We start from the raw sequence: 220,503 nt of genomic DNA on the forward strand, positions 1-220,503 counted from the left end.
GAGAAAGAGAAATGGATGCCTGGCATTCAGTTTTGTGTCAGGAATGGTTCTAAGAGCAACGGAGTTTGGCTTCTCATCAGTAAATTTTAGCGAGCTGGCAGGGTCCAGAATTGCTCGCATGTCAGAGTAAAACAGTTTGCAGGATCCATCAGGCTGAGCATTCTCCGACTGGCTGGCAGAGCCCATAAGTGAATGTCACGCCACGGAATATTGTTCAGGATTAAATCCATTTGATTAATGGGTACGAGACTGCGACAGCATCCTGAATTCCTCTTTCCACCCCCTCTTGGGGAGGCTGTTGCCCTCGCTGCACTTATCTCCTGACTGTGCCAGTGCGGAGGGTACAGAGAAGGCGTTTGAACTGATCCAGCTGGTCACATTACGCTGACGGTGACTCACACTGTGCCACTAATAAGGGGAAGTTTCTTAAAGGCCTTATTCAGGTCACGTGTATGCTACGGAGACTATGGCAACGTAGCCATGGCACCGTACCTAGGCTGGCATCACCCCATAGTGTGGACACAGAAGGACACCAGCTCCCCAAGCAATGCCAGCTAGGAGGACAAAAGCATTCTCCCCTCGTCCTGCTTGGGGTTAGGGCAGCGTAGTTACGGGGCTCAGGGGTGTAGATTTTTCACACTCCTGAGCCTGGAGCTACGTCAGCCTACGGTTTAAGTGTAGCCCAGGCTTCAGGCAGAACATTCCCACTGAGGAAGGACCGAGGGGCAAATCCTCAAGTGTTTACTTATTTCTTACTCAAGCAAAATGGCCACTGACTCCAGGGAGAGCTTGACCACAGTCAAAACTAAACTCAAAAAGAGCAAGGGCCCAGTATTATTAAGGGGTGCACTGCTGCTCCCAGTACCACCGAGTGATAGGGAAGTGTGTCCTGATTCATTGTTGGCATGGAGTTGCCATCCCAGCACACGGCCTCAGGGCTGAACACAGTGATGCTGCAGCTCTGCCCCAGTTTCCCTGCAATGATCTTCAGCCTGCTTCAGTCACTGAGGTGACTGGGCTGCTCGGCCAAACAACTTGAATAAGTTCAACCCCTTCCAGGGGAGCAGAGTGACTTAGTCCAAATCTAATAAACGTACCAACCAAACAAGAGAATCCGCAGTCCATCTGGCTTGAGCCTTCAGCCCTCTTCTTGCAGGTGAGTCCAGCTACAACAGCCAGTCTTTCCACTTAGCAACCCGTCTAATTAACTATCCAGGCCAGGCCTACATTGCAGCCAAGGCCTCCAACAGGCCACAGTCCTACTATAATGCCTAGTCCAAACCAGGATCAGCCTGTCTGCTCTCCTTCACAACTAGCCCTCCACTGCTGGGCATTCCTCCTCTTAAGCCCAAGGCTCAGCACAGGTGCAGCAGAGTGAGGCTAACTGAACCCAGGGCTGCTCTTTAACGCTGTCCTATTTGGTGGGTGTGTATGGGGGGGTTGTCTACCCCAGTATAACCCAAATGATCTCTACTTCCTTAGGTGCTGTCCAGAAAAAAATGGATATGTACGCAAGAGGAACATGTGTCACAATCTTTCTTTGATTGCATTGCTTTTGGGTGGAGGGGGGGCGGAAGGTCTATCTGGCATGCCAAAATCCAAAGCACACCAGAAAGGAAGACTAAAAGCTTGACACACATCTGCTGATCAGCAGCTTGGCTCTACTGATAAACGGTAAGGACTGCACTAGGTGTGTTTTATTTCTAAACCTCATCTTCTTTCGGTCATTTTGAACACAGGCTCTTCTAAGTGAATCCACAGAAGAGCAGACATGGCTTGAAAACTGCCCTGTGGAGGTAAATTAGGTAGCCATAGAACTTTAAGACCAGCTGGGTTAGAGAAAACCTCTAGTGAGCCCTGAAGAGTGTCAACCTGCATCCCATCCCTGTAAAGAATTGAATTTATATGCCCATCTAGACAGGGTCTATGTAAATTAGCTCCTGGCAGGATTCATATGTTTGTCCTGCCATTAGGAAACATGGAGATTTATCCTGCAAGGAATCAAATTAGTTTATTTTTCCTGCCAGAGATTTAACCTCTCTCATCTGACCATTGTCCATTTTTCTGTCTTCTTTCTACTGTGCCCATCCCCATAATACCTGACCCCTCTACAGAACTCTCCATGCCATAATCTCAGATGTTTTTAAATATGACAAATTAAGCATCACACAATCCCCTACTGTTGTTGTTATCGTCATTTTAGATGGGGAAACTGAGGCACGGAGCAGTGACGTCATTTGATTAAGGTCACACAGGGAGTCAGTGGCAGAGCTGTAAATAGAACACAGATCTCCCCTACCTGCCAGTCTCAGGACATAACCACAAGACCATCCTTTCTCCAGGCACACTGGTTTGTCTTTCTGTTGGTCTTCTTGCTTAGGAAAACATTGACACACCTCCCAGGTAAATGGGGCAAGCCCGGCCTCACAGCATCCTTCCCTTTTGCTGGCAATAGCATTTTGTAAGTGATTGCACTGGTTCAACACAACCAAGGAGCAGAGACATTCATGCTGCATGTAAAATGTAGAAAACTGACCTCTTAGATTTTGGAAGCATTTTTGCATTTGGCTACTCTCCACCATGAACTCCAGTGCTCCGATTAATTTATGAGCTGAATTTTCTGCAAAGAAAGAATAAGTTTATTTAACAGTTAAAAAGGACCAGATCTCACCAGTATTTTTTGCCATCCCTTACATTGATGCTACTGAGGATATTGTTTATTATCAGGGCTAATACAGAACTTCAAATGAACACGATAGCCTGAGTCCTTAAAAAGCTTTCTGTTCCTAAGCCCCACTGCCTTATCTGTTATCTGTGTAGGCAACTTAGCAGCAGCTCAAGGCCAGTGATAGTGGGGTCCAAAGTACCTTCCCTGAGTGTTAAATAACTCGGACCATAGATACAGGTCAGTGTCACCAGGGAAGGCTGTTGGAACAGGTAAAATTCATAGATTTTACGTTCAGAAGATGATCGTTATGATTATCTAGCCTGGACTCCTGCAGAATACAGGGAACTATAGCGGATGGGAAACTGAGATGCAGAGAGAGGAAGAGCCAGATTTTTAAAGGTATTTAGGCATGTAAAAATGCACATAGGCATTTAGCTGGATTTTTAAAAGTGCTTAATTCCTATTGAAATCAAGGTTAATGCACTAACCACTAATGCTCCCCACAGACTTCTGAAGCTGTCAGATCCGGCTGAGGACTGATAGGGCAGGACCAAAAATCCCAGCATAACTTATTTACTGTAAATGTTGCTTCCTGCCCAGCCCATCAATGTCTCTAATTAAGTGAGCATAGTACCAGTGAACGGTGTCACCCTGGCATCTGAAGTCCTCTTCTGAGCCACAGCACAAGTACAAATGCAGTGCAAGTGTCCCCACCACCGGGACTCAACCTGAACTGGAGTGACTTTCCCTAATGGTAGCAGGGGTGGAGGTCGTTCTCTAGGAATAATCCTTGGCTTCTCTGCTGAGGCTGCCAACACCAGTGGAAAAGTTAGTTCCACCTCCTCTGTTGGATTCTTGCAATAGGGGCACCCGCTCACCAAACTCTAGGTTGAGGCTCCCTCCCCCGCCCCCAGCTCATTTTCTGTTGCCAATGAACAGTCTTCATGTGATAATGGTTCCTACCCGCCTGAGCTGCCCTGGAACTGGAGAACTAGGAGGGTGAAAGACTATGTCCTATCCCTAATCGCCTGAGTCATCCCATTTCCCGATCTACTGCAAATATGCTGCTCTTCTCCTTCGCACTCGTGCAAGACATGTTGTGACCGGAGAACCCCACCCTCCATGCTTTCAGGGAGATTCTCCATGGCATTGCGCCTGATAGACTCATTTGCACCTGTGCAAAGTGAGTTGAAAATGCTCCCAAACCAGTTTAGCTTCAGCTCTGTGCAAGCTTGAAAGCTCGTCTCTCTCACCAAGAGAAGTTGGTCCAATAAAAGATATTACCTCACCCACCTTGTCTGTCTAATATCCTGGGACTGGCAGGGCTACAACAACACTGCACCAAACCAGTTTGACAGTGTTCTTATGCCCATTTGGCACAGGAGTAAATGACTGTACCAGGTGCAACTTAAGGTAGTGGGGAATCAGGCCCACCACACCCACTAAATCTGACTGCGCTTGTGGAAAAGGTTGTAATAAAGAGGTGGGAAGCTTTATAGTGCAGAGCATCTACTGTCTAGGCTGCACACACAGGAGAATGCCTTTGGGCAGCCGGCCATCTGTAAATATGCCGAGGGAGCAGAGCTAAGGGTTCTTCACATGCTCATCATCTCTCTGCAAATCCTTCTTTGTCAGCAAGCCAAGAAAGAACGTCGGACGTCGGAGGGGGAAAAAAGGCACCGAGGATTTTCTCTTGTCGGTTTCCATACTTTCAATGCAACAGACTAAACTGAGCCGTCAAATGAGCAGTCAATGAAGCAACCTATTGACTAAGCCAAATGATGACAGCAGTGCATTCCGTTTGTGATCAGATTGCTGGTATTAACAGGGATCTCTTCATGTGCTGCCGCTCAGCTTCGCGTCAGCAGTTCCATTATAACCACACACACACACCCCATTCAGGGATTTATAGAGCTCAGCCATAAAAAAGTTTGTTTGGGCCTAAGTTTGGGGCATGAGGTTTTTACATCTAGAGCAATGTGTTTTACCGAATCCTCAAAGAACAGTAAGTTAAAAGGTTCTTTAAGGGGAATTTTCTAACAGAGATGTGCCCCAAACCACAGGTCTAGTACGCGCGCGTGTGTGTGTGTGTCAGGGGAGGGGTTACACTCATATGCTGAGACACAAACAGTCTGGCACTAAAATGAGGGGTTGTCTGAAAGGATTGTACTCAGAGGTTCTTGTGAAGCGTCCTGCAGTCCTTTCTCCTTGGTGGCTGTACGATCACCACCATCTGCTTTCTCCTTGTGCTATGTTTACTGACCATGGCATGCCGACTCTAATTAGTGTTCCAGCTAATTCTTCAGGGCTGGCCTTACCATGAGGCGAACTGAGGCAGCCGCCTCAGGTGCCTTGGGGGGAAGGGTGGGGTGCCACTAGGACCCAGAGTTTCAAAGTTTTGGCCCAAGCAAGGGGGCATGGGGGCGTCATTTGAGCTCCCCGCCTCAGGTGCCAAAATGTTGTGGGCCGGCCCTGTAATCCTTAAAGCATGTTTTAGGCACAAAGTCAGGCCCATGAGTTGGGAATTTATGCTCAGGAAGAGGGCACATGGCTGATGATGGGGAGGCTCTTGGGGGAATTTAAGCTGAACCCCCTCAAACAGCACAGAAATGAAATAGCTCAACCAGAAGTGAAACGTCTGAGGTGAGGAGGAGTTGGCATGACAATCCCCTAGCCCAGTCTCAGCTCCAACCTCCCTCTGCCTCTGTGCCCATCAGTCAGAGGGTGCAGGACCATGTCTTAATCAAGCTGGGTTTTTATACTGTGTTGTTCACCAGGGTATCTGGAAAAACAGGGTGTGTGAAGGGGAAAAAACAGAGAGTGATGAGCGTGCTGGGCAGGAGAAAGGATGTGGGAAGGGGAGGCCGGAATTTGAAGCAAGAAGAGGAAAAAAGGACTGTGGCCAGCAAGACAACCTGAAGCAAAGAGCTGCTGCTATATGGGTGCTTGAGGCCTAGAATCCTGAAGACTGCAGGGGACTCTGGTTCTTAGCACCCTGAAGCTAAGAGAATCTATGTAGTGGATTGGGACCTGCAACCTAAAGCAAAGAGACACAGAGGTGGTGATGGAGGAGGGTGGAACAGGCTTAAGGCCTCTATCCTAACACAAAAGGAGGCCTGGGGAACTGATTGGGAATGATTGGAAACGGCCTGGGAGACTCAGAGGAGAGCCGGCTTTAAGGTAACTTGCAAAGGATTTTTTAAAATACCGAGTTTGTGCTCTTTTTTGCTTTGTTCTGATGGCTAAAGAATGCCTGAACGTCTGGGAGAGAGGGTTTTTTTTGCTTGTTTCTTACCTTAGAAATATCAGGTGCGATGAGTCTGAGTTTTAAATGATGCCAAGCATCATTTCGCTTGTTGGCACTTATGGCTCAGCTGCACCCGTGCTCAGCAGCAGGTTCATTTTTCAGAAAGCTGGAACCTGTCCATCGGGTAACAGCCAAAGATCTCCCGAGCTGATGCCAGTGCATTTCTGGGCTTGCCAAGTGCCTGTTTTAATGGTGCTAAGAGATCCAGAAATTAAAGGAGGAATCTGCACCCAAGAGCACAGCTGTGGGGGGAAATGAACGGCCTTTGCTCTGGGCTGGCAGCTGAGACTTTTTCAGTAAATATCAGAGAAATATAGTTTTTGCTTTCAAACATTTCACCTGCACCTCCTGGCAGCAGCCTGAATTCATCCCTGATGTGATTCTCGCCGAGCAGAGTTTGACCCAGGGTGAATTTGGCCAGGTAATTGTGACTATTATAGTCCTGGGGGACTGGATGTCTGAGGGGATTGGTAGTGGGACATAGAACCTTTCAGCTCAAGGCTGACTGCTTCTATCCATTTCAGCTCAAGTATAACCAAAATCTGCGACCACCTGCTGTTTGGCATTCCCTATGCGAAATGAGTTGGTGGGTCGCAATTCTGCCTCCAGCAGACAATTGTCCAAGGGAGAAAAACCTCCAGATGAACAGGTGCTTTGAAAGAAAGTCCACGCTCTGTGTTGAGTCCAAACCCACCCCCTCCTCTGGCATCTGGCTTTATTAACAAAGAACTAACATCAGAAAAGTTCAGCCCAACCCTTCTGTTCGGGTTTGGTTCCTTCTTCAAGACTGGTCAGCCCACACCCTAGTTCCCAGAGAGCCACTCCCACCCCCTTTATGTCCAGGTGCATAACTAGCCACTTGCCTCAGTTAGTCAGCAGAACCGACTTAACCCTTTTTCAGCAGGATTAACTTCTGCTAACAGGATAGGGTTTCCAGGCAAACAGTGCCAGCCTGTTACAGTCCATCACAACTGGCACTATAATTGGCATCCTTGGGCTCTTTGAGCAAAGAGGACAATTGTTGACTAGACCATGAACTGCCCCTCATCCCCTCAAGTTAATTCCTTCAGGTCAGGGTGGGGCAGGTCAGCACAGTTGAAACTTGCAGCACCGCTCTCCATAGCTCCCCTATCATCTTGGAGATCTCTTCCTCAGCTCGCAGGATGATATATCACCCTTTCCCAGAGCTAAATCCATAGGGTATCACTCCCATCCCCTACATGTGCCCCTTTCCCATTGCACGAAGGTGGAGGAGCATGTATGATGTCATCTGCATATAATCCCAAATCCCTGCCCCTCTGCCAGCAGTGAGGAGACATTTGTGTGACAAGATTACAGAGATTAGCTCCATTAGCATAAACAACTCCTGGGGCTGGCCCTAATCCAGTGAGACATATGCAGTTGCAGCTCACACAGCGGCATTTATTGCCTTTATTGACATGCCCTCCAGGACACCGGCTGGAGGAGGTTTTTTCCATTGTTTGTAGGTCAGGCCAGGGGACCGAACAACCTTGTGAATTCTGCAATCATCCTCTGATTAGCCCAGCCACCCATTAATGGGACACTCTCCCAAGGGCTTTTCTTCTGCCCGTATTGTTACTTATTGTTCCTCAAATGCTTCAGTCCCTCAGTTGTTGTCATCAGAATAGGAGCTCCTTGGGGCAGGGACCTGTCTTTTTACATCTTTTGGCAAGGCCAATTGGGAGCTGCATAAATAAGAGAATGTTTTCAATTGTTTGTAATTAAGACCTTGGTCCCAAGTCTTCCTTACTCTGGTCTTGTGCTTGGTGCAGGAATACAGATGGCTAGAGGGGGTACCTTTAAATCACCTTTGCATTCCACATATTCTTAAGCTTTGCAGTCCCCAGCATCAGTTAGAGCAGACTCAAGGCTGCTTCAGCTTACGCTCTGCTTTCCATGGCTGCCTGATGTACATTAAGGGAGCACAGCAGGAAATTCCTTCCTGACTCCTATGCCCTGAAGCATGAAACTCACCTACTTATATCTTAATATGTATCAGAGATGGGCCTGAGCTGTGAAGTTCACGACCAGATTAGAATTCTGGGGTGTTCAGTTCAGCCAGTCACAGATGCATGAGCCAGTCCCAAAGTTTGAATCCAGATCCGAATGTCCCCAAAGTGAAGAGTCAAAGTATTGGTTCGGTCCCGTTTCCAATGCCTCAGAAGCCTGAAAATAAAAAGCCCATCTCTATTGATTTGATTTGGTTCCATTTGTCAGACATCGATTTCCTCCTCCCCAGCCCATTTCTAATGGAGTTTGGTTTGGTTTGTTCACTCCTTTATCTGTAGCACATTATATGGGGATTCCATCAGCATAGCTGTCAAAGTTCCTTCCCCACTCTGAACTCTAGGGTACAGATGTGGGGACCTGCATGAAAACCTCCTAAGCTTACTTTTACCAGCTTAGGTTAAAACTTCCCCAAGGTACAAAATCATTTTACCCTTGGATTTCCACTGCCACCACCAAACTTTATCTGGGTTTTCTGGGAAACGTGGTTTGGACACATCTTTCCCCCCAAATCCTCCCAACCCTTGCACCCCACTTCCTGGGGAAGGTTTGGTAAAAATCCTCACCAATTTGCATAGGTGACCACAGACCCAAACTCTTGGATCCTAGAACAATGAAAAAGCATTCAGTTTTCTTACAAGAAGACTTTTAATAGAAGTAAAGGAATCACCTCTGTAAAATCAGGATGGTAGATACCTTACAGGGTAATTAGATTCAAAACATAGAGAATCCCTCTAGGCAAAACCTTAAGTTACAAAAAAGACACACAGACAGGAATAGTCATTCTATTCAGCACAGTTCTTTTCTCAGCCATTTAAAGAAATCATAATCTAACACATACCTAGCTAGATTACTTACTAAAAGTTCTAAGACTCCATTCCTGTTCTGTCCCCAGCAAAAGCAGCATAAAGATAGACACAGACCCTTTGTTTTTCTCCCTCCTCCCAGCTTTTGAAAGTATCTTGTCTCCTCATTGGTCATTTTGGTCAGGTGCCAGCGAGGTTACCTTTAGCTTCTTAACCCTTTACAGGTAAGAGGATTTTTCCTCTGGCCAGGAGGGATTTTAAAGGGGTTTACCCTTCCCTTTATATTTATGACAATAGCCCTAGGCTCTTGCCCATGTAAAAAGCTTTTCAGAATACAAGAGAGATGTCCATTCACATACAGCAGAGCACTGCATCCCCTAACACCGTGCTGTGACACTGGTTCAGTATGGATTCAGAGGAAAGGGATGGCCTGGTTCTTGGCCTTTTAGAGCCACTGCTCATTCATCAATAGAGACACTAAGGTTCAAACAGGCCATGAGTGGAAATGAATTTGCAGGTTATAGTGAAACTACAGATGACATCATAAAACCACACAGGACGCTATCCAACAGTTCCCCTCCTTACTGGAATTTGGGAAAGGCAGCATCAGGGACAGGAGGCTTTACTTGTATTCCTCAGTCAGGATTGCTACTTTGCATAGATAGCTCTAGGTCATAAACTAACCTGCTGTTTGGGATGATGTATTATCTGGGTCTGAGAATACATCCTTCCAGCTGTTTCCTAATTCAAGTGACAGGTGTTGCCATCTCTCCACTGCAGCTAGCGTTTTTATTTGCGGAAGAGTTAGCAATAGGTGACAAGAAGTCGCACCCTGGATGAAATTCACCACTTAAGTCCAACTTAACCCCGCAAGATAGTGAGACTTAAGTTGGGCTGTAGGCCTTACACTTGCCCTCCGCAAGGGTCCAGAGCTGGTCAGACACAGCCATATCTGGTGGACCCTAACATCAAACTGCGAGCAGAAATAGCTGCCCTGTCTCTTTGCTCGTGGAAGCTCATTCCCTTGACATGTCACATGCTTAGCCACCAATGACACATTCAAGGCCACATCCTCAAACACAGTCATGCCACCATGACAATGTGTGTGCAAATCCTGCATGTGTGCATACAAATGGGGTAATTGCACATCACGAATAGAGCAGTTTTGCATGGACACTGCCTGGTTCGCCTGTGCAACAGGATCACTGGCACTGTTAGTAGCCTCCATTATTTGTGGTTGAAGCCTTATTGTGCAGCGCATTGTGCAACACACACGCTAAGAAACAATCTCTGCCCCTAAGAGCTTGCAATCTACACAGACAATACAAAGGGTGGGAGAGAAAACAGACATCCAGATCATTTAGACTGTAAATTCCTTCGTCAGGGATCATCTTTTTGTTCTGTGTTTGTACGGTGACAGTGGGGTCCTGGTCCCTGACATGGTCTCTGAGGCACAATACAAATAATCTAACAGTGAGAGGTATGTGGTCACATTTAATGAGTGACTACAGAACACCACCAGGGGAAATGATTTGCCTACGGTCATACAGCAGGCAGAGCTGGGAAGGGAACCCAGGTCTCTTGACACTACAGTGACACGACCCTAACTTTGTCACCTTGTTGCTGCTGGCAGCTGATACCAGCTTGCTTTCAAAGTCCTGGGGTGTCACTGATTCTTTGGACCAACCTAGGTTCCTTTCCTGATTCCAGCTTAATGGACCCAAACGGGAAAGTGAAGGCAGCAGCTGTCGTTCATTTCCCACCCGAAAGGTCGGGCACCTCCCCTGCGTAGCTTTACTGACTCACACCCAGTCTTTTCCCTGGCCACTCTTATCTGCGTCCCGCAGCAGGTGTCTGCTCTCCAAGAGGTGGGTGGCGCAGCGGATGGAACGTTCTCTTGTGGAAAAACACTCTGGCTGGTGAGGCGACGAAAATGACAGACTGCAACTGCCATGGGCCACGCAGAGCAGCTGTTCCCAGGAAATGCTGGAGGAGCTTTGCTCTGAAACCCACGCGTCTGCCCCGGTATGCTTAACCAATAATGCAGGATTACATCGCACCCGGCTTGAGCCTGGTATGCAGTGCGAGCCAGAAATAAACCTGTTTACATAGCAACCCGGAGAAATAGCAACAGCAAGCTAAGTGAGGTGTGTCTTCTTTTTTTTTTTTCTTAAATAATCTTTTTTGGTTTTGAAGGACTTTGTTTACATTTCCAGAGAGTTTTGGTTGCCGCGTCAATTTCACAGGCTGCGTCCTGGAGCCTAAACATGCTTTACTCTCATCCCAGTGGTTTTGCAAACAGCGTTAGCCGCACAGCCTAGCCCTCCACAAGTTCAGCACCATATATGACAGGGGTAGTAGTATATTAAACATTTAAATACATTCAAGGATGTGGGGTGCTCAAACTATGATAATAAAGGCCATAAAAGTACCTAAAACAGATACAGCTGGTGTGGTAGTACCTAAAGGCCTCAGCCAACTTGGGCTCTATTGTGCTAGGTGCTGTACAAACATGTTATAACTGACAGTACCTGCCCCTAATAGCTTGCAGGTTTTATTCCCACTTTACAGATGGGGAAATAGAGTCAGCAAGGTTAAGTGACTTGCCCGGATCACACAGTGGCCAAGCCAGGATTAGAACACTAGTGAGCCTGGTGGCTAGTCTTGTGTTCTAATCACTAGAGAGTTCAAATCCTTGCTCTGAGACTAACTCACATGCTCATACAACACACAGGGCCAGTTCAAGGACTGGGCAAGCAGGGTCCCTGCCATACGCATTGTGCCCCTGGGCTCTTATTTTGGATCTGCTCCACTGATTCCCCAGCGGTGTGTGTGTGTGGGGGGGGGAACTGGTTGGTTTGTTTTTTGGGGGGCAAAACCGCTAGATATGCCCCTGATAATATGTTCCTGATACTGAAAAGATTGTTTGAACAATAAACATGCCATGGGCATTCATCATAGTCAAAATAAGACAAAGTGGGGCTATTTTTTAAGGTCATAGAGAAAAGTGAGTCCAGAGTGAAAGAGCCTGCCTTGTGCTAGCAGGATGAGAGGTGAGCAAATGGGTCGGCAAAGGGATCAGAACTGCTTCCATATGAAGAGATGCAATAGGGATACTACTTACAAGCAGCTTTTCGCCGGGAGATCTCAAAGCACTTTACAAAGGAAGGTAAGGATCTCTGTCCCCGTTTCGCAGATTGGGAACTGAAGCAGGTCACTTGCCCAGGTCACACTACAGGTCAGTGGCAGAGCTAGAAACAGAACTCAGGTCACCTGACTCCCATTCCAGCTCTTTTCATTGGCCCACACCGCTTGCTTTCTTATCCATCCCAAAAGATTACTATTTTCCAGCTGGGAAGGAGCCTGCCTAAAGCACCAGGAGAAGACTCTAAATGGGATTTCAGTTCCTGCCTGCAACCACTCACTCTTTAACATAGATCCCCATCTCCTGAATTTGTCATGGCCCTTTGGGAATTGAGTGACCCATCTTTCAGAAAATGCTGGATTCTTTATCAACCCACTGCGGGGGAAAAATGAGGTCAGGACTCACAGAAAATATTTGCACAGGAGCTGACTTATCGACTGTGTATAATTAGATACGGTTTAACTAACAAACAGTCCAAATGATGCATGATCCTGTGGTTTTAATTTAATAGGAAATATGAATCACCCAAAGATATTTATAAAGGTCGATGTCGTTCTTGCAAATCCCATCACACTGGGCTGTGTCAGAGGCTCATGCTTGACTCCTACAATCCACTACAGTGGCTAAAGAGAGGGACGGAAATTGTTGCAATGGACCATATGATCACATTGCCATAGGGAAAACAGGGGAATCCAGAGGGAGGAATTTGGGGGTTTGGTTTTGCCCACTCTTTTCTTGCTATCTTGTCACTTCTCCAAACAACCCGTCTGTGTCTCTCACAGTGCAAAATAGAAAGACAAGGGAGCTGGAACTCGGCTGCATACACTGTGACTATAGCAGTCACATGTAACTGATCCCTCAGTGGCTTTTCTCCATGCAATTGTCATGGCCGAAAATGTCCCGAATCAGCACCAGCTGGCTGGAAAATGAATGCTGTGCTGTGCACTCCTACCTCTGCCCCCCTCCCCACAAATAGCTGGAGGTTTCCCCATCCCCCTACTCACCACCAACAGGGATTTAACAATCATCAGAAACATACCAGCGCTGCAGCCATGCCCAGAGCAGGCCAAATGGTGCCAGAAGAAAGGAACGACAGAAAAAAGAATGACGGGTGAGATTTTCAAAAGAGACAGAGAGGTGGGAGCCCTAATCCCATTGAAATATAAGGTGAGTTGGGCACCTAACTCATTTGAAAGTCACACTCAGACTGCAGCTCAGGTTAAAAGACATCAGAAATTAAAATGCCCTTTGCTCTCTGTAGCAATCATTCCACAAGCACTAGAATAGGCTTCCAAGGAAGCTTGTAGAATCCCCATCATTGGAGGTTTTAAGGAGCGTTTAAGGTTTTAAGGTTGGACAAACACCTGTCAGGGATGGTCTAGGTGGTTTACTTGGTCCTGCCTCAGCAGAGGGGGCTGGATTTGACGACCTCTCAGCCAGACATGTCTATGATTCTGCCACTTTATAACCTTTCTGACTTCAGATCTCTCCTCACCAATGGCAGTTTTTTTCCCCATACTGACAATACTGTTACTTTTAGATAACCCAAAGGGTGTGCTGGGTGTTTCATAAGGCAAACAGAAAAACTTGGTTCCTGACTCCAAAAAACTGGCAAGCTAAGTCACCGATCCCAAAATCTGGCCATGCAGATGATCTCTCATGCAGAGCCATAGCTGATGGCCTGTCCCTATATCTACAAGGCGTCCTTGCTTAAAACAACAAACGAAATCCTAAGTAAGGGCTAGATTGAGATACCCTTATTCACTTTGAGTAGAACCTTACTTTTCAAGTCATCATACTGAAATGAAAGGGTCTGTGTGAGGAGCAAGGTACTAATACTCAGCCTCAGTAAAAGTATCAGAGTCTAGTCTACACTGGAAAGTTACACCAGTATAAGGCAGAGTGTGAATTTAAATCACTAGAGTTACCTGGATATAAATCCCCCTGCAGACTCTCTTCTCACAGTGCCTTCCTCTGGTTTAGTTTGTAGGCGTTTGGAATCAGTTCAAGTTAAGCTGCAGAAAGCCCATCATTCTGGAATGAGGGCTGGTTGGCACTTCAGATTTAGGTCAGCTTAATAACATCGCTCAGGACTGGGAAAAATTTCATGCCCCGTGTTGTGTAGTTAGGCTGACCTAAGCCCCAGTGTGGACACCATTAGGTTAGGGGAAGAATCCTTCCATTGATCTAGCCTCTCAAAGAAGGATTTGCTACAGAGACAGAAGAACCCCTTCCATTGCTATAGGAAGTGTCTACACAACAGCATTATAGCAATTTAACTACACTGCTATTTTTATACCAGTATGACTGGAAAACTCTCCCATGTAGGCAAGCTCTAAGAGAACAGACAACCACCCTCCTGAAGAACAAAGGAGCAAGAACTGGGCACTTTCCCAGCCTTTGGGGAAATTAGGACAGGAATAGCTACAAGTTTGATGTCCCGCCCTCTCCCCCACACCCCCAGCCCCAGTTGCTCAGCAACACTGCCTTGCAAACACAACTCTTAAACAGTCAGGGTGTAGTGCCCATCCTGAGATGATTTAAAGTCTCTTATAAGCAGAAATCAACAAGGCCTGGAACAGGCCCAGTTCTTGTTGGTGTATGGAGTTGGGGCAGGCCATGCAGCAGGAGTCAGTTAGCCAGCATGCTAATGGACTGGCCCCCCTGCTGTCTCTGCTGCCCCAGTGGGGCTGCTGTTGCCAGCATCACTCAAACTGATGTGGTGTTCCATGTGTGTCTATTTATAGCAGACACTCCTGAGCAACAGGAGAGAGTTTTCAGGATGGCAAACTCCATCCCCCACTCCACAGCTGAACAGCTGAGCTTAGTACCCCAAACCACTCGGCAGCCACTATCACAGCTTTGGGGCTGCAGCATAGATGATCAGCACTTCAGACTTCCCTGGCCCACCCACGCCAGGCAAGAGCTGGTGGATTCAGATAGCTATGTCCTGGCCCCTGGCCAGTCCTAACTCACACTACGCCCCTGCTACCTACACACTGCCCAGGACTCAGTACAATGCACTCCTATAGAGTTGTGCTCTGGGGTGCACAGGGAGTGAAAGCCCCCTGTGCTGGATCCTAAGGCCATGCACTTCTTGAACAGGGAAGGGGGTGGTATTGCATGCAGAAACCTTGGCAGCAGGAACAGAAAGGCAGGTTTTGTTCCATGCTTTGTTGGGAGCTGGTCAGGTTTAGATTGGGTTTAAGAGGGGGATTAGGTTGAATCGGGGCTAAAGTTCCACTGTAGATTCTAAAGCACCAAAATCTTCCACCATCCCCTCCCATCTCATGAGATCAGCTGCCCTGGTGAGATTTCTGCTACCTTTGGTCCATGCTTGATGCCTAAGGCAGGCTGCAGTTGAAGCTCAGCTAATTCGCTAGCAGGCAGTAAGCCGCGTTAACAATGTATCAGCCTGCACAGCAGCCACAGATTCAGTCAGGACCAAGCCTGGACACCACTGCTTCTAGGCCATGGAAGAGGTCAGTGGCAGCATGGGAAACTTCAGCTGCCATTGCCAGCATCTATGCAGCAGAAACCTGCATGCTTAAAAAAAATCCCATTGGCAGCCATACATTTCAAATCTGACGGCGGCTTAAACTTAGCACTGGGTGAGCATACACAGCACAGGTCAGCAAGGACCTGTGAAAAAGATCAATGATTTTCTATAGCGCAGTCAGATTAGCTTATTTAGAGCTCTTTCCCTATCTCCTTCCCGAGACCCATCTCCTGGTTTGCACCCCTAGCTCCCAACGACGTCAGCTGAAGTTGTGGGGACGCTGGGTTTCTGAAAAATCAGGTCCTTGCTGAATATAGACCCTCCTGCTGCTCCATTGAGTCTACCATCAATCAGGCTATTCTCGACAGAAACCTAGAATTCAAGGGATCAAGGATCCAGTTTTGCCAATTCCTGAGCACCTTCAACTTTCATTAAAGCCAAGGAGCTGAATGCTCTCAGTGCAGGAATGAGTCCGAACTGTGATTTTTGTGCACACTGTCCAACCAAACTCCTTTTGCTCCTTTCCCAATTATAGGACATCTTTGTCAAGCCAATGTGACATGGTATGTTTCCACTAGAAATAACAACACAAAACTAGAAGCGTTTATCCAAGCCCATCTATGATCTTCTTCTTTCGCCCTCATTTGAATGTTGATGGGTCTAGTGCTTTGGAACCTGCATCTGAACCACCCCTATTCTGGTTTTGAAAAGCTAAAGATGCAGATGCAGGTGCTTAGCAGGAGAAAGTGCCTCGTCCTCAAACTCCCACTGCAATGAAGGTGCTTTGGAAAATCCCACTGTCTATCTGCATCTCTAGGCACCTAAATAGCTTTAAAAATTGGGCCCTAAATGCCTTGCCCAAGGTCATACGTAAATCGGGGGTGGAGCAGGAATTAACCCAGGTCTCCAGAGTCCCAGGCTAGCGCCCTAACGACTACATTATGCTTCCTCTCATCGGCTGCCTTTCAGACCAGGGCATCACAGATCACATCACACATTTGAGAATAAAGTGTGGAATCTACCAAACAGAAAATTAGGAATATTCTTACAAGAATTATGTAACACAAGTTAGGCTTCATAAGTCGAACAGCTGCCCGCGCTAGTATTCTAATAAAACATATATAATGTACTGCATTAGTTCACAATGCAATTCCAGAAGAAGATACAGAAAGAAATCAAGCTGTATAGGCAAGGTTTTCAAGTGAGGTTTGAAGAAGGCTCAAGAGATGCAGGGAGGCTGTTGGAAATGACATGAGCTGCAGGGGCGAAGGTGCTCTCACCACCATTAATAGGATTGCGAAGGAAGGAACCCAGAGAAGCGCAGGCTCGACACAAGTGCTGAGAGAGAGAAGGCATCTTTACTGTTCATGAGCACATCTGCAGAACGTGTGCTCGAATGCAGCCCCTGATTCCCAAGGCAGACACTGTCTCCATTCCATTTCTATCCCATTTCGAATAAGAGCAGGCAAGCTGTACAACATTCAAATGAATGAACCCTGCATGACACAATAGTAACGAAGGTGATTTCATGAGGAATATACAACCTGCCTGGGGCGGGGGGGAAGAGGGAAGAGCCATCTCTGCTTGCACATATTTATTTTGTGCTTTTTGATTGTCCATGTACTGACATGTCAAGTGCAGCTAACCACTGGTGTAAATTACTTACATGACCTTTCCTGCTTGATGACATTACGGCCAGTATGTCAGTTACCCAGAGCTCAAATATAATTTCATTTATGTCATCCATCATCAACATCCTGCAAAGATGCTGACAGCTTTTAGCATTAATGCTACTGTAATCAAACATTGTAGCAGAGTTGCTGTGTGGAAGATGGATACTTATTTAAAGGTTTAGAGCATATTACCATTTTAAATTAGTCCACAATGTGCCCAGGGCCATACTAGACAAATGAGAACAGTCACCCACAATGAATCACATCAGTAACTTTTGTCTTATTTTTATATTTCTTCAAGATGCCCATTTCCCCCTCCCCCCCCCCCACCCCGTATCTAACTAGTAACATAGGGCTCATCAGATCTGGCACTGGGTACATCCTGTTTGTTACCTCATCCTTCCAACCTAGCCCAACTGTTTGTGTCATCCTCCTATTGCAACTACCTGCCTTGCAGACTGTGAACTCTCTAAGGCAAGGACTGTCCTCTTTGCTACTTGTCCACAGAGTGCCTAACTCAACCAGGCCCTGATCCCTGACTTGGTCTCCTAGATGATAGATACTATAACGCAAATAATAAATAAGTTAAACAGCTCCAGAATCCTGTCACTAACCGCTGGATACATCAGAAGAAAATTCAACACCCCTAACCCCTGGTACCAAATCTAGCTGTGTGATAACATACCATGGGGAAGAGGAGTTCCTCCTGACCTCTGACAGTGGTCAGCTTATCACTGAAGAATGAGGACGGGTAACGGGGGTGGTGTAATTGCAGATGTCATTCTTCAGATCAGGATTTAACCCATTTTTTAAAAGATCTCACGTTAAATCATCTGCCTTAACAAGAGCCTGCAGCAAAAAGTTCCACAGGTTAATTATGCATTATTTCTTTAATTCCATCTCACTCTTAGATATGCTTTTATTCCCCTTATCCTCTGTGGTAGAGGCATGTCTTTGCTTCCCATCCCCCTTCCCCAAAAACCAAAAACAAAGCAAATACAAAACAAAAATGTGCTTTTCTGCGATCTCCACTTTCAAAGCGAAAGAACATATGGTTTTCAGAGCTAGCAGGAGGAATGCAACTCCTTACATGGTTTCACTCCCCGGCTAGAGGAAGGGGCTGATGCTTTGTCATCTTTAAGAGCTGTTCTCAGCAGCCAGGAATTGGCAGGGTTATGTCTGCAAGCATCTCGTGCAGACGCTGCTGATTAAGAAAAGCATTGTCCTTGCAGCCTAAGCAAGCTAAGGTGCACATGAGGGAAAATTCATCTGAAGCTTCGTTTGTGGGGAAAAGAGGAAAACTCGTTTTGTCAAAGTACCAGTGACTCCTTCCTGCAGTTTTGCATTATCAGTGAAAGACTCCCACTTCAGTTTCACAATCCTCCCTTTGCTTGCATCTCATTCCTTATAAGCTCAGACTGCATGGATTCCTTGCACCACAGATGTCTGCCACTTGCGGAAATTAGGCACATTTATTACCTTGCTATAAACACTGGCGAGAGACAGCGATGGTATGGGTGGAAAATGTTTGGTGTGTCTCAAGTTCAGCCAAGCCAAAGAACATGCATTCTTGCTACTACAACAGCATGATCACCCGAGAAAAAAAAAGCATCTTTGATCTTGGGCATCTTTGCTCCTGGATTCATCAGAAGTGTTTATAAAACTTTATTTATTAATATGACAGAAGGTAAAAATAGCGCTTAACACCCATTCATTTTCTGTAACCAAAAAGTTTGCACGATTCACCTAAAGCTTTTATAAAACTGTGGCTACAACAAATTTATTTGCTGATGCCTAAAGCCAAACAAGTTATGGGCAAAATTCTCCTTTTCGATCCACAGAGAATCTTGACTCAGGTATTCTGCTCTCCCTCCCAGTAGGAACTGTCTATAAGCAGGAATCAAGAGCACCCACATTGTTACGGGAGGCTGCTGACCTGTACCTAGACAGTAGGAACTAAGCAGCAACATCAGAACCATTTTCACTTCTACTGAACGTTCCAACTCAAAGTTCTGGGTGGTGCTTTGTAGAAGGTATTGCCTGGCAGCCCATTGGTGGCAGTGGGATCATGGGGCATTGTCCACCTTTGTTTGGGCACCTCTGAAACACCACAGACTTCCTGTAACTAGAGACACACAAGGGGCTTGTCTCCACGAGGAAAAGTCTGCGACCATTTCCTACACTTGCTAACACCGATTCAGCTCGACCAGCGTTAGCAATGTTGGGAGCTCGGGGCCCTTGGCCTTTTAAGCACTGTGTCATCGAACCCTATTTAGAGCAGCTCTAATTGGCAAAGTCCTTAAAATGCCAGCGGCACCAGTACACTAGCACTCCCAATATCACTAGCACCAGTGCAGCTTAATCCTTCGGCTGAGGCTTAGACATATCTGCCAGAAATATCAACACAAGAAGTGGCTAGGGATTTTGGGTGCCTATTTTGAGACACCCTAAAGGGGCCTGATCTTTAGAGAATGCTGATCACCCACTCTCTGAAAATTCAGCTCCTTTTAAGATGTCTCAAGTTGGGCATCACAAAAAATTGAGGCCTCAAAATTACTAGTTACATTGAAAATCTTGGTCCATCTAGATAAATCGACTAGGCTGCTTTAAAAATTTCAACGTACATGCTTAAAAAAAAGACACTAAACACTAGGGACTCGAGACAGAGCTGTGCTAAGCAATAACTCACTTGCCAAATTGACTGCAGTTGCATTTTTAAATCACTTTGTGCTAAATGGTCCCACTATGTCTAACGGCAATGCCTTCTTATTATGCAAAGTGAAAAGCTGAGCCCATTGAACCGAAAGAAATATTGCTAAATGGAAAAGTAAATCTTTCCATCTTCTGCCTGCCCAAGTGATCTATGACTGTCATCTTAAATGTGTAATTTTTCTCTTTAATAATCCAAGATTAATTAGTAAACACTAGCTTTTCTACAGTGGAAGCACATATCTCACATTACAAATTACAGGCCAGATTGTGAATTTCTTCCTTCTATTGGCAAGCAACTACTCGAATAATTAATTTCACAAAGACCGATCCAGATCTTATGTTGGCATTCCTTAATAGGTCAAAGTGAAGCCCCTACTGCTGTTTAAATGTAGCTTTAGTATTTAATTCCTTGCTTCCTTAAACTGCAGCATTAAACAAAATTGTTTGGGAGTGCATAGTACTGCACATTGTAATTGCTCTCAATTTCAGAATTTGTCTAATACTGTAGTAACACACAGTACGACAGAGTGATGTGAAATATTTCAAGGGACACTATGTCTGAGAATACTACAAACTCACATAATAGCCTCATTGAAAAACATTGCTAACAGTTTTCAGAGGAACAGCCGTGTTAGTCTGTATTCGCAAAAAGAAAAGGAGTACTTGTGGCACCTTAGAGACTAACCAATTTATTTGAGCATGAGCTTTCGTGAGCTACAGCTCACTTCATCAGAACTGATGAAGTGAGCTGTAGCTCACGAAAGCTCATGCTCAAATAAATTGGTTAGTCTCTAAGGTGCCACAAGTACTCCTTTTCTTATTGCTAACAGTGAAAGTCCTACCAAAATAAATGCTCTTGGCAGACAAGCAGAGCAGGAACTAGTTACGAAAAAAATCTAAAATATACTCAAGTTTCAATGGGTATTTTACAACAAACCGAGGACTGTAAACAGGTTTGTTTTCATTTTAAAAAATTGCCATTCAATGGAGTTATATAGGAAAATCCACTCGGTCTCCCATTGTAAAAGTCTCCTAATTGAAGGCTATCCTTAAATCAATCATTTGAAGAACTAATATACTTTTCTGTTTTAGTTCAGTTGGTTACATTGGTCAATAATGGGCAGGGACTGAGTTCACAAAAATTAAGTGCTTCTTTATGAAACATGCAGGATTTAATCGTGTATGCTGTAGCTACGCAGGTCTTTTTATGGCAGTGTGACTTCAGCTTCAAACTATTCGAATATCTCACTGGGTAGCCCACTGTACACAAATGTAGGTTTCTATTAAAAGCAAATCTTTCCTAAGTAGCTATTGCTGGGTTTTTCCTTCCAGCCTAGGGATTAAAGGGATTCTGGCTCCACAACAAAAACCTCCAATGGATTAAATAAGTGATGACTCAAGAATGCTGTGGCAAAACTTTGAGACGTTCAAATGTAGCGCTGCTAATGAGAACATTTGTCAGGTCATTCACATTTAGCATGAACATATTGAAATTGTAGATGTCCACAGTACGTTTTCCTCTGATTCAAGGAGAGTAGATTTAAGTATACAGCGAAGGTGAAAACTTCCAGTCTGAAAAAAGATTTTTAGGTTCAGATTCAAGTAGTTGATATTTTAGTTCCTTTCCCTCACAATTACAGTACAGCTTGCTATTTTTATTTGTTGCTGTTGTTGGTTGGTTTTTAGTAGAATTATAGCTTGCTTTCCTTCTCACTTAATCTTGTGGTTCCCTCCCTCTGCATGCAAAACATGCCGCATTTTACCACATGGTAAATATCTCTTGTAAATGCTGACATTTTTCAATTGCGCTCTAGTGAAGTGCCACAGAGGGTAGTAGTGGCCAATGCAAATTAGGTTAATACCATCCAGAAACAATTAATGCACTTTAAAAAAAAAAAAAAAAAGTCAAGTATTTCTTTTAGGAATTTGCACAGACTGTTGCTAAAGAAAATTATGTATTTATTTAAAAAAATGAATTGAAGTACAATTTTAGGAAATATTTGTTCATTACATTTACGTACATAGTTTAAAACTGGCTTATTTCAAAAGTGTTCCTTCACAAAGAGAAAATGTTAAGTTCACATGCACCTTACTGTTTTCTACATTCTCCACCATATTACACCTCAGAACAATTTACAATAATAAAAAAGCTAACCTGTAAATTCTTTAGACGTATTGACATTTAGTATGAACAGCTGCTATGTATAAGAAACCCTGATTAGTCATTTGATTTCACTGAGACAAATGCAGGCTCATAAAATAAGGCACAGTTCTATGAACAGGGAACATGGTTTGTTCTTTCAGCAACAGACTTCAATTAGTTAGCTAATTTGTGAGGGTGTTATATGGTGTAAAGTAAATGCACCCTGTTTAAATGCAGATAGAACAAGGTTCTCCTATACAAGACTGTTCTGAGGAGCCAAGTGTTTTGCATGTTATGGTGGGAGTTGTAATTAGAAGCCATATTTATTTAATAGGACATCAGGGGAGTTTTATACCAGACTAGATGTGGGTTCTTCTAAGGGAAATATTATACACACACACACACATACGTATACATAAATTTAATCTCTCTGACTCCTTACTAAAAAGAGCAGCATGATAAATTCATTGAAAAGAGCTGGGATGTACCTTGTGTATCAGAACTCAAGAGCTCAATTTTCACAATTGCAGAGCACCCAAAATTCCTAGTGAAGGTGCACAGCAGCTCAGATAGGGCAGGTGAGGGAAATCAGACCCACAGGGTTGTCTATTAAAAAAAAGTTTTGGGTACACAGCATCTGTCTTTAATCTTGTTACATAGTGCATTAAAGTACTGAAAATATTTCCGTATTATTTTGGCTCTTCACTTCCACTACGGCATTAAAGACTTTGTCAGGCAGGGGATTGGCATCTCTCGTTTTCAACACAGAGCTTTGGGTGCAGAATCAGCCTTTTGCTTGTATGGCTGGGATTAGTAAGACACTGCTGAGATCATCATGTATGTGCTTCACAACCAAAACAGCCATTACTAATGATGGGGGGATGGTTGTGGTTTGTAGTGGGTGCCTTTTTAAAGGACCCAGCATTTATTCAGAGGTAGTTTTCAGAGGATCACTGTAATGAAGCACCAGTAGTGTCAGTTTACCATTAAAAAGATACTAGATTTTTTTTTACCGCCTCCAAGTCCAAAGGGATCACAGTCAAAGTGAACTATACCAGATTTTGACTAACAGACCCACAGTTCCACAAAAATTCTCTCTCAGAATTCAAACCCCTTTTAAAAATGCCGTCCAATTAGTTTAGATTCTTAAATTGTCACTAGACTAGAAGTCTTACTCAAACTAGGTAGGAAGAAAAAAACAAAAATTCTAATAGTAACTGCAGTATGTGGAAGATGCCAACTGTATGGAATGATCAGTATAAAAGTGAAAAAAACACTTTCTCAATAATCAGTATTAGTAAGAGCAAACCTATTAAGGAACGTAACATAACCTTGAGTACTAAATGCAGGTTGTGTTTAAATGTTTGTGTTTTATCCTAATCTGTAATGGAAGAATTATACTCCACTGCCCACCTGACTTTTAAAATAGAACCATGTTTATCCTTGCATCTTGGATAGTCATATGAAGTTTGCCCCAGTGTAAAAGTGTGTATGTTGTATGTCACGTGTGATGCTTATGTCTTCTTATTCAGTAATTTAAATTAAAAATATCACTAAACTAAATTGCTACAATCCACACTTCTTAAAAGAGGATTAAAAACCACACAATAAACAGCGCATGTTCTTTACAATACTGAGTCTATATTATGTGTTGTAAAACATAATGAACATTATAAGGAAGTTTTAAAAATGAAGTTTGGACTAATCCATTAAAAATTCTTAGAAATTTGATGTTATGGTTTTACTATAAACTTCAATAAATTACATTTGTTTTGTGCTAGAGTCATAGGTGAACATGATTTAAATTACAGTAGAACCTCACTAATGCCTGGGAGACCCACTGGGGTCTTGCTGATTTGCAAAATAGAGAAAATAACAGAGGACAATGCACCAGTACCAACAAAAAGCTACTTTTTCCATATTAAACACACTTTTAACATACCAGGTGATCTGTTTTTCCTTATCTGCTACATCTATACAGACAAAGGCCTTGATCCAACAAGGTACCTAAGCATGTTCCTGATTTTAAACATGTGAGTAGTCCTAGTTAGATGGGATTACTCATGTGCTGAAAGTTCAGCATGTGATTAGGTACCTGGCTTACCTGGGGCCAAGGTGAACAAATGTTTCTGGTAAAAGCAGTGGTGTTTTTTCTGCCATTGTTATATTTCCTGCTTTATAAACACACATTTCAAATGACAGCACTGTACCTAGACAAGAAGTGTAACATTAGAAGCCATCTAAACTGGTAGCTACGGTATTCTTGGTTCCTAGGAGAAGTGAGACTAAAATAATCTTGTTTCGTGCAGTATTTTAACAGATCAAAAACCTCCAGCATCCAGGACCCATGTTCATTGCTCTCCAGAGCAGACACTTGTTTTCCCTTGTGTGTATGGGGCCCTAATCCTTAAAGGGAGTTTATAGGTGCTATCAGAATATAAATAGCAATAATGATAATTTGTCTCATATACATAATATTCTCTTTTTCATTTGTCTTGAATATTCTTCCATGGCTCCTGTGGTGTTTCTCCAAAGATTTCATTCGCATTGTGCAAATACTCTTGCTTCTGAAGATGCTCCATATGTATTCAATTCCGCTAAAACCATAGGCATCTTATAGCATTTATAAAAGTGTGCTTGCTTGACTTTCTATTCAAATAAAAAATTATTTTAGCCAGCCATTTGAGGAAGATTGCTATAAAGTGCAACATGACCATAGAAGGACCACATGTAGTGGCATTTGAGACATATTAACCAATGTATGGATAAATGCAAAGCTGCATTACTTTCAGTTAATGTGATTATTAAGCTTATTGAAGACAAAATAACTCAACAAAATTGAAAAGGCCATGGACTGTAGAACCCTTAATATGAGTCAACTTCCTGGGGGAAAGTTTGGAATTTAGAGATCAGAATAAATATATATGCAATTTGTGCTCTGCCTTCTTGAATTTTTACAATGGTATTTACCAAACAGTTTGAAGTCATTTGCCACCATCAGTGAGCCTGATCCAAAGCCCTTTTAGCCTAATTTTGGTCCTGACCCTGCGATATGCTGACCAACTTGTAGGACTGGGCCTTTTATCATCAAACATTTCATGGATGAATACAACTAAATGCAACAGAGCAAAAAATGCATTTCCAACCTCTCAGAGAGAAAGTCTGGGATTTAGCTGTTTGGTCAATATATCTTGCAAATCACACCAATAATTATGTAACCAAGGGTTTCCCTGTTTTAACACAAAACCTGCTCTAGAGAAACTTGTTAAATTTAAAATGCTCTGTTTGTAAAAGCTCTAAAATTGTATTTAAAACTCTGTTCAGACACTTTGCAAGGGATCAGATGTTTTTGTAACTGAATCTTCCCATACCATGGAGCTCTGAGGAGTAACAATCTTGACAAGTTGTGCTGCTGTCTCTATTGGTCATAACAACGTTTCACATTCTTGCCGGTGGGGGGGGGGGGGTGGAAGAGGAGGGATAGAGAATATATCTGAAGCATTCAAAACAGCATATGAGGCATCTCATTCTTTCAGCCACCTGCTAGGACACTGCTAGAAACAAAGCAACTTTCCCCCCATACAAACTGTCATTTCAATACTTTAAATTTATTACTCTTTACCAAATCTGACAATTTGTGTTTAAAAAGATTTTAGGCCACTCTTTTAGTGACTAGTCTCTTGTCTCACACAACCTCTGGTTACAGTCCTGACCCTTAAAAATTCTACTTATCTAGCAAAAAGGAGTGACTATTTTTGAAAGGATTTCAACGTTATTCAATGGAATTCACTCTGCAGGACAGAAAAAAGACTTTAAGACCCCAGTATTGTAAACATCTCTAATGGCAAGGGTGCTTTATTTTGGCTGGGCATCTTCATTTTGGGAGGGACGGGGAAAGAACCAGTTAGCAAAAGTGTACATTAAATTTAAGTCAAAACAATGTTTTCAACAGCCCTGAGCAAATTATACTTCATGTTATGGTCCAGTTCTGCTCCTGTGCATGCCTGCAACTCCCATTGACTTCAGTGGGGATAGCGAGTGCATATCCCAGTACAGAAGTTGATCCTAGGTCCACACACAACTTATGTGTCCCATCAATTGTACTTGTATGCTCCTTTGAAAATCCCAGCCTAAGAAATTTAGGAATGCAGCAACTTGGATCCCTCTATGCCAGCAATGTGTAGGGAAGCCAAATCATTCAAATATAAATTTGTAATTGGGAAGCAACATCCTCACTTTTTAGACTAAAACACTTGTGCTCTTTACAGTAAATCTGTAAAATTTCATCCAAATTTAAGAAGTTCACTTGGGAATTAACTGAAAGCAGAGCTCATTCTGTCCAACAGAATACAATTTTAAATGCTTTTTTCTTGCTGTCTTGTGACAAAACATTTGTTCACTGAAACTGTCCTGATAAGAAATGGTTTGATTCTTTTTTAAAAACAGTGCTATTAAACACAACTGTTAACTCGTGTAATCTCACTCACCAGAACAGATGTGTTGACCTATCAAGTGTTGTAATATGCACCACACTGCAACTGAAACAACTTGATAAAACAATTAGCCCTTGAAATGTTTACATTTTGATTCAAGATTGTGTTTAATGAAAAGTAAATCCATTAAAAACCTCTGCATTTCACCACCTTGCATGTTTCTAGCAGATAATTAAAATACAAGGTATGTACTCTGGGAATACATAATTTTCTATTAACTGACCAGTTTTGGTAGCACAGTGCATAGAGGTATACTGCCATTTGATTCAGATGTTAAATTAGCCCTTAGTTTGTTTGCCACTCCAACTACTGGAGGCAACTTAGAGCCTATTCCCGGGAAGGAGCTTGTGTAGTTAGATATCCGTTTACCCATGCTTTTATCAGTACTGGGTGGTTTGGGCATTCGCTTACAAATCCAAGGGTGTCTTAAAGCTTGAATTGGAGTCATGCGCGCAGAAGGATCCCAGTTAAGACATTCTTTTAAGAATTCTATAAACAAGGGGTCATCACAGCCTTTCAACGCTGTCACCCAGTCTTTGCTGCCTGGAGCACCACGCATTTTACCCCTGCGTGATCTACTGCCATTGAGGATCACTTTCCCATCTGGATGTGTAGTTGCAGTGCAGTAGCGAGGATGACCCTTGGAGTTGATGAAGTTCTTGGCTCGCTTGGATTGATCCAAAAGCTTCTGAGGTGGCATTCCAAGAAGCTCCATCATACAAGCCAGTTGGTCTCCCTCATCTTCTCCGGGAAAAAGAGGATATCCAGTCAACAGTTCCACCAGAATACAACCAAAACTCCACATGTCTATGGGCATCCCATAGCGACTTCCCAGAATGACCTCTGGGGCTCTATAGAATCGAGACTGAATATACGTGTAGACTCTTTGGTGCTCAAAGCAGCTGGACCCAAAATCAATAACCTTGATGCCACTCCGCCCTTGCTGTTTTAGAAGTATATTTTCTGGCTTCAGGTCACAATGTATGATTTTGTTTTTATAAAGAGCCTCCAAACATTGTAATATAGAGTGGGAAAACTTACGTACCAGCTGCACACTGAACCCTTGAAATTTATTTCTTTTGATCAGCTCATACAGGTTCATGCTCAGGAGTTCAAAGGTCATACAGATGTGGTTCCGAAAGGTGAAACTTTCTAGCATGTGAATAACATTCATGCTACCAGTTTTATCCTGTTTTTTGAGATGCTCCAAAATCCGAATTTCTTCTGCTGCTTGACGGTGGAACCTCTTCTCATTGCGAACCATCTTTAAGGCCAAATGCTGGTGGAGTTTATGATCATAAACTTTAGCTACTTGTCCAAAACTGCCCTTTCCAATTATTTTAAGTACTTCATATCGGTAAGCCAGATGGTCATGAGGCACATGAATGTATCCACCCTGGTCATCATCATATCCTCCATTGTTGGGGCCACCGACTACTCCTTGCCTCTTTTTTGCATTTGGACCCACAAAGTAAATTTCAGAAAAGTTACATATTTCTTGCTGCTCGAAAGCAGATAACTGATGTTTATACTGCTTCACTGCTTGCTCTGGAGCCTGAGAGATAGCTTTGCGCACTTTTGATGAACTTCCACAAGATTTGGCTGTGCTTAAGCTGTCTATACTTTTATCCTTTGACAGGGAAGGAAGAGATCTTTCGGAACTACTGATTCCCGCAGACTGAAGAGTACTGCTCCTCTTATTCCCAGAGTCTTCAAATAATTGCTCAACTTTGACCTGACTTCCAGTCAGAGGATGATCTTTCATAGTGAGTTTGTTGCTAGTAACCTATAGGGATAAAAAAAGCCAATCTTAAATACTTTTTTTTTTTTAAATTGATAGAAGATTAAAATACCACATAAAACAAAATGCTTTGACATCAGCATTAGGTTTACATTTATTTTCACAATGCAGATGTATTTTAAATATACTGCATAATTTATATCGTTATCTATTATGATCTGAGTTATATGCACTGCCATACACGTGATTGTACACCAGATGCAATGAACTTTTAAAAATGGAGTATGTATAAATATACTATCGTCGAGTTCAGAAAAGGCAAAGTTTAAGCAGACTTGCACAAAAGGGCACAAATGTCTATCCCCACTATCATGCATCTAGTCGGCAGAAGGGCAGGTGGTGCAGCCCAGTATTGCTATGTTTAGTCTTGGAGGTGGGTGTGGCAAACATGACGCAGTGACAGATGCAGCTTGCACCTGTTTGAGATATGCAACCTAGCATGAGTGTGTGCAGAGGGGGGAAGTATATTACATGGACAAGTGTGCAGAGGGGATACAAGGGATATCAAGTAAGAGGGATAGGGTTGAGGAATCCATGATGGACAGGATAAAAGAATGGGGGAAGAGAGACAACAGCAAGCAAGAGGAAGAAGATACAATAGGCTGCGTTTATGTTCAAATATGCATCCACAATTCCCACGGACTTTAAAGAGGGTCACATTACTATGTCGGACTGCAAAACTGGATACAGTGTATATCCCCAAGAATACCAGCTTCAAGTTTCTGTTTCTCCCCTTCCAGTGTTCTAAAACACAACAGTTCTCCACTCACTGCTCTAAGATAATTTGGGCATAAATATTTTCATCTACCAAGAGATGTTAATTTGTTGCAGACAGAACAATACAACTAGTAGGAAAATATTGTGGAATATGTTTAAGACTTGTCAATTTTACAGGGTTAAAATTAGCCAATGCTGCGCTCTCTGAAATTCCATCCCTTCCTTATAAAGGCAATGCACTCATTCACGATTATTCCTCCTTTCATTTGCCCAGCATTCTACACTGCAAGAACGCATGAGATACTACCCTATGCAATGCTGAAAAAGTCAGGACTAGTGCAGCAACATCTGTTTTCCATTCTGGCCTTTAATCTCAATAAAGATGTGAGACATGCGCCAAGCCCAGTCCCTGAAACTGAAATAGCTGCTTAGCAATCTAGCAAAAATATAAATAAACCTGTAGCTCCAGAGCAATAACATCCAATTACTTTTTAGTTATGTACAATCCACCATCTCAAAACAGTCAATAAATAAGAGCAATGATTATGTTTGCCAAAAACAACTTCACAAATATCCCTCGTCCTCCATCCTGGGTAAGAGTTAATTTGCTGGCTCTGCACTGAAATGTTAGTGTGCACTTCATGACATGAGCCTGGAAAATGCAGACTTCCTCTAGGAGCCTGTCTCAGATCAGTGATGACTAGGCCTTTGGAATCTCCCTTTTATTCAGTGCTACGTCTGCCCAGAAATGTGGACAATACTTTGTAAGAGACGCACCTTTCCAGGAACTCACTGAAAAACATACAATAAACACTTTCTTCTTTCAGCCTGTGGCTGAATTGCTGAGATAAGAGTGAGAGATACTAAAAGATTCTGAATGAAAGGCAAATAGATCAAAATGGTAAATTTACAAATGAACAGAGAACCCAGACTCGGAACAAGGTTCAGTTTTTGTTTTGGGATTTTGTTTAGATGTCTGAAAAACTGCTCTCCTACCTCCATACCAGAAATCTTGTGTGTGACCATGTCTTTTTACTAATGACTGCAATCAGAATTTGATTAAGCACATAGCCCTAGTCCTTGAAAAGTCTACCTGTACTACAAGAAAGGATATTCTTTGTACAAGTTTCAGAACTCTGTTATTTAAATTAACCCACCATGCAGGCAGGAAGGATTTTAAAGGGCCAGGACTGTATGTGCTATAGTGAACTTCACTAAAATCCATCTTCCATCAGGCAATGCCTATTTATCAAGCTTTATGAGGTTCCTGCAAAGTTCCTCAGTCTTCTTTAGGCTTTACAAATAATTGTATGTCACTTGAAAGTTTTGCTGCCTCTCCCTTTTCTACATCATTAACCCTAAATAAATGGTCCCAGAGAAATGATTACGCAAGAGAATTAGAACTTCAGGTGAGGAATAAGCAGCAGGAACAGATGAATTATCCATAACAGTAAGGGAAGAAAAGCCATTGAAGGAGCACTTCTGACCATATCCTTTTAACAAAAGGCTTTTAGAGCTTTCACTAAAGATAGCAGCAGCTATTTAATGTTCCATTGCAGAATACTTATTTCAGGTGTTTGAAAGACTTTATTGGAAAGGTCTTTAAGCCCACGCAACTTCACTTGATTTTTAAAGAAGTATTATATATTTTACATACAAATAAAACTGCTTAGAAAAAGTTCAGTATTTTGTACCCAGCATGACCTCCATTTGACACGCCTCCCACCAGTATGTAAAAGGAAGTTGGGCTGAAAAGCAAAACACTGAACTGTCTCAAAATTCAAAAAACATTTTTAAAAAGCAGCAAGATTGGTGGTTAACTCTTTAGTGGCACGTTGGGAACAGCTCAAAAAAATCAAAGCATTTCATAGAGCCTGACCCACTGCTGCTCACATCCCTGCATTACTCAGGATTCCTTCCTGTGCCTGCCTGCATGCAGTTCCTTTCACTCACAAACCACTTTCCCAGTTGCTATGCATTTTCTGTTCTCTTCCTTCCCCTGCCCTCTTCCCAAAATTCATACCTGAAAAACAGTTCAGGAATGAAGGTGTCAAGGCAGAGTTTCACCATTTAAAAAAGGCTAATGCACCCTTTAACTTACATTTAAATCTCACATTGATACACCGTCCTGCAGATATCTTATGTTCCTATCCTAGACAAACTCATCAAGATGCCCTAGAATATAAATAATCAGGACAACAAACTGATTTGTTGTCCTGCAACCCAGATCTGTTCATGAGACATCCTAGAATACAAACAGGGCCTTAGTGTAACACACACACTTCTGTTACAGTGCTGTAGAATTAGGAATTAGTGCAACACTTTAAGGGCTAGAATTATCATACTAAGTATGGTATAACCATTCTCCAAATGATGATGTTCCTCAAAGGGCACTAGCAAGTAGTTTTGCAATAACATTTAGGATCCGCAAAGAAAAAAAAGGGGATAAAAGGGAATACAAAGTCTAAAGAGAAATGCTTTTATAAATTCTTTGACTATGGTGATCCTTTGCAGAGCTAGAAACCCAAACTGCTGCATTGTGCCAGTGCTTGAGAACCAGCAGGTGAAACTGACTAATTCAGTTTCATTGAAGCCAGCACCTGAAACATGTGCTAAAAAAAAACAACAAAAAAACAAAAGGATACTAATAAGGGGAAAGGATTTTTTTAAAATGGTGATTATTATCCCCTTAATATAGACAAAGGTAGTTAAGAATATATATTGTTTTAACCACCCACAAAGTTGTTCGTCCTCATTTCCTGGCTGTCTGAGTTATCCTGAAGTCTTCTGACACTTCAGACTACCAGTACTGCTGAACAAATCACACCTGCCACATTTATAAGCCCTGAACAACTCACAAAACACATCTGAGCTTAAAGCTGTGCTGCTATTTTACTACATGCTACTAACTTCAACTTAGTGTATTAAAAACAGTAGCATTTGATCAAAAGTTATAACTGGAGAATAATGACTGTTAAAGGCCTGTCAGGTATCTGTGCTGATTCAGTGCATCTCCATGGCAGCTTCAATTTGCAGGGCTCCTCTGGAAGGAGGTACAGAGGGAGAAAATTGTACCCCTCTGTACCCAGGTGGGTGAATAAAGCTCTAAGGCTTCAAAAAGACAAAAGAGATGTGTTTAAGTCAATAAAGCCCGATAAAATTCACCACAGAGTACTTAAGGAACTAGCTGAAGCAATCTCTAAACCATTAAACGATTATATTCAAAAACTCTTGGAGGACAGGTGAGGTCCTAGTGGACCGGAGACGGGCAAACATAGCACCTGTCTTCACAAAGGGGAATTATACACCCGTCAGCCTAACTTGGATACTCAAAGATATTGGAAAAAATGATTAAACAAGCAATTTGTTCAAACCTGGAGGATGAGATGATAAGTAACAGCCAATATGGATTTGTCAGAAACAAAACATGCCAAGCCAAACTAATTTCCTTCTTTGACAGGATAATGGGCATAGTGAACGCATTGGAAACAGTAGATATGTCTTGTCTTTAATAAGGCTTTTGACACAGTCCCCCACAACATTCTCATAAGCATATGTGGAAAATATGGTAGATGAAATTACTATGAGGTGGATGAACACCACCAAGCTGGGAGGGTTGCAAGCAGTTTGGAGGATGGGACTAGAATTCAAAATGACCTTGGCAAATTGGAGAATTGGTCTGAAATCAACACATCAACCTTCTTCCAATGGCTTCATTTTATAAGTTAGTGACTGCACCGTTTACTTTTGCCATAAATTAGCTGTCAGCAGCCAAGAAACTTGATAGACAACACAAATGATACTCCATTGACGATTTCTTAGAGGTTTTCACATATTCAGAAAAACTTCATTATGAATAAGAAGGAAATGGCTAGCTGGTTTGCTAAATGTTTTGCCCTTTCAAGTGTCTCAACTGTTATTTTTACAAACTAAATTAAAACTGTGTCTCTCTTAAAGCAGAAACTTTTAGTTTACTGTATATAACTAAGATTGAGAGGAGACACATTTGAAGGTACCTGGAGTTTTCAATACGAATGCAATTTTGTATGTCAAAACAGAAAATGTTGAAGAAAGGAAACCAAGTATTTCTTCAGTCTAAACGTTTTCCCATAAAAAATGCTTAAAATGTTCATTTCCACATGCATTCCTAATTTCTGCTGAGCAGGACACTACTAAGTATTTGTTTTGTTTATATGGCACAAAGACAATGCTTGGCATTTTACAAACAAGTAAGAAAACAAAGTCCTTGTCCCAAAGAACTGACAGTCTAAACCAGGGGTCTGCAACCTTTCAGAAGGGGTGTGCCGAGTCTTCATTTATTCCCTCTAATTTAAGGTTTTGCGTGCCAGTGATACATTTTAATGTTTTTAGAAGGTCTTTCTATAAGCCTAGAATATATAACTAAACTATTGTTGTAAGTAAAGTAAATAATGTTTTTATAATGTTTAAGAAGCTTCATTTAAAATTAAATGAAAATGCAAAGCCTCCTAGACCGGTGGCCAGGACCCGGAAAGTGTGAGTGCCACTGAAAATCAGCTCGCGTCCCACCTTTGGCACACATGCCATAGGTTGCCTACCCCGGGTCTAAACAGACAAAATACAGATGAAGCAGAAAAGAAGAGATGTGACACAGAAGCAAAGTGATCAAGGGGCTATTTTTGGCATGTCTTGTTAGTTCCAGAGTTGATTTTAATACAGTTGTGAAAATGTCTGGATTTGTTGTAAGTTAGATATAGCACTTTATATCTCAAGAAAATTGCACAATCGTTAATCATGTAAAGGATTATTTAAAGAAAGCACGACAGCTCTTTTGTATCAGTGTGCTCACACATGTATCTCTCTCACACATAGGCATCTCAGTGTTTGAGGAAGAAGGCCGGCCAAATGAATTGCTGGCATAAATGATCACAACTCTATTAACTTCTCAATATGTTCATCTTTAAATTTGTCCCTTCATCCATCCCATTTCTTCAATCAGGCTTTTAGCCACAAATTTTCAAGGAGCACAAGATTTAAGACAGAATTCAACTGGAGCCTAAATATATTTCCAGACCATTGTACAGTACGACTGTTACACAGCTGAATATGACTGCTACAGTCCAGCTGAGACAATTAAAGAAAGGATCACATGATTCAAAACTTCTGTTTAAGAAATGTACAGCTTCTACAAAAATACAAATTGAACATCGGAAGTCTATGAAGTGTTATTTTGCTATCAATTAAAGTGCCAGATAAGGCTAGTGCTTCCACAAAAAAATAATATTTTTGTATTACTTTGGGTGCATCTACAAACCACACATTTGTAAAAACAGAACCTCTGGTTGTTGTTCTACTATTATGCCCCTGTTATTCCTAGTACTTCCATGTGAGACAATAAATATAAGTGTGCACTAGTTAAAGAAGAAAGAAGCTGTGGATTAACAAACCCCCATATAATCAGTATGTGATGTGTTATGGCATGAGGTCCCAAACAAGTTGTAAATTAACTTTCTTGATCAAAGCATGGACAATGGAATATAAAGTAGCTTATTCAGAGTTACTTAGCCGGTTCGATTCTGAACACACAGTATCATATTACTTTTTTTATTGCTAGTTAGTAAAAGCAAGCGTGTTAACAAGCTGTGACAAGGTTATAATATCTATCTTTATTAATTTTCTGTGTGACTACTTAGTTTATATCATTATTTCATTACCAACCAGATAACACAATGCAAGAAGCCACAAAATTACTCACATTTGATCTCCCAAGTGAAGGAAGTCCAGAAGGGCTGTGTTCTTCATTTGTAGGATCTGGGTACTTAATTTGATCTATTCTCATGTAGGAATCATACAATCCATCTCCAAACCTAGCTGAATATGTCAAATATAGAAGCCAGTTAGTCACTACTGTGTGCACCGATACACGAAAAGATACTGGTCTCAGCTCCTAAAAATTATCTCATGTGTTAATTATTCTTCAAAGTTTTTGCTAAGACATTCACCTTTTGCTAATTTATTGGATAAAATACAGCCAGAGCATCATAGCTAAATATTAATGACCTACTCAACAGTTTTATTTCTTTTAATGATACTGAGCATTTACAAAGCACTGTGCAAACCTTAAATTCTTGTTGTTTTTTTTTCTAAATAGGAGCGTCTCTTAAATTAGACTCATCTGTCATTTTTTTGCAGTGCAAAAACATCCTTAAGAACCTTTAACCAATATCCTATTTTAAGGAAAAAGAAGGATAATCCTGAACTATCTGTCTTTAGAGTGGCAATGGAAAATGAGCAGGCATTTAAAAACTGGATAAGACTATCCTTTAAAGTAGATTCTCTGTAAATATGACATGGAGGAACCAAAGTCAGTAAATTCATTGCTACTAACAATGGTTGGCAAAAGAATTGTTTTTTTATCGATTTCTACAGTAATAGACAAAGTTCTGTGACTGTACTTAAAATAAAATTGGCAAAAGCAATTAACATTAAAACTCCAGAGTTTTGATCACGATCTGCACTTAAAATGTCAGTGTGAGTTAGACAAAAAGTACTAACTATAGTTATATCAAAATAATATGACATCCTCTCCCATTGCTATAAATACTATCCTTCTTACATCAAAACATTGCTCTAAAAAGTTTAACTAATTGGTTTTTCATTTTAGTTCTACTGACAAAATGCAAAACTCAGTCACTTCTTCCAAATAAGCAATCACAACCGGGAAGTTGGAAATTATATTTAAAAAATCCCAGTTACAAATTCAAGGCAAAATGTGATCGGCCAATTTCATCTGCCACCAGAAAACACGCTTATTCACTGCTGTGTATGAAGAATGAACGGTATTTTTTTCACAACAATGTATCACCAGCCTCTTTGTAAACTTGTGTGTTATTAGGAATCTTTTGTACAGTATACTGATATATGAGAAGGATGCTCAATAGTAAATTAATAATACATTGTATAAGTCACAGAACTGAATGCTAGAATACATGTATTTACAGAATTATATAATGCAGATACAAAGTAGAAGAGTGGGAAAATCCTGTTCCTTTTCTTAATCTCTGGAAACTCTCTAGCTTCCTTTAAACTTGGATTCTGAAAAACTACTCGACTCTGTGAGTTACTTTAAAGGATAACAAATGAATACTGCACTTCAAGCATTAATTGAAAACACAGTCCAAAATATAAAATAAGTTGCCAAAGGAAAAATGCCAGGAATGTTCCTTTCCTTGTGCAGAGTCTGCCCAAGTCTTGATGAAATCTGGCCTGTTTTGAGTCATTTAATCCACATTTGTTTTCCCGTAAAAACACCTACGATACTTTAGATGAGTGCTACACAGATAAAATGTGATGTTTTAACAACCAATTGCTGTTTTTGCTGTATTCATCCTCCCCTTTTGGTCGAGGAGAGTGACATGTACAACGACAGGAGAAGGCTACAAAAGTTACCAAAAAAAAAAAAAAAAGAAAAAAGAAAAAAGAAAAAAAGATGAAGAACAAGGCACTGAAAAGAAACTCGGCCTCATTTGAAATCTCCACCGAAGGAAGTTTTCTATTGTTGGCATGTTTCACGCCTTGTCCAGAACGGGCTCCTTCGTGACCATCTGTTCCCCAGCGCTTTGTCCAGGCTAGTTTCAGGAGTCCCCTGGGAGGACTGGGCTGCCAACTGGCTTCCCGGGACGAGCAGTCGCTCGCACCCTCAGGAGACGTCCCCCCGGGTCATTCGGCTTCACGCCCCACCACGCTTTCGGTCCCCCCCGCCCCCGCCCCGGTACTCCGCCAGAGGCGCCTGGGGGATCTCACCCCCCTGCTCCCCTGCCCTGGGTGAGACTCCCAGCTGCCCCCCCCGCCCCGCATGGGGCCAACCACTTTTCCTCCTTATTTTTATCCCTCTAATCCCTCATCCCCCCCCCCGGGGGGGGGTTTCCATCTGTCTGAGCCGATGAGAAGCCCCCCCCCCCGCATTCCGGACCCTCCCAGTTGCCCACCCCAGGGATCACCCCCCCCCCACCCCGTGGTGCTGTGATCCCTCTACTCACGCCCCCCCCCAGCTCCAGGGGTCCCGCTGCCAACGCCCCTGGGGGGCCCCCGCCCATGTGCATCGCTCCCCCGAGGGGGGCACCCCTGGGGTGGGGGGACCCAGGCCGATCCCGGCTCCCCCGGGCACATGGAGACAGAGACTGGGGGGGGGCTGCGCCGGGGCGGCCCCGAAACCCCCCCCCCGGCCTCGAGACCCCCCTCCCGGCCGGGACGCGGGGCCCCACGTTACCTGCGACGAGGGGCCCCTCCGGGTTCCTGCTCAGCAGCATCACGGCGGGGGGGGAGCGGGCCCCATCCCCCTCCCGGCCCCGCACACCGCGCCCCCAGGCTGGGGCGGCTCCAGGTCGGGCGGCGGCGGCTCCTTCGCTCGGGCCCAGGCCGCTGCAGCGGCGGGACCCCGGGCGGTTGCTAGGGGAACGGCCTCCCCGCCCGGCCCGGCCGCGACTGCGCCTGCGCGGTGAGGGACGGGAGGGGGAGGGGCAGGGGAAAGGGATGGGGAGGGAGGAGGAGAAATAACCCCCTGAACGGGGAGGCGGAGGGAGAGGAATGGGGCGGGGGACCCCGAAAAGCTCCTTGCCTGGCCCTGCCCTCTGCGGTCCCTCCTCTGAGACCCCCCCTGGGGAGCAGTGTCGCTGCCGCCCCCTGCAGAGCCCCCCAGCCTAGCGCACGGCGGGATCTAGGTGTGCCCCAAACTGGGGGGGGGCACGTGTCCCGTCCCCCCCCGCGCCCCGCTCTGGGCCGGGAGCTGCTGCTGGTGCCTGGGACTCACTCAGTGCAAACAAACCTTTTGTTAGTAAACTCCCCTTCCCCCCCGCCCCCGACACACACACCCAATTAAAAGCTACTGGGGATTGGAAATGGAAAGTTTTCCATTCCATGGACATAACTGCAGCTAAGCAAACACGTTTGTTGCTGGGAGAGGCCCTCCCCTGAGCCCCGGCAGTGTAATGGGGTTTGGTCCTTCCCCTTATAGAATCATAGAAGGTTAGGGTTGGAAGGGACCCTTACATACAGCCCTTTTTAACTGCAAAGCCCTGTTCATTTCCCCCTGTGTCTTTAAGGGTTTCCTCTATTGTAGGTTGACATCCTGAGATAACAGGAAGAGTGGAGGAGCAGTTAGGGTGCGAGATAGATCTGGTTCCATTCCTAGCTCCACCATAGACTCTCGGTGTGACCTTGGATAAGTCTACACTAGAAGTGCTTTTCGGGAATAGCTATACCAGTATATTATACTGGCAAAGTGCTTCTCGTGTGGACACAGATCATACAGGCAAAACTACACTCTTGTCAGTGGAGTTTATTCTAGCACCCACTCCTCACCAATGAAATAAACTATACCAGCAAAAGCACAGGTTTGCCAGGGGTTTTTGCTAACACAGCTATTGCGGTCAAGGATCACACTTCCACACGCCCTGACCCACAGAAGTTTGTAGCGTGGACTTGGCTGCAACTGTCTTCACTAGCCTAAAAGGCATGTTGTTACCGTGGGATAACTAACGCAGATTAGCTACTCCAAGGGAAAAACAGAGCAGAGACAAGGCACTGTGGTTTTACCGTGAGGTGAACTAGGAGAAGTCAGCACTATACTGCTGGCTAGGGCTACATTGTGACAAAAAATAATTGTACCTTGTCTCCATTTAGGATTTTAGTGACATAACTAGTATGTATTAGGGATCTTGTACACCCCCCCTCCAAAAAAACAACAAAAAAAAAAAAATAAAACTCGTGTCAGTGAAGACATCTGACTCCCATCAGTAAAATTAGTCTAATAGCTAGCACTTCCCTACCTCACAGGAGTGTTGTAAGGATCAATGCATTCGAGATTGTAAAGCACTCAGCTACTACAATAATAGTGGCCAGATAAGTACCTTAGAGCAAGAGAGAAAAACTTTTTAGGGTAGGGAATAGACTCCTCTATGTAAAGTGTTACAGTCCTCTAATGTGTGTTTGAACACAGGAGACGTTAATGAGCGTCCTGTGTCCCTAACTCTTGGTGTGCTGATGAGGGGAGATATGAGTAGTGTTGCAAATGAAAACCTAGTACTCCTTTTCTTTTTGCAAATACAGACTAACACGGCTGCTACTCTGAAAAATGAAAACCTGAGAGCCATCTGGTGTTGGCAGCAGGCATCACAACCCTGCCCATATACCCAGAGGCACATTTCATACACCATACCTTCTCTTCTCTGAGAGAAATTGGAGACTCTATTCACACTAAACTGTGATTTATTTTAATAAATCATTATTCAAAACCTTTCAAAGTGTATGAGGGCTTCAGTTCCTTTTTCTACTGACTGTTCCTGTGTGTGAGGCCATGTGGAATCCTCAATTCACTAACAAAACACAGTTAAAGGGAGGGTAGGTTGCCTGGCAATACCTCATCATACTCTCCCAGAATGCAGAATTGGCCACCTGAAACGCACATGCCTGAGCTTCAGCAAATCACAAAACAAAACACAAACATTAGAACACAAGGAAATGCACTGTAAAGATAATGCTTCCCATAGCACTCTCACCGCTGTCTTTAAGTTCTTCCCCTTTGATCACCACAATAAAGAGTACCTCAGGGAGAGCTCAGTGGCTTCCCTTCCCTAAAGTGGGTGGAGTTCAGCAGTTAGGATGAAAAAGGGCAGTGTTGGGCAGTCAGAGGAAATTTTACATCTTTAAAACCCTCTGATTCCTGCTCTCAAAAATGCCTCAGGAAAATGGCCTTGCTATACTACTGTGAGGTCTGCCAGTGGCCCCCCTCCCCCAGCATCTTGTATCAATGGTGCCACAGAGAACACAATGAAGGTCCATAGAGGTGTATAATAGGAATGATATGGAGCATTGTGGGCACTATGAAACTAAAAGTTTTTGTTAGGATGGGTAAGGTATTGTTATATTCCCTGTGACTATGGCCATCTCCCCAGTAGCGGAGTTAAGGTTGTGTGGTGTGTATGGTCTAGGAGAGGTTACCTTAACCGTGCCTTTCCTTGATCTCTAGGGGTGAGTCTGTGAGGAGTTTCAGAGTAACAGCCGTGTTAGTCTGTATTCGCAAAAAGAAAAGGAGTACTTGTGGCACCTTAGAGACTAACCAATTTATTTGAGCATGAGCTTTCGTGAGCTACAGCTCACTTCATCGGATGCATGCATCCGATGAAGTGAGCTGTAGCTCACGAAAGCTCATGCTCAAATAAATTGGTTAGTCTCTAAGGTGCCACAAGTACTCCTTTTTTTTCTGTGAGGAGTGCATCTACTAGAAGGAGGCAGAAAGGGGGAAGGGACCCCAGAGTCCCTACCCCACATCCGTGTCGAGTGAAGGGGCTCTGCGTGCTCCTCTGTAGCATAGGAGACTTGCAGAGGTGTGGAATCAGAAAATCCCGTGAAGATTAAAATAGCTTGAAAGAATAGCTCCGAGAGGTGTGAACCACCCCATTCATCCCAATGGGTGTACTTGTCCCTCATCTCAACAGTGGGTGCCTATGGCTTGCACTGAACCTGCTTCTTCTCAGTTCCCCTAGTCTCAGCGTGGTGTGACTGTGGCATGTTCAGTGCATGCTCCAAGAGAGGTCCCAGTTTCAGCGCTGTGTTCCTGTGCTAGGCATCAAGAATGCCTGTTCGTAGTTCCCCCTAACCCCCAGTCATATCTGTGAGCCCGTGTTGTGCAACAACTTTGCTCCTTTCAGTCCACTCAACACATAAGCCCGCTAGTCTCTGTGATGTTCCTTCAATGGGACATCTCACAATAAGTAAAGTGAAGCAGCTAGACAAGTGTTTGCAGGATCAGGTCCGTATACTGTCACAGTTTTGGAATCCTCTGCAAGTTTATTATGTCTGAAGTTTATTATGTACAGAATTCTGAATTGAATTTTTTTCAGATTTTTTTAAAAGTTGTAAATGTTTCTCCTAAAATACAGTTAAGGATCTGAAAAAGTCAGCCTGCACAAAATATAGTATCTCCCAAACCCAAAAGCATCCATTTCAAAGTGGGAATTATTTGAAGACAACCAAAAAATTGCTCACACATTTCTTTTCTACATGCATCAGACATTCCCCATTATTCCTTGCATAGAGCAAAATGTGAGACTAATTTTCTGGTTTCCTTCAAATAGTTTCTGTTTTGAAAGTGCTGCATCTTTTTGCTTGCTTGGTATGCCTGGGGCTCTGCTTTTCTTTTTTTCTAGCCAGATATCAGAAGACAGATGTATGTTGAAAACAACTTTAAAAAGGGATATTAAACATTTATTTAGGCCCTGGTCCTGCAATTGGATCCATTCAGACAGGACAGCCCAGAGTCTGTTTGATGTAAATCCTCATTGACACAAGTCTGATTGCATCCATCCTTTTGCAGGATTGAGGCTTTTCGTGCTCTTTTCAGCTCTTACAGGAGCTGAATTAACTGCTCTGAAGTCCTCTGTTTATCTGAGTCAGGGGACAGCCATGATAGCAGCAGGCCAGGCTTCCCACACCCTCATGCTGTGCTTGCTCTGCCTGTTCCGTTTTATTAGAAATGTTTATATAGATTTAAATGAAAATATTTTTGGTTTGATTTAAACATCCCCCTGCAGTGTTTGCAAGACAATCTCTGCAGCTCCCGACATGAGAACCTGTGAGTAACATTCACTATAAAGAAGTGGGGGGAAATCACACCCTTTAACAAAGACATGCATACACACATATATGAAATATTATTGTATACAGGATGGGACATGTAGCATTGCACGGGGAAGGTGTTTGGAGACCTCTGGCTGGAGGTCAGGCAATTAATCAACAGTGAGAGACAGAAAGATATGTGACCGCACCCTTTGCAAGGAACACCTACAAAAATCTCTATCCACTACCCGCGCTCAGTAATCTAGGTGAGAGTCATTAAGTGGTTTTATAAGGTTTATTTTTAACAAAGGCTAGGAAGATTTGTAAAGTGCGAATCCAAAATGAGGGACTGTCCCTCCAAAGGAGTGAGATTTTGGCAGGGCTGCCTAGCTTGAAGGTCTGACTTAAGGCAATCAGCACAAACCACCGGGGGCTCCTAAGAGTGTGTTCCAGGATGGGGCAGTTGATACCTCGTCAAGCTTGTATTCTTATCAGCTGTCTCCAGACAGACACTATTTCACATTTCGCACCTCCTCCCCCTAGCCCCTTCCACGAAGGCTGGAAACTATTTGTTTAATTAGTACCTGTGGCACCTTAGAGAGGAACCAATTTATTTGAGCATGAGCTTTCATGAGCTACAGCTCACTTCATCGGATGCATGCCGTGGAAACTGCAGCAGACTTTATATATACACAGAGAATATGAGGAGAGTGAATTTGTGTGGGGGGGTGGAGGGTGAGAAAACCTGGATTTGTGCTGGAAATGGCCCACCTGATGATCACTTTAGATAAGCTATTACCAGCAGGACAGTGGGGTGGGAGGAGGTATTGTTTCATATTCTCTGTGTATATATAAAGCCTGCTGCAGTTTCCACGTATGCATCCGATGAAGTGAGCTGTAGCTCACGAAAGCTCATGCTCAAATAAATTGGTTAGTCTCTAAGGTGCCACAAGTCCTCCTTTTCTTTTTGCGAATACAGACTAACACGGCTGTTACTCTGAAACCTCTTTGTTTAATGAATGCAGGGAAGCTGATTTCAACCATGCTACTACCCCCGCAGCAGCAGCCCGGCTCTCTGATGCGTCTTTCAAATGTTTGGGTGTCTGCAAACTCTCAGCGTGCTGCAATGATCTTTGCTCTCAGGAGTGATGCCACTTAAGGCAGCGGGCCCCCGTCGCTCCACTTCTGTAGGCAAAAGTTCCCCGTGCGCGTTTGCAGGATCAGCCGCCCCCCGCGCAGCGGGCACCAGACAGCTTGGCCCTTGCAGAGGGAGCAGTGAGAGCAGAAGGAAGCAGCGATGTGTGTTGCCACACGGGCTCTTTTTGCTGCGGGACTGCAACATGGCTGCTCCCATGCCGTGAAGCAGGAGCTCTGCAACCCTGGGGCTGAACTCCTGCTTTCGCCTTCCTAGCAGCCTGCCTGCACGGCTGGCCCCGCGCCTCTGGGCCGGCCAGGGTTTGGGGGCAGAGCCGAAGGGCGTGAAGCCTCCCCTTTGGAGTGGATCATGTTTTCCAAGGCCTTCAGGGTGAAATCCAACACTGCCATCAAAGGGTCTGATCGGTGAGTGGATTATGTTAATTTCACTCCAGGCCCAGGGTGAGATTTGTAGGGTAGCTAGCACGAGTTACCTTCTGCTGCGTTGCCTGGTTAGGTCAGGTGCAGACACAAGCTTGAACAGGAGCGATTTCGAAGAGGCACGAGTCGGATTTTACATCTTGCTGAAGAGCAGACCGCAATATCCTGCATTACAAGAGGGGGAGGCTTATTATTATTATTTTTTAAATGCCATTCCTGAGAGTCTGCAAGGTATCGCCTTCCTCATAACTGAAGCTAGGCTGTGGATTCTTTTTCCGTCGTGTTGGCATACACGCGTTGCCAGATGGACTGCACCCAAGGACGGGTTACACAGTCCAACTGAAACAGATGGGCTTTAAATAATGTGGCAGTTTCTGAGTCATGTTGTGAGGCAAATTTTGAAGGCTTTTTTTTTAAGCAGGAAAACCTCCCCTACCGTATTTCTGCTAGCCTGTGGAAGTCTATTTGTAATATTTTGTGTGATGGCGCAGTGAACGTATTAATACGTAAAATATTTGAAACACAGGGTGGGTGAGGGAATATCTTTTATTGGACCAACTTCTGTTGGTGAGAGAGACGAGCTTCCGAGCTTACACAGAGCTCTACAGAAGTTGGTCTAATAAAAGATATAACCTCATCTCCATACTATCTGGGGACCGCATATTTTAAATATTTGTAATAATAGAAACCAAGTCCACTAAGAGCCTTACAGCACAAAGGTAGCGTTCACTAAATTAAGTCAATACTGGTGTTTAACTGAAGATGCCTTCATAGCAAAACAAAATTTAAATGTTGTTTTTACATGAATAACTTATCAGCCTGGGGATGACATCGAGTAGCTACACTGTAGTTTAAAACCCCGCGGGCCCTGTCTCTGCTAGGATTTTACATTGAGATAACTGTCTTAAGTTAAAACAACAAGGAGTCCTTGTGGCATCTTAGAGACTAACATTTATTTGGACATAAGGTTTTGTGGGCTAGAACCGGCGTCATCAGATGCATGGAGTAGAAAATACAGTAGGCAGGTATAAATACACAGCACGTGAAAAGATGGCAGTTGCCTTAGACACCAGCATAGGACCTAACCACATCAGCCACACCATCAGGGACTCGTTCACCTGCACATCTACCAATGTGATATATGCCATCATGTGCCAGCAATGCCCCTCTGCCATGTACATTGGCCAGTCTCTATGCAAAAGAATAAATGGACACAATCAGACATCAAGAATTGTAACGTTCAAAAACCAGTAGGAGAGCACTTCAATCTCCCTGGACACTCAATAACAGACTTAAGTGGCCATTCTTCAACAAAAAAACCTTCAAAAACAGACTTCAATGAGAAATGGCAGAACTAGAATTAATTTGCAAACTTGACACCATCAAATTAGGCCTGAATAAAGACTGGGAGTGGCTGGCTCGCTACAAAAAAGATTTTTCCCTTTGTTGATACTCACACCTTCTTGTCAACTGTTGGGAATGGGACATATCCACCCTAACTGAATTGGCCTCGTTAGCACTGACCCCCCCGACCCCCCTCCCCCGCTTGGTAAGGCAACTCCCATCTTTTCATGTTCTGTATATTTATACCTACCTACTGTATTTTCCACTCCATGCATCTGATGAAGTGGGTTTTAGCCCATCAAAGCTTATGCCCAAATAAATTTTAGTTTTTAAGGTGCCACTGGAGGAACCCCTCCTTGTATCATAGAATCATAGAATATCAGGGTTGGAAGGGACCCCAGAAGGTCATCTAGTCCAACCCCCTGCTCGAAGCAGGACCAATTCCCAGTTAAATCATCCCAGCCAGGGCTTTGTCAAGCCTGACCTTAAAAACCTCTAAGGAAGGAGATTCTACCACCTCCCTAGGTAACGCATTCCAGTGTTTCACCACCTTCTTAGTGAAAAAGTTTTTCCTAAATCCAATCTAAACCTCCCCCACTGCAACTTGAGACCATTACTCCTCGTTCTGCCATCTGCTACCATTGAGAACAGTCTAGAGCCATCCTCTTTGGACCCCCTTTCAGGTAGTTGAAAGCAGCTATCAAATCCCCCCTCATTCTTCTCTTCTGCAGGCTAAACAATCCCAGCTCCCTCAGCCTCTCCTCATAACTCAAGTGTATTTACCGATATAGACTAATACAGCTACCCCTCTGAAACCTGTCTTGAGTTAACTATCTCATAGTAAACACGTACTTTTTTAGCAGTGAAGACATAGCCTAAGTTAACCAATGGCCTTTACCTGAAAGAAGGCTTGGGGTCCCAGTTCACTATGGCCGTGTACATTTGTGTTGTCACTTACACCCATGCAAAGTGAGTGTAGAATTCTACCAGTCTGATTTGCTCATGTTTTACTCCCAGTTTGTGCTGGTGTGAATGACCCCAAAAAGGTTCAGGACAACCACAAATCGGGCCCTCCATCTTCAGATAGATGCGTTTTTACTAACAGCTTTGCTGATGTAGAATTGTATGTTTGTCTGTGACCGTTGAAGAAGGGCTTCAGCCTGCAAAGCAGGTGGAATGTGGCCTGAATGAACAGGAGGCAAAATGTGAACTGACTATTACCCCCCAGCTCCTGTCCCATTTTTTCACAGTTGCTATCTGGTCAACCTACCCCTGGAAGACCTCTGCGTACCCCTGGTTGAGAACCACTGCATAGCTAGGATCCCACCTGAGCCCATATCTCCTTAGACATGACTAGTCTCTGCCTGTACCCTGTCCTTTAAAAATTAAATTAAATTAAAAAAAAAAAACACCCTTCCTTTTGCTCAGCACCGATTTATCTTTACAGGAGGAAATTGCGAACTGATGTTGCCGCAGCTTTTCCCTCCCTCAGCAGTGAACAGCTGTCAGAAGTTGTTCCAAACAGAGAGGAACTCAACGTAGTCAAACTGTATGCTCACAAAGGGGATGCGGTCACGGTATATGCCAACAACAGGAACCCAGTCCTTTTTGAAATGGAGAAAATTCTGTATCCAACAGGTATGAGATATGAAATAGAATATCTTTCCCAACCCTTCCTCCCTCTCAGACATAAAACTCTCCTACAAGTTCTGTACATGCCCATGTATTCAAGGTACTTGTATATGCCATTACTATAGTATCTGAGTGCCTCACATTCTGTAATGTATTTATCCTTACAATATCCTTGTGATGTAGGGCAGTATTATCCCCTATTGACAGGAAACTGAGTCACAGAGAGATGACTTGCCCAGGATCACACAGGAAGTGTGGGGTGGAACAAGAACTTAAACCCAGATCTCCCAAATCCTAGGCTACTGTCCTAACTGCTGGACCATCCTTCCTTTCTGGCCCCCTTACTGTAAGGCACAACTGCCATGAGTATGAAGTTCAACCTTCTTTATGTGGAATTCGGTGCGTGAAAGACTGAATTGCCCTGATAAAATATGCCGGTCCATTGTTTTTCTCTGCCCACTCAGTGACTCTCCCATGTTATCATAACAACAATTCAGGTCAAAGCATCCTTGATTTAAAGAAGACAATGTCAAGATGTCCATAGATCATCTATCCATCCTTTATTAACATCTACTGGAAGCTTGAAATTGAAATGTTAGTATTTTAGTTTGTCCGTTGTGAGTATCTACTGGCTTGTTGTTTTGATGCTGCTGGGCTGTGCAGCCTGATTTGTTGACCATCCATGTGAGAGAAGAATCTGGCTAGTTACAATTACAGCAGCACACCCTTGACTGTATTACTGGGGCTTGAAGATGGAGAGAAGCAACAGCTAGAGAAATCTGTAATGTCATGTTTTTAAAATCCGTTTTCTTTTGGACAGTTTATACTTTGTGGTCCTATCCAGATCTTCTTCCAGCATTCTCAACATGGCCCCCAGTGCTACAGAGACTAGCAGGAGGAGCAGGTAAGAGAATCAAAACACAATTACTTTGTGATACGTGTGTCAGTTGACTTGGGAAATTCATTCTTCTAATCTGTACTTTTTTTTTAAAGCTAATTTTTCTAGTGCAGGACAAGATTTTTAAGATCTTTAAAAAAAAAAAAGCAGAAACTCACTGTTCAGAAGGGTGCACTGAAAGTGTGGGGGGGGGGGGGATTGTTTTTTTGGTCTCCTTAAAATGGAAAACCAATTAGCCACAAATAGAGTTTGCGAACTAAATATAATATATATATATATATAGGTCAATCTGTTCAAATGCGTTGATCCTTCCCATCTGATGGCTCTAGAGTTGGAATTTTGTCTGTTGTTGCTCTTCATGCATTGGTTAGAAAGATATTGATTTAACAGCCATTAACTGGGACACTGAAGTACGTGTTTCCTCATTCTGTAGCGTTTGTTGTAATTAACTTTCACAGGGTAACTAAATTTAAATGCTTTCATTTTGCTTTGCTTTAAGGGATATCTCTCTCTGTCCGAATTCAGTTTAAGCAGATGCCACTACATGTGCATATATTAAAGCTGGGCCCTGGCTGCAATCTCAGAGCTGATTCCCCGCTCCCTACATTTCGGATTGTGCACATCCTGTGGGAGTTACATTTAAATCCTTGGCTCTGAACTCAGCCCTATGGGTCAGCTCCAAAACCAGAAGAGTGTCTGGTTTTCCAGAATCCACTGTAGATACCATTCAGAATCCACTTTGGATGCTGGGTCATGCCATTCTGAGCTGAAATCTCATACAGCTCTCATGAGAGCTGTGTGTCCCCAAACCTTACTCCTGGCTTGACCTCAAACCTAAACCTGATCAGAATCTGAATGCTGTCTTCTCAGCATGTGTGGGGATGTGTGTCAAGAAGGGGGCTGCCTTTCACCCACCACATAGCCTGCCTCAGGTGGAAGCAGCACTGCAGTGGTAGTTGAGGCCCTCTGCTTTGGGTGTCTGCTGCTTTATAGCCGAGGGGCCTGTGTGGACAACAGTCCCTGGTCCTGTGGCCTGCCACTGACATAGACAGCTGAGGAGTGTGTCTAGCCATTGACCGCTGTGACCGAGTTTGCACGGAGAAGGTCCTGTTGGTAGGAGAAGGAGGCTGATTAAAGTGGGGTTCAGGTCACTGGTCTCCCTTGGCAACCAGGCTGCCTCAACTGACTTCTGAGCCAGAGCCAAAGATGAGAGGGTGGCCCTGGAGACAGTAGCCATCATAGCAGGGGGGAGGGGCAGAGACACACTGATGCAGAAGCCTCTGGAAAGGGGGTGAGACTGCAGCAGCCTGGAGCTTGGGAGCAGGGAGCCAACTGTTGTGGTAAAGCCAAGGCAGTGCCACTCTGTACTATCTCTTCATTTGGCTCTAAGCATCCAGCCAGGTATTTTTGCCTTTATCGTTTGCTAGATATGTTCTGACATGTTACTTACTTCATCCTGCAGCACTGAGACCTTTGTGCGGCTCCTTCCCTTGCTCAGGAATTTCACAAATCAGTCACCATTTGGGAGCTAGGCTTGGATGCATGTTGCAGTGTTAGATTTGATGAAAGCTGCTGTAGCCGCAAAAAAAGGTGTTTGCTTCTGTGTGGGTATAAAAATCCATGATGCTGCGGAGCAAGGGGCCTGACATGTCTACTCAGATCAGACCACTCAGCCGTCCAGCCCTGCTCCTTGCCTCTGTCGGTGGCCAATATCCCAGGCTTCCGAGGTAGGCAACCCTTGTAACCTAGGATGGGAATGGTACAATGCTGTATTTGGCAAGGAGAGGGTTAACCCTGTGTCCCTGTGCAGTGGAAAGGTCACAGCTGCCTTCAGTGCAGGGCTGGCCCAGCTGAGGCTAATTAGGCAATCATCTCTGCACCCTCAGAGAGCAGGACACAAAGGGGCCTGCACTGGCTTGTAGAAGAAGCTAGAACCTACTATCAGGATGAAAGAGAAAAAGGTTAGCTGGAAACACCCTCCTTTATTCCTCCCTCTCCTTTGCCCATGCCCTTATTTTAAAAATATGGGCTCAGTTGAGCTGCCCAAAGCCTTCCTGCTTTGGCTAATTTAATTTAACAAGCGAACTGAATGAAGCCTTTTGACAGTAATGTACTGGGTGGGCTCCTGGCAGAGTGTCTGAGCCCTGTTTTCTTGGTGCAGCATTTGCAGTGTCGGTGTGCAGAATTAGAAGCTTTTGGTGGAGGGCTTTACCTTTGAATCCATGGTGAGGGGCCAGCTCAGAGGTATAATGGGAAGGGAATCTTCTTCCATATGGAAAATACTCTGTGTGTGATGCACACGGTTCCAAGTAGCTTTGCCTTTGTCAGCAGGATTGTTTTAGATAAGAGGCTGTGGTCCTGATCCACAAAGGTATTTAGGCTTTTGACTTCCATTGATTTCAACAGAAGTTAGGAACTTAAATACCTTTTCTGGATCTGGGCATATGTGTCAATGGTGCTTCTATTTTAATAGGGTGATAAGATGGGTTTGTAGGTCCTCCCTCCCCATCCCTACTCTTTAGATTGTGTATAGAAGGGTGAAGTATTTTCAAGTGTAGTAACCTAAGTGGTGGCTGCATCTCATTGATTGGCAGCTCTTGTTTTATGCTTCTGGCTTGTTTAATTTATGTTTTAGTTGATCCTGCCAATCAATTTTTAAAGCACCTCAGTGAAAATTGCCTTGGTTTAAGCTTTAAAGCTAAGTGGCATGTGGCAGATTTTCTAACAGCCTCTGCCATTGCTTCGCTGAATTGTTTGGTGCATTGTAAGGGTTAGGGCAGGAGCCTGGGAGGCCGGCAGGTCTCCTGGGGTCTAGAGGAGTGTGGTGTAATGAGATAGAAAAGGGAAGTCTGAGAGTCAGGACGCTTGGGTTCTAATTCCATGCTCTTCCGCTGATGTGCTTTGTGAACTTGGGCAAATCATTTCACCTTGTAGTTCTTGGAAAATCCTATTTTCCTGTGCGTCACAAAAGGGAAGTGATGTTATTTGTAGAGACATGGAAAAAATCAATCTGCTTAGTGCCAATACCACAGATATGTCAGGACTGTATTTTAAGGAAAACGTGTGATTTCCACACTGCCCTGAAATGTAACGAATCAGACTAGAAAATGTCATCCTGAGACCAGAAAAATGGCTGGAAGGAAGTCATGGTCTTCTGCTAGAAACCAGGCTCCTCTTGGGGGAGGAGGTGGGACAGGACTAGCTTCCCTCTTGGTAGCAAACAAACTTACTGCCAAGTTACTCAGTTGGTCCTTTACATAGAGTTCACCTCTTCCTCCTAATGGTCCCTTTGACCCTGACATTACCAGTTGCTGCGCAGACACTCAGCTGTGTCTTGTGTGCTTTGGGACGTGAGGGTGACTCAGTACCCCCCCTGAATGGGGCCGGTTATCCCACCCACTTCTGGAAGGAAACTGGAAAGTATTCTTAACTAGATAGCAGGCATGCAGGAGATTGTGTTTTACCTGGCATGTGCTTGGCTGTTGCCAGGGTTGTATTTTTGCTGAACAACAGAATGGCTGGAGGCAGAAGGGGTGGCTGGTTAGTCACTGCTTGCAACTGTTCTTTAAAGCAGAGTGCATGCTAACAGCTCTTTACTGTTTTATCTCAGATCTAATGCTGCCAGGAGTTATGGTGCCATCTTGTGGTCTTCCTCAGGTACAACAGGGCACTCTCTGTGCCATCACCCTGGTGGGAAACAGGTACAATTTATCTATAGCTTCTTACAATGAAGGAAGAAAAGTTGTATTTTTATGTGAGGATTTTGAGAGGGATTAGGAGAAACAAAATATGACGGTAGGCTCGGATTTTGGGAAATTCTGCAAAAAAATGTTTGCAATTTTGCTGTGGCATAATCATGAGTATCCTACAGATTTCTCTTTTGGTGGAAAATTTTGCAAATTGGATGGTTTTGAATCATACAATGCATAACGTTCAAATAAATACAAGATTTTTCTTTAATGTTGAGGGTTGTGTTTTGAAAGAGGATCATTTTTAACAAAACAATGAAATTCTGCTCAGTTTTTTCTCTTGGACATGGGCTAATTTGTCCTCTGAAGTATGGGGGGGCAGGGACCACAGAATTTACCGGTGTTGTTGGGGTGGGTTGGTTTGTTTGTTTTTTGTGAACGCAGATAACTTTAACAAATTTAAAAGAACGCCTAAACCCTGTAAATTCAAAGCTTTTTTTCCAAATGTTGTTTTGACTGCTCTTTGCAACCCTGTAAATTGTCTCCTCCTAAGGAGAAAGGTAGGTAAGTAGCTGGCACACCCAGTACATAAGAATGGCCATTCTGGGTCAGACCAATGGTCTATTTAACCTGGTATCCTGTCTTCTGACCAGGGTGGATTTGATTTAAATCAAATTAGAAGCTTTTGGAAGGTTCAATTTAATCATGGATTTCTACATAAAAGTGAATTCTTGTTAGTTCTAACCTTAATACATATTCTTCACAACTCAGAGATAGATGTAGGTTTGATTTTTAGAAGGTACACACTATAAATTTTTAAAGTGATTTATTTTGAAAACTTTTCAGATGAGTTTTACAGCTATATCAGAAAATGAATGATTGATTGGTTATTTCATTTAGCAAAGGTAATTGTAGCAGATATTTATGAAGTCATTGGGAGGTGAACTATCTCCAGTTCAACAGGTTAATCATTAATATTTGGAAGATTTTCTTGCCATGCTGTGTTAGGAGGAGAACATCACCAGACAGACATTTAAATTGTTTTATTTAACTAAAACAACATTATGTAGTCTGGATTCTTGTCTTCAACAGCAAACGTGATATTTTAACAAAACAAGCATATGAATGTTTGAATTTAGTTAAACATTCAAGTTTTTTAAAATCAGGTTTGTTTTTGTTAAAATTGTTTTTAATCTAAAATAGTTAAATGAAATATATTTTTAAAAAAAAACAACCATCACCACCACTTTTGCTGTTAACAAACATGTTATCTCTGGAGACACAAATCCACAGTTTGAGAACTGCAAAACTAAGCATCTCTGATGGTATCTTCTAGACTGAGCACTGAGTCCCATTGGATAGATAGAAAGATTAATCTATACAGAAGTCCCTGGAACCCCATAAGATTGGTTCCCTAATCTATGAACTATTGGAACTCATTTACAAAACTTTTCTTAAACATTACATGAATATATTGTCTCATACTATAGAATTAGAATTTATAATCCCTATTACATTATAGCTCAAAGATATCTCATCATGGATCTTAACTAAAACCATCTTTAGATAGTTTTTCCTCAAAAAGCATTTGACCAAACAATCCAATTTTTTTTTGTATATTTAAAATATTGTTGATTTTTATCCACTCTGCTTCTGACAGTGGCTGGTACCAGATGCTTCAAAGGGAATGAATAGATCAGGGCAACGTTTGGGTGATACCTCCCCTGTTGTCCAATCCCAGCTTCTGGCACAGAGAAAAGTATGTTAAGAAAGGGTGACTGTTCAGTGACAATTCATGTGGGGTAGTATTGGGAGAAGACCTTGCATACTAGAGGGGAGTGGGTGAAACTAGAAGATGTCCCGAAGCCTTGAAATTGCAGAGCATAAAGAACAGATTCAGGGTAAAACTATGATACAATAGTAATTAGCCTCCATTATCAAGGACATTGTGAAAGAAAGTGAATGTGCTATGGTGGCTTAAGAGTCATGTGTTCCAGGTAGCGTGAAAACTTTGCTATTTCCCATTCTGATACTGTTTTCTCAGAGCCCCAGTAGCAGTAGGAGTCGCTACCATGCCCACTGCAGAGATGCTGGCTGCTGGAATGAAAGGGAAGGGCTTCATCGTGCTGCATGCTTACACAGACCACTTATGGTGAGTATGCAGACAAGGGTACAGTGTATGTTAGAAAATGAGATGAGTGAGTACCGGGTCTGAAATACTGCCTGGAACCTGTTGTAGTAATTGGCCCTACAAATTTACCCTAACTTTGAGCTCGGCCGTAAGAGCTGAGAGAGAGTTCATGGAATGCCACAATAACCTATAACCACACATGTTGACAGGAAAAGTTGCAAAAGCAAGGCAGGCTGAATTAGTCCAGACAAAAGGGCTACGGATATAAACCAGGACAGCGTTAAGGTCATGCCTGATAAACAAGAAAAGCTAAAACCAAAAAAATCAATGAGCCAGAACTGGGGTGTCAGAAACTATGCGTAATTGGTGGACAACGTTATGAGGGGATGGACTATTCCACCCGCCACTGCCTTTTTGGGGCCTTTAAAGGGATAAACAGGGGGTAGAATAAATTGGCTACTGGAGCAAGCTTCACCCTCTTGGCTGCCACCCCCACTATTTCCTGGGACTTCAGACCACCTCATTTCTAACCCTGAGAGATGTTTTGACTAGACTGGCCCAGAGAGGGAGCCAGGTGACCACTGCCACCTCCACTGGCTCCAGTTCATTTCTAATCAATCTGAGATTTCCATATACCAAATCCTGAACCTCATTTAACAGTGTTTATTGTTTGTGACTGGGTCATGTTAACATCTTAGACTCTTTGGGCCCATTTGTTCCATCTAAGTTAGTACAGGAGGTTTAGATCGCAGCAGAGTCAGTGCAGATACACAGTTCGATACTCTTAGGGGGCATATTTTGGATGACCCCATAGCAATAGATGTCTGGTCTGCTCCATGTGCTGTGGGAATTTTAACATCTACTTCTAGTCAGAGAAGGGGTTTGCCCTTATGTTCTTTTATGTGCATGTGCACGTAAACACAGGATATTGGAACTAAATCTCTAGTGAAACTTCTTTAAGCTTAATGGCGTTGCATCATGAACAATTTGGCCCATTGTTGTTACTCTGCCTTAATTTAGTACCTTTTTGCTCTGCATTAAGTGTGCGCTGATTTTCATTTAAAGAAAAGGTATATCCAAATCTTGACTCCCATTTTCCCTAGAGAACGCCCTCTGCTGGGACTTTCAGTAACCACCACCCCAGCCTGTTATCTTATAAAACGTGTGTTCTGCGGAAGGAGGTTGCGACAGCTTTCACTCTTACTGGTGTCCACAGGGAGGCACTTTGGGTGTGTTCCCTTATTAGAACCCTGCAAGAGCCTGTCTGTTTTCAGAGGTTCATGGCCTGAGGTCAGCTGGGGTCAAAATGTAGTGCCATTTGAATGGCTGTTTGGCCTACGTGAAATGAATTAGATGCGAGTGTGTCTCAATCCAGTTCCTGATGTTCAAGTACTCGTGTCACAAAACCACCATCCCGCCCGGCACTAGCCGCCCTCCTTGTTTGGAGGTACAGGTCGGAGGCCCACACCTGAATGAGCCATGGAGACTCCATAGCCCTCTTGGCTCTGGTAGGACAAAGCCACCGATTAGAGTTAAGGCATGGTGTGGGAGAAGTTTGCACTGCTGCCGATTGTGTTATTCCTGTTGTGTAGATAAAGAGAGGACTCGGGCCTCCTGGACTAACCAAGCTGGTGCTTATCATGGGCACCAGTTTCACCACAAGGGGTTTTAAAAATCAAAATGGAGTCATTTGGGGACAGCAATAGCATGATGTGCTGTAGGCTTGGCAGTGGCAAGTTACCTCTTAGTGAACCTGGGATCCTGACTGGCCTGCTTTGGGGCTGGCCAGTAGCTCTAAAACACCAAAAACCCACCTTATAGTGAGAGGCTTAAGGAGTTCAGCCTACTTAGCTTATGGAAAAGAAGGATAAGAAGTGGTTTGATGAATCTAGAAGCACAGTACCTATGTGGGGAGGAGATTTCTGAAAATAGAGGTCTCTAATTTAGCAGACAAAGGTATAATGAGCCCCAATGGCTAGAAGCCAAATTCAGATGAGAAATAAGGTGCACACTTCTCATAGCAAGGATAGTTAACCATGGGAACAACTTACTTACCTGGGAGTGTGGTGGATTCTTCATCACTAGATGGATCTGTATTTTCTCACTCCAGGAGTTTGTAACAGTTAGCTGGGACTGGCCAGGCTTTTCGGCACAGGATGCGTCACAGCTATATGGGGAACCATCCTGTATGAAGAGAGTAAAGAACCATCAATAAAGCGGCTTTATGCTTTTTATTGTTTTTAAAGGGGATTTGGAGACAAGTCTTACCCACCCACAATAGCTCCCTTGGTAGCAGAGCCTGCGGAGCTGGAAAGCACGGATGAGGATGACAAAGACGAGGAGGGACGGGAGCCTGGCAACAACCTCTCCATTGCCCCATTGCTACAAATGGACATTGGCAATTTGAACCTGCAGGAGGGAGATGGGTGTGCAAGGCTGATGGAGGAGGAGGAACCGGGTGAGACTGGAGCTGCAGAAATGGCTGAAGATATCACCAAGGTTCAGCCAGAAACAGAAGATGGCAGAACTCCACAAGGTACTACAGCATGAAAATGAAACCAAGTTGTATGTCTATGCAGTTGTCACTTCTGTATTAGATTCCCGTGTGTTCCTGTTACTTGGCTAGACATAGCAAGCCTTACATATGCTTCAGCTCGCACTGAGCGCAGCTGCCCAGTTCTTGAACAACGGAGGGACATGGAGCCTGCAATCCTTTGAAAAGCGCTGTAGTAACTGCTGTGAGCCAGGGCATTCATGCAGAAATCATTGCATGCATAGCGTGGCTCCTTGGGTACCATGCTGACCTATAAACACCTCCCTTTCCTCAGAGTATTCCATGAATACTGCATGCAGATGTGGTCGCCCCATCCCCAGAAAGATATATTAGAACTGGAAAAGGTTCAGGAAAGGGTAACAAAAATCATTAGGGGTATGGAATGGCTTCCGTATGAAGAGAGATTAATAAAACTGGGACTCTTCAGATTGGAAAAGGGGGGAGATGATCGAGGTCTGTAAAATCATGACTGCTGTGGAGAAAGTAAATAAGGCAGTATTTACTCTCATAACACAAGAACGAGGAGTCACCAAATGAAATGAATAGGCAGCAGGTTTAAAACAAACAAAAGGAAGTATTTTTTCACACAACACACAGTCAACTGTGGAACTGTTTGCTAGAGGATGTTGTGAAGGCCAAGACTATAACAGGGTTCAAAAAAAGAATTAGATAAATTCATGGAGAATAGGTCCATCAGTGGCTGTTAGCCAGGATGGTGTCCCTAGTCTGTTTGCCAGAAGCTGGGAATGGGCAATAGGGGATGGATTGCTTGATTACCACCTGTTCTACTCATTCCCTCTGAAGCACCGGGCATTGGCCACTGTCGGAAGATGGACACTGGGCTCGATGGACCTTTGGTCTGACGCGGTATGGCTGTTCTTATGTTCAGTCTCTTGACTGTCCCAGGGATTTGCCTGGTAGTTGATGGGCAGGCAGCAATTCAGTAGCAACCTCATGCCTTAGCTGCTGAGCACATGTCTGGGTGGGCTGAATTCTCCTCAACTTCAGTGGGGTGAAGGTTCTCGGCATGCTGTGTGGTCTGGGCTCTATGGAACTGTTTTGCCTGAAGCTGCTGGAGCTGACAATGTGATGGTCTTTCAAACCAGTACCAAAACTTCCCTCTTTTGGTTCCGCTTGTGTTACGAGATGCATTGAAGTGATTAGGGCATTGAATTGAGAGGATATGTGGATTCTATTCCTGGCTGTGCCACTCACCTTCTGTATGACTGTGGGCAATGCACTTCTCCTTGCACCTCCATTTCCCCATCTGTATAATGGGGATGATGATACTCATCTTAGTAAAGCACTTTGAGAGATGTATGAATTAGGCTCAGTGAAACTGTTGTGGGAGCAGCGCCAAAGATTCCATGCTCAAAGAATACTCTGGGTGATGGTGTGCTTTAGAAAGCACCCTCTGGCGTACTGCAGAAAATCTAGTGTTCAAGTACTGTAGTTCATGACATGGTATAGATAATATATAGCTTCACAAACGTTGCTGAAGTGTGTGCGATAAAGAGAGACACACCTACCTCTTGGGTAGATAAGGTGAGCCCAAGATGGGACTACAGTGGGAGCTATTAATTTTTCAGCCAAGCTGGTCTCAAATGTAAGCAATTCCGGTGTCCCGTTCGGAAGGAAAAACTTCTCTGTGACTGGTATACTTTTTTTTTTTTTAAACTGAGAATTTCAGCCCAAAGCGGTTTCCCCTGAGCAAAAGTTGCCCTGGTGTGGGGCTTTTCTGGAGCACTTCTTACAATAAGTGTCCCCCTTTCTGGGCTCAAAACATAAATTCTCTGTTAGGCGGGAGTGCCATTTTTGGAATCTTAAACTAGCAGCAGCATTCTGTAGAAACTATATATGTATATAAACTCCTCACAGACAGCGCACTGCAAACAAACCACTTTGGGAAAGTGCTTTTCAAAGGATTGCAGGCTCCATGTGCCCAAGTTCACAGAGGGAAAACAACCCACCTGAGTGAAGTCTGAGAAGTAGCTCCCTGTTTCATTGCCTGTAGTAGGGCTAAGCAATAAGCATGGCAAAAAAGTCAGAGTTTGGCCTATGGTATTTAAAGGGAATTGTATTTAAAACAGATTTATGTAATTGGACTCAGTTCCACTTCATAACAACTCAGACTGTTGATCTTCCTACTTTAATCTAGATAAAACCCTGAAGAGGGAAAGAGTAGGAGGTGAACACTATTATCCTTTTTTTATAGATGGGGAAATGTTGGGCACAAGGGAGGTTAAGTGACTATCCCAAGGCCACAGCGGAGAGATGGTATCAGCACTAGGATTAGAATGTACAAAATCCTGGCTCCTGGTCTTGCTGTTTAGATGTGTTGAACGTAGGGTGACCAGATAGAAAGTGTGAAAAATCAGGACGGGGGTAGGGGATAATAGGTGCCTATGTAAGAAAAATTCCCAAATATCAGGACTGTCCCTATAAAATCGGGACATCTGGCCACCCTAGTTGAATGTAATGTGTACATCAAAATGATTTAACATTGTAAGGTGCAAACTCAGAGGAATCAATACAAAAATAAATGAGACCTCATTCTCGTGAGAGCGCTCTCCCTTTCTGCACAGAGGCCCATGAGAAATATTTGTGTTTCTACAGAGCAAATGGATGAGTTACTGCATCAATGTTTTTTTCATGCCTTAAAATGTAAAGTGAAGAAGTCAGACCTCCCGCTACTGACCAGCACCTTCCTGCGCAACCATATGGTCTCATGCTGGTATGTGGTAAGAAGACTATCCTTGGGTTTGCATGGTGGGTTTTCTGGGTTTAAATGAAATTGTTGTGGGACAGTGAGATTTAGGATGAAGCTGCTGCCTTTCGTGTAATTCAGGTGTTTCTGGTGTATGTTTACACGAGAGTTCAATTTATTTGATTGCCAATCAACTCAAGTTGGCTAACAAGTTTATACATCCTACCCTGGACTCTGCAAGTGTTTGTTCCAGGATTGTCTCCCTCAATTTCCCTCTTCAAAAGTTCAACACACTATCAGTGGTTCCTAAAGTGGGGGTTCTGCCGTGGGTTATTTGGGGCGGGTATGTCCCTTGAGGAGTACTGCAGTGGGGTCAGAACAGTGTTCCAGCACTTCTGCTCCATGGAGGATGCCATTTTGTTCTCAAAATGGCATAGTCTGTGCGCCATGACCTTGCACGCACCATGGATGAGAGGTCACGCCAGTGGGGGCATTCTGGTAGTGCCCATTGAGGACTACACCACAAATTGTAGTTTAGGTGAAAATAGGGGGGATGTAATAACTGCAGACTGTTTACTTCTGGTTCCTGTGTGAGTCTATTATTTTAAAACTATTTATATATTTAAAATAAACTAACCTAATAGAAAAAATAAGAACATGAAACTTATGTCTAAAACCTGAAAGGGGTTTGGGAAGGTTAGTCAGATGGCAATGGGTCCTTGGCAGAAAAAAGTTAGGAAACCACTGTACATTACAGACGTGCCCTCTGCCTTGTTATGCCTAACACACTTGAATGTCGATTACAAAACTGACTCCATTATCTCTCACAATATGTTTAAATCCACTTTCCCATGTGTAATTCATATTCACACCACTAAGAAGCTTTTAGCACAGATATTCTTGAAAAGTGCATTTATCGTTAATCTTGCTAAACATAAAATATTTTTCCTTGGTGCCGGCTATTTGTTGTAACTTAAAGGGTTAATTGTTTACTCTGTTTGTAGCCCAGAAGGACAACAATTAGACCTAAAGAAATCAAGCTACAAGAAGGTGAGATTTCTTGATATTTACATTTATTTTATTTATTAAAATCTGGTAAAGTTCTTAGGCCCCCTTGTAAAGAAGCCCTTCCCAAAGACCATGGATTGTATTCTTTTCGCTCATCACTTGTTCAGTCTCACCTTGGTAGACTAACTTTTCCTGAAATCATTTGTCTGGGTCCATCAAATATTGCTAGCTCTGTCTATACTATTTTGTGTCCGGGGAACACCAATCAAAACTGGGAATCCATTTTGCAAGGCACTGTCCATACACAAACTAGGAGATAGTCCCCCAAAGAATTTAGGCTTGATCTAGACTAGAAAATTCAATATGACTGTTTCTCAGAAGTGTGAAAAATCCACACCTGAGTGGCATAGCTAAACTGACCTAATCCCCAGCGTAGATAGCTCTCGGTTGATGGAAGAATTATTCTGTTGACCTAGCCACTGCCTCTCGGGGAGTGGGATTACCGACGCCAGTCGGCACATAGGCAGTGTTTACACTGACACGCTGCAGCTGTCCTGCTGAAGCATTTCAAGTGTAGACAAGCCCTTAGAAAGTATGATTATTCCTGTTGTCAAAGTCGATTCAGGACTCACATAATTTGTCAGACCACTCTGTTTATTAGCAAAGCGCCTTGCTAATGCACCCAGATGTGAGCCCCTCTCTGAGGCCCAAGATAACTTATTTATACAGCTAAGCCAAAGCCAATTTAACATAAGAGACAAAAGAAAGCAGAAACTGACAAATATACATACGTATCTTATTTGCATACTAACATTTACCAATCTCCTAGCTCAGTAGGAGCTCTGAGTTAATTAGTTTGAGGACCTATTGTCTCACACTCCTTAATGTTTCTCTTCCTGACAACTATATTTCAACAAACCCTTCAAGTAGCATTTCTTTAATGAATTATAATTTCAATATAATTCATTCTACTTTCACAATCCCTCCTTTTGGTCAAGCTACGCAATGACCAACAATGACTGGGTTCCACATATCAAACGTTCTTTATCTCTTTGTTCATCAGTGATATTTAAAATCATCAAATTAGCACTCTGGTTTGGGGCAGCTATCTGTGTAGCATGCCTGACACAATTTTGGATACAACAAGAAACTAACTGAAAACATACAAAAATTATTAGGATTCCAAACAGGAGAGTTAGGGCTCCCTGAAACAACCAGTTTCCTATGCCAGAAAAATTGAAAAGGTTACTTAGCTACTTCCATAAAGAACTTGGCTCTTCGTGGGGAAGATACGTGATTTGTTTTAAGTGGCTAGCACGATCTATTACCTCATTGGTGTTGTCTGGTATATACACACAGCAGTCTTTTCCAATGAGAGCACAAGTCCCTCCTTTTGCCACCAGCACTATATCTAATGCCTGATGGTTTTGGAGGACCATCTGTTGGATTGCCCCTGTTTCTTTGGCCAGGGCTCTTAAACTTTCTACGGTTTCATTTGCCATTTATTTCAACTACTGCTTGTAACCTTAGGAGCCTTTTTGCATGGTGTATTACTCCCCCTAATGGTATGAAGGAACCGCCAATGGCCTCTTCCCAGGGTAAGGGGCTTATGTTGTTTACATACCATTGGGCATCTGTTAAGTCCCTTCTTTTTCGCCTGAAATTGCGGAGGCATTCGAGGGAAGGTTCCTAGCACTCGGAATTGTGGGAAGAGTTGGGCAGGATAACAGATTCCTGACCAATTAGCTGGTAGTGTGGTATAAGCTCTGGTCCCACACACCCAGTAATGGCCTATTAAGGCCAGGAAGGGTCGGTTGCACCCATTTGTCATATAGGTGTTTGCAAAGGAGGAGTAGTATCCCCCAAAGGGTATAGGGTAATTCTCCTTACAAGGAGTAGTGTTATTTGCATGACATTGAAAGATTGTATTGTTTTCACTAATGTTACTATAGGGGGAACATGAGATTGATTTCTCTGTTTGATCCCAGGTTGAGAAAAAATTCATATCTCCATACCCGGCCCGCCACTTTTTAGTTTTGTTTGAATAATCCCATACACCATGGGCCACAATATGCTGAAGGCAACGGCTTTTCCCCATATCCAGCCCTGTCCCATTACACACCCAACACCAATGACCTTTTCCCTCCCCCACACTTCTCCATTTAGATGCATTTATTCCCACCGCTTCCCAAATGTCATTGCTGTTCCGTATTTTGTTAAACGGACAAGACCCACCAGTGAGGTCTGGGGACTTGAGTGGGAGAGCCAGGACAGGAACACCAGTTTGAGAGTGGGCTGGGATGTGGCTGCAGACCCAGCAATTAGAAATATTAAGGGTCCGAGCTATCTACACCTGCTGCTGCTGGATAAAAGAATTGTCATCGTGGTCTCCCCAGACTGTAAGATACCAGCAGCCGAGGAACAGGCAGAGGCGCATGTTGGAGGCAAGGCTCTTCTAGTTCTGACAACCTCAACTGAGGGAACCGCAGTCAAGGTTTTACGCTCACCAGGCAGTAGGCGCTAGGCTCGCTACTGCATTTTTTTGTTTTGTTTTTTGTTTTTTGTTCGTCTGCTTCTGGCAACCCTTACGAGAGCATAGATTGTAAGGTATTGCAGACTGTTCCTCTACCCCTTCTTCTGGAGTCAAAATTGACTCTGCGTTGTCCTGAGGTGCCAATTGGTTCTCTGGGGATGGTGCCTTCTTACACTGTGAAGCATGTATCCACGCTGCGATGCCAGATAACTTAACAGCCGTCTGTGTAGTAAGCAGTACCTGACGAGGACCCTTCCACCGGGGCTCCAAGGTGTGCTTTCAATGATGGCGCCGTACGTAGACCCAATCACCTGGCTCGTGGTTGAGGCAAGCGTCGGAGGTGGGTTCCGTGGGCCAGGCGACTCGAACCTGTGAATGGAAGTGACATACAGCTTGCATTAGTCCCTTGCAATGCTGAAGGAGCACACTGTGAGTCAAGTTCAAATCTGGAACGGGAGTAATGGTAGTCATAGCTCGCATAGGGTGTCCCATAACAATTTCAAAGGGACTTAATTTATGCCTTTGGGATGGAGTGGATCTCATGTCCATAAGGGCTAATGGTAAGGCTACTGGCCAGCTTAATCCTGTAGAGTCACAAATTTTAGCAAGCTTATTCTAAAGTGCACCATTTCATCTTTCAACTGCACCTGCACTCTGTGGGTGGGAGGGACAGTGCAACAGGTGTTATGCAATATACGGTCCAGCTGTTGAACAAGTTGTCCAGTAAAATGTGTACCCCGATCCCTGGACAGAGTAGCAGGAATTCCCTTGGCAGGCATAATATGATTTAACAAACATTTGGCAACAGACAGTGAGTCAGCCTTGTGACAAAGAAAGGCTTCCATCCAACCAGAGAATAAACATACCATAACCAATATAAATTCATATTGTTGACACTTAGGCGTTTGTACAAAATCAAGTTGCCAATGCAAGAACAGTGCTTGAGGCAGACCCCGGAACCCCTGGGCCACTTTTACAGGTTACCAATATTATGGCTTTGGCAAATGGTACAGGCTGCACAGTGGCGGGCTGCAAAAGAGCTAAAATGGGGGGCCCACCATCCTGTCTTAGTTACAGCAGAGACCATCCCCTCCTTTCCGACATGCGAAACACAGTGTAGCAGGGCGGCCAGAGACGGGTAGAGTGAAAAGGGGGCTACAAAGGCGCCAGTAGGCGAGCGCCAAAGAGAATCGGGATGTAGAGAGCAACCTTGGGCAACCCAGGATTCTTTCTCGGTTTCTGGGGCAGTGTGTTGGAGCAGGGCGAGATCAGTGAGGGACCAGGAGAGTAAGAGGAGAGCAGAGAAAAAGGGAATCAGACATTTCGACTAGGCACGCTGCAGCAGCCACAGCACGCAGACAGGGGGGTAAGCCTTGGGCAACAGGTCTAAAGTGACAGAGAAATAAGCCACTGGGCGGTTCTTTTCTCCATACATCTGAGAGAGAACTCCAAGCGCACACCCAGATTGTTCGTGGCAGAAAAGGGTAAAAGGCTTAGAATAGTCAGGCAGCCCTAGGGCAGGGGCAGAAGCCAAACCCTGTTTGAGGGAAACAAAGGCAGAATTAGCCTCAGGGGGCCACGGCATGGGGTCAGGCACAGAGAATCGAGAGTTCCTGGAGAGGTTTTGTGAGGGAGGCATATTGGGGAATCTATTGTCTGCAAAATCCAGCCGTGCCTAAAAACTTCTGGACCTGGCGTGGGGAGCGGGGTTGGGGAAAGCTAAGGATAGCTTGGACGCGGGTGAGAGAAAGTGCACGGGAACCCTGGGAGAGGAGAAAGCCGAGGTATGTGACAGAAGCTTGACAGAGTTGTAGTGTAGAGCGAGAAGCTTTGTGACCCTTATTTGCTAGGGCAGTAAGGAGCACTAAAGAGTCAGTTTCAGAAGCAGACAATGAAGGGGAACAGAGGAGTAGATCATCTACATATTGGACTAGTGTGGACCTGGACAGGAAAACAAGGTCTCGGGCGAATGCTTGGGAAAAATATGACGGGCTTTCAGTATACCCCTGGGGCAGTGTGGTCCATGTGTACTGTTGCCCCTCGTAAGAAAAGGCAAACAGGAACTGGGAGTCAGAGTGAACCGGGAGAGAAAAGAAAGCGGAGCACAAATCAACAACAGTCAAATGAGTTGCATCTGGTGGGATAGAAGCCAGAATCTTTGAGAGAGGCAAGTTTTGATTCTGTCCACCTATGATTTGCCTCTTCCCACCACTGCATGAAACAATCAACCTCTCCTTTTGCCAATTTAGTTGTAGGTTGGCCGAGTTTGTCTTTTAAGACATCTACTCGGTCTTTGTCCCAAGATCCTAACAGTGGCCACTGAATTTTGGGATTCTCCTGAGTTAACCTTTTGCATTCCCATACACATCTTCCCCCTTCCTCCCCCCAAGGTCAGCCTTTCGAAGCTATCCCCCACCCATGTCATGAGGTTTTCTGTTCACTAAAACACAACAATGCTAGTAGCAAGACGAACACCACAGACAAACAACACAAAACACAGGTCCATGGTATTCTGAGTTATTCTTCCGCAGGCACCAGCTTGCTTGTAGAGTCTAAAAACAAAAGAAACAATTTCCACCCCCCTGGTGGGGACAGATTATTGCTTAATAATAATACCACTTTCTTTTACAAATTTCCTTGTTAATTGCAGGAAAAACAGAGCAATTGCCCCCACATTTTCCTGTTTTTGTTCTATAGGCAGGCCAGGTTTCAAGGGCTTTTATATTTTAAGGGTTATGGGAAATTATCCCACTGTTTAGTCATTAAATCCCTGAGTTTTCCTTCTTATACAGCAGACCAAGTTTATAATGTTTTTCCTGCTGTGTTAAGCTTTAAGTTTTATTTACAGGTAGTAACTGAGAAGCATCATTACCATACGACCTTAAAGGGTTTTTCCAAAAATCATACACACTATACGTTGTTACAGGGATACTTATTAAATTTATTAAAATTCTCTTGTGATCCCGTGCCTTTTTATTTAGACAATTTGTTTGCTGACCAGGTGTGTCCTTTATCTGCAGCTCCTTTGTGCTGCTAGTTCTTACCTTCCTTTATCATTTAGGTCATTTACATTTTGACAGACGCTTCCTGCTTTTGGATTTAAAGCCATCAGCAGCTCAGAGACTCTATCTTAAAAGGGACACAATCAACTTTCACCAGAGTTTTGATTACTTTTAACTTCTGCTTCCAAAACACACAGCAATCTGAAAAAGAAAACCCAACCTACTGTGGCTCCCTTTGGAGCCCTAATAGCATTTTAATTAAGTAGCATGGTATGTTTGCATTTCTTTTGCGCCTTCTACAATATACCCTGCACATGTTCTGGGGTAAATACACATTCCTTCTATCCGATGAAGTGAGCTGTAGCTCACGAAAACTTATGCTCAAATAAATTGGTTAGTCTCTAAGGTGCCACAAGTACTCCTTTTCTTTTTGCGATTACAGACTAACACGGCTGTTACTCTGAAACCTGTCAATCCTTCCATAGTTTAACTTCTATAACATTATCCAGATCCATTTTTACATAAGGTAACTATTTCTTTTTTTGCTTACAGAGTTTTCATGTACCTTTATCAGAGTGACGGTCTGATTACTCAGAGCCATTTTAAGACTCTGTGTTTCTAACATTGTTTCTTTTTGTTTTGTGCACTTCACCCCTGCTGTTGCTTCAGAAGGGCACTGTCTTTTTTTAATTTTTTTTACTACAATTCTCATCTGCTATTTTGTTACAAAAACAAACAAAAAAACAAACAAAAAGAATCCAGAATTTTTTTTTTCTATTCTCCTGATTTTGACTGCCCTGCTGCAGCCACAACTTAAAAACATTTTAAATTTTGTAAAGCATTGAATTACCTTTTAAGGATTAAATGCCAAATCCCAAAGCCAAACAACACTAATTACCGGTGTCTAGCAAAAAGGTCTGTCAGTTTTGCAACTTTGAATTAAAGAGTCAAATGGATTTTTAGTGGCATTATTTAAAACAAAACCAACTGGTCCTTAGAATTTTACATATTTACACACACACAGACAGATAGATACACTTTTTCTTTCCCTTAACATCCCTTCCACAGTGCTCTGTTTTTTTTACATCTTACATTCCCTTTATACATTTGAGGCAGTTAAGTTCCAATAGAACACCCTTACATCTTTTAGTGATTTTGATTACATTACCCAATAGTCAAACAATTTTGATCAGATTCTCTCGCTGCCTGCAGCAGTCCCTTTTAGATCATTTCTGTGGGAAAAGGGCCCATTTTCCCTCAGAGTAGCTGTAAAGGCTTCTGGGGACAGAAGCGTAGTGCTGGTAGTAGTCACTCTCCCTGACCCCCTTAGCCTAGACCATTTTTCCAGAAATTTACAGGAGTCTGGACTCTTCCTAAAATACATAAACTGAGCCGGCGTTCCTTTAGGGAACTGTCCCGACTTAGATGTCTGGTTACCCGTACAGGAGGACTTTACACACCAATCACACAAGAAGGAAAGTCGGGTTCGTCAGAGCGATGCCCGGTGCAACATACAAAAGGAGCCCTCAGGCTACTGCCTCAATCGCCCTTGCTTTCACACCAAGGGTTTTACCCAAGGCGCGGTGCAGCTGCGATTGTGTGGATTTCACTCACTCAGACCGTGGGGACAGGAACGCTTTGGTCAGCCGATCCCCGGACAGAGATGGCGCCCAGACTCAAACACACCACAGGGAGGATGGATAGACACAGAGACAAGACAGTCCTCAGTCTGGACAAAACACAGAAATAATTACCTGACCAGATTCCTGAGGTCAGATCCCAGGATCCCTACCAGAACAGAGTGGGAACCAACAGGTTCGATGGCGTAGACTTCACTGTGGTCATGCACCCTTCCGTTCTGGCAGAGGACCGCTCGGGCCAAGTGCCCAGGTGCCAGCTTGCCATGGCCGTCCTAAGAACAGTCAGGAGTCACACGGCCCCAGTGAAGACTGTTGCCATCTCGGTGGAACCTCCAAATTGTCAAAGTCAGATTCAGGACTCACATAATTTGTCAGACCACTCTGTTTATTAGCAAAGCGCCTTGCTAATGTACCCAGATGTGAGCCCCTCTCTGAGGCCCAAGATAACTTACTTATACAGCTGAGCCAAAGCCAATTTAACATAAGAGACAAAAGAAAGCAGAAACTGACAAATATACATACATATCTTATTTGTATACTAACGTTTACCAATCTCATAGCTCAGTAGGAGCTCTAAGTTAATTAGTTTGAGGACCCATTGTCTCACACTCCTTAATGTTTCTCTTCCTGACAACTATATTTCAACAAACCCTTCAAGGAGCATTTCTTTAATGAATTATAATTTCAATATAATTCATTCTACTTTCACACTGTTTTACAGACAGGAAACTGAGGCACAAAGAAGTGGCGATTGGCCCATGGTGTCGCACAGAATCTGTCACAGAGCTGGGAATTTGAACCCAGATCTCCAGAGTCCCTCTCCAGTGCCTTAACTGCCAGCTGATCCTCCCCCCCACCCTTCCCCCCCCAGGATACTCTGATTACCATCCTGCTGTTTTCCTCTTCGATGCTAACATGATTTTAGCAGCTCATCTCTCATAGGCTAGAGCTAGGAATTAAAATGTTTGTAAGCTGGGAGTAGCAGGTGGCCCAAAGAAGGTCACAACACAAATCAGTTGCAGAGCTAGTAATGACAAGTTTCAGAGTAGCAGCCGTGTTAGTCTGTATTCGCAAAAAGAAAAGGAGGACTTGGGGCACCTTAGAGACTAACCAATTTATCTGAGCATGAGCTTTCGTGAGCTACAGCTCACTTCATCGGATGCATACTGTGGAAACTGCAGCAGACTTTATATACGCACAGAGAATATGAAACAATACCTCCTCCCGCCCCACTGTCCTGCATTCTCTGTGCGTATATAAAGTCTGCTGCAGTTTCCACGGCGTGTATCCGATGCAGTGAGCTGTAGCTCACGAAAGCTCATGCTCAGATAAATGGGTTAGAGCTAGGAATGGAACCCTTGGTGTCTTGCTCTCAACGCTAGACTGCACTGAGCATACAAAGTACCACCAGCGGGGTGGTGGTTATATTTATGGAGCAGAAGAGTTGGTTTTGTGACTGACTTACTGAGATGATCATGCAGATCCCAAAGCAGAGACTGGATGGCTTGGGTTCACTGGCAGCGTTCCTGACTTTTCCCATTATTTCTGCCTCATGTTTCCCCTTCAGCTCTCCAAGTTCCTGCAGTACATGCAACAGCAGAAGATTGTCCAAGTGAAGGAGCTGAACAGAGGGGTGGAGAGTATCGTGCACATAGACTGGAAACACTCTGAGTAAGTTGTAACTAATTGCACTGAAGTTGGTAGAGATAAAATGTGATCTAACAAGATCTCGCTGCTTTTTTTCATCTGAGTTAGGGATGTCAACCAAATTTCACCTCAGGTAGTTAGTCTGTCTACCTCAATTTCCCATTTAAATGGCCATGATATTCTTCACTGGTCCTGAACTGTTATGTAGGGGTCTCATACACTGTAAAATAGCTGCCACATTCCACCCAAGAGGTGGGTAAACTGTTCTGCACCAGTAGGCAGTTGGAGTGTATAGACAGGAAAGGGGAGAGAGGGTGTGGGCCAGAGTGTCTGTTGTGGGAGGACTATTACAGTGCTGAGAAGCTGGAGGCTAATGGAAGAGCTAAACAGTCACCCCATCCTTCCTCACCCAGGAAACTATTGTGAAACTGAACTCCCTCTGTTGTTTTCTCTATTGCATTTCAGCATTAAGTCATTTGTTGTCCCTGAAGCATTCTCTGCTGTGTCAACGGCTCCAGAGAGTAAATGTGGAGACGAAGATCAGCTGTACCATGCTCCTGAAATCATACCACTCTATGGCGTCTCAACCAAAATGGCTCCACTTTTCCAGGAGTCGGGACACAAGTAAGTGTAAGGAAGATAGGATAAAGCCAGCATTGAGATAGGAGATGTAGAGGGAGGACCTAGGCCAGGTGCCAAAGGGAGTGGGGATAGTTGAGTCGTCAGCACCTTCCCTGTCAGTATTGAAGCAATGTCAGAGCATGCTGCTAGGAGCACTTGGCTGTTGGTGGGGACATAGCCTGGCCGAGAGGAATTGAGGCCTTGACGCTTCATCACCAGAGAATCCCTTAGCACTGTTTACCTGTAGAGGTGTGATAACTCAGGTGACCTAGCCAAATTCCAGACTGGGTATTTACAGTCTCTTTACGTCAGTTCCCTTTGAATTTTCAAGGGGATACAGCACGTTCTACCTTACTACCCAGCAGTTTAGGAGAAGAATTGTCATGTGCTGTTAAACAGCTGCCTTATTACTGTCAGGGGTGAGATTCTGTGCTGTCGTGCCACACAACTTTCAGCCCAGCACGGGGGCAGCAGAGGTGACTTGAGACATTGTTGTGCCCCCGATTCAGGGCTGGAGTAGCATGCTGTTGTAATTTAAACAGCCTTTGGTGGCCGCTGGCGATCCTCAGGATGCGAGCTACTCTAGAAGTACCAAATGTTAATACTGTTTTCAGAACATCTGATTTCTTAATGCAACATAGTAACGATTTCCTCCTTCTCTAGGAAAGGCAGCATCCTTTCCAGCAGTGATGTGAGAAATATTATCATCAGCTATGTAAAGACTAATGAGTTGGTTGATGAAACAAACAAGAAGTGAGTAGAAGTTAATCTTATTTGTGCATCTATTTTCACTAGTCAAGCTGAGTGCAGTGCAAAAAGTTAATGTATTAAAAAAATTAACATGATGTTACACTGACCAATTTACCAAACCTACAGCACAAGTGCACTGGACTTGTGTGGAGGCCAGTGTAGCTTTTAAATTAATTGGTCGCCAAGTTTTAGGGAGCTGAAACAAATCCATTAGTCGGGAGCAGATCATGGAAATGATTACAAATGGTGGCATGCTTGGCAGAGAACATAGGCCCTATTTCCACATCTCTGGGAAGATATAGGGCAGGCTCGCATCTAATCAGCTTGTTTTATTACAGCTTTGTAAAGGTGAATCCAATCTTGTGCGACTGCTTGTTGGATAAATGGGAGCAAGACGAGATCTCAAAGCTCAAATGGGATGATCTCCTGAGCAGGTGACTTATTTCCTGACTCTGCTTTAACATTTGCAAAGATTCAGAGTTAGCATTTAACTAAACTACTACATGATGCAGAGTTCAGGCAGTGGCTTCCTTATTGTCAACATAAAAAGACCTACAAATAAACCTTAATTTGTAATGAGTTTAGTAGATACTACTAAGAAAGTGCAAGTTCCATTCTTTCTTTTCTTGCCACCTTGCAAATGACTAGTAATAGAAACATAATACTTAAAGGGATAATTTTTCTGATAAGCATTCACAAGGCAAGTCTAACAGAACCTAGTTCTGTATACACTATCTGTTTGTACATACACACAAAATATAAACCTATTCTCTAACACATCTTTAAACTTATATTTAAGACCATTCTCATATATGTGCTCAGAACTTTGAGATACTTGACCGCTCCTGTGGTCTACATATCTGTGGAATCCCAGATTTAATAAAAACGTTATTGCCCAGCCTGCTGTATCTGACAAACTAAACTCAAGCCATACCTTTCTCAGGTGTCTGGAACAACTGCAGCCTTACCACCAGGTGACATTTTTTGGACACGAACCCATTGTGAGGAAAGGAAACCTTGATCCCATTGACATAACCATAGCACAGAGATCATCAAATAAAAAGGTAACGGCAAAGAGAGAGGATAGGGAAGAGGTATGGCCGATTAACATCTCTTTGGCTCTTAGTCCATCCTGGAAGTGTTCAGCACTTTTAGGACAGACCCTGCTGGAGTTTGGGGCTTCTGCATAGCCATTCTTGCCCTTTGTCAAGGAGAAGTGGGCGGGTGAGTCACAGTAGCCTGGGCAGTTGGGAAACAGCTACAACTTGGCACAGGACTCTGGTGTAGTTCTGTGCTAATGAGCACCGGCTGTCCCTCAGGCCTGTAGGATAGAGCTCTGAGGATGAGTGTGTGTTAAAGGTGTTAAAATTCTTAACACAGCCCTGGCACAGTAATTATCAAGCATGTTTTCTAAAGACCCTGGAATGTCAAGCACATCACATTGTGTTTAAATGCAAACAAATGATTGATATTTTGCCTCCAGCTGTGCTTTTCGTAGTGTGTATGTATATATAATAAGCGGACCAGGGTTATACATTAGAACAGATTGTACAGAATCGATCAGATTTTGTGTATGAGCCTATTATGTGACACTAATGGAGAAACTCTTAATGCCCAGTTCTAATCAGAAAAGCAGGATAGGGTCATGACTGCTGTTCTTAAGTAGGTGGTGGTAAATAATCTACAAAGTGAAAACCTTCTTGTGACAACGGCTAAAATCCACAGGTGACCATTATTAAGAATCTTGAACTGTATGGCCTAGACCCGCAATTAGTTGCCAACACTCTCCAGCAAAGAGTACAGGCCAGCGCCACTATTAACACACTACCTGGGGCAAAGGACAGAGTTCAGGTCCAGATCCAAGGCAACCAAATCAACCATCTTGCCAAGCTGCTCCTCGGTGAGTTTAAGCCGACATGGACTGTGTCAGTTATAAAAGGTAAATGTTTTGATTATAAAACCTAGCTCTGGGATGTACTTAAGTTGGACTCTTGGTTATATTGCAGAGGAATACCAGCTACATCGGAAATATATTCAAGGGCTGGAGAAGGCTCCAAAGCTTAGCCGGAAGAAGTAAATAACATCTAGTGTAAAAGTATTCAAATCTCATTATTTATAACCAGTTCTACATACAGCTGCGGGGTGAAATCCTGGTCCCATTTAAGTCAATAGGAGTTTTGCTGTTGACTTTCATGAGCCCAGGATTTCATCCAAAGAATGTGTAATTGCTTTAGCTGTTCAAATTTTTTTCCCAATAAAAAATTCAAATGTTGTCCTCTTCCAGATATTTTACTACAGCGTTCCAATGAGTTACCAAATTGCTGGCTTGTAAACTAATCTTTAACATGCTGACTTTGCATGACTGCATATATGTTACCATGCTTTTTATTTTATGAAAATAGTCTAACACCTAAACAAAGTCTATTCCAGCACATCATGGCCTAGAATTCATACCTCTTGTAGTTTAAAAGCAAAATGTTTTCAGTTGTCAGCTTCTTTCTGTTTAGGTTGGATATTAGGAAAAACTTTTTCATTAAGAGGGTGGTGAAATCTCCTTCCTGAGATATTTGTCAGGCTTGACAAAGCCCTGGCTGGGATGATTTAGTTGGGGATTGGACTAGATGACCTCCTGAGGTCCCTTCCAACCCTGATCTTCTATGATTCTTTGAAAATAATCTTTCCAGGGGCTTCTAATACCACAGACTAGTTGTGAAAAATAAACTAGGATTGTTTTCCCCCCTTCATTGAGCTTTGACAGTGTAAAAACCATATTGGACCCTACTCCTGCAACTAATTTGGTGTAAATATAAAAGGGGACAGTTTATTTTAAGGATTTGCTCTTGCAATGAGCTAAATACAGGCATAACCTCCATTGCAGGATCAATTGGGGTGTAGTCTTTTATAGATGGCTGGCTGACTTCAATAAGGGAAAAACTGTAACATGTTTTATAAACACTAATGACCTTACACTGAGATCCCCTTTAAACACTGGTTTCAGAGGAACAGCCGTGTTAGTCTGTATTCGCAAAAAGAAAAGGAGTACTTGTGGCACCTTAGAGACTAACCAATTTATTTGAGCATGAGCTTTCGTGAGCTACAGCTCACTTCATCAGATGTTTACCGTGGAAACTGCAGCAGACCACCACACTGACCACCACACGGGGGCACCAGACAACTTTAAATAAAACAGACACAATTTTTCATCATTGACTGTTTTATTATCGTTCTCTTACTCAGTCTGCATCTGAACCAACCGTTTCAGAACTTTCATAAAAGCTGAGTGACTTTTTTAAAAATACCACAGAATTAACAGGGAGTAGTAAAAATAAATTACAGCATTGCAAAAATGCATTTCACTGTGCCACAGAAGCTTTACTATTCCATTCTATACACAGTTTTTACATGTTGTACAGCTGACAAAAAAAAATTCACACGTACACTAGGCAACACAATGCTAACCAAAGGCACTGCCAGCAGTATTTTGCGCATCTGAAGGAAGGGGGCTTTTAATAATGTCTAAAGCTTGTGCCTTTGGCACAGGTCAATTGACTGTGCTTTTGCATCAGCGTTTCAAGGGTTTCTCTTTAAATGCCCCATGGCCAACCAAAACAAAAACAGCCCTCCCTCTTTGCAGGAGGTTTTCAGCAGCATTCACCATAATTGCGTTAGAAGCCATGCCTTCTACAAAACGTTAAAGACATGCTAGGGGTCCAGAGGGTGGGATGGTCACTGAAGGAAAAAAAATATCAGTAAAAACACCCCTAAAACTTCTAGCCCCTAAGATGAGATGAAATTTAAAAAGATCTGGATCTTGCTTCTCAGAACTAATGACATTTTACAGTGTGCTTCTTTCTGCTCAGTCAATATTTGTACATAGTGCTTTCAAGGCCAAAAGCATTAAGTGCTAATTACTTATTGACCTCACAGTGTACGTATGAGGTCAGTAAGTACTCTCCCCATTTTACAAATGGGCCAACACCCAAAAAGCCTGCGATTTCCTGATTCCGTCTCTGCTACCGCACGGTTGTTAAAGGTCACCTGGGTAAGGAATACAGTACAGCTAGGTGGCTTTCCCTGCCCTGCAGCCCTATTATCAAACCTGTCTATGCTACCAGCTGTGACATGAAGTGGTATCTCTACACCGTGGCAGGCTTGCTAAGCAGTGCAGTCACTTTCTCCCATTTAAAAGATACTTAGATATAAAACTGGAAAAAAAACAAGCATAGAGTCACCCTGGGGGGAAACTGACAATTCCTTTCTCCCCCCACTGCCCCCCAAAAATCAGCCTCATCCCTACAGTACTTCAGAGAACAGGCAGGGGGGAAAAAGTGACTGAGGCCTTTCAGAAAAGCCCTTCCCAACCCAGGATCCTCATTAACTTTACAGTAAAGATTTCACACTTAAAAAGGCACTGAGGTAAATCTGAGACTCTTAAAATTGCCTTCTGTCATCACTTTGCATCTAGTGGATGCAGAACCTTTGAAGTGGAATCATTTCACCATATAACAAGTTTCAAGGGATGCTTTCAACTCAGGTCATCAGTTTAAAGTCATTTCAGGTTTTCTATCTGCACCTGCCCCTTTCCATGGCTTTACCATCAGGTTTCCTTCCTTTTCACACATCCCTTTGTTGCTGTGCGAAGGATCTATGCAGACAAGGGAAAGAGTGAAACTGACTACACACAAAGTGCTTAATCCAATGCACTCAGAGGAAACACTGGAACAATAACCTGTTAAAAGTAACACCTTAGATTAAAGCTTTCCAGACTGAAGTGTAATTTTTAAGTTGGAGTCCTTGAACCAGGAGCTAGGACGGGATTAATAGCAGTAACTGTTGTTTCCAACTGTAGCAGTGTCCATTTGTAAAAGGCTAAGCTGTTTCTCTGAGAAAGAATGGAGGCGGTGGGTAATGACATTCTTGTTGCATTCTCCCAGCTCTAAGCACCACACATGGCAAGGTGGTAGTCATACAGGGAACCTAGCAGCCTCTCATCTACGTGCAGAAGGAGGACAGTGGGAGGATGCGGAGGCTCTGTGGGTGGTTGGGTGATCGAGGGTAACAGGAGCAAAGCTGCAGGAGGCTGGGCAGTTGCTGTTCCTCTGCATGGCTGAAAATTGTGCTCCAGTTTCTGTATTGAACCATCATCCATGTTCCCACCTCAACCATTTTACATGTAAAAAGAGTAAATCTGTAAAACATTGGTCCCTGAGTAGGAAACTGGCAATACACAGAATAGCCACACTCAGCAGTAGGGAGCATTTGCTCTCACGCGGAGACTAGCCGACCAAACAATCCTAGTTTCACTCTCCTCCGACTTCATCTTCTTTAAAAATTCCCTAGAATGAACAGTAGGTAAAACCCCAGTGAAACCTACTGGACAGACTACGGTGGACTTGGAGCCTTCTTGGCATCTGACTTTTTATGTTTCAGTAGATCTCTTAGAATTGTGCAACAATCCGTTTTGGCATCAACAGCAGCTGCAACACACACATGATCTGGTGCAACCAACCCTCATTGCTTTATCTGCTGCTTCCTGTGGCACCACCTAACTTATGAAATGACAGAACTACACAACACAACAACCACACACAAGGCAGCCGTAGCATCTTAAAACAAAGCCAACAAGCAAGTTGGTGGGAAGAGGGTGAAAGAAATGCAGTTCTATCCTGCCCAACACAATTACCCAGTAGATATTCCTATTTATTTAACATTCAGCCGTTACCGTGAAGTTTCTCTGCTTGGCAACCCAATGAGACAACTGAAAGCTAAGCAGCAGCTCTACTTGGTTTATCGAGGGCCTGCGGATTTAAAGAGAGGCTTTCCATTTTTTTTTACTGACTGGCTGTGATCCAGCGATAATTTCTGAGGGAAAAGAAATGTGACGCTTGTCTCTTTGTGGGTGTGTCATTCCTCAGACAGAGGAACAGGGAGAAAGGGTCAGACAAATCTGAGGTGTCCTGAGAAGTCTCTTCTTTTTAAAAATAATATCTAGCTTAGTCTGGTACGATACGTGCTTTGTGTTTGGTTATCCTGGTTTTCCTCCTGCTTCTTTCAAACTCTCCTCCAGTCTTTGTTTAAACTTGCTGTACTTCTTTTGGACTTGCTGAATTTTGTCTTTTTCCTCTCTGTCCAGTATCATTAAGAAATTTTGTAGCTCTGGGATAGAGAATGCGTCCCACTGCCGAGAAAGCAAAAACAGAGAAGTGATATGAGCAGACAGAATACCACCTCCCTTCTGTTTGCCTGTAACATGCATACTGTCGTTTATTGTGCAGCTGAGTGCTCATCTTGAAAATCAGGGGAAAAGACACATGCTACCTAGCAAGGTCAGTTAGTTGGATTTCTATATACAGAAAGATCTAGTTAACTGGCCTTGCAATTTGACACTGCAAGGATCTGTCCCCCTGATAGAGTGAGTCAGGAATTTTTTTAAAGCAATCACTTCAATAAAAAATGCTGATTCTTCAAAACCAGAACTTTGTGGGAAAGGGGCAGTTGAGACAAAACGAAAAATTCCAGTTTGAAATGACTGTTTAGAAATGTAAACGAGTACTGTACAAGACGTTTTGTTTCATTAAAAAAAAATGAAATGTGTCCATTGACCCAAAGCAGGGTGGTGGGAGAGTGGGTTTGGTTAGAAAATTTAAGGGCCCCTTTCGAAAGTTTTCAAAAACAATTTTTCATAGGATAGGAAAACAATTTCCCAGTGAGCTGTTCAGATATGTACATGTCCCCGCTCAATGCTTTGAGATGGAGTCAGGAATCTGTGATCCAACACACGTCTAAGTTTGAGCCATCTGGGACTATGATCCCAAAGCAAAACCTGAATTTACCCTGGGTGGACTTAAAATTTTCCACTGCAACACTTGACCCCACAAAACACAATTTCCAAAGGGACTGAAGAAAACAGGCAAGTAACTGAGCTGTGGCATGCAAAAGCTAATGAAATCACCAGTGTTTTCTGTCACGAAGGGGGAGGGTCTGAACTACCCAGCAAGCCACGTTGTTACCAGCAGGGATAGTTCTACGTAGATTACTTTTAATTGATTGAGAAATCAACAAAAGATTGTTAGATATGCTGGGATGGCAACACCATAATGCAGGTTGAGAGGCCAGCTTCTACTCAGCGATATTACAAGTAGTGTATGTCTGGAATTATCCCTGAGAAATACTGACATCTGGGCCATAATTTTGGAATTTTCGAACTAGATACATTTAATCCTGCTTTTTTGATCTCTCCTTTCTTAGGGCACGATTGCTCTTGAGTGGTAAGAGTCTGAACTGCTCAACTCTGTGTCAATGCCTGTGCTGCTTAGCAGCAGCTAGTCATCTTCAGCACAAGTGAGAGAGTCCTGAGGTTTCACTGAACACTCTCTGAAATTCTAAATTGCCGTACTGTGGGGCATAAGAAGCCTTGGGAGGCAATAGATTTATTATACAGCATAGCATTGGCCTCTATTTTAAAATCAGTGGATTAGCTATGGCTCCATTTAGCTAATCTACTCTGAGGATTAAGTGAAGAACTGCATTGCTTAGTTCTATAAACAAACCAACACACACACACAAATGGATTATGGTGTAAAAACCTCAAACAGGCCACAGCATTTTTTACAGAGCCGATTTTTAAAAACATACTAAGTTTTCTGCAATAAACTGATTGGTTAAAGGTTCTGAAAAACACAGGCTAAACTCAAGGAATCCTTTGAGATGCTTTAATATTGATTCTTAAGTGGAAGGTTGGTGTCTAAGTCAGTGTTCTGGATTTTCGAACTGTAACACAAGGAAGGTAAACTTGCTCCCTCCTATCCCCCACCAAAAAAGCCATTAAGTTGTGTTTCTACTGCAGTAGGTCTCACAGGTTTGTTTAACAAGGCTATGTGGTTTTGTAAAGCTATGAACATTGGTGTGAGAGCCAAGGGAAAGACTCCCAGACATACCTCAACTTCCCCCGTTTCGTTTTCCTTCAGCACGAAACTGAGAACATCTGTGTCGGGGCCAGCCAGCAGCCGGAGATACAAGGGGTATTCTGTTAGAGAGAGCTTCTGGAAGAGAACTGCAGGCAGGAAAAAAGAGAGAGAGAGGTTCTAAATGAGCCTTTAGGATTCAAGGGCAGGAAGATGCTCTAGAAGTTACTGAGCAAACACAGCATAGGTTCAAAGGCAGCTTGAGCTGGACTTCATAAGTAAGAGTCACTATGGGATGTACCATCTCCAGCAAAGGTGTTTATAAAGGGTGGTTAAAGCAAACGATTGCAAGTTGCAACACCTAGATACGATGTCTGCTGCTAGTTAGCTATGTGAGGTTGAGTAAAGGTTCTGTCCAGATTAAGGAAATTAGAATCAGTGTATGGACAGACTTCACCAGTGCAGCTGAATCTGGTCATATATCCAGGTTAGCTGTACTGGTGTAAGCCCCCCTACTCTCTCTGCTCTGTACGGTGAGGCTTAATTAACGCTCTTCATGGGCAATATACTCAGCCCTGGGTGTCTGAAGTGAGGCCCCATAAAGCCCTATTTAGGTGCCTAGGAAGATGGCCTCATTTTCCAAAGAACTGAAGATCCTGCAGTTCCTATCAGCATCAAGAGGAGCTGCAGTGAGCTCAGCACTTTTGAAAAATCAGGCCGCTTGTTTAGGCTCCTACATTAGGATTTAGAAGCTTAATGTTATGCACCCAGTTTAGAAAGTCTTGGCCCAAGGGCTGAGAAACCCTCCAGTGAAAGGATCTGTATAAACACAAACTATCAGCAGGGAAGAGCCCACGCCACTGGCCAACGCAACCAGGCACAGGTCAACTGGAAGTTACTTAGTGTGATATGCACAAATTCATTGAATTGGCCCCCATCCCAAACCCACCTTCCAATCTGTCCCACCCCAAAGGTATGCTGTTTAGCCCCCTTTTTTTGGGGGGGGGAGAGATTTTAACAGATAAAGGGGCAGCGATACACCCAAATCTCCTTGAATTTCAGTGGGAACAGGGCACCTAACTCCTTCAAGTGCTTTTGAAATTCCCACCCATAGTCTCCTCCACTGTTTTGTACCAAGACTGTCTTGCCATGACAAGTGCCAAAGAAGTTCAGCTTTCTGTGATAGTGTTCCTGTTGGATCTCTGATGGATTGGGGGGGGGGGGAGGGCAGGGAGAGAGAAGAGGCAGATGACATAATTATGAACCCAGGGACTAGAGGAGGAAGAGAGAAAGCCAGAAATGTCCATTCAGAGCAGCTGCATTCCTTGCCAATTATAAATAAAATTTTAATGCAATGATCTTGTTTATAAGGGTGGGTGGGTCATGATGATTCAGCTAAGGTTAAAACTCCAGAAGTCTATGAGTCAATTAGAATATCAGTATTTTTTTGCAGGTACCAAAGATAAAGCACTATCAAAGATCAGCGTTGATACACAGAAGCTAAATAAAGGAGGCGAGGGGAAATTCTGGCCAGGGACACTAGGGTGCACAGCAGACAGGACCATGTGGGAAAGACTGAATTCCATGCAGGTGGGTGTCCGTCTCAAAGGGCTGAGTCACCCCGAGGAGGATTTGAGCCTCCACGGTATCAAAATTTAGTTCATGGTTTTTAAAGCACAAAGCAGTCTTCTACGACTGAACTGAAAGTCTTGTGGGATAAGCGACTAACTCCCAGTGACTTCACGGCAGTGACTCGGTTTGTCTCAGTCTATAGGGGGCTCGCAAGCTAGGTACACCCAGGCACCCAGGCCAGCCCTTGAGTGGCATCTCCTAGCTTCTGTTACAACAGCTTGCATCCCACGCGGGTGACCATATTTGCATCTCAGCTCTGACACGAGACCCTGTAGCTTAAGTGGGAGCTAGTTGCGGGGCTGGAAATCAGATCTTGTGTATGCACCAGTGAACATGGTTTGTTTAACAATGAAACCACCACTCCGGCCTTAGCCAACAGGGGCTAGCGCTGGAATAGGGTGATATCTGTACTGCACATGGAGAAGGCAACCGTTGCCCAGGTATTTAGTATGCTGCAGAAGAGTGATTAAACCTTCCTTAGGTTCCTATATAGCCCCCTCTCTGTAATATCTGAGCACTTTACCGTCTTCACGGCGTTCATCCTCCCAACACCCATGGAGCTGCACAGTGTTCTGTCCTGTAATCTCTCATTTATATAGCTCCTTTCACCCTGAACACACCACAGCAAGTAAGATTATGTACAGACTCTACGCAGCCCCTGCTGCAAGGTGGCAAGTGCATACCTGGTCACAGAACGGCTCCAGCACAGCTTACGGCAGGGAGTCACTTATCCAACAGTTGCAGGGGGAATTTGTTCGGCATATTTGATTATCTAAATTAGATTTGGGCCAGGCCTCCCCTAACTCCTGCAACAAGTGACATTTGATCCTTAATGACCACAAGGAGTCGGGATCAGTGCGGTGGCAGGCCACACGTACACAGGTTGGCTATTACGGCTCTTCCCTGATGAGTGCATTAGTAAGAACACCACAGAGCAAAGCAGATCTTCCCTTGGGAAACCACTGACAGCTCTGCTATTAGGAATGACACTTACAAATGAGAGGAAACATGGCTTTATGGTTTAGGCACTGGACTGGGACTCCAAAGATTTAGGTTCATTTCCCAGGTCTGCTACTGACTCCCTCTGTGAGCTTGGTCAAGTCACTTGATCTTTCTGGTCCTCAGTTCCTCATCTTACAGAAGGGGCTGACTATCCTCCCTTTTTGTCGGTCTTTGGGGCGGGGGCTGTGTGTATGTGCAGCACCTTGCACAGTGCAGCTCAGTTAAGGCCTCTACTGTACCACAAATCACAATCTTCCCAACTGTGGCAGAGAGGGGAAGCATCTGGGAATTCCCCTCTCTGCACCGAGCCCCCATGGGACTGGCTGCTCGGAAGGGTGTGTACTCACCTTGCCCATCTCTCTGCATTTCCTTGAAAAGTGCAAACTTCTGAGGGTTGTCCACCACCATGAACTTCTTGAGGAGCCCCTGGATCACCTCGCTGACCGTGGTCGTGCTGCTGATGTGCAGCTGCTTGACTGCATCCAGCGGCAAGTAGAAGGAAGTTCTCTTGTCCGTCATATCAGCCAGGTTCACCTCCTTGAGGGCATCGTAGATAGACGGCGGCCGAATTCCTGCTGGCACCGTCACAGGCCGGCACAGTTTCAAGTGCACTTTAATGAAGCCCGTGTAAGTGCCGTCCTCATTCTACAGCGAAGGAGATAACGAAAGTCAAGTTTCAGTGAGTGCTCATGGGGCAAGACAGGTTTTCAGCCAATGCCAGTATCCCCCCCACACTCAAGCTGGAGGCTTTTTGCAGTACTTAACCCAGTGGTAGACATGGTGGGCTGACTGCAGGGACAACTTTCTATAGTGCTTGAAACTTTCCTAGTAATAACGTAAAAGGAACTAGCAATTTAGGGTTAGTCACTACAGAATTCTTCCTGTTCCCTACTATTCAATAATGCCCTAGGATTCTTCGCCGCCCCTTTGCCATCTCATCCTTTGTAAACTGTTCCTGCTACAGAGAAGAGTTATGGAAACTAACTGACATTAAATACCATTTGTGCTTGCAATTACACTTCTGTCTCCTTTAACTGAAGATGGGTTTGGAGAGAACATGTAAGCATCTGAACTCGGGTTTCCGAGGGCTGAGCTGGATATGCTGGCTGTTTTCATAAGGTTTTAGCTCCAAACAGTTGCAAGCTTGCAGCTCTCCGTCTTAAATGATGGAAATTTCATGAGATTTTCACCATCCTGGGCCCGATCTTGAGATAAAGGCCCTTTACACAGACTTTATGAGAAATCTAACCCTGGTTAAGCATAGACAACACCGTGGGTGCCATGCTGTAACAAACTCTAAAAAGATTAGAACATCTGGAATTGATAGCTCAGGTACTGGTTCACAGCTGTCAGTTGGGGCTGAAGTGAGTTGCTACAGAGTCCCAAGACTGCAGAGATTACAGGCAAAAGATGGCCCATTTGCCTTAAAAGAAAATGAGCCAATAACAACTCCTGGGGAAGCCAGGCTACTCCAATGTTAATCCATGGGTCACAAAAGTTAGGAGATGGAAAAAGATCCCTTTGATGACTCCCAGGCTACTATAAGGAAGCCTGCACTAGTTTTTGTTCATGTCAGTTGTAAGTGATGTCTGTTTAAAGACAACTTGGGGCTTGTTTTCACAAACTGACAAGCGACTGGAAAACCATAAACAACTGAAAACTGTTCTCTGAAATTGTAAAATCTCCATTATTTCTGTTTTCCAAAACCTCCTTCACTGTGAGCTATGAGAGCTTGTGAAATTTGCTCCTTTTGTTAAATCTAATTTGTGAACCCAGTCCTTTCCTTGGCCTCTCAAGAATTACCAACAGGGCTTGGTTTACATGGTTGTTTTTGCCAAACAGTAAACAAGGCTGCAGTCAAGGGCTGGAACTGTAAGCAAATTACTGTGGGTCCCACAACTTCGTTTAAAAGTTTGACCGTGGAGGAACAGAATGGCACATCTGGTTCCCTAACGGCTCTATGTCTCCAAACAGGCTGTGTGACAGCGATTGAATGGCAGTGAAGCAGCTTTCTAGTTATCATGACTCATCCAAACTACAGCCTGATCTGTGTGTGGCAAATCGTTTGCTGGACATGGAAATTACTCTGAAAATTTCCGCACTGGAAAAAAAAAATTGTAGAACCATTGTCTGAACCGTGTGGTGGCTCATGCCACACAGACCTAGGTACAAATAAGACTGGTGACTAAGCACTTTAGGTGCTGAAATGCGTGACAGCCCTCAAGACCAAAGCCCTGTGCTTTCCATAGGACAGACCAGGCCTGATTCAAAGCCCACTGAAGTTAATGGGTATCTTTCCACCAGTAGAGTGGGCTTTTTGGATCAGGCCTGGACAGGGCAGACCCCAGCAATGCAAGTTTTCCTCCTTGCCTCAGCCACACCTCACCAGCAGAGCTAAGCAGCGAGTTCAGTCTCCGTGGCACAGTATTAGGCTCTTCTGAGACTCCCATTGAGGGAGCCTGGCAGGATGGTGGATTTTTTACCGTCAACACATGTCTCCAAGGAAGAAGCCGAGAAGCATCAAATTCAATTTACATAGTGGCTACTGAAAAGTCAGCAAGTTTCTTAAGACTGAACTTAACTGCTTAGCTGTACTGAAGGCCTTATCCAGTGGGTACAAATTTCAAAAGCACTTTAATGATGTAGCAGCTGAAGTCTCATTAAGTGAATTAGGCTCCGAAGGCACTTAAATGCTTCTGAAATTTTTACCCAGCATGTTTCACACTCCCGTCAATTAGCAGTGAAGTCATGCCCTGACACACCGCTCAGCAACGGGGACCTCTTGTGTTAGGTGCTGTATAGACACAGGCTCTTCCCCCCGAGGTTCTCCTACTTGCGTAACAGCAGCCTTGGACACAGTCAAAGTTAAAATCCAGATTCAAATGCGGCCCCCCATTCCTCACCCCCCAAGGCTGGGCTGTTTAGACCCAAGTTTTTGATTCAGGCCAGTCTGTAGCCTTAAGCGTTTCAGGAGAAGACCACTGCTAAAATAGGTTAATACGAATGCTCTACTCAGAATTCATTCGTCATACTGCGGTTCAAATGCAAGACAAGCAGTCCCTGTACTGGGAACCGATGCAGTTAACACATCATCTGATTATCTGCCATTTACAAATGCAGTCGTGTCTATGCATTTATACCCTCTGTTGGCATGTTCTCCTTGCAGTAGGACCTGATTTCCTGCTGCGGTTTGGCAGATGAATCAAAGGTTTTGGAGCTATCCATGTCAGGTGAACTTCACTCTTGTGCAAAGGCTCAGCGCAAGGCCCAGTCACCTCTAAAGCCAGAATTAAAAGCCTGCCCTTAGTGCCTAAAGTAATGTAGACAGATGAATAAAATACATACCAGCTTCATCACGAAGCAGTTTGTAACCTTGGCATTGTAACTATTGATTATCTGTTCAATCTCCTGGATAGTGGGAGCTTTGGGTTTTTCTTCTTCTGCTGTTTTTGTTACATTCTGAAACGAGAAATAAAGAATAGTGAATACCTTTGGTTTGTACGTCACTTTGCAGCCAGGAGCGTCGTACAAATTGTATGCTGCAAATGGTACGCTCTTCATGGCCCTGCCTTTGCCAGGATATACATATAAGCACAAAGACAGACATAATCCCTGGTCCTGAGAGTTTACAATAAGAATGATGGAGAAGATAATGCCATTTATTGCTATTATTTGTACGGGCGTAGTGCCGAGAGGCCCAAATTAAGACCCCACAGTGCTAGGCACTGTACACACAGAACAAAAAACTAGTCCTTTCCCCAAAGAGCTTACAATTTAAGCAAGAGCCAACGGATGACTACCACCTCCATGAGTTGTCTGGTCATCCTCCAGCCCACTGGTGGCTGCATTTCAGAGGTGTGTGGAGCGATTTCTCCTTCATTATTAAGAATGTTCCTTAATATTTATATTAGACGCCCCAGACATGCAGCTACTTTTGGAAAAGGACATACTCAGTGAACCAGCCCCCTGCACAATAGTGTAGAAAGGGAAAAGTTTGGCCAAAGACGCATAACGTAAACGTAGACGCATAGGCCACCTCTTAGCATCCCCCAGCACCATTTTCATGGAAAGGTTTGAGGCTTTCTTAATTTCCCTGTAGAGTGAAGAGGGTTTACAGAGTTTTGCCCAGAGGACTTCATTAAACCTGCATGGAATTTTCTCAGAAGGGTGAAGGTATTTGGTTTTTTTTACCCTGCTGGAATTCAAACATATGGTTCCAAGGAATCTAAGTTATTTCAAACCTGATGCTTAAAGCTCTAAGCTGTCCCTTCTGGAAAGCTGAGAAACGCCACATGGGTCTATGATGCAGGAGGGTCTGAGCTTTGAGCAGTCAGTCAGACAGGCAGATGGCTGGTATAATTCCGATGGGTTCTTCAGTGAGGTATTGATCCAAAGTGCTCTGGGTGGTTTAATGACTAGCAGACAACGGCTCCTACAGGCTGATCAATGGGGAGGCAAAGGAACAGACAAGCCACAAAAAGCTTTTGCTCTCACAGGGTCTTGGATGCTGCTGCACCACATGCTTCATCTGTAAAACATCTCCATCCGCCACATGCCAGTGGCCTGCAGCATCTGCATTGCAATGGGTGTTCCCTTCAGCGGGCTTCTCATATTTGCTCCTTGCAATCTTGGCTTCTGGCAGGCCCCCGAGAGGAATATTTCTGGGATACGTGCTGCTGATGGCCAGGAAAAAGAAATAGTGGCTTTCTTGAGCCACTTCCCACAGCACGGCAGAAAGACATTCACTCACTGCAAGCCTCAAGCAGAAGAGATTGTAGAGTTTCATGGAGGTGGTCAAAGGAGGCGCTTGGAAACAAGCGGCACAAAATAAAAGTCTCACCAAGGATGGGGAATGTTTTCACCATGGAACAGACCGTTGAGCCAGCAGTCAACACAGGAGACCTGAGGGAGCTGCATTTATCATGGCAATTTGCGGGCAGCATCACCGATGCTTTCAATAAGCCCACGTGCAATTAATGAAACGCACAGAGTCCAAACTCCCTGAGAACTTGGGCATCTTTGTTGAGCATGACCGGAACAAAAGAACATCCTGTAGCCAACTGACTGCTCACTGCCATTTTGTATGGGGAAGTAAGGGTACTTCCCCCCTTCTATAAACACCAGTCACAGGAGGATCTGAGTGTGTTTAGAGCACCATAAGTGAGCATCACTTCACCCCCTATGAAGCGGGTAACTACCATAGCCTCCCCATCTGTAAAATGGAGGGAGATTTGCCAGAGATCACCTGGAGTCAGCTGCAGTATCCCCAGCTTTAGCCACTGCACTAGCCATTGCTGCCTCAGTGGAAGGTACCACTTCATCCAGCTGCCACATGTTTTTCTGCCCCTCACCTAGCAACTGAAAGCCAGTGACTACTTTTCGTGGCTCTGCTAGCATTTCCTCCATGTGCAGAGCAGCTGGGATGCCACTGACAGCAGGCTCATTCAGACAGAATTTGCAGTTACATCTACATTTGGTTCTTCCTCCAAGCAGTGCATTTCTAGCAGCTTGGGAGGAGTAAGTCATTACTTCAAAGCTAAAATGCAATAACGCCACATAAACAGTGAGCAACCTGCACGGCTAATCCATAGCACGTGCCTGCCCAACGTCCCCAGTAACCCAATCAACGCAGTCACAGCCTGCCTTGGAAGTCACTGTTCTCTGTGCGTGGGGGAAACAGAGGGACAAGGGCTCTTTTCTCTCCCTTTCATTGGTTTTGATGAATTTCCTTTTGCGAGGCTAAATTACAGTCAGATGCAGTGCGTAGGAGGGGTTCACAGGCAGGTCTTTTACGTAAACATATTCATTAGTCATTAGAGACAATCGGAAAACCACCTGTAATCAGGTCCCATCACAGACAGAGACACTAAAGAAAAACGTAACTGGGCATTGAGAGCATTTAAGCAAAAGGGCAATAAACATTTCTGGATACAGCTGCCATGAGGGGCTTATTAAGGAGGCTCATTAAAAGCCATGATAGCCTATTTGCACAGGAGTGCTTAGCACTCACAGCTCCCAGTGATGTCAGCAGGAACTGCAGTATCTTTGAAACTCGGGCCAGGGATGTATCGGAAGCAGGCTTTGAATCCAGGGGGCGCTGCCATCTACTTCTAGACCCAATATACAGTGCCAGATCCTTAGCTGGCATAAATCGATGTAGCTCCATTTAAGTCAATGGGGCGATGCTGATTTACACCAGCCGAGGATCTTGACCTTAGAGTCTATAAAAATCAGCTAACTCCATTAAGGGAGGAAGGGGGATCTGTGGGTTTTTTTGCTTCCACCTGCTCCTCTGCAGTGCTCCTGCCGCAGAGCTTGGCAGGCAGGGAGAGGAGCCACGGGAAACCAGGGTACTCTGAGCAGCATGAAGCCTGCTTCTGTGCCCTACGAACCCCATCAGAGGGGTCATGAGGATGGTGCCAAGCAGGGGTCAGTGCCAATATGGGAGACAATTAAGTTCTTTTGGGAGGTGTGCAGGAGTCAGGATGCTGCCTTCACATACAACAGGTTCTGCGAGGTTTGGAGCAACTTTCCCTGTGCCCCTCAACTACCATGGGTTCTATCCCCGGCACAGCACCTCCACTTTGGCAGGAAACCGCATCAGGGAAAGCAAAACCAGGGAGAGGTTACAAATAAGTCCTCCCCTGCCACAAGTTTACATGCAGGAGGGAAGCAAATGCCTCATGTATTTTCTTGTCTGTGAAACTTCCGGTGAAAATCAGACTCTGCTCACCGGAATTGAAAATCTGTTGCAGCCGAGAAATTCATGAAAAGCCCCACCTTGGCTTGCTATCCAAGAGTTTACGTAGAGTTAAATTAGAACGGTCTATGAACTGCAAACTTTAGGCAGATTTAGGAGAACCAGGGGATTAAACGGTAATTAACTGACAACCACCAATGCTCTGATATTTGGGGAAACCTAAAGAGAGCTGGCAAGGCTGGCCCAATGAAATCAAAATCTCCCGAGAGAGTTGTAGGAAAAGTACTGGCATGTGAAGGCACTGGCAGAACGGACTGGGCTAAGCTGGAGCAGATGCCGGAGCCAGAGACACGTGGTCGTTCAGGCTTCTTGTTCAATGCGGTGAAGCTGCGATCACAGAAAACGTTGAGGAAAAAGATCTGCTCTCGTTCAGACAGGAATAATCCTGAGGAAGGTCTATGGCCTGAGTCACGCAGGAGGTCAGACTGGGTGATCACAAGGGTCCCTGTGGATTCTAGGACAGTGGCCCTAATGTCCTCCAAGGAGGTAACAGAACAGTGCTGGTTCTAAGTGCTTCCTTTATTGATCCCACAAGTGAATCCATGCAGCCAGGTCTTTGTGCTCCCACGGATCCACGCACAGGATCAGCGCCATAAAGAGGAGCAAGAAGGACTCAAGGCAGGCCATTTCCAGGACTAGGAGATGCACACACACTCTCCCTCAGCCAGATTATAGCCTCGTCTCTGACCAAGCCTGTGTGGCGTCTGGCGTCATCGAAGTCCGCGTCAGCTTCGCAGCACGGTCGGTGGATGTGTGTGGAGAGGTCCAGGGAATGGTCTATTCCTGGCTCCTTGTACTGACTTTGGAGAGGTTAGAGATGAATCACAACAGCCTGACTTGCCAGTGCAGTTTTGTTCAGTGTCTTCATTAATGATCTGGAGGATGGTGTGTCTTGCACCCTCAGCAAGTTTGCAGATGACACTAAACTGGGAGGAGTGGTAGATACACCGGAGGGTAGGGATAGGATACAGAGGGCCCTAGACAAATTGGAGGATTGGGCCAAAAGAAATCTGATGAGGTTCAACAAGGACAAGTGCAGAGTCCTGCACTTAGGACGGAAGAATCCCATGCACCTCTACAGACTAGGGACCGAATGGCTCGGCAGCAGTTCTGCAGAAAAGGTCCTAGGGGTTACAGTGGACAAGAAGCTGGATATGAGTCAACAGTGTGCCCTTGTTGCCAAGAAGGCCAATGGCATTTTGGGATGTGCAAGTAGGGGCATTGCCAGCAGATCGAGGGACGTGATTGGTCTCCTCTATTCGGCATTGGTGGGGCCTCATCTGGAGTACTGTGTCCAGTTTTGGGCCCCACACTACAAGAAGGATGTGAAAAAATTGGAAAATGTCCAGCGGAGGGCAACAAAAATGATTAGGGGACTGGAACACATGACTTGAGGCTGAGGGAACTGGGACTGTTTAGTCTGTGGAAGAGAAGAATGAAGGAGGATTTGATAGCTGCTTTCAACTACCTGAAAGGGGGTTCCAAAGAGGATGGATCTAGACTGTTCTCAATGGTAGCAGATGACAGAACAAGGAGTAATGGTCTCAAGTTGCAGTGGGGGAGGTTTAGGTTGGATATTAGGAAAAACCTTTTCACTAAGGTGGTGGTGAAGCACTGGAATGCGGTACCTAGGGATGTGGTGTAGGAGGAAGGAATCTCCTTTCTTTGAGGTTTTTAAGATCAGGCTTGACAAAGTCCTGGCTGGGATGATTTAGTTGGGGATTGGTCCTGCTTTGAGCAGGGGGTTGGACTAGATGACCTCCTGAGGTCCCTTCCAACCCTGATATTCTAGGATTCTATGCACACAGACTGAAAAAGCAGCGAGGTATTGAAACATCCCCTGGGCCATGGGAAGTCAATTCAGCTTGACAGGCACATTCAGGGCATTGCTGCCGCTTACTCCTAATTCATGGAAGCAGGCCACACAACAGGATACCACATCCTCCCCAGAAACATCTCAGGACCTCTCTCTGCATGTCCCGGCCCTGGGGGCCTCCGATCAGTTTGGTGGGAGTGCAGAGAAGAGGAGACGATAACCCTGCGGACGAGGAAAGGCCCTCAGAACCTCCCAGCCCTCCTGTACACACCCACTGCATACGTGCTGCCAGGTGTCCAGGTAAAGAGGCAGGAAGCGCCTTGAAAATGCTCATTCCCTCCCCCACTCCCCCAGCCATGCTCCTTGTGGAAACCAACAGACAAGAGGGGGGCTACACAGAAACAACAAGAGAGTCCAGTCAGTTTAATGACTGAGGTTTCAGCACACCGGCAGCCTAACTGTTGCAAAGTTTTTTGTTGGCCTCACAGCAAAGGAGAGTTTTAATCCTTCCACATCAAATGCCAGCCTGCGCTCCAGCTGTCATTAATCCCCCACCTCGCGATCAGAACCCATTTCCCCTGCTTTGGAAAGCATCTCTCCAAGGCCCCTGGCCCTTAACATACGCTGGGAATTAAGGGGTAGAGGGGGAAATGCCTCTGAGAAAATTAAGGGGGTGAGTTACCAAGAGAAAACGAACCAGCTGGAGATAAACTTACCCTGACAGAATCATTGGGAAAAAAGCCAGCCGTGCCCTCTGAAGGATGCAAGTGAGGGATTTTTCATGATTAAAAATTCTGATGCTCCCCTGAGTTTGCTGAAGAACTTGGAAACCTGAAACTGGGCGCTGCTTTCCCTCCACAGCACAGCCTGGTGGGTTATTGTAGGATTTATCCCAAATGCTGTTCCCCACCCAAAGGTCCCTTCCCCTTGCTCACAGCACACGCTTGTCTGGCTCCCCTGAGCACCAGGGAGCTGGGGAGGAGTGAAAGACCTGGGCGCTAGAGAGGCTGCATCTGGACATGGCATCCCACGCACCTGGACGGTAACATTTGGGTGGAGCATTGCTTATAGCTGTAGTAACTGCTGCTGGTGTGTGCTTTCCCACAGCGCCCCTGGAAGCACCACACTAGCTTCTAGTCTCTGCCTGCAGCATGCCTCCAGCTGTCCTGCTCTGCCAGTGCACGCTCCTCCTCTCAGGAGCAAGACTGACAGATTGCAGCCACATCCTTTGAAACCAAGTGCAGAGAACTCTCGGGCCGTGGCAAAGAGCTCTAGGCAAATGAAAGGCACATCTGCCCTTTAGGGAGACCGGGAAAGCATCAGCATCCCTCAGAGTCTGGAAACATTGGAGGGAAAACGCAGCAGCTACATCCAAAGAAGGAAGTCGCTCACCTTCAGAGCAAATCACAGTCCGTTGTAAAATTAATGAGCCCTGTCATAGGAGGATGGAAACCAAAGGGTTTGTCCGACCCTGAAATGAATTTAAATCCACAGGTGGATTGAGAAAAATCTATAAGGAATGTGGACACTGCAATGAAATACAAGTAGATACACAAAGCTGCATCTTTACTGTCTGCGCAGCAAGGCATGGCAGCTTCCATGTATATTTCCTTATGGGGAAATAACCCACTAAAACGACAGTGCTGAGCTGACTGCAAACTGAATCTTCTTTCTCTCTCTCTCTCTCTCTCTCTCTCTCTCACACACACACACACAGATACACACACACACCTTTAAGGATCCCACGGTCTATCTCAAAAGAGGTTTGGAGTGAACACAAATTTTAGTGTATGGTACTTAATCTAACACCTGTCCTGAAAGCATCCTCCTAATTACAGGAAACTCAGAGTCCTCATGCCAAAATCATGGTGCTCATTTGCATCCTGCAGACAAGCAGTTATATTCTAAAAGATGCTTTCTGCTATTCAAAGCCTCTCAAAATTGGGCTATGATGCAAAAAAGAAAGTTGATTTTCATTGTCTCTTTTTAGCCATTCGTATCAATGGCAATGGGATATCAGATGGTCAGATACTGTAGCTGCATTTTTTAAAGAAGGGGCTGGGTAATTTTACAGCCATATCATATGTAGCAATCCATGTGAAAGATAATTAACAGGTTTTGCCTGTTTCCTAAGGATCAAAAGTTGGTCACATTTGGAGGCAGGGTACCCGAAATGGTGGACCATGAATATATCTATACCATTGGTGGATGTAAGTGACTTAGAGACAATAATGGTAGGTACTCACTCAGGGCTCAATCCAGGTCTCAGTGAAGTCAAGTGAAAGATTCAGACAACAACAGGCGTTGCGTCAGGATCAGAGTACCTACCACTATAACCTCTGAGCCCATCACATCCACTAATGGATTTATTCTGCCACCAACCCTATAAAGCAGGGAAGGATTATTATCTCCTGGTTGAAAGACAGGGAGCTGAGGCACAAACAGAAGAAGCGACTTGCCCAAGGTCACATCGGGAATCTGTTGAAAACAGCCAGAACTTGCACCCAAACCTCCTGAATCTTAGCCTGGCTTTCCTCTCTAGCACTGGTCTGATCGGCAGGGCAATCCCTGGGCCCCACATTCAAAATTAAATGTGGTTAATGAAAAAACTAACTAATGTTATTCATGTGCTCCAACTGCAACTCCCTCTTCATTTTGGGGCATCACTTGGTTTGCAGTCAGAAGCGTTTGCAGAGAGTCTCTTCCATTTGGCTGAGAGCCAAAGGATAAAGTCTCTTTTAAAGAACAAAGACTTTATAGTCCAAAGTCCATGCATACTGCAAACAAATTCATGTGTTTCTTGGAATATTCTCTGCGAGTGGCATTTCACACTACAATGCAAAACACCACCTTTCCCAGAGGAAGGGCCATAAATACATTTCAGACAGAAACTGCCTGAGATCACTAGCAGGACTCCCATCTTTTATGTTGACGGACTATGAAGTTAGTTTTAACGGAGAGCTTTAAGTATTAAGGGTTATAGAAATCAAGGCTGGTAGGCCTAAAATGAGACCTGTAGCCTCCAAACAAAAACTCTGTGGGATAAACTGGGTTTCTTTGCGTACGGTTACATTCACTGGGGATTACAGAGCAGGCCAGAACAATACCATTTCAGCTCACTGCTCCTCTGAACTGCCCTAAAACTCCTGGGTGTAAGTCCTTCAACACCTGACCCTACCTCTGGGAGAATTCCCCAAATGAAGAGGGAGAGCTGAAATCCACTTGTGGTAATTAGATTCATTAGAATCTAATGGTAAAGCACAGTCCTGGGGCTTTAAGACTCCACCTGCCCAACAGAAAGAACACTTCTCTGCGCAGGAATGCAGGGGCTTTCAACAATATCCCTCCTGAGGCGTGTTAAAAGGGGTTATAAATGCCAAGTCAGGATAACCAGCAGATTCTGGAACGCGTGTGTGCACATCATTCCTTGTCCTGACAGCTGTGCATGGCTGCACGACCTTCTCACGCAGAATGGGAACAGGAACAGGACATGAGGAAAGTTTAGGCTTACATTCGAATGGCTGCGATTGCCTGGTTTGGGTTACTCTCAACAGAGAAGCACCATCCCTCCCATCAGTCTCCAAGTACATTAAACCCAAGTGGTACTGAGGGTAAACAGTACGGGGCATTCTCAGGGCCCCACCTTTTTCCTAGTGGAGATGCAGCCATCCTGGCCTAAACAAAATCTCAACACACTCAAACAATCCTCGATGTTTCCTAGGAAGGAGCTATTTCGATGTTTCCTAGGAAGGAGCTATTTTCATATACCCAGATCACTGGATGGAAAAGCTTGGGTTATTACGGCGAACATACGTGCTGCATTTCCCCCAATTGCCTTTTATGCTGTGTAAGCATGAACTTAAACACAACACAGCCCACAAATAATGCAGCCCCCCATGTTCCTGCCACTCCTCAAAAGCAACAAAACCAGCAAATTGTAAGATGAAAGCTCTGTTGTCAGGGCAGTGACCTGTTATTAAAAGATCACTCCAGTCCTGGAACATGTGAGACAGAGAATCAGCAATCTGTGTATAATAGGATATCGCTCCTCGCTAATGATATTTCTTTTAAAAAAAAAAAAAAAGAGAGAGAGCGAGAGAGCAGAGAATCAGCATAAGGATCTTAGTTACATTCTTGAGATAAAAAGAAAAGGAGTACTTGTGGCACCTTAGAGATCTTTTTGCGAATACAGACTAACACGGCTGCTACTCTGAAACCGGTCATTGTTCTTGAGATACTGGGTCAACACAATTCCCACATGGGATGATGACAATCCCTGGGCCAGTTTTTGTATCCATAAGGTTTCCAACTAAAATTCCCAAAACCTTACTGGCAAATGGAGGGGAGGTAAGGACCAAAACATTTCCTATGAGCCCCCTAGATCAATGAATGCCCCTTTCAACAAGAATCCCATGTAATAACCTGATGGGAGAAGTCTATACAGTTAACCTGCCTGAGAGCCTGCCCTTCTGCTTTCTGTCCCTTTCTTTTGGGTTCATGTTGTATCCATGTATCACAAAGATGAACATTTATCACAACAAACCATTTAAGGTCACAAGTCAGCAAATGACTTAAGCACGTGCTTAACTTTATGTGCATCTTTAAGTCCATGTGCTTTGCTGAATCAGGGCCCTTAGGCAGAAACGTTAAGGGTGGAGATTTTCAAAGCAGTCGTGGGGATTTAGACACAGCTTCAATTAAAATGAATAGAAGTTGTGTGCCTAAATCCCCTGGACTGTTTGAAAAATCTTAATAAATTTAACAGCAATGCTGATGGAGTTCTGCAGTAGGTGACTAATTTCTTTTTCCACCCATGGTTTCTCAAATTCTGTCAACTTCCTCCTGGTGAATTTTGTGCTAGTGGAAGATTCAGCCTATTCAGCCATCAGTTGGAGTTTTTACTGAGAAGCCTGAAGAGTGAAGTCTTCTGTATTCTGGGGAGACCACCAGTCATTAACTCTATTATTCAGTCCTGGTCTCTCTAAGACTGCCAACCCATGACTTGCCCATCATCACATGGCAAGTTGGTATCTCAGACAGGAATAGAACCCAGGAGTCCTGACTCTCTGGGCATGTCTAGACTAGAATTTAAAGGTCTGATATTAGATTGAGTAACCCAGCTCAACCTTATTAACTACGTATAAAACTAATCAAGATAAAGCAATTGTATTTTTTTGCTGAACTGACTGAAGTCATGTCTACATAGGAAAGTTTTAACAGTTATACTGGTATAACACACCATGTAGACACATTTTATTCTGGTGTAAGTGTGTCCACACAGGAGGCTACACTGGAGTAAGTATTTTGGTTTAATTTCACACCTTAGTTGACCCCCCCCCCAACACACAGATACAAACAAAAACCCTCCTATGTAGACAAGGCCTAAGTCCCTTCCATCAACTACTAGATCACACATTGTTCCAGCCAAATTCGGGCATAAGCCAACAGACAGATTGGCTATATCAGTCTCTTTATCCTTGTAATTTGCCTCTTCCTGTTAAGGCAGGCCACTCCTTTGTTGTGACGTCTCAAGTGAGAAAACAACACATGCTGGCAGTTAAGAGCCCCTTGAACAACTCTGTGCTAATGATGCCATTTGGTTTCCATGGAGGAAGCACAGAGTCTCCAGTAATGTGGCGAGCACCAGGGAGACAGCTGTCGCCAGCGTTTATCAGCAGGCACAAGGCAGTCATTAATTATGGAGCACACTGGAGATGACATGGGAATACTGCAATTGGACCCCAAGTGAGAAAGACTGGCAACTTGTTCATTAACATTTCATAGCCAAATCATATCCCCTGGAACATTTTAGCAGAAGGTCATTAATTGCATGCCCAAATCCTTGTATTTCATCCATTGCATTGTTTTAATTTGTGAACCGTTTCCTCCAATTTATTTTAATCGATTTGTTAGTTTCCAATAATCCTGAGAGCCAGAAGCTGATAGCATTGGTTCTAGATCCCTGAGAGCTGCCAATGCACCTCTATCCTCACCTGCAGAACCTCTGCTGTTCCATCCCTGAATCCCCATGCAGCTCTGCCAACACGTTGCCATCCTATCCTGCAGGACACCTTCCAACTCCACTCCTATTCCCCCGCAACTCTCCCAATGCAGCTCAATCCAGATCTGCAGCACCGTTGCTTTTCCAGTTCCCCTCACTCCCAAAGCTCTACCTCCCGCTATTCCAGCCTGGGATAGCCACACAGCTCTTCTAGTGCACACACCAATCCTTATCTGCAACACCTTCTGGTTGGTCCAGTCCCCTCTCCCAGCTCAGTCGAAGGCATATTAATCACGATCCGCACAAAGGCTCTCTTGAATATTTGCTTCAGTATCTATGCTATTCATTATTAACTGGCTCCTGTTCTCTACCAAGGATTACAGAGATGATTGAACTAGATTCTGTTAATGGAAAATGGGTCCTAATTCAGTTCTCTCCCCCCAAATCTACCTAAACTGTACATGTTTGCCCTGTTTACCACTTCCTCCCTGATTTGCCTCTATATCCTCTTACTTTAAGCAAAAGGAAAGGACATGGGTGTAACTGTGGATAACTGACTACCAGCAATGACAAACATCTTTTAAGTGACAGATCTCTTATTAAATGACTCAAAAGACGTCCGATTGCCTGGCCTTAAGCCCAAGTGTATGACGACCCCAAAATGCATCACGAAGGAGCCTTCTGCTCATTTCTATATTTACATTTTTTAATTGATGTAAAATGCCACCCATCTGCCTCAACGGGTGGGGGAACTTGATGTGGCCAGCAGTGGAAGCCCCAGCAGCAAGGAAAGGAGATGCTCACTGAGGGACATCATATAGCTCCACCCACAACTCCCCTTAGCAATCTTCAGCCAGTTGAGGGGGCTAGAAGAGGTGCAGACTGGCTAGCATTCCCTAACTTCCAGGACTTACTCTGGAGCAGGGGCCATTTGGAGCCTCTTTTGGCCCCATTCCAGCAACCCCACCTACCCACCCTGAACTAGTAAGGGGAATCCAGCCTGAAAGATGCTGCAGGTCTATCCGATCTCCTGTTTGGGGGTGTGTGTGTGTCAAGAAGGAACTTTTCCTCCCATGGGTCCATAGGCAGAGGATCGGGGAGTTTTTAACCTTCCTTGCAGCACCTTCAAGCCACAGCAGGTTAGCTAGGAATGCATTTAGTACCTAAATGAGGTACTTTGTTGACTTGTTCATTCCTCGCAACTTGCAGCCGGTTGCCAGTGTGGTTAAAAGGATAAAATGAATGGTTCCCGGAGGTAAAAAAAATCTGGGATTTCGCTGACGGGCCTTGAGCTCGTGAGACCCTGTGGCCCTCATGGGATGAGGTCACTGCCCCTCTGCCCTCCTCCTGGGGTGGAGGGTGGGTAGCTGGACTCATACTGAGCTCAGTCCTAGGTTGGGGGTAGGCTGATGAGAGCATATTCCAAGTTATAGGTTTTACAGGAGGAGCCCTGTTACTCCTGCACTGAAACCAATTAAACGCCTGGTATAGGGGAGCATGGGTGATGGGCCAGTATTGTTCCTCCCCTTTATTTAAATTTAATAAAAGTTGCAGCCTGCCGCTTAAGATCCATCCATGCAGCTGTCCTCATTTTGCTGCTGTGTCCACATCAAAATACCCACACAGTGGTTTGTCTTGCATAAGGAAAAACTTACTCTCTCTCTTAATGATGGATTTCAACAGTTGGCTACTGCATGGACGCCAGCACTGTTTTTAAATTTTCTTTAACTCTCTCCATTCATTGTGAGGCAAATCACGCATGGCTTCAAACTCCTGCCTGTCATAATTTTAACCATTTGAGAGATACACACACAGTAAGTGGCCAAATCATAGTTTACTTCTTCCCCTTTCTGTGTACGACTTTAATTAAAAAAGAACCCTTGCATTATGACTTAACCAATACGGGTTTTAACAGCCTTGCTGCTCTCTCTTGGGGGTCATTTTGCAAATCATTTTGCATCTGGTGTGGAATTAATTTGCTCTTATGAAGCCCTGAATGTTTAGTGACAGATGGTTAAACTGCTTCCATTGCTAACAAGCAATTTAAGGTGCATGGAAAGCAGCTACCTTGTTTTGGAAACAGAACTGTCAGCCAACACAAGTCACTTGCCATAACCCTGAAAGTCATTAAGAGCTGACCATGTGCTTAACACACTTCTCACCAAGCAGCACATTTTGTGCTGTGGTTTGAAAGAAACTGACACAATTTTGGGTTACCAGACCTTAAATTAAACTGGTATCCTTCTGTTCAAAAACTGCACAAGGCAAACTCAATATAGGCTCCAGAGACTATCAAGATATTTTTTCCCCCGATTTAGACATCAGATGTGCTGCAAACCACAGAAGTTGCTGTTTCCATGATACCAGCATTTAAGTGAGCCTGAAATGTAAACCATTCTAATTACTGCAGCTCAGATTTTAAAGGGAAACTGCAGTGCAATATTAAAGATGGGAGCTGGGCAAATACTGCAAGAATAAATCAGTGAATATTCATTTGAATTTTTAAATCCATTCTCTTTGGCACTGTTCATCTCCCTTTGCTAATCTGGGAACATTTATGCTATTGAATTCTACAAGCACCAGTGATCTGAGAATATCAATTTTCAGTTCACATGCTCAAATATTCATGGGAAGGAAGTTTTAAAGTTCTCTTTTCATGGAGAATTCACACCAGGAAACTGATTTTAAAAAGAAATGCACACCTAATCAAGAAAAAGTAACAAACCACCTGACATATGACCAATATCAACTAAGCAATAGACTAGCAAGCCATGAAATGTGCACAAGAAAACAATTCATTATTGCTAATAAAGAGGACATGTGAGAAACGGATCTGTTTGGGGACATTTCCGTAAGAGCGAAAGAAGAAAAATTCAACAGATTAAGATGTCGTAAGCATTGTCCCTAATCACAAGGGAGAGTAAGCTGTTAAAATAATTCCAAACAGATCCTAAATACAATAAAGAATAATTAGCAATCAGAAATCCCTCCTCTTGATGGTGCCACAGTAAGACGTAGGGCTGGTAGGACAGAGGAAATGGAGTTCGCCATTGGAATAATCAGATTTCCCAAATTGGTTTAAATTACTTTTCGCAGGCATGGGCATCTGATTTTCCACTGCCCAGAGACATGCTTCATGGAGGACTCTCCAGCAATCTGTGGGGAAAGCTACAGCTTAGTCAGAGGGTCTGGATTCCATTCCTAGCTCCACCCCTGGCCTGCAGGGTGCCTGGGCACATCACTTCCCCTCCCTCAGCTTCCCCCTCTGCAAAATGGGGATCACAGTCACTCCCACTCATCTTTGTAAAGAACACAGCTCTCTGGATGGAGAGGCCAATTATTAAGGAACAAGAATCCACATAACCAGCAACTAGTGCATGAATCAGGTTATCCTCCAGAGCCGAGGTGATCACCACTGAGTCATGGGGACGGCTCCAGGCCTAGGGGCCTCGAGCTGCAACACTTAGAGTTGGATTTTAAACATTCCTGCAGTCTAGGTGTGTTTGGTGTTTGGTTTCAGGTCCATCTCTAGCACAAGGCTGCCCTGTCAAGGCATTTCCCTGCATGCCAGACACCTGCTGGCAGCCCTTCTGGACGCGACATCCCCCAAAGCAAGTGCCCCATCCTGTTTTATTTACACAGCTATTAATAGCCAAGATACAAGGGGAGAGGACCCAGGGTGCTATATAAAGACCTGGGAAGTTCAAAGACTTCTTCCCTTAACCTCTTCCTGCTGTTTGCGAAGCTGAGATGGTCAGAGACAGGTGCTGGGCACAGTGAACCAAAATCTGTCCCTGGTGTAAATCTACCAGAATCAGTGGAGTTGCATCAAGGACTACTTTGGCCCAGTGTCAGTTTTGGATAACAATCAATGTGTCACGCTGTTGTGAAGGATGCATTACAGAGACAGACTTATCCCTTCCTCTCCATTCCACATAGTGTTGTGAGATGGTCTCCGTCTCCATCCAAGTGCCCCAAAGCATCCAATGGACCTCTTCCCAGGAGAGAAAAGGGGTTAGAATGCTACGCTTTGCACCTCTATATCACCGGTCATCCAAGAATCTCAAACCACCAGAGCTTAAACCCCCCAGCATCCCAGGGAAAAGGGAGCGAAGTAGTATACCTGTTTTACAGATGGGAAAATGGAGTCAGAGAGAGATGCAATGACTTGCTTAAGATCATACAGCAATTTAGGGATAGATTTGGAAAGAGACCCACTAAACCAACGTTACAGGACTTAATTCATTCTTCCCATTTGAACTCCGAAGCCCAGGGAGATTCATTGCTCTCGAAGCAGAGGTAAGCATGTCATGGAATCCCTCATAGGATCTAGCGAAAGCCTCCTTATTATCTTAAGCAATTGTTTTTGTTTCCAGGAAGGGAGATGGCCGAATCAGATGCAGCTTCTCTACAAGGATAGAGGTTTCAGAGTAGCAGCCGTGTTAGTCTGTATTCACAAAAAGAAAAGGAGTACTTGTGGCACCTTAGAGACTAACAAATTTATTTGAGCGTAAGCTTTCGTGAACTACAGCTCACTTCATCGGATGCATATGATGAAGTGAGCTGTAGCTCACGAAAGCTTACGCTCAAATAAATGTGTTAGTCTCTAAGGTGCCACAAGTACTCCTTTTCTTTTTACAAGGAGAGAGGTTTCCCTAGGGGATAATAGGGCATCAACGGCTCTCAGGCCATATTTCGCTCTAAGTTAAACCTGAATGAAGGCTGCTAATAAATCTTACCACAGGAGTGTGGCAGGCGCTGCACAGTGAATTGAGCTGGGTGCCCCACAAGTGACAGCTGTCCGTGAAGGATGGAGACAAACTGGACCTGAAGCCCACTAGCCAAGTCAGCTCAGGATTGTCAGTTAGGAAATGTGACAATTTTTACAATAAAAGACAGACAAACAATGCAGGTGGGTGGGAGCAAGAATTGAAATGCAACTAGGCAAAGACCCATTGTCCGGATGGAGAAACAGCAGCAGTAAAATGACTGTATCATAACAGAGTCATTTGTTAAGAGTCCTATGAAGTCTTGTCCGGGGTTGCAAGCCTTTTACTGCTCTTCATGAATCTGCCCTGAGCTCCTATTTTGCAAAGTTTCTGCAATTCTGGTTGAAGAAAAAACAGAAGCAATTAACCATAAGCCGTTGCCACACTTCCTGTTTCACAGAAACAGGATGAAATAAACTGTTAGCAAAACTTCTCAGTAATTCTCTGCCTGGGCATGCACAGAGAAGGACACTGCTAGGATCCATCTGGGGAGAGCATGCTGACAAGAGAGGGATTAACTCCAGAGTTGGATTTGGTACTCTCAAGGGAACAGATGAGATAAGAAAGCTTATGCTCAAATAAATGTTAGTCTCTAAGGTGCCACAAGTCCTCCTTTTCTTCAAGGGAACAGGGTTTCCTAAAAAGAGCCCTGATGAGACAGAGAGGTGGAAGGCTCTGTGGGTTTGTTTACCCCTTCATCCAGTGTCAGTGGCTCATGCTCGCTGCTTAGTAAAGATCTAGTAGAGCATGTAAATCAGTGACCACATCAGGATTTAAAGGGCACACCCAGCTGCACTGGCCCCAGGAACACACAGCTCATCCTTTTATGTGCATGCAGTTTGCACTTCCACCTCAATCAGAAGTCACAAGCGCCCCCTTACAGGTTGGGGGAAATGGGGAGGAAAAAAAAAAAAAAGGTTGAAACCCACATGGGTTAAAGTGACTGGCTAGTGGTCACCTTGTGATCCAAGTGGGTACGATCCAGAAGTCCCAACTCCTAAACCCCAGCCCTACCCACTAGACAATACTCCTTCACTGACACGTGATGTTCTTGTGTTTCTTTGAGGTGCACAGATGTCCTGCTAAATTTGCCTGTGACAGGGCATAGCCGAGAAGCTGTGGAGAGAACAAACACTAGCTAACGCTGCTGAATTTAGGACAGCGGCAGGTCAATCGCAGAAGAAGAATGCCTGTAATGCCACCCAAGATCAAGCTCTGTCCTATGCCCCAACACCACATGCCACTCTGAAAGAACTGCACAATGGCATTCATGCCACCGGCATATTGCACTGACGGAGAAAAGAAGAGGAGATAAAAATAAGAAAACCCTCTCACTAAATAAAGACTAGAGATGCTAGCAGAGAGGTGGGTGATGCTGGTATCTGCGCAGTAACATGACAAAAGTGACATGATAATGATACACTCCTGTCTCCTGTGAACTCTAACTTGCACCATTATTGTACACATCCTTTACAGCAATCTTGATGCACAGGAAATTGTCTCATCTGGCGGTCAAAGCAGAGGACAGAGTCACGTCTTGGGTTCTACTCCCAACCGTGCCACTGACTTGCCCTGTGACTTTGGCCTAAGGCCTTGTCTACACAGACACATTGCACAAGTTTAACGAAAAGCCGTTAATAAAACCGGTGCAGACACTTTTAATTCAATTTAAACCTGCTTATATCTGTTTAGCTTTACTGTTTAAATACATTGGTTTAAATTTACAGACACAAGCTAAACCGATATAAATTCGGTTTTAAATCAAATTAAGAGGGCCCACACATGGTTTTGCACTGGTTTAACTAAATCAGTTGGAAAACACACAGTGCTAACTGTGTGGGTGTGTGGGTGTGTATAAATCAGGTCTAAGTTCAACCACCTTCAAAATGGGGATATTAACACACACCCCACCTGGCAAAGGTGTGGGGAGGTTAAATTAATGCTCTTAGAGTGCATCTTCACACCAAGGAGCTACAAGTGCAAAGTGCATTTGATTTGACAATTGTCGTATGCCACGCAAAGCATTTGAAGAAAATAGTTTGAGAGACAGGATTTCCACATGAGGTCAGCTCCCTATGTAGGCTCCTCAGGAAAGCAGCCAGATTTTCAAAAGGGCCCAACACTCAGCAGACTCCATTAAGAACAACGTCAAATGCTCCCTACCCCCATTGAGAACAGTGAGTGGAAGGCGCTGGGTGCTACAGACCTATGAAATTCTGGTCCCTTGTTTAAGTACCTAACTGGGAGCTGTTGGGTGCAGAGCTCTTTTGGAATACCTGGACCCCAAGATTTAGCTGCACCTTCCTCCTTTTATAGCATAAAAAGTGGACACTTAAAACAAGTAACCCAAATTGCCACGGCCTCCTCAATCATCTCTCTCAGGATCTACATCACTACAGTACCCATCACTGTAGTATCTGAGCATCTCACAACACACCTGATAGGTAGGGCAGTGCTGTTATGCCCATTTTACAGATGGGGAACTGAGGCGAATTAAGTGAATTCAAGTGAATTATGCTAAACCGAATTCAGGCCACTTAAATTCTGAATGAGAATGTCCACAAAGGAGTTTAATGCAGTTTAACTAACCCATTTTAATTTTGCACCTTTCGTTAATTTTGATTAACTTTCCTGCGCATCCCCGTGTAGACAAACCCCAAGTAACTTGGTCACGGTCACCCAAGATGTCTGTGACAGAACAAGGAATTGAAGCCAGGTCTCCCAACCTTAGCCATCCTTCCTACTCCACCATCACAGCCCACTTAAAATGTGTATCTTTCTTGACTGCCTAGTCAGAACCATCTCCTGTACCCACACCTCAGCTGCCACTGGGGTTAAAGCTCACCGAACCACAACCTGCCCAGAACAAATACATGCCAGGATAAGAAACAAGCCGCACAAACACATCAAGTGCATCACTGCAGACTGCTCATGGTTTTGACATATGTAGTTCAAGTGTTAGCTAGCCACATTCACCTTCTCTTTGCAACAGAGCACTTATCTAATGAGCCGTACGTTCACGATCCAGGCTATTAATGGGAGAGGGGAAAATATGGGCTACGGGGATTACTGGGCCTTGGTAGGGAAAGAGAGGTTGTAATCCAAGAAACGGGTCTCTAAAATTGGCATGGTGGGGTTCTGCATTTATCATCTTTCAATGATTCCAGGGAAAACATGCTCCATTTCCAAGTCAAGACATGTTTTTTTCTCACTGTCGGCCTTGCAAAATCAGCCTGGGATCTAAAAAAAAAAAAAAGGCTGGTTCTTATAACCCGTCTTATATCCACAGCTTGCTGACAATTACACCAAATTATGTGCAAGGCAGAATAAAACATAGATTACTCTTCCATAGCTTTATTGAGCCCTGCAGGGCTAACAGGAATAAAATTTTGTGGTACGACTCAAAGGCACGCAAGAGGAGATAAGCAGAGCGAGGAGGAGCCAATATTAGAGTCTCTTTTCCGACTAAGACGAGGAGAGCTCAAAAGCATAAAATTTTGCAGGTACAATATTTACAGGATTATTTACCATTAGGGAAACTGGGTGTGACAAAAGAGACATTGGTGGAAATGAGGGATATGCAATTCCCCTGGGATATGACCCCTATGAAAACAACTCGTAAAATTTGGATTTATCACACACACACACCCCCCATGCGCATCCAATCACATTGGATCCCTTTCCTGCTATCCTTCATCTGCGTTTGTTTATTCGATCATATGCTCTCTGGGGCAGGGATTGTTCCTCTGTGTGTGGAAAACATCAAGCACTACCAGTAAATCTATGCCACGGGCTGGTTAAGCAGTCGTAAAACAGCTGAACTGTAGGGAAGGATTTGGCCCCAACATCGCATCATTCTAACCAGACAGAGAGAGAAAGAGCTAGAGACCAGACCGACCAGGCTAAATCCTCTGCTATTGTAGTCTGGCACAGGCTCCATTTAAACCAATGGATTTAAATCCATTTAAAAAAATCAATATTTTCATTTGGCTCAAGTGTTTATATAAAGAAAATACATTTAAAGATACCTTTTGGGAAGGGATGTTAGTTTAATACTCAGCTCATCAGCCCCTCAATCTTCGCATTGGTTATCAAAGGTTTGTTTTAAATTACAAATGAGAGAAGTATGAAGTTTACCTGAGTTTCCTATGTCCTGTCACTCTAAAATCGTTAGACATACTTGAAATTAAATGGCACATCAATTGCTAATGCCCTGTACCCAGTATCATGTGGTGATGAATTAGATCCGAGTAAATTATGAAGACCTCTCTTAAATTAAAAGCTACAACAAAAACAAGCTAGCAATTCCAAAACCTAGATTCTGTTGTATTTGAAATTGGTTATGCGCCTCTGGCAGATCTAAGGGGAAAAAGAAAACCAAACAAGCCTAACAACAAATGATTCCACAAGTCATAAAAGATTCAGTAAAAGGCTGGTACCTTTTGTTCTCCCACAGTAGCTGTGCAATTATAACATTTCCACCACTCACCCTCCCCACACTCTTTGCAATTTACAACAGCGGGGAAAGGATCAAACTACAGGGGGGCTTGCAGCACAGAAATATAGATGTTTTAGTCATTTCAAATCATTTCAGTAGGATGCTGGACCTTACTTGCACTTGTTGGGTCTGCACAAAAGCTAAAAGGAAACTTTCCAACCAGGGAGAGGAGGAAAATGATCATTATTCCATTCCAAAGGAGGTTAAGTGAAACTGAACTAGTCTTTCAATTACCATGTAGATTTAACTTAAACAGCTTTTGCTGTCTGTTTCTTTGTTCACAGGCAAAAATGTTTAAAATTAGATTGGACAAAAGACTTAAGTTGTTTGCAGTGTTGTAGTCGTGTTGGTCCCAGGATATGAGAGACACAAGGTGGTTATTGGACCAACTTCTGCTGATGAAAGAGACAAGCTTTCGAGTTCCACAGAGCTGAAGAAGAGCTCTGTGGAGCTCGGCCGCTTGTTTCTTTCACCAGCCGAAGTTGGTCCAATAACATATTACCTCACCTACCTTGTCTCTCATATATAATAAGCACAGCTGCATTTTAACTGGGACGTGGGAAAGACTGGACCCACATGTCTTTTATGGAGACTTGATTGCTACCGTACCAAGGCATGAGATCTAGTTCTAAAATATATGATTCAATAGAGCCGCATTTGAAACCAAATGACAAAATTTGGCATGCCTTTCTAGAAGTGATGCTCTCAACCACAAGTTACTGTCCTAGATGCAAGAATCACAAGGCAAAGTTCTCTGGCCTGCGTTACATGGGAGGTCAGGCTAGATTATCAAAACGGTCCCTTCTGACCTTAAGTTCTAGGAAAAGCCGAAGAGACTGAATGAAGATCGATATTTTAACCCTTAGCTAGTTATTTTGGTTTAAAAAAAAAAAAAAAGCTCCCTGGAGATGAGTTAAAGATGGAGAGAGCCACTGATGAAATCATCCTAGCTCAGCTCACTTCTGGGTTCCCACTCGGGGAAGCCAACAGAACCTGGCATGTGGTGGAAAGTCAAGGCAGGGCAAAATGCCTATGACCTTTGCTCTAGCAGCGAATGGAGCAGACCAGTGCAACCAGATGTGGAATATTAGCCAGGGAAAGGACAAGGACTGGTGCCGGGGAAATACGTTGATTCGACACCTCTGGGGAGTTCCCTATGGAGGAGCCCTGACTATTTTAAACCCTTCTGGTGGCAGCACCCATGGAGGGGAAGCAACAGTACAATTAAGCCCATCCTCTTTTCCCAGAGGTAAGTCCCTCCTGGCATAGCTCTCTGCCTATCTTAAGTACTTCTATGGCCCCATTACTGTGATATCTGAGCACCTCACAATCTTTACTGCATTTATCCTCACACCACCCCTGTGAGGGAGGGCAGTGCTATAAACAATGGGGAACTGGAGCACGGAGAGGCCTGCCCAGCATCACACAGGACATGGGGCAGAGCAGGGAATTGCACCTGAGTCACCCAGGTCCCAAGAAAACACACTAACCATTGGGCCAGCCTTCCTCTCTGAGGAAGGCTCCTTGGCATAAGAGGCTATGAATTATAGAGGAGAATCAAGGCCGTGATCTTTAAACACAGGATTCTCTTCCCCCCGCCCCCATATCTATGTATCCTCACCTATAAATCTCCCATCTCATCTGGCGTAAGACATGCACTCCCCACTCTCTTCCCTCACGTAATGAGCTGTCAGGGCAGAGAGCCCATGTTCTTTTTAACACAATGTCGGCAAACGGATAATACTTCACATGAGAAAGTCCAGCAGAAAAAGCCTCCAAGAGGAAAACATAGAAACCTCAGGAATTCAGTTTTTATTTGTCGTCAATCAGAAGGCAAATACAGCTGTCACTCTTGCTCCTTAGAGCATTTCACAACTCTGGCACTATTCCGGTGAGGCAGATGCTGGTGCATCCTCCCCATTTTACAGATGGGGAAACTAAGGAAGAGGGCTTGATTTTCAGAGGTCACGGGAACCAAGAACTCAAACTGCCGCTGTGCGTGTTCAGCACTTCCAGAAAAATCAGACCCTTGGGGCCTGATCCCATCCCTGTGAAGTCAAGAGGAGTCTTTCCATTGCTTTAGTGGGCTTTGGATCAGGCCCTACATGATTCCAATGAGTCCACAAAAGGAGAGAGAGAGAGAGAGATCAATCATTAAAGCTAAGGAGTTCCTGGCTCTCCCAGCTTAGTGTCTGGCCACTAGGACACAGCTCCTTGAAGAGTTCTGAGCTAGTGTTTGATCAGACCTCTAGAAAGGCAGGGACACAGTACAGCCCCACATTCAGAGCTTTCCGATTGTGAAATAAGGAAACTGTTCCCACTGCATTATATCCAACCAAGCAGTCACCATCTTTGCAACACATTGCTCCTCATTCCCCTCTAACTAGATACCACCACCCTCAAGAGGGGTCTGATTCCTATGCACATGAGTAGTAAGCCCAGAGACTACAATGGGAAAACCTAGGAGAGTAATGATTACAGAACCAGGCCCTCACAGCACCGTCACCCGAACAGGATCTCCGATACCTGATGCTGTAGCCAGCACTGTTCAGCTCAGGCCAGTGCCGGCCAGCACAGCTGAGGTTCTAGTCTGAAGCTGGTAAAAAGGTGCGATTTAGGAGCCTAAGTCCCATTTTCAGAAACGACTTGTGCACTCAGCAGCCTAAGTCCCATTACTGCCACTGAGACACCCTATCTCACTTCTGAGAACGGAGAAAAAAGTGGAACAAAAAAAATGTGGTAGTACTTTTTAAAATAAAATGTTTCCATCCCAGAGGCTTCCAAATCGACCCTTGGCTGTCAGCTCAACGTCGTTTTCTTGAAAATTTTCATTTACCAAAAGCCCAGTTTTCAATAAACAAGCAATTCCTGACACAATTGTGTTGATTGTTTTGTTCACACTTTTAATTCCAGTGTCACAAAACTTTTAACAACTCTCTCCCGCCAAACATTTGAAAGAGTTGACAACATCCTCTTAGAAAAAGAGACTTTTTTTTTTGTTTAAAATTTTTTTTAGTGAGAAGGCTGGGAGCCATCAACAGAAAGCTACATTATATCATTGTTGTCAAAACAGGATCCTCATATACACACACACACGTCAATTTCACCACCATTGTAATTTGTGCCACTATATTAAAAAACTTTGAGCATTTTTGATGAGCAGCTCCTATCAACAGCTCCACCTGAAAAAAAAAATCCTTCTGGATGAAAATCTGCCAGATCGAGAGTTTTCTGGCTTTTGTTGAACTTTTTTTGGGTGTCTGTGTGTCGCGGGGGAATAGGGGTAAAGTATTGTCCGATGAATTTGTAGGTGGGGAAAATCTGAATTTCACCCAGCCTATAGTGAAAGAAAGAGTTGACTTTAAAGCCTCTGTATCAGAATATCCAATAGTGTTGGTCCCTTTCTGCTGCAACTAATGACAAATATTAATGAGCACTTGGTATCAGAGAAGGATTTCCTTTCAAGTAAATTCATCTCAAGATTAACAACCATGCTAAAAATTGCACTGCTGATGATCTCCCTTCCTCCCTACAAATTATCAGCGCGCTCAGATCTCCAACCTAACATTTTATGGTTTCCAAACGGGGCTGGAGCAGAACGTCTATCCTGGTCACGCTGAGTGACAGTAGCCAGCTTTGACAAGGGCACGCACACGCACCAGCTGCTAGGAACACAGAGATTACCATTTGCCAAAAGATAAACTTGAGCGGCTCAGAGCCTATGAATTATTAGTAGATGTCACCCACCCTGGTACACGAGCTGGCTTTGCAGAAATAAATTACTGAATATGGCGCAGTGAAGGGCTCTACCTCATCTTTCCTGTTTCTGCCCTCCACCCCCACCAATTGGATGATTATGGAGCATTAGGACCTTGGTATTGGAATCTATACCTGGTGTTTTGAAATCCATGCTTGGGAAAGCCTCTGGCACTGTTTGCTTGGAGGATACATGGGAGGAAATGTTGTTTGGAACAAAGGAACAGCAATCAGAACTTGTGGGTTTTATTCCTAACTCTGCCGCTGATTTGTTGTGTCACCTTGGGAAAGTTAATTAACCTCTGTACCTAAGTTTCCAACAATAAAACGGGGATATTTCCCTACCTCCCAGGAGTGTTATTAGGCTTACTTTATTCCCAAAGTGCTCTGAGCGCCTCTATATAAAATGGAATCTTATAAACACACACATAAATGAAGTATATTTAAACAATTACTATGAGGCCTGATTCTGCCATCCTAGCTTGTTTTCAGTAGTCTCTCACCACGTGAGTATGCCCACAGAAATGAAACTGATCCTTTAGGAGCTGATCCAAAGATCACTGAAGTCACTGGGAGTCTTTCCACTGACTTCAATGAAGTTTAGATCAGGTCCTTGGTAATGTACAAGGCAAAATTAGTAACAGTAGCAGAATTAGTCCCTAAAATATGACTGGATTATTTACAACTGAGTAATGATTACAAGGAAGCTTTAAAATGAAAGCTTTTCCCAACTTTATAAGGCTGTTAAGATTTGTCTAGAAAGAGAAACAGAATCTTCACATTTATGTGCCTGGAGCTTTGTTTTGCTTGCAAACAGGGTACATTCAGCAATGCATATTCGTCTGATAAATTCAATCCTTTCTTAGGAAAAGCAAAAAAAATTAACAGAGCCCCCAGAAAAACCCAGAGGGGAGCGTGGGTGGCTGGGTGGGAGTTAGCACGAATAAACTTGTTATCCTCTGACAAACATTGTGGATTCAGCAATGCAGTGGAAATCTGTTGTCAAGGCTGCATCTACTGTTCATCTGGTCCTTGGGCTTTATGTTCTTTGAGGTAAGAATAGCACACAAGCCTGTACAACTTACAGAGCTAATTCACTCGGGCGGCCAGGAAAAGCTGAGGCCCAATGCTCTGCACATTGCACAGGACGCTGCTATCTTTTTTTGGACCGTTTCTCCTCTTTCATGTTGCTGCCCCGACCAACCAGCTTTTTAACTATTCCATTCGTAGCTGCATTTTCCTTAGGGGGCTTTAGGACTAACATTTCCTTAGCACTCGATCCCACGAGTTGCTTAGCATCTCCCAAGATCAGGCCCTTAGTGAAAAATAAGTCAAAAGGGTTTAGTATGTAGCAGCACAGTGAAGGGGCAAGTTTTCCTTGCTCTATGATCAAATACCACCTAAGCCTCCAAATAAAGACAGGTCAGCTAACTGATTGCCGTTCAGATGGCCTGCTGGTTCATGAACACCAGGAACACTTATCTGTTTGCTCTGCTTCCATCTGCTACAATAGGTTCCACCAGATACTGTCTGTTCTAATAAAAGAGAAACAGAAGGGGAGAAACAGAAGGCAAAACATCCAGTGTACAAACAAGGCTCTTTTTGACCAACTGGAAACAGGTTGTATCCGCCACAATGCCACTGTTAGCCTGCGGTTTTATCCTTCAATCCGAATCCTCTGCCAGTTCAGGGTTTAAAGGCCCAGCCCGAGTGTCACCTGATGAAGTGAGCTGTAGCTCACGAAAGCTCATGCTCAAATAAATTGGTTAGTCTCTAAGGTGCCACAAGTACTCCTTTTCTTTTTACCTGTAAGTAAATGATCTATGGAAAGTATTGTTTAAGCAAAAGGCAGTGTGACTGGAGGAATGAGCCAAGGACTGGAAGTCCAGAGTTCTATTCCGAGGCCCAGACACTGATTGACTGCATGGCCTTGAGTAAGTCACTTCCTTCTCTGTAAAATGGGGGTACTAATGCGAACCCTGCCTGACAGGGGTGCTCTGAGAATTAATCAGTTAATGTCTGCGTTTTGCTTTCAACATACCAAGTTGTGGGAGACTAAACGAGCAAATAGAACTACTTCCAAAGTATTTTAGCAACAATTTTTGTTAGAATAATAAATAAATAAAAAACAACAAAAATAATAAAACAATCTAGGAAATGTTCCAGACATCAAAAGATCAGAGAGCCTATTTGGTAGCATGCCTGCTACACAGCAGGGATAAGGGGACAGGATGCTTGGGTCCAGAATAAAAAGGAGAAACACAAAGGAGAAGAGCACATGATTCAATCCAGTGACTGAGGCCACAGTTTCCTTGCATGACAAAAGCTGGAAAGAAAATGGACAGGTTGGTCCCTTTTAATCCACAGCATTAACAAAGGCAACTGCATCCCAGAAGGGTTTCCAGGTGCTCTAAGAATCAATGCTGGGACACAGGAGAATAACAGTTGTTAGATCATTTCAGCACCTAAGTGCACTTGTGACAGGCCAACAGCACCTCAGCAGCTGACTTGGGAATCCTAGTCCTTGATTTGTCCATGGGACAGGTACAACATGGGCAATAGCAGTATAAGTGTCCTTCATAGGCCCTCTGCCAGCGTACCTCCACCTCATATCAGGGCAGGAGTAACTTGGCTTCTTAAGATCTTATTCTTCCACTCATCACCATAGTATTGGAGATCTCTTTACAGAGACTGCCAATGAGGCTAGCAATTTGAGTTGGTGATTTCCAAGAAGTGAACAGCTTTCCACGGGAAGTGGCGCAAGACCCACCAAACTCATTTCACATAGATCTAATGCCTATTTCATGGCCTATCAGATAAGTATATGGCCCCTGCTCATTACTGCAATATCTGAGCACCTTACACTCTTTTTAATATATTTTTATCCTCACAACACCCGTGTGAGGTACTAGCCTCCCCATTTGACAAAGAGGGAAATGAGGTCCAGAGAGGCTAAGTAATTTGCCCAAGATCATGCAGGAAGTCTGTAGCAGAGCAGGGAATTAAACCCAGGTCACAGGCTAGGGCTCTAATCACTGGACCCTCTCTGTCCAGTGAGTTTGTCAGTTTTGATGTGGGTTGGATTCAAACTGTTGACTTAAGAGGTGAAAGGTTCTACATCCCATTTCCAATAACCAGAACCCCACACCAACAAATTAATATATTGTCTTTTACCAGTTTCAAAACAATTTAGGGACCCAGTTAGAAACCTCATAAAAGGTAATACTGAGACCCCATCGTGAATCTCTACACTATAATTAAAGAGTCTTCCAGGCAGCACAAAATGTTATGTTATTTTCAAGTATTCAAATGGAAGTAAAAGACAACTTGCTGTGACTCACAGCCCAGAACTCAGCTCCAGGCCAGGAACTTTTCTGTACAGCATCATAAATAACTTAAATAGTTCAGCCATGTGTCTGCTAGGAACATATAATCAGCAAAGAAAGAAAAAGAAAACCCTCAGCTAATGGAAATTAAAGTGAGCACTCCAAGGCCTACTGTTTTATTTATTTATTTCTCTTTACTGCTCTTAGAATTTTACGGCTTGCATATTAGAACCACAGCCAACAAGCCTTTCTGACACAGCAACCATTTCCCAAAAGGACAGTGGCAGAAACCCCAGTGCCTGGTCTATTAACACCTGGCTAGACAAAGCACTAGCAAGTAAACTGGATAGTGGTGTGGTTAAATCACTGGACAGGGATTCGGGAGATTCAGGCTTAATTCCTGGCTCTGCCACAGACACCTTGTGCAACTCACTCGGATCTCTCTGTATTCAGTGGCCATCTGTGAAATGGGTATAATCTGTCCCTTCTCCCACCCTTTGTCTGCCCTTGCCCGTTTTGGTTGTAAACTCTACAAAGCAAGGACGGTCTCTTACTACTGTGCACGTACAGTGCTGAGCATAATGGGGTCCTGATCTCGGCTACGGCCCCAAGGTGCTGCAGCAATAAAAACAGTGCAATAAATATGTAAGGAACAATCCTGCATAGGCCACGGAACACAATCTCACTAGGGATTTTCCGTCTCTGCGGTCCGTCCCACAGCTACAACTGTGACTTTATAACCAGTTAGGGACACAGTCAGCAGGCAAGTCACAAAGCCCACACAAGCAGCTTCTCTGCCATCACAAGTGTCTGCGCAGCCACCCTATCAAGATGCCCCACAATGTCTGTACCAGGGGAAAGCTAGGCAAGTACTCCACAAGGCCTCAGCAGGAGGCAGAGCGCACAGAAGACATGTGCCAAGGGCAGCATGAGCGGGTCTGAGGCAATGCACTTGGGAAATGTCCCAGCGCACACAGCTGGAAGGAGAGACTAGTGAAACAGGATACACAAGCAGTGGGTCTGTCAACTCTGCAAAAATACCCAGTGCGCCCATTTCCCTGAATATCTGTAGGATTGAAAATGAGGTTAGTAACTATGGCAGCCATCATTGTTTTGCCCCTGCCTGAGGTATAAAATGGCCCATGGGTGCCTTCCTGACCTCGTCTCCATTGCCCAGCATCTTGCACCTTCATTTACACCAGTGCTAAACCTAGCCCACACCAGTAGTTCCCGATGATACGGCGGGGTTATGCTGGGTATTAATGAGATCCGTGATGGTCTCAGCCTTGATACTAGTGGCTCCACACCACAAAACTGCCCCCACAAGTGACACTAAATGTGCTTCCTGGCAGTCTTGGCAGGCAGAGAAGCCAAAGAACTGAATGAACACAGACAAGAAATCCTCTCTTCTGGTAATGATTTGCATTATGGTAGCACCTAGAGGCTACAGCTGAGATCAGGGCCCCATTATCCTAGATGCTAAACATACACTGAGGTATGTCTACACAGCAACTGGGTGGCAAGACCGTGACACATGTCGGCATACCCGAGCTAGCTCCGATTGAGCTAGCTTGCTAAAAATAGCAGAGTAGCCACAATGGCACGGCCTAGCTGCCCAAGCACAAGCTCGCCCGGGGCCCTAGGTAAGTACTCGTGTGGCTAGCCCATGCCACCACAGCTACACTGCTAGTATTCGTGAGCTAGCTTGATCAAAGCTATCCTGGGTGGGCCTACACGTGCTCACACGACTGTCCCTTAGTGAGAGGCAGTCCCTGTCCCAAAGAGCTTTCAATATGAATAGGTCAGACAGATGACAGGCAAGAGGGGAAAACAAGAGGTGTAAAGAGATGAAGCAACTTGCTCAAGGTCACTGCAGAGACAGGAATAGAACCTAGGTCACCCGAGTCCCAGATGAATGCCACTGGGCCACACTTGCCTCTCTGTTTGCCTTGAGGCAGCCCATCCAGTTAAAGGCTGTGGCATATGAGTGGACGCTGGCACTGTTGCTGAACATGCTTTCCCTGTTCTCTGCACAAAGAATCCAGTCTCCAGGGTTACTTATTCAGCCTTTTTCAAGAGAATGAGATCCATTAAAATTCAAAAATAGGACACCTACCTTACAAACATTCATCATCGGATTGGTACCAAACCTAATCATAAAAGTGATACCCATGGTTAGTACCTGTCCAGCACCAACAAGCTGTGGTCACCGTATAAAACAAATTCCAACATTCCCTGCCCCAATGAACTTACAGTCTCTCTCTCTCTAATATATATATATAGATATAGATATCCTTAAGGATAAACAGCTCTTGCCTATCAATGCTTTTTGGTTTAAACTGGGCATATTTATCTGGTCTTAAGAGAGGTCCCCTCCTATAAGAGGTCAACAGGGCTAAGGTAACGATGATGTTCTTTGTTGCGAACCCCAGAGCAAACAGTTACACAGTCAGCACCGCAGTATTACCTGATAACATAGCAACATAGCTCTGCATATCTCCACGGCAAACAGTTGAAAGAATGATTTCATTTTTTTCCTCTCTGATTGAGAAAGATATCATGTGGTGGAATTTTCTGAGCCACTGAAATCTAATTGCCAGGCTGCACTTCACAAAGGCTGGACCCCAGTTTCTCCATCCCTCTCCTCTTCCTTCATACCTCCCTCCCCCCATGACAAGATATTTAGTCTGTCTTAGGTACTTATACAGCTGCCATTTCACGAGTATCTGAGCACCTCACAATCTTTAATGTATTTATCCTCACAACACCCCTGTGAGGCAGGAAAGTGCTATTTTGATGGCCACCATTTTGGCCAACACACCAGGGACTGAACTGGAGACCTCGAATGCTAAAAGCACGAGAAGCTACAGCTTGAGCTCAAGAGCCCTGGCACTCTTGCGGGAGCTGTAACATACTTGGGCGCAGAGGGAGACCCACCCCCCCAGTGGATTACACGATCCCGTTTTACAAATAAGGAATTGAGGCTAAGTGACTTGCCCCAGGTCATACATGGAGTTTGTGACAGAACAGAGAGCAGAACCCAGGTCTCCCAATTTCCCAGCTAGTACCCTAACCACTGGAAAATCCCGTCCTTTCTCTACCCAGCTAGGGTTTGACACAAGCTAATTCCCTAGGGAGACATACCCAGTGTGACTCATCCCTCACAGAAAAGTCACACATCCAAAATATCTGAATCTTCTTTGGTGTTTTGTTCAGACTTAGATATTCCACAACTGAACTCATATTTGCCAGCATCTGACCTACAGAGGCGGAAAAAAAGCCACATGTGCATTGGGCCACCACAACTCAAACCCAGCCATAAAAACTCTATTCTCATTGCAGTCTCAGAAAGGCTCCAAGGTCTGTCTGAATGTGCCATGGAGACAGGATTTCTCTCTTACTCCCTCGAGGAAGGTCCCTTCAAACTAGGTTGAGGGACATTGTTGGGATAGCAATTGTCTCTGGCTCTCTGGATAATGAGGATTGTAAGTCTCCAGGGCTCTTAGTCAACTTGTCTGTGCTGAACTCTTGACTCATGGGCAGCAATTTTCAGCCAAGTGGTCTTATTTCTGTGCGTACTGAAGGACACCTTCCCAATACCGATGGCTCGAAAAGTGCTCAGAGAATATCGTGCCTCACTGGGGCTCAAACAGTGGAATGAGTCCAGAACACAAACTAATTCAGGTCTTCATTTTTGTGCCATCTTCCCCCATGACTAACAGTAAGCACTTGAAGAACTAGTTTTAAAACAGCAGCTCTCAAACTGTGCGTCACAACCCTGAAGTGGGTTGCAACCCCCTTTTAATGGGGTCACCAGGGCTGGCATCAGACTTGCTGGGGCCGAAGCCCGAAGCCAAAGCCTGAGGGCTTCAACCACAGGTGGTGGAGCTCAGGTTACAGGCACCCTGCCTGGAGCTGAAGCCCTTTGACTCTGGCCTCCTGCCCTGGGCAGGGGGCCAAAGCCCAAGGGCTTCAGCTCCCACTCTTGGGCTTTGGTCCCACTTCCTGGCGTCATGTAGTAATTTTTGTTGTCAAAAAGGGGGTCACAGGGCAATGAAGTTTGAGAACCCCTGAACTAATATATGCAGTGAAAACTGGACAAAAAGATCACTCATTATTATAGTTTCCTCTCTTAAGAAACTGCCCTAAACACACCAAGTACAATTCTGCTCCATCTTCATTAATGAAGATTAACTCCATTAAGCTACTGGGGTTGAGACCCTGAATGGTCTGTTTGACCAGCTTTTGCTGTGCTGTGTATTTCTCCCGCCTCAAAAAAATCTTTGTGGAAAAAAGTTTCATTTTCAAATTTGCCAGCAAAGTCTCCATTTGACTGGCTCAGGTTCATGTCCAAAAGAACAGAGAAAAAACTGACCCCCAGTATCTTCCAATCCACTACTTAAAATCCTACAGATGTGCTGTAATGCAGATGCACCTCAGTGCAAGCACATGGCAGCAAAAGGGCAAGAGCATGCCATTTCCCAGCCTGACACACAAGGAGAGAAGGAACCCGGGCTGGATTCTGCAGCTGCTCCTCTTGTGGATCTGTCTTGGGTGTCCACGGGACTTTTACGCGTAGATGGGTTATGGAATCAGGCCCTACGCTGGTGCACTGTCTCAGCACGTTAGAGAACCGAAGGAGGTCATGTGTCTATGCAGCTGGCTTGCTGACATTCGTACGCGGAAGAGACATGAATGCAGCTGCAGTTTTCTTTGGACCTCTGCCCCAAGTCAATGCACTTGCTCTTGAGAAAAGTATTATTCAGGAACTGGCCCTGCTTACTTACATTCCAGTGCTCATCCCTTTCACACTCTGAGGCCAACGATGAGACATTTGGCCAGAGGCAGAGCTGAGTGCTACAAACCAGCATCAGAATCAATGAGGTGGTGAGGTAGCTCGGAGGCCCCTGAATTACGGCCTTAGACGTCGCAGGTCCTGATACAACCAAAGTGGGTTGGGTGGCAGCCCTGTGAATTCAACTTGATTAGCACACACAGGAGAGCTGAAGATTTTGAAGCGTCATATGGGGCAGGGACATTATTTTGATAAATCAGAGCCTGAATACTATAGTCTTAATCAACCCCTGTATTTGAGCAGGGGGGGTCTCCATTCTGTCCATAGATCGATAATGGCAGAACAAGGTGCAAGAGACCTGCAAGAAAGTGACAGGGAATAAAAGGGAACCAGTGGGTGGGACAGTTAGCCATAAGACGCCTAAAGATCTTCCAAAGCATTTACAGAAAGGCCAGATTGCTTGAAATGAATGTGTACAAAGCGAAGAGAAAAATGAGATTGATTTTAAGATGCAAGTTACTGCAGATACAGAGAATTCTGACCGAACAATGACGATGGGAGAACAACAGATATGAATCAATGTGGAAATGCATATTTTAGATCCTAGATCGTAATTTGCCCTTTTCTCTTTATAAACACAATGTCCCCATGTCTATTACTGCTGGACATCAACAAGCAATTTGATTAAGCCCTTTAAGCACATCATATTGTTCTTTATTGTTCCTTGTACAGAAGCTCACAGAACCAGTCAGATGGTGAATTTGGAAAGTACAGAGGAGCAGTGCTGCAGGGAAAATGCTATAAGGAAGACACACAAGTTTGCTTTGAACAATGATGTTTCCAATAATTTTCCTCTGTGCCTCACAATTTGTTTCACTTTCTCTAGGTCTATGTGGTCTTGCAACTCTCCTTAATTATTTCAGCTGTCTAGCACTTCAGATTAGGTTGCCTTCTACAGGTTTTACACTATGCCATCGTCACTTAGGCTGAGATTTTAAGGGCATTAAGCATCCAATTCCCAGTGAATTTCAGTGGTGGTTGGGCAAATAATTCTCTTAACCTCCTTTGAAATATCTCACCTCGGAGTTCTCTAAGCTTTAAAGGAGGATAATGGGAGGCAGGGCTCCAGGGTCCTATGACTTGCTTTACCTCTGACCTACCCTCCATCCTTAGAGGTTTGTAAGGCCCGGCTTGACAAAGCCCTGGCTGGGATGATTCAGTTGGTGTTGGTCCTGCTTTGAGCAGGGGATTGGACTAGATGACCTCCTGAGGTCTCTTCCAACCCTAATCTTCTATGATTCTACCCAGGATATCAGAGCAACTCAAATTCCATCTTTCAAGGAATACGACTTATCTACCAGTTGGGAAAAGTTACAAAAGGTTAATAAAATGCTTTAAGATCCTAGAGCTTGTCTACATGGCAAGTTACTATGCGGCATGCCAGGGTGTGACTCTACAGCGCTCTAGCTTGCCATGGGGCCAGCTAACTCGCTGCGCGGACCCTCATCCAGCACACGGAAAGATCCCTAGGGCGCTCGGACACCCTCACCATGTAGACCAGCCTTTTGTATATGAAAGCCCACAACGCAGATTTCAAGCTAGCATGCATGTTAGGTGGTATGTCAGTGCTACACTCATATGCAGGGGCATTGCTTTCTCCTGGTTAACCGTTTAAAGAGCCGGCTGGAACAGGCTGATTGAACCAGCTCAAACCGATCAGCTGGATGGGAATGAAACCGAACATGGAAAAGCATGTGCAGGGAAATGGCAGCGCTATCTGAGATTTGACAAGATGGTTCTTGCTGGAGCCCCATCAGTGCTGGGGAGACAGTCCAGTCAGGAAGTTTGTGGTGCTCAGGAGAGGGTTCTCGCTCTCATTTGGGCATCCTTCCTGAGTACCTAGAGTGGGACAGGCTGGGCTGAAGTGTGCCCAGCAGATTAATTAAATCTTGGATTCAGGACATGTTGACTGCTCACAGCTGCAGGCAGACGATGTGCTACGTGGCTGAAAACTCAAAAAACTGTTGCCATATAGAGGTGTTTTACAGACTGCTGTTCTGGAAACGTTCCACATTTAACTTTTCAAAATGGTTCCCGAAGGGGAGACAAGCAGAAGGGGTGAGGAAGGGGGAATTACCCTAATTTGATGCTATACCTGCCCAGTTCTGAGGGATTTCAGATAGCCAAATAAAGATATGCTTTGGCCCAGCCCCACTCTCACTGCTTGGTATTAGAGCAATCACGCTGTAGCAGGCTTCATTTCATAACCCTGGCATCTCATAATTAAAAGAAGAGCCTCTCTGGAGCCTAAGTGTTTTTGGTTCTGGAACACCGATAAAGTCTTGCTTCACCTAGTGACCAACAATGACCAAGAGAGGGGCCTGGCCCTGGAGACTAACAAACAAAGCCACAGAGGTTCCAGTTTGACGGAGGAGACAGAATCCCATTGTTAAATTGCTTTTCTCAGACTACACAGAACTGGGAGAGTGAATGAGAAGAGTAGATAAATGGATCAAATCCTAAAGTCTTAGGAAAACTCCCAGTGGCTTCCGTGGGTGATTTGATTGAGTACAGATAGACTGGGGGCCTCCCAAAGACCAGTAGCAAAAATAAGACAGTCAGGTTAAACCAACTCCTCAAATATCTGCCTTGCCTGGCCTGGCCTGGGAGGAGTGTGCACAGTCGTTCCCACCTGCTGGGGTGATACTGCTGCTGTCCCAGCATTCTGCAAATCGATGCCTGGACTGGTGTCAAGGCTGAATAATGACTGCACCTGTTTCCCTCTGTAATCTCCAAGGATGCTTGGGCAAAGCATTCCACCCACACCAACCGGCCTGTGCCTATCCAACAGCTTGTGTGTCATCTGGATCCAGGATGAATTTAGTTTCAATGATTCACATTTACATCAGAGATGGGAGGGGACAAAAACCCATTAGGTTCACGCTACTACATAACTGCCAGTGCAGGATTGTTCCTTACAGTCTGTTCTCTGTTCCTTTCTTCCATCTCTCACTCTCTCCACCCACCCACACTTCTGAGGCAATGGGAAGCTCCTCTGGTGATCAGGTTCTTACAAATACCAATGACCCATTTTTTCTCCTGCTGATAATAGCTCATCTTAATGAATTAGCCTCTTGCAGTTTGTATGGCAAATTCCACCTTCTCTGTATGTGTGTGTGTGTATATATCTTCTTACTATATGTTTCATTTTATGCATCTGATGAAGTGAGCTGTAGCCCATGAAAGCTTATGCTCTAATAAATTTGTTAGTCTCTAAGACTGGTTTTTTTTGCGGATATAGACTAACACGGCTGCTTCTCTGAAACCTAATTACCCATTGGAAATCTTTCATTTTTTGGCCATATTAGGCCTCTGAGTTTATTCCTAGCTACTTTTTGCCATTATTCGGTGACTTGTTCCTTCAGAACTCCAGGAGCCGGCTCCAGCCTTAGAAGGTCTAAGAATTCTCTGCAGTACGTGTATAATTCCCATTAATCACACCTTCAAAATAAGAAAGCCAAAAGCAATAGCACACTTTGAATAGCCCCTACCATCCTAATATGATCAAGAGCCTTAAACTATTTCTCCCCCATGAAAAGAACAACCAGCTGCTTGGTGACTTGCATCTACTGTACTATTGTAAAGCCAGACAATATCATACAATATGGTTTGCTTGGGCCGCTATGCTGTTTTAAACAAGAAACATTTCCTTCCCACAGTACAAAAAACCTGTAATACCAGATCACTTGACATGAACTTGTTTTAACTTTCACCGTGTTTCACTGTTAAGAAGAGAGCAATGGAGGGGAGAAACCAGTGCACTTAACATCCATTAGAATGGAGCCCAGATATCACAGTGATGGGCACATATTATGGCAGGATAAAGCAGTGAATGAAAGAGCAAGCTTATTTAAAAAGTAGCATTTCAATATCCTTCCACAGAAGAAAGAATTAAATAGGAACTGAATGCACACAGGGATTTATATATATATATTATAAAATTATACAAAGATATTTAGGTCTTCTACACAAATGGATAATCAAATGACATTTTCTTAAAAAAAAACGTTTGTTAGCTGTCAGCTCCCAACACAGATTACTAATGGGGGATGTCCCATGTTAAAACCCAAGGGAGTATTTCTAAAAAAGTTTCAGATGAGTAAAATGATATCCTAAAAAACACCGGATAATAAAGGGACTGTCGCACAAACCAATTCACTCAACAGGATGATGCCTGCCTGTAAAAAAAAAAAATAAACACTTTCAGATTAACTCAGAGCTGACTTTTTTTTTTTTTTGGGGGGGGGGGGGGGGGCACCACAGAGAAAGACTAGACCAAAAGCACCTGCTGAGGATTATAACGTTGCAGTTTCAGACATGCAAATATGGCAGCACCCTACAGTGGAATTTCACTACTGATCATTTAAAATCATTTTTCTTAAGTGAAAAAGAAGAACTGCTACAGTGACATGGTGCTTTCCTCTCTCAGGCCGACAGCACCACCAAGATCAAACTTTTTGCTGCAGTGGAGGAAAATGGTGACCCAGTGCACACTTCCTACCTAACGTGTGATCTGTGAACATTTTAGGGTTCTTTTTCCTGTGTAAAACCTCTACTTCTGTAACAGCTTTTTCCTCTGTTCTCTTTTTTACACCCTGGGCTGGTTGGTGATTACAGATTCTCGAAGGGTTGATTTTAAATGTGTACATTAATATAAGCAATTCTATGTCCTGTCAGTGTTACTAGCCGATAATAGTTTTGAAGGCAGGATAAAATTGTAAACACACTCAAACATTCTCTTTTTAAACATACACCAGGGATTAACTTTGTCCATTTAAGTAATTCCAATGAGGTCAACAGAATTAGACCTGAGATGAATTTAGCCCATTCACTGTAGAAAACCTGCTGTCACCATAACATGCCTCTCAGAATCAAAATGATCTGCAATGTTGTGCGTTACATGTAACAGCACAGGCATTCTCAGCCTGAGGGCTCTGATGCCTTGGGGGGCAAAGAGTTTCAAGCCAGATCTTGGATGACTGGGAAGGGGATCTTTTGGAGGGTGCAGGTGCATATCCTGCCATGGAAAAGGGAGTGGCAGAATAGATGAAGGTGAGAACCACTGCAACAGAGCAAAGACCTCCCATCTACTTTACCAGAGAGTGAGAGATGTAAGTAAATGCCCCCCTCATTCTGAGAACAGACTGTGACCCTATGATCTCACTCTCAACCTGGCACCTGCAGACACACACACATGCACACAGAGACCTTTTTTTTTTTTTTTTTTTGCACCTTGCTCAGGAGAATGCTCCACCCTACATCCAACATGGCCCCTTAGAGAGTTTTAAAGCTGTTACCTTGGCAGGGGCTTTGCTCTGTGCACTCCTGAAGAAGGTGGTCTTGGCTGTGAAAAAACAATCCTCGAGCTCTTCATCCAGACTACAGTACCCGCTGCTCATGCTGCGCTCCAAAGGTCATCTACCAACAGTGGATTTGAGACCCTCAGAACGTTTGGGGCTCACCAAGGAGCTGGAGGAGCAGGTAACCATCTGATTCCTGTTCACTGCAGCAGCAGTGGCATTTCCCAATCCAGTTCCTGTACATTCAGCAGCAGACACGATTTCACATCCTCGGCTTCACTTGTCCTTATCTGCAATAGCTCCTTCTGCTTGTTCTCCAGCATTTAACTCAGTGATTTCTCTGTTAAAACAGCCCTGCTGGGTTACCCTTCCCTTTCCTCACCCAACCAACTCCCTTAGCAAGGGCTGTTGGAGAATACTGAGGGATCAGACCTGAGTGAGTTTCTTCTCTTCACTCTCAGACTCACTCACCATCTGTGGTTTAATCTCCTGCCTGCAAGCCTAGTGGAGCTGGCTGTAAGAACACATCACCTCCCTCCCCCCACCCTCCTTTCCTGCCTGCTTTCAGTTCACACACAGAGGAGCCCAGCCACTTCCTCTTGCAAGCTTTCGCACCCAGTTTTTGCACTGGGCTCAATTTCTCAGTGTCTCCAGGGTAGAACCTCAGTGGGTGTAAATCCACGTCGTCTGTGGAGCGGTGCTGATTTATACCGCTAGCTGAGGATCTGGGCTTCTCTCTCAGGTGTCCTGCAATACCTTTCATAAAGGTGGGGATTGTGATCAGAGTAATCCTGCAGCCATTTAAAAGTATATAGCTATAGAAAGCCAGCTTACGGCGCTCTGCCAGGTAGATATCCTTGTGTGGCTTAACTCATTTACAGCTGTCCTGGAATTAAAGCTGTAAGAACAAGCTGAGCTGAGTTTTAGCTTTGCTCAGCTGCTATTTAAATATTTTGCACCAAGGGAATCCAAAGAGAGGGGATACCAGAAGCTCAGTACATCATGAAGCACAATGAGACCCCAGCCCTTAGTTTATGTGCTACCCCAGATTGAGTAACAGACACCACGGTGGTGGGTGCATGACAGACAGATTGCCTACTGACATTTTAATGCACGGCTCAGTATGTGCCTCTGCGTTCTGCAGATAATTTTAGAACAGCTAGGATGACTTCAGCTGACCAAAAAAAAAAAAAATGAGGCCGTTTTTATTATAACCTTAGAAAGCACCACTCAGCTTGCCAGGTTAGACCTTTCAGTGTGTCAGTTACTGTCACGTTACAGGCAATAGATTCCCAAATCTGTTAAAATGGTTCTTTAGCGTTGATAAAGCCTTGTAGCAACCGCATCACTCCCCCTCTGCCCACCTTTCAATCCCCCTACCTTTGTGCAATTCACAGAACCACAGAAATTAGAAATGGAATAAACCTATGAAACCAACTATCCCCCCCCCTTCCTTCATCTGTCCATTGCAGGGTTGCTGGTGTCAGGGTCATGTCTCGTACTTTGAATTCTAGTTTTAAAACATCTCCCCACCTTTCTCAGAGGTGAAGAATCTGAATATTTAGAGGGAGACTTGCACAGGTAAGTTTTATATCCATAAACTTCCACCAGACTAAGGCTTGATGCCTTGAGGGGCTGATCGTTTGAGTCAATGGGAGTTGAGCGTGCTCAGCATTTCGTCGTATTGGGCCCTTAAGTATTCTGCAACATTGGGCTGCAGGTTACATTTTGACCCATCTGGAAAATAGAGAAGCCTGAACGACAAGCTTTGCAGGGTTAGTGAAAAACCCAAAGTCAGTTTGAGATTAAGAAGCTTCTTAACAGTAAAATATTAGCGGTCAATGTAGGACTCCGGTTTTTAGAAGAGGAAACTTTCCCCATGTTTTACAATTTTTCAGAGCTTAATTGATATTTATTAAACAGGAGAGGGGTGGGTGGGAGGATAGAGAAGACGAGTAGGGAAAAATCTCTTCCTTTTTTTGTATCTGCTCTCTAGCTATAACTATTTAAATTCTTCCCAGTCTGGGAATTTATTTTTCTTCTCTTCCTCTGTATAACTTCTGTGGTTTGCACTATTTCATCCTCAACAGGGGCCCAATCCAACTTCCACTGAAGTTTATTGCTGTTGAATTAGACCCTAACTAATGTAGGTGAGCTGTACGTGCATCTGACACCAATGTGCTCATTTTAAAGTCAGGTAATTATTTATTTCTCTCTCTCTCTCACACACACGGAATATCCAGCCATCTCCTTTTCAGGATTTAATTCTGACTGCCACAGTGTTACTGGAATTTAGTAACAAAAAAGGGGCGCTGGAAGTTGAGACTCCTAGTTTTTAATTCCAACTTCCCTGCTGGTTTTGCTGTGTGACCGTGAGCAAGCCATTTCATCTCTCAGCACCAGGAAAATGGCGTAATACTGTCTGCTTCACTGAGCTATAAGGCTTCACTGTGAATTAACAGGCTTTGAGATCCTCAGATGAGCATAAGTGCAGCAATTATTCTAACATTAAAATACATTCAGTTACAGCAAAGTGCAAAGAATTCACTGTGTATTAAACTTCCTCCCCCTGTGATAATTTACAGAAGGTGTTTTATGAGCTTACATTATTTATATGGCACCTGTTGCCATGGCACCTGAGCGAGTCACATTCAATTTCAAATCAACAAATATGAGTCACTCTCCAAGTGGGCAACTTAGTGAGACTACTGAGAACCAAAACGCCAAGGGTAAACAGGTTAGCTCTGCAATATGCCCAAAGACCACTGGACACTGGCAGGGACCACCAGAAGGAGCAAGTTCTACACGTTTGGATGATTGGTTGAGAATGCCCCAACACCTGGCCCAGGACAGTTTGATTCTAGCAACTGACAGCAAGAGCCTCACACTGTGACGGGATGGAGAAAGCTCTATGTCTAAATGCACAAGCTGGGAATGCTTTCCAGATGACAGCTCTCCATGTTCATATGAACAGTAGCTCTGCGTATGGAATTCTCTGAGCTGCCAAGCGCGATGAAACATGCGTTATGGGCACGGAGGTGTTGTGCGGTTCTGACACAAAGCAACATTATAAATCGCTTGGGGGCAGCAAAGACAACACATCAGATATGCAGCTCCACTCCTCTCTGCTCATGCAGAGTGCATGTCTACTGGGGAGAATTCTGCTCAGCCAGCTTCTCAGAGAAAATTCCCTCCTCGAGGCATTTTCTTTAAGAGGCCAGGAATCGAAACACTTGGCATTCCAAGGTTTATTTCTCCACTGGAGGAGCCGATTCTAAATTGTAGGGTAGAGCACATAAATGAAGCAATGCGCTTTAGAACATCATCAAATTAAGAGCTACATGCTACCCTCTGAGGGATGAAATGGATCCCTGTGCAGAGACAGCCATCACCACAAGGCCTGGGCACCACTTAAGCCCTATTCTGAGGTCAGAAGAGGGGCTTAAATGGTGCATACATCTTGTTGTGGCCCCAACACAAGGGTGAATTACTCCCTCGGTGTGGGAAATGATTCCTGAGGCCACTACGAATCATGTGAAGATAGGGCCAAAGTTCGGGCTTCCGAGGGGAGAATAAAAACCAGAACTAGTTAACTATTCAAGTATTTATAATGCAACTTGTAACAATATAGCAGCTGTTTTCTCACCAGGTGGAACACTTCTGATTGGGGATAGCTGAGTGAGCTACATTGACTTTATAGGGGTAGGTTTAAAAACAGGCTCTTAAATTGTATATACAAAGATATGCACAGAAAGGATGAGGTGCATACATGAGCCTAAATACATGCCATTGCATGCACAAAACGAGCAGCCACTCTGCTAGCAGTGCTTGGGTCCGCACTTTTTTTGAAAATTCAGCCATATACATTTGGTGGCAAGGATGCCATGCAAGCCTAGAGCAGCAGGAGCTGCTCAACCATTTCAGCTACAAAGACACGAACACTGGACCAGATCCTCAGCTGGGGTAAATGGCTGTAGCTCCACAGAAGTCAAGAACTATGCAAATGAACACCAGCCGATGTGGCTCACGGTTTTCTTTCCAGATGTCCGTCGCCAAAGTTTTGGAGATCAATCCCTCTCTGTAAACTATGTCCTCCCAAATTCTTTCATGGCCGAGCTGAAGTGTCTGCATCACAAAATAGCCCATTCCCCCCCCCCCGCCCCCGATTGGCATAACTATAAGCATCTGCTCAGGAAATCCTTCCATACTTGAACTGCCATAGAGGGGGGAAAAGCAACTCCCAGCTATGGAGAGATCCAAAACCCAAGTCAAGGCTAATGAGATGGTGGTGAAGATATGGTGATTACTGTCTTTGCCGGACGAAATCTGCATTGTCCACCAATAGTGAGCACTGAAAGACAGGTGAATAAGAGAAGGGAAGCCAACTGCGCATGCATTTAATATTAAATATCTGGATTACAGAAGCACCCAGAGGCTATTCAGGATCAGGACTGCCTTTTATTGGGAACTCTGGGTAAGGGACACATCTTTCTATATTTTACTAAGAACTTACAATCTAAAACCTCAATTTTGCAAACGCTTACACACATACATGAGTAGTTCCATTGGAAAAAAACAATGGAGTTTTCCCATTAACTTCAATGGGGCTTTCACCCAGGAATCGACTCATGGGCATAAAAGTTAACACATGCTTAAGTACTTCATTGGCTCAGGGCCCAAAATATGAAGCATTGTTAACATGCAATATTAAGTATTAACTATGTGTTAAGTAAGTGGCTATCCCTTTGATTTCACTAGCTCAGTTACATTTAAACACCACACTTATTGCTTGCCAACTCTGAATCAGTTTTAAGATTCCTGAGTTTGCAACATGGGCTGCCAAAGGATTTTTTCACCCCACACATTAAATAGCTCACGAACAAATTCCATATCTCTCCCTGGTGCTCTGATATGGTTTCTTCATCATCCTTCCTCCTTCATGATCTTCCACTTCCTTCCAGAAGCCAACACTACATGACCAACAGAAACACATGACTGGAATCTGGTTCAGCTCTACAGGTCAAGATTAAGCAGCAAATATGAGCTTGCAATTCAGATACAGCTCTTATCCTTTCCCATCTTTTGTTGACAGGGGATTATTTTTTAAACTTTGCTTTTCCCCATTAATTAGGTAACACACTGGAGATTCACAGATACAGATGCATTCCTGAAAATGCAAGTAAGATCTATGTTTATTGCTAAGGTTTCCTCCTCCCCCAAAGCATCTGAATCAAATAACTAATCCATTTTACTATTGTTTTGTTTCTGACACGACTTGGGGCATGGAGAGAACATGAGCTAACGTTCCGGCCAACAAGTCCTGATGGAATATGGTACGAACAACGGATTTGCTATCTCCAGCAGGTGATTGATATCAAAGAACATCTCCCTCCTTCTTGCTAGATTCTCCTCTCTTGGGGAGTCTATGGCTTCAGGTGCAGAATGAATTAGATATTTTCATGGGAACAGTTAAGAAAAAGAAAGGCACAGTTTGCTGGAGCAAACTTTTTAATGAGCAGGTAGAAGATATGAATCCTAATCCCTGAGTGATGATTCTAGCCGGTTTGATAGATTTCCGTGTGTGTGTGTGTGGGGGGGGGGCAGTTCTGCTTCCTTGTCACTGAAAGCTCCTCCCTTTGGGCTGAACTGAGGGAAGGCACCAAGGAAGTGTCAGAATGATGAATTGCTGTGATACACAGACTCTGTGTTTGTTATTAGAGCTATCAATAATGCACTGGCTGTTTTGTCACTCTGAAGATGAAACAAGCCTTTTGATACACATTCTGACTCAGTGGAAACCCTGATACGTTTGAAATAGACAGAGTATACATAGAGCGTACTCTCTGCTATTAAAAGCATTCAAGGCTCAGTGGAGAATCTAGTTACATGCTTATTTTAATGCATAACTTAAAAAGAAAAAGTAAGGAAGAAGAAAGCAAAAATACTTGCTCCCGGTAGGTCATATCTAAATTTAGACCCCCTCCATTTGCTTTTGAGTCCCGAATGATTTCCAGGCTCGAAGACAGCAGAATGAGGGATGCAGCACAAATGCAATGCAGTTTGCATGGAAAGTCTCACTTATTTTGTTTGAAATCAAGGTGCAGAGAAGTTAAATGATCAGTGCACAGAGTGAAGTTCACCCCTGCACAGAGGGCTTAACTGTTGCTTAAACCTTGTGCTAGCTCTCTGCACAGGGGAGCAGCGCACCCCAAGTGAGTCCATGGCAAAGCTGGGATTAGAACCTACATCTCGACTCTCAGGCCTGTGTCCCAGAAGCTCCCGTACTTCAGCACTAGGGAGCCTATCCATTTGACTCCGCATCCACTGGTTTGCTTTAGCTGATTTAAAATATCACTGAAAAAATTAATAGAGTTTATGACGGAAGAGTTACAATTTTACATCCAGTCAACGGGGGGGGGGGGGGGGGGGGACGACACACACAACACAACCACCACCACCACAAGAAGTTTTCAAACATGATTTATTCTTATGGTCTCAAAATATACCCAGTTCATAATTTCCCATGGCTGCCTTCTCTGCTGTACAGTGACAACACAGTTACATATTTTCCTTCTGAATAATTAATACAGTAAATACTTCAGCTAGCCCCAAACCAGGAACCTTCTACGCCACAAAATCCAGATCAGCAGAAAAACTGGATGGCCAGCCAGTTCCTAATGTTTGTTCCTTGCACAGTAAGCACAAATATAATGTCCTTTTAATGAGCACGTTCCCCATTTACAGTTTTGCATGAGTACATGCAAACGGGCTGAGCAGGCGGGCCGGGTGCCTCAGTCATCTAGCAGGAATGACAAATTACTTCTTAGCTACGTTCGGTGGTTGACAGTGGGTGTGGAGATGTCAGACTGCCCTGGCTGGATTTTTAAATCCCTGGCCATAGAAGATGAACTTGCTATTTGAGTTAATGGGCTTGTGGTTGCTGTAGAGAGCTGGCAGAGCAGCAGCTGATCATTACGGGTTTATCAATCACCCCCTGCACACAAAGACAGCTCCCCCTACACAGATGAATCCACTAAATCAGGGTGGGCAAACTTTTTGGCCTGAGGGCCACATTGGGATTGCACAACTGTATGGAGGGCCGGGTAGGGAAGGCTGTGCCTCCCCGAACAGCCTGGCCTCCGTCCCCTATCCACCCCCTCCCACTTCCCGCCCCCCTCAGGGCCCCCGACCCATCCAACCCCCCCTGCTCCTTGACCGTCCCCTCCCAGGACCCTCCGCCCCTAACTGCCCCCCGGGGACCCCACCCCCATCCAACTGCCCCCGCCCACTTACCATACCAGAGCCAGCCATGCCATCGCGCTGCCCGACATGAGCAGTGGGCTAGATCGCTGCCCCGGTGGCGGTGTGGCTGCGGGGGAGGGGGGACAGCAGGGGAGGGACCAGGGGCTAGCATTCCAGGCCGGGAGCTCAGGGGCCAGGCAGAACGGTCCCGCAGGCCGGATGTGGCCCACGGGCCATAGTTTACCCACCTCTGCACTAAACAAAGATCTTGAAGGAGCCCAATCTGTTCTACTGAGGGGAACATAAATTCATGTTTGGAATCACAGAATCAGGGAAATGTAGGACTGGAAGGGACCTTGGGAGATCATCTAGTTCAGCCCCTGCACTCAAGGCAGGACTATGTAATAACTAGACCATTCCTGACAGGTGTTTGTCTAACCTGTTTTAAAAACCTCCAATAATGGAGATTCCACAGTCTCCCTAGTACTTATTCCAGTGCTTAACCACCCTGACAGGAAGTTTTTCCTAATGTCCAGCCTAAACCGCCCTGGCTGCAATTTAAGCCCATTGCTTCTTGTCCTATCCTCGGAGGTTAAAGAGAACAATTTTTCACCCTCCTCCTTGTAAGAATTTTCTCTGCACTTAAATTGCACAGCCGTCTCTTCTCCAGACTAAACAAGCCCAATTTTTTGGAAGGGTTAAGGATATCGTAAAAAAAAAATAATTACGCAGCAGGTAGAGATGCCAATGAACCTATACCTCCAGTCAGTACAGGACTGGTAGTGTGCAGTATATCCAGCAAGGCTTTATCTAGTCCTGTTTTAAACACTGCAAGCAATAAAGATTCTGGGACTTCCCTTGGGAAACTATTCTCCAGTAGAATACTCTCCACCAACAGGAAGTTTTCCCTGATACACCACCTTAACTTTAATCTACCTCTAAACACACACACAGTTCAAAAAAACCCTTTACTCCAAGCAGAGGTTTGACCCCCCGACAAAAGGGAGAAGTACCAGAGACGCCATGAAGTCCACTAAGGATTTCACTATTGCTATTGATTTGACACAGAAGGCACCCAGATACTACCCAGATGGGCAGCAGTATAAAACTCTAAGACAGATACATTTTCTTGTTCTTAAATTTCATCCTGGTAATGGCAGTCACACTCCCTTAAACCACCCCAACAAATTACTGCCCCCCTTGGAGCTTGCACCCTGCAGGATTACTCGCAGCTGCTCATCATGTTTGTTCTCCAAGAGTCATCGTTTGGCCAAATGAAACATATTCAGATCTTTTAACCTTTCATCATAAATCACTTTCTCCTGCTGCTTCACTATTTCTATTGCTCTTCTCCGATTCCCTCTCAATTCATATACTTCCTGGTATTCACAGTTGCTAGAACTAGGGGGCAGGGGGGCACTGAAGCTTGAAGTTGTTTCCATCATATAAAGGTTTTACAGTTTGGTTCAATGGCTCTCCGCACCCCACTATACAAACTGTCCCAGCCCCCCTGCTTGTACTATCCACTAAAAACGACAATCGCCAACCAACCCGTGTTTCTTGGAGATACAGTAAGTGGAAAGTGGAGCAAATGGAAACTGGAAAACAGAGCAGTTTGTGCCTAAAACATTGGAAAATTGTTCAAGAACAGGTGGAAAATAAGAGCCAAGGCGCACAACCAAGGTTTGCACGATATGAAGAGAGTGGCTGCATTCACATTCATTACTACAAATGAATTAAACCCCTATTACTCCTGAGATTTCTATTAAGTTCAGATTGAACGTGTATCATCTTGCTTGCATGCAGGCTTGGCAGAATTTGATTTGATTTTTTTTTTAATATATAATTTCAAAGGATATCAATGCTTATTTTAAGCATTTTTTCTATTTTTTAATCTTTAAATTTTCACAGTTGCACAAAAGTATGAATTTTTAAGCTTTTTTATTTTTATTGATTTAAATTTTCACAGTTGCAGGAAATTGTGGAGTGCGGGGGGGAAGACAATTATTTACCGTAGATGTTGACATTAAAAAAGTTAAAGCTTTATAGTGTTGAAAAATGGTCAACATCACGGTCAAAAATATGCAAAGTAAATACCCTTAAATGAAACTAAAATTCTCGAGCTGCGTTTTTCTTACTTTATCTAGCTGTAAATTTCAGTTAATGTCGACAGAAATATCTTTTAGTTTGTTTGTGTGTTTGGTGAAATCAACATTTCCTGATAAAAACCTAATTCTTCCAAGCCTACTTGTATGGTACAGTCCCTCCCCATACCTTTCATCTTCTCTGCCCGTTTTAAGATGGCACAGGTGCCCATTGGATATGTGGCTTGTGGCTAGAGCGGTGCACCAAATTCTAGAAGTCTATTATGTGTTATATACTCCTTTCCCTCACTCTGTGTCTGTCTTGGCTATTTAGACTATAAGCTCTTCAGGGAGGGACGGTGCTTCTCTGAAGACAAAGCCTAGTACAGCACCTACCACACTGAAGCCCCATTTTTGGTCAGTCATTAGGCACTAAACATGATAAATGTGATTAATAAATAATAATAAGTGTAAGGAGAATACAGGTATTTGCTAACTTAAATGAGAGCCAGAGGAAAAAGGAGATTTCAACCCTTCATCATTTAAGTGACACGAATATTCCATAAATCGCTCATTTTAAAGGATTTCCCCCTCATATTCCTACAAAACTAAAATACTAAAAAGGTCCCAGCTACAGAAGGGGATAAAACGGTTCAAAACATCACAGCTCCATCGTTAGCAATGTTTCATCAAAAGCAATTTTAAGAAGCCAGCATGAGAAATCCCTCCTTTTTTTTTTTTGTGAATGGATTCACCGTTGATCAACCTACAGTCCTTTTTGCAGAATGATAAATCACGGTGCCAGCATTTACAACCCGCCTGCCAAGTTTTATCCTTTTGGGTTTTAAACAGCTCCGTTAAAAACCCAGTAGAAGGGAGGACTCCATAAGTCAAGTCTGTCTGTGTAGCCAGGTGCTTCTGCCATGCCTATCACTGCAGCAGCTGGGTGCAGGACCCAACCAAAGCACACACCCCATTAGTGTTAGCATTTGCATAAAGAGCTCACTGTCACAGGATGAAACTCGCCCACTCAAGTAGGGTCTGCAGAAGCCTCCCCACCCCCATTTCTGCACCATGCGGTGGGGGAGCTGCAGAGCGGGTGCATGTGGCAACTGTGCATCAGCTCCATAAAGGTCACCATGGAGAAGGAATCTGGGGACAGCAAGTCAGTCAGTCAGCCAGCCAGCAACAGGTCCAGTGGCCCACAAATCAGTGCATAGTAAGAATACTTGAGAGGGACTAGAAGTCAGGAGGCCTGGCTTCTATTCTTGGCTCTGCCACTGACTCACTGTCTTCCCCTGGGCAAGTCACTCATTCATTGATTTAAGGTCAGTAGGGACCATTGTGATCAACTAGTCTGACCTCGTCATGCTTCAGGGCTTCAGTCGATCACCCACAGGGGGTAAGGAAGGGTTCCCCCGCCCCACCACTGTATTCTGGGGTTTGGGGTTTTGTGTCACCTTCCTCTGAAGCATCAGAGATGGCCATGGCTGAAAATGGAACACTGGACGGGGTGAGCCAGGGCTCTGAGGTGGCACCGAGCATTCTCTATTAAGTGCCTGGCTGGCTGGCTCTTGCTCACTTGCTCAGGGTCTAACCCATCGCCATGTGCGGGGCTGGGAAGCAATTCTTCTCCAGGTCAAACCTGCAGTGACCTTGGGGTTTTTTACCTTCCTGTGGAGTGTGGGGGGTCACTTGCCAGGATTATCTGTGTGGGTCTGTTTCTATCTGTGTGTTTAACTACGTGAGTGCGTTCTTCACCTTCCTCTGCAGTGTGTGGGTCACTTATCTGGGTTTCCCTCACTTCCTCAATTCCCAGACGTTGCAGAGGCCTCGGGCATTGGTGCATTTCAGTCACTCCTGCGCTCTGCCTGTGGCACAACTGTCGAGTCTCCTGTGGGCTGTAATTGTGTCTGGGTGCAGGGTGGTGTTGGCCACCGGTGACATAAGGGAGGTCAGACTCGAGGATCTGGTGGTCCCTCTGGCCTTCAACTCTATGACTCCTGCACAGCACAGGCAGAGAATTTAACTCAACCATTCCTGCATCGAGCCCAGCTTGTTAAATTCACTTCCCCTCTCTGTGCCTCAGTTTCCCCATATATAATGGGGAAAGTGTAAAGCACGAGCTGCCCTGTGCCCTGTTCATAGGCTAACAGAGTGCCTCCCTCCACAGGCTGGACCAGTTCCCCATATAAAATTGGCTTCGTGCTCTGAGAGGGATGTTAATTTTACTCTGAAGAATGACATATGTTGGATCAGCTCCAATTACACAACAAGTGAGAGGATTTCACTGAGTATTTGCTATCACCAGGTGAACACAGAGGATGAAATAATCAGCGTAAAATCTCTCTCCCCTTACACTGGGAACAGCTGTGTATTCGAGCTATTTAGCTGCATTTCCTTTGCAACCTGCTGTGCCCTGAAATGCTGTCCATGTACCAAAGTGATCACATTGCACCTTCCTGGCTGCCCGCAGCACTCACAGTGCAAACACATATGCATGCCATTCCAAGCATCACTTACCACCCAGCTCCCCCAGGCGACACTGCTGGGGAAGACACTGGTCCTCCTGCAAAACCAACACTGAGCAGCAGGGCCCCCTCCAGCTGCAGAGAGGTTTGGGGCACATTGCTGTGCTGTGCACGGGGCTCCAAAGTTCCTCTTCTGCTCTGAAAACAGGAATTCCCTCTGCTTCTTCTTAAAAGTTGCTCCTTCCTTTAACCTTCTAGCACCAGTCCCACCCAGCTATACCCACTCCCACCTCTCTGATTCAGCGCTTTAGACGGCAAGATCCTCAGGGCACAGAACTTGGATGTTCAGAGTGCCAGGCAGACCTTTGGTAGCATGCATATTAAATAATAATAATGGGTACGTTGCAAACATCAGGTCAAAGTCCTAGGGCAAGGAAGTGCAGAAAGGGAAGTCTCATCGGTGCTAACTTCCAAGTTTTGCACTTCCTAACCTTTTACCTGTGGTCGACCAGCGATTACTGCCTGTCTTGTCTATTTAGATTGGGGCAGGGAATGCTCCTGGCTGTTTGCAGTGTACTGGAGTAACAGCGCTGTCTCTCCTTAAAGCGATTTTCCCATCCTTGCACACCAAAATGACCTCTCCTTGGCAATCAAGAACCACTGAAAGCTGGATGGGCCACTCTGCACTCCGACTTCTTGCTGACCTGACATGCAACTGGTCTGTGGTGGATTTTTTCCATCAGCATTGACTGAACCTCTCTTAGGAAATGCCATTGCTGGGCACGGCAGGTGAACTAGGTACCGGGGGTGCCGTGCAAAGTTCTACCTCTTGAGAAGCGGCCTCGTAAGAAAGAGGCAATCGGAGAGGTCTGCTCATAAAAGGAGAGTGCGGGGAACGGGCCCGAAAGCTGGAATGCAGCAGTTTGTTGATAAAAGGATACGGTCTCATTCCACTTTTGCTAGAACACGCAGTTTGACCTGTCCAAACCAAACAGGACCTGCTGATTTTACCTGTCCGCAGGAGCCAGTTTTTACTTAATTAAGGTACAGCTTAGCTATTTAGATCCCTACTGATATTTGTTGGCTTCTGTCATGGGCTCGAGGCATATTTGTTTTTGCCTGCACTTCAGAATTTACAGGCTATCGCTCTCTCTGGTAATCGGATCAGACTGTTCAGACCATTTTTGGTCACAGTGCTAAAGCAGCGCTGTCAGAACAGGAACATTCATTCCTAGGTGAGCATTCCCGAGGGGAGGAGATGCCACCTTCCAAAGGCTCGGTGACTTTGGATATCTAGGTCAGTACTCAACCACTGCAGCCCAGTGACCAATCTGCCTCCCACTGCAGCCCACGAACTGCAAAAAATAAACCAGCCATGTCATTCAGAGGATCAAGTTCTGGTAGCCTAAAATGGACACAATCTGCCCCAGTTTATTGCAATATTCATTGCTCATGAACCAGCTCAAATATGGATGAGTAGAACTCTTGGTAAAAGAAGGGTGGCCTTCTGGTTAAGGCACTGGACAGGGACTCAGGAGATCTGGGGTCAATTCCCTGCTCTGCCAGACTCCATGTGTAACTTTGAGGAAGTCACTTCATCTCTCCATGCCTCAGTTCCCCATCTGTGAAAAGGGGACAAGCCTTCCTTTATTCCCACCCTTTGCCTGCCGTGTCTATTCAGACCGTAAAATCTTTGGGGCAGGGACTGTCTCTTACTTGATGAATGTACAGCCCCTAGCACAATGGACCACCCTCTCGAAACTCTTCTGCTGCTCAAACTATCATGATTAGAGTCCTACCAAATTCACGGCCTTGAAAAAAGCATCACAGACCGTGAAATCTCATCTCCCCCGTGAAATCTGGCGAGTGTAGGGGAGGGGCCGGCCTGGGGGCTCTTACCCTGTGTCAGACTCCAGATGCTAGTCCCAGCTGGGCTGCGGGGGGGACCATAACTTCCTCTTTCCCTGCAGGGCCCACTCCCAGGGCAAGTCAGACGCATTTCTGGGAACCTCCTCTGGCCGCAGGAAGCTCCGCAGCTGCTCGATGGGAGCCCCGCTCTGGGGACAGCAGCACCGCCAGCAGCAGAGCAGAAGTGTGGCAATACCAAGACCCCCACCGCAATAGCCTTGCAACTCCCCTCCGCCCCCGGCAAAAAAACTCCATTTTGGGGTCAGGACCCCCCCCAGTTACAACACAGTGAAATTTCAGATTTAAATATCTGAAACTGTGAAATTGACTGAAATGGATGGCAGATTTGGTCGGGCCCTAATCATGATGAATGGAACACTGAGACCGCCTCAACCACAAAACGTCCAGTCCTTCCAACCTCCCAGGGCTGGCAATGCTACTGACACCAGCAGGTCATGGTCCAAAACCCGTTATTTACACGTGGACGGTGCCCGCAGGTCTTTGTTGCCAACCTAACGCCGTTTCTATGGTTAAGCAGAAAAGTCATCCATGACCGGCTTTAAATCACCTCCCTTTGTGGCACAAATACCAGCAGATTAATGATGCAGCACAGAGGGACTAATCTAGGCATCTGAAACTTGGAGAAGAGGAATAGATCCACAGTCATTCGGGACTTCATGACAAAAGAAGGGACTGAGCTCACCATTGTCCTTGTTCTCTAAAACCGACTGCAGCTATAGGAGAATCTCATTTACCCATCGCAGTTTGCGACTTCTGACACATAACTGAGCACTTCTGCCCTCTAGTGGATGGAATCAGTGGAGTCTGAACGGTTCACTAAATACACTTGGGTAACAGGCAACTCAAAGCAGCAGCTCATCCAGCAGGGCTGACTGCAACATGACCCCCTTCAATAAAGCCTGACAGCTCAGCCCTGCAGGTTTCCTGCTGGTATTTGGTTTGGCGATGGCCGGGATTAGGGAGTAGCCAAGACTTGCCTGATGTGGTGGACATGCAACGACTTTCCAGCAGGCCTTGTACAGGGTGACGTGAACATGCCACAGCCCCATCCCAAGAGCTTTCCTCCTTAGTGACAATGTGCAGGGACTTTTGACCATGTGCACAAAGGATCTGCTGCAGCCAGGAACTTAACAAGAATCTGGCAGGGAAACCACACCAAACAGGAGCACTAGGCTGACATATACCCAACTCAGCCAACAGGTCCTTTATTCCTACGCCTGTGCCTGGCAGGCCAGCATCAAACAGCAATCATAGCATCACAGAAATGTAGAATGGGCATGGACCTCACCAGGTCCTCTAGTCCACTCCCCTGCACTGAGGCAGAGCTAAGTATTATCCAGAGCCCCCCGACATGTGTTTGTCTAACCTTTGCTCCTTGCTTGCCTTTGCCCAGACACTCACCATGCTTCTGGTGTTGGCCTCCTCTTTACATCTCAGAGCAACGTTAAGGATGGGGAGGGTACAGCACAGCCACAACCATCATGGAGGAGGTGGATGTGTCTCCCTGACACCAACTTCTTACTCTCCTGTTGACATCCATCCTCCAGGCAGCAGGAGCCATCTCTTACCTGGGCAAACGTTTCTCTGGGGAAGCCTTGCTGCTGTCACTTGATACTAATATCCTGCATGAAGCCAGTGAAAGACTATGACTGTGAATTTCACTGTGGGATAAACGGACACTGGAACAGCCTTGTAATATTTTGCCTCATTCATTTGGCAGGGGAAGATTTTAGAAACAAAGCGAATAATGCGACTGATGACCCTTTCTATTTCTTTGGATCGTAAGTTCTTACGTAGAGGCCTAACTAAACATCGGAGTACTCCCTAGGGTGACCAGATAGCAAGTGTAAAAAAATCGGGACGGGGGGTGGGGGGTAATAGGTGCCAATATGAGAAAAAGCCCCCGAAATTGGGGTGGTCCCTATAAAATCGAGACATCTGGTCACCCTAGTACTCCCATGGACTTCACTTGAACGGCTCGCGTGCTTATAATTAGGCATCTGCTTCAGTACCCTTGCTGAGCTGGGGCTGCAATGCACTGTGGCATCCTTCTCCAGGATTGGGCGCAAAAACTCAAGTCCCTGCCCAGTGGCGGTCACTGATGAACCCACCACCCTTTCTGTAAGGGTGAATGGTTGAGATTTTTCAAAGCCGCGCAAGGAACAGACACACACTGGTTTTTGTGCAAGGTTAAGCAGCCGTCGCGATGACTGCATTTTAAGCAGGGCTGGATCATTTTAGGGCTCTTGACCAACATTTGTAGCTGTGCACACACAGAATGGGATAATCAGATTTCATGCTGCAGAGCGCAAGCTGACCCCACGCTCCATCCCGCCCAAGTAACAGCCCTGGATAATCAGACAGCTTCTTCTGGTTACCTGCCTCGTAAGCATGATTTGATTCCCCGCTGGCAAATCCTCCCCAGTAAACTAAGTAGAGAAGCTAAAACCACAAGGGGACAAGAGCTCGATATCTGAAATCTGAAGGGACAGGAATTTAATTGGGAGGTGCTTAAAAAAAATCTTGAGTCTTGGAGAAATGTCATTAGCACTAAAGAAGAGGAGAATGCCACGCCGTCCTCTCTCTGCAGCTGCTTGCCAGAGAAGCAACACCCCCAACCCGCCATAAAACTCCCATTTCCCTCCCACCAGCCACCCAGCACAGGGACTCCCCAATCCGTACCTGGCTGCAGTTTTGCGTCAGTGTATTTTCTGGCGAGGGTTTGTTCCTGGGCTGTCCTTGTTGGCTGCAGTCCAGCTGAATCAGGCTTCTGCATTCCTGATGGCAGGTATATTTGCAATCTAAGCAGGGGGGAAAAAAAACAAACAAAACTGAAGGATGCTTTAGAAATAACGAATGGTTTTAAAGGGGAATAAAAAACAGAACAATGAAACAGTGAGAAATAAAAGGCATCAGATTTCTGCTGAAGGTCAAACTCTAAAGTTACAGAACCCAATGTCCAGGGTGGCACCATTGCAACTGCAAGTGAAGCCCGCCTATATACCCACCCCAAATTGCAGCCACAATTATTATTTCCATTGTGGTAATGCCTCCAAAACCTACACAGGACTCAGGCCCCATTGTTCTAGGTGATGTGCAAACAAACATTTACTACAATGACACACATAAATGGCCTGTCAGATGCCTAACTGGTGATTTGCATGCACATTTATTGTGACCAAGCATGCAAATGCATGTGCAAACCAGACAGCTGTACACAGCAAGTACCAATAAAGACTAGTTAATGGGAATTGTTGCAGACTAATGGTTGGAAAACCGGGATTTAGGACTCCTAGGTCCTATTCTTGACTATACTATTTAGATTATGATACATTGGCCAAATCATGACCTCACTGAGTTTACCCATATGTGAAATGAGGGTAATAATACACCCCACTCTCATGGGGGTATTGAGGCTTTCACTACTATTTGCAGAGTACCCTGATATCCTGAGACAAAAGGTATCAGAGAAGCACCAAATAATCACAAATGTTAAGGGGCTGAAGTTTACACTTTACCAGTGAACAGAAGCCTGTCAGTATTGGCTTGGCATAGGGGTTATTCAAATGACCTTGGCGACGTAACTGGTTTTCACAGCGCTCCGAGTACGCGTGGCACTCTGCAGACCAGCCCCACCGCCAGGTCCCTGCCTCAAAGAGCTTCCCGTCTCAGTGCCCCACATGGCAGCCGTCAGACCGAAAAACGATCTGCTAACGGAATTCTCAGTCGCGTGTCCCAAGAGCCTCGCCTACATGCAACGCTCAACACTACACAGGCTTTGCTGCCTCAGCACTTGCCTTAAACATTTGTTTGCCATCAGAACGCATAAAGGCAAAAATAATAATGGAGAAAAAAAAACCCTACTCCCATTTACGCTAAGACACTGGCAGAGAGGCAGGTGAGCCCTTGAGATTAGCACTTGGTGACGCACCGTGAGAAAGGGGGGGAAATAACCCAGAAACCCAAAGCGTGACAAGCACTGTAATTAAACATGAAAACAAAGCCCGCTTGCCCTAGTACACACATGACATTAGCCATGCTTCCAGGAGAGTAGCGAGTACTTTTACCCATGAACAGCGGGGAAGAGAGTAATTCTAAACCTCTGTTGCCATGAGCAATGAAAAGCTTTGCAGTGTTCTCTTCCCATTTCTTTCCTTTTATTTCTATGCGGGACACTTGGGAAGGAAAATATTGGGTTTTTCTTTCCTGTTCAAACCCTAATTGATCAGATAAACCAGAGACACATTCTTCACAGGGGAAATACCGTATGTTTTAGTTCCCAGAGTACCGTAAGAGTGATAAGCACACAAGAGTCACTCACTCAGTACAGGTTTCAGAGTAACAGCCGTGTTAGTCTGTATTCGCAAAAAGAAAAGGAGGACTTGTGGCACCTTAGAGACTAACCAATTTATTTGAGCATGAGCTTTCGTGAGCTACAGCTCACTTCATCCGATGAAGTGAGCTGTAGCTCACGAAAGCTCATGCTCAAATAATTGGTTAGTCTCTAAGGTGCCACAAGTACTCCTTTTCTTTTTTCACTCAGTACAGTACCTTGTTCAGGCTACTTGGAGCCAAAGACACAGCTACATTTGCTGCAAAGGTGATATAAAAAATTAAGACCCTTGTCCTGTAAATTGTTCCATGTGGGTACTGAGCTCTGCTCAGGTGGAACAACTTGAAGAGGATTCGGAGTCAGACATGGAACCATTGCAAAAAATAAAATAAAATTAAATCTACATTTCTTTGAATGAGTGATTTGTGTTTCCTAGTGCAAGATGTTACACTCAACTCCAATTAGTACACTAAGAGATGTGCCCTTCCCGATATTCAAACAAACAGAGAGAGAAATACTGAACGCCCCCACCCCCCCCCCGCACCAAAAAAATTCCCAACTGACCAATACAAGAAACCATTCACAGGAGGTCAAGCTACGGATGAGATGAGCCCAGAATAAAATTCCAGACCCAAAGCCACACACTTTGGGAGTATTTGGATTTGAAGTTGTGTATCTGGCTCCCAGCTCTCTAACCTGTTGGACCAAAACCCCACTCCAGAAGCAGAGCTGGAATGCAGTCAAGGAGTTCCCAGCTACGAGCCCTGTATTTTTCCACTAGACCATTACCAGCATGCCACCTCCCCGCCCACACAGAGAAAAGGTTCAGAGATGCGGATTGGTTTATCAGCATGGAAAGTATCTCTAAGTGGTGAGGAGAGAGAGAATGGTTAGAACTGTGGCAGGAGGAGTCTTTAACACAATCCTGCTTTCTCTTGGTGGGTGAGGAAATGCATCTAGCCTTGCACAAAATTCTCTGCTACAGCAGTCCCTAGTCACTCACGCACCCTTGCCCAATGGAAACCTGTATTTATTATTATAAAGCTGACACAGGTGGAGTTTCCTGCCTTACTCTTTACTAGTTTTTCTCCTGATCTGAAATGAGAAGTGCTGACACTTGGATACCCCGAGTAGAAGGTAACATCCCATTCCACTGAATCCACACTGCATCTCGCAAGTCTTGATAGCAACGCTCCTTCGGGCATCGCAGCTGATGTCCCTCCAACTCTGACCACACCTCTTGCGTTGGGGGTTTGAGATACTGACTTTCTAGCAGTGGAAGAACACGTCTATTGCAAGGCTCTGCTAAACTGAAGCAAGAACCCTTCCTTCTGATACCAGTAACGTAACCAGTCACTTGTACGTAAAGTGTTGGTGTGGTAGTCAAGGCCTAAAATAGGCACCATCATCCACTAGTTACTGGACGTTAGGACTTCTGAGTTCCATTTCTAGCTCTGACATTGACTCATTGTGTGACACAGGGCAAGCTGAGGCAGTTGAGAAAAAGGAGAATATCGTTCTGGGGTGTATTAAGAGGAGCGTGGTATGTAAGACGCAGGAGGTAACTGTTCCGCTCTATTCAGCGCTGGTCAGGGCTCAGCTGGAGAATGGTGCCCAGTTTGAGGCACTGCACTTTAAGAAAGATGTGGACGAATTGGGGAGAGTCCAAAGGAGAGCAATAAAAAGGATGAAAGGTTTAGAAAACATGACCTACGAAGAAAGGTTAAAAAACTGGGCATGTTTACTCCTGAGAAAAGACGGCAAAGGGGGACCTGATAACAGTCTTTAAATACACGATGGGTCATTAAAAAGAAGCTGGTGATCAACTCCTCTTCACGTCCCCTGAAGGGAGGGCAAGAAGCAATCGGCTTAATCTGAAGCAAGGGAGATTTATGTTATACATTAGGAAAAACTTTCTAACAATAAGGATAGGTAAGCTCTGGAATATGTTACCAAGGGAGGTTGTAGAATCCCTCTCCTTGGTTGTTTTTAAGAACAGGTTGGACAAACACCTGTCAGGGATAAGTATATAAAAATGGCCATACTGGGTCAGACCAAAAGTTCATCTAGCCCAGTATCCTGTCTTCTGACAGTGGTCAATGCCAGGTGCCCCAGAAGGAATGAACAGAGCAGGTAATCAAGTAATCCATTCCCTGCTTCTGGATGGTCTAGGTTTACATGGTCCTGCCCCAGCATAAGGGCTGGCTAGCTCAAGGTTCCTTCCAGCTCTGCATTTCTATGGTAAGTCCATTTCACATCTCTACACATCAGTTCCCCCATCAGCAAAATGGGGATAACACTGAAGGATAAGCCAAGGCTTCAGGCACTAGCCTGAGACTCAGCAGACCTGGGTTCAGTTCCCTACTCCTCTACAGACCATGAGGAAGTCATAAATGCCACATCTTCACTGCTGGAAAGGAGGTCCCCCGCCCTTCTTTATGACAAGGTGAGACCGGTGAGTTATCTTGGTGTCAGATCCTAAGAGGAGGTGAGGCACTTGGAGTGTTAACTGCGAGGTAGCCAGGTGAGGTCAGCACCGTACCCCCTATCTGTGGGTGGCCTTGCAGTAAAACTGAAGTGCCTTGCCTTCACTACTTTTTCACAGCCAGCCAGAGGGCTAACACCCATAGTAAAAAACACAGTTTGTGAGTGAAGACACCCTGAGTCTCTCTGGGCAGCAGATGCCCAGCTTTGTAATGGGGATAGTAGCATTGCCATGTCTTACAGGGTGTTGTGAGGATAAATACATTAAATATTGGGAGTCCCTCAGATACTGTGGTGATGGGAGCCAAATAAGTACCAATCTGTTTTTTATAAACCATCTTGAGATCCTTGGTTTAAATAGGATTATGCAGGTGGTATGATTACATAGCAATTTATAAGAGCAAGTTTAGCAAGAAAACAGGTCTTTCTGTATCAGCACTTTCATTGCCAGTTACTGTAACTGAAGTATGTACCTAAATCAAATCTCTTGTCAGATTCTGCCTGGAAACACCCTTGGATAGGATATTGGAAATTTCACATGGTCTCAAATGTACAGATGACATGTTACCTATCTCCCTCCTCACACACACACACTGCCTAGGAAACAAAGAACTGACACAGCTTTTCTTGGAAGATGATCTGTGTTACTGTAAGATGTTCAACTGCTCGATAAAGTAGAAGCTCCATAAAGAGCTTTCGGAAGTGAGCATTTTGTTTGGCCTCTCTTTGTTATCAAGAACGATTTTCAATGGCAATTGCAGCACAGTGAAGTTTGTATCCTGCAACACGTTTGGCTTGACCATTTCTCTTTACTAAAAGCAACTTGTTGGCCTAAATTTGTTGCCATTCTCCCATCCTCCTCTCTCAAAGATTTGACTTTAATATAGTTTACTAACTACAGCTAAAACATCCTGTTGGTATTTAAATGACCCATGTGAGCCTGTTCAATTTTAACTATATTATAACCGAACTTGCTTTCCCTTTTACGTTAGCCAAAATTCCAGAGAGGTTACTGGGAAAATAAGTAATTAAATCAACAGCATGAGATTGGCGATCAGATATTTTCCATAAAGCAGAACGTGTACTGCACTTGGCATCTGCTGCAGCAGCAAATCTGCATAATGTAGCAAACTAAAATATCACAGTGGAGCTTTCAAAACGATAGTAATTATCCAACCATTCTATCTGGCTGTGCTTAGAGATGCATATTAGCTCTTGCATTGCAAAGTGCTGGTTAATTTGCAGCTGCAAAGCTATGGAACAGAACCAGGGTTTTGTTTTATAGACCTAGGCCTTGTTCATACTCAAAGGACCCATAGCACGCATCAGCTAAAGGATTGTGCAGGTGGCTCTCAAACTCCTGAGGGGCAAACCCTTTCCCATCATTTTGTCCCATCACCACTAGGGGGCCAACAAGAGGGGGTGTGTGTGTTCTTGTTCGTTCTGAAAGGTAGCAGATGGGCAGGAGGGGTTACCGGCTCAGCATCTCATCTGAAGGATGGTGCTTCAACAAGACAGCAACACTCCCCTGGTGTTGCATTGGGGAGTCAGAACTGGACTGTGCAAGCCCACAGTCCTCTGGCTGAGAGAGAGAGAGGGAGAGGTATTGACAACAGAACAGCAGCAATTTTTCTCTCCATGGGGCAATCTGCACACAGTTTGCCCTAAAGCCAGTGGGAGTTCTCCGGTGCACCCTGAGGTCTCTAAATTACTGTGGTTCCAACTGCACTGAGCACTTTCAGAGGTCAAAGCTCCAAATAATAACTGGAGATGGAAGATCAAGCTGCAGTTCAGATGCAGGTTTCAAACACCACCAAATGGAAGGTGGTGAGGTGGGGACTTTTACTACACACCCATCTCAAGTAACAATCCTTTCCCAAATGCAGCATCTTCCATCTGAAGGTCTCGCAGTGCTTTATAAATGTCAGTCCTCCCATCACCTCAGGCAGCAGTGCTTAATTTATAATGAAAGAGGTGCCAGGGCTCAAGCAATTTTTTTACGTTCATAACTAATGCAGCAGGCCCAGAGGTGCCAGGGCTCTGAACTGCCAAGCCCAGAGATGCTGGGGCTCAGCCCTGGCACAAATCAAGCACTGCCAGGGAGCTGTGTGTTATACCTGTTTGAAGGATGAAAAATACTGAGGCATAAAGGGACTGAAGTAGCCACTGGCTTTGGAAGCCCAGCTGGAGACACCTAAGGTCTGATGGGCAGAGAAGCTGAGCACCTAGAAACCAGGCCCAAGATTCCTCAAGCTGGACACCCAAAAACCAGGGGTCACATTTAAAGATTCAGCAGCGGCTTGTCCCAGCTCACACAGCAAGTCAATAGAAGATGTAAGTACAGAACCCAGGAGTCCTGTTGCCTCAGTCCCAGGCTCATGGCAGCAGACATTTGTCCACATCCCTGCTTGCTTAAGCTGTTTTCTTCAGTACAGGATTCAGTCACTGGTGTAATCGCACACACAGCAGCTATTAGAGAGTCTTGATCATATTAGTATTAGGTAAAAGAATCCCTCATTTAAGGGCTTTCATCCCTATTCTGAAGCAAATAAATATTCACAGGCATAGTCCACATTTCCTTTAATCTGCCATTCTTTTATTTAAACCATACGGCGCATTTAGTTGACATTTCAGACAACACAGTAACATTTAGTCTAAACCAACAACTGAGATGTTTTGAAAGTTTGTGTTGTTTGAGTTAAGATTGATTTTCCCAAATGGCCAACAGTCTCACAATTAAAAGACATTTTTTTAGAGTAAAAAAGGGGCTCTGCTTTGAAAGGACAGCTAAAGACCCATCTCTTAGGAGTCAAACACCAGTTTTACAAATATTATGGCTTTGTTAGTTGCACTTCTGTGGCCCCTTTTGTCTGACTAACCCAAAAAGTGTTTTTAGAAACATTAGCTATTTTTCCCTTTGAGGTAGGGAGAATTATGGTATCCATTCTACAGATGGGTAAGATAATGCACAGAGAGGTTAAGTGACCTGCCCAAGGCAACACACCTAGTCAGTTACAAAGCCAGGACCTCAATCCCCTAGTCAAAACCCTCTTCTATCATCCCCCTCTTCGCTCCCCGCTCCCTTGCCCATCCTCCCAAGCTGGTAAGAGAACCCATGAGTTCTAAGCCCAGAACTCCTGCTCTGACTAGCAAATGCAATTCCACCACAGGGGACCAAGCATGGACAAACTGTTCTGCAGCTTGCGTTACTATCAAGCAACACCCAGGACAGGAGCAGGATCTTTTAAATTTCTCTAAGCAGCTGTTCCCTGTTCCCAGAGCAACTCATCAACATCAGCACTGGATGTTCCTGTAACTGGAATCCAACAATAATACAACCTGAGAGGGCACTAAGGGTTCACTGCAAGGTAACCTTCCGCCTTGCCAGGCTGAGCACACACTGCCTCCACAGAGCTCAATGAAGGGATTACTGTTCGAGTTTTTTCCCCCCCTTGCTGTTTCACAGTTTGTTGGAAGGGTTTTTAAACTTTGCACAACTGGAAGACACAGCTGGCTCCTTCCAGAGCTCCAGCAGCACCAGAAAGCTCACCGAGCACATCAGCTCTGAAGGCTAAGATGGCGGAAAAGCCTTAGGAAAGGAAGGGCGATCCTGTGGTTGGAGTATGGGATTGGGAGTGTAGGGACTGAGGTTTTACTCCCAGTTCTGCCACAACTTCACGGGACCCCCCAGCAACACACCTCATCTATGCAAATAAGGATGACACTGATCTACCTCACAAGAGCATTGTGAGGCTTAATTCGTTAAGTTCTGTAATGCACTTTGCATGATCCTCAGATAAAAGGATTTGTAGAACCGCTAGGACTTACAGCAAAGGACCTTAGTGCAGTGCAGAGCCAGGAATTGGAGAAGAGTCTCATATCCCAGTCATACTGCCAGGGGAACGTAGGGAGACACTGCAGTCACCCAAACTAGCACTTGGAAAGAACAACAGGATTTATCACTCCATCCCTTACCACAAATAACCAGAGGACCTTCATTTTACATCCTGTCTGAAAAAGGGTGCCAAAGTCTGTAATACATTCAATACACTGAGAGATCATTTAGTCTCCTCTCTCATCCTCGAACATTACATAACAAAATGGTTCACAGGTTTTGCACAGCTCAGTTATCCCCGATGGTACATTTTAGGACAGATGTTTGACTCCTATTAGCACCTCCTTAGCTTACACGTAAAATAAAGAAAGACTTATAGAGCCAAATTTTTAAAATTCCTCACAAAGGGTGCTGGGCTCTTTTGGAAATCTGACACAAAGGGTAGGTTTATATGAACGTTTTAACAAGTTAATTTATCGCCCATGACGTTGATTTGGCTAACAACTTCCATAACGCTAGGGGGGACACCCCCCAAAGGTTGCAGTTTACTGTTAACATTTAGGGAGTGTCCAGCCTTGCATGAGCAAACATGTTTGCCAATTAATTTGAGTCAACTATCAATTCACTCAAGCTAAAAAACTCGAATGCAGACCTAACCTTTGTGTCATGGTGGGATCTCAACCCGTCCTGATTGTGGCAGTTGATCCCTTGGAAAATTAAGCCTACACAGAGCAGGGTTTTTTTTTTGTTTTGTTTTTTTTTTTTACACCTTTTGCTTGAGAACTAAAAGAGAAAAAGAGAGTGCAACCTGGCATGAGCAGAGACAGGGAGCAAACCCCACCAAGCCACCCTGTGGGTTTTTTCCAATCACAAAACCTCAATTGAGCTTTCATTTCTCAAAGTTTTCACAGATTTCCCTGCCAAACCCCAGGTTTCACTACTCACTCTTGTCTTCACTCTGGCAGCTGCCGACACAGCGCTTGCCAGGGGAAGTGTGAAATTGATCCCAGACAGTTCCACAATCGCAGGACAAAAAAAATCTGCGCATTCATCTGTATTCCACATATATCAGTGATGTTTAAATCTCCTTACATAAATGGGGGTGTGGGGGTGTGAAACGGAAACTCTATGGCTGAAAACAACCCGCTCTTCAAAACCGTCACTGGAAAAAAAGAACTCATAAAACCTACCCAAGACGTAGATAGGACACACACAGATTTTAGACTCTACTGATAAAGCATGCTCTACCATTAGGTGCACCAAGTCCTTTAACAACAGATATTCTCCTCCTCCTCCCAGGGCGCTCTGCAATCTAATGGGCTCAGGAAAAAATGAGGCTTTGTTGATCTGATGCAAAACAAAAGGCAAAAATAAGGCAAGGAGAGATATGACACACACCCCTAAAGAATTCTGATCTTTAGCATTACACTGTAGCATTGACAGAGTATTTTTAAAACAGTATCTGCTTTACCAGATTTTTGTATTAACGTTTACAAGAAAAATAAGGTGACTGTATAAACAAAAAGCAGCCTTTTCCACTGCATTACAAGCAAATAGAAAACACCAAGAATCTTGTGCATCACCGATTTTATTTATAACACACACACAATCTATATGATATCTCTCACTCCGGAACATAGATTCAAGGAGACCCTGATTTACTCACATGCGCAATCTTATTGACTTCACTGGGACTACACAAACAAATAAGGACTGGGGGATAAGTGTATTCAAACCATAATTTAATGTATTATTGAACTAAAAAGAGAAAGTCTAAAAGAAAAACAACCCACAAACAGAAACCAACCGCCCACAAAATAGAGGGATGATAGAAGACTGGATATGCCATACAGATTTGGATATTAGCCCCGGATTGTGAACCCTGTTCCCAAAAAGTTCGGCAATGACCATACTTCTAGGTTTAGGACCAATCCTGGAAACACTCACTACTCTGGATAGTACACAACCCTGTGAATAGCCCTACTCCAAGGCAATGGGACTACGCACAGAAATGGCATGATGGTTCCAATCCTGCAATGTGATCCATGTGGGCAGGTCCCTTGAGCGCTGCACAGAGGCCCACTGACTTCAGCAAGATAGCACACGGGCATGAGCGTCCGTCCATGTGGAGGCCCAGCGAAGTCAACGGGCCTGCATGTGAGGATCCAGCCACATGTATGAAATAGCATGATCAGGGACATTTCATTAAGAGAAAGAGTTTACAGGACTGGTTTCAGAGTAACAGCCATGTTAGTCTGTCTTTGCAAAAAGAAAAGGAGTACTTGTGGCACCTTAGAGACTAACCAATTTATTTGAGCATGAGCTTTCGTGAGCTACAGCTCACTTCATCGGATGCATGCATCCGATGAAGTGAGCTGTAGCTCACGAAAGCTCATGCTCAAATAAATTGGTTAGTCTCTAAGGTGCCACAAGTCCTCCTTTTCAGTTTACAGGACTGTGGCCTTACAGAGCATAGTATTTCAGAATTAAAGAGACACACTCTGGATTAAAGTTGGATTCAGTAAGTCACTCAACATGTGCTTAAATTCCAATGAAGTCGAGAACACTCCATTATAGTTATGTGCTTGGCTGAAATGGGGCTGAAAAGCTGATTTTAATTTACCAAGATTTTCTTACCCGTGTTCCTAATACCCGAGATTGTTAAAACTGAGCACAGATTTAATATATAACATTTCTTCTAATATCTGTGCTATACTTAGAGTTTTACTCTGCTTAGACAGCAAAGATAGGCTGTCACGTCTCATGTCCTGGGCTGCATATGCTGCTGGGAAATATTTAAACCCCCAACACAAAACCACCTACACCAGTGGTTCCCAAACTAGGGACGCCACTTATTCAGGGAAAGCCCCTGGAGGGCCGGGCTGGTTTGTTTACCGGCCGCGTCTGCAGGTTCGGCCAATTGCGGCTCCCACTGGCCGCGGTTTGCCGCTCCAGGCCAATGGGGGCTGCGGTAAGGGTGGCCAGCACATCCCTCGGCCCACACCACTTCCCACAGCCCCCACTGGCCTGGAGCGACGAACCGCGGCCATTGGGAACCACGATCGGCCGAACCTGCGGACGTGGCGGGTAAACAAACCAGCCCGGCTTGCCAGGGGCTTTCCCTGATCAAGCAGCGCCCCTAGTTTGGGAACCACTAATCTACACTGATTTTATTTAAAATCACAAAGCTATTCCTGTTTACAGCAGGTTTTGTGATTTTTAAACACAAAGCTTCCATTTGGAGGCTAAACTAACTATAGCTTTAACTATCAATAAAAGATTTGCTCAAAACAAGTGCGATTTCACAAAGCCCGCACCCTATTCCTTTATCAATTAAAACATGCCGCAGCCCTAATGTCTAGCAGGAAATTTGTGATCCCCATCAATTAAAACAAGTAGCCTCTTTACAGAGAGAAATCCCTTGTTACACACCAGGCTTGGGGAGAGGGGAAGTGGCTCAAGATAACCTAAATGAGCTCCTTAAAAAAAAAAAAAAATCTTGCACTTAGATCTGAAGGGACGCAAGTTATATGTTCAGCATCATTTGAGTGTCGGGGCCTAACCCATGCATTACGTGGCAGGTCATTACACAATGGAAGGAACACAAAGAAGGATGGGCTAGCCTTGCATTTGGGAGCCCTGGGTTCAAGTCCCTGTTCCATCACCGACTTCCTGTGTGGCCATTTTACAAGATTCGGTGCGCCAGTCTCCCAGGCCAGGCCGACAGACTCTCACACTAGAAGGGCTCCAGCTAGCGCGCAAAAAAAAAATATCAGTGTGCACATTGCCGCTTGGGCTCCCAAACCTGAGGGGCTGGATGCGCTGGAGAGCCCAAGCGGCTGCCGGAGCCGCAACATCGACACTGCTACTTTCAGCAGGCTCGCTCAAGTCCTGCTAGCACAGATCTACCGACCTGGGCTGGAAGGCTCCCCTAGCTGCAGCGCGGACTCTGTGCCTCCGTTCCCAATCTGTAAAATGGGGATAACAGTACTCAAAGGGGTGTTGCGAGGCTAAGTTCACTAGCGATTGTGAGGCACTCGGATACGACAGCATTGGGGGGCCAAGTATCTTAAACTCCACAACGGACATTCGTGTCTCCTTCACCTTTGTAGGAAGCAGCTGGCGTAGGCCATTGTCAGAACAGGATACTGTGCTAGCTGCCCTCTGGTCTGCTCCCGTCTGGCGATGCCCACGTTCCTGGGACTATCAATGTTATTTCAGTAGCTTTTTAAAAAAAGAAAATAGAAATTGTGGAAGGCAGTGTTGCCAATTCGCACAATTTTACCATGAGCATCACAATTTGGGGGGGGTTGGGTTTTTAAAGCCGCAGCTCCTGGAGTCATGGGATGGCGCTGAAAATCTCAGCTTTTTTTCTTTAAACAATGAAAATGTTTTAGCCCTTACGGTTGTTGGGAAAAAGCTTGAAACTGTGCTTCCTAAAAATCTCAAAAGCGCAAAAAAAAAAAAAAAAAAGAAACCAAAACATATTAATTAAAAAACATCATGATTTTTAAGCCAATCCCATCTTTTTTTGGAACCTGATGCGTGATTTTTGAATGCTTAGGGTTGGCAACGCTGGCCCGAGAGGTGAAGGAAGGAATACCCCAGGTTTGCTCTGGCAATGGTGGGGGAATGACTGAGAATCAGAGAAGCTGAGGAGCTGGTGCCTGAGGGGAAGGCATTAGCAATCTCAAGAGGGAGAGGGAAGTCATTTATCATTTCACAGTTAGCTGCCGTGAGCTGCTTATCATTTTTCTATTTAGAGTCAATTTGCTTAAATATGCCTGGGGGCAAGTCAAGAAGGATTGGTTTTTTTTTTTTTAATTAGAGACAAGCTGAACGGTTACCCAGTAATTGTAATGCACGGCCTTCTGGGCAATCAGAGCATCTTCTCAGTAAGGGCCATGTGCAAATGCTTTGCAGGAGGTGCCCGTTCTGCTTGAGTTGTGCATTCACCTAGAGCAGCTGGAGGGGGGAAAAGCCCAGTCTGTGCAGTGGGATGACTGAGCTGAACGGAAGTTAGGACGAAGGTGAACTGAATCGGAACCATTTGTTCCGTTGGGGTGAGCACACAGCATTCAACACCCACTGAGAGAGATGGAGAAGGATGGTCTTGTGTTTAAACCACTGGGCAGCAGCTCATTAGATCCGAGTTCCATTTCTGGTTCTGCCACAGACCCTTCGACAGTCACTTCCTCCTTCCAGGACCCAGCTTCCCTACTGTAAAACAGGGATAACGATACTCCCTCTGTCCATGTGTCTATTTCTACTGTGAGCTTTTAGGGGCACAACCGTCTCTTATTGTCCATGAAGCACAATGAGGGGCAGGTCTTTGCTGGGGCCTCTACATGCTACCAGGATATAAATAAGGATTTAAAAAAAAAAAATAAAAAAATCTGTCTCCCTTGCAAAAATTCAACTCGCCAATTCCCTTGGCAGATGGATTCTGTATTCCACGCTCCGCACCCCACTGGAAATCGTACCAGGAATTCAGATGGATTTAGCTTGTTCACCTGTACGGCAGTGTTTTGTCACAGAACCCCATTGGAAAGGTTCAGCTTTGCAAACACGTTCGTTCTTGAGGTTCTGGGTTAAGCCCCCTGAGCCAAGCACTATCCAGGTGGGCGAATCCCCACCTCAACTTTTTGGCTCAGGTTCGTCTCTCGCATTTATTCCTTCACGTGCATCAATCCAGCATGACTGAAAGGAGCTTTTTGTGACCGCCCTGGGGACTGAACTCTGGTCTCCCTACACCGCAGCAGCCGTAGCACAAGCTTCCCTTAAACTGCTCCGTCTCTGTGCGGAGAGGGGCATTCCAGCTGTCCGCCTGCTCTGTCCCTAATCTCTCTCTGCTGAGGGGGCCAATTAGATCCAGCTGTGGTTGTGGTATTAGCAACACTGACTCCTGTCACTGGGAATGTGGCTGAGGCTCATCAAATGCATGTCATACCGGCCACTGGAAAGAACGGGTGTTTACTGCAGCGCGGTCGTGTTTAGGGAAATAGACCTTACACAGCATTATTGTTGGAAGCCTTGGCAAACGGAAAATCTGAGACTCCCCAAGTGTGCGCTGACCAAGAAAGACTCATTGCCTGATGGAAACAGTCTCAGTAATGCTATGAATGTCATATTTAAAGCAGAAGTGTCTGCCAGCTCAACAACATTCGAAATCTTCAACATTACTGAAGTACTTGCAGGGCTTCTAACCCTTTCCAGTACATTGGAGCCCATGGGCCATTTCAAAAATATACGCACACTGTCAGAGTTACTTATATCTAGAGCCAGATGAGAATTTTTTGACCAATCATTTTTCATTGAAAAATGCCACTTAATTTTGGTTTTGATAGTCTACGGAACAAGTTTGTGTTCAACAAATTTCCCGACGCAAGAAAATGTCAGGGAAAAAGGTTCATTAACTGTCAAAATGAAACGTTCTCAAAATGAAAAATTCCAGGTTTTCCAGTTCAAACCGATTCCCATTTCCAAATTTAAGCAAACTAGACAAAAAAAAAAAAAGGTTAAAAGGTCAAAATCAGAATATTCTGATTTACCTGAAATGGAAGAAACTTTCGTTCACGAATATTTGAAATTTTAACTTTTCGTCATGATTGAAAATGAGGAAAAATATCTCAAAAATATTCACAGGACAGAACAGCTGTTTCCTGCCCAACTCTACTTGTATCTCCCTTGGACAAAGAAGAGAAGTCACATGGGAGAGTTTGCCACCATAAAAAACATTCTGTTGATCAACTTTGTCTTCACCCCATGTGGAGCAACAGGTTGGACTTTAGCAATCTTTAGGCCACCCTTCAGTTACCTCTGAATTGGAAAGTCTTAGAACAAGCCACAGACTTTTTAAGGCACCACAGACCAAGATTTTCAAATCTGGGTGCCCTACAATTAGGCCCCGAAGCCTGTACTTAGGCACCTTAATAAACATGATCATTTTGATAAACTCAGAACTGCTAGAGAGCAGGTCAGCCCCTCTCAGAATCAGGCCTCTTATTCAGGTTCCAAAATACAGACTTTAGAGCCTAACTCTGCACATCCAGGCCCAAGGTTATTAATGCAAAGCGTGAGGGGAAGAGCTCAGCATCTGAAGATAAAAAAGGTCAGAAGTCTGTGGTCAGGAGATCCTTTATCACCTACACTGACTGTGAGCCTCTTTCTCAGCAGGAGGGGAAAGAAGGTGGTCACCTGTTTAGATACCACCAGCCTCAGTCTGGGTTGAACACAACGGAGCTTTGGAGCACGCATTCTGGAAAGATGCACCTGAGGGGTACATGTAAGTGCAGTGACATTCAACTCAAAAACTTCATGGCAGAGTTGAAGCAATTAACGTAACCCTCCCCTACTTCATACTAGCCTCAGATCCCCTCTCCCCTTCCTAGATCAAGTCAGGGTTGGCTCAGAAAGCAGTAATTCCAGACCACTGACACAAGGGCCAGTGCAGATACTTCCAGCTGCTCCGACCACCATTCCCATCTCCCCCTCCCTAAACCTTGATGATAAACTTTGGGCTGGGTCCCAGAAACGGCTTCCAGCTCTTCATGCAATTACAAAGCTGGGAGTTGCTGCAGACTGAGTTCTGCTACGAGTCAGAAAACCCAGAGCCGAAGGGAAAGCAGCACATGCCGGCTGGATGGAGGGGGCATTCTGGGAAACCAATTCAGTAACGCACACAGGTTGGGGATCACAAGCATTTGAGAACAAATAATCACAACAGCCTCACTCCAGATCTTCCCCAGTACCACAAATTCCTTTTAACAGGAATTTCATGAACGATGGGTTCTGTATTGCTGCTGTGACCTTCTTCCAGCTCTCCCTACCATCTGCACGGACTATGCATGATTTAATTGTTCCTGTAATGAAAGCTGATTTACTGCATGGAAAGGCAGAGAGTAACAAAAGATAAAACAGAGTTCTGAGGATGAGAATTGGGAGCAGAGACTGAGTATAGCCCAATGCACATCAAGAAATTTAACCAGCAGATTGTTTTAGATATTAAGATAATAGGATCCCTTTTGACTTCAATTCCATATATGCACTCAGACAACCTTCCGTGGATAATCAGGCAATTTCCAAGGCGCCTTGATACAGCTTTGCACTACCGTACGTAAGTCTAATTTCTGTGGTTGTACCCTCCACAAAGCTCACTGTACAATGGTCATAAAGTTCAAAGGCATTTTCTTTGTAAATGGTGTCCTTCCCCCAAAGTTTCTAAACACACCAAAGGTGCATTACAGATGGCACTGGATGGCTCAGATGCTTGGGAACCTTTCACCTCTGTGTTATCCATTCAAACCCAGCCAAGGTCAGGAACATCTTTCAGCCGCTACTTGAGTGCGTCAGGCCAAGTCCCAGGGAGTGTACCAGCACCACTGCAACTGGCCACATTCTTGGCATTCTCAACAAAGAAAACAATGATTGAACAAGCCATGGAGGCTGCACTGTCCTCACTCAGTCTTGGAGATGGTCCCTTCAGCTCAAGGGTGAGATGCAAGCTGATATTGCCACTGCATAATGCTTTACCTGGCCCGTGCGTAAAAACCATTCAGCACCCTTCATCAGCACTAGATACATACCTTTTTATTTGATCATTTTTTGTTAATCTTTCCACAGATACCTACTTAAAAAACCCCTCAGCTGAATCAGACATACTACTTAATTAAAAAAAAAAGCCAAACCAGAACTCCCTATGAACAGCACTTCAAGCAAAACCATGGGCTCACGCAAAGCGTTGGGGAGGAGGTACCTGAATACGCAGAGCGGAACCCTATAGAGCCATTACTGACCTGACCCTGACCAAAACCCTCCCCTCCTGTTGAGGCTACAAAGCTGGGAGATGAAAGTGAACAAGAATGGGCTGGGTCAGAAGACAGCTGGTGCTTCCTTCTTCCAGGCTGAGTGGAAACACCACAAGACTAAACGTTCTTACTGTATCGAAGTGTTTCCAGATGCTTGGGAAACCCTAATGTGTTGTTTGAACCCCCAGAAGGGTTTGGTTTACAGCTAGTCATAAAACATTTCCATCCAAATGTTTACTTTTAATGGGGAAAAACTGCTTATTAATGGGATGGAAACTTGACAAGAAAATTTCCACTTTAATGAAAATTTACTTTTTTACAAAAAAAAAAATACTGAAATACGTTGACTAACCAAACAAAAACTTAAATTTTCCATCAAATTGTTCACAGGGGAAATATATATCTTTTCCCAACCAGCCCTAGTTTTGTTCAACACAGGAGTCACAAGGAGGGGCTATTGTATCGAACATGGATCTCTCCAGCCCTAGTCATGTGTCTACTTATTTTTCTCCACAGAAACAGTTTCACACTATTAATAGCAGTGAGGTGGAAACAGAAGCCTCAAGGGGGAACCAGAAGGTATGTGTTCCCCGCCATGGGTCTAGTGCTGACACCAACAAAGAATCCAGGAGGGCAAAATCTCCACCTTCTATGTTTTGTACAAGACAAAGAGCTTCACAGACACATCTGCTCCCAGTGCTACACATGGCCTAGCTTTCAAGAGGCTTCATTCTACTCACTACCAAGATGGGCTCCCGTGAACCACTTGTGATGTACGGACCATCAACTGATCCAGAACCGTCTGAGGTCTCTCTCCTATGTATTTATTTGTAGGCTGGGATTTTCAAAGCCGTCTAAGGGAGTCAGTCCCCCAATTTCTGTACATTCCTTTGAAAGGTGCTGCTACAAAAAGGTGACCTGATAATTCAATCTCCCTGCCTTTACCCCATAAAAACTTACAATTTGGTTTGCAAAATGGGCTAAGGGCTATGATAGGTTCAGGTCCACTCCCCTTCCCAACCCCACTTTTGCACATCCAGGATTTTTCTGAAGCAACTAGTGACTTTAAGAGCTCAACTTGTGACACTTTAAAGAGACCCAATTTTCATAACACTATTTGCCTATTTTTACAACAGGCTACAATAAAAGCACTAGCAAAGCCAGTACAAAGTCATAGACAAAGTCGCAGACACTGATTTGTTTATACTGCTCTGTATACGACACACTGAAATGCAAGTACAATATTTATATTCCAATTGATGTATTTTATAAATATATGGTAAAAATGAGGAAGTCAGCAATTTTTCAGTAGCAGTGTGCTGTGACACTTTTGTGTTTTTATGTCTGTTTTTTGTAAGATTGTAAGTGAAGTGAAACTTGGGGGTACACAAGACAAAGACTCTTGAAAGGGGTCCAATAGCCTGGAAAGGTTGAGAGCCACCGTTCTACAGGAACACCACTAATTCTGCCTAGCATTGCTGCCAGTTGTAGTGTGGGGGACGCATTCCTAGAAAACTGCAGCATTTCTCCATAAGGGAAGAGCAAAAAATTCTCCGATGCCAGGACCCAAGTTGTTCTCATTATCTTTTCAGCCCAAAAAGGGAAGTGAAAGGGCTAGAGAGCACTGGGAAAGAGCCTCTTCTTGGGAAATTCCCAGCCCAAGTTTGCAGAAACAGCAGCCAAACTTTTGGGTGTTTACCAAACAAAGCCTAAACTCTTTGAAGCTGGCCCCTTCCCTGCACCATTCTCCCACTATCTCAGTACTTATATGGCCAGCCTCACCACTATAATATCCTGGGGGTTGTAGCCTGCTCTGGATGGGACTGCACTGATAGCATGACAGAGAAGCTCTCACTGTAATTGCAATGGTTTGGTCTGTTCATCTTTCTTGGACCACAGCAATAACTTAAAACCACACTGATATCAGCTCTGACCCTGGAAGCAGCTCCGCACCCGTAACGCCACTCCACTCCACCCCCCCCACACACACACACTGAGGTCAACGGGAGCTGTGGCTGCTCACCAACCCTCAGGATCAGGCCCACTGTTATTAGGCATTTCTTTATGGGATTTACTATGACACTCTCTCGTCACTATCACCTATTAACAGACATAATCACTTCAGTAACTTGTAGGGAAAGCTAATTTTAGAAACTGAACCCAGCTTTAGGATATAGCCACGTGACAGGGTTTGCCAAGAGCCTCTGAAGTAGGATGCCTCCACTCAAGGAGTAAGCTATTTTACATCCAAATTAAGAGACGCTTAACTTTGACAGAAACTGAATTTCTATCCAACATGCAAATAAATTCCCACAAAGGCATCGGGGTTAGTGATCGATCAGAATCTCTGTCGTCCTCCATTAAAAACAGAGGTTAATTATTTTTTTGTCCAGCTAAAATTAGAGACTCTTTGAGCTGATATGTGAGTCCCCCCAGAGGAAGCTATTTCCTTCCATCTCCTCCCCAAATGCACAAACCAAACGGCACCTCTTGCAGGTTTAAGCACAAACACTTTTGCCAAACACTTTTGCCAACCCAGTTTCCAAGAGAATTGTACATCTCTAACCTCTTCCATTGGCCAGATTCCTCCATCGTACTTGCGTAGCTAGGACCAGATTCTGCTCTCAGTTACACCAGTTTAAATTGGGGACAATTTTATGTACTTCAACTGAGTCATGTCAGAGTGACATTGGTAAAGCTGAAGGCCAAGTTTGGCCCTCGGGAATCATGGCCTTTTTTCAAGATATTAGAAGCAGGCAGAGTTTGCTAGGAGAGGAACTGTTAAGCTGCCAAACATCCTCTCTTGCTTTTCCAATCAAAGCAATTTTGAAGTTGCATAGAACAAAGCAAGCATGCCCAATCAACAGAAGCTAGGATTTAAAATAGCAACAACATATTTAAACCGGCTTCCTTGTCTCCCACATGAGGTGCTAGGGTTTCAACATGGCTGCTGCACGCTCTCTTGGTCTTCACTTTTACTGCTGTTGTCTAAGTCTCATTACAGTATTTTCTTGTTATATTTCTTTTGAATGTTACCCTGTAATTCTAATGCTCAACTATGCTTAGACTTTGTGATGATGCACCTGCACAGCACACAGCCACAGGATCTCAAAGCACTTTGCAAACATTTAATTCAGCCTCAGGGTAGACCTATGGGATGGGTATTTATTACTATTATGATCTGCGAGTTCCTAAAAAAGAGCGCCAGGTACTTCATACAGAATTAAGGAATAATCCTTGACTATCCCAATGTACAGAAGAAGAAAATGAAACACAGAGAGAAGCAACAGTGACTCGCTCAAGGTAATGTAATGAGTCTATGGAAGAGGCAGGAAGAGAATGAAGGAGTCCTGAAAACAAGCCTTCTGCTCTAATTACCAACCACACTTCTTCTTAGCAGCAGGAAAAGCACTGAGGTGTCCTGAGGAGAGGTTTTAACCTCAAGACCAAACTACCTGGGGGATGCAATAAAGATTACCCACAAATTTTAAATTGGAAAAAGATTTAAAATATTCAGTAGCTTTTATACACGAGAACTTTCTGAAACTTGGTTCGTGAGATGAGACCTGTGGGTGGTGAAGATGGTTTGGGGCAATTTCTCTACCCCGCTCACTCTGGTTTCTGCTAAACCAACAGTTCTCACACTGTGATCTGAAAAGCAGGCTGGCCAAACGTTTCCAGCTGCTAAGATGAATGGAAGGCAATCCATTCAATTGTGAATGGGAGGGGACATGTCCATGTAACTATCTGTTAAAAAGCAATGCTGCCATCTCTCATGATTTTATAATAAGTCTTGCAATATTTGATGTTTTCCTTAAAGCCCCAGCTCCAGGAGTCATGTGATAACAGATACTCATTGCTTTCGTTAAAAAAAAAAGAAAAAGCTAGCTCTCATAGCCATGGAGAAAAGCTTGGAAGAGAGACGTGGGTGCACCATCAGAGGACAGACAGTAAATAAAAAGAGTACAACATTCGTTATTTGAAATCTCACGATTTTTAAGCCAATCGTGATTTTTTGAGGCCTGACACATTTTTGAATGCTGGGGGTTGATAATACTGAAGATGCATCCCCTACTATGAAAAAGTTTTACGCCCCCTGGGCTAAGAAATCTTTTCCCAGATTGCTTTAGTCCCAGTTCAAAAAAGGGAGCTGGAAAAAGAAATTATTGGCCTTTAAAATACACCAGATGGTAAAAAACAGCGTTCCTGGGAAGAGCATAAGGGCTTTATCCTCCCACGTGCACCAGTGCAAACACAGCTGGAGACCCAATATACTAAAATTTCAGCTTGAGGTTTACAAACAAACAAAAAACCCCAAACACTTGACAACCAGCTAGTAAAATCCTCTAAAAACTACATTTTCTAACGGAAACGCTGACACAATTTAACTAGAACACAGCAGCTGGGTGTAGCAGCAACCCCGCAGCCCCACTGACCGTAGTTCTACAATTCCACACCTGACTGATATTATTAAATCTCTAGCCCTGTCTCAAATTTCAGAGGCAAAAAGAAAAGGGAAATGACTGCCGAATAATTCTTGGCCTGCTGTTCAAGAGAATCAGCCAGTTCCCATTTCACGCACTCAGCAGCCTAACACGCTCTCTGTGAAGGTCATGGGGTAGTCACTAAGATAAATCTATGTACCAAATATAGTGATATTTTAGCAGGAAACTCATGGCAGTGAATACAGCAGTTCCACAAAGTGCTTAAGATGATCTTAGCAATGATGAAAGGGGACCCCTAAACACAAATCATCTAAATCCCTTAAAGTTACATAGTCATTTTCAGTCACTTTCAAAGTCTGCCTTTCCAGCAATTTCCCCATTAACTCCACAAACACCACACACTTTATAGGAGATTTGATTTTCAAAGCTCTTTGTCACTTATCTTTCAAACATAAGACGACAGAGGGTTCAGTCCTTCAACCTGAACTCAGATAAAACACCTTGACATCAATGGGCATTTTACCTAACGACTGCAGCGTCTGGCCCTTTAAACCTGATGAAAGCGAACATCCATTGTCACATAAATTCCAAGGGAGGGGGAAATCTAAAAGGTGTCACCAACTTAAGTAATGACAGACTTAAACCTGTTCTGTTTTCCAACAGATATTATTTTGAACTGCTCATATTCAAGAGAGTCATCCTTAAAAGAGGCCTTTTTTGACTTCCTGGTTAACACACAGTATATGAACTGCAGATACCATTTTGTCTAAAAGATTAGTCTCCACTACAGTCCTAAGATTTCACAGTAAAATATTTTCACCTGAGACGACAAACCCAATTTTTGAAGTGAATAAAATAAATCTTGCCTTATTGTTTCAGAACAAGCATACCCAAAAACCATCCCCAAACTATGACTGTTGTGAAAACACTCTTGAGAAATGTACAATTACTTCATCTTGGAACCATAATATTTGAAACCAGCTTCTTAGCAAACGCAATAGGGTCACATTTAGTTAGAAAGACGAGCTTTCCTGGTGAAAAGAAGAAATTTAACACCCCAATACAACAGCTCACAATAGTGGTACTTCAGCATTTGGGGACACACTTGTAGAAAAACATAATATAATTCTTAAGCAGCTGAGACTAAACAGAAGAATTTTGAATTGCTTCAGATCCTCAATATCGACATATGTAAGAACCCAAAGCCAAAGGGGAGTTTACCCTCAGCATCTGGCCTGTTACAAAGTAGAACCACTACAGTTTGTTATCTCTTATGTGTTGCATTTCTAATACATACAACAATCCAGAATTGCACAAATCCCGTAATGTTTAACTCGTAGCTGCAACCGGATACAAGTTGACAATTAACTAATATGCCTAGTATACCAACTTGCAAGAGCACCTACCTTTAACCAGTAAGACCTCCCTGCTGGGCCTCCGCAGTAGGTGCAGACCCTCGGACCAAGATTTTGACTTGGGATAATGCCTGAATATCTTGCGTATTCTCTTTGTTACAACCCCAAAGCAAGCGGCTGCCTCTGCTTTCCCCTGTGTCATCCTTGTAACAGAAGATCAATAGCTTCTTCAGGCTCAAGCAACCGAGGCAGGCTAGAGAAACAAGCGGGCAGCACCCCGATGCGGAATGTTATTGGAAGCAGCAGTGTGTTCCATTGCAAGTTACGTACATTTCCAACTCAAGGCTCTTTTTCTTCCCCCGTGCAGACTGAATAATATTGATATTCTCTTCTACTCTACTGCCACTTTGGGCTCCTTTTTTTAAGGGGAATGCACACAGCCCAGTGCTGTGTATCTCAGGGCTGGTTCTCTTACCCGTGGAAAACTTTCTATTTCTGGGACTTTTTGTTTGATAAGATAAAACAACCTAACGGAAGAGATTACACCAGAGAGAGAGAGAGAGAGAGAGAGAGAGAGAGCAGGGCCCATCCTTTCATTAGGAAGTCTTTTTCCAGTATCCTTTTTTCACTCAAGTGATAGCTTTCTGCTGTTTTCAGAGTCTGAAGTCGAAGCCTGAAAAGTTTAATTGCAGCCTAAAATAAAGGAATAACTGATAAAAATCAGGTTAAATTTAAACACTAGATTATGGATTTAAACTGCACAGATAGGCACTAATCCAAAGGAGGAAGAGAATTTGCTTATTTTATAGTTGCAGTTACAACTAGAAATGCATGCCTCAGGCGCCAAGTGCCAGGAAAAGAAATCAGTTTAGCAGCATGCTTTAAATCTAGCCCTTCACAACCTCTAAATCACTGCAATCCATATCCCAAAGCATGGCTACTATCCTGCATTTATACAACCATCCAAGGTTGGAACTTCACAAATAAAAATTAAATTTTGCAATACTCCTGGAAGATATTCTTGCCATTTTACAAGTGGGTAAATAGAGGCAGAGATGGAGTGACTAACCTTATGTCACGCAGCGAGTTAGAGGCAGTCCTGAGAATAGAACCAGGAATTCCAACTCCCAGCCCCCTGATTTAGCCACTAGGAAATGCTCCCCTGAAAGCACAAACCCCTCCCTGCCAAAACTAGGAATCCTGCCTCCTCATCCTGCACCGTAGGCACTCAACACTGAGTCAACCTCTATAAATGTTAAAGGAACACTTTCAAGGCTAAACACACCAATTTAATCTACTGGGCCAGAGAAACTAACTACCTTGCAAAATAAGAGCTACAATCCATGCTGGTTACCTAACCCCATTTCCTCTCCCTTCCTGCCCCCAGGCATTAAACTGGTTTGCAATGATAGTAGCAGCCAGGGAACATGGTCCCGTAGCTGGGACAATGAACCTGGAGACAGAGGACCAGGATTCTAGTCCCAGCTCTGCCACTGATGTGCTGTGTGACCTTGGGCAAGTCACTTCACCTCACCTCCCTGTATCTCAGCTTTCCACTTGCAAAACACACTGCCCACCGCTGGAAAGAGTTCTTATGTTTATGTATTTAAAGCATATATATTAGCAGCAGCACCATTTCCTCACCTGACCTATGTTTGTAATCTTGTGAACATGTTGTCTATAAAAGTGACACCTCCATAGCTGCCCAGAGGGCTGGGTTCAGACAAAGTCTCACTACCCTGTTTGGATTAGCGAGAGAGAGTAGTAGGATGCTGCTCCAAAAATTATCTGGGTGAGTTATTAGTGACCACCTTTTACTTCAAATGCCCAAATTGAAAAGAATTTAAATGGGGGGGGGAGAGTGCAGACAAAGAAAAAAAAAGAGACAGTCATTTTAATCTGCAAAGTGGTCTCCTGAAGAGAGAAATATTAAATAAGGTCAACAACTGAAATTCTATTTCCCAGGTTTACTGGAATCAGTATTAAATGGACGCTTTCACCTGCTAAACAAATGCACTGCCTTAAACAACTAGTGCTGTTAGAAACATGCAGCATTCCATGAACCATGGGGAGAGACAGGGAGGTGTTATTCCTTGCTAGGGAAATGGGCCCTGATTCAGCATAGCACTTAAGCATGCACTTAATTGCTTTGATGACTAGGGATGGATTCAAGCAGGTGCCTAAAGGTACACGCTTACGTTACATGTTTTGTTTAATCAGGGCCACAATGCAGAAGTTAAAGGCCAAATCCTGTCCACGGATGCACAGGTGAGCTCAGAGAGCAATGCATATATGAAGCTAAGGGAAGAGCCTGGTTCCATGTATATTTCAAGGGCGTCCGCTACAGAGTCTTCCTTGCAGAACACAAACAGAATGATTCGGAAGATTTCCTTATAGAGAAGCCTCTAGTCCAAAAGGTTTCCTGCCTTTGCGAAGTTATGGCTGCTGCAGCTGAATGCACACAAGCTGAAGACTGAAGGCATCAGATTCCAACCCCAGAGCAGGCTGCTGTGGCAGACACTCTGCAGGGATATGCTATCAAATGCCACAAACACTCAAATGAAACGATCACTATTTTATGGCCACTCAAAATGCAATGGCTGCACATTTGCCTGGATTCACTGAGGACAAAAGCAAGTCATGAGACTTCATAACAGATGCAAGCGGGGGGACACATGAAAGGGCACTGGCTGGGAGAAGGGGAAAGTGATTTGACTGCTGGGAAACAACAAGCCTAATCAAGTAACAAAGTTCTAATGGTGGGGACAGGTAACATGCATCTTCTCCCCAGGTGGTAATCCAAACGTACATTATTGTGGTGGTGGGAAGGGCCGGGGGGGAAGTGCATATACACACTCCCCAACAGCAACCTATTGTTCAGGTGGAAGTAGCTATCAAAATTAGTGCCAACAGTAAACTCACCTCTGAAACCTTCCTTGGCTACAATCCATTGTATATAACTAATGACCTTCATCTCTCCAAGTAGGAGGCTTCACAATCAACAGAGCCAACTCTGAGATTAATTAATCTAGTTTTTGGAAGTGGTCAGACTGATGACCTTTCAGCGACCTACAAAACTCATGACAAATCTCAAATCTGGGATTTCCCCTTCACCTCCATAATTCGTGGTCCATAAGCAGTGATTGCACCAGATTTCAACATTCTAGCTTCAGTGAATACTCAGACAGCTGCAATTCTACAACAAAAGACAGGGGACCTTGGATAGAAAGGTCCAAGCTGACATGTGGATTTCCCTCTGCATATTCAGTGATATAATAGAAGAGAACCAAATATCAAGATTCTAGCTCAACAGAACTTGAAAATTAATTACTCCACTCGCTCCTTTACAAAAAAAGCGTATCACACTCGATATATACACGTACCTATATGATAGCGCTCCAACTCCTCAGAACAAAAGCAGGATCTGAAACCACTCTTTAAACCGTTAATGACCGTAGCTGTGCCATCCTTTATAGGTCTTGCACTACAAGGTCATTTCAGACCACCATCAATGCATGGTGACAGTGCTTGGTCAGTCTTCCCCAACTCTATTTGCTGTTCTATTTATGTTGCTGTCCTAGCTATATCGAAGATTTGTGTCCGATCTAGCAATAACCACTCCTATTTTCTCCTCTCTCCCCACAAGATTTATCAAAAGTGTAGCTCACATCAGCAGTTCAGCTTGGTTCTCTGAATCCTAGGTGGAAACCTGATAGGTTTGGAACTGAATTTGTCAGCATTTCCTTTAAATAATTGCCCTCTGCTCCACCACAGCACCCATGTCACAAACCTAAGCACACTGCAAGATGCTTCTCTTTTCCGAGCTCCCTCCACCCAAACAAATTCCCAGTTTCCTGGCTACCAGGTAAAGCTTCCTGATAAAGCTGTAGCCAGCACGAGAGCCTGGTATTTGGTCTCTCCCACTGAGATCTTGAGTGTTTCAGCTGAAAGCTTGTAAAATGCCATATCACAGGCTGCTGGTTACCAAACAAATGCTTAAAACTACATGTTTTAGGTTTCACACGTTACAAGCACAGTGTACAATAGTCTTGTATGCCTGATTCCATTTGCTGCAACAGTACAGCTTAAAGACTGAAGCCCAAATGTTTCTTAATTAACTAACAGGATGACAAATAAGGGCCATATGCTGCCCTGGATCCACACGCAGAACTACCATCCATTCATTTGTTGACATGAATGGGGCTGCATGTGAAGACCCAGTAGTCCACCCTACGGAACAGTTGAAAAAGACCAAGACGACAGCCCAAGTTACTCTCTCCAGGCCTCTGTTCGAGTTGAGTCACATCCTAGGAGAAGCTAGGAACAAGACTCTTGAATATTGCACACTGAACAGGCCACTTCCCTGCTGCCTACCCAAAGCCACCACATATAAAGTGATTGTGAAAGGTCTGAGCCAACTGCTGTTGGAAAGACTCCCATTGACTAGAATGGGAATCACAGATGCTGTTGATTCAAACCTACTGAAGTCAATAAGACTATTAACTGCAATGGCCTTTGGATCCAATCTTGAGAGAGACACAGACACACACACACAGTCTGAACCTATCAGCTGCCATAAGGAAGGCAGTCTCCAGGAAATGAAAGGTTTTTACTCTGACATAAGCATGGCAGAGACACTGCTCTCACCACACCCCTAGCTTTTCCATTGAGAAGGAAACAAAAAGAATCCACCCGCCCGAACTAGTTCTTGGGAAGGGTTTATTTATGGCCATCAGTTTAGAAAGGGGAAATCAAAAATAGGGGATTTCAATGTGGTTTTGGTTCACACAAAAAGAAAAAATTCCAGCCAAAACCCCAGTCTTTGTTCAGCAACATGCTGCTATCACCGACTACCCCTTTTCCTAATAGCAGAACCATTCACACAATCTCTAAAAAACAAGTTAGGGAAGTCCTGGACACAACATCTTCCTCTCCCCTGAATCCTCACACCGGTGGACTCTCCTGCTGCACATTCAGCATGTGCTGCTTTGTGCATAAACTTCTGCACTGGAATGAGAAGTTAGCTATTAATGTAGACAGAAACCTGAACTGGGAAACACACACAGCCCCCAGTGTTCGAGGTAAAGCCCTCTGTCTGCTAAGGAATAGGCCAAAGTAAATTTAACTAAATATTTAAGGTGGGGCAGAACCAGAACGGTAGAGCTGTACTAAAGAAACCGTGAATAGTCTCCAACTTTGGATCTGGATCCAAGACATGCCTCAGACCCACCTTTGACATGTAATCAGGAGTTGCGCAAGAGTGAAATTTGCAACTTTCTGTGCTACATGAGATGCACAACCAGGACTCACCAAGGCAAGGCAATGCACTGACTTTGAGAGACACTGCTGCTCTGGGGGACATAACTTTTCAAGGGGTCTTGGTGAAGAAGATACATTATACTTAAGACCTTTTCCTGAGTTACTAACATTGCTTCAGATTCTCACCACTGAATGATAACCTACATTTACTCCACCCGTCCCCCTATATGCAGTTTGTTTAGTTTTGGAATTTTGACACTATAACTACTCATGCTTTGTGTCTCTTTGTTCACAGCTATTTCCCTTTTTGGTTTTCCTAACTAAACGCATTAGGATTTTTCTTTTTTAAATCTTCTTCCCGAGTCTTTAAACATTCCAAAGCCGTATGAGCAATCCCCCTAAAACCTATTCACAGGAAGCTTGTAACACCCTAACCGTTCCACATACGAACATTTTAAGCTAAAATTTTCAAAGGGACTTAAGTGAGTTAGATTCCCCTAGGTTCTTTCAAAAATTTCCCTCTTTGGAGGTGGAGGATTGGTTTTATTTTAAATAAACCATATATAAACATCTGGTCCTAAATTAAAGCACCATATCCCTTTAAATGCTTGACAGTCAATCATGCCTCGCCTTTTGCATAACATGTAGAAAATTTTAATGGCAGAACTTTTGACACTGGTGAACAAAGACGACGTGCACCATTTATTACTAGCACGTTAATAAGAGGCAAGCAAGGCAGGTGGGAAGGAAGTGCATGTAAGGTGCACACACTATTCTGCAGGGATTTAAATAACACATGTGACAAATTGACCAGCACTGACCTATTATTGTACCACATTGTGCTACCATGTGATATGATGTTGATAGGGTTACACTCAATGAATATCACACCACATTAAAACCTTAATGTGTTACAACAGGACCATATGCTGCTACTGTCTCTCCCACTTGCCCTTCATTAACAAATGGCACCAAGAGATATGTGTATGATCCCTGCTTACACACCATAGTGTGTAAATCACAGTCAGAAACATTTGATTCAGAATCCAGCAAGTGCCAAAAGCAGAAAAACCAGAAAGGGCTGAACAGGGGAATAATTGCTCCAGGGAGGTCAGCATTAGAACATATGCCTCCCCCACCCCACCCCCCCCAAAAAATCCACACACAAAACCTCACAAAAATACACCACAACCAACACCTTCCTATGGACCAGCAGCAACCTGTGATACTGCCTGCCTGCCAGAGAAACAGAGTCTGCCAAGCTCATGCAAACTGCATCCACTGCCAGGAATGTGGACAGACCAGCCCATTACAGAGCATTATCCAATGCTGCAGCCTCGATCACTGGTAGGTACATAAAACTACCTTTATTTATGTATCAAATCAAAGGTGAGGCTATTTCATGGCTGTTACTCATCTGTCTCACTCTCTACAAGGAAACAAATGAAATGACTGTGAAAAGCTCAGCAGATTTCATGATGTTATAAATAACACATTCACACAGTTTCTACCACCCACGCAATTTAAGTTTACGTTTGCATGAGAGTGGGAGGACAATTAATTGTTCATGAAGGGGAAATTTAACATCACAAATGAGAGCTGGAGACAGACATGCTCCATCTAGCCGTAGAATATGAACATGGGAAGCAGCAAAGCAAGCTTCCTGTTAAAGTGCCTGAACTCTAAGGGAAAAGCACGCTGATGAGTGACAGGCATTTCATCTTCCAGGGGCCAAATCAAACTCCTGGCTTCCCGGCTGGATCTTGCCGACAACAGGGCCCAGCTCATATGTTGGCAGCTATCACAAGGAACCAGACCGCCAAACTCATTTCACAGGGGCTCCTGAACAGCCTCCAGATTTTTGCAGCTTTGAGTTGCTACTGACCTAAGGTCCAATGGCTGCACACACCAAAAGAAAGAAAGAACGAACGGAAGAACGAACGAACGAAAGAACGAGACACCACAGTTTGGGTGAAAGCAAACTAGCTTGTAAACTCTCCCTGTGGTACTAAGTTGTACACAAAAGGCCAGGTCTCATGAGGCACTGAACACCCCCAAAGTCAAAGGGCTTGGTCCCAGCGTTTGGGAATTCCTTTACACCAGAGCCAGTGAGAGCAGAACAGTCCCCAATAAGAATCCTCCACTTACACAAGTGGCTCACTCTACACTGACCCAGGCAGCAAAGAATGAGGTCCCATGGGTGTGCAGCAGCTCTCAGGGTCAAAAGGACTCAGTCCCTACAATCAGGGCCAGATTTTCAGAAGAGCTCAGCCCATGGGGTACATGTTTTACACTGAGCTCTTGTGAAAACCTGGCCCCAATTATTCTTTGTATTGCAGTCGCACCTAGGAGCCCTCGACATAGACAGGAGCCCGCGAGGCTTTGCACAAACACAGAACAAGACGACAGCTCCTAACCCTCAAAAGCTGACATCTCAATAAGCTGTAGGTGCTGAGCATAGCACGACCCAACTCTGCACTCTTGAAAATCTGGACCAAAGTATCAAATCACATCAAGATGGAGACAACCAGACAGTAACCAAGCACTGCAACAGAACTGTGTGTCAGTCACAGAAGGTGGGCTCAGCCATCAATCTCCAAGAACTCTTTGCGCTCTTCGGTCACTGCTCTTGAGGTGACTAAACTGATTTATTAATTTCAATTTCGGTCCTGCGACAAGAAAAAGAACAAATACGAGATTTTCAGTGTATTTGTCATTTTTTTCCCTGCTGTATCCGGGATTCATGTTACAGCTATCATCAGTGAAGGTCATGCTCTAGTGAATGACAAATCAAACCAAAAAGTGTGATCTTCTCTGCTAAGTGAAAATACTTCCCTGCCATCTATTAGACAACGGCTGTTTCAGATAGTTTCTTGCCCTTTCACTATTAAAATGTGGAATGTCTTCTCCAGTCATGAGGCATTTTCTCAAGATAACAAAGGTCATTAAACATGACAATGGTCACCTTAAAAAAAACCAGAAAAATAAAAAATATATTTTACTGTATATAAATCTAAGAACCTACATTGACATCCCTACTCTTGTGAAAAGTGCCAGTAAGATCTTGGGCTTCAATCCTGCAGACACTTAAGTCCATGTCTAACTTTACTATCATGAGTAGGGTCATAGTAGCAAAGTTAAAATGCAAGTAAGTGTTTGCAAGATCAGGGCCTTTATAACCCTAAGTGGCCAGGACCTTGGTTTTAGGTCTCCTTTGAATGATGGCACCTCCAACAGCACAGGAGACTGTAATGCCTTCAGTAGAGGAGAGGAAAGTAATTTCACCACGATGTTGACTTCTATTAGCAAACACCATGTTTTGCCAATGGAATCAAAATTAAACAGGTCTGCTTTTGTGTTTACTTCCATGTTTGTGCACTGCCGTCATTGCGGAGGCCAACACAGCGCTGGGTACAAAGTATTTTAACTGCTGCCGAAGGTTTGCTTGTTTCGAGGGATTTTTGTGCAGTGCTGGAAATAAAAATGGAGCTGAGCGCATGTGCCCCAATCACACCTGCGCGATTGTTTTTGCAGCCTGCTTAAAATTTCTCAGGTATTAGAGTAGAAAAAAATAATTAAGAATTAAGAGATTTAGACGTCCGACATGCTTCCTTTTTCCAGACCCCAGCAGTTTCAAGATGGACAATGACACTGACCTACTTTAAAAAAAAATTCACATTTTATTTATTTAACGTATACTTATCTTGTCTCAGTTTCTTTAGTTAGTAACTAGATATTCCTCCATAAGCTACTGCTGAAACAAACCACCATGCAGAGTGAATTTATCACGCAGAGCGAATCCCGCCCCCATCAATATCTAGAATACAGGTAATTTAGAATATGAATATGGTACATTAGCACATACATTGCATTGTCAGTGTAACCTCTGAAGCATGCATCCCCTGCCAGACGCAGAGTTCATTTTGAAAGGCAGTTTAATATTCCAAAGCACATCAGGATTAGATACGCTTTACAAGATTCTATATGCTGCACAAGGCAGCGTTAGAAAAACAATCAACAATACAAAACAAGAGAAAAATCACTGTAGAATTATTTAGCTGCTTAAAAAAAAAACAACAGATCCAGTACTTCACAGATTATCAGTGCCATCGTTTCGAAAGAGGAATCTAATAACTGTCCTTATAACTGCTAATATAGTTACAAAGGTAGAGAGGAGTTGGTAATAGGAAAATGTAATTTTCAGCTAGTTAAATAAGTCGATGTTATTGCCCAGACATAGAGTGAATGTCCACTCAACACGGAACATGGAAGCATATTTATCAGCTACAAAAAGGGAGAGAGAATGAGCCATTCAGAGCCAGTGCTGGGCACATAAAAATGTACATCACCCCATCAAATATTAAGCTTTGATTACTATACAAGAGCCAATTAAAAAAAAATCAATAATCCAAGTTCCCTTGACACCATCAGAAGTTCCACATTGATCATTAAGTTCAATCAAGCTTCTCCCCCCAGTGTGTTAGTTAGCTTATTGAGAAATGCCCTTACATTGCCAAATGGCATCTTGGCAGAAAAATATACATCATGCAATGATTCGGGAGTATCCTGCATTCTAGGGGCTAAATCCCATAAGCAGGTGCAACTCCCATTGACATCAGAGGAGTCAGAATTTCACGATCATAGATCATGAAACTATGAAAATTCTATAAGGAAGGTAGGAGCATCTTCCAATACCATCATTATTACTCTATGAATTTGTGACTTTCGAGAAAGGCTTTGAGAGGGACAGGAAAAGATTGTTATTAAACGTCACCAGCCCTCATGGAACAGCTGTTCTAAATCTTAAAGCCAAATGACAGGCGTTATGTGCTAGTGACCAAAATGAACTCTCCAAGCAGCAGTTGACTACAACACATTAACGCACACACAAGAAGCTCTTTGCTGCCAGACTCAAAAACTGATCTGTCTCATCTATGAGCACCGTAGCACCATGCAAGTCCACAGTCTTGTAAGACAATATTTCATTAGATCCCAATGATACCCTTTAAAGCAAGTTTCAGAGTAACAGCCGTGTTAGTCTGTATTCGCAAAAAGAAAAGGAGTACTTGTGGCACCTTAGAGACTAACCAATTTATTAGAGCATAAGCTTTCGTGAGCTACAGCTCACTTCATCGGATGCATATCGTGGAAACTGCAGCAGACTTTATATATACACAGAGAATATGAAACAATACCCCCTCCCACCCCACTGTCCTGCTAGTAATAGCTTATCTAAAGTGATCATCAGGTGGGCCATTTCCAGCACAAATCCAGGTTTTCTCACCCTCCACCCCCCCCCCCCCCACAAATTCACTCTCCTGCTGGTGATAGCCCATCCAGGCAGCCCCCTGCATCAAACCATTATCTGTCATCAATACAGCTATGTACCTAGCAAGCCTTTACAGTTACTGAAGAAGGTAAAACAAGTGACCTAATCAAGAATAAATCTGCGAATACACTGTCTGAGAACCAGGCGATTTACCAGTGGGGCAAAGGGGAAGGCATACAATGATCTCAAAACTGCAAATGAAGATAAATACTTTGGGATGTAATAGGTTTAATAACTGATCATGCAAACCACAGGGAAAAACGAGAGGGAGAAAAAAGGAAAAATATATTCCCCACTTGGGAGGTTACTCAAGGTTTAGAAACAGAGAAAGAAATAGCTCCCCTCTAATAAATATATCACCTTAGGCACTACTGAAATAGCCTTCTGCAGAAAGCAGCGGCACTCTGCTCGAGGAATCCTAACCGCTGTACAAGAATGCAAATCAGATGCAACAAGGTGACACCATGTGTTAGTTCCCGGAGACAATACATTATGTTCTAAAAGATACAGATTCCCGCCCGCTGGTTTTTCTTGACACAATCAGCAGGGTGTGGGGTAGGGGATTTGGAGGTCACCGGCCATTCGCAATCAACAGCCATGGGGCGGGGGGCATCCCGGGGGGGGGCGGGCGGCTGCACTGAAGGGAGGAGATACCTGAACCCTGTTATGGGGGCTGAGGGGTTGGGACCCTGCAAGGCAAACGAGGGGGGTGATTACATTTCGGACCGGGAGGGGCTGCAGGGTGCTATGCAATGGTGGGGGGCCGGGACGACCAGGCACCTGCAATGGGAGCGGAGGCGGCGACCAGCCACCGGCAAAGGAGGGAGCGGGGGAGACACTTACTGGCGCAGCGCAGGGCCCGCTGCTGCACCGCCCGGCCGCACAGGTCGCACCAGCCCCTCCCGAGCGCGAAGGCGGCGAAGCGGTGCCCTGCCCCGGTCTCCGGCCGCAGGCGGGGGTCGCGGGGCTGCTCGAAGATGGTCCGCACGTCGGGCAGCAGCCGCGGCGCCCCGGAGCGCCGCCGCAGCCGCAGCCGCAGCCGCCCGGAGCGGGGCGGCTTGCCCGAGCCCGGCGGGTCCCGGGGGCGGCCGCCGGCCGGCCCCCGCTCCTCCCCGGCTCCGCCGCTGCCCGCCAACGGCCCCCGCCACCGCGGCCCGGCCGGGGGACCCGCGCGCCCCGGGCCGGGCTCCTCCGCGGGGCCGCGGAGCCCCGCGTCCGCCGGCGCCCCGCCGCCTCCAGCCTTCCCCGGCGGGGCCGCCCGCCCGCTGCCCTGCGCCGTGCCCCGCGGCTCGGGCGTCGCGGCGGGCGCCGAGCGCTTGAGGCTCTTCTTCCGCTCGCCGGCGCGGAGGCCCTGCAGGAAAGGCGGCTGCTCGGGCTCCGGGAGCAGCGGGCAGGGGCACGGCCCCAGGGCGGGGGAGGCCATGGCCAGCGCCCGCCCGCGGCTCCGCGCAGCCGGAGGGGGGCCGGGGAGCGCAGGCGCTTTAAAAAGGCACCGGCCGCCCAGCCCCAGCCCGGCGGAGGGGGGGGGGACGGAGAAAGGAGGAGACAGGGGGCGAGCCGCAGCTACGCCCGCAGCGCTCCCCGCTTCGCAAACGCAGCTGCAAGGGGAGGCGACCAACGGGAAAAACCAAAAACAAAAAAAAAAACCCCACACGCAACGGGGGCCAGCGAAACCAGAATCGCAAAACGCTTCTTCCAAGAACCCTGCCCTGGCCCCCCCGCGCTGACCGGCCCCGGCCCGGCTCCTGCCCACACGGCTGCACCTGAGTAACCAGGCAGGCGGGGTCACTCCGCCCCGCTGCATGCACGCCCAAGTCTGGCACCGGTTTAGGGGGTAGGGCGGCAGGGGCTTTCAAACCTGAGCGAGCAGCCCGCCCGCCCCATGCCACGGGGGGCCTGCAAATGCGGGAGAGGTGAGGTTTTCCAGAGTGCCCACATCTCATTTTCAAAAGTGACTTAGACACGTAGAAGCCTAAAACTATTGGAGACTTTCATTGTCCTAAGGGCCCAAGTCACTTTTGAAAACAGGATTTATGGCCTGAGTTTTAAAAGGCAGTTAAGCACTCAGGGAGATTTCAAAAGCACCCCCAGAATTCCTTTCACAAGCTGGCTCTTTGGCACACCTAAGAGTTGCGCCCCTGGGGCTAAGGGGTAAAACAAACATTCACAATTCGGAGTTAGAGCAAGCTGTTTTTGATATACCATGATAAATACATCAAAATGTTCGGGGGTAGAGAGTTTACACCAAGTTACAGCACCTCCTCCTTCTCCCGCCTTATTTGTTCAACTCCTATCTGCGAAACACTTTGGTCCCTTATTGTCACACTTTCCCCCAACATACTAACGGAGGCTGTGTATGAAGATGCAACAAAGGAGTTCTTGGAGGGGAAGTTTTGAATCACTAAATCCTATTTATAAATAAAGTAACTTTCAGCCTTTGCTAAACAGTAAACCACTACAGACCTATATTTTTAATACATAAACAGATGCATTTCAGCTGGTGAGCAGATACCATTGTCAAGTAAGCTCACCCATATTTTCTCATTGTTTCCTTGCACTTCCCTGTCTGTATCCACATATTTTACAGGTAGAGTAAGCTCGCTGGAGCCGGTCTGTCTTTTTGTTCTGTTTGTACAGCAACTAGCACCCAGGGTCCTGATCTAGGGCTCCCAGGAACTATATTAATAATAAAAATAATAATGTAATCTTCCTACCTTTGTCGTGATCACTTGTTTATTAAAAGGTTAAGCTTTTTTCATTGTGAAACCAAAATATTCCAACTTGGGTGCTTGCTGTTCGGCGCCTAAATCCATACATAAGGCACTTTCAGAGGTGACAGGCATTCACAACTTCCACTGAACTTAATGGGAACTGCAGCTGCTCAAGGGCTTCTGGAAAACGCGGGAGGAAAAAAAAAAATCAAGCCACTTACTGAGGTGCCTAACTTTGGGCTCCCACGTTGAAAAGTTTTTGCTGATTTTTTTTTTTTTGGTGTGTTTAATTCCCTGGAAGTAAAGTCAAAATAAACCCACCCACTTCCCAGTGCAGGCAGCTTCTGGCACCAGCATGACCTAGCTGCAAGCATAGTTAGATAAAGTTTGGTTGTTTTGGGGGGATTTTTTTTTAAAGTTTCAATTGAATTTTTACATGTCCCTGAAACATATCTTTTGCTTTTAGACTCCCCCACCCCCATAACCTAGCTTATGGGCTAAATTTGATCTGTCTTTTTAAAACAAGGGATTTTTGACATCAATAGAGGGTGGGTGAGCAAGACCACCAATGAATGGTGGGAGGACTGTCTGCACAATCAGCCCTTCTCAGCCTTTCCTCAAGGTGAAACTTGCACTTTTCTTCTCTTTCTTTCACATCAGAGTAAGCCAAATTGGAAGACCCATGGTGCCCCAGCTCCTGGAGTCAGGTGATTACATGGGAAACTCAGCTTTCATTAAAAAAAAAAGTCAAACTCTTTGGGTTGGCAATATACTGAGAGAGTAACACCACCTCCCTACCTCCCAGCATGTCAGGCAGATTAGTCAGATAAAGTACAGGAGGATGAGATCTTGACATGGAAGGTGCCACAGAAGTGCTCAATATGAGGAGGGAGAGCTCCTGTAGTGCTTTGCCTGGGCTGGGATGAATGAGTGATGTGGCTGAGCATGATCTTTCTAGAGGCAATTCCAGTAGACCCCTCCAGCTGGTCTCTTGATTTTAACCAGAAGATTAGTAGTCAGAGTAATCAGCACCTTTAGAAAGCAGCAGACCAATTAGTGGACAACTGGAACAAATGGAAGTTTTCCCACTGGAATTACACAAGGGCTGCAGAGGGTTGTGCATTTAGAAAGCTGAAACTTATCTCTATACATGCCACAGGCAATATAAAGGGGGGAATATTAAAGACCAACTTTAAAATGGCTCCAGCCTGGGCCTCAAGGCAGCTGTACACCCCAAGTGGCTACATGTCTAGCTACCTGCTTTGCATTCGCCAGTGCCAAGCAAACAAGAGGTTTTCAGGGAGCACAAATATACAAGTGGCAAAACAAGCTGCTGCTTTGGAAGATTTTTGCCTCCTCCTCAGAGTTTCCTGCAATCTCTGCTTTGCAAACTCATCATCTTCTCTGTCTTTTAAATCAAGAGAGAAAAAACAAAAAGCCAATCATACCATTACATGTAATATTGTATCTTCTGCAGTACTTCTCGACCAGGGAACACCAAGCACTCCCTAAACATCAATGAGGGTTCAGTAAGTGCCCATGAGCCAGCTATTGTCCCCAGTTTACAGATAGGAATATTGAGGTACAGAGAGAGTAATTAGGTCAAGGTTTTCAAAAAAGACTGTTTTGGGTGCTTCAGTTTTTGGGTGTCCAGTGAGAGAGAGGCTAAAAAGGTCTGATTTTCAGAAGGTGAATGCTCCACCATTTCTGAAATTCAGGCCCTTTTAAGGCATCTAAATTTGGATGGTTAAACAATGAGATGTTCAAAATTGCTAGACACATCTGAAAATTTTGGCCAAGGTCACATGCCAAGTGAGCAGTAGAGCAGGGAACTGAATTGTGTCTTTCATGTCCCAGGCCATTGCCCTATCCCAGCACCACCCCTTCTTTCTGGCATAAGGACTCTCATATGGGTGTAAAACTGGTGCAACTTCAATTGTGTTACTCCTAAATAATTTTCAAAGAGTTACATGGGTTCCAATGAGCGAAGAATCAGGTTGATAATGTAAAGAGATAATAGCTTTTCATTTGCTCTATTGGAGGATAAATTTGAGTTCTTAAGTGTCTGTTTCACAGGTGAGTGAGGGATGAATCAGAGATATTGAAATCCAAAAAGTACTGGATCTGGGTTACAAGCTAATTGTGCCACCATAGCACAGAGATAGCATGAGGTTAACACTCAAGTCCATTATCAAACGGCAGTCCAGCTTGCAAACTTCTAGTTTCATTCCGCATTTCAGCACAAAGTTGTTTGTTTTGCTTTTGCCTTTTTTCAGGTCCCTTCTTCACAATGTTCAGGATCCTGGTTTGTTTTAATATAATGGCAGCCGCGCTCTTTTCTATGAAATTGGGGGCTGCCTTTTACTGAAGTGACAGAGTTACAATGCAGGTGTGGCCCACACACCCACCCACCTCTGTAAGGGGAGAGAATGGAAGAATATTTGTGAGAGACAAATGCATGTTATGTCAAGGCTTCTTCATAAGAGATTTTACTTCAAGGTTATGTGGGATTTTGAAAAAAAAAACTTCAAATAAATATACATGGGCCCAGGAAGAGTCAATCCAAAAGTTTTGCTTCATAGACAATTGTGACAATTCCCCATTGGATTCTGGGTCTATTCCAATCACATGCATCCTTTATACTTACAGGGCTCTTGTCCTGTCAACATCGAGTCTCATGATCTGCACACAGGACCAAGTCTCAGGAATTTTTGAGTTCCAATCTTGTTCTGATACTGATTTTGTCTGTGACCTTGTGCAGATCACATAACTACTCACATAACCAACCCAGGAACCAAACCCCAATGCCAGCTCTATCCACATATCTATTCAAGGGACACCATCATAGGACCTAACCACATCAGCCATGCCATCAAGGGCTCGTTCATCTGCACATCTATCAATGTGATATATGCCAGTAATGCCCCTCTGCCATGTACATTGGCCAAACCGGACAGTCTCTACGCAAAAGAATAAATGGACACAAATCTGACATCAGGAATCATAATATTCAAAAACCAGTAGGAGAACACTTATCTCCCTGGTCACTCGATAACAGACCTCAAAGTGGCAATTCTTCCACAAAAAAACTTCAAGAACAGACTCCAATGTGAAACTGCAGAAATGAAATTAATTTGCAAACTGGACATAGTCAGATCAGGCCTGAATAAAGACTGGCAGTGGTTGGGTCACTACAAAACCTAAACCTAATTTCCCCCTACTGTAACTCACACCTTCTTGTCAACTGTCTGAACTGGGCCACTCTTATTACCACTTAAAAAGTTATTTTTCCTCCCTTGGTATCCTGCTGTTAATTGAATTGTCTCATTAGACTGACCTCACACTTGGTAAGGCAACTCGCATCTTTTCATGTATTTATACCTGCTCCTGTATTTTCCTCTCCATGCATCTGATGAAGTGGGTTCTAGTCCACGAAAGCTTATACTCAAATAAATTTGTTAGTCTCTAAGGTGCCATAAGGACTCCTCATTGTTTTTTCTCTCTGCCTTAGTTTCCCTATCAGTAAAATGGGGATATTTACTTACCTCTAAGATGGAGGAGGAATGAGAGAGTTAATATTTGTGAAATGCTATGTAATCTTCTGCATATTTAAACAGATCTACCAATTATATACACACAAATTGCTTTCCCCCAATTAAAATACAGCAACCTCTGAGGTGAGACTTTGCAGCTGTTTAACAGCACAGAGCCACATGACGCAACTGTTTAGGGCAGAACAACTAACTAGGTGGAACTGCAGGTTGAATTTAGATAGGCCCAGTGCTCTGACCTCTGCACAGCTCCAAAACCAACAGCAGAATTTATTCCTGAAAAAACTGTTTAAACACAACACGGTGTTTCTTTCCCTTGTTTGCTTTTCAGTACAGTGAGCAAATGCTGGATGTTGTTGTTCACATCATTGTTTTATTTATGAAACGTTCTCCTGCCCCTCCACGAAAGGAAGTTCTCTACAACAGAGCTGGGTGAAATTTTCTGGACAAATAGTTTATTTGACAAGAAATATAATTTCAGGTTCACCCAAGCCATTTGCAAATTCAGGTCAAATTCAGGTGAATAGTTTTGGCTGCAAATAGTATATATATATTTAGGGTAAGTCAAAAACTTTTCATTTGATTTTTCATTTGAAAATGCCATCTAGTTTAAAAAATGAGCTAGATTTACTTACCCGAAAGACTACGACACCCCAAAACAAAAGAAAAAAGGATAAAAATCCATGTCGGGTCAAACATGTTTTGTTCGAACCAAATTGAAGTTAATTGAATTTTGAACACCAAACAAAAAAAGACAGGTGTTTGCTCAGCTCTGATCTGACACACCACGGGAGATATTTACAACCCTCCTCATGCTGAATCGAAATATTTGCTTGGCAGGTATTAATACACAGCCAATATACCTGTAAAGAGCTGTATGGTTTTTATGTTTCCACTAGCAAAAAATGCACACTCAGCTGCTGGAAAAAACACTTCCCTTCACTATGGGCCAATACAGCTTGTTAAAGGGCTATTTGCCACAAGAGGAGATTAGTAAATGAACCATCACTTGAGAGAAAGCAGTAGACACACTTAAGACATTGACTACCTATCCTGAACATTAAATAGAACTATTGTCTTACTTACCCCTCTACCTCATGGAGCAAGCAGGATATCAGGACCTGTCCCGCAATCTACGCTTACTGTATTGTGGTGACATACTGTGGTCACTGTATCAACGTGCTTACAATGTGAACTTTCAGGGGGCTGAAATACGTGCTCAGAGTAAAAGTCACTGCCTACCAGGAGCCCACAATGGGTTATTTGCATCACAAGGTGGCAATTCAGGCAGCTTTTGACCTTCCACCCACCTCTATCCTGGGTTTTTTTACACTCTAATTTGGGTGCCTCTTGAGATGCCAACTGTTTGTGTGTCAGACTCAGACCTGTTCTAGCTGACACAGGGTGTGCACAGCTGTATGTGAGTTCTGAGCACAGATTGTTGCAGGACAAAGCCTAAGTCCATTTGAGAGGATTCAAGTTGTTTTAGTCAATTCTCCTCTGCCAAAAACTCAGGGGGACAGCATCAGTTTCAAATGGTTTCACAATCTGAGACAAAGTAAGAACTTGGGGGATTCCCCAGTTGCTTTTGGATTCAGTCTGTTAGTGGTTCTCGCCAGAGGAAATTCCCTGTGCGTACCGGAAGGGGTCATCCTTATTGCCTCTTTATACCATTTAATAGCACATGCCTAGACATAGGCTGGAGGAGGCAGGCTACAGGAAATTTTGCAGAGGCGGGGTTCCATCAGAGAAGCTTATCTTCCCTTTGGCGGAAAGTCCCCTTCCATCACAACAGAAAACCTTCTCCCTACAGTGTATTGCGTCTGTCTGATTCCGCCGTGTCTGCTCTTGTGGCCAGGGAGTGGGAAAGTTTGCACACTGCTCTGTAATAATGGTGCACAAAGGGGCGAAGACAACAAATCCGTATTTGTGACAGGAACACAAAGTGCAGAAGTCTCTGATTTCCGAGGAGAAAGGGCAGAGTGCGATCATTTGGAGGGGCTTCTCAGAAGCGCTTGGCGCTGGCCTAATTTTGTTCCTGTATAAAATCAAACACCCGATTTCATATATGAGCTCTTTTGAAAATCCCATCTTGTGTGTTCAAACTGTGAAGAGCAGAAAGAACATTTTACTCTTGGGAAGAAGGATGTTTTTGAGAGCAAAGCATGAGACTAAGGGTCAGGACACCCGGGCTCTACTCCCAGCTGTGCCATGGAATCCATGTGCGACCTCAGGCAAGTCACCGAACACACTATGCCTCAGCTTCCCCATCAGTAAAATGGGGATTCAGAGCAGATCAGTGTGGCTACATTAACGTTTCTTATGCATTTCCAGGCAAGGTGCTGCAGAAATGCAAAATAGTATTGTATGGGAATGAGTGGGAAAACATCCCTTTCCTCCCACTTAGATTTTAAAATGCAGCATTTAAAAAAAAAAGCAGGTTTTTGGACAGTCTCTTTAAATTGCTAGGTTAAGCTTGCATAGGGATACAGCCCAGGGCTTGCTTGCAAGAGGATAGCAGTAGCCACGCTAGAGTACCTGGGGAAAAAGCAAGCTCACTGCTCTTTTCCCAAGCTCCTGGACTGGACAGCTACATTCCATTAAGCTTTATTTTGCAGAAAAGAGGATATAGTTTCTTCCCTCGAAAAATGTTTCCATTTTCATTTGTCAGCAGGTTTGTACGGGCCAGGAAAAGGCTGGTGAGAAACAATGGTTAACCTAGCCCAAAAGTGAGCTGTAGCTCACGAAAGCTTATGCTCAAATAAATTAGTTAGTCTCTAAGGTGCCACAAGTACTCCTTTTCTTTAAGAACCAGCGCATCTCATCTTCTGACACTGAAAATCACGAGGTGACTATTAAAAGATATAAATGAGACCGATATACACACACAGCCCCTCTCCCGCACCCCCTGGCTCATCTGTTCATTAAAAAAAAATAACAAAAAAACCCCATCTATGGGGCCAGTTGATTTTTGTTTGAGAGATTCCAAACACAAGGGGTGAAATTCTGGCCCTGCAGAAAGCAATGGGAGTTTTGCCAGCACCTTCAGTGAGGCCAGGGTTCACCCCAGCTGCTTGAGATGGTGGGGGCCGTGGTGGGGTGCAGAAGGGAATGAAAGAAACTTTCTATATCAAGGTTTAACATAAGAAAATTACAAGCCAAATAATTTTGGCAGGAGGATTTCTGTTTCATGTTGATTCAGGGAGTTCTGTCTAACTGCTGTTTTATGGCCGTTTAAACAGGACAAGAGCTGTTAGCGAAGCCCTTCAGGAAGTTTGCCAAAAAAGCCCAACGAATTCCTGGTCCGAACCCCAGCTGCTGTAAATCAGTGCCACTCCACTGAAGTCAAGGGAGCTATGCTAATTTACACCAGCTCAGCTTCTGGTCCTCTGCTCTTCCAAGAGTTCTAAGTACGTTTAAGGCTGACAAATATAAAAGCTAGTTTATAAATTAGAAGGTTCTTAGAAAATAATTTGTGGGTAAGGTTTTTAAAACAGGGCCTCATTCCCAGCGTGTTCACAATAGCAAGTGGTTTGGTTTGAGAGCTGGGTATTTAAAATTGGAATGTAAAGGGAACATTTAGGTTCTATGCCAGATTTCACTTGGTATATACAATTTTTTCCCTCCAGGAGTCTCCAGAGGTGGTTCTTATACCTAACACCACAGTCTTTGCAGAAGTGTTATGTTAACACCGTTTAAATTGTTTAATGTTTCAGACTTAGGTATATAACAAACAATTTTAGTTCAAGTTGATTTTAGCCCCAGTGGCCACTAATTTTTTGATTCCTTATTTCTGAGTCCTTCAACCAGACAAACCCAGGGGCTGACTTTGTGGATATGGAACACCCACAATTCCCACTGTAAACAATGGCAGTTCAACTTGTCTGAAAGAACAGCTCCTAGAAGTCTCAAGAGTTAGGATGGATGGTCCAGTGGTTACGGCACTTTCTGGGACTTGGGTTCAAGTCCTTTCTCCACCTCAGCCTTCCTGTGTGAACATGAGCAAGTCACAGCCTCTCTATGCCTCCCGTTCCCATTTGTATAATAGCACTGCCCTGCCTCATAGGAGCGCGTGATGATAAACACAGTAAAGATTATGAGGATCTCAAATCCTATGGTGATGGGGGCCATGTAAGTGCCTTAGATAGGCACTCTAAAACAGGGGCACTTGAAGGTTGGGGGCCACTTCTGAAAATTTTGGCTTTTAACCTCTCCCCTGTAAAGTAGAGTTTGGGGCTCATTTTATGCATGTTGTGGGCCCCCATTGGTTTTTTTTTTTTTTTAAGTTTTATCCTTCAGGGATCACGTTTGCATCAAGGAAGCAAAACAAGCCCTTGTGATGTGACCACGGCATATTAAACTGACCTTAACTAATACTCACTTTTCCTATGTGCTGCCTCCACCAACCACTGTACTCACATTTTGTCCTTTGCTATTTACTTCAATTGTGAACACTGCAGCAGGAGCGGGGTGAGCTCATCGCCACACACCCCCTAGCACAATGATGTCCAATCCCTGGTCAGGGCCCTCTGGGTGCTACCACAATACATGTATTTAATAGTAATAAGCTGAAAGAAAACCAAGTAGTAAACTTCCCACCTTGATCTCCAGCCCAGTCCTGTGGCCCTTGGAGGGTTGGATCCTGATTTCTTCCTAAGGCATCTCTCCAACTCTATCCCTAAAGAAACCTCTTTATGGTCCTTCCCTCAACTGGCTGTTCAAAAGGTGGGGTATGCAGATCTGAAATTAACCTCGTTAACCAGGGAGCAGCCCTATGCCCGTATGCATCATGTGCAACAGTAACAACAGCTAGTGTTTAGCTTCCCCAAGCAGGAAGAAATGAAATAAAATAAAATAAAATAAAAAATAAAATAAAATGAAAAAAGCCCATCAGGCACAAGGATAGTGGAGGCTTATCAAGACTGTGAGGCTATTAATTTCTCTTCAGGTCGATACCACCCTATTGTCAGGGAGTGAAGGATACACTCAGGGCTTAGACTCTGAGCTTAAGCAGTACTTTGGGACCGTTCAGTTTCTTTAAATCATAATGACAAAGTGACCTGTCAGGCTGCCTGAACCCGAAGGACGTGACTGCTCGAAGGACAGAAGAAGAGTCAATGCTCTGGAACCAAAACATTCACTCGGGGGTTGAGGTTTGACAGTGGGGTTTACTCTTGATTTTTTAGCAAACAAATGGTTAGCCACAGAAAACACATTGGAAAGGGAATTGCAGGAGAGGTGAAGGAAAGAAAAGGAACAGCTTTACACAGATCTGCTGGGACAGTCATTCTTAGTATCTTGTTTGCTATTAATTCAGACGTTTATGCTTGGATAGCAGCCCAGCTTGTCTTTCGATATGTGGGATCAGCAGATTGGCTGGAAAGTATGAACCACTACAAGCATTTTGCACTTTTCCCGTGCCTTGATCCGAAGCTCTCAAAGCACTTGGACTCAATCTCGAGGGGCAGCCCAGCATTGCTATTGTCATTATGTAGGTGTGGAGGCTGAAGCCCAGGAAGGTGAAGTGACTTGCTGAAGGTAAAATCAAATCCACTAGGACTCAGGAATCTGAGCTCTCAAATCCCTTCCTTTGGTGACCCAGGCCCATAATCAGACCCAGTGCCAGGAACAGAAGTCAGATGTCTTGGTTCCTCGTCCCTCGTTCTGAGCACGTGATCCAATGCTATGTTCAAGAGCTGGAAATAGAACCCAGGACTCCTGGCTCCCTGTCCCGATGTAACCATTGGATACTACTTCCTTCCTTAAAAGTATCCAGTTAGTCATATTGTAAAAATGCTAATAGCTTAAATCATCATCAAAATTAGCAAGAAATATTATGAAGGGGCAGGGACCGACAAACACATTGAAACGTTAAATTTCATAATTGTGAAACTTTCCTCCAACAATAAAAAGTTTCTCTTTCTGAAGTTAATCTTGGGAAACCGACCAGGAAGCTTGACACAGAGGGGCTGTTCTACTCCATCACATCTTTGAAACACTCACCTTGCCCTGACTTGTAACACATCTACCACCAGTGTGCAGTGGAGGGAGAACCCACAACCACAAGGCAACTATGGTTTTACTAGACATGGAGATAAATTCCTGGCAGCGCTGGTACAAAAGCACCTATTTGCATTGCGAAAGAGTCAGAGGCCCATTGATGCCCATGTAGGCATCCACTCAGAGGCAGTCCCTGCCCCAAGGAGTTTGCAATTTGAATAGACAGGCTTAGAAGGGAAGAAAAGGGAAGTGACTTGCCCAAGATCATCCAGCAGGCCAGTGGCACAACCAGAAATAGAACCCAGGTCTTCTGGCTCCCAGCCCAGTACCCTACCCTCTTTATCACATTGTCTCTCCACTTACCATTACTAAATGGCAATAAACACTTGGCTATAAGGACCAAGGAGTGCAATGAGCCTGTGTTTACCACTAGAGACGCCTGGACACCTTCTACATTGCATCAATAGCATCGTTCCCCTTTTGTAGAAAGGAAAGTAAGAGTCTAGGGGGCATAGGCAGTGATTTATCTATAAGTGTGTGTGTGGGGAGAGCACCAGGGGAATTCCCTCCCCTTTTAAATGATCAGCTCCCAGGTTCTAAATGACCACCTCTCAGACAGGCATTGCATTTGCAACCCCCCTGCCCTCCCACTTTCTGTGAGCTGCATCATCGCTCAGTTTAGCTCCATTTGCAGCTTGGAGACCTTTATATGGGTGTCTCTGCTCCCCTCCGCTGGGGGTTTCACCCATAAATCACCCAGCTGGAAGATAGAAAAGGGCACGGGAAATGACACTGCTTGCAAATAGCTTCTTGATGTCATCTAATGTTTGCCCCCTAAAGAGCCTAAGTTTCCTATATCACCACCTGACACACTGCTGCCAGCAAACAGCTGAGTCAGCAGATAACGGCTAACGATTATAGCCCCTCGTAAAGCCCAACGTTAAAAACGGTAGAAAGTTCGGGGCATAAAGACTGGAGGCAAAGCATTTGGAATCAGCATTGACTTACAGCAGCGGGGATTTCGAATAGATCTCGTGTTTTTCCTGGCCTACAATTATATGGGAATTAACTCCCCTCTCCCTCAGTCCCAGCTCTCCCAGACCAACACAGACAAAGGGCTGTGGCTGTCCTCACACACATACAAAGCAGTCGTGGCATCTTAAAACAGCCCTGCTGGCTCAGCTTTCATTTCAGCCATCAGCTCACAACTGCCCTGTTTTAAGTCCTCCACAAACTCACTCCAGCCAACCTCATGGACTTAGTCTCCCCTCCTTCTCTCCCTGCTCAATCAACACTGGCCTCATCCTTGCATCCCTCCCTGCTCCCTTCTCAATGCTGTTGGTGTGAGAGCCTTCTCCTCAGCAGCTCCTGCCTTCGAGAACAGCTTCCCTATCTCTCTGACCCAGAGACTACCCCATTTCAAAACTCAGAAAAAAACAAATGGTCCTTTCTTTGCTTATACCTATTTCAGTCTCTCTTGCTGTTCGTTATAGTGGAGCCTAGAGGACCCAACCAAGCTCAGGAAACCACTGTGCTGGATGTTGCACAGATACATCAGAGAGAGCCCCTGCCACAAAGAGTTTAGGATCCAAACCAACAGAACAAAGAGCGCATGAGAAGGGAATTAGTTGTGTGAATAGATTTTTCTATTTACACCCAGCAGGCCAGCGGCAGAGGCAGGAACAGAACCCAGCCCTCATGACTCCCAGTCCAGTACTCTATCCACTAGGTCATGCTTCCTCAAGGCCCCAGTCTCTATTATTTTGCGATAAACTTTAATGACTAAAGGCCTGCTGGGGAGCAGCAATAAATCAAGCTATAGAACATGCAAACGATCTGTTTCTCCTTTACAAATGCAGTCACATTTTATAATGAACTCTGCACACAGCAACACGAAACACCCTTCGTTCGTTTGTTTTCATGTGGATTAAAACCATGCCTGAAAATTATGGCTTTGATCCCGCACTCTGGCGCATGCAGGCAGACCCCCGTGCCCACGCAGAATCCCACTGAAGCACATGGAGTTTGCCCAAGCAGAATGGGGGCCTGTGCATGTATCACATAAACACGGACACCTTTGCATCCACTGTCAAAGTGCATTATCTCCCTAATGAAAGCTAACAAAATGCTTTCCTGGAACGCTGCAAAGTCAGATTTACTGAGAGTCTGGGACTGTCCAGATCTGCAAACTCAAGAGACAATATTCTGCATGTTGGAGCAGAGGCATTATAAATAGCCCTAGTAATTATTTCTAACAACATTTCTGTAACCATTTTATTCTATCATCACATGTACGTTAACAGACACCACAGACATGACCAAGCAAATGAGTTCCATTCACAAGTTCTTCTCCAAACAAACCAGACCATTCCTGTGTTTCACATTCGGTTTGCATTAAAGAGATACCTTCTCTGTATCAGATACACTGTAGGATCCAGATCAACTGTACCACCAAATACGCTTGGATCACTGATTATCTGGGTAATCAGAGTCAAGGGACAGGGAGCCAAGAGGGCACCAGGGCAGTGTATTAGAAAAGGTTTGGAGAATGAAGCATTCGGGTAGTCGGTGTTCTGCTATCACATACATGGGATCTAGATACACGCACACAGCTCTCGTTAACTCTGGAGGCGGTTAAAAGCTGAGATTGAAGAAAGGAGAGATTCCTGATTGAAAACAAGATTGAAATGCATAGGGCCAAATCATGAAGCTGGTGTAGATCAGTGAAGCTCCAATGGAGACACCAGCTGAGGATCTGGCCCCTATTGTCAAGGAATGCTAACAGTGGGTAGTGAAATTATTCCAAAAAGAGTTATTTTTTACACCATCCATTTCATGTGTGTAGCTTTCTGTGAAGAAATGTTCAAAAGCGCCTTAGTGATTTAGAAGTCAAAGCCCAATTGCCAAGAGTGATTTGGGCACTTAAGAGCTGGAAGTTCCATTAACTTTCAGTAAGATTCAGGCTCCTAAGCGCTCAAGTCCCTTTTGAAAATACAATTTAGGTCTCCAAGTCACTTTTGAACATTTTTCACTAGGTCCCTTTGGGGATGCAAATTTAACAGATTTAAATTAAATTGCCAATAAGCCAGTCAGACCAGCATTCTCTGGAATAATTCAGCATTTCACAGCTAGATCATCTGTCTGCTTGGCATTGACTTCCATGGCTCATCCCAAAACAAAAATCACCCTTTCCCACGTGTAAAGATGAGTTTGGATGCAGCCTATGGAAGTCACATTCAAGGATTTTACACAATGTCTTCCCTATGGAATTACTCAGGGAGAGAGTGGGCGCATGTGTGTATAAGCACAGATCTTTGGAAATGTACCTACAAGACAGCAACAGAAGGTTCTTATTGTTTCCTATTCTTATGGCAATCGGTAATCAGACCACATGCAACTTAGATGGAGAGGAAGGGACAAAACACAACCAGATGGTCAAGTCAGTCTCCAACAGACATTTGACAACAGCTACACTCCAAAGAGAAGCTCTTCGAAGATTTGGTGCTGTTGATTTCTGCATTGTCCATATTCTACCTTTTCCCAGTTGGAAGAGGGAATATTTCCATACTGGAGCAGATCTTTGGTCCATCGAGTGCATTAAACTTCCTGCACAGGGCTCACACTGGAAAGGACCCATGACGATCAAAATTGACAAGGATAAGGAACCCAGGAGATCATGTCATGGAAAATCATCTTTATGCTGGAGTCACAAATTACACAGACTTCTTGTTGTATTTCATGGGTGGGAGAGATGTGAGGTGGCTTAAAGATGCTGATTCAATCTAACCCATTTCATCTAACAGAGCACGGCCTCCTTGATACAGCAATTCAGCTGTAGCAATGAAGTCAGCAATTCGATGGGAACAAGAAAGAAAAGTACAATACTGGAAACAATCCGGTTTCTCAAAGGAAACCCAAATAGGGTAATGTTTGAACAACATTAGGGACACTGCCAGTATTCAAGTGCTTGAGGCTTGCAGCCCAGGTAAGGCTAATGCTGGTGAATTGTGCCAAAGTGCTGGAGCAGAGAGGTAGGACAAGGTGATGTCTTTGAGCTAAAGTTCTCCATTGATCTTGACCCAAAGCGTGAGATATAATTTAAAAACCAAAACACTATTTCATCAGCTCCACATCCATCACATCTCCCTCAAACATCTGGAGCGGACGCAACCCCACTTAACCTGTGGGAACAAAATCAAAAGGTTTATACTAGAGAAGGACACAAAGCAACCTTCCTGGATTCATACACTCCTGAATTCTGGGGTGGAATCTGGATGTGGATCCAAACTTTCACAGCTTGCTCCCACATCTGAAATAAACCGTTCATTTCCATAACACACCTGCTCTTTCTTCTTCATTCACAGCCAGGTCTATGGTGATAATGTAGTTCATGTCTCTAAAAGCAGGCAGGGATGCAAACACTGAGGTACAAAATAGAATGTTTCTCCCTCTAAATTCTAGCCTGAAACATATTGACATTTTGATTCTTTTTATTCAGAAGCATTCATAGTAACTGAGGTGGTGTTGTCTAGGGAACAGGAGGCGAGTCTCCTGGGTTTTATTTCGGTCTCTGCCACTGACTTGCCATGTGACCCTAGGCAAGTCACTTAACCTTTCTCTGCCTCAGTTTCTCTACCTGTAAGCAAAGATAAATTTCATGCTGTTAAATCACTTTGCGATCCTCGGACCCAAGGACCAGGAGAAGTGACAGATGTTGTTCTTAGTAGTAGGAGGCCGATCTTACACTTAGAATGTTTCATCCAGAAATTCTTTACAAATTCATTTGCTAAGTGCACACAGGAAACACTTCATCCATCATTGCAATACAGCTACTTCTGGAGCGGAAAACAGCAACTGTTGAACATTGCAGCACAACAAAGGAGGAATGTCTGAAATGGCAGGGTGAAATGTGGGTAGGCATTCACATAAGCTGAGGTCAGACATAACTTCAAAGGCAAGCAAACTCTTCAGAAGTGCTCGGTCAGGAGGTAAATTTAGTATAGTCCTAATATCACTGTGAGAAAGGGCTCAGTTGGCTGGCATAACTTGGTTGTAGACCTTATATTCCTTTATCTCATTCAGTACCAATGATCAGCACTATTCCCCTGGTCAAATTCATATCCGAACCATCCCATGCTCCTCCCAGGCAGCCGGTTAAGCTCTCTCTAGACATTCGAGGCGGCAAGTAAATGCTCGGCTGAGTATCTTTGCTGCACACAGAGCACTTTCTCTTACCGCTCAATGACGACATTGTTGCTCTGGAGGTCATCAGCTACCAGTTTCATTTGCTCCCGAAGCTCCTTCATTCTGATGAAGACACAAACAAGCCTCTTAACACACATGCTGTTTTGCTAGTGGGAGAGTTTCCTGCAGAAGGGAAGTGGAAGTCCTCTTCTCTTCAGCAAGTCCTCACCCTCGGGTAGGAGAACAGTGTGTGCAAAAGTAAATGGCTTAACGTCATGAAGAACACAAGAAAAACATTCCCCAGCAGGAGGTGTAAGTAAGGCCCTACCAAATTCACGGCCATGAAAAGCACATCATGGACCGTGAAATCTGGTCTTTTGTGTGCTTTTACCTTATACCATAGAGATTTCATAAGGGAGACTAGCGTTTCTCAAACTGGAGTCCAAAAGAAGTTTGTGGGGGGTTGCAAGGTTATTTTAGGAGGTCGCAGTATTGCCACCCTTACTCCTGAGCTGGGCGGCTGGAGAACGGCAGCTGTTGGCCAGGCACCCAGCTCTGAAGGTGGTGCCCTGCCAGCAGCAGTGCAGAAGAAAGGGTGGCAATACCAAACCGTGCCATCCTTACTTCTGTGCTGTGGCTGGCAGCGGCTCTGCCTTCAGAGCTGGGCTCCTGGCCAGCAGTCGCCGCTCTCCAGCCACCCAGCTCTGAAGGCAGAGCCGCCACCAGCAGCAGCAGCAGGGCAGAAGGGTGGCAGTACCACAACCCCCCGCTACAATGACCTTGCAACCCCCCCCCACAACTCCTTTTTGGGTCAGGCCCCTTACAATTTCCAGCACTGTGAAATTTCAGATTTAAATAGCTGAAATCATGAAATTTACGATTTTTGAAGTCTTATGGCCATGAAATTGATCAAAATGTACCTTCGTAGGGCCCTAGGTATAAGGCAGTCCTGCAAGTACCAAGCACAGAGCTCCCCTTCTCAGACACCCCCCAATTCTGATTAGCAAGTAGCTATTTTGGAGTTTCCTGCATTGCTTCTGAGAGCACAACTTGGCCTGCAGTCCCTTCCTCCCTCAACCCCAGTGTACCTGTGGGAGGGCTAGAAAGCTGGTTAACACTATCTGCTGGAGAACAAACGAGGCCTCCCTGCTCCTTCAAGTTCTCAAGCCTGCTCTGTTCTGATACCCACACCTAAAATCACCACCCTAAAATACCCACACCTAAAATCACCAAAACCACTCTTCATATTAAGGTTCCTTTTATGGACAATTCACAAAGGGTTACCAGCAGTCTGAATACATGGTTTCTCAATTGTTGTAGAGTCCAACAGGCTGCTTACAGCCACAGTTTATAACCATCGATAATGTCTTCTCCCAATGGGCGCCAGACCATTTATAAACACACACACACACGTCTAACATGACATTTGTTAACCCCTCAAACCATTTATCAATGGAACCTCAATATAAAAGGGGGACCATGAATTCTCATATGGCTAGTAGTGGTCCCTAGCCCAAACCAACCGTAGCTGGACTCTGGGGAAGTTTATGACTCAGGGCATAAGGGAACTTGTAAAGGTGCACACACCTTAGGCCCTTCCCATTGGTTCTGGATATGTTCCAGCTCCCTTCTCTCCTGTCACCCACCTGGACTCACCTAAGTACCATCTCCTGATGTGCTAGATTCATGTACATTGGTGGGGGTTCAGAAGAGACCCGGGCCAAATTCGGTTTCTCCTGCAGGATTCTCTGAGGTAACTTGTCCAAAGCCTGTGAAAGAGAAGGAAACTTTACAGCCTGCAAATGACATGCTATTTCCTATATTTAGCTCTGGCATCTTCGATGCTTAGAGGTTGTAATAGCAAGGGGGTTTTAAACGCTGAAGTAGAGTGATGTGCAGATAACCAGGGCCATCAATAAACCTCTCCATGGAAAGCAAAATAAAAATAGCAGATGGACCAGGGCACCTGTTCTGTGTCTACATCATAAAGTGCCAGAGAATGCATCCGAAAAACTCTCAGCAGGCAGCTCATCATGTTTTTAACTGTTACTTCAGACTATAATCAACTGGAAGTGGCAGCTATTACTGCTAGGCAGCTATTCACTTCGGGGGGGTGGGGGGGGTGTTCATTGTTTCCTGTCCACTGGATACCCAGGACCTGCCATTACATACCCTGTTCAGTAAAGAGATCAACTCATCATACTCGACCATCAGCTACAAAGACATTTGGCAGCGTGTTAATGGAAGTCTCAATGAGGCAAAAAAACCCCACAAGAGTCATCAGAAGTGTCACCCTCATGAAATTACAGACTGTATGTTGTAGCATGTAGGATACGGGCCCAGTACCGAAAGTCACTGGGATAACAACTTGTTAGCAGAGACTTGATTTGCCTTTTTTTTTTTTTTTTTTGGAAGTGTGAGTGTGTTGCAGACGAGTAGTCTGAACACAGGGTTAGGAACCAGGAATGAGTGCATTCTTATCCCACCGCTACCACCAACTCACTATGTGATTTTGCGCAAGTCACTTGGGACCAAATTTTCAAAAGCACTGAAGTGGCACAGGAGCTGAGGTCCCATTGACTTTTGGAAGTGTTACCCACTTCACCTTGCTCTTCTGCAAGTTTCCCCCACCTATAAAATGAAGACTAACACTATTCCCCTACTTATAGGGCAGGGGATTGGGGCGCACTTTGAAAATTACAGGTGCAAGATACTAGCTTGATTTTAAAAAGTCTACACTGTAATATCCATCTTCTGAGCAGAGAGGATTTTAGAATAAACACGGTACGTTATGGAGGCACTGCTGGCATCCCATCATCTCCACACTACAAGCTGCTATAGAGTTGTTGACTTTCTTCAAATGCTCTCTCATCTCCCAGATTTTCCTATTGAGAAAAAAACAAAATAAAAACCAAAAACTCCAGTCAAATATTTGGTAAGAAAGAGAAGGTTGATTCCTCACCCCACCCCCTTCTGAAAACCATATTGGATTTGTGTTAAAATCCTACAGGGAAGCAGATGAATGGCTCTTGGTGTCACACCCATGTTCTAATTACAGTCATGCCTCTATAGTTCTTAGGCAAGGCTGTCCAAAGAGCACTAGCAGTAAACTAAAGGGGAAAACGTACCCTGTGTGGAGGGTGCACACACCCTGCGCCAAATTTCACTCTAAAAGGCTACTTAAATTTGTCATTAACAATGGCTGTTCTCTTCTCTCTGTGCCAGACCCAGGAGAAAGCCTCCCTTTGACTTCAATGGGCTTTAGATCAGGCCCTATGTGCTTAATTCCCCCACAGACAATAATAAAGGAAAATAGGCATTGCCTAAAAGTAACAATTGCACTTCTGTAGCATCCACAAGTCTCCAAGCAATAAACTAAACCTTGCTATGGTGAGGTCAACATTACAGCTGAGGAATTTGAAGCACAGAGAAGCAAAGTGACTTGCCTGAAGTCACACAGGACATCAGTGGCTGAGCTGGGAATAGCACCTTATTTTTAGAGCGTGTCTACACCGCACATGAAACCAGGGCTCTGACTCAGGTTTGGGTCCAAGCCCTGCTGCCGTCCACACACAAATGAGTCTGACTTGGGTCAGCAGGCACTTACGACCTGGGTCCTAGGACCCTGCTAGGGGCGTGGGTCAGAGCCAGAGTCCTGCCATGACTTGGGTTCAAGCCCTGTCATTTTGCAAGGTGGACTCAAGCCAAGCTGCAAACTCAAGTCAGTAGGGCTGCGTAGTGTGCTATGGAGGTGCCAGCAAAGCGGTGAGACCCAGCTCCAGCGACTGCAAACCCAGGTTAACAATGCAGTATAGATGTTCAAGCACAGGCTTGGAAACACCTCGTGCACAAGCCTGGGTCCCACAGACCTGGTTTTCTGAGGCAGTATAGACATACCCGTAGAGTCCTGATTTCTGGGTCCCTATTTTAGGGCCAAATATAGCTTACCTTATTCCTGTATTATTAGTAGCAATTTCATGGGCAGGCGAAGAGGCCCCACCCAGGCAAGGGTCAGAGTTCTGTTGCGCTGGGCACTGTGCAGACAAGTAACTAGCCTAGTCCCTGCCCCAAAGAGCTCAGATCACTCCCAGTCAGTGGGATCACTTGTTTGATCAAGATGAGCGGAACGATTAGCGTCGAGTCATGAGACCCCCTCCAACGGAGCCGTTCACACATCCGGGGTGGACAGATCTCAGTATTTGGTCAGAGCAACAGCTGCCACATGCAGATTACCAACAGCGTTACTGGTGTGCTTCAGACCAAAAATCTGTCTACAATCTTTGGGAGACTCACCCTGTTGCCACCTGTGCTACGTGCCTGAGTGCCAAGGTGCCTCCCAGTAGACCGACGTGACACAGAGGAAACCCTCATCATTATGGAAAGAGGTTGTATGTTTGTTTTGGCTTTATTTTTGTTCCTTGAAAGTGAACAGTGCAATCCCCAGAAAAGTCCCATCACCCCATAAAACCCAACCTACGAAACAAGGACAAATCCAAAAGAAGCCAATTAGAAATGAAGTGAAAGTAAAAAACAACTCTGACCTCAAACTATAGAAATCCACCAGGAGAGAAAAGAAAAACAAGAGGAGTCTTTAAAAAAAAAGAAACAAAAACACACCAACAAAAAATCCGCATCCATGCAAATCCCACTTATATCTAAATGAGACTGATGTGTTGCGGAGGCCTCACACTGTCCCCTCTGCAAAGGGGTGAAAATCATCCTCAGAGGAAAAAACTCCCACTGAAGTCAACGAGAGATTGAACTGCAGAGGGAATGGGGACTGCAGGATTGTATCCATTATTATGTTCAAGAACGCCTTTCCCCACCATTGAAATGCAGCCACTTCGGGGGTACGGGATTGCAGCTAGTCAGAACCGCAACACAGCACAGGATTAGAAAAAGGTAGGGAAGGAGGGCACCTAAAGAGGTTGTCTAGTCCAGTGATTCTCAACCAGGGGTACGTGTACCCCTGGGGGTATACAGAGATCTTCCTGGGGTACATCAACTAATCTAGATATCTGCCTAGTTTACAACAAGATACATAAAAAGCACTAGCCAAGTCAGTACTAACTAAAATTTCATACAGACAGTGACTTGTTTATACTGCTCTGTATACTATACACTGAAATGTAAGTACAATATTTCTATTCCAATTGATTTATTTTATAATTCTATGGTAAAAATGAGAAAATAAGCCATTTTTCAGTACTAGTGTGCTGTGACACTTTGTATTTTTGTGTCTGATTTTTGTAAGCAAATAATTTTTAAGTGAGGTGAAACTCGGGGGCACGTAAGGCAAACCAGACTCCTGAAAGGGGTACAATAGACTGGAAAGGTTGAGAGTCACTGGTCTAGCCCGTTTCTTTAAGGAGGTCCCTTGTGCATCCTGCCCAACAGTGTGCGGGGGAGAAAGAAAATGGTAGCCAAGGACACCAAGGCAGATGCCTGCTCCTGAAAAAGATGTCCTAGGGCTTTTTGAGATCTACCTACAGGAGGTTTGAGCTTCACTACCAGGCTTTTCCTAAAAGTTCCCCCCCCACAGTAAACCTCACTGAACTCTATTCCACCTCAGAAACAGAGGGGCAAAACCACAAGCAAGTTCGAATGCTGTTAGAGAAAATCATTCCCACCCACACCTAAAGCCTTGGGGAGAAGATGCGCCATTTTAAAAGCAACTTTGCAATAAAAACCCAACCTCGGCAACAGCCACAACTAAGTAACTCCACTTTTTTTTGCTGAATTAAGTCACTGTGCAGCACTCAATCACCACAGGGCAATTTGCTCCTTGCTGTATTCCCCAAACACCATTTAACATAAAATCATTCTTTGTAAGTGGAGCTCTGTCTTAATAGCAGCCTCGTTGTGGTACATGAAACCCTCCCATTAAGCGAACAAAGAAATCAGCCACTTGAAGGGAAGCTGAGGCAGTTTTGAACTTGGAGGGATGGTCGTCTGGATTTTTTTTTTTTAATGCTGCCATGTGTGAGTTCAATATAGAGGTGTAATGGGACAGTCAGGGAAATCACCCCCTTTTCTTTTCTCCCTCAACTCCAACTGGTCAGCACTTACCCAGCCAGGGAATTAAATTTTCTCTTCCTCTTACCCACCTATAGCTTTTTCCTGTGCTCTGGGTTATACTTAGACCCTGGTTGGCCAATTGGACAGAGCACTGGACTGGGATTCTGCAGACCTGGGTTCTGTTTCTGATTCTGCCACTGCCCTGCTGGTTGACCTTGGGCAAGTCACTTAACTCTCCCCAGGCCTCAGTTTCCCCATCTGTAAAATGAGGATAGCGATATTGCCCTCCTTTGTAAATGCGCTTTGAAACCGAATGATGAAAAATGCCATATAAAAGAGCTGGGTATTTATTATTACCCTGTAACGACTTACACACATGCTTAAGGCTTACTGACACCATAAATAGCTCCCCTGATGTTAGCTAGGGCCCTAGACTGTAAGCTCTTTCAGACAGGAAACAGGTTGTTATGCGAATGTACAGCACCTACCACAATGAGGCTCTGATCCCTGACCGGGGCCTCTAGGTGCTACTGCTATACAAATTAGCATGATAATAAACATAGGAAACATATTAGAACTAGGGATGGATCCTCAAACCCCAGGATCCAAACTCCAGAGATAAGCATCGTCAGCCAAACAATCCAAAAGCTGGGGGTCAGAATCTCAATGTAAATCCAGTCTTTCCCAGGGTTCAGGTTCTTTGGATTCAGACCATCGCAGAAATAGATACAGGCTAAAACATGGATCTAGGATTCAAACTTGGGTTTGTCTCTGAATTACATCCATCCACACCATTAGGATCATCACTGGCAGGGCCTCTCCACCATGCTTCTTAATAAGCTCTTCTACAGAGCGATGGCTGAGAAATTCTTGGCACGGGATAGAAACACGAGACAGGCAGTAGCAGCCTTAGAGGGTTTCTTACTAGCTTTGTGGCTTATTATTATTTCGTCCCCAGCCCCAATGGGAGGTACTAGTAAAATATCTTGAGCCAAGCCCGACCATTAGCGTAATTCTTGGAGACCTTTAGCAGCTACAAGAGGTTCTCGGAGGGGTGTTCACAGGAATCAAAGCCCCTGCACCATGATGATCCCAACCCATGACTATTAACACAGAGGCTGCTCCCAAAGAACCAGCTCTGGTTACAAGAAAAGCTAGAACCAGGATATCTGGTGTAACACACAGGACACAAGTGAAGAAGAGGGCACGGCCATTACCTCATTATGCTCCCATGGGTGGCCAGCACAACTTGATATTTCTGTACGCAGTCCTCCTGGAAAACTGACAGGACCTTCTTGGCCAAATGCCCTAAATTCAGCCTGAAAAGATTGGGGGAGAGGAAAAAAAAAGAAAATGAGCATTCTTTGAGTGGGATTCAGTACCATCGCTGAAGTAACATGAGCGCGGAGATGGTCTCCAGAAAGGAAGGGTGGGGGTGGGGGAGGAGGGAACTGCACTTTCTGAAGGGATGGCAAATTCTCCCGTGGCGTGAAAACAAACACGTCCCAGGCAAAATTTCGTAGGAAAACTCTCTTCAGTGGGAGATTTTCCAAAACCATCTAAGGGATTTAGGAGCACAAGTCCTACTGAAAGCGAGTAGGACTTGTGCTCCTAAATCCCATAGTCATTTTTGAAAATCTGCACCTTCAAAGTTTAATGAGAAAGTCCATAGTAACGTTAGAACTGAAAATATATCGGGGGGTATAAACTCTTGTGTCAGGTGAGCATTTAAACAGGTGATTAACGTTGTGCAGGTGTTAAAGTCCCATTGGCTTCAATTGGGTTTGGGGGAGATTTTTAAATGCATAAGGGCCATTTAGGTACCTAATTCCCACCGAAAGTTAAGCATGTGGCCTAACTGCTTTCCTGAACAGGGCTCTTCAGGCATAAACCAGCGACTAATCGCTGGTGGGCAGTAACCTGCGGCCAGTTGTTTTAGCAGCCTCCATGACTGATTTTTCATTTGTATTGTGATCGCGCCTCAAGGCCCCAATCACGGATTGGGCCCTTTTGCATGAGGCGCTGTATACACAGAATGAAAAGGCAGTCTCTGCCCCAAAGATCTTACAGGGTATGTATATTTACATTATGGGGTTTCTTGCACCTTCTTCTAAAGTAGTTTGGCTGGGAGGAAAGGGCTGGGATCGATAAACCGATTGCCATGGAAGTCATTTACAGGCCAGACATTCTTAGCATTAATATGTGAGAACATTTTGAGTCTCCTCAATAGGCAACCAGAAATGCCAGACATTGAACCGCCCTGTTAACTGTGGCCAGGCTTTCAAGCCCCTGGAAGAATGGGTTATTTACTTACTTATCCAGCTTGTGTATTTGTTCCTCATTGTAGGCTAGTCCTAGAAAAGAGAAAGATACTTATTGGTCAAGTGCCAGGAACCTTCCACATTCATACAGACGGTTACATGTACATACACACACTCACAGCTGCTACACTCTAGCAAGAGACCTCTTGAGAAAAAAAGACTACAGCGGAAATTTTCCAACAGCGTTCAAGTCAATGGTAGTTGGGTGCCCAACTCACCAACTTCAGCTACTTACGCGGACTCATCCGGGTCTTCTTGAATTGCTTGTATATGAGCTGCATCCTCTCGAGGCAGCACTCCATCTGCCGGATGCTGTGGAACCAGGACATGAGATGCGTTTTCTTTCCAGCCAAATGTTCAATTAAACCTCGTTTCAGACAAGGAGCTGGGTCTGCAGCTACCCATTTCCTTGTGAGTCGCACAGAGCGCAAAGCAAAGGCTGTGCTCCCTAGTGGACGGAGCACTGGATTGGGATTCAGGATACCTAGGTTCTATTCCCAGCTCTGCCACTGGCCTGCCGCATGAACCTGGGCACATCCCCTTTCTATGCCTCTGTTTCCCCCTCTGTGAAATGGGGATAATTATACTGACCTCCTTCGTAAAGCCCTTTGAGATTGACAAATGAAAAGCTCTACACAAAGCTAGGTATTATTTCTACCCCAGCAGGACTTTGAAATCCAGGTGGCTAAGACCAGCCCTGAGGCATTTACTTGTTTCCTCACGCAACAAACCACCAACTCCCTCCTTGTTAGTACTGCCACTAGACTTTACTTGGCTCCCACCATCGGGGTGTCCAGGCATCTCACTAGACTTAAGCTGAGACAGTCAGGATGTCAAGACGACTACATCAACTCTGAGCCTTGTGTTAAGTCTCCTAGCATTGCATCAGCTGCAGCATGGCTCCCCCAGCAAGAGCCCTTGCGTAGAAAGGGCACAAGTGGGTGCTTTTACTGTCGGCGTTGTTTAGCCCTGCTCTGAGTGGGGTTAGATGACACACCGGTTAAAACACACACCAAGACTCCCACTGTTGCTAACAGAGGAGGGATGCACAAATGGGAAATTGTAACTAAAAGCTCAGTGCAGGAAAGGCTCAAGAGAGCTTAAACCCCATCTCCCTTTGGGGCAGCCAGCCAGGAATTCATCAGCAGCAAGGCCTGGACAAAGAAGGCTGTCCTGCAGCTCTTCCCACAGGGGGCCAGGATCATGTGGATTCATCCTTCAAACACACCTGTTATTGTGACTGGTTGGTTCTGGTAGCGCCTGCAATGTTCTGAGGCATTTTCCAAGCAGAAAAGCAGCGCAGTCCCTGCTCCAAGAGAGATTTCCCAATGGTGCCTATTGCAAGCTTCTTCTCCCGCATCCCCAGCTTGTATTAGCCCAGGGACTGTGGCGGTGGGTAGCAGGACAGAGAGGAACACAGCTCCCCCACCTCTGCCCAAAGCAGATGGGTGCTTTCCCTTCCCTCCCAGGCGTGGGGAGAGCAGCTCCCACTCCTATGAGCTCAGGGGGTGCAGTGAGAACTCCCCTCCTGTTTCAATCTACTTTAACCCCTACGTATTGCACCTCTGAAATATTGTGCTTGTGACTGGAGCAGGCTGCAAGCTCCCTGGTGCAGGGCCTGGGCATTTTTCATGGGTCCACTCCTCGGCCATTCAACTAAAACCAACAGAGTGGTAGGCGTGGCATGGCATGGCATGGGTGGGGAGGCACTTAACCACCCTTGAGCTAATGGGGAAATTGGGAGCCACCTCAAGAAAACCTCAAACTGAACACACAGAAGTGGGTGTATTTAGGAGCTGGTGCCCGAGACCACATCCTGATTGTCAAACCTCCCCAGAGACTTGCTCTGCCAGTCTCCCTTCCACCTATGCTGCCCCTCCCTTCTCCATTTAACCTCATTTTCACCTACTCCTCCGCTCCTTTAGGTTTGGCTTCCTGCCCCTTCCTCCCCCAACACCTCCTTCGTTTTCTACAGCTGTCGATTCATTTGCCTGAGGCAACCTCCCCATCTCCTTCCAAAGGGGAGTCCAGTCCCTCCAAACTTCTCCTTCTCGCCTAAGCTTATTATTGACATTCACCCATAGCGGGCATTGTGACACTTGCCATGATGGACATGATAAAAATAAGCTGCATTCCAAATAGAGCTTAGTTTAAACAGCCATGACCTGGAAACACAGAGGCTTCTGAGTGCAATCTCTTTGGGCTCCTGGGGAAAAGCTCAGGCACAGTTAATACCATAAGACAGGCCCTAGTACTCTAATCCAGGAACCTGGCATCCTCAATGCAAGTGTTAGATAAGGATGATAAAGAGCATCCTTGAGATCAAATGCCACCAGAGACTACAGTATACACATTGTATATAGACATTGCTCCTCTATCCATTTAGACACGTTTCTGCTCGAAGCTGGGACTGAATTGTTCTTGTAGCAGAAAGTGAAACAAGTTCCAAATAAGTAGCCTGAAATGAAATCCAACTCCCTAGAATCACAGCTGGCCAACGCACAAGCACCAAGAACATTATAGGCAGTACAGCCCAGTGGGTAGGGACTGGGCCTGGGCGTCGACAGCCAAAGAATCATAGAACCATGGGTTAAAAAGGACCACAAGAGCCATCTAGTCTAACCCCCTGCCAAGATGCAGGATTTGTTGCTGTGAGAGAGACAGTCCTGGGTTCTAATCCCAGTCCTGCTACTGACTCCATTTTCCCATTTATGAAAATGGGGATAATTATTAGAATGGACTGAAAAATGGGGGGGGGGAATGCTGACATATTTGGTGCCAATTTTCCAAAGTTTTCCCATGATAATAACGATACATTTAGAAAGTACCTTGAACCATATGGATGAAAGGCGCTACAGTATGTGCAAAGTCATATTATCAGTGCTAATAACAGTACTTAAATATAAAGTGCAAAATAAGGTGTCAAATACTGGCAGTGCCCTGGAACGACATATACACATATCTAAAGTGCAGCACTTACATCTGTCATAGAATCGTTATCAATGTCTTGCACTTACAAGCAAAGTAATATTAATACAAAATATGTACTATTAACTGTGTGTACACGAATACTGGTAGTGTACTGTAACTTGTACCTTGAGATAGGCACACACTCTAAGTGGGTGTGTACAGCAACGCACACAGTTGCATATGAAAATACATTAATGGTTTTCAACATTAAACAAAAGCGTAATCCACAAACCTATCTTCATGTGTCTGTTTCCTGTGCTTTACCACCTCAGACAAAAGAGAGTCCAATGTCCCTTTATATTCGGAGATGCTGTGGGAACATCTGGTGAGGTCTTCAGTGACCTACAGTGGGAAAGAAAAGGTCCAGATCAGGGCTCTCCATTAATCAGAGAAGTTCCACATGGGCTTCTCAGCTCCTCCCCACACAACACCCGCAGCTGGAGCTACATACTCACTGTCTGCAGCCTTGTTTTCACCTCAGCCAGATCCTTCGCCTCTGGACTACTGTTGCCCCCAGAAACAGAGTCATACCTGTTGGACACAAATCAAAGCGTATTAAACCAGAGGCTGGATTCAGAGGGGCTTTTCCTGCTCTGGGCTAAGGGGCAGATATCACCTGGGCAAATGAAAACTATCTTCTTAGGCTGGACGTTTCGAAGGCATCTAGGAGATTTACAATCACAGACCCCATTGAAATGAATGGGAATCGCACCTCTAGGCAGCTCTCAGCACTAAAATAACCCAACCCCATATACACCATTTCCCACCACGGAGGTGATAAACCAAAGAGGTAAGAGCTAAAAAACCAAAGATGGGTTTAGATTTCACTGGAGCAGCAGTGAGCGCAGTGGATGGATTTAGTAGGATTGTCTGAGATTTCCTGGTCTCTGATGGAAGTTCCACTAATGGAGCCTCGTACATGGAAATAAAAGGCACATCAACCTAACGAGTGCAGTCAGGCTGGAGGCAGCGTTCAGCAGAAGTACGCTGTAATGGGTCTGAATCCTAGAGGTTAGAGACAGAAGACACACATTCAAGTCCAGCCTCCAAAGCCAATGCAGAATTGTTCCTTATAGTAAATTCTACAGGATTTTGTCCATTCTTGTTCCAAAAGGACAGGGATTCCACTCAATGTCTTGGTCTGACTGACCTCCCCCTGGGATTTAGGATAATGCAGTGTAAGCCATTAGTCACATGGTTTTCATTTTACTGAGCAACAAGGCTCTTATTTTCCATTTGCATTCAGCCAAAGATTCCAGCACTGGTGTCTCCTTGAATTTACACTGTGACTTCATCTCTGTGGCTTATATAGTTTGCTGTACCCTGTAATATTCAGTCTGAAAAACCCCAAAGAGCAGCCAGACCACCAGGGACTAAAATCCAAGTTCTTATGAAACTGGAGACTGATCATCCAAGGGGGGGTGGGAAATGGTAACCATTCAGCTCATACATTCCTGCACATTCCCCTTGTACAAGGATTGCAGGAAAGTAACCCTCACCAGCAACCCAGTTTACTCATGAGTCTCTTTCTCCACTGCCCCAATCATCTGGTGCACAATATCTACAGATAACCAGCAATGGCTCCTGACCAGTGCTTCTTGCACAGAGCATTGCCATGGTCATGTCACTTATCAAAGTAATATCAAGCTCTTGTATAGCATTTTTTTTAATCAGTAGAACTCAAAGTGTTTTACAATGGAGACCAGTGTCATTAGCTACTTTTTACAGATGAGGAAACTGAGGCACACAGAGAGGAAATGACTTGCCCAAGGTCACCAAAGGGCAGGAGGCAGGAATAGAAGCTGGGTCTCCTGAGTCTCAGCCTAGTGCTCTATCCAATAGGCTGCACTGCCAAGCACTGCCTTGAGTGGTGAGCTAGATCCAATTCCTAGTGGACTAGTGTCCACATCACCAAAACTGCCACCACTGGTTGAAGATCTCAGCACAGAGGACGAGGACTGTGAATGGGCCCTGTAAACAGAATGGGGAAGTGGTTCAGACAGTCGGGGTGAAGGTACTCTACATCGGTGGGGGTAGCGGTGGGATACTGCACTGCTTACTTTCTATGCTGTACCAGCTCTGTGGATAATAAAGGACCTCGTCCTCCTTGGCTGTCAGGGGAGTTCTCTTCCTGGTGTTCCACTCTGGATCCCTTGTTTGCACCTTAGGATCTACATGCTCTGCCCTGGTTTTTGGTTCTTTGTCTCCTGCAGTCAGTTAAGTTCTGGGTTCTGTGGCTGCACATGTGGCCTTTGTTGTGACCCTGGGGAGTTCTGCTCCCCATCCCAGGATTTAGGCAGCACCAGATTCACCACAGAGATGTTAACGGAGCTCTCCATATTTTTCTGTCACACACAAGAGCAGCAGATGCCTCAGTACAGTAGGTGGGAAACCTACATCATCCCAAGTCCAGAGAAGAGAACACGGCCTTTGGATTTATAGTAACCAAGAGTCCTTACCTGATGCTTCAGTCCTGTGTGTGTGTGGTGGGGGGGGGGGCACCAAAGAGGCCTCAGGTGGATTTTTCCAAAGCCCCAGTGTGACAGAGGAGCACAGATCCCAGTGGCTTGCAGCTAGACTTGCACTCCCGAGACACACAGGAGTTTTGGTAACTTTCCCTCTCAATCCCTAACGTTCTGAGAGCTGCAATAACTTCTGCTCAAGCTGGAGTGACAAGGGCCTGGGCCTGTGAAGAGCAGAGGTGAGCGTGTTCAGCCCACGTGCGGGACAGACACAGCTCAGCGCCATGACCACACGTGCACAGCTGCAGAGCATCCTGCACTGGTGCCTGCATTACCCCTCGCTGCAGAAGTGACGGCAACGAGCGACACTTACAACACGAAGGCTTTCAGCTCCGTATGCTGCAAGCAGCTCAGCATTGAAACGGCCGCTTCCCTTCTCTCCAGAACACGGGAGCACTTGGCTTTCAGGCTCTCACTGCAAAGAGACGGGTTTGTCTGGAATCGTGCAACACCCCTCACCCTCTACGCAGAGCGAGGGGTACAGGGCACTTGAACTTCCTCCCAACCACATCTGCCTCTCCCTCTCCCGGCCCCCGCCCCTCAAGCCCCAGCCTCGTGCTTCGGGGGTTCCTTTGGGTGCTTGTAACCATGAACGGTAGAATATACACCGCTCTGAGCACCTGATATCGGGGGCCCTAGAATACAAGGGTTCTTGCTCCGATGAGCTTACGGTCTAAACAGGCAAGACCCTGTACTATGTGCATTAACACCGCTGTATTGACCACCCTGGCCTGAACTGCACCGACCCATCAGTGTCAGAACATGACTAGTGCACAGACACAATGGGGACACGGATTCCACCTGGAACACATGCTCTGAACGAAGCCCTCAGGTGTCTCTAATTCATGCACACCCTTCTGCAGTTGAGCAGCAGAGAGAATATCCCCCGTTTTATTTTGTACGTCTAACATTACATATGCACGCACACACACACACACACACACGCACACACACACACTAGTATTGATCCAAACCACTGCAGCATACACAGTGACACTGCAAGATTTGGAGCACCGCTGTCGAATACTATTGGGGGACTGTCTGAGTAAGCCATCTGGTTCTCAAACACAAGGTATTTCTATCAGCTACACAGTGAGAAAAGGAATCAAACAGTTCCCACTGTTCTTTACACAGCACCAGCAAGGCACACTGGCCGGCATGTACTTACATGACCCAGTAAAGACCTCTCAGAATAAATTCTTGACATTTCAGAAGTGACCGAGAGATCTTCAGTGTCTGGTGAACGGCACTCAGGACACCCTAGAAGGGAAAAGGGCACTGCCACTGACCGCTCCTTCACTTGAGCACGATTTCCAAAGCCTATTTCAATCTTGAGCTGAAATCCCCAACGTACCTTTGCCATGCTGCAGTCAGCTAGGACATCAACCTTTGGGACAAACTTTGGAAACTCAAGTGATGCTGAAAACAAAGAGACATCATTCACAGCCCTTTGAGGGTATACTTCCCATATCGCCCACTGGACAGAGGGACCTCCGTGCTTCATGTTTGCTTAACAGGGAATGTCTCATGGAGTTGTACTTCTGTGGATCAGCACTGACATCTAGTGCCCACCTATGTGAACCACAGGTATTACACAGATACATGGGGAGGGAGGGGGACAGTTTCACATGGGAGATTTGGACTTAGAAGTCTCATTTCTACTTTAAAAAATGACTTAGGCTTCTAAGTCACATAGGAGGAAATGTTTAAAATTTTACCCCACAACTTTGAAGTTGTACCATCAGCTCCTGTGCACAAAACCCAAGCAGGAATTTAACTGGCTGCCACTCTCATCTCAACCAATGTTTTATTATACAGACATCGACACAGAAAGCATCCTTCCCTGAAGGCGGTATGGGCACTTCTCTGTCTAATCTAATGGGAAGGGTAATGTTCTCCTCTCCAGCTCACATTGTGGGTCTCTGCAACACATTTTGCTCTGGAGTTCTGCACATGGAATAAAGAGAATATAAAGCAGAGAACTGCAGTGTGGATCCTAATACACAAAAGTACTTAGCAGGTAGCACTTTTGATCTCTCAAGTGAATTACAAATATTAACTAATTAATCCTCTTCATATCTTTAAGACAAGGCTAAACAATTTACATTTTGCAAATGGAGAATGAGAGGCAGAGAATTTTCACTCAAGCCCATAGAGGGAATCTGTGTCCGATCTGGGATGAGAAGCTAGAAATTCCTTGCTCCTAGTCCTGCACCCAGATCACTCGCCCTCATCTCTGGGTTCAGCAAGACAGAGCAGAGCTCAGACTTTATTGACTGACAGTAACACCTAGATGTCTCAGCCAGGTCCTGGCCCCACTGTGCTAGGCACTCTACATAGAAATCGCCCGAGATGGTTCCCACCCTAATGAGTAATCTAAACAGACAAGACAGACAAAGGGTGGGAAAGGAGTATTATTATTACTCTCATTTACAGACTGAGGATAGAGGCACAGAGAGGTTAAATGACTTCCCCATGGGCACACAGGAAATCTGTGTCAGAGATGAAAACTGAACCCAACCCAAACACATCCAATGCCTTAACCACAAAACCATCCCTTCCTCTCTGTTGAACTTTGTCCTAATAAGTTACAGTTCTGCAGTGAGACTCCAGATGAAGTGACCAAGAGCCCTGTATCAGGAGGACATTGCAAGCGTGACCATGTGTGTGCATACACAGATGGCGGAAACTAAACTCACTAGAAGAGCTCAAATGGCTGGACGGGAAGCAGAAGGCTCCATTTTACGAGATGACTGTACTCACGATCTCTGAATCTCACTCCCACTGGTTCCTCCGGTTCACTGCTCAGCAAGGTCAGAGGGCTATTTTCTGTGGTTCTGGAGAAATTGTGAGCTTGCAGGGTGGGTTCCAATTGATACAGGTGACCTTCAAAAAAATATTCTTGATGGGGAGGGGCTATATTTGTCTGTGTGAAGACAGCTTCTAAAAATATGGTGGTACTGAAACAAAAACCAAAAAGGGAATGGAAGGGAAATAAAACATGAGGCTGTCAGCAACCAAGATGATTTCACACAATAGGCTGTAGTTGGGCTATTATTCTGCCCCCACCATCCCCTCCAAAATCCTACTCTTGGGTTTATCATTCACCAAAGGAAGCTCAGTTGAGATCCAGCAAAGCTTTCTGGCAGCCTGCCGCATCAGACTTGTTCACACTGATACGTATTGTGGATTGCCATTGCGCTAGCATTCTGCCACCTGAAAGCATTAGCAGTCTGACCCAACTTCCAGTGAAGTCAGGGTGAGACTTGCCTGTGACATCAATGGGTTTCAGAGTATGCCCGATATGAGCGAAAACACACTCAAGAATCACTTCCCCTCCAATGAAATGCAGCCTCCTGTGGAGTGGAGGGCAACAGAGCAGGCATACAGGGGACAGGAATAAGCAACCCCTTCCAGCTGATCCATCTCCCTGGGAAAGCGCAGCTCAGCATTAAACTGAACCTTCTGCTTTCCCCACTGGGTTTTCAGCCTGGATTCTTCTCCCAGATTTGCCAGGGGCTAAGCTGTGCTTACGTGTTGTAGGCATGGATGTAGACCCGGTGCATGGTAGCTTGCTGCAAGGAGAAGACATGGACCACTATCCTGTGCAGGATGTCACTGGTTTCAGCAAAGAACTGATCAAAGCCCCAGCATTTCTCCTGATCAACTTCCAGAATGTTAGCCAGGATGGGGATGAGCTGGCTCTTCAGCCCCCTGAAGCAAAGGAAAGGAAATAAAGATGTTATTCTCTTGCGCACGCACACAAATATGAACAGAAGACAGTGTGTTCCAATGGATAGGATGCTGGCCTGGGACTCAGGAGACCTGGGTTCTATTCCCAGCTTTGTCACTGACCTCTGTGTGACCTCGGGCAAGTCACTTCACCTTTCTATGCCTCTGTAAAGCGGAGAGAATACTAGACCTTCTTTTGTCAAGCGCCTTGAAATCTACAGATGAAAAGCATGCTCTCCAGGTAAAGAACCCATGCGTGATATTATCCTGATCCAACTCCCTTTGTAATCTTTCCAATCAATTACAAAAGGAAGGGGACTGGCAATTATAAGGACGACACATCATCAAATTGTATGCCACACACTCCCCATTTCACGGCATGGCCGAATAGCTTCTGACGAGCTCTCAGGAACGCATGCCTATGCTTTGTCATCATTAAGGATTCGTTCAGCTTTCCTTGACACAGGCCCATACAATGTTCATCCAGCATCCATGGGCTTGTCACATGCATTTCTCCAGACGCTCCATTACAATTTAGCCCTCGCAAATGAATCAAACTCAGGACCCAGCGAGTTTGTTTTCCCCATATTTATTTCCCTGGGGATGTAACAGACAATAAATAGACGGGTTCACAGGCTGTCAGACAGGAAGAGATAGACTGACTATAAACCTCTTTCCTTGAACCCTCATCTTGATAGGATGGAAAGATTTGGAGGGGGGGGGAAGAGTGAGTGGAGGGTTTAAGAAATGAATGTATTTTCTTTTAAGGTGAATTTAGAGCTGGTGAGAGGTGCTGGACTGACAGCCCTAGAGACTGAAATCCCCTCTTTAGCCTACATAAAGAAACTCACTCACTCTACCAAACAAGTAGAATTGGAATTAGGAGTTTGGCTCATTTTCCCTCCTGTCATGAACGATGCCTGGCGCCATGCATAGGCAAGGCACTGGGAAGAGGAAGCAGAGGGGAAGTGTGGAAGTTACTATCCCCTCAAAGCATGTTAAGAGAAAGGACACTGGGACAGAGGCTATGAAGTACTAGAAAGACTGTTCCAAAATGGAGCACCAGTGATGTGTGTTTTTCCCAATGCCCTCCCATAATGCACTTCCTCCTAGACACTGACAAACATGAATGAATCCAAACTCCTTTGTGTAGTTGGTGAATACAATTATTTACATTTTGCAGATGGGAAAACAGAGGCCCGGAGAGGGAAAATGACAAAACCCCCAAGTTAACCACATTTTTTGTGCCCAATACAGCACTGAGAGTCAGCGCCAGGAACTGAACCCAAGCATTCTGGCCCAGAGCCTCATTCTCTAATTATGAGCCTGTGCTAACACAAATGGACCGATTAGTGTATATTCTGCAATACACAACTGAGAGACATGGGAAGAGAGGGAGTAGACAGAAGTTGGGGAGCTCATTGACAAAGAAATATCCTCCCTGGTTGGGGTTTTAAGATTAACCATTTAGCTCTTGGAGAAAGAGGAGAGACAATGGAACTTGCAGGATCACCTCGAAAGTCAGAACCCATTGCAGAAATTATTGAACTCAACCCCCACACAGTAGTGCAGCTGCTACAGATTAACATGCCTGTGAGAAGTCTTCACATTATTTATTAAGGTAATAATATGCTTTATTGGATATGCGGTCACACTGGTTCTGGGCTCGATCCTTGTGATAAGTCATTAGGGTTGCTAGGTTCAATAAGGACTCATGGCACGATTACACCCTAAATTCTGATTTTAAGTACCAAAACTATCTTCTGCTGCGAAAGGGTTAATACAGACACTGTCAATAGTGGGAAATTTTGGAATTAACCAAAACAACGTGAGTCACTTCAACTGGGAGGGAACATGTGACAAAATGGGCAAAATCTCTTTCTCTGGATGTACAGCACGGGACAAACACGAACTGTTTTGAGGCATTTTATATACACTTAAGCCCTTGACACCACTCCAGCCTTAACATAAATGAGAATCAGGCCCCAGGCACATATGAATGAGCACATCACAGACCACAGGGGTATAGTTACAGACAACTATAAGGAAGGGCACAGAGAGCAGTGTGCTCCACACATTTTCTTTGAGGCTGCAATCACAGCTTGTTGAGAGCCTTGTACTGCTCTGAAAGCCTTAATCACACTCAAGGTTCTTTATTTCAACACCAGCCGCATGCCCAGCGCTGTGTGGGACACGGGGCATTGGGGAGGATCGCGGGCAGCTGGGATTGAAGTCACGCACCTTTTGATCAAAAAGCAAGAGCCTGCTAAAAGCCCCAGCTCTCAAAGGATGTAGCCAACTCCACCATCTCTGCAGTCCAGGCACTGGAGGGGGGGAGCACAGCGAGGCGGCGTAGGCATGCATGACACGCACAACACCGCAGTCCCTGCCCCCGAGAGCTTATAATCAGAGACAGAGAAAACGGGATGCCCGGAGAAGCCCAGCCGACGGAACGACCAGGCTTTTACAGCCGAGATTTTCAGTGCCCAAATCCCATTGAACACTGTGTTTACCTTTCCTTAAGCACCATTGAGAAATATCATTTATATAGAGGAATTAATATCATTCCAGACTCACCTGGTCCGGGTACGATGGGAGGGACGTTTGCAACAGCATAACTACATCCCTGGAGTATGCTGAGGGCAGAGCAGAGTCCCTGTGCTCTTTTCCAACCCGAAGCAGCACTTCTGTCTGTGCCACTCACTGACTGGTTGGAGGCCCTATGATCAAAGCAGGAGGAGGGAGAGCTCCCTGGAAGCAACCCCACCCCCTCCAGTACTCACACAGACAGCTGGCAGGTGATGGGCAGCTCGTAGCTCCACTCAATGGGCCCGTTCTCCTGCCTCTGGACGCCTGCGATAGCTCCAGCAGGTTTCTCCGTCGTTATTTTATACCTGTTGAAAGAAAAGTCGTTCCGCTGGGTGGAAACTGGACAACTGGCCTCCCCTGGGCACATTCCAACCACTGGGCTTGCAAACCTCTTGGCAAGTGCGTAGGGAGGACAGGCACAGAGAGGGGAGAAAATCAGTCTCCACCTTCCCATATCATAGGGGAGGAGTTTCAATGGACAGAACCAAAATGTACCAACAACGAGAGGTGCCTAAACCGTGCATGGAAAGCCAGGCAAACGGGAAGAAGCAAGCAGAGACTGTGTGTGCTAGCTAAGCCAATGGGAAACTGCACATGCAGCTACATAACCCACACATGCTTCGACTAGTTTGCACCTGCCTCTTTCATGGGTGCAATTTAGGCATCTGCTTTTTGAAGCTGCGATCCAGAACCATCAACCACCAAACCCCTCTCCCCCCACCCCCCCCAAACCTAGAAGTACAAAGGTATGAAAAGAAAAATCCAAAACCTGTTTCCATCATCCCTCGGGGGAAAAGCTGCATCGCTTTCAGAAGACATGGGGGGGGGAGAAGAGGGCGGACACTTCAAGCAACAGCATGGAAGTCAAGTCAGAAGCTGCCCCATCTTTCAGCCGTTAAACCACAAAGCCACAGAAACACCGTTATCAGGGCAAACGTACCATAGAAAGGGGCACTGATTGCCAGCTGCAGCTCTGCTGTCTTCCTGCCTGGATGCGCACCCTGAGCAGAACCCAGTTAATCCCCCATGTACTTGAGTTAGGGACAGCATGGCCGGCTTGGTCTCCAAGTGGGCTTTGCTGCCCGACACTGTAGTGCTAACCACAGGGGCAGTCAATAGCAGGGGCTGTATTGGTGACTTGCCAAGATGGGGCAGCCCCACAGAACGTGCAGTCCCTACTATATCGTTCGTATTCTGTCTTGTCCCAAGAGGCCTTTCCTCCCAGCAGCATGGAGCAGGGCATGCTGGGAACTGCAGATGAAGCCAGCCGCAGGCTACACTTCCAGCAGATCTAAGGTATACGTGAGAATCTGGGTGATTAAATCATCAGCTAGCTAAGGTGCATAAACACAAACAGACCCATTGAATTCCACATTAATAAAAATCAGCACAATGAGGAGTCTGTGGCTGAAATGGGTCTTCAGCAGACATCTGAGACTAAGAGCTTCATATCGGGACAGAGGCAGGACTCAAGAAAAGGATGCAACACAAGGAGTAGAAGGCACTGGCAGATCTGGAGTGGGGCACAGCACGGCATAGCAAGAGGTATTGCAGGTCAGGATTGGGGTGAATTGCTCACTCTCCATGTAGCTCACCTCATCCACTCTTCCTTACAGCTTCTCACTTTAGGACACAATTCAATTCACCAAACTCAGCCAAAAAAGACAACACAAAGCCCATGTAAACACCGGACTCCTGTCGGTGGCACTACCTACATGATTTCTTTATTCCTGCGAGGTCCGCCGAAGGGGATAAATGGGAGACTGCCTGTAGCAGCATGGTAAAAGGTTACCCCAATGCTCCACAGGTCTACAGTCACCCCGTAAGCCTTTTGCTGGGGTTTTCTCAGAACCGCTCGCTCGTACATGTCCGGGTGCTAATAGGATGAAGAGGAAGAAACGCATTGTGAATGAATTTGCTTTACTTATAGCAGATCCGTCATGGAAGCCAAGATTTCCCCAGTGACTAGTGATTTAGGGTTCTTCCATTTTTGGGTGCCCAAAATGAAACACTTCAGAGGGCTTGGTTTTCTGAAAACGTAGGCACTGAAAATCAGATCCCTGTAAGCTGGGCTCCCCAAAATTGAGGCATTCCAAATCTCCAGTCACTTTCAAAAACCTTGGCCATAGAAAGCGAAGTTCAAGCAAATGAGTCTCGATGAATGAAACGCTTGGAGACAGAGAGGATGTCCACCATTCTAAGTGGCCAGAGCAACGGACTGAGACTAGAGACCTAGGATCTCGTCCCAAGCTCTGTCACTGACCTGCTGGATGATCCTGGGCAAGTCACTTCCCCCACCCCCCCTTGACTCAGTTTCCCCATTGGTAAAATGGGGATAACGATAGTGAGCTCCTATGTACAACACTTTGAGATCTACCTATGCAGAGTGCTATAGCAGAGCTAAGTATTGTTGTTATACACTAAGCATAGCAACAGCCCAAGCTCCTACCATTCCACGTATGCTGAGAAAAGTAACCCTTCCTTCCTGAACTCTTGCTCGTTAAGAAACTGGCATTTTGCTTTACTCACAAGATATTCTTCTGTCCCGTAGACGGACACAAACTTCTCGTCATCGTCCAGCTCTCGAGCGGCCCCAAAATCCGTGAGCTTATAGATGCTCTGCCCGTCTTCCCCCACCAGCCGCATGATGTTTCCTGGTTTGATGTCCCGATGGACAATGCTGTTCTCACGAAGGTGGTTCATGCCGGCCACTACGAGCATAAAGGGGAAGTGAGACACTGCTGAGAATGGCCGCAGCTTCTCTGAGCTGGCTTGGCTAACTAACAAGCAGCAGTGTGGACTAGAATTGAGGGAGGCAGGCGGCCCTGGGTTCAGCTTTCAGACCCGGTGAAGCAAACATGAGCTTGGGATAGACAGAGGAAAATCACGAGCACGAGGACCATTCTGAAGAGGGGAAGGGAGCAGAGGCAAACCGTACCATCTCCGACGTGTGATAGCGTGGGCACAACCTACCTGCCTGCTCATTTGCACAGTTCAGTCTCTCAGCTCCCCCAGGATGCCAAGGGCATCCTCAGAATCCAAGCACCCCAATGGAGAAGCGCAGCGAGACATTCCTGACATGCTCAGGGTGGACTTGCTACAGGGACAGAGAGCTTTGCAGCACCTAGAGTATTTGCCAACCTAAGTTCTTGGAGATGCCCACTCATCAAACGGCCTCTCAGGGTGGGAAAGTGGACAGTACAGGGGCTCCGTTCCAGGGTATGGAGTCTTTCACCTGCCAAGTTACTAGTTCAAATCCAGCCTGGGTCAGTAGTGACTGACCACGCTTACCATTTGGTGGCCTGAATTTGGCAGTCTCAGTTCTTAAGGGAGCTGACTAACAGTCACAGCTGGCCTCAGCAGAGGACAAGTGGGTAGGGGAAATGCACTTCTGGTGGAGGGACCATACTCCCTGTGTATTCGGCAGACAAAGGCCTTCACTCTCCACCATTCACACTGCTTTGTAAAATGCACCTCCAGGCATGCAGTAAGTTAGTTTTTGCCCCCATCCACATCTTTACAGAAGAGCAGATTTAATGAGGAGCTGGGTGTGAGGAGAGATTAATAAGACTGGGACTTTTCAGCTCAGAAAAAGAAATGACTAAGGGGGGAGATGAGAGAGGTCTATAAAATCATGACTGGTGTGGAGAAAGTAAATAAGGAAGTGTTATTGTCTGCTTGCTCATAACACAAGAACTAGGGGCCGCCAAATGAAATGAAGAGGCAGTATTTCTTCGCACAACACACAGTCAACCTGTGAACTCCTTGCCAGAGGATGTTGTGAAGGCCAGGGTTCAAAAAAGAACTAGATCAGTTCATGGAGGTTAGGTCCATCAGCGGCTATTAGCCAGGATGGGCAGGGATGGTGTCCCTAGCCTCTGTTTGCCAGAAGTTGGAAATGGGCAACAGGGGATGGATCACTGGATGATTACCTGTTCTGTTCATTCCCTCTGGGGCAGCTGGTACTGGCCACTGCCGGAAGACAGGATACCGAGCTAGATGGACCTTTGATCTGACGCAGTATGGCTGTTCTTATATACAGCAGAATGCAAATCCCATGTCCACACTAGCTGCATCGAGCACTCGTTTATCCCCCTTTCCCGCCACAGACACCCAAGCTAGTAGCTCTGAGACTTACCAACACAATGCAACACGATGAGGAACTCTGACTCGGACAAGCCAAAGGAGTTCTCTGGATCTTCTAATACGCTCAGCAAGCTCCCACGTGAGCAGTACTCCATCACCAGCACCTTCTGCTTGCTGTTTCCCTGAGTCTGGGAGGCAGAAGGAGAGACTGATCCCTTGAGCAGCATCCTGAGAAACAGTGACCCTGTGACGCTGCGTTATGCACAGAGTCCCGGGGTAGGCTGCTGTGTCCCACCCCTTGTCCCGTCCACGGGAGGGTGGCACCCCTTCCTTGCCCGAGCGGCCTACGTGGCAATTCTAGTCAGAGACAACTGACTCCACAGGCAAGAGTACGTTGGGTGGGAAAATGAGCTCTGCCGCCCAAAACAAAGTCTGTGATTAACACAACACCCAGAACTCGAAGGAATTGGCCAATGAACCGCTTGAGTGTGTGATCCAGGACACTTGGCTCCATCGCCTAGGGCGTGGGAATCCGGGTAGACTAGTGGTTAAAGCACTGGACGTGCCGGCAGGGCACCTGGGTTCTATTCCTGGCTGCATCACTCAGCTGGCCTGGGGCCTTGGCCAAGTCACTTCAGTGCGCCATCCATCAGTGGGGAACACCACCACAGGGACGCTGGAAGAGGTCATGAGTGAATGGTTGTGAAGTGCTTTGAGCTGAAACAATAGGGAGGGTCGAGGGTGAGTAGAGAAAAGCCACAGGAAGAAGCTGTGGTTATTTGGCAGCAGCAGCCCATCCCAGCAACCGGTGCCTTGTCACAGCTGCTAAAAGCCAAGTCCCACTGCATTACCATCAACCCACACCTTTCCCATTGCAGAGCTAGCGACAGACTTACAGTCTCTTCAACTGCAAACAGCTTGACAATGTTCTTATGGTTTAATTTCCTCAGCACCTCAAACTCTCTCATCTGCACCTCCTGTGGTCTCAGGTAGCTGGCATTATTAAAGACCTTCACAGCAACCAGCTCTCCTGATCTCTGGGCAAGGAGGAGAAAAGGAACAGGACAAATTCAGAGAGCAGCCCCCAGCTGGAATGCTAGCCCGCCAGGAAAACAGGTTAGTGGACAACACATGCTCTGTAGTGTGGGTACGTTCTGTTCTAGAGGGGACGATCAAAACGAAGCCAGAAGGCAGCTCAGTTTCCAGGTGGGCATGAAAGGATTAAGGGGGAGGATTTCAAAAGGCAGAAAGGGAAGTTAGATGCCCAGCTCTCATTGAAAATCAAATTCCCCTTTGTGTCATCTTAAAATCTCCCCGCAAGATCAAGAGTACCCCTGGGTTTAACACACTCAACAGGCTGCAGTACAGTAGCTGGTTGTTTGACTCTCTCCCTCCTTCTGTTCCCCATTTCATACCCAGCCTGGCGCCCTCATGCAGTTCCTGTCCTGACCGAATAGCTCGGGCATGGTTAGTACATTGCAGTTTGGAAAGCAAACGATCCTGGCAATGTGTGTTTGTTTCTTTGTGGGGTTCACCCATTCTCCCCACTGCAAAGCTATGTTTATTCAGTTCTGTAAAACAGCTCCAGCGAGACCTGAAACCATCACCCCAAGTCTCTCCTCCACGAGAGTTAGTGGGTTACATTATAAACCATCCTTTAAACCAAATCTCCTTCCAAAGCCCTTCTCTGAACTGAGCAGTGAGAAAACGCTCTGAATAAACTTCAAAGAGTAGAGACGCTGACCAGCATCTGGCCCAATCCCAGTGGGTTAATATCCTAGAACTCATGCACGATACATTCCAATGATTATGGGTGGCATTTTCAGAAACGTTCTGCATTCGCCTAGCTCTCCCTTCCCCCAAGGCTACAGGGAGTTTTACCATGGGGATAGAATGGGAGTACAGATAAGCCAAGGCATTTTGAAAAACCCAATCATGTCCTTGCTCTAAATTACCCCTTGAAAACCATGGCCTAAGTCAGCATCCGAATGAAAACTGGCCTGGATCAGGTTATCACAAGCAACTGCCTTGGATGATTTCGCAGCCTGCTGTCTTCACTTGCAGAAGACAGCAGTGCAGGGAATGTAAAATGATGATCAACTGTACGGACACAAGATCAACCCTGGCTTTGCTCGCTGGGCTGCGCAGCGTGAGGCGATGGCTGCAGGGCACCAACAGGACACGGAGTGACGGTGATAGAAACCACCCACCCAGGACTCGTTTACGCATAGTTGAGATGAGAAGGGCATGCCAAGGGTTTGGCAGCTGAGAGCAGCAGGTTGCGTGAGCACATAGAGGAAGGCTTGGTAGCTCCAGCTGTGGGAGCAGCTATGGGGAGTTGGGTTGGGGTGCTTGTCACCTGGGAATTTGAGGGTGGGTTTGGAAGCATGTCACAGATTGGGAGGTTTTGGCAGCTGGAAGATCAGAGAAGGGTTGGTTGTTGAGAGAGGGTTTGGCCTTACGTCACTGGGGGGGGGGTGAGCCACCAGGTTGGACAGACTGGAAGGGAATCGAGTTGGAGCCTACATGGGTCCATGTACTGCCCGTAAACAACCGAATCAGCTCAGGCTTCCCATCCTGTGCCCCTCACTCACCTTGCTGCGGGCTTTGTACACACTGGCTGTAGCCCCTTGGCCCAGCACATCGTCCGTGTTCCAGAGGTAGTTGGGCGTGCTCTGCATTTTCAGCATGAGGCCAGCTCACCTCTGAGCTGCGAGGCTGAGAGGAGAAGACAAGTCTGTGAGGAAAAGAGCTGTTTACACACACAGACAACCCCGGCAGCCCAGCCCCAGTGCGCTTTCACATGCCTCCCTGCTGTTCTAACACTCGTTCCACTTCTCCTGCTCCCTGAAATGAGAGGTGGGACCAAGACACACACAGCCCGGACAAGGAGATGAACCTCCCCCACAGCTTGGAGGGTTCAGTTTCCATCCGTTTCCGTAAGAAGCTGATTGTAACACAGCCAGCCATACCTACTACTGCACGGGTGTCACTGAACCAACACAGAACGTCACAGCAGCGAAGTCTGATCCCTTTGGGCTAAAGCCCAGCCTGCTGCCACTGCAGCTGTCGGAGAATCTCCATCAGAGGTCAGCAGAAGAGATGAGAGTTGACACACAGCCGAGTTTGGATTCTGTCCAGCAGAGGTCAGTGGTGCACAGACAATACCAATCAGCATAAGGAGGAACAATCCATCTCTAGCAGCAGATCATTATTCAGCGGTTACTGACCCACCTCGCCCCACCCATTCTCCTATCTGTGTCCACTGCCCCCCCCCAACTCTTCTGCTTTTTCTTGATCAAGTGGAGTCCTTCTGTCTCCCTTAAAAAGCAGCCACCAACCGCCCTCTGCAAACAGCACGAAAGCAGAGCTCAGAAAGGATGGGAGAAGTTGGGTAAGGACGGAGCTGGGAACCTTGGGCAGGGAAACCCAGCCAGTAGCCACTCAGGCTGGTAACGAAACACTGACTGATGAAAGGAAAATACTAAGCACTGAGGGCTGCAAGGTAAGAGGCACCTCCCAGCTGTAAGAACAGAAGCCTATAGGATTGCAACACCAGCTTCACAGCCACGGGTTAAAGAGGAAGCACTCAGTTTCCTGCCCAGAAAGCTAAAAAATTCCCAGACGTAGCGCTGTCTCTGCTCAGCGTTCAAATCTCACTTACCAGCAGCAGCATTTCATTACAGTGAACCTTCAAGCTCATGTGGTTATTAGAAATGAGCTTGTGTCAAACTCCACAGTGGGATGTCCCAGGCTAGAGTCGCGGGTGAGATTGCACATGGGCAGAGGGGACACTGGGCAACAGCTCAGCATCCGAATTGGGATCCAGATCCAAGTTACGCACCCAAACCAGTCATGACAAAGAGCTGAACCAAAATTCCATGTCCAAACACGCCTGAATTTCGTACGCCTGCAGTTCTGTCTCCTGTGCCCACCTCTAGTTGTTCTAGGAAAGGGTGCACAAGCACACGCTTCGACACTGTGCCCTCACATGATGATGCCAACTGAGGCGTATTCGGGGCTGGACAACTCAGTTTGGAAGTCAGGTCACCACCCCCTAGGGAATGGGAAGCGGATGGGCACATGATGCTTCTTACAAGCAGCGCTCAGGGCTTCAGCGGGATACCCATCCAACCCCACTCATCAGCTCACTCTCCCCACAGGTGAAAGCGGTTGTGCAGAATTGATTGGTGACAAATGGCTGCCATGTTCCACTGCAGAGGTGTCTGTCCTGCTGTGGTGAGCCGAACTTGCTTCCTCCCACCCCCAAATACCGCATCCATCATGCAGTGCTGTTGTCTTCCTGGCAGCTGCCCTTCACCCCATTCAGTGGCAAAGATGTACACACATAATTCGCCAAGTGCTTGATGCATCCCCGCTCTCCTTGGAATAGAAGTAGCCAGTTATTAGCCAATCCATGTGCACGGCCTGCTTCTCCAAACTGGAAATCATCCCTTCCAGCTCTGTTTTTAGGAGATGTCCAGAGCCTGAGTAGTCAAAACGTTACAAGTCCATGGTAAAGTGAGCTTGCCGAGCCGCATGGAGGACACCTGCAGTGCAGCACCCTCTGGCCTGCGCTCTCCTGGCATGTGCTCTAAAATTCCAGGCAAAAATAGATCACAAAACCTAAGATCGGAGATAGGGACCTTCTTCAAACTAAATCAACTTCTTTAAAACGTGGCTCACCGAAAAGGACACAAACCCGGTCCCTCACTCATGGGAGCGGGCACATATGTCTGGAGCATCCTCTGATCTAATTCTACAGGCTCCCTTAGATCAGCACCCAGAAAAGAAAATGAGGAAGAGTCTTGGCGAATCCTCATATTAATACAGAAATGTTCTCAAGGTACAAGTGGCTAAAAAGAGCAAGTGAGCCCGCCAATGTTCTTGCCAGGATTAACATGGTCTATCAGATCATGCCAGATGATTTAACAGTAAAGAATTTACACCCTGAACAAGAAAGCCAGTTCTGCTCTAGTCCAGCATAGAATATGTATTGATCTTGGGGATATCACCTCTAGTCTCCCTCTGTTTCTCATCCCCCCCACCCCAAGACTTCGTTTCGCAGCTGTCACCAGCACATGATCCATCTCTCTCTCACTGTCCTGGTCTCACACTGTATCACATGCAAGTGGGGATAACAATGCATTTCACTATTGTTACAACATAATACCATGCTACAAAAATGCACACACACACACACCCCAGCACTATCTGTAATCCTGGTTGCACATCAGGGGTTTCCATACACCACCCTAAGAATAATGCAGTGTAACAAAGCCAGCGTAGATGCCAAGAGAGGAATATTCCGTAGCATTTACCTCGCTCTTTACATCTGCAAGACAGACTGTACAAACATGAAAGGAAATTCCCACTCACCTGAAGACAGCAGCTGGCTCAGAAGCAACCTATGCAATGAAAACCCTTAAGTGCCCAGGTTGGAAGCCATGGTGTGGGAGAAGCTTTCACTTGAAAGCAGCCACAGGGACCCCACACAGGCAGGGATGGATCGCAGTCCAGGCTGAGACTTTCTTTCTGCTCAGACTTCCTGCTTTCTTTTTCTCTTAAAGGGACACTGTCCAGTTTCTCCCTTGTCATTTGAACACATTGCGAGCATCGACACAGTACCCCTTTTCACTGAGCTGACGCACATCAATGCAAATCATTGTTTCCTGCTTTGATGGACTTACAGTAGAAGCAAGAGAGACCAAATCATGACCTGCCTGTCAAGCCATTGAACTGAAGTTCATCTCCAGTGCAGTATTCTCTCTCTCTCTCAGACACACACACACATATAAAATTGTCATGAAAAGTTAAACCAGCCCGGTACAAATTCTGCTCCCTCACCTTAACAACTCTGTAATAATTATCCCATCAGAAGCTATGAAAATGGGTGGTGGTGGGGGGAACAGCCCTTCCCTAACCCTAAGGATAATCCTTGCCTTTTTTTTTTTTAAAAAAAGGCAACTAAAATGTTGAGGTCTGTATTCCATACACACACACACAGGAGGATTAATCCTGTGGACAGGGACTCAGCAGATCTGGGTTCAATTCCTGGCTCTCACACTGACAAATTCTCTTTGTGACTTTAGGCGAATCACTTTAGTCTCTCTGTGCCTCAGGTTCCTATCTGTAAACTGGGAGTAATATTTCCTGTGTATGTCTTCTCTATTTCATTTGTAACCTCTCTGAGGCACAGATGCTCTCTCACAACATCTAAGTACTGCACCTTGCATAAGGGGGCTCTCTCTGGATGATGCTGGAATAAAACAACTCAATAAAGACTATGTGATGTACTGTCACTATAGGACTCTCAATAGAAATTCATGTCTTAAAATTATGCTTTAAGTCAAAATTGCACCCTGAAGAACACTAATCCTGTCAATTGCTACAAACATCAGGGGGGCATTGTATTTGCCCCACTGCAAATCACATTTTTATTTTACCTCACCCAGTGACATCACTTAATACAGATCTGCAGGTCCTACCAAGTTCAACTAAAGCCCCCAAACTGATTTTGGAAGCCAGTTTTAAATTCACTCCACTTCTGAAACCAAATATGCACAGTACACACTGGATGGGCTGCTCCATGTTATTCCTTCAAAGCAGACAAAGATCTTGGTCTGTGTACCTGGGGTATCTGGACTGCTACCCATGAAAAAAAAAGTTTGCAGTTTGTTTCTGTTCTCGTGACTTTGCACAGAGTGTATGAGTGAGCTGCAGTTAACATAAGGAAGAGGCTTCTACCAGTAAAGAGTCTGAAGGGAAATTCCCACAGCAATTTTCTCATGCAGCCCTGCCCAAGGGCACAGTGATATTAACAAAGCCAGAATACAGTGTTTCATGCTCACATTCACATGACTATTTAGAACACCCACTTCAGCTTTGCAGACTGCTGCGCCTGCATTCAACTTCCAGGGACAGAGCACCTGTTTAGTTGCGAATGCAGGCACTTTAAAAACAAAAGTGTATTTCCAAGCCACACAGACAGTTTTACAAAGCACCAGAGGAAACCCTTTGTGTATTCATGCCGTTGTAAAAATGCCAGATGAGACGTCCAGTCTTGTGCTTTAACCACTGGATCAGCTTTCCTTTCCTTTTACTGCCTTGCGGGCTCCCCAAAACCACCACACACTTGTCAAGGACCCCAATTCATGCACAATGGCTTCCTGTATCTGGCTTCCCAAAACTCCAATGAACGGACTACCTGAGCTGATCCTGAACATCAGACATGTTCAATGAACAGGGGCCTGTCTGTTTCAATGACAGACACCCGGGCTTGGAAATTCCAGTGGTGATCATGTGACCCTAGCCCATAGCTCAGAAGAGCAACCAAAACCCTTGCATTTAAAGTCAGAGCACTCAAAACCAAGCGCCTTTAGTGTCCTCTGACTATTCACACTACCTCGGCTTTCACATATGGCTCTGTGGATTTGAACTAAGGGTGGTGATGAGACCGAGAGGAAGGAAGCAAATAAAATATATTTTGTAACAGCAAAAAAACAGCCTATTTGAAGGTCCTTCTACAATTCCCTATTCTTTTGAGAACACAGCTCTGCCTAGCCAGACCCAGCAGAGGAACAAATGCCCCCTTCAATCAGAGGTGGCCCCAAGCTACAACTTCAGGTTTAAAAATCCCTCAAACTTTTGGGAAGTTACGATTAGATTGTAAGATCCTCAGAGCACAGACCTCATCTAACACTGTGCAGTGCTGAGCACAGGGAGCCTCTGACCCTGTTCAGAACTTCTGAGCACTACAACAACACACCCACCATGTTTGGATCCAGCGCTGATGTTTCACAGGATGGATCCAGTTTCCCCCAAGCTCTGGGAAAGTTAGGGACTAGATCCAAGTTTCCCTTATCTTTGCGCTCACTCTCTGCTCTTTTACCTTGAAAGCTTTTCTTGTGGTTTTTCCACACAGTGCAAAGTTTACCACCCCCACTACAATGCTGCATCAAATCTGAACCAGATGCTCAATTCCTTCTACTGATCAGAAACAATTGTAAACCTGTCATCAGAAAGCAATGAGGAAAAAACCATGGAATTATAGAACTGTAGGGCTGGAAGAAGCCTTGAGAAGTCACCAAGTGCAGCCCCCTGCACTGAGGCAGGACCATGTAAAGCTAGACCATCCCTGACAGGTGTTTGTCTCACCTGTTAAAATCCTCCCACGATGGAACGGCCACAACCTCCCTTGGAAGCCTGTTCCAGAGCTTAACTATCTCTATAGAGTTAGAAAGTTTTTCCTAATAACCAACTTAAATCAGCCTTGCTGCAAATTAAGCATGAATTACTGCTTGTCCTCCC

General features: G+C 44.9%; 4 protein-coding genes and 1 long non-coding RNA gene across 12 annotated transcripts; 2 read left to right on the forward strand and 3 right to left on the reverse strand.

Moving 5' to 3' along the window:
* Positions 1-10,641: 10,641 nt before the first annotated feature.
* LOC140901410 (uncharacterized) lies at positions 10,642-20,479 on the forward strand. Its single transcript, XR_012155841.2, has 2 exons — positions 10,642-10,956; positions 11,804-20,479. It is a non-coding gene; the product is annotated as an uncharacterized LOC140901410 (long non-coding RNA).
* Positions 20,480-22,752: 2,273 nt separating this feature from the next.
* DYRK3 (dual specificity tyrosine phosphorylation regulated kinase 3) lies at positions 22,753-37,469 on the reverse strand. The gene is made up of 3 exons (XM_073320222.2): positions 37,241-37,469; positions 34,727-34,842; positions 22,753-28,260 (listed from the first exon to the last, which is right to left on the reverse strand). Exons 1-3 carry the CDS (start codon positions 37,278-37,280, stop codon positions 26,689-26,691), a joined length of 1,728 nt encoding a protein of 575 aa, XP_073176323.1. The 5' UTR covers positions 37,281-37,469; the 3' UTR covers positions 22,753-26,688.
* Positions 37,470-42,519: 5,050 nt separating this feature from the next.
* EIF2D (eukaryotic translation initiation factor 2D) lies at positions 42,520-100,614 on the forward strand. Of its 5 annotated transcripts, none has more exons than XM_073319759.2 (15): positions 42,520-43,146; positions 45,953-46,143; positions 46,958-47,041; positions 50,646-50,736; positions 52,769-52,876; positions 55,102-55,391; positions 58,026-58,143; positions 59,121-59,166; positions 67,867-67,970; positions 68,412-68,570; positions 69,231-69,320; positions 69,656-69,751; positions 70,261-70,381; positions 71,043-71,256; positions 100,268-100,614. In XM_073319759.2, the coding sequence occupies exons 1-15, from the start codon at positions 43,091-43,093 to the stop codon at positions 100,285-100,287; spliced, it is 1,788 nt and encodes a 595-aa protein (XP_073175860.1). In that variant the 5' UTR covers positions 42,520-43,090; the 3' UTR covers positions 100,288-100,614. The 5 variants fall into 5 exon arrangements, with proteins under 5 accessions (XP_073175860.1, XP_073175861.1, XP_073175858.1 ...); XM_073319760.2 differs by lacking the exon at positions 100,268-100,614 and adding an exon at positions 76,566-76,597; XM_073319757.2 differs by lacking the exon at positions 100,268-100,614 and adding an exon at positions 71,301-71,589 and having other exon boundaries at positions 71,043-71,217.
* Positions 72,514-121,410, reverse strand: RASSF5 (Ras association domain family member 5). Its single transcript, XM_073319766.2, has 5 exons — positions 120,934-121,410; positions 83,201-83,314; positions 80,203-80,500; positions 77,255-77,370; positions 72,514-75,495 (listed from the first exon to the last, which is right to left on the reverse strand). Exons 1-5 carry the CDS (start codon positions 121,033-121,035, stop codon positions 75,343-75,345), a joined length of 783 nt encoding a protein of 260 aa, XP_073175867.1. The 5' UTR covers positions 121,036-121,410; the 3' UTR covers positions 72,514-75,342.
* Positions 121,411-137,379: 15,969 nt separating this feature from the next.
* IKBKE (inhibitor of nuclear factor kappa B kinase subunit epsilon) lies at positions 137,380-217,864 on the reverse strand. Of its 4 annotated transcripts, XR_013634886.1 has the most exons (22): positions 217,573-217,862; positions 214,788-214,911; positions 213,090-213,230; positions 212,246-212,381; positions 210,637-210,818; positions 209,823-209,983; positions 208,302-208,412; positions 205,321-205,500; positions 204,550-204,746; positions 203,141-203,205; positions 202,955-203,046; positions 202,100-202,201; positions 199,720-199,795; positions 199,497-199,606; positions 196,530-196,606; positions 196,288-196,327; positions 195,191-195,292; positions 190,744-190,840; positions 189,612-189,724; positions 188,007-188,078; positions 173,224-173,400; positions 137,380-137,463 (listed from the first exon to the last, which is right to left on the reverse strand). XR_013634886.1 is itself a non-coding variant. In XM_073319755.2 (21 exons), exons 2-21 carry the CDS (start codon positions 214,881-214,883, stop codon positions 186,919-186,921), a joined length of 2,184 nt encoding a protein of 727 aa, XP_073175856.1. In that variant the 5' UTR covers positions 214,884-214,911; positions 217,573-217,861; the 3' UTR covers positions 186,451-186,918. The 4 variants fall into 4 exon arrangements, 3 of the variants coding, with proteins under 3 accessions (XP_073175856.1, XP_073175857.1, XP_073175855.1); XM_073319755.2 differs by lacking the exons at positions 137,380-137,463; positions 173,224-173,400 and adding an exon at positions 186,451-186,952 and having other exon boundaries at positions 217,573-217,861; XM_073319756.2 differs by lacking the exons at positions 137,380-137,463; positions 173,224-173,400 and adding an exon at positions 187,244-187,407.
* Between the last annotated feature and the right edge of the window lie 2,639 nt (positions 217,865-220,503).

The sequence above is a fragment of the Lepidochelys kempii genome, chromosome 21 (genome assembly GCF_965140285.1).
Source record: "Lepidochelys kempii isolate rLepKem1 chromosome 21, rLepKem1.hap1, whole genome shotgun sequence".
In the NCBI taxonomy this organism is placed as follows: domain Eukaryota; kingdom Metazoa; phylum Chordata; order Testudines; family Cheloniidae; genus Lepidochelys; species Lepidochelys kempii.

Coding starts and splice junctions, on each gene's coding strand:
- DYRK3 (XM_073320222.2), bottom strand. CDS start 37,280: ATGCTGCTGAGCAGGAACCCGGAGGGGCCCCTCGTCGCAG. Junction 34,843..37,240: donor GGAGGGGCCCCTCGTCGCAG/GTAACGTGGGGC, acceptor TGACATATTCAG/CTAGGTTTGGAGATGGATTG. Junction 28,261..34,726: donor CTTCACTTGGGAGATCAAAT/GTGAGTAATTTT, acceptor TTATCCCTATAG/GTTACTAGCAACAAACTCAC.
- IKBKE (XM_073319754.1), bottom strand. CDS start 214,883: ATGCTGAAAATGCAGAGCACGCCCAACTACCTCTGGAACACGGACGAT. Junction 210,819..212,245: donor CATCGTGTTGCATTGTGTTG/GTAAGTCTCAGA, acceptor TTATGCTCGTAG/TGGCCGGCATGAACCACCTT. Junction 189,725..190,743: donor GCCAGCAGTGCCTCCATAAC/GTACCGTGTTTA, acceptor TCTCTTTCACAG/GCTTTGGACAAGTTACCTCA.
- EIF2D (XM_073319757.2), top strand. CDS start 43,091: ATGTTTTCCAAGGCCTTCAGGGTGAAATCCAACACTGCCATCAAAGGG. Junction 46,144..46,957: donor GAAAATTCTGTATCCAACAG/GTATGAGATATG, acceptor TCTTTTGGACAG/TTTATACTTTGTGGTCCTAT. Junction 69,321..69,655: donor GTTGATGAAACAAACAAGAA/GTGAGTAGAAGT, acceptor GTTTTATTACAG/CTTTGTAAAGGTGAATCCAA.
- RASSF5 (XM_073319766.2), bottom strand. CDS start 121,035: ATGAGCAGCGGGTACTGTAGTCTGGATGAAGAGCTCGAGGATTGTTTT. Junction 83,315..120,933: donor AGAGCAAAGCCCCTGCCAAG/GTAACAGCTTTA, acceptor TTCTCGTTTCAG/AATGTAACAAAAACAGCAGA. Junction 80,501..83,200: donor ACTGCTTCGTGATGAAGCTG/GTATGTATTTTA, acceptor CCTTCGCTGTAG/AATGAGGACGGCACTTACAC.